General features: G+C 38.2%; 7 protein-coding genes across 10 annotated transcripts in view; 3 read left to right on the top strand and 4 right to left on the bottom strand.

The window, feature by feature from the left end:
• Nucleotides 1-13,283, top strand: part of LOC127627663 (protein S100-A1-like) — a 17,633-nt gene extending 4,350 nt beyond the window's left edge. Inside the window, exons 2-4 of the mRNA XM_052104138.1 lie at nucleotides 6,287-6,462; nucleotides 10,395-10,551; nucleotides 12,872-13,283. Coding sequence (XP_051960098.1) covers nucleotides 10,411-10,551; nucleotides 12,872-13,039 — 309 coding nt within the window. The 5' untranslated portion in view covers nucleotides 6,287-6,462; nucleotides 10,395-10,410 and the 3' untranslated portion in view covers nucleotides 13,040-13,283. The remainder of the gene's footprint in view (nucleotides 1-6,286; nucleotides 6,463-10,394; nucleotides 10,552-12,871) is intronic.
• Nucleotides 13,284-46,784: 33,501 nt separating this feature from the next.
• On the bottom strand, nucleotides 46,785-53,827 carry LOC127627646 (corticotropin-releasing factor-binding protein-like). Its single transcript, XM_052104113.1, has 7 exons — nucleotides 53,558-53,827; nucleotides 52,806-52,899; nucleotides 51,551-51,708; nucleotides 49,572-49,782; nucleotides 48,743-48,885; nucleotides 48,456-48,573; nucleotides 46,785-47,037 (listed from the first exon to the last, which is right to left on the bottom strand). Exons 1-7 carry the CDS (start codon nucleotides 53,642-53,644, stop codon nucleotides 46,883-46,885), a joined length of 966 nt encoding a protein of 321 aa, XP_051960073.1. The 5' UTR covers nucleotides 53,645-53,827; the 3' UTR covers nucleotides 46,785-46,882.
• Nucleotides 53,828-75,781: 21,954 nt separating this feature from the next.
• Nucleotides 75,782-95,996, top strand: LOC127627625 (angiogenic factor with G patch and FHA domains 1-like). The gene is made up of 16 exons (XM_052104086.1): nucleotides 75,782-75,850; nucleotides 75,937-75,993; nucleotides 76,834-77,044; nucleotides 77,146-77,245; nucleotides 77,909-78,096; nucleotides 80,049-80,192; nucleotides 80,326-80,526; nucleotides 85,090-85,555; nucleotides 88,672-88,774; nucleotides 88,879-88,930; nucleotides 89,033-89,134; nucleotides 91,736-91,913; nucleotides 92,131-92,210; nucleotides 92,842-92,969; nucleotides 93,153-93,252; nucleotides 95,018-95,996. Exons 3-16 carry the CDS (start codon nucleotides 76,847-76,849, stop codon nucleotides 95,222-95,224), a joined length of 2,247 nt encoding a protein of 748 aa, XP_051960046.1. The 5' UTR covers nucleotides 75,782-75,850; nucleotides 75,937-75,993; nucleotides 76,834-76,846; the 3' UTR covers nucleotides 95,225-95,996.
• A 2,186-nt stretch (nucleotides 95,997-98,182) lies between these two features.
• Nucleotides 98,183-162,873, top strand: LOC127627623 (high affinity cAMP-specific and IBMX-insensitive 3',5'-cyclic phosphodiesterase 8B-like). Of its 2 annotated transcripts, none has more exons than XM_052104084.1 (22): nucleotides 98,183-98,360; nucleotides 125,780-125,836; nucleotides 130,721-130,911; nucleotides 133,368-133,427; nucleotides 133,516-133,573; nucleotides 133,807-133,895; nucleotides 133,995-134,073; nucleotides 143,368-143,508; nucleotides 143,666-143,754; nucleotides 143,919-143,973; nucleotides 148,539-148,590; nucleotides 150,584-150,661; nucleotides 152,903-152,979; nucleotides 153,595-153,759; nucleotides 155,933-155,990; nucleotides 157,039-157,168; nucleotides 157,635-157,833; nucleotides 158,417-158,634; nucleotides 159,662-159,800; nucleotides 159,892-160,059; nucleotides 160,535-160,664; nucleotides 162,734-162,873. In XM_052104084.1, exons 1-22 carry the CDS (start codon nucleotides 98,313-98,315, stop codon nucleotides 162,841-162,843), a joined length of 2,391 nt encoding a protein of 796 aa, XP_051960044.1. In that variant the 5' UTR covers nucleotides 98,183-98,312; the 3' UTR covers nucleotides 162,844-162,873. The 2 variants fall into 2 exon arrangements, with proteins under 2 accessions (XP_051960044.1, XP_051960043.1); XM_052104083.1 differs by lacking the exon at nucleotides 98,183-98,360 and adding an exon at nucleotides 101,664-102,460.
• LOC127627634 (WD repeat-containing protein 41-like) lies at nucleotides 162,853-186,435 on the bottom strand. Of its 2 annotated transcripts, XR_007968561.1 has the most exons (14): nucleotides 185,929-186,435; nucleotides 182,714-182,829; nucleotides 181,136-181,184; nucleotides 177,325-177,453; nucleotides 176,890-176,952; nucleotides 176,630-176,741; nucleotides 174,674-174,736; nucleotides 174,400-174,501; nucleotides 173,787-173,962; nucleotides 173,483-173,604; nucleotides 173,276-173,361; nucleotides 171,382-171,518; nucleotides 167,824-169,744; nucleotides 162,853-167,732 (listed from the first exon to the last, which is right to left on the bottom strand). XR_007968561.1 is itself a non-coding variant. In XM_052104098.1 (13 exons), exons 1-13 carry the CDS (start codon nucleotides 185,974-185,976, stop codon nucleotides 169,604-169,606), a joined length of 1,344 nt encoding a protein of 447 aa, XP_051960058.1. In that variant the 5' UTR covers nucleotides 185,977-186,435; the 3' UTR covers nucleotides 162,853-169,603. The 2 variants fall into 2 exon arrangements, 1 of the variants encoding a protein (XP_051960058.1); XM_052104098.1 differs by having other exon boundaries at nucleotides 162,853-169,744.
• An 11,968-nt stretch (nucleotides 186,436-198,403) lies between these two features.
• On the bottom strand, nucleotides 198,404-204,130 carry otpa (orthopedia homeobox a). Of its 2 annotated transcripts, none has more exons than XM_052104111.1 (3): nucleotides 204,007-204,130; nucleotides 203,116-203,519; nucleotides 198,404-199,719 (listed from the first exon to the last, which is right to left on the bottom strand). In XM_052104111.1, the coding sequence occupies exons 1-3, from the start codon at nucleotides 204,041-204,043 to the stop codon at nucleotides 199,198-199,200; spliced, it is 963 nt and encodes a 320-aa protein (XP_051960071.1). In that variant the 5' UTR covers nucleotides 204,044-204,130; the 3' UTR covers nucleotides 198,404-199,197. The 2 variants fall into 2 exon arrangements, with proteins under 2 accessions (XP_051960071.1, XP_051960070.1); XM_052104110.1 differs by having other exon boundaries at nucleotides 203,968-204,106.
• Nucleotides 204,131-210,233: 6,103 nt separating this feature from the next.
• On the bottom strand, nucleotides 210,234-228,882 carry tbca (tubulin cofactor a). The gene is made up of 4 exons (XM_052104137.1): nucleotides 228,714-228,882; nucleotides 216,196-216,301; nucleotides 213,787-213,873; nucleotides 210,234-211,111 (listed from the first exon to the last, which is right to left on the bottom strand). Exons 1-4 carry the CDS (start codon nucleotides 228,764-228,766, stop codon nucleotides 211,031-211,033), a joined length of 327 nt encoding a protein of 108 aa, XP_051960097.1. The 5' UTR covers nucleotides 228,767-228,882; the 3' UTR covers nucleotides 210,234-211,030.
• Nucleotides 228,883-288,358: the final 59,476 nt, after the last annotated feature.

Below are 288,358 nucleotides of genomic sequence, written 5' to 3'. Positions count from 1 at the left end.
TCAAGAGGTTCGTCTCACTCTAATTCACTGAACACTTCGAAGGGATACATTTCATCATCTTAATGAATGGAAAACACTTTTAGCTTTGAGGGATGGAGGGGGGGCACACCTGAGCCTCATCCTAACCCGTTGCCCTCTCCCTCAGGTAAAAGCAGGAGGCAAAAAATATACTTATATTTATCCTTTTGTAACATAACCACAGTAAAATGTAGAGCTCCAAAACTTTATTTTAGAAAAGTATCAGGAAATTGTACATCTCCAAATAAAAGAAATACTGATTTCCTCAAATTAGAAGACTTATGTTTAAACCTAGAAGTGTACTCCATGGAATCGTTGTGGCTTTGGGGAAAACAAGTAGCCTACACTGTGCACGTCATCAGTCTCTCCTTCCTTTGAGCAATAATAGTCATGACTATTTGCTTGGAGGATGTTGGAGTTTCCAATCAAAGCACTGAACCTTTCTGTAATGAGTTGACCAGACAACCAAACAGACATGATACAGTACAAGCAACTAACAAATAAACCACATGACCTCATCAAACATCATTCAGCATCACAACCGAAAAACTAACCATATAGCCAGACACACAACAATACAACATAACCTATAGATATACCCATCTTTGGATGTGTCAGTGAGTGCATATTCAGATTCTAGTACTGGTCTTCAATGAATGTGTCATTAATAACGTCCCGGTTACGTATGTTACCTCGGTTCCCTGAGACGAAGGGAACGAGACACTGCTTTCTGCTTCCGCATATGGGGAGTGTCCTTCCACACGACTTAGTTGAAACCTTTCTACAATAATGCCAATATATCTAATATTGGCTATGGTGTTTGATAAAAGGACTTGTTTATATTTAGGTCTAAGCATTTTCTTGCTGAATTTAAAGTAGTTCAGTAATTGGGGTCTCTGATATTCGTAAACGATAAGGTAATATTTAATTAAAAGAAATTGTGAGATATTCAGTGTCTCCACAAATTTGGACAGTTTTTAATTATGTCTTTTTGCTTAGTACTCTCAAAGACATTATTGGTGTAAAGTGACGTCACTTCAGAGACTTTAATGTATTCTGCAGCGCTGCTGCGAGTCATGTGATTGACCCTTAACGGGTATAAATATCAGTCACTTTTGCACTTTAATCATTGCTCTTCACAATCATAAAACGGCAAATTTTTCCGAAAGATGAGGAGTTTGAATCCCTGAAATAATTTTTTTTCATGCATTTATTTATTTTGTGGAATTTGGTAATTTTTCACTGTACACGTGACAAGCGGCACAGTGGTTGGGAAACACTGCTCTAGATGAGTGTGCTTTAACACCAATTGGGCAAATCTTACACTGCGACTCGTATGTCAGGACAATCGCATCAACGATCCAGTGAGAAAGTCTTTGCTTGGAGATGGACATTACTTTCGTGTATCCTCCATAGCAAACAATGAGCTGATCGGACAGCCTGAACTGGCGGGTGCGTTCAACGTATGCTTGAAGCGCCCACACAGGGTATAACAAATGCGAGGATTGTTCCTCATTTGAATTAAATGGAGGAGGGAAGAAGGCTTGAAGGTGAACTGCCTGCTCTCTGAAGGGTGTGTTTAGAACCTTAGGCACATCGCCTTTTCTGGGTTTGACAGTGGCTTTTGAAAGACGGGGGCCAAACTCCAGACATGAATTGTCATTTGAAAGTGCATGTAAGTCATCTGAGGCCAGAGCCAGCAGTAATGCAGTCTTATTAGAAAGCATGCACAAATCCACATTGTCCAAAGGCTCGCAGGGGGGCCCTGCGAACACTTGTAGGACCAAAGTTAGGTCCCAAGTCGGCACTGTGGCCAGCCAAGGTGGATTTAATCACCTCACTCCTCTAAGGGACATTATAATTACATCATGCTTGCCTATAGTAGCAACGGCTTCTGCTGCGTGACATGCAGATATAGTCGCCACATAAACTTTGAGCATCGACGGAGTGAGTCCCGCATCTAAATGCTCTTGAAGAAATATGCAAATTTCATGTATAGTGTAGTTTACTGAGTCTTTGCCATGTGAAATACACCAATCAGTGAACACATTCCATTTCAGCGCATAGAGGCATGTCGTGGACAGCGCTCTGGCCTGTAAAATGGTATTCATGACTGAATGCGTCAGTTCTGGGGTATTTAGAGCACTCCATTCAAAGGCCAAAATTGTAGGCTTCGCAGCTCTGGCTGGCGATGCCAAATCGTGCCTTGTGTTTGAGAGAGATCTTTCTTCAGCGGTATTTCCCATGGAGGCCCTTCCAGTGATTCTACCATCTCCAGAAACCAGGACTGATTTGGCCCTTTCATTTCCATGTCCACTCGGACTTTGCCGATGACAGAATGAAGGAGGCGCACCAGGGGAAGCACATACATGCGTTTAGCTGGCCATACATGGGCCAGCGCGATATGCGACTTATTCTTTCTGAAAACTTGACCCAGCATAACACCCTGTTGGTAGAAGGCTGGTGCTGTCCATGGTGCTAGAGCAGCCAGACAGTAGCAATTTACCGCACTGCACATGAAAATGAAATTACTTAAGTGGTAATTCGTTTTTTTCAATTTGAACTTAAACAGACACCAAAGAATGGCCTGTACTCACTCGTTCATGAGGTGCGCACGCATGAACTCCTAAAAAAGGAGAATTACTGGCTGAGGAAAAGTCTGCTTTTCACCAAGTTGACATAATACCAGATTTTCCATATGACATAGCAGCAAGTCTCTGTGTTCGTTCAGTAGTGCCTCTGATTGGCAAGCAATTACCAATTGCTGAGGTAATTCAAAACACACACATCATTCATTTTCAATGGGGCGAGTGCCACATCGATACATTTCGTGAACGTGCAGGGAGCCAGAGATGACTGAAATGAAGGACTTTAAATTGATACGCAGTTCCCTCAAACGCAAATCTAAAAAGCCAGCTGTAACGCGGTGCAATTGGTACATGAAGTACACGTCCTTTAGATCTATTGACGCAAATCACACAGTAGGACAGCAGGCTTATTTATTTGTATGAAACAACCTCTATCGCGTTTTTTACAAGAACATTGTGTATTTCGGCTTGTAACTCTGGCACATCATTGGACAAAACCATGGTAGACAGAACATCATTGTAACGGGGCAGCCGACGTGCAAATTGGATCGTATAATCGTGCGAGCGCTGTACTCTTTTTGCAACCTTTGTATGTTCATACATGATACAATGCACCGCTCACAATTGGGAAGTGGTTGTGCATAATGTGCAAACATTGCATGTGATTAATGTGAAACACAGAAAACAACACATTGAACAGCATTTTAAACAACAATATTCCTTTCCCAACAAACAGCAGTGGGGAAGAGGGGAACAGCATTGTGTGTCAAGAGCACTTTTGATGCTCAGGTTTTTTTTCCCTAGTCTGCTAAATATGACCTAAACCATGTTGATGCAACTCCACAAATGCCAACATAATTCTCTAGCCTATTCAAGAGAATGTTGTGATCTATCGTGTTGAATGCAGCACTAAGAACTAAAAGCACTAGATGAGAAATGCAGCCGCGATCAGATGATAAGAGCAAGTCATTTGTAACTTTGATAAGTGCAGTCTCTGTACTGTGATGAGGCCTAAATCCTGACTGAAATTCTTTGTATATACTATTTCTCTGTAGAAATGAACATGTTTGGGAGAATACTACATTTTCTAGTATTTTTGACATAAACGGGAGATTTGAAATCAGTCTATAATTAGGTTCAAGTTGTGGCTTCTTAATAAGCGGTTTGATAACTGCCATTTTAAAGTTTCTTGGGCATGTCCTAAGCATAGAGGAGTTAATAATATTAAGAAGAGGTTCTGAAATTACAGGAGATACCTCTTTTAAGAGTTTAGTTGGTAAAGGATCTAACAAACATGTTGTGGCTTTTGACGTTTCGATAAGTTTTGTTAGCTCTTCATGACCTATGACAGAGAAGGATTGAAGTTGCACATGAGGAAATGATTAGACACTGTTTTCTGAGAAATTTTTCTAAAATGTCTCATAGCCTTTGATTGTTGCTGAGTCGTGACGTAGCACTCAGCAATTCCTTTCACAGAGCCCACGAAAAGGCTGGCTGGAGACACTGGAGCATCAAATAGAGCGGCTTTTCCCACATCACGCACTTCTGTGAGGGCCAGCCAGTGCAGTGACGTTCGTGGCTCGCAGCGCTAAGTCCGTAGTGGAGCACTTTGAATGTCTCTGGATTATAGCCTTGTTCATCTATTTGTTTGAGGAGCTTAGCTTTTTTTGGAGCATAGTCATCACGAGTGCTGAACGAGTTTGGCCCGCTGCTGAGTTTGCTCTTCCAGCCAATGCAGACGTTAGTCAACATGGCTTAGAAAGATGAACGGGGTGTGTGTTCCATGTCCTGCTACTCGTCGGGCAGCTACCTGCCTCTTTCAGGGGGGTAGTTGGGCATAACTGCTTTCTTCCCTGTGATCCACATTAGAGAATATGTAATCGCTGCAAGGGCAAGCTGAATAGGGCATGTGCCAGGATTTTGACTGTTCGATATGAACTTCAGGTAAGAGTGATCTACGGGACATGGTCGCTTGATGGCGTCCGGACTGCAGGAACCATTCATCAAGGCGAGATTGTGTAGGTTCCTCTGGAGGAGACTACTTGATTTCAAGCTCTTCGACCGCCCTTGAAAGTACGCAAAGCATCTCCTTGTCAGTGGCGCGTACACGCTCCTCACCCTTGCTGGGGGACGATGCAGTGAATGACGTGATATCGTCATCATCCCCAGCGTCAGAATTGCTGAACGAGACAAGGCCATGCACTCCTGCAGAGGGCCGGAGCTCATCACGCACATAATGCTTCGGCATAGACGCGTTACATGGAGATTGAGGAGCTCGTGGGGCCTGTGCCTGCATGATAACCACCTCAAATTCATCCTGCTCGAGCTTACGGCCCCACCTTGCCTCCTCGTGTGATCCCTCGGGTGTAACAGAAGAGGTGGCTGGGAGGGCGCGGGAGACTGAATCATCCCTAAGAATGAGGGTGATTCACGAACAAAGCATTTTGAGACTCACAGTGAGGGCAGTCTGTCTCCATTAGAGCTGACTCTGCATGGGCGCGGCCCAGACAGTGAATGCAGCTTTCATGACGGCAGGATGTGCCTTACCGAACGTCTTATGTATATATATATATATATATATATATATATATAGATAGATAGATAGATAGATAGATAGATACAAACAAAATATAACAGTATACAATTGCTTATAAGGATACACAACTCCTGCCAAAGTGCTGTGGAACACTTACGGAATGGCATCTTTAAAAAGAAGCGAACGCGTATGCGACCCTTTTATATATACAGTGTATATATAAATACATGTTTCATCAGACCAGTACACCTTCTTCCATTTGCTCCATGGTCCAGTTCTGATGCTCACATGCTCATTGCAGGCCCTTTAGCCAGTGGACAGGGTTCAGCATGCACAGTCTGACTGGTCCCTGGATACGCAGCCCCATACGCAGCAAGCTGTGATGCACTGTGTATTCTGACACCTTTCTATCATGGCCAGCATTATGTTTTTCAGCAATTTGTGCTTAAGTAGCTCTTCTGTGGGATCGGACCACACGGGCTAGCCTTTGCTCCCCACGCGCATAAGTGAGCCCTGGGCGCCCATGATCCTGTCACCGGTTCACTGGTTGTCCTTCTTTGGACCACTTTTGGTAGGTACTAACCACTGCATACTGGGAACACCCCACAAGACCTGCCATTTTGGAGATCCTCTGACCCAGTCGTCTAGCCATCACAATTTGGCCCTTGTCAAAGTCGCTCAGATTCTTATGCTTGCCCATTTTTCCTGCTTCCAACACATGAAATTCAAGATCTGACTGTTCACTTGCTGCCTAACATATCACACCCCTTGACAGGTGCCATTGTAATGAGATAATAAATGTTATTCACTTCACCTGTCAGTGGTTTTAATGTTGTGCCTGATCAGTGTACGGTAGGTGTGTGTCCCCCCACTAAAGCTGCTGACAGTTAGGGATTACAAGGATTCATTTTACAGTTTAAAGAGGCCCTAATACGTATTTGGACACTTAAGCCATACTTAAAAATTTATGAACGTCATTAAATTAGAAAACTAAATATCCAATGTATTTGGGGCTACTGTATATGCTCTATATTACTCTAATTGTGTTGGGGTGGATGGGGAACACCTGTGCTGATGTGTCTGTCTGTGTCTAAAACTCTCAGGGGGCTGCTGCTCTTTTATTTAGAGTATGTTTTCTGTGCAGGTGGGGATCATATACTGTAAGATCACAGGGTTACTGTGGTGCAACACCTAAGCTACCATACATCGTCATGACAACAGAGGAGGGTCGTTTTAATGCACTCATAAACAACTTCACTCACGCTTCAAAACACTTTGTTAACGAACACACCCAAAGTTCCCTTCTCAGTTCTGAACAAGGTAAGACATTTTTTGTTCTCTTTTGCAAACAAACTTTGCACCTCAATTGATACGAAAGAGGAGTAATAACCTATGAATAATTTATTTAATATAATTTTTTATGATTTTAAACCTCTTTTATGTTCAAATATGCTTTTAATAACATGGTAAAAGATTGACTTTTACCAAAACCACTGTGGCAGTGGCATAGTGCAGTGATGAGATATGAAAATAATGCCTGGATATGTTTTGTGCAATGGTACTGGATTTATAGTTTATATTTGTGTGTCATTTATACATGGTACTCCAAGGTACTACAAATAATAGCTTGGCATTTACCATGGTACATATCCAAATATATGGTACTAAAATGGTTCTTTTATTTTGGTATATTTTTGTTAGTGGATATAGCCACTTTGTAGCAGACAAAAAAAAAATGCTGATTCAATCATGGACAGTCGTTCCACGTGTTTGAAATTAGTTTTCTTAATTTAAAATTACTATATAATCTCAACACAAACACTTTGCGTGGAGAGAACCTAGTTTAATTGGGTAAACCCAACAAAATTAGACTTGTCAATGTAACTCAAATAAATCTCTTTAATTTCTTCATGTACTAAATAGTGAAAGTGAATGCAAGCGTGCTAAATTCATGCCGCTCTACGAAACATGCTATCAGTTTCATGGGTGACATCTACCTTATCGTTAGCTCAAGCTCCACTCTTCACCAATATGGTAACCCCCAAGACTCCAACATTTCAGAAACTGTTATATTCATCTTAATTTGAAAATTTTCTTTCCTTATCAAGTTCCATGCAAAGCGTGCTGGAAAATGGAAATCCCTTGCCCAGTTTTATCAATGCATGTAGTCATATAGTCCCAACTCAAATGTATAAAGTAAACTTTCATTTTACACATTTAAATGTGTAATCCGTTTGATCCCCACAGCCACTGTCACGATTGTGGGTAGAGGCAGACACAGGATGCGGATCTAGTCGCAGCGGAGGTTTTATTTAGACAACAAGGGTAATAAAAACATGACCAAAAGTAAACATCCACGATGGGAAAAAGATAAACAAAACACGAAAGGCAAACAAAGGGTTAACGGGAGGCATAAACGGGTATAACAACGGAGAAGTAACAATGATGGAAGCATGGGAAACAGGCATCCACTTACAACAAAGACCGACAAGGGAAAGGAGAAACAGACACGGTTAAATACACAAACACAATCAAGACTCAACGAGACACAGGTGGAAACACTGATGAATGCAGGCAGTGACGTGGGCCGGGAATTGTGGGAAATGTAGTTTTACGCTCGGACAGTGAGACTACAGGCGGACAACAGGGAAAACGTGACATGGAATGGGAGCGGTGACAGGTGAAACGGAAAACATGGAGCAGACCAGGAAACATGACATAAACGTGATGGGTGAAAACAGAGAACATAGGACAGACAACACCGGAACGTTACATCATACCCCCTCAAAAGGACCGGATTCCAGATGGTCCTAAGAGACAGGAGGGAAGAACCAACAGGAATAAACAGATGTACAGGGCGAGAGGGGCTAGATGGGAGGAAAAACTAACAGACCAAAGGGGACACAAGGCACACAAAGACAGAGTAAGGGGGTACAAGGAGCAATTAGGCAGTCCATGGGGGCACAAGGGGAAATTAGGCAGTCCACGGGGCACAAGGGGCAGTTAGGCAGTCCGTGGGAGCACAAGGGGCAGTTAGGCAGTCCGTGGGGGCACAAGGGGCAATTAGGCAGTCTGCGGGGGCACAAAGGGAAAGGTTTAGGAGGCCAGGGAGGTATCAACCGGGCAGGGACAGGTATCGGTGGTCTGGGAGGTGTTGCCTGGGCAGGGTCGGGTTTAGATGGCCCAGAGGCTGGCCGTAAGGCAAGGGCCGGTTCAGGGGGCCTGGGAGGAGGCCAAAGGGCTAGGGCTGATCCAAGGGGCCTTGGAGATAAAGCTGAGGGAGGCTCTGGGGGCTCAGGAGACGGTGCTGAGGAAGGCCTAGGAGGCGGAGCCAAGGATGGCTCAGGAGGCGGAGCTGAGGGCGGTGGCGCCGTAGGAGGCTTAAGAGGTGGAGACGTAGAAAGCTCTGGAGTCTCTGGGAGCAGAGCCGTGGGAGGCTCGGGAGGCGGAGCCGTAGGGGGCTCGAGAGGCGGAGCCGTAGGGGGCTCAGGGGGCGGAGTTCTAGAAGGCTCGAGAGACTCGAGAGGTGGAGCCCTGGAAGGCTCGAGTGACTTGAGGGGCGGAGCCCTGGAAGGCCCGAGTGACTTGAGGGGTGGCGCTCTGGGAAGCTCGAGAGGCGGAGCTCTGGAAAGCTCGAGAGGCGGAGCCCTGGGAGGCTCGGGAAGCAGAGCCCTAGAGGGTTCGAAGGGCGCTGGCTGTTGGACGGTCCTGGCTGCTGGCGCTGGCTCTTGGACGGTCGAGGCTACAGACGCTGGCTCAGGGACGGGCGAGGTTTCAGGCGCTGGCTCAGGGACGGGCGAGGCTTCAGGCGCTGGCTCAGGGACGGGCGAGGCTTCAGGCGCTGGCTCAGGGACGGGCGAGGCTTCAGGCGCTGGCTCAGGGACGGGCGAGGCTTCAGGCGCTGGCTCAGGGACGGGCGAGGCTACAGGCGCGACAGGCTCGTTCACAGTGATGTGCGTAGGCGTTGGCTCGCTCACCGTGATATGCGTAGGTGCCGGCTCGCTGACCGTGGCAGGCGCTGACTCACTGACCGTGGCAGGCGCGGGTGCTGGCTCGTTGACCGTGGCAGGCGTGAGCTGGAGAGCGGAGGCTTTCCTTCTCCTCCTCCTCTGGGCGGAAGAAGTTGGCTGCGCTGGCTCATCGATCCGGGAAGGCCGGGGCTCAGGCTCGACAGCCGGAAACACGAGGAGTGGTTCCTCGGGTGCGAGTTTCTTGAGGGTGAGACTCACGTACTCCCTCCAAGTGTGCTCTCCGAATTCCGGCGCTTCCCACCACTGGGCTGATGGTAACCCGCTCCGGTAGATGAGCTTCAGGGAAGCGTCGTCGAACCCGGTGTGGATGGCGACCGTGGAGAAGAGCCGTGAGTACTCGCAAACGGGAAAATTTGCATGGGCCAGTGTGGTGAAAACCGCTGCTAGATCCATTTGCGGTCGGTCTTTCTGTCACGATTGTGGGTAGAGGCAGACACAGGATGCGGATCTAGTCGCAGCGGAGGTTTTATTTAGACAACAAGGGTAATACAAACATGAACAAAAGTAAACATCCACGATGGGAAAAAGATAAACAAAACACGAAAGGCAAACAAAGGGTTAACGGGAGGCATAAACGGGTATAACAACAGAGAAGTAACAATGATGGAAGCATGGGAAACAGGCATCCACTTACAACAAAGACCGACAAGGGAAAGGAGAAACAGACACGGTTAAATACACAAACACAATCAAGACTCAACGAGACACAGGTGGAAACACTGATGAGTGCAGGCAGTGACGTGGGCCGGGAATTGTGGGAAATGTAGTTTTACGCTCGGACAGTGAGACTACAGGCGGACAACAGGGAAAACGTGACATGGAATGGGAGCGGTGACAGGTGAGACGGAAAACACGGAGCAGACCAGGAAACATGACATAAACGTGATGGGTGAAAACAGAGAACATAGGACAGACAACACCGGAACGTTACAGCCACCACCATTGTGTCCTTGAGCAAGGCACTTAACTCCAGGTTGCTCTGGGGGGATTGTCACTGTAATAAGTGCACTGTAAGTCGCTTTGGATAAAAGCGTCTGCCAAATGCATAAATGTAAATAGTTTTGACAAAATGTTCAAGAATTGTGCTGCTTTAGTCCATTTTAATTAAGTAAACTGAACAAGCAGCAACAATCCATCTTTTTTAGTGCAGGGCAAGAACTGTAACTTTTGTTAGAACAATAACAAAAGATACACAAATATTAAAGAGTTGTATGTCTACAGGTGATCTGCAGCAGCCATGCCCAGTAAACTGGAAGGAGCCATGGACGCACTCATCACAGTCTTCCACAACTACTCGGGGACCGAAGGAGACAAATACAAACTCAATAAAGGAGAGCTGAAAGAACTTCTAAACAGCGAACTCACCGATTTTCTCATGGTTGGCAATCTGAATTTTCACTAAACGTAAATCACTCTGATTTTTGTTTTGGATATCTTGCACAGAACTTTCGGTCTTGTGACAGGCTCAACAAAAAAGCGAAAATGTTCTGCTTGATCTGACCCTTGAAAATTACTCAAATTAAAATGAGTGTTACCTAATGTATTCAAATTGAGTTTTGTTATATTAAAAAATCAATTTGGAATTTAACCAAATTTATGTTTAACTTAAAACTGTTCCTTTAAACAGGTAAATAACTTCAACAGCATAAAAACAATCAATATATATCCAATTTATATGTTTTTGAGAGTGTTTGGATATCACGTTTGGTTTATTTTCATATGCATATTGATAATAAAATATTTTCAAACGGAGGATTTATTAGACAGAGTACCCTTCTGCGGTAAATTGATTTTGCTGCTCGTTTCTTGTGAACATGAATGGAATTCAGATTTCTTTTAGTTTCCTCACCAGGAACTGAACTGATATTTAGTTCCTGAATTGAAATTCGGTTCTACGTTTTGGGATGAAACGTGACCTGGCCATGTTTTTGTGTGATTTATCTTCAATGTGGGTCTCAGCTGTGTATGCATCATCAAAAGGTGACTGTTGTTTACGCATCATCAGTTACTGCCTGGAACACTGCCTGATATAGATTTTCACCTCTCCCTCACCACAACCCTCTGTCTCTATTGGGAATGTGTACTGTAACATTAGAAGGCAGAAAAATAAATGAGTGAGAGGTTAAACAGTGTCTGGTAGTTTTCTGTGTTAACCACACACACACACACACACACACACACACACACTTACTTACTAAATGAAGACACACCATAGATCATTAAAGAGTGTAACAGTCTGGTTCCAAAAGTAAAAATCCCGTATATTTTTGGTATTGGGGAATTGATTTTTAATCTAACCCTAAACCGTTAATCTACTCAGAACTACTGTGAGCTCCATGGTTGTTAATCGATGGTATATGCCTGTTGAAAAGTCATTTTTAATAGCGGATTTCCTGGTAAAGAACTACACTTCCCATAAATCCTGAAGAGAAATATCCACCATTTAGAGAATCGCGGCCATCAAACCGCAGCAAAAGAGCTCTGCAGCAACCGCCCACTTCCTGTGAATGACACAAAAGTTCACCCAAAAATGAAAATTCTCTCATCATTTACTCCATTACATTGCCGTCCCAGATGTGAATGACTTTCTTTCTTCTGCAGAACAGAATTTTTAGTAGAATTGCTCTGTAGGTCCATATAATGCAAGTGAATGGTGACCAAAACGTTGAAGCTTCTAAAGGCACATAAAGGCAGCATAAAATAATCAATAAAACTCCAGTGGTTTAATCCATATCTTCTGAAGTGATCTCATCTGTTTTGAGTGAGAACATTCCTAAATGTAACTACTTTTTCACTGTGCATCTTGACATCTGGAGTCTCCTTGGCGATCATAATTTCAAGCTCGATTACGCTTAGCATCATCTAGCGCTCTGCACATGCATCAAGCACTAGGAAGTGCAATCGAGTTTGAAATCATGATCGTACCTAGAGACTCCAATGGCAAGGTGTAATGTGACAAAGAAGTTTAATTTTTGTGTATTTTAACCCAAACCCAATTACATCACTTCAGAAGAATCTTTTAACCGCTGGAGGAATATAGATTACTTTTATGCTACCTTTATATGCTTTTTGAGCTTCAAAGTTTTGGACCCTGATGACTTGCATTGAATGGACCCACAGTGCTGAGATATTCTTCTAAAAATAATTTGTTTTCTGCAGATGAAAGAAAGCCATTTACATCTGGTTTGGCATGAGGTTGAGTAAATGATGAGATAAATTTCATTTTTGGGATGGGGTGGGTACTAATGACCATTATTATTTAAAGATAACATTATTATATAAATCAAATTATAAATATTAGACTTATTCTACCCCTAAATGAAAACGTTTCGATTTTTTATTTTAGTATTTGCTTTATTTATGAACCGATTTTTCTGATTTGACATTCAGGACGTCCCTGAATGTCCCCAAAGGGAGTTTTGTCAGATTTAGCTCACTTTTGGAGAAAACTTTGTACATAGAAACAGAGACATAGCCAATCATACAGTATAGCCACAGGCTGATGAAGTCTGAGCTTTAAAGTCATGGCTCATTGGTTACCAACGTTACCAAAGGGAGGCATGGCCACTGGGGGTTGCCCAGTTATGGCCACATGGATAGGAATGTCCGTATAGATGGATGGATGCCCATGAGACGGATCTGTTGATCTTTTTTGGACGGTCTGAACACTTGCTTTGTTTTATCCTCTCTTTGTTTAGTCTCAGAAGGACCCCATGCTGGTGGAAAAGATCATGAATGATCTGGACTCCAACAAGGATAACGAGGTCGACTTTAACGAGTTTGTCGTGTTGGTGGCGGCGCTGACGGTGGCGTGCAATGACTTCTTCCAGGAACAACAAAAGAAGAAAGGCAAAGATGGCAAATGAAACAGATCTATGAAATGCTCCAGTACCTACATGTATAATGCTATATGATGCAATCAAACATTTGTTATAAACTAGTAAAGTCCTCATGTCCTTATGTTAGTAGATTATTCTGACTAATTCATTATGTAATAATGTAATTTGTCATGCACATTGATTTATTTTATTTTCTGTTCTAAAGCAAACTGATCTTTAAAAATACATTTTTTTCTAATTACTGAAAATTGTTTTCTTATCATGAATTAAATGCAGCTTTTGAAAACTTGCATATATGACATCATTGTTGTGTGTCTGCACACTGAAACAAATTACTAGTCAAATTACACTCAGTTTTTCTAAGTAATGAAATGAAATTAATTTAAATCTAAATCTACTATTAAACTTAAACATTTCTGTGAATACAGTAACTTTTACTTACAAATATGATGTACATGGTCTTTCAATAAACTTAGTCAAATTGAACTTGACTTATCATACATCTCACTATATGATCTTTAATTATAAACACGTTTGATCATATAAGACATGACATACAGAAGCCTTCTGCGGGGTAGCTTAATGCATGCTAGTCTAGTAGACTACATCACCTTGTATTACTAGCGTGTAGTTTAAAGCTACACGCACGCAGACCTCAACATTTGGTGCACGAGGACAGACACAATCAGCAGATAATTTTTTTGATCATGAATGGGTAATTATGAGTAGGCTGCACAAAACAAGAAGTTACCAAACGTAAAAACATGTGTTTAAATAAACCTGTAAAATCATGCAATCTCATTAATTATTCAAAACCGGAGAATATTGGGAATAGCTTCAAATAGTTAAAGGGATAGTTCACCAAAAAGTGCAAATTCTCTCATCATTTACTCACCCACATGCCATTCCAGATGTGTATGACTTTCTTTCTTCTGCTGAACAAAAATGAAGATTTTTAGAAGACTTTCTCAGCTCTGCTATTACATACAATGCAAGTGAATGGGTACCAAATCTTTAAAGCTCCAAAAGCACATAATGGCAGCATAAAAATAATCCATGTAATCCCAATAATCCAATGCATGTTTTCAGAAGTGGGTGGGTGAGAAACAGGTAAATATTTAAGTCCTTTTTTAATATCAATATCCACATTCACATTCTTCTTCTTTTTTTTTTTGCCGATTTGCATTCTTCATGCATATCACCTACTGAGCAGGGAGGAGAAATTTATGGTAAAAATAGGATTTAAATATCAATCTGTTTTTTACCCATACCTATCATATCGCTTTTTAAGACATGGATGCACTGGAGTCTTTTAGACTACTCTTATGTTGCTTTTACATGGTTTGCTTGTGAGGACCTGCAGAGCTGAAATATTCTTATTAAAAATGTATTGTTCAGCAGGAGAAAGAAAGACATACACATCTGGGATGACATGAAGGTGAGTTAAGGACAGGGTTGGGAAGTAACGGAATACATGTAACGGGAATACGTATTTAAAATACAAATTATAAGTAACTGTATTCCACTACAGTTACATTTAAAAAGTATTTTGATTACTGAAGAGATTACTTTGCATTTTATTGTCATTTGTTTCATTTAATATTTAGTGCTTTCAGATGGAAAACATTTATACATATAAATATGTGATCCAAAGTGCATTTGAACAGCGGATGAAACACTTTCTTATGATGTGTTACATTCATACGAGCAGACAGAGAAGTATGTTTGAAGTAAGTTTAGAGCAGAAGAAATAGAAATAAACCTTGTGTAAATTGTCAGATTTATGCTAAGCTAAAACATGCTATTTCTAGCCATTTTACATGCACATATTACCAGACACGATCATATTTTTTTATCAAGAAAATTCACATTGGATAATAATTTCTTTTTTTCTAGTAAGACCTTAAATATTAGGTCAAAAAATGTATTTTTGATCATTATTTTTTTATTGTTTTCCTGTAAAAATATCTAAAAATCCTTAAAACAAGATCAGTTAGATTCATCTTGTTTTAGAAACAACACTGCATGAATTTTTAACATGTGTATTTTGTCTTACTGTACTGACAGTTTTTATAGTGAAAATAAGTGAAAAAAATCGACCAGTGCTGAAGAAGTAATCCAAAGTATTTAGAATACATTACTGACCTTGAGTAATCTAACGAAATACATTACAAATTACATTTTACAGCATGTATTATGTAATCTGTAGTGGAATACATTTCAAAAGTAACCCTCCCAAGGATGAGTGAATGTTTATTTTTGGGTGAACTATCCCATTAAGTAAAAATTACTTATTTAATTTGCCTGTTAAATTTACCTAATTTTTCTACTTCAGGACTGATACATGATGATGCATTGTAAATATAAACAATCACAAATAATATTGCCTTACAAGATTGAGAATTAGTCTGTACTAATTTGAGGTACAAATGAAGAATATTTTCAAGTTCTTGCTTATATAATATAAAAAATACTTAATATTTTCTGCTATATTTACTTTTTCAGTGTACAATGCATTTGATTAGATTGTGTAGATGTTGCTATGACCTGTTCTAACTTTTTTTCGCTTTTTGAATCATTAAATCAAATCTGAATCATGCTGCTTCTCTCTCATTTCACTATATATAACAATTAAATCCTGTGTTGTTGACATACAGCCACCACTTCTGTGTAATTTTGCACTCCAAGCCCAATACATGTTGCTATTCTAAAATATAATTGTATATTTTCAAGTATAACTAATATTAGACTATATACTATAGTATAGACTTAACACAGTATATAGAATCTAAAAGGTATTTGGATGATCCCCTACTGAATTTCCATCCTGATCAAAGCTGGTTTATGCTGGTTAGTGTTGGTTCCAGCAAAGCTTAGCTAGTGAATCTGGTCAACCAGCATGAACTTTTAAGGAAAAGCTGTTGATCAAGTCTTGCTGGTTAAGACTGCTTACTGGTTACCAGCCATGCTGGTATTTATGGTAAAGGAAGATTATAGATGCTGGCTGCAAAGTATACTTTTGTTTTTTGGGGGCACTTCTGTAAAAGAGAATTGTTTCTAAATGGTCTTTACTCAAGTAAAAAAAAAAAAAAAAAGTTGAATTGTCTGTGTATTCAACGCATTTCCTAGTTTGTCCTTCATTCTCTTTGACTGTGGAGTTGACTTCAAGTGTCTTCTAACAGACGGCTAATGCTTCACCCTTGGGATATCTTGTGATGTCTTCGATGATGCGATGTGATGTAAGAATGATACACGACCTCATTTTTAGCCCCTGTCAATCAAACTGTATGTTTTTATAAAGGACAAATGAAGATCTTGGCAGACGAGCGTGACTGCAAACCTGAGCAGTCAGATCGACACACACACACACACACACACACACACACACATATTCCAAGCAGGAACAGGATCTAATATAACTGTTCCTTGTGATAAACTGCCTGAATGCTGCTTTTTATGAAATGTCCTTCAGTAGACGGACAACCAGTGATACCTAAGATGCTGCAGACTAAAATAAATGAATAAATAAATGTACTATGACTAAGCTCCCACTGTGTTTCCTTTTTTTGTGCATAAATCAGTCAGGAGTGTCAGTGATGGCTAAGATGTAATAATTATCTGTTGTCTCATAATGGCCTCTAATTCCATTTGTCTATTTTTCCCTTGGTGATTCATCATTGTCTTTTGTTTCTCTGGCTCTTCCATATGTATCCTCTTCCATTACCCCTAAATGAAAGGTCGCACTGAATAAATGGGACTTTAATGCATTAATGTGGGTGTTTAGATAGTAACACAAATTCTCTATTATGCTAAGAAAGCTTTTTCCATCAGTGCATTCAATGCTGTGTTGTGTCTTGTGCTTTAAAAGGTTCATTTGTTTATATGTCCTATTCCAAATGTACAGACATAAACTTGAATCATAAACAAAATCATAAACTAAACATCAACAAATGTTCACTTTCTCAAACCATAAGCCAATATCCATGTTCTTTGTTACTCTGCTTGTTGATTTAGAGTGTCTTACGAATCAAACGGTGTGAAAAAACAGGAGAATATGGAAGTTTTGATCACCTGAACTGTTGAAAAATAAAGATTCCCAAACATGTTTGAGAATTTGATGACATATAAAACCCTTTTTGAAGTTCCTATGATGCCATAGACATTCACAGTTACACCATCTTTGATTTTTGATAGGTGAGGGATAGACTTAACTTCTTCTCTTCACAGACATACACTGTATAAAGCTATCAAAAGCTCCTAGATCACTGCTAATTTCCCACAACTCATGTTGTCTGGAGTTTTTTGTCTACTGAAATGTCTTTGAAACATATTTTTTCAATGTTTCATCAGCGGAACGGTGCAAAAAAACTTTACAACCGATTGAAGAGACTTTTCGTCTAGCCCCTACAGCGTCGTTGTCATTCCCATCAAAAATCAAAGCTGGCACTGCTGTGAATAAGGTCTACAGATAATTTCAAGGGCTATTTGTCAGTTGAAGGAAGTGACATCTTTTTTCCTTGAACATTTCCGGTTAGTTGTCAAAGTCATCCAAAGCAACATACATAGTGACTTTAACACGATTAACGTTAATGATGTTTATATGATTGTAATATAATGCCACAAATAAAATGTAGACCATGTTGTTCGGTGACTGGATGCTTCCTGGATGCCTGGAACCAAGGCTGGACTGGTAATCTGGCATACTGACGCACTTTGGGGCCGATCAGGGGGAAGTATAATTATTATATATTATACGATTTTTGCCCTAACATGATTTTTACTCAACACACAGCTATTAATGTCTAAACCGCTGGCAACAAAAGTGAGTACACCCCTAAGTGAAAATGTCCAAATTGGGCCCAATTAGCCATTTTCCCTCCCCGGTGTCACGAGACTCGTTAGTGGTACAAGGTCTCAGGTGTGAATGGGGAGCAGGTGTGTTAAATCTGGTGTCATCGCTCTCACACTCCCTCAAACTGGTCACTGGAAGTTCAACATGGCACCTCATGGCAAAGAACTCTCTGAGGATCTGAAAAAAAGAATTGTTGCTCTACATAAAGATGCCCTAGGCTATAAGAAGATTGCCAAGACCCTGACACTGAGCTGCAGCACGGTGGCCAAGACCATATAGCGGTTTAACAGGACAGGTTCCACTCAGAACAGGCCTCACCATGGTCGACCAAAGAAGCTGAGTGCACGTGCTCAGCGTCATATCCAGAGGTTGTCTTTGGTAAATAGACGTATGAGTACTGCCAGCATTGCTGCAGAGGTTGAAGGGGTGGGGGATCAGCCTGTCAGTCCTCAGACCATATGCCGCACACTGCATCAAATTGGTCTACATGGCTGTCGTCCCAGAAGGAAGCCTCTTCTAAAGATGATTTTCAAGACTGAGTCGCAGGGCAGTATTCCAGCATGATAATGACCCCTAACACACCTCCAAGATGACCACTGCCTTGCTAAAGAAGCTGAGGGTGAAGGTGATGGACTGGCCAAGCATGTCTCCAGACCTAAACCCTATTGAGCATCTGTGGGGCATCCTCAAACAGAAGGTGGCTGAGCACAAGGTCTCTAACATCCACCAGCTCTGTGATGTCGTCATGGAGGATTGGAATAGGACTCCAGTTGCAACATGTGAAGCTCTGGTGAACTCCATGCCCAAGAGGGTTAAAGCAGTGCTGGAAAATAATGGTGGCCACACAAAAAATGACACTTTGGGCCCAATTTGGACATTTTCACTTAGGGGTGTACTCACTTTTGTTGTCAGCGGTTTAGACATGAATGACTGTGTGTTGAGTAATTTTGAGGGGAGAGCAAATGTGCACTGTTATACAAGCTGTACACTCACTAATTTACATTGTAGCAAAGTGTCATTTCTTCAGTGTTGTCACATGAAAAGATTTAATAAAATATTTACAAAAATGTGAGGGGTGTACTCACTTTTGTGAGATACTGTATTTTGTATTTTAAATACATAATCTCGTTACATGTATTCCGTTACTCCCCAACCCTGTGCAGGCATAAATTCTCCTCCCCCTTCATATCCGGCACAACAGGTTTATTTCATACCTTTTTTTTATTTAAAAAAAATCTAGATTTATAGAATTTATAGTATAAAACAGACTTAATTATTGATCTGTTTATCACCCACACCTATCATATCACTTCTGAAGACATGGCTTTAACCACTGGAGTCATATGGATTACTTAAATGCTGCTTTTATTTGCTTTTTTTAGCTTCAAAGTTTTGGATCCTGTTGACATGTAATGTATGTACCCACAGAGCTGAGATATTCTTCTAAAAATCGCTGATTGTGTTTAGCAGAAAAAGAAAGTCATACACATTTAGGATGGCATGAGGGTGAGTAAATGATGAGAGAATTTTAATTTTTGGGAGAAGTATTCCTTTAAAACAAATTTATTTAAAAATTTGTTAACAGGGTGGTATCAGATTCACCGTGGATGCTATCAGCAAATAAGTTCAGGGTGATTGTAGCTGTGAGATTAGTAATTTGCTCCACTGCATCAGTATCCAGGCATCAGCACCAGCCTTCAAAGAGAAATCCATTCCTGTGAAGCTCCATCTGTTTACCAGTGACAATGATAAGAGTAAACTAGACGAAACAAGGACAGTGAGGGGAAACGATTACGCCCTCTCTTACTTTTCTCTTTTCCATCGAACCCACTATTTATCACTGAGCTCCACAGACACAATTGTCAAAGAAAAGGAGGAGGAATAGTTACATGAGCTTTAAAGGCAACAAAATAAATAAAAGGTTGTATAAAAGAAGCTCTTCAATGAGCTTCCTCGCTGCCTACATAGGCAGCTGTCTTCCTAACTGAAATGGAACCTTATAAGCAACCAAGGCAACATCAACACTAAGTTTGAAACCTATGTTTTCATTTTCCTAACATCGTTGATTTCCAAGTATATGGTGAAGGAGAGCATTTTCTTTTTTAAATCTCAGTTTTCGGTGGAGCAAAATATCATTCTAGTGTGAATGAAAAGCATAAAATTAAATCAAATGAATGTGGACATGGCATGATTTAGAATCCTCTATACTCTTCATGCAAAAACAATTGTCTTATTTTCAAGAAAAATGCCATTGGCATTTTTTATTTCTTGTTATAAGCATAAACGTTACAAAATTATGTTACAAAAATGTTTTCTCTCAAAACAAGACAAACGGTCTAATGTGATTTTGCTTTTAAGAAAATGATCTGGTTTTAAGGATTAGATATTTTAACTGGAAATCAAAACAGAAATACACTGTAAGAAAATCATTTTTTGCAATGTAGCATTTCTAATATGAAGGGCATGGCCTGGGAGACTGAACTAACACAATTGATTACAATAAAATTAGCCTTAAACATTTTGAAAAGTTGTTAAATCCATGTCTTCAGAAGCAATATGATAGGTGTGGGTGAGAAACCGATCAATATTTAATACTTTTTACAATAAATTCTCCTCCTTTCCCAATTGGTGGCGATATGCACAAAGAATATGAATCTCCAAAAACAAAAGAAGAAGAATGTGGAAGTGAAACTAAACAGGCACCACATGTTACTTTTAAGATGTGAAAGTGAAAAGGAAGAATTATAGTAAAATAGGTCTTAAATATTTATCTGTTTCTCACCCACACTTATCATATTGCTTCTAAAGATATAGATTTAACCACTGAAGTCTTATGGATTACTTTTATGCTGCTTTAATCTGCGTTTTGGACCATTAGATTTCTGGCCACCGTTTACTTGCATTGAAAGGACCAACAGAGCTGAAATATTCTTTTATAAATCTTCCTTTGTGTTCAGAAGAAGAAAGAAAGTCATACAAATCTAAACGTGGCATGGGCCCAGAACAAACTGAACGGAAGTGTCACAAATTGGTGTAAGCCAATATATTAACAGTAAGGAAAAAGCTATTTTTTCTGTGGATATTGGAGTTAAGGGGATCTGTCAATAACCCTTCGTTAAATCCAGTATCGAATCAAATTAAGTCACGCCCAACCGATCGAGCAATTTATCAATCCAGGGCATTGAGTAAGCATCAGATTTGGACACCGTGTTCACTTTTCGGTAGTCTACACAGAACCAGACCATGCCGTCACTCTTAGGTACTAGAACGACCAGGCTGGCGCAATCGTTGTGTGACTCTTTTATTATGCCCATATCAAGCATTGCCACTAATTCTTCCTTAACCTTTTTTTGTGTTCAGGAAGGCAATAGGGGTGGCTATAAACCACCGCCCCCGGGCTGGTCTCGATGTGGTGCTCTATGAATTTTGTGCAACTGGGGAGAGGCGGCTTCCACATCGATGAATACCATCACTAAGGCCTCAGGGACCACGATTTTAGGAGATTGAGGTGTTGAATTTGATGTCCTCCAACCCTATCCGTTCACTTAATCTCATAATTGAGATTTCTGACTCGCCGTATGGGTAGGTGCGGGATGGAAAGAGAAGGGGCGGAAGTGGGGTTTGGGGGTAGGGAAGAGAGACAGAGAAGAATATAGAGAGAGAGACTGCTTCCTGGAAATTACGTCATGTAGTCCTCAGCCAGCTGGATCGCTTCTTCCAGCGATGCTGCACAGAAGCACTGGTCCCACTCGGCCATCCCAAGGGGCAGCTTGGCAATGAACTGCTCCAGTGCTACCTTGTCTACGATGTCCAGGGCGGCCGTGTTTGCCCAGCTTCACGGCGCGGAAGTGCTGTTGGCTCTGTTCGGGGGTCCAGCCAACCTACAACAGAATGGCTCTCTCCAAGTCAGAAGAGACAAGGAGGTTGGCTGTGGGAAGCTGTTGGGCCTCAAGCTGCGCTTCCCCAGAGAGTAACAGCAACAGTCGGGCCGCCCACTGGTCAAGTGGCCATTCCCACACCTCGGCTGTCTTCTAGAAGAGATTGAGGTTGGCTTCTGGATAGTTGGCCGGATCCATTTTCACAAAGGTGACCGGCTGGACAGTCGAGGTGGGCTCCGGGGCCACTGCAGCGACCCCCTCGTGTCTGATCAGGCTCCGGAACACCTGCCGGTCCTCCGTTTGTACCTGGCACAGGAGTTGAAAATGCTGCTCCAGCCACAGCTCGACGAGGGCCTGAAGGTTCTGATGGATGCTGGCAAGGGTCTTGATCACCTTGCCCAGTGGTGTGGACTCCATGAAAACGTATCTCCTCTAATTTCTTCCCAGGTTTCAGAACCAGGCTAACACGACGTCAGGGTTCGTGTGGGGAAATGAAGAGATGGGAGCAGTGACACGCTTAAGGTAAGGCTTTTATTTTCTTTGCCTTTTTGTGCAGCGTATGCACTCTTTTCAATGTTTTTACTCAGTTCAATAATCCAAACTCTCAAAATAAAAATAAACTTCTTCACAAATACTCAATAAATTAAACACTCAATGTAAACAGTTTTCAACGCTGTACACTCGTGTCTCTCTCTCTTCTCTGGTGTGTTCAGCTGTTTTCAAGGGCTCTCTCCGCTATCACTGCAATGAGAAACAACTGTTATAAATCATATCACTCAGCTTGACTAGCCACACCACTCCCTCTCTCCTGCAAACAGACACATGACGACACCCCCATCACCACAGTACACATTCGGCCAACATTTTTATCCAAAGTGAATGATAAAGTGCATTCAGAAGTTATATACTGAATTTGATTGTGTGTTCCCTGAGAATCAAACCCAAGACCTTGGCATTGTTAACACCATGCTCTACCAGTTGGGGTACAGGAAACCCATACAGCTGCCAGATTTGTTTTTTTAAAGATCCATGTTGCATTGCCTTAGAATTTGACCAAAATCAGGTATCTTAGGAGATAATTATGATGCTTTTACTGTAAATGCTGCCAAAGGAGGTAGCTCACTAGGTTTTGGAACATAGCAGGAGTGTGTACTTACGCACCGCAGCCCTATTAAAACTTTACTCTGAGATCCATTTCCTGCGTGTTCCAGCAGGATAATCACAATCACCACCCCTCATTCGGCCTTATCTAAGAGACTTTCAGACACCTCACTACCTTCTTATCACTCCTCGCACACTCCCTCTATACCTCCACTTCTCTGTCAGGCATTGATTGCGTCACTCGCACCATCCAGCGACTCCTCTTTAAAAGTGAGTGATATGTCGGAGAACTGGGCGGTTTCATCCATCTTACACACGCCCATTATTTTGGACAACTGTAATCTGTTTTAGAGCTGAGTTACGGCCCAGCACCCTATCTAAAGAAGAGCAGACCCCAGTAAAACTCACTCCACTGCGTGTCGTGTGGCTATACACACACTAGACTGCACAGATGGGTCATTACGCTGTGAGAAAAATGGACTGTGTGATATTTATAGCTGAAAATAATGAGGATTATTCACTTACAAGCTATTTGAAAAGCAACATGCCCCAATTACTACACTAGAGAACACACTTGAGGAAACGTCATCAGAGAATCCATTTAAATATTTTGAGAATATATTAATACAGTATCGTACCTAAAACAAAACTTCAGTTACACATTAAATTATCTAAAGAGATTAATTGTAAGATTGTATATAGAATGAAGAAATTATGTGTTACAGTAAATCGGATTGCTAGGATAATAATTCTTTGAGTACATCTTCATGATTCAAAAAAATGTACTTACTCTTTATAATTTTCTCACCCTTATATTGTGCCAAACCTGTACAATTGTTTTCTTCTGTCAAACATCAAATGAGAAGTTTAGCAGAAAATACAACCTGCTTTCTTTCATACAATTAAAATGGATGAGTTGGATAATCGCACTACGTCATATCCTGATTTCTGTTTTATTTCGATTAATCGTTCAGCCCTAATTTTCATTTTTGGGTGAACTTTCCCTTTAAACCTAATCAGAATTCGATGATTCATTTCTGAGGAAATGAATGTGGTTCTTAGCATTTGAGCTAAATCCCATCTAAACATTTTTTTTAGCAGAATCCGACAAACTGGATCAGATGAGGTCCGTTTTTACGATACTTCTCCCGCAGACGGAAGAAGCTAAATGTTTGTTTAAGGCTGCATTGCGACTGACAACTTTCAAACGTCCTCTAAAGAAAACTCGTCAAAACTACGTGAGGATGACGAAGAGGATGACGTTCGTCTCGGTGGGGTTTGCCCTCCAGTGGCATGAGATGAAAGTGCTTATCAGGGTCAACAACGTCACGTCACCCTGAGTAAGTAGCAGTGTCTTTCACACCTTTATAGACTTTCACAGCGTGTGGACTGCAGAGCAATGTGTGCATGTATGTGACATTGTCATACTGAAGATAAACGTCTCAAAGGCTTTGCATCACTTATGAGTCTCGCACATTTTTGACAGTGTCCAGGGTTACGCTTACAATCCCATTCAGTGGGCATGAGCGGACGTCACATACACATTCATGCAGCTTATGTGTCTGCTATCTCAGCAGGATTCGGAGAAGGACTTGCTCGAGATGCTATACTCCAGTGAATTCTGAAGAACAGATTGTTATTCATTCAGCCCAACCATTATGTCTGTTCTCATTCAGATGGAATCTCATTTGTTTCTACTAAAAAGCAATGAGATTATAAGGCGAGCAAATGGAGACTTTTTCTTAAGTCACTATTTTGTGTTTGTTCAAATCCCTTACCCAGTATGAGCAATTGAAGACATACTTGCATTTGGAAGCCCTCATAATTCAATTTAACAAAGTGTCCAGAGCTATGTTATCTTAACAGGTTAGAGCTGGAAGATGTTATTATAGAAGTTCAGCTGCATGCAACTGTTCAGAGTTTTTAGTTTGTAGACGTGCTGTGGGCTTTGAGACTGGGCAAGCATCAAAGATTTTTAATACACATTATTAAACGCTGTGCCCAAAACACATTATACGGGTGAGTGTAATGTCATGGGAATGTTAAAAACGTAAATTGTTGGTTTAGAACCCACCAGTCAATGGAAACAATTATGTCACAGTGGTGAACTTCATGGCCAAGTTGTTTTAAATTTAGGACAGTAATATTGCTCATATCACACAAATAAAAATATGTTCATATATTGAGCTGAGCATGTTTATGTCCATTAAATGAACCATAGTGCCAGAAGAGCTTGTTTTGACACACAACCAAAAGAAAAAGAAGATTACAAGTCACTCTTCCCACAGTTCTGAAACACTGGAATGGACTGCAGCAATTAACTAATCTGAGCACCAAAGACAACAATCTTAATCTGAATGCACAAGGCAAATGTAACGTAAACACCACATGTAACGTCATCCCTTAATATATTTTTTAAACAGACACTATGCCCTAACATTAGAACTATAAAACAGACAGAGCATAACACAGGAAGGACATGATTGCCAGATCACCACTTAACCAGAAACAATGAACTAGTATCTGGAGTGGTGTGGCGTAGTGGGCTAAGCACATAACTGGTAATCAGAAGGTCGATGGTTCGAACCCCACGGCCACCACCATTGTGTCATTGAGCAAGGCACTTAACTCCAGGTTGCTCCGGGAGGGATTGTCCCTGTAATAAGTGCACTGTAATTTGCTTTGGATAAAAGTGTCTGCTAAATGTATCAATAACACAGATTTTTAATAAACATATTAACTTACCTTTACTGGAACTCAAAATCCATGCATCTCTTCTTGCGAATGAACATCTTCATCCCTTTGTTATAAAAGTCGCCCACTTGTTTAAGTTTCGATAGCCTCTCTTTCTCAATTTCTTATTGAAATTAACTTTGCCAAATACGCGTAGGTCATCGATGCTTACACTATATCTATTTTAGTTCTTAATAACGCATTTGTTATGTGAACTTAAACATGTTGACGCAAAACAAAAATCTAGCCTACTAGATAGCATGACTGAAGGAAGGAACTTCATTACTGGCTTTCTCATTTAGGTAAGCATGCTTACCTTGGCCATTTGTAGTAGCGGGGGCGTGATTCTGTTTGAATTAACATATAACGTTGAATGAAAGGATGGTAAACAATGCTTTGAATCTAAGTAAGAGAAAGGATAACATAAAGTGCTTATACCTGAGTGTGGCACCAAAGCAAATAAATGAATAGTTGTCTGTGCTTCTCAACTGAGATGAAAGATGACGAATTTTTACGAAAACAGTAGTTTACTGTATATTAAAAACTGTATTTAAATATTTCTTAGTGTCATTTTTCTTTTCACCCTCCTTTTAGGTAAGCACTGCTTACCCTGCTTATATGGATGGCACGTCCCTGGTGTAGACTCTTCATCACTGGAGTTTAGACACCAAACTTTAATCTCCCGGTGACTCAGATATCATCCAGCTTGAACGCTTTCCAAACCGATAAGACTACACCATAAATGTTGCTTCTTTCCATCATCAGGAAAAAGTGGGTGTGTGAGTGTTTGTTTGTTTGTGTGTGTTAGGGTATATATGGAGGTGGAGATATGAACTGCAAACAGGAATAAAAACAGCAAAACGTGCACGGCCAAGACTGATAACCAGAGATACTGCAGAAAACAAGCTCTGTATCCTGGAAAAACCTGCAGCAGTGAATTTATCCAACTGATCGGGCAAAAACTGCAATAAAGAAAGTAATTAAATCCTTAAAATAGTATAGGTTTATGTTATCCCACAAAACTAGGATTTCAATGATAAGGAACTAACATGGTACCTGATTTTCTTTGGTACAGATTTGTGAATTTCAAGATGTCCATAGACACATTTCACCTCAAAATACAGCCATCCATTGACCGTCCATTTTCTATAGCCACTTATCCTATGGAACACCAACATCTGAAGAAAAAAATAAGAAAGTATATTTTAAAGAAATAAATCCTGTTTTATGACCAATGTGATTTTTTGCATTATTTTTGTGACAACTACGCAAATCTTCCCCCTGAAACTCTCATTATCATCAATGTAATATGTCCACATGTTTTACTTTTAAGATTGGTTTGTCATTTCCATTATTCTCAATGGTGTTTCTCACTGTAAAACATTACAGTAATACAATAATTTTGCTGTTCAGACTTGAAATAGGCATAAATAAAAAGCAGTACAACCCATATTACACTATTTTTCAGAAAAAGCATTAACCCTTAACCTGCTGATATGCAATCACCCCGCACGCGCTAGTGACGTCCCTCTGCTTACATTTAATATATAATTTTCTGTCTTTAAATGTAATTAATGTTAACAAATTATACATATTTTCAAAGGTTCAACATTGATATCCGATAGCAATGCTCCAGAAACAGCAATGAAAACATGCAATATCTAAATGAGACTTCATACCTTTGTAATGAAAACGTGATCGCCAGATGAATCCAGTTCAACACACTTGGGTCAATTGTCCATGACAAGCGTTCATTGAAAAACATCCAATAGCACCTTTTTGTCCATAAAAGTGATAAATCTGAGAAATATTGATATATTCTCCATTGTTTACATGAGATCTCACCTGAAAGAATTACCATTCGTCATCGTTCTTCAACAAACTATGCAATCTGAGCGGCATTCATTTAGTAAAACTGAATATTATCTTATATATTAAAGTCCCGTAAACAAAACGAGCATGTCTCCAAAGTCCATTTTTAAAAATGCGGCATAGTTTTATACAGAATAGCCAAGAAGTGCAGTCAGATTTTGTGTTGTCTTGAAAGGCGGAGCCTTAATTTGACTCGGTACGCTTCCAGCGATTTTACAGAGAATTTTTTTTTGTTAGATCATCTTCAAAATTTAAAAGTAACTTCTTTAGACTTGTGGCTTTGATAACATTGTATATCTGGGTTGTCTTGGCACTTTTATTATTGGGGTTTTTTGAGATTATAAAAACATGTTCAGCACAAAATATTTCAATTACTATAAACTGCAGCTTCTCTAACTTTAAAGGGGTCATGACATGAGAAACCAAATTTGCCTTGATCTTTTGGTATATAAGAGGTCTTTGTATCATTAAAACGTCCTGCAAGTTTAATATTTTAAGACGTCCTCCCCATTCTAAACGAATCATTTATTTAATCAAGCTCAAAATACAGCTCGTTCTGGATTCATGGTTAGAAGTGACGTGACGGTTAGAAGTGACGTACCAGCGTTTGCATATGACCGCCTCCAGCACAAGATAACTACGCTTTAAGCGCAAGACAACTACGCTCATTTCAGTATCGCCGTGCGCCTCACAAGTGTTCAGTCGATGGACAGCGAGCTCTGACAGAGACTACTTGTGCACAGGAAAATTACGATGCCACACAGATGTGCTGTTCCTGGCTGTGGTCAAACAAAACCTCTGAATAAGCTGCCGAAAGATCCAGACGTCAGGGAAAAATGGATGCAGTTTATTTTTTGCGGACGTCCCAGTCACGGCAGTGTTAACTTAAGCGTTTGTTCTGTACATTTTAAGGATGACTGTTTTGAGAACAAATCTCAATATGATGCTGGCTTTGCCAGAAAACTGTTGCTCAAAGATAAGTCCGTGCCGACTATTCTGGGAACAACGACGACGCAAACTGTAAGTAATCTATTTTAAACTTTAAACTACTTTTTAAAGCGCAATTTCATTCATTATGAATAATCACAGTGTTTTTACTTAGTTTACTTGCATATTGTTCTGGCTGGGGGCGTCAATAATTGATACATAGGCACTGACGTTAGCCAATCATAACAGTGGGCATTAACACTGAAGTCTCAAATGGAAAACGCCCCCAAAACAGACTGTTTGAATCAGAGGATGAGAAACAGGGTGGGAAAAGGTCATAAATCACTAGATTTTAAAAGTTTTTCTTAAAAAAAAATATATTAATACTATAATTGCACCTAAGGGAACATAATAATACAATAAAAAAACCCATGTCATGACCCCTTTAAAAAATAACAACATATATAAATTCTGAAACTTGGGAAATAAAGCCCAAAAAGTGTCTTCTTTCAAAAGATACTACAACTGTGTCCATACTCTAAATGGTCCAGTAAATACAACCATTTAAGTACGTCATTAAGTATGTCATTTTCATGGTTTGTGCTCAAAAAGGGGGTGCGTATGAACAGGTTAAAATTACAATGCTTATCTGCTCATCTGCTTTCCTCACTCTGAAAAAAAATTATAATTTATATTGATGCCTAACATCTTCACTGACACTAAATATGACTTATGTGAAATATTTCATGTTTTCTAATGTTTTGTGTGGGTAGCAGACCTACAGACCGAAATTGCACATGTTGTCAGCCACTGACTGTGTCTTAGTTCTCTTACAAGAGGTTCTCTCGTATTGCGTAAGCTAGCTTACGCTACGGGAAAGATTCATCTTTTCTGAGATATTGAAGCCAAAAAATTATCCTTAATTTTGTATCCATTGTCAACGCAGTGTGGCAGCTGCAGACCTTGAGCGGGCTAGCTAGCGAGCTCATTGGTTGCTCTGCGGCAACTGCTGCAGCCTATAGACGAGCTTGGGCGAACTCGCATCCAATGAGAGGCGTCCGCGCGCTCACTGCATCAAAGCCCGCCAAAAAGGGCGTGACTAGAGTGCATATAAGCGTAGTTCGTAGGCTGGAACCCTGATTTTCATCTTTTCAGCGAAGCTCTTCGCATCACTGAACCGGAAGCCGCGTCGCCATTCGAGGGGCATCAAGCAAGCGTGGACAGCGCTCGAAGAAGCCGGCAGTCTTCGCCACCTTCAGCCGTCCTGCGAGCTACGCCATCCGGCGACGTATCCTTTTTAAAAGCAAGCTAGTTCTTAAAGAACTTCACAAAAGAGTACGAGCGTCTTTTTTAAGATGCCTCGCTTGCGCCTCAGCACCGGAGACCGCCACATCATCTGCGCTCTCTGCCTGGGACTGGGGCATGCAGAGCTCGCCCTCGCCGAAGGCGGATGCGATCTCTGCGAGGAGCTGCCGATGTCGACCCTGCGGGCTCGACTCGAAGCGCTCAGGACCGAAGCCGCCGCGCCGCCTTCCGTTCAGCCACGCAGAAAAAAGCGCCGCTCTCAAAGGCTGCCGGAAACAGTGGTAGAAGCGATTGCCTCACCGGAGCCCATCCCTCGAGCATCGCCTTCAAACCTCCCCGCCCACCCGGGACGCGCAGTTGCCGCCGAGCGGCTGCTCTGCTGCCATCTCGGACGAAGAAGCGGAGGATAAGGGCTGTTCCATCATGGCTTCGGACAGCGAGGAGTGGTCAGGCTCACACGCCTCCTCCTCGGCCCAGGAATCCAGCAGGACCCGCGCCGGAGTCGAAGGGGAACTAACACGCCTCCTCACACAGGCCGTCGACCGCCTCGGGCTCGAGTGGTCACCGCCCCTTGAGCAGGCACCCAACAGACTTGACGGCTGCTTTCTACAGAGCCGCCGCCGCGCAGCACCCGCTACCCGGGCCGCTCCCTTCCTGCCGGAACTCCACGCCGAGCTTTCCAAATCATGGAACGCGCCTTCCTCGGCCAGGGTCCGATCCCACGTCTCCACCTCTCTTGCTTCGGTGGACGGCGCCACTGAGAAGGGCTACGCTTCCATCCCTCCGGTCAAGGATGCGGTAGCAGCACACCTTTGCCTGCCCTCCGCGAGATGGCGGTCTAAACCAGTGCTCCCGTCTAAGGCCTGCAGAACAACTTCCGCCTGTGTTGGCCGCGCCTATTCCGCCGCCGGCCAAGCTGCATCTGCTCTGCACTCTATGGCCATCCTACAGATCCTCCAAGCGGACCTTCTGCGGGAGTGGGATGAGGAAAGCAGGCATCCAGAGGCGGTTGCAGACATACGGAGTGCTACGGACCTCGCCCTCCGCGCTACCAAAGCTGCAGCCCAAGCTATAGGGAAGTGCATGGCCGTGCTGACTGTGACCGAGAGACATCTGTGGCTAACGCTAGCCGACATGGGAGAAGCAGAGCGCTCTACGTTCCTCAGCGCACCGCTCTCTCCATCCGGTCTCTTCGGCTCCGCGATGAGTGGTATCATTGACCGGTTTTCAGAGGTCCAAAAAGCCACACAAGCCATGAATCTCTTTCTGCCTCGTCGCGCTAGCTCCTCTGCAGGCCACCCACGTGAACCTCCTGCACGAGCCTCGATCGCGCTCAGACAGCCGCCGCAGACCGCCGCCCCCCCGCGGACCTCGGACTAGAATTGCGCTGAAACCTGAACAACCGAAGTCCTCCTAGCTTTGTTGACAAAACAACGGATCAGTCCCGCTGCGGCCGGACCACCGTCAAAGCTTCGCCCCCTGTCAGTCCCCTTCCTTCAGGCTACTACAGTGGTAGATTCAGCAGCCAACAAGCCGATGTTAACGCCCGCTTGCCTGCGCTCAAACGCCATTTTCACGGCGACCCAAATAAATCTGGTAAAGAGCAAGCATGCCATATGTGTAGAAAATGTGCCCATCCTGTGTCCATACCAGAGAGCAAACATGTCTTATGTGTAGAAAATGTGCCCACAATCCAGTGTTCACCCCTACACACAAGCATTACACATCCCGTGGCCCTATCACGACACACTCACATAAAGCGGTTACGAACCGCTCGACTGTTAGGGTTAATAAACGCACCCACGAATCCGTGCGCGCGCCCATTCTCTGGCCGCTCTGTCACACGACCAGCCTTATGTGTAGAAAATGTGCCCACAATCCAGTGTTCACCTCTACACACAAGCATTACACATTCCGTGTCCCCATCAGAGCACACTCAAAAGCGGTTACGAACCACTCGAGTGTTAGAGTCAATAAATGCGCTCACGAATACGTGCGCGCGCCCATTCTCTGCCCGCTCTGTCACACGGCCAGCAAACACTTCTCTGTATGTAAGTCCCGTGCCCGTGACTATGCTTGCGTATCACTTAACAGACGTGACTCTTTCCCCATTCACTTCAATCGGGAAGTCACTCACAGAACAGCCTGTCCATGCTGTCTGCGAGCAGTCCAGCATAAGCACAGTAAGCGCGCTCACACATTCTGTTCAGCGCGCTGTGTGCGGCAATCAGAGCGATTTGGCCACTCACCCTCTAACATTATGCTTCAAAGCGTGGGAAGATATTCCAGGGATATCCGAATGGGTGTTAAGCACAATAAAACAGGGCTATTTGCTACAGTTCGATCGCCGTCCTCCTCGCTTCAGAGCGCGGCTCGAAACTACTGTGAACACGGAAGCAGCGTGCATGCTTCGTTCAGAAATAGCAAACCTTCTGTGCAAAAGGGCCATAGAGAGAGTGCCGCCTCCCCTGAGCGAGTCAGGGTTTTACAGCCGTTATTTTCTTGTCCCCAAGAAAGACAGCGGCCTCAGACCAATATTAGATCTCAGGGTTTTGAACAAAGCGCTTGCAAAAAGACCGTTCAAAATGCTTACAACCAGCAAACTCCTCGCGCATGTGCTCCAGGGGGACTGGTTTATTTCTCTCGATCTGAAAGATGCATACTTTCAGATTCAGATAAATCCCCGTCACAGGCCATTCTTGAGATTCGCCTTCGACGGCCAGGTTTATCAATACACCGTCCTTCCGTTCGGCCTGTCCTTAGCACCCCGTACTTTCACGAAGTGCATGGACGCGGCGCTCGCACCCCTGCGGAGTCAGGGTTTGCGAATTCTGAACTATTTGGACGATTGGCTGATTTTGGCACAATCACATACGGAGCTTCTGTCTCACAGGACAGTTCTCCTCAGTCATCTGAACAGTTTGGGCCTTGCAGTCAATTGGACCAAGAGCTCATTACAGCCCAGTCAGACAATTTCCTTCCTTGGAATAGAACTAGACTCAGTGGCAATGACGGCTCGCTTATCTACATAGCGCGCGCCGTGTGCAGCGACTAGCCGCGTCATTTCAGATGAACAGCCTCACACCTCTGAAGAAGTTTCAGAGAGTGCTAGGCTACATGGCCTCAGCCGCAGCAGTACTTCAACTGGGTTTACTGCGCATGCGCCCGCTTCAGCATTGGCTAAACACCCGCGCGTCTCGCCGGGCTTGGGCCACAGGCCGCCAGCCAATCAGAGTGACTCAGACCTGTATTTCAGCTTTGCAGCCCTGGACAGTGGCCGAGTGGTATCAGAGGGGAGTGATGATGGGAGCTGTATCTCGCCGAAAAGTCATCCCGACAGACGCGTCCAACACGGGTTGGGGCGCGGTCTGCGAGGGCTCTCCGGTTTTTGGCCTATGGTCAGTTCAGGAAAAGCTCCTTCACATAAATTGTCTGGAAATGATAGCGGTCGAGTACGCGCTCGTGCGCTTCCTCCCGATCATTCAGGGTCACCACGTCCTGGTCCGCTCGGACAACAGGTCTGTGGTATCCTATCTAAACCGTCAGGGCGGTGTCAGATCCAGGAACCTCTTCCATCTGACGAAACGCATACTGAGTTGGTCCCAGCGCCACCTGCGCTCGCTGAGGGCGACGCACGTGCCAGGCCACCTGAACGACGGCCCAGACAGACTGTCCAGAGACAATATTCCCCCAGGGGAATGGTCCCTGCATGCTCAAACAGTCCAGACGTTATGGCGCATATTCGGCAGAGCAGAGATAGACCTCTTTGCGTCAGAAGAGAACTCTCACTGCCCAATATTTTTCTCGAAAAGCGAGGACGCGCTGGCCCAGGACTGGCCCAACCGCCCGCTTTACGCCTTCCCTCCCGTCTCGCTATTGCCACAGGTAATGCAGAGGATCAGGGAAACGCGCCACTCGGTGCTCCTCATAGCCCCGCGCTGGGAGAATCAAACATGGTTCCCGGAGCTTACGCAGCTGTCACTGACAGCGCCGTGGCCCATCCCAGTGAGAGCAGATCTCCTCTCGCAAGCTCGCGGAACGATCTGGCATCCCCACCCAGAGCGCTGGGCGCTACACGCGTGGGTGATCAACGACTACCCGTCGCTTTGCCAGAAGGAGTAATAAACACCATCATACACGCTAGAGCCCCCTCCACGAGAAGACTCTATGCGTCAAAATGGTCTGTGTTTTCAAAACAGATCCCCATCCACGCTCAAAGTGTACGTGGCGGCCGTCGCGGCGTTCGCTGAACCCCTGCACAGCCAGTCACAGGGTAAAAACGAGCTGGTCATCCGCTTCCTCAGGGGAGCTAGAAGGATGAACCCTCCGCGCCCCCCATCGGTTCCTATCTGGGACCTTTCTATAGTTCTCGAAGCTATGAAAGCCCCCCCTTTCGAACCGCTTCAATCCGTGGATGTGAAACGCCTTTCACTCAAAACCGTTTTTCTAACTGCCCTATCATCAGTTAAACAGGTGGGAGACCTTCACGCGCTATCTGTCAGCGCTGCGTGTCTTGAGTTTGGACCAAGTGACTCCAAGGTCATTTTAAAGCCTAGACACGGCTACGTCCCCAAGGTGGTCGGTACTCCTTTCAGAGCACAGATCATTTCCTTGTTGGCGCTACCAGCATCTGATAGCGAACGCGACGCCGATCTCCTTTGCCCAGTCAGAGCACTGAGATTGTATACTGCGCGCTCCGCATCTTTCAGAAGCTCCGAGCAGCTTTTCGTTTCGTTCGGAGGGCGCACCAAAGGTCTCGCCGCCTCAAAACAGACACTGTCCAGATGGATAGTGGACGCTATTGCTGCCGCGTACGCGTCAAAAGACCTACCATGCCCGCTAGGCATTAAGGCTCACTCCACTAGAGGCATGGCCTCCTCGTGGGCATGGTCCAGCGGGATTTCCATTCACGACATATGTGTGGCAGCGGGCTGGGCTTTCCCCTCCACCTTTGTCAGATTTTACAATCTGGAAGTACCCGCTCTGCAGGCTAAACTGCTAGCGGTTTAATACGCTACAGCTCCCCTGGTGAGCTGCATTAATGGGACACAGTCCACACAGACCGGCACCGCCGCTCTGTCTATGTGCTTATGTACTACACACACACTGGCCCGCACTCTTGCCGGCCAAATATTAATTCCCCACTCATAAGGGCTCCCCCGGGTCCCCCTTAATTCCCTGGGGCTCATGCAGTGGATGCTTGGCACGCACGGCGTTGACAAAGGGTTCCCGTAGCGTAAGCTAGCTTACGCAATACGAGAGAACCTCTCGTAAGAGAACGAATCGGTTACTAACGTAACCTCGGTTCTCTCTAGATGAGGGAACGAGTATTGCGTAACCGGCCGTGCTCGCGCCACGAGCGATTTTTCGCTTCATTCAATGAAAACCAGGGTTCCAGCCTACGAACTATGCTTATATGCACTCTAGTCACGCCCTTTTTGGCAGGCTTTGATGCAGTGAGCGCACGGACGCCTCTCATTGGATGCGAGTTCACCCAAGCTCGTCTATAGGCTGCAGCAGTTGCCGCAGAGCAACCAATGAGCTCGCTAGCTAGCCCGCTCAAGGTCTGCAGCTGCCGCACTGCGTTGACAATGGATACAAAATTAAGGATAATTTTTTGGCTTCAATATCTCAGAAAAGATTAATCTTTCCCATAGCGTAAGCTAGCTTACGCAATACTCGTTCCCTCATCTAGTGAGAACCGAGGTTACGTTAGTAACCGATTCGTTTTATTCCTGCAGGGGGCGCCTGACACTCTGAAAACCGAATCCTCTATGCATCCGCATTTAAATTTCAGTATATTTTTTTACACTGACATTTTACACTGGATAGTTATGATAATTGCCCGAATCCATACCTGTGAATGGGAATGCTCCCCTTCTTTATCTATAAAAGTATTTTTAAAAATCCTAATCCAGTAATAATAAATGACTGTAATTCGCCCATTTTGGCAAGTGCTGAGAAAAGTAACAGGTACCATGTGACACCACCACATAGAGGGGGATTGCACGAGTTGGGTGATCCCACCTCATACAACAGAGGGGGACTTGTCTGATTATGACAGACTCAAAGTCAAGCAATTGCAAGGTATCTCAAACAAAAAATTTTCAGCATTGATTCAAAAAAAAAAAAAAAAAAATAAAAAATAAATAAAAATATATATATATATATATATATATATATATATATATATATATATATATATATATATATAAACAAGGACAGATGCATGATTGGGGAGGACAAATCATCCCCTTCACAGTTCTGCAAGATTCAACAAACTTTAACAAAGTACTTAATAAAAAAAATTAAGATTAAAGAGAGGTTTAATGATGAGTTTCACACTTAAAATGGTGATCTGCCAGAGCGTGAGTATCTTCCTTTTGCAAACAACTATGTCAAGAACAAAGATGCTCTGATTGCCCATTTTCAATCTCCCGTCTCTGTGTTTTGAATCCATTAGATGGATCTGCTATCCACAATACTGTACCTTTCAGGGGAGCAGTGATTGCGGTGTGTACGTGACATCATTAACCCTGCTGTGTAGCATCATAGTGTTAGCATTAGCGTCAATTGTTCTTCTGTGATAAACAGGATACAGACCATTAGCCTAATCACACATAAACAAGTAATCTTTTCTTCTTTTCATCTTCTCTCTGTCTTCATCCACGTAGTTTATCTCTCTGTGTTTCTGTTTTGTTGGTATTAGCATAAGAGTCTCCCGGTCATCAGCCAGACTCTGGATGCTGAATTTTAGCCATTGTAGAAAATTGCCTCTTTAGATTCTTTCATAAGACAGAACCACGGAAAAAATAAGCTCAAACTATGTTTGGTACATGCACAAGTATGGTTGTATAAGATGAATCTCTGATCTCAGAGCTTGATGCTTTTCAAAGAATACACAGTGATTTCATGGAAGATTTTCAAATGGAGACAAGGTTGGCAGATGTAATTGTTATTGTGGCTACACATCTGTCGTGTTGACGTTGTTTAGAACGACATAATCAAATATCCTGAAGCTGAGACATACCTCTCTAATCTGATTGTTTAAATGTTCATATGATTCCTGGTTTCCCATCTGAGGTGTGCAATGTTACTTAAACAAGTCAGGGTAAAATCCACATGGTGGAAATCAGATGTTCCAGTGGGATTAGAAAGAGTCTGATCACTGTGTGTGCTACTAGCACAAATTGCAGCTACGCATTTAGAGTATGCATAAATTGATAAATACTAACAGTAAAACTCTGACACTGATGTTGTGGACGCTGATTGGGCCTCGTGAGTGCATCATGACTGTCGTACTGGAGTTTTCCTTACTCATTTTCCACGATGTCTTTAGGTGTTGTGCTGTTAAGACATTACTATGGCTACTAACTGTCATAAACTGTCAGAAAAAAGAATAGGAAATGGGTGCAGTGTCAACAAAACCTAAATCATTTGGACACTTATTACAAGTTCATTTCACATAGATCAACTTGGGGTTAAATGCCTTGCTCAAGGGTAAAAAGGTGACTTTTACCCCCATTTGCTATTCTAGACCATTGCCTGTTTTGTAACACTATGCTACTCGCTGGAAAAAGTAATTTGCCACTGGAAAAACGCCATTTATTTTTGGAAAATAGCAGAACGTCTACAGAGGCACTTTTTGAAATACTTTTGCATTCCTTCACAATAAGTTTTGCATTCCATTGCAAAAATTGTATCCATACCTTATGAAAATTAACCATGCTTTTACTACAGTAACGATTGTTTAGCACCGGTATTTTTTAATAAAACCATAGTAACCACAAAACTACCATGGTTTTACTATTTAGAAGATGGTGTTAGTACTAAAATCATAGTAATAATGTAGGAAAACTAACTTTTCTTGGCAGAATGATTATGATTTTGTATTTATTTTTTTCCCATAGTTTTGCTTTTCCTGTATAATTTCCATGGTTTTACCATAAAATGTCATGGTTCAAATATAGTAAAACATTGCTTAATTTTGTGGTTATGCTTTTGCTACAAATACCATAGTTGAACTGTAGTTACTGTAGTAAAACTATGGTAAATTTTGTGGTTACTATGATTTTACTAAAAACACCATAGTTCAACTATTTTCTTAAGGGATGGATAAAGCTATTGTGGGGACCCAAAATCACAGTGCAGGATTGCAAAACCACTGTGAGGGAAATCAAAAGGATTTCAGAAAATGAATTCCCTCCAAGGGCCTATGTGGTGGTACTACTGTCATGCTACTGAAAAGTTTACACTTTTCGTGGAAGTCAGCCTATGAATGCCTGCTGGGATAGAAAGTATTTTGACCTGAAAAAAATTGCACTTCAACTTTAATACTGCCCCTTTCAATAATTTGCCCTGGGATTCTGTGGGTTTGTCTAAACCTCAGTATACATCACTTGATGTGTGTTTGCCTGGGCCGTAATAGAAGCCGTTGTGAAATCGGACTATATTTTTGCCAATGCTCATGCATTCCAGGATGCAATTGTCTTTCTTAATCTCACTTTCTCTATTTATTGTCTTTTTCTCTTGCTAGTTCTTGCGAACAGTCCCATGCGTAGCAGCGATGGTGTAATTTCCAACGTTGGCTGATTTCTCAATTGATGTGCACAGTTGGGGACGCAGCTGTGCTTACCTCTTTGTATATCCTGCTGGGAGCCTCAGTTCGTTATCAATTATCCGGCTAAACTCTCTCTGGAGCATGCGGTTTCAACCGGGATAATGTGAGCTTCAACCTTTAATCAAGCGTGAGGCGACCAGTCTCATCAATTCCCACTGAGACACAGACAGTAAGGGCCGCATGCTTCATTCATGAGACATTCTGTCCAAATATCTTACACCCACAAACACGCACACACACACACACACATAATGGTTTTTTCTTCATTCATCATTTCAACATTTTCATTTCTTGGTTTGTTTATTTGAGTGGGTGCAATAAAAAAGGGGCAGAAATACATTTTTTAAGTTAAGCAACAGTCGGATAATTGTAGTGAATGAAGAAACAGTTGAAGATGTCACTTCAAGCAGTAAAGAATGTGTCCTATTTTAAAAAAGTCCCACCCCAACATCCGGTATCAGTAAACCAATCCTATTGTTTACAAACATTGCAATGCATGCACAATAAGTGGTGGCAGAAAACCAGCAAACTGTCATGTTAGATTGACACCTGACTTTTTGCCACCAATTCTGACTGTAGCATTGCCAAAGTATTGGTCTTATGGAAAGAGAATGCACATTTTAATTCTTTATTTCCGCATGAAAGCGCATATTGTTAACTTTGAGGAGTACACTAGCATATACGTATATGACTTAAAGCTAATAGACATGGAATAAATGTCTACTTTTTTTGGGGAGGAGGCGGTCTTTAAAAATATTTCCTCTCTGTTCCTTCTGTAGCACAACATGTGTTTGTTAAGAAATACAATTCTGGTGCATGAAAATAATGTAGCAAGGTTATTGATTGGCTACATATTTTCCAGCCAGGTCTAACATGCCATGTACATATAAGGAACTTTCCCACTGCAGGTCCTAAAGCCCATTTTAGGAACTTCTCTCTGGGACTAGTATTTTTCGTTGCTTTCGCACCAGTGGAACAGTGGTTCCTTGTTGCCGTTTTAATGGGATTTTTAGCTCCTACTCCAGGGTAGGTACTTTTAAGGCATACAGGGACGGTGGGAGACTGTGGGAGGTGCTGCAGCATGTGATTGGTCAAAAACCTAAGATGCACAAATAGCTTTGAGAATCTCTAGGAGTCTGCAGTCACCATTAATATGCAAACTAGCTGCTCAGGGGATTGCATTCATTTTACAATTCCCTAAACAGAAATAGCATAAAACCAACAAAGTATCCAAAGAGGATCACCTGTTTCAAATATAGTGTGTGTGTGTGTGTGTGTGTGTGTGTGTGTGTGTGTGTGTGTGTGTGTGTGTGTGTGTGTGTGTGTGTGTGTGTGACTTAATCGGGAGACACGCTTTGTGTTTTCATTGCATCTGTACTGTTTGTAATGTGTGACTATATAGAAAATAATGTGAATCTTTTAGTACAGTAATTTATGTTGAGTCATAAAAGCCTTTATTATCAAAGATCGCGTGGATAAATAGATTTATAGTGCATTTCCACTAAATTCAGCACGTGCTGCAAGGTTGCATGACGGTTCATCACATCTCTCACTCATCAGCTTTGCACATATCGCTCTCGTGCCCAGTCTAAAATTGTAACCTGAAGACACAGGCTGCATGCTTTTAAATGTTCTGTGACCAGTTCCTTCAGAGTTCCATTCATCCAAAACACTGTCATTTAAACCATTAACTGATTAGGCAGCTGCCTACGTTTTCGATACAGCCAAAGCTAGTGTAAAACAGCCCTAAAAAAAGTGTAGAATGTAGATCCGATACTGGCTTCTTCCTACACTGTTGTCAGTGCAGTGTTGTTGTTGATTTTGTTATTGTTGTTGCTATTGAATCATTAGTGTCAACCATGTCAGAAGAAAAATGGTTGATACTTGATAACGCCACTACTGTGTTAACTTTTTTGAATGCAAAAGCAACAGGGGAAAGTATCCTCGGGTTTCCCGTTCCTCATAAGAGTTCTCATCTAGAAAGTTACTATAGGAAAAGTACCAGTACTGTAGGTGGGAAAGGGCCTACACTCCTGGCTTTTTAGGGGATTTGTGGAGTAGATTTTTGCCTCACTGAATCTAATGTGGTAGTGGCGTGACAGTTGCAAGTGATTCTCCAATTTAACCATTTGGTCAAGGGTGCCGCAAATTTGGTGGTGGAACAAGGCATCTGACCGAGATTGAGAAGTGAATTGGCTGTGGATGAGTGAGGACAGACAGCTGAATCAGTGATGACACGTCTCGAGAAGGTCTTCATTTTTTTGTGAACTATCCCTTTAAAATATTGCACAAATTTTTATGGGACAAGTTTTTATGGACAAGTTTTTATGGGGATTTGAGGATTTGAGAAATGGAAGAAACATGACAGCCTCATCATGTTGGGCCAAGTGAACGTCAGGCTGTAGCTCATCTATGTCATGTTTTACCTGGGCCTTGACGACGCCTGGTTCATGCAGACCCATCTGAGTGCAGTCCTCCATCATAGGACAGATTTTACAGGATAAGGCAAAGCCAAGTCCTCTGAATTCATGTTATAAATAGGTTATGTTTTCCATTTCCTAACATCACTGTTTTCAAAAGTTTGTGGTACTACAGAGGGCTTTCAGTAAATCCACTGTGATTGTAAGGAATATCTTCATAATTCTTAATGTGATATAACGGGATTTCCACAGCCAGGGTGCACCAGTCCACCAGGAAATTAAGTATCTAATTTTTTCTGCACTTTTACCTGTCTTTTCAGAAAATAGTGGAATGGATCATGAGAGTTGTGGTGGTATGTCCCAGAGCACTTATAGCAGAATCAGAATCAGAATGAGCTTTATTGCCAAGTGTTCCAAGAATATATTTTTTTTTAGGAAAAACAAGTGCACACAGAACATTACAGTGAGACACAGAATTTAAAACAAGGTAAAGGTATAAATAGACATACAAATAATAGGACATACAGTATAACAGAATGGATGTACATGTGCAAGTGGTAATGTATCTGCAAGGTAGGGTTATGTACAGTTATTTAATTAAATATGTGAATTTACATTTGTACATGAGATATGTATTTACATTATTGCACTATGGGGAGTCCTGAGGAAGTTTAATTGTTCATGAGGTTAAAAAATGGCCTGAGGTTAAAAACTGTTCTTGTGCCTGGATGTCCTGGCGCTCAGTGCTCTGTAGCGCTGGCCAGAAGGCAACAGTTGGGCAGGGTGTGTGGGGTCCAGAGTGATTCTATCTGCATGTTTCCTCACTCTGAAGACGTACAGGTCTTGGAGGATGGGCAGGGGGCATCAATAATCCAATCAGCATTTCTTACTGTCTGTTGTAGTTTCCTTCTGTCTGATTTGGTGGCTGAACCAAACCAGACAGTTATAGATGTACACAGGACAGACTCAATGATGGCCGAGTAGAACTGTGTCAGAAGGTCCTGTGGCAGATTGAACTTCCTCAGCTGGTGAGACACTGAGCCTTCTTCACAATGGAGTCTATGTGGGTGTCCAGAGATGGTAGTGCCCAGGAACCTGAATGACTCCACTGCTGCCACAGTGCTGTTTAGGATGGTGAGGAGGGGGCTGCCGCACCAGACAGCCAGCTGTTCAAACTCCCGTCTGTATGCAGACTCGTCACCATCATGGATGAGGCTGATAACCTTGGTGTCATCTGCAAACTTCAGGAGCTTGACAGTGGGGTATTTTGCAGTGCAGTCATTTGCATACAGGGAGAAGGGCAGAGGACAGAGAACACATCCATGAGAATGGATGTACAATGCTAATGGTGAGGGTCCCCTATGTGAGTTTCCCCAGTCTCACTGTCACGATTCCCTTGTTGTCTGCCCTGGGTTTCACTTGTCATTGATAAATGTACTATACTTCCCAGAATCCACCTGCCATCACCACTGCCATTTTGTTCATTGTTCTCACCTGTGTCTAATTCAGTCATCACTCCCTGGTTATTTAAGCCCTGCTTTTTGTTCACTCCTTCTCGTTCGTTGAATGTTGTCAAGCCTGATCTGTGTTTCCCTGCCTGAGTTCTTAGTTTATGTTTGTTTCCCCATCGAGGGTTTTTCCTTTGTGTTTGTTTTGTGTTTGTTTAATAAATAAAGAAGCCTGCATTTAGATCCTCTCTCCTCGCTGCCTCATTCCTAATAGAACGAACGACCAACTATGGATCTAGCAGGGTTCCTCATGGAGCTGACACAGGCGGACTTGACTGTCCGGGAGTTCTCCTACTTTTTCACCAACGTGGCCAGTTGCACCGGCTGGGATGACCACACTCTGAAGGTGGCGTACCGGTTCGGTGTTCCCAAACAACGGTGGTGGGAACTCCCGGAGACCGGAGACTGCACCTGGCGGGAGTACGTGGGACTCATCTTGGAGGAGTTCGCTGCCGGGGAACCACCTCTCCAGATCCCAGCTCCCGCCTCTGGGCTTTCCTCTCCAGCCACGGTGAGTGAGCCAACCCCCACGCCTGCCGTGGTCAACGAACCAGCGCTGCTAACTTCATCCGCCCGGAGGAGGAGGAGAAGAAAGGCCTCTGCTCTCCAGCCTCCACTAACCACGGCCAACCAGCCAATGCCTGCAGCCCCGAAGGTCAGTGAGCCAGCGCCTGTAGCCTCCGATGTCAGTGAGCCAGCGCCTGTAGCCTCCGATGTCAGTGAGCCAGCGCCTGTAGCCTCCGATGTCAGTGAGCCAGCGCCTGTAGCCTCCGATGTCAGTGAGCCAGCGCCTGTAGCCTCCGATGTCAGTGAGCCAGCGCCTGTAGCCTCCGATGTCCCTGAGCCAGCGCCTATAGCCTTGACCGTCCAAGAGCCAGTACCCAGGGCTCTGCCTCCCGAGCCTCCCAGGGCTCCGCCTCTCAAGTCTCCCGAGCCTCCCAGGGCTCCGCCTCTCAAGTCTCCCGAGCCTCCCAGGGCTCCGCCTCCCGAGCTTCCCAGAGCTCCGCCTCCCAAGCTTCCCAGAGCTCCGCCTCCCGAGCTTTCCAGGGCTCCGCCTCTCAAGCCTCTCGAGCCTTCCAGGGCTCCGCCTCAGCCTCTCGAGCCTCTCGAGCCTTCCAGGGCTCCGCCTCTCAAGCCTCTCGAGCCTTCCAGGGCTCCGCCTCTCGAGCCTTCCAGGGCTCCGCCTCTCGAGCCTTCCAGGGCTCCGCCTCTCAAGCCTCCCGAGCCTTCTACGGCTTCTTGACGGGTGGCCAGCTCCCAGGCCTCCTGACCCTGTTCTTGCCCGGTGGCCAGCTCCCAGACCACCTGACCCTGTTCCCATCCTGTGGCCTCCTCCCAGGTTCCCCAAAGCTGTCCTTGCCCTGTGGCCAGCTCCCAGGCCTCCTGAACCTATCCTTGCCTGGTGGCCAGCTCCCAGACAACCTGAAACTGTCCTTACCCTTTGTGCCCCCTTGGACTTCCTGTCTGCCCCCTGTGCCTCCTTGGACTGCCTGTCTGCTCCCTGTGCCTCCTTGGACTGCCTGTCTGCCCTTTGTGCCCCTTGGACTGCCTGTTTTCCCCTTGTACTCCCTTGGTCTGTCTGTTTGCCCCTTGTGCTCCTCTGGTCTGTCTGTTTGCACCCCCCAACGCCCCCACTCCTTGGACGATTTTTTTTCATTTATTTTTTTTTCTCTGAGGAGCGTCTGGAAGCCGCTCCTTTGAGGGGGGGCTATGTCACCATTCCCTTGTTGTCTGCCCTGGGTTTCACTTGTCATTGTTAAATGTACTACACTTCCCAGAATCCACCTGCCATCACCACTGCCATTTTGTTCATTGTTCTCACCTGTGTCTAATTCAGTCATCACTCCCTGGTTATTTAAGCCCTGCTTTTTGTTCACTCCTTGTCGTTCGTTGAATGTTGTCAAGCCTGATCTGTGTTTCCCTGCCTGAGTTCTTAGTTTATGTTTGTTTCCCCATCGAGGGTTTTTCCTTTGTGTTTGTTTTGTGTTTGTTTAATAAATAAAGAAGCCTGCATTTAGATCCTCTCTCCTCGCTGCCTCATTCCTAACACTCACTAGCTGCTGCCTATTTGTCAGAAAGCTGGTGACAGCTTGGGGTGGGCACAGAGAGCTGGGTCAGTTTTGTGAGAGAAAATCAGGCATGATGGTATTGAAGGCTGAACTGAAGTCCACAAATAGGATCCTTGCATAAGTCCCAGGTCTGTTGAGGTGTTGCAGGATATAATGCAGTCCCATACTGACAGCATCATCCACAGGCCTGTTTGCTTCATAAGCAAACTGAAGGGGGTCCAACAGGAACAGGTTTGAAACAGATTTTCAAACCTGCAGTAAAACACATTCAGCTCAGCAGCCATTAGTTGACTCTCTACAGAGCGAGGGGGTGGTGTCTTGTACTTGGTGATGCTTTTCAGGCCTTTCCACACAGATGCAGGATCATTGGCTGAAAACATCTTCTTTTAGCCACTCTGATTTCCTTAGTAAGTGTGTTCCTGGTCTGGTTGAACAATATATTATCCCCACTTCTGAAAGCATCCTCTTTGACATGGCATAGCTGTCTGAGTTTTCCTTTAAACCACGGTTTATTGCTATTGAATGATAAAAATGACCTAGTAGGGATGCACATAGCCTTACAGAAACTGATATATGATGTCACAGTGTCTATGAGCTCGTCTGTGGCTACAGCCTCAATATATTTCTTTCTCTGGTGGAGCATGTGATCCTAAAGCTGCGTTGACGAAGCTTTACCAGCTCGCCAGCTCTCTTCCCTCGTGTGCATCATTTGGATCGCTTGTAGAGAACCACTGCACTTTCAACTAAGATGTCTAATAAAACATCAGAATAATCAAACTCCGGCAAAACATTATCAGGTATGTTCTGCTGAATATTCAGCAGTTCATCCCTGGTGAAACTGATTAGGAAAGAGTGACAAAAAACATGACAAACAAAACGCTAGAGAGCTTCACACCAAAGCAGCCATCTGCAGCGCCATCTTGAAAGATCAACATAAGCATAATTAAGTATTAAACTGCATGCAGTCTCATGGTAGACATCTTTTCTAAAAACTGTTTAGTAAAAACTTTAATTTTACAATGACAACATGACACAGAAACATTCACAATTGTGTTTAGTATAAATATTGGTATGGATTATTCAGTTGTTTCTTAACCATCCCTCCCATTCATGCCTAAATCTGCATCCAAGGATCTAAAGAATTACATTTTAAGAAATATACTGTTTGTGATCTTGCCATGTAGGGCTCAACTGAACTTTCAGAGGTTCAGATGTTATTCCAACATTTTGTTTTCCCATATGTCAGAATCTGATTGCATTTTTGTTTGCTTGGAGAACAGAGACAATCATAGGAACAAAATTGCTGCAAGTATCCTGTAGGGATTTGACATTTTACACTGCATTCATAAATCAGCATTGATATTTTCAAGCAACCTTTTTTTTAGCAGGTGATGGCTGCTGACATAAGGTAAAAATTGTATACAGTGAAATCATTTGACGCTGCCAAGTGAAATTTCCGCATTGAATTCACAATCACGGAATTACAATTCCAACATATGGATCTAGAATAAATATACTTTCTGAAAGGGGAAGTTTACCCCAAAATGATGCCAAGAATGCCTTATCCCATCTCAAAAAAGGATTTTATGATGTGTTTTTCAATTCAGTGCAACTAAATTTGACAGATTTGGTCTCCGTGAACGTCAGGGAGTTGAGAGAAAGGTTTGATACAGGTAAAATTACCCATGGTTTTACAATGGTACTATTGAAGTAACCATGTTTTTTTGGCAGAAGCCATAGTTTTAATGCAATTAACCATGGTCTTACTATTGTAATACGGTGTTAATATAGTAACCACATTTAATTTCTGGTTACTATTATTTTACTACAATATACCATGGTGATACTATGGTTACTGTTGTAAAGCTATGCCTTTTTTATGTAAGGAAAGGTTACTGTAGGGTCAGGTTTAGGGGTAGGGCTTGGAGTTGGGTGTTTGTGGGACTGTCAATAAACACAATAATCATACTGCAGTGATGCCACTATCCTGTATGTTTGTATTGAATTAGGGGTGTAAATAATATCTGCCACTATTTGCACCGGAGTTTTTGCAAATAGCCTCTGCCATTAAAAAATTACCAGAGTTTGCTTTGCACATGTTGACTGATTTTATTACAAAAATCTTTTGTACAGATAAATAAATAAAATAGTTACATTTCTTTTATATAATAGATTTTAATACTTGTGTAATATTCGTTACGTCTCAGATTCTACAGTCAGTGACAAATTTTACTTAAAAACATGCTGAACAAAACAGTGATGTGCACAAACACAAGTACATATTTTATTTAACACCAGCAGCCACAGATTGTACACGGTCATGATATTACAAAGAACTAAAAGGTCAAATGAAAAGATGAGCCAAAAATAAATAGTTTTGTATGGAAAATATACAATTAGTGCCCAAAGGCCTCTTAATATCAAACCCAAGTGAGTTTGGAATCAACCAATCTTCGTAATGAGAGCAAGGTGAGAGAGAGAGAGAGAGAGAGAGAGAGAGAGAGAGAGAGAGAGAGAGAGAGAGAGAGAGAGAGAGAGAGAGAGAGAGAGAGAGAGAGAGAGAGAGAGAGAGAGAGAGAGAGGTCTTATGCTTTTAAACAAATGTCTTCAACATTGTTTCCCTTCATTTGCTGAAGCTCTTGGTGGCCCAACAGCCGATATTGGAAGCTAACACGGTTTATGAACTTCCCGCTCGACACCATTCTGACCACAGTGTTATCACAACCAACCTTAATTTGAGCTGATAGGAAAAGAGATAAAATAAGACAGACAAATTAGAGAGACAGGTAACAACAGAGCGAGGTTATTATAGTTAACTGAAACTGAAACTAAATTCCAAAAAATTATAAAAAATAATGGAATTAAAACTAAAACTATTTTTTTCCAAAAAACTAAAACTAAATTGAAAATATCATGCATTGCTTCAAAACTAACTAAAACGAAATAGAAACTATCTTTAAATATTTTCAGTTTTTAAATCTTTGACTTGGTACTTGTTACAAAATCCTTTTTGTTTCTTTTAATGTCTCCATCTGTTGCGTTGCAAACATGCCATCCACTTGCCATGAGTTTTGTGTGTGTGTGCCCACATTCGTTTATGTGCTCAATGTTACAAGATAAATGGATTCGTTTTTTTAATCACATCATCTATTGCTGTTCAAAAAATAAAGGGATACATACACTCACTGACCATTTCATTAGATACACCTGTACACCTACTTATTCATGCAATTATCTAATTAGCCAATCATGTGGCAGCAGTGGAATGTATAAAATCATTCAGATACGAGTCAGGAGCTTCAATTAATATTGACATCAACCATCAGAATGGGGAAAATTTGATCTCAGTAATTTCATTTACATTTACATTTATGCATTTGGCAGATGCTTTTATCCAAAGCGACTTACAGTGCAATTATTACCGGGACAATCCCCCTGGAACAACCTGGAGTTAAGTGCCTTGCTCAAGGACACAATGGTTGTGGCTGTGGGGTTAGAACCAGCGACCATCTGATTAACAGCCCTGTGCTTTAGCCACTACGCCACCACCACTCCACTTAATTTCGACCATCTCATGATTGTTGGTGCCAGACGGGTTGGTTTGAGTATTTCTGTAACTGCTGATCTCCTGTATTTTCACTTAAGATTACAATGGTTTTGGGAAACGCAGCCCAAACTGGTTCGAGCTGACAGAAAGGCTACGGTAACTCAGATAAACACTCTGCACAATTGTAGTGAGCAGAATAGCGTCTCAGAATGCACAACACATTGAACCTTGAGGGGGATGTGCTACAACAGCAGAAGACCCTGTCAGGGGTCTCTCTCATATCAATTGATCTATACAGGCAGACGCTATCATAGTGTTCCTAATAAAGTGGTCGATGAGTGTCTCTCCACATTTGTAAGTCCTTTTTGGTTGTTTTTACCATGTTGGATGTCAGCCTAGCTATACACTATGTAGACCTATGTGTAATCTGGACTGGATAGGGAATAATTTAACTTAAAGAACATTACACAATGTTGTCCCCTGCAAAGTCATTTACTCATCTATGTTAACTGAAATAAAAATAAATGGATGGATGGATGGATGGACCTAAATATATACAGTAATGTAAACTAGTGTAACCAATGATGATTCATTGGTTGACTCATTCTTACCTGGTCCATTAAAGGGGTAGCAAAGATCTGCCATGGGGAACATCTTGGAAGTGTCCATGCCATTTCCTCCAAGAAGCTCAACAAAATCTCCAGTCGCTGCACAACCAGGTATGGATCTCTATACAGAACACACAATAGATGTCTCAAACTCGCATATCATGGCACAGAAATGATGCACTTCACCTTTGAACAATGAAATATCAAATGAAATATTTCTGAATAAAAGACTCTTTGAAGACTCTGATTAGTGTAAACGCTACATTTCTAGACCATGCACTCATGCTCACCTTGAGATCATTGTGTTGGCCAAGACTGAGCTCTCCAATTTGGATCTCCACTGGATAGATTATAGAGAAACTGCAGTTCCTGTGCTGCTGTGGAATTACCATGGTGAAACTGCCCTCTGGGGTCTGCGAGACAACATTGCAGGCTACAGAGAGAGAGAGAGAGAGAGAGAGAGAGAGAGACAGATGGTTAAAAAAGTTTGTTACATTGGGCTCTACATATGTTCTGACTCATATGTGGGTTCTACATGATACATATGCCATCCATGATGCATTAAGGGGATATTAGAGAAAATTATAGTGTCTTTCAGAAATGCATAATTGCCAACCCCGTCTCATAGACCCATGTTATTATACCTATATTTTTGCAAAATGATTTTTATGTTGATGCAGCAGTTTCCTGGTAAAAATGAACACTACAGGCACAACAACAATGACTTTTTTTCAATCCCACACAAATCACAATTAAAATGGCAGATTATCAGTTCATAAACACTTACTTTTCGCCCTGTTCCTCACACGATGCTATTTTATGAAATCAAAAACATACCATCGTTAAGGTTTAAGGTTTAGGGTAGGGCGGTAGGTAGGTAGGTTTTGTTGATTTAAAACTCGATGGAACATTAACCTTTCAAAACCTCATCTGTTTTGGAAAAAACTGAACTTGCTTTTAGCACAACACAGTGGAAAAGTTTTACATCGGAACTGCCAAGATACGTGTAATGAATCACCGAATGTAATTTTGCGAAAATGTCAACACAGTCACGTAATTTAAATAAAATTCCCCATGAAATAAACTCATTTTTTCACACTGGTTTCCAGTAGCACTTACGGAATGGGTTGATGAGTTTGCGGAATGTTATTGTGAAGCTGCTCCCTGATTGGTGGAGTCTGAAGAACAGCATGGCGACATTCTGAGAAGACTGTACGATTGTCCGAGCCCCTCCAGTCTCACAATAATCAGAATAACGCTCGTATAGAGGAAGAGGATGGTCCTGCGAGCTCGGAAACTTTTCCCCCTTCATCACCCATCCATCAAACACCTTAAAGACAGAAATGTAACTCAATGAAACTAAACTTTTAAAAATGTATATTATGCACAATCTTGGCTTGTGCATGCTGAGATATTTTTAAAGGTAAAGTTTGTCATTTCTGCACCACTAATGTCACCATATGGAATTGCAAAATAAATAAATAAATAAAACCGGTTTCCCGAACAGTCCCTTATTGAATTTGAATTTGAATTTTTGAATTGAATTTGAATTTGAATTTATTTCAGGATAACCCCTTGAGATGTAACATCTCATTTTCAAGGGGGTCCTGCACCAATCTATACAGACACAAAGGTTAACCACACAGTACAAAAAAGACACAAACACAAACATATATACAAAACAATAACCCGCTCACCTACCCTTGCCCCAAATCAAATATAGCACAAATTTTTAAGTATTATGACAAATAATCGGCCGAATGCATTAAACAACCAATGCGTCATTTATCAATATGCCTTATAACAAAATGTAACATGCAAGATAACATCACATCTCACATAGAAATGTCAAAGAAAATCAAGATAATTTTACAAGAAAAATCATAATTATATAGCCTACATACTACTATATGTTTTCTACATAAATCATTTAATACCATTGTGTTCCTAATTACAAGAACATGTAGTTTTAAGAAAAGAAAAAAGTGACGATTTAAATAAACCAAATGTAGAAATAGACCTCAAAAAAAGAGGAAGGTTATTCCAGTCATGAGGGGCTTTATATTGAAATGCTCTCCTACCAGCTACAGAAAGTAACCTTGGAACCGTAAAAAATGTTGGGCATTATTGGTCAAACATCCATTAGTCAAACATATAGTCCCACCCCAAACTCACACCATTAGTTGAGCCAGTGTTGCAGGATGCTCAAACAAACAGAACAATATTTTAATAGCGTACATATGGTTTACTTATAGATTTCTCTGCATATAATTTAGTTCTGGTTTATTGTGTAGATCTCAGATTAGCTCTGTCGGTTCAACTCAACTCATTTTAGTTCCGGTCAGGTCAGGTTGAGTGTACTTTAATTCCCTTCAGTGCAAACCTGCTCTAATTGTTTTAGTCCATTTGAGCTGCACATCAGTTTTGTTTCATTGCTAATAAATTGGATTTCTGCTCATTTAATTTACGTTTCATTGAACAGGAATGAATTCAGGTTAACTTGATTAATTTTAACAGTATACCATGTGATTTTATTCCTCGGTCCTATTAAACCACATTGACATAAATCTTGCAAAGTCTGTAAACCGAAAACAGAACTGGTCTGCCTGAACTCATGACAGAATTAGTGGTCTGTAATCACTTTAACCGTCTCAGTGCTGTCATCATAGTACTGTTTTGTTTAACTTGATTTTTCATTCAGTTTTGCCGCATTGTGTATGAGCGATTACTGTTGTTGTAGTGTCTGCATCAGGCTTAAAATGACGTCATGTCGTGATCTTTTGGTGCCCTGACTTAACCTGGCTTAGTGTACAACACACACACACACACGCACATGCACAAACAGCTACACAGATACAGACAAACACATAAATAACCACATGTGCATCCAAACATAAACATAATGTCTGTGTAATCCTGTTGAAGGACTTTTTGTAATAATAATAATAATAATAATAAAAAGCTTTCACACATATTGTTATTGCAGGTTGAGTAGTGTTATTGACACACTAAATGTGAATAAACCTGCCTACCTCACTGAAAAAGACCAAGAGGTTTGATTATATCTATGTGTGTGTGTGTGTGTGTGATCATTTCACCTTTATAAAATCTCCTCCTCTGCAGTCGATGTTGACAGAATCATACTCGATACTAATAATGTCACTGGGCTCGCCGATAAAAAAGACACCGCAGTTTAGCTGTGGACGCTCTGCTGTAAATGTGAATTGACCCTCTACAGCCACCATGTCCATACATCCTGCAAGATAGAGATGAAGATTAAGCAAAATTCAAAGAAAACAAAAGGTGGGGGAAAAAAATTGTTTTAGTGCCAAATTTTACACTTCAGAGAATATATCTTGAATTAAGTTGAATAAAGTGTTTTTCTTGTTTTAAACGTAAACATGTTTATATATATAAAATTGCCAATGAGGTATAGAAAACTTAATTCAAGATATAGTCTGTATAGATATACACATCTTATTAACTTAAAAATGTTCTCCTCTAGTAAATTCATCTTGTTCTAGGGAATTTTCGATATTTTTTACTGGAAAACAAGACCAAAAATGTTTCTTTTTTGTAGTGTACACAGTAAAATGTTGTTACTACTGACTTGTCTGTACGCATGGAGTACTGTTACCTTAAAAATGACCTTTGTTTGTGTAACCTTATTTATTTTAGGTTGATTCAGTCATATATAAATAATTTTCTTTTCTTGAATTAAACCAGTTCATTTAGATGTTACCACATGAAGTGCATAATGACATGTTTAGCTTAACTGACAAAACATTATTACATTATTATGAACTAACATTAAAATGCAATGAATAACCATTCTTTAAATACTAGCAAATAAAAGTTTCCAAATCAAGTCAAAACATATTGCGCAACCATATCAATTAAACAGTTAACAAATATGGGTTATTTATTAAAGTAACATCAATGGTAACATTTTACAATAAGGTTCCATTAGTTAATGCACAAGGTATCATGAACTAACCATGAACAATATACTTTTTACAGCATTCATTAATCTTTGTTAATGTTAGTTAATAAAAATACAATTGTTCATTGTTAGTTCATAGTGCATTAACTAACGTTAACAAATACAACTTTTGATTTTAAAAACGGATTACTATATGTTGAAACTAGCATTAACCAAGAATAATAAATGCTGTAAAAGTATTGTTTATTGTTAGTATACGTTAACTAATATTGTTAACTAAAGTTAACTAATGGAACCTTATTGTAAAGTGTTAAATCTTTAATCCAGTTTTATATGGCATAAGTGAAGTTGTGGCATATGAAATCCCAATGTTTGAGAGATGGTTGTAATTTGGCTCTCTTGTCACTTACTGAGTGCTCTGCGGTACACAAACTCCTCTGGTAACTCTCTCTTCAGTTCAGAGCTCAGCAGAGATAATAATCCTTCCGGGCTGATCTCGTTATCCTGAAAAAAGAAGGATAAACAAGAATGACTTACAATGCTCAGATTAGAAAAGAAAAAAAAGCGTAATAAACTTGATTGTGTTTGTTTTTAGAATTCATATTAATTATGATTTCAGTTACAGTCCTTGTTAAAAGTCACGATTTTAGGATTCAGCGACTACAATTTTGGATTTTAGGAGTTCTTGGATACAAAAGAGTCTTATCGTGTTTTTCCCATCTATAATTTTCTTGAGTTGAGGCAGTTTGGCTCTTGGAGATTATTGGTTTACTCCGTTCTTTAATGCACAAACACAGATTTTATGCTACAAAATTGAAAATGTAATCAATGTTTTTGTTCAATTTAAAGAGGTTCTTCTTTATATAAAGCTACTAAACTATTTTGGTTCTAATTGGAACCTTTATTTTAAGAGTGTGAGTGCAACATAAAACGTATTATATAATATGAAAATGTTATATTAGGATAATTGTTATATTCCGTATACTGTAAAAAAGTGTGTCTGTATACCTGAATTGAATGCTAAATGCCAAAACATTAATAAACATGCACACATACGCACTTATACACCTCACAATTAAGGATATACACAAAGAAACAGCTAGAAGCATTACATACAAATGCACGTTTGTCTATGTAAAGTGTGTCGGTGTAAATATCTCACCTGTACGTCCAGAAAGCGCGCGTGTCCCCGGAGAGCCGTGACGCTCAACAGGAGGAAACACAACTGCGCGCGCAAAGTCCCCGACATCTCCGTTCCGTGTGTCCGCGTGAATTTGAGTAATAAGAGGAAAATATCGAGAGCGCACACCTCGACTGCTCTTTTATACCCCCTCACATCGATAGAGGAGGGGGGCTGCCTGTATAGATCAATTGATATGAGAGAGAAACTTACGTGGTTGTGACGAAAGCTGGAGAAAGAGAGAGAGAGAGAAATCGCGCGCGAAAGAGAGAGAGAGCGAGAGAGGATAGCCGGGGCATGACAGATGCCTTACGGCTTTAAACTCCCGATAAGACCCCGGTGCGCATTCAAGACAACCTACACACACCCATGAGAATTACATTTGTCTTTATCTGTAGTGAAAATTAACACTCCTTTTAATCAGCTGAGGAAAAAAGAGAATTTCACTGAAGCGGGAGCCGGAGGTGGGTGAAGAAAAGTAGGAAGTAGAATAACTGGAGGCAGTGAGGTATTATCGTATTCTTTAAAGGAATAGTTCAACTTAAAATTATAATTCAGTCATTATACTTTCATGTTGTTTCAAACAAGTTTTGATTTCCTTTCTTCCAGAGTGCAACACAAAGGCACACACGCTTTTTCACATAAACAACCAAAGTGGATGGTGATTTGCACTATCAACCTCCGAAAGGACAAGAAAACAACATAGAAGTAGTCAGTACAACTCAGGCACTATATTCCAAGCCTTATTTTCCAGGATCTACAATGTAGCTTTGAGCGAGGAACAGATTGAAATTAAAGTCATTTTCCTCTAAAAATCTTGTCCTTCATCATAGCTCTCTAATCTCGTTTTTGCTTTCCCATTTTCAAATTGACCGCCTCAAGGGGCGTTCACACTACACTTCATTCAAACCATTTTCAAATTGACCGCCTCAAGGGGCGTTCACACTACACTTCATTCAAACGCATCCGTGGGAGAATGGAAACTCAACTCATTTGAAGAAATTACAACGCTGCGTACCAAAGTTCAAGTTTGGAGAACTATGTACGGCAAATCTCAAGTAGGTGTAGCTGCAGGTCAGAGACGTATAAATGGGGTACTCTAAAAGGGGTTTCTGCCAACTCCAAAGGGGACGTCACTTCTACTCATGGTTAAGGTTAGGGAAAGGGTTAGGTTTTTGTGCTCTCTATATCTTCAGTGGCGATTTGGAGCTCACGCCCCTTTTTGGAGCAATGCCTGCAGCTATACCCTTCTTGTGAATCTGGATAATGAGAGGACGTGTGACCAATAGAAGAGCGAAACGTCACACACTGAGCTCTTGTCTTGTTTCATTTCAAAGGATACAAATATTAAAGCTGCATGTGATGGTATTCTAACATTTTGAATATGGAAGTGTTATTTACTAAAACCAGAAGCCCTTCAGCGTGACATCATGTCCGTTGCAATGGCAGAATTTTTTTGTATGTTTAAAGCCTAGTGTAACCGCCCCTTCAAGAAGTGTCATGGCATGTTTAATGTCAAACACCAACTGGGGCACGTTCAGCCCTGAAAAACTTAGCAAAATGTTTATTTAAAACTTTGGTTCCTAATTATGGTGATCCAACATTTGCCTCGCATTGCAGGATCACAAGGCAAACATTTCTTCTAATGTCTTCAATTGTTGCATACACCAAGCTGCAGTGGACACATTTGTAAAGGACTTTAGTTGGATCCATTGTGCGCACTTCCTTTTTAATATGGTGAGGTTTATATACACATCGCTGCTGATTGAGTAACACCTCTGACACACCCACCAAATTAGAGAAAATGTACCTCAAAGCCTGTTGCACACCGTTTCGAGGTAGCATGTCGTTAAACTCAGAAACTTTAGCAAAACGGTGCACACCATTTTGAGATTGAATGTGCCCCTGGTTCTTCGGTGTTGCAATTCACATTGAAACCAGTGGCTTTTGTCGTCAAACCTGGTTTCAGAACGCATTTTGAATCACAACATTTGAATATGTGCAATGCCAATTTGATTTTAAATCTAGGCAACATTTTGAATGGAAAACAATTTAAATTTCAGTCTGCTCATCAAAGTTATGGTTTGGCTTTAGAAGTCTTTGAATATAGCACACAAATTATAAGATTATTATGGTGCTTTTTGGTCATTTCTGACAGCCTGAGATCACTGAATATGTTGTTATTAGGAAAAGAGCCGATAGTTTACCCAAAAATGAAAATTCTCTCATCATTTACTCACCCTCATGCCGTCCCAGATGTGCATTACTTTTGTTTCTTTAGCAGAACACACTTGAAGATTTGAAGGTCCTTAAAATGCAACTGGATGGTGATCAAACATTCGAAGCTCCAAAAATCACAGACAGTCAGCATAAACATCATCCATACCACTCCAGTGGTTAAATCAATGTCTTATAAAGCAAAAATGATTGCTTCTGGTGAGAAAACATCAATATTTAAGTACTTTTTAACTATAAATCATTACTTCCTGTCAGAAGCAGTATGCTCATTTACATGAGGGTGAGGTTCCTGCAGTCTTTGATGTGACGTATTGGCATGATATGGGTGTAATCTCACATTTTTCTCTCAGTTGAGACATCCAGGATGAGCACACAAATGCCCCAATATGAGTAAACAAACAGATACAAATACAGATCTAAACCAAAACTAACAAAGCTGTACAGCATTCCTCCTACTCAGCAGGGCTGGACTGGGAAGAGAAATCGGCCCAGGATTTAACATAGCAAGTGGTTCGCTGTCCTTTTCTGCATATCGCGGCGCTGTTTTGTGGTTCTTTCTGCATAACGCGGATGCTCGTTTTAGCTTAACACAGCACATTCGGCCCTATGGCCAGTCCACCCCTGATTGGCTCCAAAGTGCGTCGGCCCCCAGGAAAATGCCCGGTATGCCAGATTACCAGTCCAGCCCTGCAATCAGCGCAGCGCAGTCACACGTGTGTCTGTTCTCGCATGAACATGCTAACGCAATTACATCACGCACATACTGCTGCTAACCGCTAACTGCTAACTATAATAACTTACATATTGATCTTTTTCACAGCAAAAGCGATCGTTTCATTTAGATGACATTCATTTAACTACTGGAGTCATATTAATTACATTTATGCTGACTGTCTGTTCTTTTTGGAGCTTCAAAGGTTGTATCACCATCCACTTGTATTTTAAGGACCAAATGTGTTCTGCTGAAGAAAGAAAGTCATAAACACCTGGGATGGCATGAGGGGGAGTAGGTTGAACTAATTCTTTAAACATTCATTAGAACATCTTTCGTGTTCTGCAGAAGAAAGAAAATCATGGGTTTTGACTGACATGAGGGTTAGTAAATGATGATGGAATTTTAATTTCAGTGTAAACTAACCCTTTAACATTTATTAATTTTAATTGAATGAGACATTTGAACTTTTCACTTGCTTATTAATATTACTGTCCACTAATTGTCCTAGACTGGTGTTATTTTCTTAAACCTAACTGTTTGTCAGGTATGCTGAATAGCAGAGTTTAACCTAAGTAAAACAGATTGTTGAAACTCCAGTTAAACCTAATTGCTCTCAGCTTAAAGGTCTTTGTTAAAGGTCTGTGTGTGTGTGTGTGTGGTAGTGGTCGTTTGTTCATCCTTTTGGGTTACAAATGTCCTTGCATCAACTAAAACGACTCTGAAATCAACCCTTTCACTCAAACCACTTGTCATATAGAGACCTTCTCATGATCCAATCAGTTCCTGATATATAATAACAAGTATACTGCACTTTTTTTTTTTACCAAATATCGTGTTTCACTCCGTGTCACATTTTGGAAGTCAAATGTGTTGCAAAAATATTCACACTAACTTTAAGAAAGTCAAATGGGTTTGGAAAGACATGAGGGTGAATAAGAAATGTCAGAATTAAAATGTTTGTGTTAAATTTCCCTTTAAGCAGCTGCTCTACGTAAAATGACCCTTAAATCACATTTGCTGGCTTTCATTCATTTATATTAAATCGTTTTTGCCTTTTTTTAATATGAATCTAACCTCTTCCTGCATTCTTCCTCTCTTTCGGTTTTCCCACTCTCCATACCTGATGCATACTTTCATCTCCAGGGAATGGCAGACACCCATAAAATGCCCTGTTCTGGCATTTGAAACCCATCTCTTGTGCAGGTGTCTGGTTCTATCTGTCTGGAGTCTTACCTGCCCGGGGTGAGCTGAAAGGTCAGCTGTCTGTCTCACACTTACTCTCTTGTATCAACAGGGGACATTTGCCTCTTCTGAACTTTGGGGTCAGTATACCCTTTTGATTTGTAGCAGAATATGAATGAATATATTCAGAATGGCATACTAGTACCATACTATTTATGCAGTATGCCATACTAGAAATGAACAGATAGCTTTAGGATTTTGCAAAGTTAAAAAAAATAAAATAAAAACATGATTAAATATTTAAGACTGCACTTTTACAGTAGGTCACTAAAAAAAGTCAAATGTAAGCTAAGCAAATTTGTGACTATTTTGTGACGATGCAAGCAGTGAGGTGCAGGAGTTATGTGGACATACGCTATAACCCTTAAAGGTGGCTCAGCATGTCAAAAGCCTTTAAATGTGCTGCTTTATGAGCTTCAAAGTCTGAAGTCTAACTGGAGTCAGACAAACTGTCACCTGAAAGTGTTGAGCCACAACAGCCTGAAAGTAAAAATGCAGAAGAAAGACGTAAAGATCTCTTCTGTGTGTTAAATTAAGGTAATGCAAGCAAGCCATCAGGTTTGCATGCACTGGAAATGATTGCCTTCTTCCAGTGGCTTCTTAGCTTTTTCTTTTATCCCTCTCCCATCAACGTTCCTGCAATCTCCCAGCCAATCACAGGAGAACAGTGATTATCAGTGGGAGGAGCTCCTGAAGATGGACCTGCCATTGCAAGGAAACAGAGGAGGGTCAAAACACACCTGGAAAGAAAGAGAGAGAGAGAGAGAGAGAGAGAGAGAGAGAGAGAGAGAGCAACAACAACAAAAAAAACCACATCTATGAGGTAAATATTGAACAAAGCTCTTAAATACCAGTAAGATCTGGTAAGCTGGAAAGGAAAGGGATGCATTTTTGTTTAATATAACATTTGTACTGGTTTATTATTAGTGAAGAAGGAAGGTAAAAAGTTTTTTTAGGATAATAAGTATCTTTGTTTTGAATCTAGTCACTTCATTGTTTAGTTACGTATGTTACAACACATGCATAATCTTGTGCAGTCAATGCCAGCGCAAGTACATGTTGTTATTAAAGCAAAAGGTGGATATAGCAAACGGTAAGAAATACTGAAATTCATGTACATTTTTCAATTCAACTTTTCGCTCAAATTGATGTTGATAATACAGTTTATAATAGAAAATTGTGTTGAATTACAACTTTCAATGTATGGAAAAAAGTATCGTCAACATTTCTCATTTTCTGTATCACAGAAGATAGTCATACGGGGATTGGAAAGACATGAGTGTGAGTAAAAAATGACATTAAAGGGAAAACAGTATCTACTCATGTGTCACGCCCATGCATGTATGTGAACGTTTCATCATTGAACTCTGAACCTGAACAACTCCTGAAAACCCTATATATTGAGCCAAGTGTTTGTTGTTGTAACAGTATTTTACGGCTTATTATACAGCATGTGATGTGTTTGTTTTTTTGAATGTGACCCAAATTTGCAACTGATCTCGGCTAACTGTGCGACATCCCCCCTGCTTCGTTTATTTCATGCCTGCATCCATGCAGTGGAGTACAGCGGGAGAGAAGAAAGTATGACGCACTTTGGCAGATAGGAGGCCACTGTTATAGTGCTAATCTTCCATTTCTCTGAGAATATAAATCACACACACACAAATTGAACATGCTTCAAGGAAAAGACACACTAACTTGTCCAAATAGGAACATATTTCCATCGGCCCCCTGAACGGCATGCACAGATAGAAATGTTGAAATTGGTGCAGTATTAGTGAACGCAGGAAGTCTGCTCTGCGGGGAGCTGTTTGAGTGTATCTTTTGCCTTTTTGTGATGTAAAAATGACATAATGAGATCTCATAATTGTTCAATACTCTATTGACCGAATCTACGACATGGTGTCGATTGCCACAGAAAATAATTTAAACTCGTCCCTCAATCTTTAACAACATACACATTGTGTTGTGCACTTACAATGGGTGTCTACGGGCAAGGCATTCTGGAGGGTTTATAAAGAAAAGTGAAGAAGGTATCCATACAAAAACATGTTTTTTTAACGAAAAGGTTGTCTAAATAGTCCTTTTAATAGTGTGACTACTTTTCTAGATGTATTAACTTCTGGTTATGCATTATAAATGGAATAATTTGTGGAGCTTGGTCTATGTAAACAATACTTTCATGATAGTTATGTCATGTAACGTTTTGATATTCTTTCGCATAGTATGAAAATTACTAGGTTTACCGGCTTTGCATGGTCATGACATGAGTTGAAAGATTGGACTTTACAGATAAGGTTGTTACATACCAGTATCATGTTAACACATGTCTAATTGTAAATTTTTAGTCTTATGACTATACTTTAGAAACTATGTACTGTATGTGTATTTTATCATTTATCTTGGTGCAAAAATGTTATTGAACCTGGAAGTCAAACAGCATTTGCAACGGCATTGTTTTGTGAAAGTGACAAAATGATGGAGGGACTTGATTTTATCCAGTGGTAAATTAATACTGACTTCAAGAGTCGCAAGCTGTCCAAACTGAATTAGTTCTTTTTTACATTCTCTATTGCAGGTTTCCAGTATTTTGCACTGAATAAGGATGGCCAGGAAGTCCAGAGACAAATAATAATCACAAAATGAAACGGTGACCGTGTGTGCGTGTGTGTCATGAGCAGCAGATACCACACAAAATGGCCATTTCAAGGTCAGTAACTCTGTTTGGTAGGTATTACAGATAAGAGGGCACCTCTCGACGAACAGAACTGGCGAACAGAAAGATAGAGGAACAAAGGGATGATTTCACATCTCTGTTCATGGAAAGAGGAAAACGTTCATATTAGAGCTTGAACCCCTGTAATAGGCAATCATTTCACTGTGAGGGAGGCAAACATGTTTGTGTGTGTGTGTGTGTGTGTATGTGTGTGTGTGTGTGTGTGTGTGTGTACAACACATGGAGCATTTGGCTTCAACATTCTCTGTTTGTACAAATATGATGGATGTGTTTATGAGATGTTCTGGAATTGTTTGGTGAACGTTTGATGATGGCAGAATAATAGAATATATCATGTAACCATATGTTCATTATGTCAGAGCAGAGCAGAATTCTGGAGAGTTTAATTGTTACTTGGGCTGTTGATTCAGCACATTAATTTAATGCAATTAAAAAATAATGCCCCCTGACCCGTACGTAAATTGCGTAATAAATATATGTATTTTTCTACTAAGCAACTCAAGCTTGAAGTATATGTGTTTTTACGTGCAGCATCAGTAGAGGGCAGTTTAGCATGGTTCAACAAACCTTGCCCATTGTACAAAGGGGCCGCAGTTTGTTCCTGTGAGGCAGGAACAAACTAACCCTGCCCCTACCCTAATCCTAACCATATGGAGCCTGTATACCTGAATAACCTGCAAGGAGCAACCAGAGGCAAATTTCTCCCAATCACGACAAATCTTACAAGCAGCGCGTGTGAAAAACTTGTTGCATCTTTCCCAAAAAGACTCATGGCTGTATTAGATCAAAAGGGTGCTTCTACTAAATACTGAACAAAGGGTCTGAATACTTAGGACCATGTGATATTTCAGTTTTTCTTTTTTAATAAATGTGCAAAAATGTCAACAATTCTGTGTTTTTCTGTCAATATGGGGTGCTGTGTGTACAATAATGAGGAAAAAAGATGAACTTAAATGATTTTAGCAAATGGCTGCAATATAACAAAGAGTGAAAAATGTAAGGGGGTCTGAATACTTTCCGTACCCACTGTATATTATATAAACATTATTATAAATATACAAAAATTTTAGTTCCCCACTATCAAGTTGAGACATTTTGTTTTTTATTAAAGCTATATTTTACTCAAAAATGAAATGAAAATAAAGTAAAAACTGATGTTAAAAAAATAATTTACTGAAAAACTTAAATTTGGCATATAAAAAACATAGTGTGTCAAAACCAGTGGCGGGCCGTGTATTAAAAGTGTAGGTCTTCAGTGTGATTCGTGCCATTAAGAAAACACAGTTTCACAATGAATACATTATGTCACAGCTAACTAATAATACCAATTGACATTTTAAAAGCATGTCCACGCACGAAAGCCAGATCTTGAAATGACACTTAATGCTCAAGCAGCTTAATTTACACTTAGAAAACTCCTGATGTTGCTGTAACAATGCCAAAAGCACTTACCAATTTGCTTGAAGTGAAACCTCCTTTCATGATTAATAAATTAAGCAATCACACGGTCGTGCAGAACGTCTCATGTTTGTAAATCCATAAGGAACTCTTTCTCAATGGTGATAGCGGCAGTGATGACAGCCGACTCTTCGCTCTTGAATTACGTACATCACTTAAAGCATTATTGCGTCACTCAAGACCAGCTAGAAGGCCTCGACCGGGACATATCCTAAAGACCACACCCACCAAGAACAAATAAATCAATCTGATTGGCTGATGAATTGGACAATAGGACATTAGATGCGCATTCATTTGCACTGTTGAGGGATTCTATGGAAATTCTGAAGGCCTGAGGGGGTGGAGCTCAAACTCATGTGCTGCTTCGGCCATGTGATTTGTGAAACAGCTGTCACGCTTCGCTTGTAAGCATCAAGGAATAAATTCTAACGATAAACTTTTCGTTTTTCTCTATTTGTTTGTAGATTAATTAAGAGTGGAAAGCGATTTAAAATACATTGGCAAAAATGTGGTTGAGTATGAAAGGAGGAAAAATATTTATTTATTTGGCATGTTAGGCCAGTAGAGAAGGCTTTACTGGCCCTGAGAATTCGCCTCTGGTCAAAACACATTATGGCAGACTTGACTTAAAAGGCAGAAAACGACTCATGTCTCATGTCTGATTGCATGCAACAAGTTTGAAAATGTGCAAACATGAAACTTTGGAGGGCTCTAAATAACCACTTAAATTTTGGTCTGTTCATCACACAAAGCTATCGTATGGCTTCAGAAGACTCAGAATAAACACTAGTGCGCAAGTTGTATGGACTGCTGTTATGGTGCTTATTTGTCCTTTTTTGATCTTGACAGCCTCTATTTTATGCTTTCATTGTATGGAAAACAAGAGCATTCTTCAAAACATCTCGTTTTGTGTTCCAAAGAACAAGAAGAAAAAGTCAAATGGGTTTAGAATGTCATTAGGGTGAGTAAATGATGACAGATCTTATTTTTGAGGGAACTATTCCATTAAATAGTGTGTAAAATGTGTCGTTAATTCTAAAAACCATTTGCTCAGGGTAAGTACTGAAACCATAAAATGGCTTTGATCCTCAGCGTGATGCAGTCTGTGTTCAATTCTCTCTGAAACGCTCATCCTGACACATAAAGTGGAGCGTTTGATAAGAGATTTTTGGACGAGGTCACACACAAACGCTGTATGTCATAATGACGAACATGAACAATTTCTTGTTGAGGGGCCTACATACTCAGACAGATATAAAGAGAAAAAATGACATTTATGTGTGTTTTTGTGCACATGTTTGACAACAGGAACAGGAAATTTGTAAAAGAGGCTCTTATTAACACTTGAACCTTAGAGAAAGAGACAGAAAGAGTGGAAGAGAAACAAAACAGATGGATAAACAAAAGCAAAAATCTGCATGCAAAAGTAAATAAAAGCAACACCCTTCTGTAAATGGGGGACGTTGCATAATTGACAGACATAGAATTATACATTTCAATGGTACACTGTGTTAGGGACAATGATGGGTAATACACTCACAGATTTACTTACATGCATCAATAGAGAAGCTGTCGATTTGAGACATATTACATATTATAAAGATGCATATATTCAAGGCCACACAATGAACGCCTCAAGCACTGAATTAATCTATAGGTACAAATGTAGCACTAAAATAACATTAATGATAACGTATTGTGACGTTAAAACACTGAATGCAACTTGCGACCGCAATCAGATCTGTTGCTCTGACTCCATATCTCACTCTCCAGCCTGTGTGTGTGTGTGTGTGTGTGTGTGTGTGTGAGCGTGTATTTATCACTTTGTGGGGACCAAATGTCCCCATAAGGATAGTAAAACCCGAAATTTTTGACCTTGTGGGGACATTTTGTCGGTCCCCATGAGGAAAACAGCTTATAAATCATACTAAATTATGTTTTTTGAAAATGTAAAAATGCAGAAAGTTTTCTGTGAGGGTTAGGTTTAGGGGTAGGGTTAGGTTTAGGGGATAGAATATAAAGTTTGTACAGTATAAAAACCATTATGTCTATGGAAAGTCCCCATAAAACATGGAAAAACTACATGTGTGTGTGTGTGTGTGTGTGTGTGTGTGTGTGTGTGTGTGTGTGTGTGTGTGTGTGTGTGTGTGTGATGTGTCTAATGTTGCCAGATGAATGACGCATGTTGCCAGAGTGTCGAAGGTACATACACAGGTTAGACAGTGAGAGTTATCTACTGGGGACATACCATATACTTCTGTTGTTTAAATATTAAACTATTTACTAAAGACTATAGACTGACTCCCAACCCCTATGGTGGCATCGTAACACATATCAAAAATAGCAAAGCAAGCAAAAGTTGAAAACACAGCTGAAATGAGCCTCCACACAAAGATATTAAAATAAATAATTTTTAAATACTGTATTTATTGGTTGTGTGGTAGTTCTTTATCTATCTTCCCTGAGGTCCAATGATAATGTTATAAAAAAATATATATTTGTTTTTTTTTTTTGCACAAAACAGTCACAATTTAGTAATGTATGATAATTTTCAGCACTGTTTTTGGCCCTCTGTCTGAAACGCTTGGTTTTGGCCCGAGCGCCTCCTTAACGCTTCAACGTAAAATTATGATTGACTTACATCATGCAGCCCCTCAAAATCAGCAAACTCAGTCGTAAGAGAATGAACAAGCCCCTCAACATTATAAAATGAAATTTCAGGGTTTACACATAACACACATCCAACACATTGCATCCGAATATATTAAAATGCTCATCTCAAGCGCAACTGTTAACACTCAGGACCATAAACTATCAAATGGTCATGAGATTTTAAATATTCATGAATGCAACGGTTTACTTGCATTTTTGATCGGGTCCAAGTGTTTTTAACTGCCCCATTCAATAGTAATAGTTCCTTTGGAACGCTTGAATCGTATTATGACTGGGTCACAAGCAATCCATGCTTGAGCTACAACAACAACAACAAAAAACTGGCAGCTGTGGTTGCCAGAATAATTATGTACAAAATACAGTAAAAATGTAAACAACTTTACAGAACAACTTGTACATTGTACAATTTAAAACTGTTGTAATTTACATGACCATGCTGACACTGTAAAAAAATAATAATAATAATCTGACCCACCATTACTATTCTTACTGTGGCCTTAACTACTATATACTTAACCATTTGATATAATGTACTTATGATGTACAAACATGTTGGAGCATTCTATTGTGTTATGACTTATTTCCATTGTGATATGGCTTATTTCCATTGTGATATGGCTTATTTCCATTGTGATATGGCTTATTTACATTGTGATATGGCTTATTTCCATTGTGATATGGCTTATTTACATTGTGATATGGCTTATTTCCATTGTGATATGGCTTATTTACATTGTGATATGGCTTATTTCCTTTGTGTTATGGCTTATTTCCATTGTGTTATGGCTTATTTACATTGTGATATGGCTTATTTCCTTTGTGTTATGGCTTATTTCTTTTGTGTTATGGCTTATTTCCATTGTGCTGTGCCAAAATTTTTATGAATATTTGTTTTATAAAGTTGTGACTTTTCTGTTGTGTGTTATTTTAATTTTGAAATGTATTTTCTGTTTTGTTGCAGCTTAAGTTTGTTGTGCTATGGTTTATTTTTCCATTGTGTTTTGTCATCATTTATTTGCTTTGCTAATTTTTGGTGCAATCTGGGGTCACCGTACAAACCTAACCCCACCCCTAAAAGAAAACATTTAGCATTTTTAGAATAACAAAACATAATTTATTTTATATTAATTGTTTGTCCAATTGAGGACATCCCGATGTGAGAGAAGAGGAGGTCAGGCAAGGAGAGTAGAGGAGACGAGGTGAGACGTGAGACGGGGCGAAGAGACGAAGAGGATAGAAGAAATGAGACATAAAGAAGTGAATCAAAGTGATGTGATGTGACAAAAGGAGGGATGAGATGGGAGTTGAGAAATATACATTTGATCTGCTGAGATGCAACAGCTGTAGTATGCTTAACCCGAGATCAGCTCTTCGCCTTACATCTATGTGTTTGTGAGAACATTTAATGAAAGTTTATATCTGAGGAGTCAACAGAGCATGCTCTTTTATATTTATTAAAAAGCCACTGAAATGTATGGTACATGGGTGTGCATCTTTCTAATTATTGATGACGTCGGTTTTTAGTCTGCTCAAGGGACCGTTTTCTGGTCCCAGATGTCAAACATTTAGAGCCAAATTGAATCAGAGAGCCGTCAATAAAATATGCACCTGGCCATTCAGCTGTTGAGCTGTCTCATAGAACATCTCCTCTGTACCACTGTTACGTGTCAGGAACAAATTCAATAACACTCCTCAGTTATCACTCTACACTAGCGGCCAACGAGTCGCAAACACACACCCTGCTGCCAGATCGATTGATGAGAAATCAATGTGAACATGAACAAATCACTGTGGCTGGTTTAAACGCGTGTTCTGTCCGTCTAATGGTGTCCATCTCATCTCAGAGGAGATCTAATCTATGTTCTGAAGTTGTGAGCAAAGACTGCATGAGGCAGACCCATGTATTAGTCATATCAGAGCTTGGAATACTAGCATACCCATTTGAAAAAAATATATAATTTGCCATAATAAAGTGCCTGCAGTGGTCTTCTGTTGTTGTAGCCCATCCACCTCAACCTTATGTGTTGTGCATTCTGAGATGCTGTTCTGCTCACTACAATTGTACAGAGTGGATATCTGAGTTACCGTAGCCTTTCTATAAGCTCGAACCAGTCTGGCCATTCTCCGCTGACCTCTCTCATCAACAAGCCATTTCCATTCACAGAACTACTGCTCACTGGATGTTTTTTGTTTTTGGCACAATTCTGAGTACATTCTAGAGACTGTTGTGTGCGAAAACACCAGGAGATCAGCAGTTACAGATACTCAAGCCAGTCCGTCTGACAACAACAATCATGCCACGGTCCATATCACTGAGATCTAATTTTTTTCCCATTGTGATGTTGATGTGAACATTAACTGAAGCTCCTGACTCGTATCTGCTTGGTTTTATGAATTGCACTGCTGCCACATGATTGGATGATTAGATAATTGTATGAAGTAGGTGTGGGTGTTTCTAATAAAGTGACCATTGACTGTATGTAAGCTCAGAGTCAGAACACCAGCATACCCATACAAAAAAAAATATTTTTACAAAATATTTATTAATTATTTTTAAATATAGAAAATATGAAAAAATTGAAAATATTTATTTTATATACATATGTATATTTTTAATATATAAAAGGATCTCAGAACACTAGCATACCCATAAAAAATATATTTGTAAATGTTTTAAATATGTGTGTGTGTCTGTGAGTGAATGAGTGTGTGTGTGTGTGTGTGTGTGTGTGCGTGCGTGCGTGCGTGTGTATGGAAATATGAGGAAATTATACGTTTTTATATATCATTTTAATAAATAAAAAGGAGCTCAGAACACCAACATACTGATGCTACAATAATAACAAAAATAAATCCTGTTTTACAGTTTTGTATTTTTGGACCCATTTAGAAAATTGTTTCTGGCAGCTCCTTAAACCGCTGGTCTTGAACCAGGAAGTGCTAATGTCATTGGCCGGTGGGTGGGATAATATTAACCCCATGTGATGTTTGCAAAATAACAAAAACTCAATCTCACTAGCTAGTATTATCTGTAATGTGCCTTAAATGACCTTACCAAACTACAGTCTAATAATTTGATTACCAATAGTAGCTAACTACAGTGAAGCTATAAAGTATGACAAAAGCAGTATGACACAGCTACTTGTCGGAAAAGCAACAATAGTCTGAAAATAGCTTCTGTCATACTACTGAAAAATGTAGTTAAGTTAGTAGTGTCACTATGTTTATTTAGTTACTCCCTAAAACGGAGACAAAGTTGGTACTTCAAAGACAAATAACTTGAGAACTCCATCATGTCTCCTGAACAATTCAAGAGATTAAAAAGTAATCTAGTAAACTTGGGGTCATTTTGGGGTTAAAACTACTAAGTGCAGTGTTTGCCAGGGGTAGTTATTGAGGAATACCTAAGTGATTGACTTCACTGTGGCATTTGATAATAAAACACAACAGCGCATTCATCAAACAGACCATCAGCCCTGGGCGTCCCAACGGCAAGACACTTCATTCACAGTGACACAGGTTTGACACCTTTCCAACACAAAGAGCATAAACAACCATAAGGCACAAAATGATAAAACATTGATGAAAGAGAAAAAAAATCAGACCAGGCGGGCAATCATCCAAAAGAGGTTGTTGTAATGCAGAGTGTATCTTCAAAAACATAAACACAAAGTAATGAGACATCAGTGAGTTGTCTAGTATGTGTGTGTGTGTTTGGTGCATGTCTTCTCCATTCTCTAAAAACACATTCTAATGGGATCTCTAAATTTAGATTCTGCATGATATTCAGGCCTGATTCTGGCTGTAGCCTCTTCGCCCTCTGGCTCTTCATCTGCTGTGTCCATCAGCCTGTGTGCTCTTCCTGTCTGATGTAGCAGAAGGGATGTGAATGCTGGACGTTCTTAGATCCATGATCCTTCCTCAAGAGAACAAGTCTGTGCCGTACATTCAGTGACGTACTTTGAGAAATGTGAGCTTTAAAACTGCAGGATAACTTTAAATTCAGGGTTATTATTTTTAATAAAGTGTTAGACTACATGTGTATGTAAGGTGCAGTAAGACTTATTAGTGTCGTACTATTACTTTTGATCACTTAGGCTTGTGGATATGGTCAAAATGCGTATAGCGAATAACTCGTCACACATTTGTGCAATGGGCATGAATCATACCTCAAATTGTGTGGCTTATTGAGGAGAGGTGTAATATTACTTTTCTAAGCAAGCAGGCTCAAGATTTTCCGTAAAACAGCAAAATAGACTTTCATTTGACCTTTAATTTACCAGAATATCATAGAAACTTGGGTAATAACAAACACCTAGCAATGCCATACACTCATAACACCCTTGAAACTGCCTTGCAAGTGAAAGAGACAATCCATAATTGTTTAAATACTCACTGTTTCAAAAGTATAGCAATTAGACATAAACAGTATGTGTGCTGACATGATTTTAATGATATAAAATCATTTACTAACCTTTATTTGTGTAAAGTTAAAGATATGATGATGTAAAAGCGATGATTGAAACAACTGTACAGCTCCAATAACACTCAAGTTTTAACAGATCATTCAATGCAAGTGAATGGGGTCCAGAACATTGAAGCTCCAAAAAAGCACATAAAGGCAGCATAAATGTAATCCATATGACTCCAGTGGTTCAATCCATGTCTTCTGAAGCGACACAATCATTTTGGGTGAGAACAGACCAAAAAAGGACTTCTTTTTCAAATATAAATCTTGACAGCTGCAGTCTCATAGGCGATCATGATTTCAAGCTTGATAACATTTCTTAGAGCTGTCTAGCACTCTGCGAATGCGTCAAGCACTAGAAAGATTAATCGAGGTTGAAATCAGGATCGCCATGGAGACTGCAGATGTCAAGTGCTTTCTGGAGCTTCAAAGTTTTCACTTGCATTGTATGGACCGAAAGAGCGGAGATATTCTTCTAAAAATCTTTGTTTGTGTTCAGCAGAATGAAAGAAAGTCAAACACATCTGGGATGGCATGAGTGTGAGTAAATTATGAGATTTTTTTGGTGAACTATCCATTTAACTATCCCTTTTTGAAAGTGCCCTTGCAATACTTGGAAATATTATAAAGGAATTGAAAAACGTGTGGATGTAAGTGCTGATAGCGGGGGATATGAACTGCTTTGGTTTGATATTATCTCTGCGCTTTGTTGTTTTTGGAGAGTTGGGAAGCCAGAATGACGTGGTTGTTACGCACAACTCCATGTCATTACAATGCAAGTCCTGCAGAGCCATCCCCTGTGTGCATGATCCTACACACACACACACACATACAGTCAAATAAGCGTGATATGCTTGGCTCTAGGACAGGGTAGAATAAACATACTCTTTCAACACACACACACACACACAATAACTCACACTCACATTTAGATATCTAAGTAGGGACATACCATAGAAATTATTGTTTTTAAATAAAGCAAATTATAATTACTACAGCACGGCACGGTGGTGCAGCGGTTAGCACTATCGCCTCACAGCAAGAAGGTCGTGGGTTCAAACCCTGGTTGCCCCGGCCTTTCTGTGTGGAGTTTGCATGTTCTCCCCGTGTCTGCGTGGGTTCTCTCCGGGTACTCCGGCTTCCTCCCACCATCCAAAAGACATGCAGGCTAGGTTAATTGGTGTCTCCAAAAAAAATTGCCCTAGGTGTGGATGTGGAGGTGAGTGTGAGTGTATGTCTGTCTATGTGTGGCCCTGTGATGGACTGGCGACCTGTCCAGGGTGTCCCCCGCCTTTCGCCCAATGTTAGCTGGGATAGGCTCCAGCCCCCCGCGACCCTGTACACAGGATAAGCGGTTGACGATGGATGGATGGATAATTACTACAGACTAATCCTACTCCTAAAGATAAAAGTTTGAATTTTAAAATTAACCAAACAATATTTTCTTTATTTATGACCAATTTTTCAAATTGATGATGTCAATAAGTACTTAAATGTGCTATATGTAAGATGGGTACTGCAGAGTTGACTGCCCCGTCCCAGACTCAAAACTCACACGGGTTGCCACATTTATTGGCACGTGAAACACAGAGTATGAATGTGATTACTCAAATGTTGAATTTACTCAAATGTCCATCCCTACTAGTAGCCGAGATAAATTAAATAGCTAATTTTAGGTGACCCTCAATGCTTACCTGTCAAGGAGAAAATTAGCCAACTCCGCATCCGCTTTAAAGGATTTCTGTGCTTTAAGCTGTCTCCATCTTCCAAACGTTGTTTTACTACGCCTCTGGTCATGGTGGTTTTTAGACAGATGGCGAGGCTTTTAAGGTCGGGTGGAATATTTTATCTCTGATCCAATTTGTTTGCTGGCTTCCATGGCTGCAGCACGCAGTGTTGTTTGCCTGCAAACGTATTCAAATCTGGCAACTCAGCTGTGTCGAAATACTATTGGTGAGTGGACAGTGGGCGGGATCACACTGGCCAAAACATAAACAGAAATTCCAGCCCGGAATGGACACTTCAAAGTATATAGTAGAATATATTGGCTGTATCGTTGTTATCAGAGAAGCCAGTATTTCAACTGAGTTTCCTAATTCTCTAATGACATACTATAGTCATTTTATGATTTAGTACAGTAAAAATATTACATATAACACATATAAAGGAAGGTTTTGTCCGATTTAGCATACTTTTGGGATAGTTTTATACGTACACACACATACACACAAAACCACTTAAACTAACAAACCCATCCACACTTTTCCTCTCTCTAATCCACTGCAAACTGATGCTACAGTCCCTCGTACCAAACACATACTCACACTATTTCACGCAAACACACATTTCCATGGATAAGCCGCAGCGCACTGAACTCATCACACAGGGGATTAGCATTTTGAATCCTGATTCCGAGAGCACAACAGGAATCTCTGTCATTTATGATGCTACTTTGAGCAGCAATTCTATGCACAAACAAACACTGATTGAATTATTAGTGCATTGAAATGGGAGATTGGGGTGGATCATGCAAGAATAAAAAATGAAACAACCTCTTTTATCTCTCTGCCACGTTTATCTCTGGAGCATCTGATTTTTTCTTTTTGTAATAATTGATTTGATAGCAAAACCTAATATCTGGCAGTAAACATGTTTGGGTCAAAACTTTTGTTAGATGCTGAAATGTGTTTGAAGGCAGGTGGATAACAGTAGAGCTCGTGCTTAGAGATCTGGGGGGACGCAAAGGCTCCAGGTTTCATCTCAGAGAAGGGGGTGATACATGCTTTTTCCACTAATTTGTTCAGTGTCTCCATTCATGGAGATCACATTGGTGTATTATTGTGTTAAAATTGATTTCATACTGTATTTACTTGCCACTAAATTACACTTGACAGCAAAACAAACTGTATTTGGTTGTGGTGCTTGTCGGGCACATGGTTATTTCTGGAAGCTGCAAAGTGGACTATATAGTTTTATGAACTATAGGTATATTTATATATATATATATTTGCACTAGTTGTAAATAGCACCTGCCACACAAGTGTGGGTAAGTATTTGCACTTCAATTGTCTGGTGGAAACTTGAAAATTAAAGTCATCTGCACCCCCAAGTGTCATTGCAGTAGTGTAAATAGCATATATTACTTAGTGCAAATAGCCACTGCCTTATAATATCAGCATAAATATAGTTTTATGTGATACAAAAATCTTTATTGCTTTGTTGCTACCTTAATAGGCTACTGTTGTGATTCAGAACAGTATTGTACGGTACAAAAAGAAAGTGTATCAACAACATTAAATTGACCATATAAAATTCTACTAAATACAATAAATAAATCTAAAAAACACTTTATTTTATATAGTAACTGATTTCTTTAAAAAAAAAGAAGCAAATTAACCATCCTAACGAACCGAATCACTAAAATGAATGGATTCCCAACGCTACATGTAAGCGAACCGGTGATTAGTTTTTAACGTGTTCATTAAAAGGAACAATCCAAACAAACCAATTCCCTCAAATTATATGGATTTCCCAATGCTACGATAGAGGACGTTTAGGTGAGCGCACTTGATATTTTTTTCATCTTTATTGCTGCAAGTGACAGATATAGATAGAGTTTTCTGACACCGGAAAAATTATCTCGTAGCTTCAAAAGCTGCAATCCATTGATCTTATTCTGATTTTGGAGTAAATCAAAAAGCTACACCGTTTTGAAAATAGCAGAGATACTAAAAATGTGGTGAAGGGCTGTCTAGAAGGTAATTGTCTGAATGCCAAAGTCTTATGGGACTCACACATGCTGTTACTAAGGTTAGGGTTAGGGCTAGATTTAGGGGAAGGGTTAAGATTAGGTTTAGGGGTAGTGGTAGGAGTAGGGTTTCTATGGGAATCCAAATAAACATAATAAACACAGTGTGTGAGCATTGCATGTGACTCTCATGAGACTTTTGGCATCCGAATGGTTACCCTGTAGACACGATCTTGAAAACGTTCTAGTGCCGCTAATTTAAGTTAGCTACTCCGCAATATAACGAATGTGTGAGATCGAAAGAGAACTGCATTACTGCCCACATCACCATTCTGCCCTAATGCGAAGGTATCATATCCCAGGTTTCTAAAAGGGGAACTGTCTCTGTCATTGTCAATAAAAAACTTGCGAGATAAAATTGAATGTCAGTCTAAAAATATTAAGCATTGGCCTTTTGACCTTTGACTCAATGATGCAAAAATAATTTCCTTCTCTTCTAGTTTTCAAATGGAACCATAGACTTTGAAAGATTTTATGGAAACATGACAACCGGGTTCCTATTGTATGTATCCATTCACTTTTTGGAGTTTCAATCACAAAGTCAAAGCTCATGCAAAACTTAGCGCCACAATGCTAAGGGGTTCTGGGTGGTTGTTAGGGTGTCGCTGGGTGGTAACCCAAGTAATAGCCCATCACATGACTGTATAAATGACTCCTTCAAACTTAGAAAAATAATAGCACACCTCTCCTCAACAAGCTCTGTGATTAATACATCAAAGTTTGATACTTAGCAAGTTCTACTTATTAAAGTGCAAATATTGTGTCAGTAAAGAGAGTGTGATGGCTTCACAATGCTGCTTTTCCATTATTCAGGTTTCACGAGATTCACTTGTCATGTCTTGAATGTCAGCTGTTAGTGTATATGCTAGTCGCTCTATTGTGTGTGTGTGTGTGTGTGTGTGTGTGTGTGTGTGTGTGTGTGTGTGTGTGTGTGTGTTGTCACCCCAATGACAAGTTCTCACACTGTCAACTTAATGAAGTCAACTCTAAATGTTGTGTGTTAATTAAATACACCCTTCATCTATATGAAGAACTTCCTCCTCTTGTAAAAAATGTTTTTTATACAATGAAAGATGCACATGAATGTGTTTATGCACACTTGTGTGTGCGTGCGTGTGTCAATACCTCCATTAAACCCTCTTACGCTCTTTATGCAAATGTCAATGCTTGAGGCAACACAAGTGGTGTGAAGGGGAGCAAGGTGTTGTAAATCCCCCTCCCCAAATCATATTTTCTCTGACATTGAAAACTCAAGACACCACTCTCTCATTTCCTGTCTATTATGGACCTCTAAACTTATTTCAGATTAAATACACCTGTAGTCTCATCCTCTTGATTTGGGAGCCTGACACAGGTGTTAGCATATGTACAGATTTAATTAGATTTAGTCTCAAATCCTGACTAAAAGTGCTTCGTGATGTACGCCACAAACAGTTTCGCTTCTACCGGGGTTATAGAAAACTTTCTACACATGAAAGTTGTAATATTTAAAAAGCAGTTAGCTGAAAGGTCTCTAAAGGTGGAACTATAAAGATGGTGTTATATTGTACTTGCTAGTAGTGCCATCTGCTGCCCAAAATCAAAATAAATAAATGAATCCAGTTCTTCGTGTCAGTTATTTTTATCAAATGGTGACATTAAAAACTGAGAGCAAAAGAAGAACATTAGCAGTGCCTGCATTTAATAGGTGTTTTATATAAATTTGTGTATTTCAGCACATAAAAAATTCTAAAAATACATGAGCCATTGTTTGCACATTTATTATGAACTTTGTTATGAAAGATATTACAGAATGATTTTAATAGTATTTCCTTCCTTATTTTTTTATAGCATTTGTTTGTTAACATAATGGCTATTTCCATACTATTAATAGTGTTTCATGTAAAGGATGTCGTCTTTGCCAAATTTCCAACCATATATCTCATTTGCAAAAGCTCTGGATGTTCTATTGGATTTTAGGGTACAAGTGGACTAAAAGCCTCTTGTGGTAAAAGGTACATTTTATTTAATTTCCCCCTAAAACACTAAGCAGCAACAAAAACTACCACTGTACTTTCCTTAACACCTGTATGTCACTATGCACTGCAAAATATTCATGATTCATGAGATGTGTCTAAAGTTTAATTTTGTGGCCAATAGATATACTATTTAATCATTTTTACAATCTTGCAAATGTATGTAGATTATGAAAATCCCTAAACTGAGCACATTTATTTTGAACCAAATACTTATCATCTTCAATTGTGTGCAAGGTGGTCATAAGGTTGTTTTTTTATTATTGTTTTTCTTTTTTTTTTTATAACTGTCCAATAAGTGAAAGGGTAGTATTTGGGGTAAAAAGCTTACCTGTTGCAGGTGGCTAAAGGCCCCCAATAAAACACAATGTTTTTTTTTCTGAAGTGGGGCAAACAGATTTGTTATAAGAAATATTCAAAGTGAGCTCACATTGACTCAACCAATCACAATGGGGATTCATTTTTTTATAGAATACTTGAGTTATGAAATGCCAAATTTTATTAAAATTAACAGGAAATTGTGCATCATTTTCTAAAGTGATTATTTAGAATAAGCATTATCTTAATTTGTCACTCAGCTGTATTTGCCTAAGTTGACAAATGTATATGTACTGTACATACAGCAACGCTTTTTTTTTTTTTTTTTTTTTTTGCATGATAAACCAGTTTTCATTACCAATAATAAATGAATAAATAAATAAACCTGCCTTCATAATTTATGTAATAAACAAAAGGTTGTCACTAGTGACGGAAAAATGAAATGACACTGTAGTGAACAGAGTTCTACACTAGGGGTGCTGTGGCACCATAAAAACAATGAAAGGAAGTGGCGTAGGTGCAACGCGTGCGCCATGACGTTACAAAGTGAAAGTATGGCGGCCTCCGTTGAAGTGGGATTAAAGTTCGTCGCGTTTGCTTCCTGTAACGCACTTTACGATCACACAAACTTCTACACGAATATGTGTCCAATGCACAGTGGTCATATGATGTTTATCTTTGATTTACAGATTGACGCGCACGCGGGGACTGTGGAAAAGCGCAGAGAAAACTGGTGCTTTAAATCGGTGAGGATTTTTTGTTACAAAACTCAAAAGTGCATTAATATAAACATATTTTAAATGAATAGGAGCACATTCTTATTAGATATACAATTAGACTTGTTTTCTGTCCATTTATCTGATTGCATTTGGTAGATTAATGTAATTGTGATAGCTATGTTTTCTGTGAGTCATGACGTTTCCGATACTAATTTACATATTATGCATATTAATTGTGTTGCTCTCTCTGATTGGTTGATCTGCTTGTGTAGGTGTAGTTTATATATACAGCTCTGGAAAAAATTAAGAGCCCACTGCAAAATTATCAGTTTCTCTGGAATTACTCTTTATAGGTTTGTGTTTGAGTAAACTTTTAACTTTTGTTTTATTCTAACAAGAAAATTTATACGAACTTGTTTTCTTTGCATTATTTAAGGTCTGAAAACACTGCATTTTTTTTTGTTATTTTGACCAGTTGTCATTTTCAGCAAATAAATGCTTTCAGTGACTATTTTTTAAATATTGTCAGTACTTTATATAATAAATCAAAAATATTTGTTGTACTCAAACACATACCTATAAATAGTAAATCCAGAGAAACTGATCATTTTGCTGTGGTCTCTTAATTTTTTTCAGAGCTGAGTTTTTATATATATATATATATATATATATATAAGTCGTCCAATCTTTTTCTGATCTGATACAGAATCTTTTTATTTCTATATTCTTTTCCTCTTCTTTAAATAAATTTTTAATCATTTTAAATATTTTTTTTATTTCATTGCTTTTTATTCTAATTGCTTGTTCTTAATTTGTTTAAAAATATATATATAAGTATGCCTTGCCTTGATCTGATTTTTCTGACAGAAAATACTCAGTGATGGCTGCGGAGGAAAGACCTGAACCCAACGAGCAGGGTTTGGAAGCAGAGCTTGTGTCTTTGAGATCACAAGCAGAAGAGTTGCGGCAGGAGTTGAAGTCATGTAAGAATGAACTTCAGAAGTTACAGAAAAAGCTCAGCCAGAGCGAAAGACTGCAGAAAACAACCGAGAGCTACAATGAAGATCTCAGACAGCAGGTAAGCTAGGTGCTCGCATATCCCTTTGTCGGAGTCCGTGCACAATCTGTGGTTCTCACCTGAAAATGTGCTCCTCATTTACTGTTGTTGTTTTTATTTAGGTTGATGCACTGAGTGCAGAAATCCATGAGAGAAAGAAAAGAGAAAAAGAGAAAGTGAATGCTGAGACTCAGACGGAGGAATACACCTGGACAGAGACCGGTTAGTCTCTCTCTTTTGTTTTTTCCTGTATCTTAGTTTAAGGATTGTTTTGAGCTCAATTGACAGCATTTGTGGCTTAATATTGATTATTAAAAAACATTTGTTTCGACTCATTCCTCCTCCTTTAAAAAGTTATTTTAAAAAAGTGGTGCACTTACAATGAAAGTGAATTTGGCCAATTTTTAGAGGGTTTAAACAGAAATGTGAAGCGTATCATTTTATAGAAGCTCTTTCAATAATTCTTCTGTTAACTTCTATATTATATCAGATGAGAATTTGTTTTAATTGTAGTTTTTACAGTCCGTTTAGGGTTTAAGTTTACATAGTCATGGTAACAAAGTAGTAGAAAATGTTAGTAAGTGATTTTGTCACAGTAAAAAATATTTTAGCTCATATCCTTTGTCTTGTGTCTATACTTTGGAAAAAGTGAGTTTTTTAATGTTCAAAAATTGGCCCCATTCACTTTCATTAAGTGCCTCACTGGAACCAAGATTTCTGCTTTTTTTTTTAAAGAAAAGGAGTGATGCGTCAAAGCTTTGTGGCAATCAATATTATGCCACAAATGCTGTCGATTGAACTCGACTTGTATTGAACCCGGAACATTCCTTTTAATGATCTGCAGCATTGATGTGGAAGTTATATGCCAATCTTTTTCTGAAACAGATTATTATAATTATTATTATGGCGGATGCTATCAGTCTGGAACAGAGACAACAGCAGAAACGCAGGAGAATGTTGTCATGGAATCTCAAGAGGCATCAGAACACACTGAGGCGCATCTCATAATGACACCGACAGAACAATCCATTCCTGAGCAGATGGATGGATTGAATGATTTTCCACAAGCAGAGGTATCCGAGTCATGTTAGATTATTTACAAGATTACTGTCATGGGTTGAATGTATTTGATATTCAGGATAATTCTGCAAAACACGATTGCTTTCAAAAATGGTTTTAGGCATTAAAGAGTGTTGAACATTTTTATTATTATGGCCATATTGCAAAACTAAACCGTTTTCTCTATGCTGATCATTAGAAATAAAATCAGTGCATTCCTCTATATCCTCTTTCTGTTCACTGTGCAACGAGTCTGAATAACTACCGTAACAACTCTAGAAAATGGGCAAATTAATATTCATACACATGTAATTTTTACACATTTTAAAAACAAACCGGCATATTCATCTCAATTACATCATGTCTGAAAGTTTAAATTCGTGAATGCTTAGAATTGCCAATAACTCTGTCATGCTTCAGGTGCTGAGAAAGCACTCATTCATTAGAGGAGCAGTGTATGCATGATTACCTGCATTCTGCAAAAAGATCGTCCCTCAATCTAGGCACGATCAGATGATCGCCGATCACTGATTTAAGACTAATATCGGCCAATTGATCAGGACATCTCTAAACTGTACTGTGCAAAAGTTTTAGGCACTTGTGAAAAACTTTCAAAGTGAAGATTTCTTAAAAAAATAATGACATAAATAGTTTTCATTAATCAGTTTGTCATACAAAGTCCAGTAAACATAAAGCTGAATCAATATTTGGTGTGAACACTTTTACCTTCAAAACAACACCAATTATCCTACTTACATCTGAACACAGTTGTTCTTGGTTGTTGGCAGATAGGATGTTCCAAGCTTCTTGGAGAATTTGCCACAGTTCTTCTATCTATTTCGGTTGTCTCAACTGCTTCTGTCTCTTTATGTAATCCCATACTGACATGATGTTCAGTGGTGGGCCATGACATCTGTTGCAGGACTCCCTGTTCTTGTATTCTAATCTTTTCTTTTTGCAAAATTAATGTTTGGGAGTCTAACATTTATATTTCCTATTGACACATTAAAGCTGAAGATATAAATAACCATCTTAAGACAAATGCTTTTGTGAAACATCTTATGTGCCTTTTGTACAGTATTGAATATCCAAAATATTCCAACATGTAGCCAAAACAGTCTAATATACATCCAAAATAAACTAATATATAGCATGTACAGTCTAAAACATGGTCAACATTATGCACAACATTGCACAACTCATGCATGAAGAGCTTCTCAAGCACTCTGATGTGCACACTGATAGTGAACACAAAGCACTCCGGTTTCATTTTAAATGATCGTGTAATGGCAAATGAACCTGGCTCATACATGCAGTGATGCAGAGGAGGAGATGCACACTTGCTCTATTTCTGTCGAGTGATGAAATGATGAAACGAAATCTCAAAGGTTTTGCTTCATGACAAATAAGGGCTCGGGGGTTTAATCAGAGCATTAAAATAATGTTTGAAAGTTAAGAAATTAGGACAGAAATATTTTACTTTTGCATAATATTATAAACTTATATATGTAAAATTTACCAAAATTAAAGTTGACCAAAAGGAGAGACATATTTTAAGTATTTAGAAATATTTTTATATTTAAAACTAAAATGTATATATTTTTGTTCTCATTCATATGTTTTTCAAGCCTTAAAAGGAAATCACATATCCCTATTTTATTATGTATCAAGTTAAATGTGTAAAAATGACTGTGTATGAAGCACACATTCAAAAATCACACCTTAAAAAAAATATGACCATTCTATGGCAATTAATCATGAAAGACCTTAAAGAGACAATTAATCATCATAATTGCTATTATTTGTTTGACAAGTAATCGTCAGCCAAATTTCATAATCGTGACAGCCCTAGCTAAACAAATATAGCCAATTTATAAACCGTAATGATAATAATGTATATGAATTATTATTATTAATACAGTAATATTTATAGAGCCAATTTATTCAAGGTGTGACAATGTTTTAGTCTCAGGAGGCCTCTGAAGAAGGTGGCTCTATAGCTGACATGCTCAGAGCAACAGCCGAAGAAGCGTTGAACCAGACCAACTTTGTGTTTGATGAAAGTTCTGGCATGTACTACGACCACAGCACTGGATTTTACTATGACTCTGTAAGTTCTTCCTACACAATCTATATAATCTCTTGATAAAGTTCTCTTGGGACTTTGACTGCTGTTTATTTGTCATTATTTGTGTAATCTTGACTTAATCTCCCATGCTAATGTGTTTTTTCCTCTTCTCCAGACCAGTCAGCTGTATTATGATGCCAACACAGGCATGTACTATTACTATGACCCAGAAAGCGGAAAATACCAATTCCACTCTAGGATAGAGGTGCCTGCTGCACAACCCGAAGCGGAACAGACGCCACAGAGGAAGACCAAAAACTGGAAAAACAGGAAGTCCGTGAAGAACACAGATAGAGCTTCCTGTCTTGACGGAGGGGTGAGATACACATGGATACACATTGTGTTTGCATAGTTTTGTATCCACAAGATTTGTATGTGCTGGTTGACACCCAATTTGAAAAATATTCACTTTATTCACCCCCCACCTTCCTTAACTTGGTTATTTAAGTCCAGTGTGAACATTCTGTCATCATTTACTCACCCTAATGCTCAAAGCTCTTCTTCTGTGGAATACAAAAGGTGAATTCTTCACATGGTTTATTTGCCATATAGTGACAGTGGATAGTGATTTAAAACTCAAAAGCAGGAAAAAAATGGATACAACCATATTAAAAGTGATAAATAAATAAGTAGGATACTGTACTACATTCCAAGTCTTTGGAACCCATATTAAATATCATTTGTTTTTCACTCTTAAACCATTAATAAACCCTGTAAATTAAAAATGGCGGCTATTTCGATAACATCAAACCTTATTGGTTCTTGCATCATGACGTTGTGACATTTGATCCTGAGACGTGACCGTAACAAATGAGGTTTGATGTTATCAATGTAGCTGCCATATTTGATTTTAGAGTGAATAATGACTTAAATTCTGTTGATTTCGTGACACAAAGTGATCATATGGCTTCAGAATACTTGGAAAATATAGCATGAGTCATATTGATTACTTTTACTTTGGTTTTATGGTGTTTTCTTGCCCTTTTTTTAGCTTGACAGAGCAGAGTCACTATTATTAACAGTTGATGTATGGCAAATAAAGACTAGTGTACACTACATGACTCAAGCTCCTCTCCAGTGATGTTTTGATTCGGCAACTTGTCTGCGACGAGAAGTCTCAGATCTCACGACGAACAATCTTGTTGTGTGCGCGCATTCCTGCGATAGGCAGAGACTAGTCCCAGACGCTACGGCGGTTTTCAAAACAGCTTGATATCTAGACGTCTTCAGGTGTGTGCACTGTCCAGATGAGCAAAAGACCAACAATGAGCCAATGAAAAATAGAAAGAGCACAAGAGGAGGGCAAGTTATTAGGAAGCAGAAGACAAAAAATAATTATGAAATATAAAAACTTCACCCACGTCTCCCTACCCGCTGTCTTTATTATTTTCAGCTCTTTTTATAATTCTTTTCCTTTGCAAATTAGCGCAAATACGTGTAAAAACAGGCTTGAGCCGTTCTTTCATGTTTGTTAAAAGAGTTGGACAAGGTATTTGGTAGCAGGAGACAAAAATAATAATCAAATAAAACATCTCCCTACTCGCTGTTTTTATTGTTATCTGCGGTTTTTGTAAGTTTTTCCTTTGCAAATGGTGCCAATAAAGCACGGAATTGGGCGAGAGCAGTTCTTTTATGTTTGTTAACATGTTATCAAGAATAAACCACACGAGTTTGTGAAATATATTTTATTCATTTAACATTTAAGATGCGTTTTGGGCAATCCTTTTGAAATCGGCATTTACGTGCAGATTTAACAGAATAAAAGTAATCGGAAAATATAAAAAAAGCGATTGCAATGGATGAACGTACAATAATGACACCGATATGAGCAGCACTCACATTAGAAGCTCAATAATAGGTGCTGCACTAAAATAACTCCGAATTCAGCTCTTAACGTCATGTTTGGGGATAATTAAGAGAAAATGTGCACCTGTTTTTAGCGCTTTCTCGTCTTTTATTCATTTTATTATCATTTAGGGTAGCAAAGATGAAATGATTGATGTCCTCATGAAATCAGAGACACTCTCCTCGAAATCTGAACACAAGTGTTCAAATGGAGACGACCCAGTGTTACAGTTATGTCTTGCTTGTACATTTGTGATAGGATCACCCAAAACACATCTTAATTCCAGTGTACACATGGTCTCAGTCGGGGACGAATGGTCATGTAGTTGATACACTACAGTCTTGAAGTGTTCACACCAGCACAACGAAAAACAGGACTGTGAGCCGTGTTGTGTAAGCTTGGCTTAAACCTCATGAATTCTTATTAAAATGTTTTGTGGTTCATGGAAGAAAGTGATATGGGTTTGGAGTGACAAAGGTAAATAATTGACAGATTTTTAATTTGGGGGGAAAATATGCTTTTAAATACTCTATTTCAATTAAATGTTTTCTTTGAGTCTCAGTTTTCAGTATTTCTTTGGAGAGTTGAGTTCCATTAAACAACCATGTTGATCCAAGTGTTCCAAAAACAACTTCTGGCTTCTGGTTCTCGCTCTGATTAATGGTGTCTTTTGATTTTGGGGGCCTGAAAAACAGCCTGTGGTCTCAAATAGGGGTTCGTAAACAGTTGAGTATTTTAAGGAAGATTTGATGCATGGTGGAGCTGAGAGTGTGCTGTTCCTTTCGCTGTAGGTTCAGGATTTGACTAACTCAATGGCTCAGTTGAAGATAGAACGTCTGAGGCGGATTGGAGTCAGAGGTACGTTCAGGTCGGGTTCTACAGCTAGTTTTAGCATCAAATGGCCATAATTACACAGATACCAGAAGTTGAAACAGAAGTCACTCAGTGCAGCCGTATTTTAAGTTTTGATTCGTTTTTGGTTATATTTTACTCTGGAGTTGAGGTAGTGACCAAATATATGGAATCTGGGAAATATTAGGCATCTGTGGCAATGCAATACCAATATTTTGTATTTGGCTTATGGTAATGGGATTTGAAGTTTTTCTTAATTTAATAGTTTTATGTCTTGTGTGTTTCATTCAGTTGAACACTTTTTGTTATAATGTAATGTATTAAAGTGTGCAGTGTTTCCTCTGCCCACAATCCTGCAATGCCAGACCTGTATAATTAGCCTGTGGATTAAAATGGTGTCAAACTCAATTTCAGCCTGGGCCCCAACAGGGTTTATTTGTGCCCTCAAAGGACTGGTTGAAAATGTGGCACCAGCACCTGCTCTGGTAGCACCCATGCAATTACCATTAATATTACATGTCATGTGAATTGAAATGCACATTTGACAGTACAGCATTGATTTTGAAGTTGGGATACAAATAAAAAATTATGAAATTAAATGTGGAAAAAATGTACACCTAATTTTATATTGCTAAATTGAAATGTTCAGACAGTGTGACTAAGTTGGGTCTTTACAGATCCCTTCAGGCTCCTACTAATTAAAACTACAGTCATGTCTTGGAATTTCTGAAAGCAAATAAAACAACTTACATTTTGTACAATCAAAGAACATTACAAGAGTACAGATTTTACACAGATGGAAAACTGATAGCATAGTCTATAATTATGAAAATGCACCATAGTTCTTCCATCGTTTTAACAATGATATTTGAAATAGTTCATGGGAACCATGTAAAACCATGCTTGGCTCCTCACTATCATGGTTAGTGACTTTGGATTCTATATAAATAACTATGGCATTTTTTTCAGTCTAAATATATTTAGAACTTTTTTCTGCCACAACTACCATAATACAGTACAGATAGTGTTACTGCTGTAAATCCATGGTAACGTTTTGTAAGCATTGTGATATGAGAATTGAAAAGCCTTTAATTTGTTTTCTGCTGTTTTCTTTGTCAGTGCCGTTTAGAATGTTGGAGCTGTTTATTTTAAGCTAGTTTCATCACTGAGACATAAGAGTTTTGCAACAGACAATTCTGTATCGCATTCAAACAAGTTTCACACTCCCCGTTGCAAATCTCACTGGTTCACAGGCACATTTAAAATAGCCTGTTCGGTTGAGACCAGTCTGCAAATTACTGCACCTGCTCTACCCTCGTGCTGCATTATCCATGATAAAGACATGTTGATAATTGACCCATGTGGTGCGGTTTCATTCCGCTTTTGAAGCAAGCAAAATGCGCTCCAAAACATACAGATGACAAGGGAAGGCTCATTAATATTCATGAGGAAAGCACTAACTAATTGTTCAGTTGTGATCCCCTGCCATCCTACGTTTTAGAAAGGGCCACTTGAAAATAAGCGTGTTTGACCCACATTGTTATGCGGTGACATCACTGAGTAAGAGTGTGTATTTGAGTGTGTGTGAGGTGTGGTGCCTTTTGCAGTGTAGCACTAACTGGGACTGGTAAGCGTCATGTTGCTTCAAGAATATTAAATTAACCATGTGAAATCCCAACAGCGGCACTCATCATTCAGCTGTGGCGTAGTGCCGCTGCAAAATGCATATAGGAAATCTCGAGTGTTTATATTTGGGCAAGACATGAAGCTATGTAGGAGCTGTGACTTAGTGGTTTGCGTACATATTTGAACACATTGACCCATGGTGTTCATTCAGGTGATGCTAGTTCAGATAGGCTTACGACATTACCTAATCCCATTCCACCCTCTTCACCACCTCATCTCTTGTCAATAAAAGTAGCAAATAGGCTAAAGATATAAAAGTGAAACCCTTCAAATGAGATTTTTTATATGGTGGTTTTGTGTTGCACTGTGTGTTTCAAGGCAGAAATTAACCAACTAAAAACTGAGACTCAAACAGCCACCTCGAAAATATTTTTGAAAACATACAATCAAATTCAAAACTGATTTCACCTCAAAACAATGATTGCCGAGACACTATTGAAGATGCCGGAATTAGATTCCTCATCCCTGACTGGCTGAGTGTTTGGTCAATGACAGGACCATAAAGAGGCGGAGCCTGAGTTCGACAGACAGCCTGAAAGCCACCACAGAGAAAAGGGGAATGATACGCCTTCACATAAGAAAGGACGAAGGTCTCGATCCAGAAGCCCACAGCGATCCACTAGCAAAGAAAGATCCAGAAAAGCCAAGCGTCGAGATGGTAGTAGAGAGTGTTCCAAGAACAGAAAGAAAACCCGGAGACGGAGCAGGTCGCATTCTGATGATGCTTCCAGCGGGAAGAGGAAGAAGAGGAGAGGGAAGAAAAGATTGCGTTCTGAGACTCGCAAAGACAGGAAGTCCCACTCTGAACATGCGAGTGGTGAAAGTGAACCAGAGGAAGGAGAGATCACAGAGTCTGATGGAGAGAAAGAACCTTCATCACAATCATTATCCTCGTCCGCATCTCCTGTCCAACCTGAACATGACAGTCCAGAGAGAGATACGGAAACACAAATGCAGAAAGGTGAGAGGAAAGAGCAACAGAACGAATGTCTAAAATGTTTTAGGGAGACGCCACCATGTAAATACAATAATCTGTTTGTCATTCAGAGGTGTGGATGCTGCCTGTGTAGATAAATCTCATGAAATTTAAGAAAAGTCATAATTCGCCCTGAAATCAAAAGAATTCAATATGAAATGGTTATGAAAATGTGTATTTTCTTGCATTGTGACGTTATTTGCATGACAATTACCAGTACGTGCATTTTCCCCCCAAATTTATTACAAATGCAAAAAATTTAATAAAGACATTATATATATATATATATATATTATTTTGATTAAGTAACTGATGACTGTATTGAGAATCACAGAAATTTTAAATGAGGAAAAAATTATTACATTTAAAAGAAATTCTCATTACTGTAATGTGAAAAATACTGATATATTATTTAAATTGTAAAGTGTTTATGCATCATGGCACAGTACGGAGTCACTTGAGTATAATAAAAATGTAGGGCTGTCAATCGATTGAAATCGCAAATAATTAATCGCAAATATAAATATTTGCAGAGAAGGGTCTCGCATATTAATAATTCAATTTATAATGATTGCATATAATTACATGTGCATATTTTAAATACAGGTGAAACTCGAAAAATTAGAATATCGTGCAAAAGTTCATTAATTTCAGTAATTCAACTTAAAAGGTGAAACTAATATATTATATAGACTCATTACAAGCAAAGTAAGATATTTCAAGCCTTTATTTGATATAATTTTGATGATTATGGCTTACAGCTTATGAAAACCGCAAATTCAGAATCTCAGAAAATTAGAATATTGTGAAAAGGTTCAGTATTGTAGGCTCAAAGTGTCACACTCTAATCAGCTAAACACCTGCAAAGGGTTCCTGAGCCTTTAAATGGTCTCTCAGTCTGGTTCAGTTGAATTCACAATCATGGGGAAGACTGCTGACCTGACAGTTGTGCAGAAAACCATCATTGACACCCTCCACAAGGAGGGAAAGCCTCAAAAGGTAATTGCAAAAGAAGTTGGATGTTCTCAAAGTGCTGTATCAAAGCACATTAATAGAAAGTTAAGTGGAAGGGAAAAGTGTGGAAGAAAAAGGTGCACAAGCAGCAGGGATGACCGTAGCCTGGAGAGGATTGTCAGGAAAAGGCCATTCAAATGTGTGGGGAGCTTCACAAGGAGTGGACTGAGGCTGGAGTTACTGCATCAAGAGCCACCACACACAGACGGGTCCTGGACATGGGCTTCAAAGGTCAAACGTCTTACCTGGGCTAAAGAAAAAAGAACTGGTCTGTTGCTCAGTGGTCCAAAGTCCTCTTTTCTGATGAGAGCAAATTTTGCATCTCATTTGGAAACCAATGTCCCAGAGTCTGGAGGAAGAATGGAGAGGCACACAATCCAAGATGCTTGAAGTCCAGTGTGAAGTTTCCACAGTCTGTGTTGGTTTGGGGAGCCATGTCATCGGCTGGTGTTGGTCCACTGTGCTTTATTAAGTCCAGAGTCAATGCAGCCGTCTACCGGGACATTTTAGAGCACTTCATGCTTCCTTCAGCAGACAAGCTTTATGGAGATGCTGACTTCATTTTCCAGCAGGACTTGGCACCTGCCCACACTGCCAAAAGTACCAAAACCTGGTTCAATGACCATGGTATTACTGTGCTTGATTGGCAAGCAAACTCGCCTGACCTGAACGGCCAGCAAACTCGCCTGACCTGAACCCCATAGAGAATCTATGGGGCATTGCCAAGAGAAAGATGAGAGACATGAGACCAAACAATGCAGAAGAGCTGAAGGCCGCTATTGAAGCATCTTGGTCTTCCATAACACCTCAGCAGTGCCACAGGCTGACAGCATCCATGCCACGCCGCATTGAGGCAGTAATTAATGCAAAAGGGGCCCAAACCAAGTACTGAGTACATATGCATGATTATACTTTTCAGAGGGCCGACATTTCTGTATTTAAAATCCTTTTTTTTTATTGATTTCATGTAATATTCTAATTTTCTGAGATTCTGAATTTGGGGTTTTCATAAGCTGTAAGCCATAATCATCAAAATTATATCAAATAAAGGCTTGAAATATCTTACTTTGCTTGTAATGAGTCTATATAATATATTAGTTTCACCTTTTAAGTTGAATTACTGAAATTAATGAACTTCTGCACGATATTCTAATTTTTCGAGTTTCACCTGTAGTTCTATAAAAATAATTATAAATGTATATTGTAAGTATAAGAATTCAGTTAAAAAATATTTTGCATTATTAAAAAGCATTACGTTATTATGGCAGACGAGTAAAGCATTGATAAAATAATTCTTAAAAGTGGCTTCAGAAGGCACTATATTGTTTTACATATTTCTCATTACCGGACATTGTCCTACAATCCACAGCAATCAGTTTTGCAATATAATTTTTCAAAGGACGTGTCAATGTTTACATGCCTCAGATTAACGTTTTTGGAACATCTCACGTTAGTTGCATGCTTCATAAACGGCGTTGTAAGGTAGATCTACCAAGCAAAACTTGGAAAAACATGTTTCGAGATCCCTGCATTTGGATTTGCTCTCCATTCTGCTTTGTTTGAACACAAGAAAACATTCTTATCTTGTGCTGTCGCTAGTGAGAAGCAAGCCTGAGTATGGTTTGTTGTCTGTACAGCTGCGCATTGCCCATACAGCTGAAGTTGTGCTTACTGCCCCCTGCTGAAAACAGGTGGTACTTCAGGCTTGAGTTGCTTCAATGGTAGAAAGATTTCTTATTAAATTCCAGGGACATTGCGTACATTTTAAGTGTTATTTTTTTATATGATTAATTGCACTGAATTTACATGTTAAATTGACAGTCCTATTAAAAGTATTACATAAAGTCCAGATTTTTTATTCTCATTACAGTAATGGAAATTTGCAGTTTAAATGTGCCTAATTGTCAAGAAATTAATGCAACAGTGCAAAAGTAAAAAAAAAAAAAGTTATGGTCTTAAATATAGGTGAAATTTTATTTTATGCAAAATATAATTTCTTATCTTTACTTTGGATTTTGGGGCGAATAGTGTTATTTCCAAGAGATTCTCTTGTGTTTGTTGGTAATGTGTTTGTATTTGTGTTACAGAAGCCTGGCCACCATGTGTTCGGGTAACAGTGGTACGTTCACCTGTACTGCAGACAGGAACACTCTTCATCTTCACAGCTGACACGGTCGCCACCATCGGCAGGTTGGTACAGTTTTGAGTGTGTGTGGAGGGAGTTTCTGTCCATACTTTATGTTCAGAAGCTTGCAGACAAAGTTATAGTGTAAATGTTTATCATCTCTTTGCAGAGAGAAAGATATGAATCACGCTATCAGAATCCCTGAGGTGGGAGTCAGTAAGGTAAAACAAACACAAAGACTCAGTAAGATCTTTGATTTTACAGTTTCATGCATATGTGAAGATGGTATTCTCACCGTTTATTGTGTGTTTGTCTGTGTTTAGTCCCATGCAGAGGTTTATTTTGACCAGGAGCAGCAGTGTTATATGCTGATAGATCAGGGCAGTCAGAACGGTACTGTCATCAATGGAAACAGAATACTACAGGTAACACTCAAACTAGCACAGCCATTTTTTCCTAGTATACTTTTGAAATATGTATGAAAGAATACATCAGAATTAGGGATGCACCGATTGATCAACCAAGCTATTCGATCGCAATCTGCTGATATTTGCCTTAAATCTGTGATCGGCCGTTTGTGCCTAGATTTAGATTTAATGCCTAGATTCACTGCCACTCTAAATTAATGACCACTTTCTCAACACTCGATGCATGACATTGCGACCACTGCAGGGTGAATTATTGACAATTATAATAATCCATGAATTTACTCTTTTAGACGTGCACATTCAGATGAATATGCTGGTTTCTTTTAAAAATGTGAATGAATTCCATGTGTTTGAATCTTAAGGAGTCTTTATGGTAGTATTTCTGACTCGCTGTACAGTTAGAGACCGAGAGGACAAAGATTTGAATTAAACGGTAAATAAAGAAGTGAATACAAGTCTCAGTATACTTGATGTAACGTGATTTGTGGCAGTCGGTGTGTGGAGGGCAGAGACTGTTTAAGGGATTATGCACGCTCCCAGTCTCTCATCAGTCACATGACCCAGTGCTATTTTGTGAAAAGACTTATTTATATCAGAGTTATTTGTGAGTTTGTCACACTACAAATGACGGCAATAACAGTTTAACCTTCAATAATGGCACTATGTCTTCAAGCAGTTGCTTATAAGTTATTTGCATTACAACAAACACCAAAGACTGTGAACAAATCATAGACACTTATGATTTCTCAGTAGAGCTGTTTTGGAGCTTGTAGTGGATATATTTTTATATATGGATCTTATTTTTGAATGTATTTCTACTGCGTGTGATGCTCTCATGGTGTTTACTGGTTGCCAGTGTCACAATGATCTTTGATGGTGACAACTTTTCTGCTCTCTTGCATGGCAGCTCTGCCACCATTGGTGTGTGAATGTGTGTGTGAATGGGTGATTGGGAGCACTTTGGTAACCTCCAAGGTAAAAAATAAAAAAGCACTATGTAAGTGCAGACCATTTACCATCAATCTACACTCCATACTCTATAATGACAAAACAAAAAACTTATTTTTTGCAAATGTATTAAGAAAAACCTGAAATATCACATTGAAATAAGTATTCAGACCCTTAACTCAGTACTTTTATAGCCTCAAGTCTTTTTGGGTATGATGCAACAAACTTTGCACACCTGGATTTGGGAATATTCTGCCATTCTTTACAGATGCTCTGTCAGGTTGGATGGGGACCATTGGTGGACAGTCATTTTTGGGTCCCTCCAGAGATTTGGGTTTGGGTTCAATTCCTGGCTCTGGCTGGGCCACTCAAGGACATTCACAAAGTTGTCCCGAAGGCCCTCTTGCATAGTCTTAGCTGTGTGCTTGGGGTCATTATCCTGGTTGAAGGTGAACCCTGACCAGTCCCTACTGCTGAAAACACCCCCACAGCATGCTGCTACCACCACCATGCTTCAGCGTTGGGATGGTGTTGTGCAGGTGATGAGCGGTGCCTGGTTTCCTTCAGACATGACTGGAATTGAGGCCAAACAGTTCAATCTTCATTTCATCAGACCAGATAGTCTTTTTTATCACAGTCTGAGAGTCCTTTTTAACTTATTTATTTATTTTTTTGGCAAATTCCAAGCAGGCTTTCATGTGTCTTGCACTGAGGAGAGGCTTTTGTCTGGCCATTCTGCCATAAAGCACAGATTGGTGTAGTTGTTCATTGATGGTTGTCCTTCTGCAAATTTCTCCCATCTCCACACATGATCTCTTGAGCTCAATCAGAGTGACCATCGGGTTCTTGGTCACCTCTCTTACCAAGGCCCTTCTCCCCCGATTGCTCAGTTTGGCCAGGCGGCCAGCTCTAGGAAGAGTCCTGGTTGTTCCAAACTTCCATTTAAGAATTATGGAGGCCACTGTGCTCTTGGGAACCTTCAATGCAGCCAAAACATTTTTGTAGCCTTCCCCTGATCTGTGCCTTGACACAATCCTGTCTCTGAAAGCTTCAGCAGTTCCTTTGATCTCATGGCTTTTTTTTTTTGCTCTTTGCATTTTCAGCTGTGAGACCTTATATAGACAGGTGTGTGACTTTCCAAATCATGTCCAATCAAATTAATTTGCTACAGGTAGACTCCAATCAAAGTGTAGAAATATCTCAAAGATGATTCGGAGAAATGGGAAGCACCTAAGTGTCATAGCAAAGTGTCTGAATATTTATGTCAATGTAACATTTTCATATATTATACACATTTGCAAAGCTATCAAAAAATCAGATTTTTGCTTTGTTATCATTGTGTATGTAGATTGATGTGAGAAAAATTATAATTTTAAGCATTTTATCATATGGCTGCTACATAATAAAATGTGAAAAAAATGCAGGGGACTGAATACTTTCTGAATGTGTATAACTGCAACATACTGTATAACATGCAAAAGTTTGGCAAGGGGTACTTTAAGAATAAAATTGGTTATCAGATCGGTATCTTCCGGTCACAGGGTCAAATATCTGTGATTGACTCGGCCTCAGATGTTTTTATGATTGATGAACCACTAATCAGAATTGAATCACTGCTGAAACCTCTGGTGTGTTGCTGTGTCCCTGCAGCCCAAGGTTCCCTGTGACCCTTGCCCTTTGACCCATGGTGATGAAGTGAAGATGGGAGAGACCGTTTTGTCCTTCCACATTCACACGGGAATGGACACATGTGATGGTTGTGAACCGGGCCAGGTCATAGCACATCTGAATCGCCATAAAAGAGAGGAGAACTCTGGAATACTTACAGGTAAACACACACACACACACATTAATGCACCTGTGAAAACGGGTCACTGGGTGGAATGACCTAATCATGCAACAAAAGTTATGTGTTTGAGAGATGGGCGTAGCTGATTAGATTTTGAATTGTTAGAGTTATATCTCACCGCTGAATCAACCCCTCCCTACACACATTTTGACTGAGTGTTGTGTAAGTGTATTTTGTGTGTGTATGTTTGTTTCAGGATCTGTTCTGAGTAAGGAGGATAAAGAGATTCAAAGACAGAAAGAACTGAAGATGATGAAGGTCAAATATGGACTCAAAGTATGTTATGTCACCTCCTTAAAGGAATAATTGCTTTTAGATTTTTGGTTGAACTATCCCTTTAACCCTTAAACGCATACCTCAGGTCTTTAATAGACCCGGGACCTCATTCCACACCTGTACCTCATTTTTAGAGTTGTGCCCACACCTCTGTAGTGTTCCTCAATCTATCTCTTATAAATAGTGTGCCACACAAAAAATTGCACACTAACAAACTTTTTATAATGGTTTGAGCACCAAGAGTGTATAGGGTCTCTAGAGACCACAGGTGTGTAAGAGTGTCATAAATTATATTTTTTAATTATTTCACATCTGCTTAAGTTTTCTATCTCAAGATATCTATTTCTTTGTGTATTGCAAGAGAAGTTAGTACTATATTCATACAAATAAACACTGCACAAACTCTTTTAGTGAATAGTCAGGTGTGGGCATAATCATTGTGGCGTTGATTATCAGTGCCCAATGCTGCCATCTGTTGGTCAGGAATGTAAACATCACATTCGTGTCTTCCTTGGCTTGCCCTCATGTACTTCCAAAACTGTGTGACTTTCTTCTGTGGAGCTCAAAAGGAGTCATTTTGCATTTAAACTGCTCAGTGTGTTTTATCTGAAGACTCTCCGATGTGTTTCAGAACAGTGATTATGAAGAGCAGAAGACCTTGAAGAACAGCAAGTATAAAGACAGAGCGGAAAATCGTCGGCACACAGTCGGGAGTGAGGGTGCTTTCCAGAGAGACGATGCCCCTGCTTCTGTTCATGTGTACGTCATTACATTTTTGTAGTCAAACATGTTAATTATTGTTGTAAATATACGTTACTGTAAAGTTCTCACATAACACCTGACAATGTGAAGCTGAATGGAAAGTCTCCAAGGTTACAGGTATTTCTGCTGAGTCTGAGCTTTTTGTCATTGTCTGTTTTTGTTTGGTTGGGTTGTATATAGTGAAATTGGAGATGAGAATAAGGGCAGACAGATGCTGGAGAAGATGGGCTGGAAACGAGGGGACGGTCTTGGCAAGGACGGTGCTGGAATGAAGGATCCAGTAATACTGATTTCTCTTATTACACAATGTTTAATTTATGAAATGTTCATCGTATGAGATTTAAACTTTTACTTTTACTCCCCTACTGCCGTGGCCAAAAGTATTGGCAGTGAAATAAATTTTGTGTTTCGCAAAGTTTTCTGCTTCGGTGTTGATTCACATTGTTCCTAGATTATTGTGCAGAGTGATCAGATGCATTTTAAATAATTGCAAAAAGCTTCATTGGCCAAAACAATTTACTTGATCACAAAAAACAAATTCCACTTTTCTTTTTTTTTTTTTTTTTGGTCTTGGCACAAAATGACCAGCCAACATTTCACTAATCATAGCAGCAGCACCTGGGAAAGTGTGAATGTGTACTAGTCAGGTGAAATCACACTATCATTCTGATTGGATTATAAGAGCAGACTGATTGCTATAAAAGGAGGGAAGACGTGCTTCCAGTCATTGTGGTATTGTTAGCAATGTTACCTCTAAAGTAAGATGTGCAGCTATCATCGCTTTGCATCAACATGTCCTCACATGCAAGGAAATTGCTGCAAAGAATATTGCACCTGAAAGAACAATTTACCGGATCATCAAGAACTTCAAGGAGAGAGGTTCAACTGTAGTGAAGAAGGCTTCAGGACGTCCCAGAGTGTCCAGCAAGCGCCAGGACCATCTCCTCCTGAGGAGTCCGCTATGGAATCGTGTCACCACCAGTGCAGAGCTTGCTCAATATTGGCAGCAGGTTGGTGTGAGTACATCTGCACGCACAGTGAGGCGAAGACTTTTGGACAATGGCATGTTGTCAAGAAGGGCAGCAAAGAAGCCACTTCTCTCCAAGGAAAAACATCAAGGACAGACTGATGGGAAGTACAAGGAAGTACAAGGATTGGACAGTAGAAGAATGGTGCAAAGTTATTTTCTCTGATGAAGCCCCCTTCCGACTGTTTGGGAAATCTGGAAAATCGATAGTCCAGATAAGAAAAAGTGAACGCTACCATGAGTCCTGTGTCATGCCAACAGTGAAGCATCCTGAGACCATCCATGTGTGGGGTTGCTTTTCATCCAAGGGAGTGGGCTCTCTCACAATTCTGCCCAAAAACACTGCCATGAATAAAGAATGGTATCAAAAAGTCCTGCAAGAGCAACTTCTCCCAACAATCCAGGAGCAATTCGGTAATGATTCGTGCATTTTCCATCATGATAAAGCACCATGTAACAAGGCAAGTGTGATAATGTAGTGGCTCAGAGATAATTACATTTGAAATTTTGGATCCGTGGCCAGGCAACTTCCCAGATCTTAATCCCATAGAGAACCTGTGGTCAATCCTAAAGACGAGTGGACAAGCAGAAGCCCACAAATTGTGATCAACTCCAAGCACTAATAAGGCAAGAATGGATCGCCATCAGTCAGGATTTGGCCCAGAAGCTGATGTCCAGCATGCCAGAGCGAATTGCAGAGGTTATGAAGAACAAGGGTCAACTTTGCAACAAGGTTTCTTTGCATAAATTGAGTGTTTTTGCCAATAAAAGCCTTTAAAACGTATTAAACGCTTATCATTGTTTTCCAGTATAACATAGAAACATGTTAAATAATAATCTACAAATACTGAAGCAACAAACTTTGCAAAACACTTTGATGTCACTGCCAATACTTGGCCACGGCTGTACATAGCCAGAACGCAGTATCTACCCTTCCAAGTTTTTTTAATTGTCCAGCCAAATAGAGTTTATACTCCATTTTAATGTGCTTGTTTTATACCCTTTGTGTGCGTTCTAGATCCAGCTGCAGTTACGTAAGGCTCAGTCTGGTCTTGGTTCTGGAGTTGCTATGTCAGTCGAGGATGCTTCGCTCAAGAGAACCAAATCCCAACGGAACTGGGAGCGTGCACGGGAACGATTCTCTGATGCCTGCCAGTCTGACTCCGCCCATCCTGAAACGAGCCAATCACCTAAAACATTTTTGAAAAGTCAGGACACAGAGTGATTTATTGGTCATTCTTTGTACTAAGGCTAGTCCTTGGGGGAGCAAAAAAAGGGGGCATGGCCAAGATTTCAGCTAGATGTAAACGTTTGACACTTCTTTTTGAATTTGTAACAGTTTTGAAAATGGACTTCATATTCATTCATTCATTCATTCATTCATTCATTCATTGTGATTTTAAACAGTGTGTTTTTGTTTTTTTCAAAAGTCAGATCCAAACAGAATATCTTGGACAAATTAACAATAAATGTTTATAAAACAATGATGCATACGTTTGTGGTGGTCTCACATTACTATAAACGGTTGTTATTCACATTAATGTTTGTTACAGGTTTCAAGTAGTGGATGTGCAAAAGTTTCAGTCTTCAAGCTGTATACAGTACTGTATCTGTAAATGCATGTGATTTGTGGATCATATGCAACATTTACTGTGAAAGCTGCAGTTAAACCTGTGGGGCAACATATTATCTGTCAGAAAAACGAGTTGCACAACTCTACAAATAGAGCCTTCAGTCGCAGTCTTTCTGTCAAAAGCTATCAAGTGCTTTACTACTGTTTGTCCAAGGGCAACAAATATTTAAGTTATTGGAAAATTAAAACCCATGTGAAACTGCTAGTAAGTATCCTGTATGTTGCCTTGGTATTGCTGTTCACGCATAAAGCTGTTGTGACAAACTTTGTCTCTAGATGGCTCGGAGACATACTGCTCCGATTTTCTTACACTGTTTAATTTTTGGTATAAACATTTGCTGTTGTTTAGCTCGAGTTTGGATAAATAAAGCCTCAAGAACATGCACTCAGAAATATTTCAGTCTATTTTTAAGAATTACGGCCTTTTTTTGCGGCACCGTTTAATCTTATGTACTTATTATAATTTAAGAATAATTAATTGAAAGTATTCAATTAAATGTAAATAATTCACATTCACGTCTAATTTATAATACTGTGGATTATTCAAAGATTACTCTAGTTCAGTTTCAAATCAAAAGAATGAAATTATATTTTGCATAATTTCTGTTTTATAGCCTGCTAAAAAGCCTTTTTTATTATTTATTTTATTTTTATGAATCACCCCTACTTTTCTGTCCACACTTTACTTGCCTCTAAAATAAAGGCAAAAATCCTTAAAATAAGTTTATTCGGGGAAAATATAACTTAATAACAAAATGTACATTTACAGTAAGAATTGGAAAATACTTTTTATTAAAAGAATGTTCTGGGTTCAATACAAATGAAGCTCAACTGACAGCATTTGCAGCATAATGTTAATTTCCACATTAAATATTTTCGATTCAACTCTGGTTTATTGAGAGAGAAAAAATTTAAGAATTGAGGCACTTCTAATGGAAGTGAATGGGGCCAGTCGATAAATGTTAAAGTACACTTTGTTTCAAAAGTATTGTTTAGTACACTTTGTTACAAAACAAATATTATACATGTTAACTGGATTTTAGTGTGATAAAATTTCTTTCAAGGAAGTTATATTATTGTTTGTTTAACAACACCTGATAATGTTAGTAAGCAAGTTTACCATACTAAAATCATGTTAACACGTATAATGCTTAAGTACTTTGGAAACTGTATATATTAACATTTACGGACTCACCCCATTCACTTCTATTGCAATTGCCTTACTGTAGCAGTGATATTATTATTATTATTATAAACTAACATTTGAGTGTGTGTGTGTGTGTGGTAATCAACATACTGCCACAAAAACTGTCGATTGAGCAGACCTTTGAAAATTGAATATTAATTTTAATTATCATGAACATCATGCACAGGGCAGAAACTTCTACAGTAAAAAAAAAAAAAAAGGCTTTATTTTCTTTATATGTATATATATATATATATATATATATATATATATATATATATATATATATATATACTACACACACACACACACACACACACTGGTGAGCAAAAGTTTGGAATGTACAGATTTTGCTCTTATGGAAAGAAATTGGTACTTTTATTTACCAAAGTGGCATTCAACTGATGACAATGTATATAGTCAGTCAGGACAATAACGCGAACAATTACAATTTGAAAACAATGTTCAGAACTTCCACGTCCTCCACCTGCAGCAATGACAGCTTTGCAGGTTCTTGGTATTCAAGCTGTCAGTTTGTCCAGATACTCAGGTGACAATTCACCCCACACTTCCTGTGGCACTTTCCATAGATGTGGCGGTCTTGTCAGTCACTTCTCACTCATCTTACAGTCAAACTGATCCCACAAAAGCTCAATGGGGTTAAGATCCATAACACTCTTTTCCAATTATCTGTTGTCCAATGTCTGTGTTTCTTTGCCCACTCTATCCTTTTCTTTATGGTTTCTGTTTCTAAAGTGGCTTTTTCTTTGCAGTTCTTCCCATAAGGCTGCACCCCTGAGTCTTCTCTTTACTGTTGTACATGAAACTGGTGTTGAGCGGGTAGAATTCAATGAAGCTGTCAGCGGAGGACATGTGAGGCGTCTATTTGTCATACTAGAGACTCTGATGTACTTATCCTCTTGTTGTACATCTGGCCTTCCACATCTCTTTCTGTCCTTGTTAGAGTCAGTTGTCCTTTGAAGACTGTAGTTACACCTTTGTATGAGATCTTCAGTTTTATGGCAATTTCAATCATTGCTTAACCTTCATTCCTCAAAACAATGATTGACTGACAAGTTTCTAGAGAAAGCTGTTTCTTTTTTGCCATTTTTGGCCTAATATTTACCTTAAGACATGCAAGTCTATTGCATACAGTGGCAATTCAAAAATAACCAAATAGCTTTCAACTGTGTTTGATATAATGGCAATTGATTTAGCATGATTACTCAAGGATCATGTATTGTGCTCAGAGTTGATCCGGCGGCGCTAGGACCTCGTATTTTCGCACTTGTGAGCGCTATTCGTGTAGTTGAAAAAGTTCAGAGAAACTTCGCCTACCTACAACCTCAAAAAGTTCCCAGACAGCCTCGACTGTCAGTATGAACGGGTGGAGCGAATAGCTGTCGAAATGTGCTTTCGGTGTTGTTTTATCTATAAATAAGAGGGATTTCATGTAACCGAACCGCTGAATTTGGACCCGGAGGACTCGGAGAGATGAGCGCGGTTACCGAGAATCAGCTGTCCAACGGACCCCGAAGAGAGGTGAGATTCACTCTTATATACTCAAAAGCTTCGAATCACAGCCCACGTTGAGAGTTTCCAATAAAACACGGGTTGTTTGCTTTTCATCCGGCCTTCGAAGGTCGTTTCATAACTAGGTGTTTCTATTTTAGACAGAGAAGTTTAACAAGTTCAACTTTAATCAATGGGACAGTTTTGAAACGGCAATAAGGATCAATGTCACCAGGTTCGTACTATTTTAGTGTGTCTGTAAAATCTCATTTATACTAGGGTTTAATGATTCAAGGCTCAACCTGCCCTGCTTGGGAAAACTTCATGTCTTTTGTTCGGTGATATGCACGAGCGTTAAATTTGTTCACATAGTAACAGTGTATTCCAATTAATTATGGCTTAATAGTGAATATCAAGTGTTTTTTTTTTTTCTTCTTCTTTTTTTTTTATCTCTCAAGTACCCATTTGTTCTATGTAGCTTGTTGGGTTTCTATTGAGGCATAGTTGTCGTGGTCTGTAATCTAGGCTTGTTTATAGCGTAGGCGAATGTTACAATATATTGAAGGATACACTGTGACACTGAACATTCTATTGCCGCTAAATGTTGCTACATTCCAAGGTTCGATGCATAATAATTGCTGTCACTTCACCTGGACGATGGTCAAGTTCTCCACCAGAGGGCAGTCATGTGTGTCGCTTTGTATTGGAAAGCAAAAGGTCAGCTCACCAATCAATGCAACACGATGGAAGGTTAAAAACCATGAGCTGTGGAGACAAGATGAAGCTTATTTGTTTTGATGCAGATGATCTAGATCAGTTGAACGAGACTTTGGGATTTTGTTAAAATGTATAGTTTACCCAGAGATGAAAATTCTGTCATCAGTTTTCCAAACACATATGACTTACTTTCTTTAGTGGAACACAAGTTAGGCAGAATGTTAGCCTCAGTCACCATACACTTTCATTGCATGTTCTATCTATGTAATGAAAGTGGACGGAGACTGAGGCTGTCAGCCCCTTCTGCCTAACATCTCCTTTGTTGTTCCACAGAAGAAAGAAATGGCATCATTTTGTATTTGTATTATTATTATTATTATTATTATTATTATTATTTTGGTAAACTATTCCTTTAGGTAAAGATTACAACACATACTTCATTCAATCAAGAGCCTCCTGCTCAGTTGAAAATGACAAAATATTCATTTTTTAAAACGAATCTAATCTGCGTGAAATTTCTATACTTTTTAATTCTACTAAGAATGGCAAAATTAAAAATATCTGGCATTCTTACATGGACAGTGTATGCATAATGGATCAGCTACTGTAATACTGAAAGGGTGTATAAGTATAATATTGCAGCCTGAATAAAAAAAAAAACCACTTTAATTGCTCTCAGACGCACAGGCGCATGAATTCTATTTTATTTACAGTCTATGATAATGGTGTTTCTGAGATGTTATTGGCATTTCCAGGATCTGCAATGTCACACGTACAGTAAAATCCTGCATGCATGAGTGACTACTAGAACATTTAGAAAACACGTGTATAGGACATGTGTATTATAAAATGCCTGGCAATACTGACAAAAGCCGAAACAATTTTCTCTGCCCATGCAAGAATATGTGGAGTTAACTTCTACATAATAAAAAGTCAGTGTAGTCCTTCATAAGCACATTCCTTGAAAGAAACACTTAGCAATGGAAACATTTCAAATAAAATAATTGTTTTTGAACCTGCAGTTAGCACTGACGCCTCACAGCAAGAAGGTCCCTGGTTCGAGTCCCAGCTCACCGAGGGCCTTTCTGTGTGGAGTTTGCATGTTCTCCCCTTGTTCGCAAGGGTTCCCTCCAGGTGCTCTGGTTTCCTCCACAGTACAAAAAAACAAAAACATGCAGGTTAAGTGAATTAGAAATTCTTAATTGCCCGCAGGTGAGATTTAGAGATGGAATTTGTATGTCTGTGTGTTAGCCCTGTGATGGATTGGCCACCTGTCCAGGGTGTTTCCCTGCCTTTGGACTGAGACAGCTGGGATAGGCTCCAGCACTACCCGTGACACTACATAGGGCAAGCGGCTTTAGAAGTTGGATGGATGAACTCAGTACATTTAAAAGTATAGTTCACCTAAATGTGAAAATTCTCTCATCATTTACTCAGCCTCATGCCCATCCCATATGTATGACTTACTTTCTTCTGCAGGACACAAAGATTTTTAGAAGAATATTTAAGCTCTGTAGGTCCATACTATGCAAGTGAATGATGGTCAGAACTTTGATGGTCCAAAAAGCATATAAAGGCTGCATAATAGTAATCCATACAGCTCCAGTGGTTTAATCCGTGTTTTCAGAAATGATGTAATAAATGTGGGTGAGAAATAACATTAAAGTTATTTGTACGATAAATTCTCCTTCCTACCCAGTAGGTGGCGATAAGCACAAAGAATGTAAATCGCCAAAAAGAAAAGAAGAATGTGAAAGTGAAAGTGGAGATTTATATTTAAAAAGGACTTAAATATTGAACTGTTTCTCAAACACACTTATCATATTGCTTCTGAAGACATGGATTGAACTACTGTAGTAGTATGAATTACTTTTATGCTGCCTTTATATGCTTTTTGGACCTTCACATTTCTGGCCAACATTCGCTTGCGTTGTATGGACTGACAGAGCTGAGATATTCTGGTAAGAATCTTTGTGTTCAGCAGAAGAAACGAAGTCATACACATCTGGGATGGCACGAGGGTGAGTATATGATGAGAGAATTTTCATTTTTGGGGGAACTATCCCTTTAAAAAAGTTTTGATGCATTATGACAAAAGTCAAATGCACACACTTGTTTATTGATAGACTGATACATATCAACCAGGCCTATAAATTGGATGATATCTTTCCATTTTGTGATTATCATCACCTATAGCCTAATAGGTATTTCAAGGCAGGTTCCCATTGTGACAAGTTACCTCTATGGTGTGACAACGGGCCCTGCTATATGGTAAATGTGTGTTAAATGAACTGCATCTTTTTTCCTGAGCATTAAAAGCTCATAGCTTTTTATGGAGCCAAGACTCCAAGGTATGTGCTTATTCAAAATAAGAGGATACTGTACATCAGAGAATCATTAGGCTACTCTTGCATTTGCTTATTGTTGCCTTTAAGCTTTGAAATAGGATTGCAATTGTGAATAGCACTCTTTTCTCTACTAAATGTCTTTGTTTACACTACAAACACCTCAAGATGACTTTTAGAATGGATTAACAATTAGAAAGATATACACGTGATTATGAGAAGAGGCCGTCACGTCTGTGTCCGTCTGTCACCAATGACGCTAATGTGTCTTAAAGGAGGATCGTGAATGTGAGTTTGAGTGAGACATATTCGCTCTGTCTGTCCAATGCGTTGCGTTACTCGTCCGTTATTTAAGAGCTCTGATGTCGTGATGAGCATACCAATGATCAGTTCTGCGAGAAAATGGATCATATTGAGAAGCTTAAACCTTTAGGACCTTACGCAGAGGTGAGATCAGGGTGACATTCGTGGTTATTTTCCAAAATGTGAAATGGCACCGGCGCACCGCGCTTACTGTTGGACAGCCGAGGTGTCATCGATCTGATTTGATCACTGATAAATAAAGCGGCGAGAGAGGAAGCATCATGCATTGCGCGTGAATTAACGGGAGCGTGAAGATGGAAGATCTCCTTTCAGTTTCTCCTTGACGCGAACCTACGGAACGGGAGGCGGGCAGTGGGGTGAGCTGAGCGGGGAACCCACCGGCCAATGTACCGCGGGAACGGTGGCGTGACAGCGGCCCGGGAGTTGACATCCGTTCCTCCGAGTTTTACGCAGCGGGGAACGATGGGTTGCGCTCCCAGCATCCACGTCTCGCAGAGCGGGGTGATCTACTGCCGAGACTCGGACGAGTCCAACTCGCCGCACCAGACCACAACCATCTCGCAGGGCACCGCGACCACCCTGCACGGCCTCTTCATCAAGACCGACGCGGCGGACACCATCCCCTCCGTTATCGCGTACCAGAGCAGGCACACACGGACAAACTCTCACCAGGAGCGGATTGAAAACAGCGGTGGCCACATCTGCATAGAGGCCGAGACGCAGACCAGCAAAACCAGCGTCAAGGTATGATGAATGAAACACAGTTGGGGCTGAATGAATGAATGAATGAATGACAAGATTGTTGAAATCATTTTAATTCTTTTAATCTCACATTAGATTAATTAGTGTTTTTTAGTGATCCTGATGTGTTATTGTGAATGGAAGCCACTGATGCTGTAATGACTACCATATATTTTGATGATGCGTATTATGCATATTAATGCACAATACCTGTTTTGGCATCTTTTATCAAAATTGTAAAAAAATAAAAAAGTGTTCATTAAAGGTCAAAACCCAGAAATGAAGGAAATAGAACTGGTGTGTGGAAGCACACAGTGGCTCCAAAAAGTATATAAACACATACGCCACACTTAAAAATGTCAAATACAAGGCTTTAACTACAGATATGCAGGATTTATATCAAAAATCAATTTAAAAAATGCAATAGCTTTTTATAGCTTTTTCAAGCAAAACATATCCCAAAAACAAGTTTGTTAGGGTTTAAGTGATTAAACAAAGTAAATGCAAGAAATGCCATAGAAAAGTGAAGTTAGTTCAGAGAAAAGCTTGAGCATAATGTTTTCACAGATGCCATTTAATTTGATCATAGGTGTAGATTTAGGTAGGAATGTTGTCGCACATGTCCCTATCAACTTTCAAATCAAGTCATTTTTATTTGTATATCGCCTTTCACAACACACATCGTTTCAAAGCAGCTTTACAGAAGATCCGGCATTAGCAGAAGATAACACTGTAATATATATAAAGTCTTAGGGTCATCATTGTGTAGTTTGATTAAATATGACTGTGAATTGTGTTTAAAAATAAGTAATTATTTAGTAATTGTATTTAGAACCCCAGTGAGCAAGCTGAAGGCGACTGTGCCAAAGAACACAAAACTCCATAAGATGTTGCTTAATGGAGAAAAATAACCTTCAGAAATAAACTTTCAGAAAATCAGAATGTTTGTTTATATTGATGTGTCATTTGCTCATGTGCTTGTGTAGATTTCCATTTGTTAAATGCTGGATTACAGAATGTCACTTAGACATTCGAGCAGCAATATCATAAAGTCACACATTGCCTTCACATAACCCAACAAGTTTATCGCATATCACATTTTTTCCTCCATATCATGCAGCCCTAGTGGTCAGTTCTAAACCTGTTTATTTCTCAGAAAAAGCAGAGGAAAAAAAACAGGCTTTTATTTAATGTGGTATGGCAGAGAAATAGGAAATTATATGAGGAAATAATGTTATTTTGCCTATATTTCCAGACTTTCTCACATTTTCTTAAGACCAACATTTTAAATAGTTTCCTCCTTGCAATATGTCCCTACCAACTTTCAAACCAAACCTACGCCCTTGGATTTGATATTTTGTTATATAATGCAATGACATCAATTTTAAGTGTGGCTTTAATGTCCAAATGCTTTTTGGGACCTCACTGTACTTTGTATTCCATAGCAAACACTGTGAATAAAGTATAATTCATGTTTACATTATAAACTGTCAATGATTTTTCAGTTCACCCTTGCAAATACCATGGTATTACCATAAAACGACATGGGAGGGACAAAACAAAGCAATATGTTGGACACCACCACAACGATTATAACATGTTATTTTTGAAGTACCCTATAGTGACATTTAAAGGGATAGTTCACCCAGAAATGAAAATTCTCTCATAATTTACTCCTCATGCCATCACAGATGTTTATGACTACGATTTTTAGAAGAATATCTCAGCTCTGTAGGTACATGCAATGCAAGTGAATGGCGGCCAGAACTTTGAAGGTACAAAAAGCATATAAAGGCAGCATAAAAGTAATCCATACAACACCAGTAGTTAAATCCTTGTCTTCAGAAGCGATATCAACAGATAAATATATAAGCTCTTTTTTACTATAAATTCTCCTCCCTTCCCAGTAGGTTGCGATATGCACAAAGAATGTGAATCTGCAAAAACAAAATAAGAAGAATGTGAAAGTGAAAATAGAGATTTAAAGATAAAATATTGATCTGTTTCTCACCCACACCTATCATATTGCTTCAGAAGATATGGATATCACCACTGGAGTCGTATGGGTTACCTTTATGCTGATTTAATGTGCTTTTTGGAACTTCAAAATTCTGGCCACCATTCTGGCATTGTATGAACATGCAGAACTGAAAATCTTAATTTGTGTTCAGCAGAAGAAAAAAAGCCATACACATCTGGAATGGCATGTAGGTGAGTAAATGAGAGATTTTTCATTTTTGGGTGAACTATAACTTTAAGGACCATGGGATACAGTATATCAAAGTGTCATTGTATTGTCAACTGATACCATCAAGGAATCATATAGTACCACCACAGTACTTTTTATAAGGCTAGAGACAGCTTAACTTTGAACTTTGAAGTGCTTGGCTATAGCTTTGAAAATAATTGAAAAATTATACTTTTTTTCTCCATTTGGTAATGATGTATTTCTGTTTCAGTTTGCTTACATTCTGGAGATGGTATTGGAAGACTGTTGACAGGAATGCTATAATTCCTGCCATGTTTAAATAGAATATCAACCTGATCTGAGTTAATGTGTTTAGAGTCAGATCGCAAGTAGAATTCAGATCAGATATTCTCTCACACTGCAGGTGAACAGTTCACACACTGTAGCCACAATCAGATCTGTAATAAACACACATCTTGTTGTAATTTTTGTATAAAGGTGTAGTTCACCCAAAAATGAATAATGCATCATCATTTACTCACCCTCATGCGTTTCAAAACCCACCTGAATTTCTTTCAGGATCAGAAAAGGAGGTATTTATAGTGGAATGCCGAATGCTCTTTTCCATGCAATGAAAGTGACTGGTGATCATGGCTGTCAGGCTAAATTGTTCGCAACGTAAATTTCGGTCTGTTAATCACTCATTGATGTATAGCTTCACAACACTTTGTATATAGTGCATGAGTCATATGGAGTACTTTTATGAGGCTTTTATAGTGATTTTTGTCTGTTTTAGAGCTTAACAGCCACAGTTCCCATCCACTTTAATTTTATAGAAGAGAGCAGCTCGGACATTCTGCTAAACTTCTACTTTCTAAGATGGAAGAAAGACAGTAAATTGGATTTGAGGGCGAGTATATGATAACAGAATATTTATTTTTTGTCTGAAATATCACTTTAAGAATGGGGAAGTATTTAATATCGTGGTCCGCTTAGAACGGGGATGTATTTAATATCATGGTCAGGGCCTGTTCTGACTAAATAAAAGTGATGGCCCCTCCATGCACAATGGAATTTGTTACACAACACAAATCAAATACTAATCTCATAAAAGCATGAAAGGACCATTTATAGATCAGAGCATATATTTATATAATTGATTTTAGAGGACACTGTCTGTGAGTGAGTTCTGAGTAGAGCCAGTATTTGTTATCTTTCAGTACGAAAGGAGACACAATGATTATGGTACAATCTGCTAAGTGTGTGTGTGTGTGTGTGTGTGTGTGTGTGTGTGTGTGTGTGTGTGTGTGTGTGTGTGTGTTGTAGATGTGTGTGATGATGTGTGTGTGTGTATGTACTGCTCACACACACACACACACACACACACACACACACACACACATACACATTATCATTGGGTTCACAATGATAAAGTTGATATGCTCTACTTACTTTGTGTGTGTGTTTGTTTGTTTTTGTTTTTTGGCGTGTGTATGCGAGACAGTAATAACTTTCTATACCCCCCTACTGGTGGGTGTGTGTGTGTTTGTGGAAAAACCCACATTCTAAATCAGCTAAGCTGGTCTCCCAGACTGGTCAGCTGGTCTTTTGCTGGTTTAAGTGTTGTTTTGGGCACTGGGAGACCAGTTAAATCCAGCTTAGTCCAGCAAACCAGCTGAGGCTGTTTAATATGACTTTTCAGCAGGTTTCTGCTTCTTTGTGAGGAATGGAACACTTATGAACAAGATGAAAAGATTTATGTGACTGTGGTGACATTTTTGCAAAATGACAATATATGGATCCTTGAACATATCGTTGCAATTCCGAGGTGAAATGTCCACTGTGTGGCGCTAAAAGTGAGTTAAATGTTCTCCCAAACATATGAGGGTTTGAGGGTTAAAGGAATAGTTCACCTTACCAAACTCACCAGTTTTACTTACCCTTACGCCATCCCGGATGTGTATGAATTTCTTTCTTCAGAAGAACACAAATGAAGATTTTTAAAATAATATCTCATCTCTGTAGGTCCTCACAATGCTAGTGAATGGGTTGCAAAATTTTGAAGCTCCAAAAATTACATAACATAAAAGTAATCCATATGCCTCCAGTTGTTAAATAAATGTCTTTTATTTAAAACCTTTGGCACACATATACTTACATTGTATGAACCTACAGAGCTGAGATATTCTTATAAAAATCCTTAATTGCATTCTGCAGAAGAAATAAAGTAATGCACATCTGGGCTGGCATGAGGATAAGTAAATGATGAGAGAATTTTCATTTTTGGGTAAACTATCCTTTTAAAGCTCTCTCGAGTTTACAAATGAACAAAACCTCCCTATCCTAAACCTTAAACCTAAGCCTAACAGATAGCATCATAAAAAGCATATGTGAGATGAAAAATGCAATTGTTGAAGCCACCGCATCATTTTGTGGCACTTCTATAACAATTTCGTCTCATGTCTCGAATTGCATGTTAAAATGTATCACCTTAAAAATCATGCACTATAGTAAAAAATGCTTTGATGTCATAAGATAGTATTATGTGAGGAACAGGGCAAAGAGTAAGTGTTCACAAACTGATAATCTGCTGTTTTACTCATGATTTGTGTGTAGGGAACCAATGTCATTGTTTTAGCGTCTCTATTGTTTATTTCACCAGGAAAGTGCCGTGGAACGTACAATAAGTCATAAAAATCATATATTTTTTATGTAGGTATATTAATGTGATAATATGTGACTAGGTTTCAAGATTATTTGTTTCTGTGCAACTTTGTGTGTGTGTGTGTGTGTGTGTGTGTGTGTGTGTGTGTGTGTGTGTGTGTGTGTGTGTGTGTTCAGGCCACAGAGTTTGTTTACCCCTCTGGCTGTGTACAGAGCTCTCCAGGGTTTGAACAATCACATGCAAAAAGGCTGATGAATCTCAGACCAGATACACACACACACACACACACACACACACGGTTAGAGTGAGGTATTGAGGGAAAAGACTTGTAGCTGGGCATCAGTGATTTTGACTGACATACAGACACATCACTGTCACAAGGTAGCCTAACTTAAAGTACAATCAGATTGGCTGCAGCTTCCCTTTAGGAGGGCAGGAACATTTAAACTAGATAACAGCACGAAACTCCATCACCTAGCCATCGCTGAATAGTACTGTTCCATGAGAAGGCTCGTCTAGTTAGCATTTGTTTTCAAGGGACAAATTTAGCAATATTTAATTCAAATTAACATGAAGATATAAATACAACCTGGTCCAATAGAATCATGTTAGTATACCTACATTTTTGCATAAGGATTTTTTTGTTGCTAGTTAGTTGTACAATAAATGAACACTAGAGGCGCTACAAAACTAATGAACTCAATGAGCCTTGAACTCAAATCACAAGTAAAACGTCAGATTATCAGTAAATAAACACTTAAATTTCACAATGTTTCTCACACAATGCTGTCCTATGACATCTAAACACTTTCATTATAGCGCATGACTGTATGAGGCGATACATTTTAACATTTACAGTACATAACCAACAAATGTGAGTCGACACATGAGTCAAAAGTTTCATAGAAGCACCACAAAATGGGTTATTATATAACAAAACATTTCACCTTGGAAATGCAGCCATACACGTAAGGAAATGCGGAATATGATTTTGAGATCAGGCAGAAGTAGCAGTCTGTTGGTGCAGTTAGTGAGCAACAGGATCAGATTGAGAGACAAAATTTTAGTCTGTTTTTAGGAACTTCAGTTCAAACCTCTTCTCACATGTCACTTAGGCAAGGCCACCGTAAGAAACTTAGCAACTTGTAGTCAAGCTTATTTGTAAGATTTTGCATCTGTTCGTGCTGTTTTTCAATTGTTTTTCTATGTAAACATGGGCTAAACTGACATCTCTGACCATTGTGAAGCATCTCGCTGTTGTTCATAATCTTGTGGAGGAGCGCCTCCTGATGTGACAAGTTAAAATGGTTAAAAACGCATCTCGAGACAGCTGTGTTCTGTTTGTTGCATCTAGCTTTTTTGTATAGCAAGGGCGCATTCAGTGTGAAAGGCCCCTTTCTCTTTCTTCTATCATCTTAGATTTGGTGACAAAAATAGCTGCGTGAAACATTTAGGAATTAAACATTATGGGGTCTTTCTATTTAAAAATTAAATGTATTGTATAGCAATAATGTCATATTTTAAAGGAGATTTATTTATATTTTATTTGTGCGTGTTTACATAGAAAAACAAATGGATGTTTGCAAAAGCATTCAGTGTGACCGAGCAGTTGGTGGAGGTCTTTAGCCATTGCATCTTGCTCTCTTATAAACGTTTCTCAGATTAAGCACTGAGTTGTTTAAATGCTTTGTCAGGAAAGATGTTCAACTTAGAAATGTGTGTCTCGAGATCCTCGAGTTCAGTTTCAGTCTGTTTGAACAGCCCCCTGGCCTGGGCTCATGGACTGCGCCGCTTTACCACTGAGTTCAGCCGGATACCGCTGCTATCTGTGAATATTGCTACTCTACATACACTCTAATGGATAAAAGAACTATGTGGTATTTTGCTGTTTTTGTTTGTTATTTGTTGAGTCTGGAGTAGTAGGAATCAGTGCAAGTGTAAAACCATGCAAACTATCTATATAAGCTTTTTCCCCTTTATTTTTCTTTTGACTTAACATTTGAGAATATGGACTGACTAAAACTTTTTATTTATTTATTTTATGCACATAAGTTGAAAATGAAATACACTTTTTTTTTTTACAGCCAGGAATGTAATTTGCAATAATATAATGGTCTGAATGGTTTATGTATTTAATGCACCCTCTTGTGAATTTTGAAAAACTTAATTTATCTGCCCAGTTGAGAACTGTATATTTACAGTGCATCTGGAAAGTATTCACAGAGCTTCACTTTTTCCACATTTTGTTATGTTACAACCTTATTCCAAAATGGATTATCTTAATTATTTTCCTCAAAATTCTACAAAAAATACCCCATAATGACAACTTGAAAGAAGTTTGTTTGAAATCTTTGCAAATTTATAAAAAATAAAAATGGAAAAATTCACATGTACATAAGTATTCACAGCCTTTGCTCAATACTTTGTTGAAGCACCTTTGGCACCAATTACAGCATCAAGTTTTTCAAGTATGATGCTACAAGCTTGGCACACCTGTTTTTGGGCAGTTTTTCCCGTTCTTCTTTACTGCACCTCTCAAGCTCCATCAGGTTTGATGGGGAGTGTCGGTGCACAGCCATTATGAGATCTCTCCAGAGATGTTCAATCGGGTTCAAGTCTGGGCACTGGCTGGGCCACTCAAGGACATTCACAGAGTTGTCCCGTAGCCACTCCTTTGTTATCTTGGCTGTGTGCTTAGTGTCGTTGTCCTGTTGGAAGATTAACCTTCAGCCCAGTCTGAGGTCCAGAGCGCTCTGGAGCAGGTTTTCATCAAGGATGTCTCTGTACATTGCTGCATTCTTCTTTCCCTCGATCCTGACTAGTCTCCCAGTTCCTGCCACTGAAAAACAATCCCACAGCATGATGCTGCCACCACCATGCTTTACTGTAGGGATGGTATTGGCCAGGTGATGAGCGGTGCCTGGTTTCCTCCAGACATGACGCTTTCCATTCAGGCCAAAGAGTTCAATATTTGTTTCATCAGACCAGATTTTGTTTCTCATGGTCTGAGAGTCCTTCAGGTGCCTTTTGGCAAACTCCCAGGCGGGCTGTCATGTGCCTTTTACTGAGCAGTGGCTTCCGTCTGGCCACTCTACCATACAGGCCTGATTGGTAGAGTGCTGCAGAGATGGTTGCTCTTCTGGAAGGTTCTCATCTCTCCACAGAGAAAGCTGGAGCTCTGCCAGAGTGACCATCAGGTTCTTGGTCACCTCCCTAACTAAGGCCCTTCTCCCGTGATCGCTCAATTTGCTCTAAAAAGAGTCCAGGTGCAGAAATTTTTCTGTACCCTTCCCCAGATCTGTGCCTCGATACAATCCTGTCTTGGAGGTCTACAGACAATTCTTTGGACTTCATGGCTTGGTTTGTGCTCTGACATGCACTGTTAACTGTGTCATGTCCAATCAGCTGAATTTACCACAGGTGGACTCCAATCAAGTTGTAGAAACATCTCAAGAATGATCAGTGGAAACAGGATGCACCTGAGCTCAATTTTGAGTGTCATGGCAAAGGCTGTGAATACTTATGGACATGTGATTTTTTTCGTTTTTTTATTTTTAATAAATTTGCAAAGATTTCAAACAAACTTCTTTCATGTTGACATTATGGGGTATTGTTTGTAGAATTTTGAGGAAAATAATGAATTTAATCCATTTTGGAATAAGGTTATAACATAACAAAATGTGGAAAAAGTGATGCACTGTGAATACTTTCCGGATGCACTGTATGTGTGTGTATATATATATATATATATATATTACACAGTTTATATCATAATGTGCATCAGCATGCTAGCAGCCCGCAGGCCCAGCAGGAAAAGTCCCGACTCTTCTGATGGCCAATCCGACCCTGGTGAGAAAAATATTTAGAAATGTGAACACTGATTCCTGATCAGAGATCAAATGAGATGGCGTGCCTTGGCATAGTGGTTTAAACCGTTATTGGGACAGGTATTTAGAGAGGGGGATAATGGCTTATCTGTGGTATTACTGTGCTTTAACACATGTAATAACTGCTTTATACATCAGAAACCACTTGTCTTGATTACATATTCTCCATTCTAATTTATTCCTCTTTCTGTGTGTCATCAGACATCTTATTGTCCCTCTTTATCTTCTAATGACCATCTGTTCCCCACTCAACCAGCCTCTCTCTCTCTCTCTCTCTCTCTCTCTCTCTCTCTTCTCTCTCTCTCTGAATGTTATTAATATTCATAGAACAGAGGCTCTTTCTAGAAACTGTGGGCTGCTTCATTCTTAATGAACCAAAGAGTGAGGATAGCAGAGAGAGAAAGCAAGAATTGAAAGTCTTTGTGTATAATTACTACATTTTAAAATATCACAGTGAAGTTATGTTACATGTTAGTTAAATTTACGTTAGTATAGTTTGATTTAGTGTTTTTATTGTGGTGTTTGGCCAAAGCTGTCGTGCAGTGGTTAGTGCATGGGCATTTGACATGTAAAAGCAGTATAGCTGTAGAGATTTATATATTGATGTTTCTTGTGAAAACCATCATTTTGTGTGGGGTGAAGTGAATGTGTGTGTATATGGTGTGAATCTGTGTGCATCTTGATCAAACTGCGGTTTTGATGAGTGTTGCCTAGCTGTGTGTGTTTACTGTAGGTACATTGCTAGGAAGATGGACTGATTAGCCTTTATAGTTAGGATGACACTATGCTGGCTTTATAGTTTTATATCCATAGATAACATATCTATTTTACGAGGATATTTATAGCCCATTTTAGAGGAACTACTTTGAATCTTTCACATTAATCCTGAGAAAACTGCCAATGCCTGTACACCTCATTTTACAACACCATTATTGACACTTTGAATTATACTGTATCTATATTGTAAATCTGTTATCCTCAAGGATTAACTTATGCTGATAGATAGACCCTTCATAAATGGCTGTGTTGTCTGTTGTTTGTGAACATTTCATATATACATTATTTACAATAAAGTAAACAGCATGATTGTCTTAGGGAAAATATAGCTGCTGTATTTTTGTAACAAACAACATTTAGGGAAAAGGCATTGTGAAAACTCTGATCTTGATAATGCTTCCAAGATTGTGAGATTTCATAATATATAATGAAATTGTGCAAACTGCATTTAAAATCTGAATTAAAGCTTAAGAGTGAAATTTCTGCATCACCAAATGAATTGACTCTTTGCTAATATTATATAATATTGATCAAATGATGGAGGAAGGATCTCTTAACACTATTTGTTGTACAAAACAAGCCCAGATGTAACTTGTGATAAAAATCAAGTATTTTAGCCAAGGAAAGGTGCATTTTAATTACCACAGAAGCAGTTCAAGTCTTAACTATCACCAAAACGCAGAATGAGACTTTTTTGGTCTGCAGCTGGTTTTCATGTGGAGTTCAAAGTGGCGCTTGACGCTAGTGGTGATGCCCTAATGCAATCATGCGATTGCTGTAACAAAGTGGATAGTTACAGTCTACCGGCAGATTAACATTGTGGAGGATGTATGCTTAAGAGATTTAATGCTCATTGCAATGAAAATGCAACCTATGGGGACTAGTTCTTTCATTTATTCAGCCTCCCAATTCAACTTTGGGAAAAGTTTAATGTTACTTGATTGGTGCTATTTTAGTGTATTTCTATCTTTATACTGTTTGGAAAATGCTAATAAAGCATTATATTGTAACATATTGTTTTGTTTTCTTTCCTAAGATTTATGAATGCATTCTAAGATGCATTTTTAAAGGAAAATACCTATATACAGTATTGATTTAAGCACTTTAAAAATCAGAGATTAATCACGATTAACTACAAAAAGTATGTGATTAAAATCGCGGTTAAAAATTTGAATCAACAGACAGCAATAATTATATTATATTATATTTAGGGCTGGGAAATTTTACACGTTAATTTCAACAATTAGTTGACTGTTTAGCGCATTATAAATGTACAGTATCTGTTTTTCTCACTTCCTGAAACTTCACTGTTTCCCCTCTTCCTGTGGCTAAAATTGGCATATATACATTTCCAGGAGGTACACGCTCTACTCGACTGCACATCTTAGCACAGAAATATGCCATCCCATTTTTTTTAAACCATTTATTCCCTTAAAATCAGGACAAAATCAAGACTCCGATATCACCTAAACTACACGTGTCAGTATAGTGTATAGCAAGACGTCACAACTCGTGTTACAGCAGAGTGACACGTGAGGGGTTCATGTATGGCATCCAATTGAGTTCACAAATAAAGTGTTTATGTTCTAGTTTTGTTGTTTTTGTTGGAAAGGATGTTAATGGGTGTCTTCAGTGTATTTTTAACTTTATTAAGTTTTTTCATTATTCAGGTGGTTGTTCCTGGTGGACCAGTTGTGATAATTAGGGTTAGATTTAAGCATAAACAATCATTATGTTATATACTAACAGCATTAAAAATTACAGCAACTTGGGAACAAATGGAAACAGAATTACATTGAGGTGATATTATTCTTCTCCTCCCATCTGATATTTACAACAGATGGGAAGATGATGGCTAAATATCACACACAAGAGCATTTTAGTTACTTTGTTGAGTCTTTGTCTAGCAATGGAGAAGCTACGAGTAAAGCTATCAGCACATTCACAGCTGTAAAGTAGGACATGTTTTGAGAACTGTAGATAATATTTTAAAGCAGATATTGAGTCTATTCAGAACCCGAAGAGCCAGTTCTACCAAGTTCTTACTGCAGAGAAAGGAGAGGTCCAGACAGCAGGATGCTCATGTATTGCAGGGCTGAGAGATGATATGGTCATGCTGCTGTAATTGTTGGGATAAAATATTATTATTTTGTGGGAGATGACTATGTAAAAGGCTCATTCTCGCTTTATCGTTTTTAGTTTACATACACAATCTCTGTATCTTAATGCTAGCCTAAACATAAATGAAATGTTTTGGTGTTGACAGAACGACTGACCCTGTTGATAGACGGATTTACTTTCTTGTTCTTATGCAGGAAATCGGGATGCATTAGTGACCACACAATAAACTGTACCACTCAGAAAGAACCACATGCTATACAAATAAATACAATTATTTGGACATACAGTGGGTACGGAAAGTATTCAGACCCCCTTACATTTTTCACTCTTTGTTATATTGCAGCCATTTGCTAAAATCATTTAAGTTCATTTTTTTTTCCTCATTATTGTACACACAGCACCCCATATTGACAGAAAAACACAGAATTGTTGACATTTTTGCACATTTATTAAAAAAGAAAAACTGAAATATCACATGGTCCTAAGTATTCAGACCCTTTGCTGTGACACTCATATATTTAACTCAGGTGCTGTCCATTTCTTCTGATCATCCTTGAGATGGTTCTACACATTCAGTTGAGTCCAGCTGTGTTTGATTATACTGATTGGACTTGATTAGGAAAGCCACACACCTCTCTATATAAGACCTTAAAGCTCACAGTGCATGTCAGAGCAAATGAGAATCATGAGGTCAAAGGAACTGCCTGAAGAGCTCAGAGACAGAATTGTGGCAAGGCACAGATCTGGCCAAGGTTACAAAAAAAATTTCTGCTGCCCTTAAGGTTCATAAGAGCACAGTGGCCTCCATAATCCTTAAATGGAAGACGTTTGGGATGACCAGAACCCTTCCTAGAGCTGGCCGTCCGGCCAAACTGAGCTATCGGGGGAGAAGAGCCCAAAGATCACTGTGGCTGAGCTTCGGGAGTGTAGTAAGTCGACCATCATTGCAGCCATCCACCAGTCGGGGCTTTATGGCAGAGTGGCCCGACGGAAGCCTCTCCTCAGTGCAAGACACATGAAAGAACACCTGAAGGACTCCAAGATGGTGATAAATAAGATTCTCTGGTCTGATGAGACCAAGATAGAACTTTTTGGCCTTAATTCTAAGCGGTATGTGTGGAGAAAACCAGGCATTGCTCATCACCTGTCCAATACAGTCTCAACAGTGAAGCATGGTGGTGGCAGCATCATGCTGTGGGGGTGTTTTTCAGCTGCAGGGACAGGACGACTGGTTGCAATCGAGGGAAAGATGAATGCAGCCAAGTCCAGTGATATCCTGGACGAAAACCTTCTCCAGAGTGCTCTGGACCTCAGACTGGGCCGAAGGTTCACCTTCCAACAAGACAATGACCCTAAGCACACCGCTAAAATAATGAAGGAGTGGCTTCACAACAACTCCGTGACTGTTCTTGAATGGCCCAGCCAGAGCCCTGACTTAAAACCAATTGAGCATCTCTGGAGAGACCTGAAAATGGCTGTCCACCAACGTTTACCATCCAACCTGACAGAACTGGAGAGGATCTGCAAGGAGGAATGGCAGAGGATACCCAAATCCAGATGTGAAAAACTTGTTGCATCTTTCCCAAAAAGACTCATGGCTGTATTAGATCAAAAGGGTGCTTCTACTAAATACTGAACAAAGGGTCTGAATACTTAGGACCATGTGATATTTCAGTTTTTCTTTTTTAATAAATGTGCAAAAATGTCAACAATTCTGTGTTTTTCTGTCAATATGGGGTGCTGTGTGTACAATAATGAGGAAAAAAAATGAACTTAAATGATTTTAGAAAATGGCTGCAATATAACAAAGAGTGAAAAATTTAAGGGGGTCTGAATACTTTCCGTACCCACTGTACAGTATAAACATTGCACACAAAAGTTCAGTGTTCTCTGTAAAGCAACTTTGAAACAATATGAAATGCACTATATAAATAGATGTATTTGATATTGCTTTAATGACCAAATTATTTTCCAAATCACTTTGTTCCCTTTAAGGGAAGACATGGACATCCTTTAAAGACACTCAAAAGAAAGTGGATTGCAGGCAGGACAGATCTAATTTCAAACATTATAAAACCTGTCACTACTAGGCTTGGAATCGATGGCTTTTTAACACATCGATAATCTGAAGATTTTCCTGATTATTATCGATATATATATCAGGATTTGTTCAGATATGAATAGGGCTGCTCGTTGCACAATAGTATTTGTCTCTTCAGACATATTTCTCAACAAAATTTTGGAAAAGTGTGAGTGGCAGGGTCAATTATAGGGGGTCGCACACAAGGCATGTCTGGTGGACAATATGGTGCATTCTGAAATTCGTAACAATCATTTATTTTATACAAAGGTACAATATTTTATACGTGCACACCACCAACACAGGCGCATCTCGCATAGTTTTCCATTAAATTCAACTTCAAATCATTATCAATGGACAAAGATTATTTACTCTAGTCATCACTGGATGATCTATTGTTTATATGTATCTTTCATAGAGCCTACGCAATGTATTTTTAGTTACAAGTATGTTGTTTTGTGGTTTGACACCTTGAAGGAAATAACTATTCAAGGCTACATACAGAGAAATGTAATAATAATAGTCGGCATTTTTAATCGTTCGGTTTGCGCAGTTACACCAGTTTCACCAATCTACAAACTCATCATTCTTGAAGAAGTAACTTTCGTAACTTTGGACTGCCATCTCCTGTGCCGCTTCAGCTTGTCGTGTGTGTGAGCGTGTATTTATCACTTTATGGGGACCAAATGTCCCCATAAGGATAGTAAAACCCAAAATTTTTGACCTTGTGGGGACATTTTGTCGGTCCCCATGAGGAAAACAGCTTATAAATCATACTAAATTATGTTTTTTGAAAATGGAAAAATGCAGAAAGTTTTCTGTGAGGGTTAGGTTTAGGGGTAGGGTTAGGTTTAGGGGATAGAATATAAAGTTTGTACAGTATAAAAACCATTATGTCTATGGAAAGTCCCCATAAAACATGGAAACACAACGTGTGTGTGTGTGTGTGTGTGTGTGTGTGTGTGTGTGTGTGTGTGTGTGTGTGTGTGTGTGTGTTTGTGGTCTCCCAACGCTATTATGCCAAACTGTTATACAGAGGCCAACTGAGTGTATTGAAAAGCACACAAATTGGGCTTCTAATTGAAATGTCGGCTAATTTTAATATATCGACGCCTCAAAAATATAACGCTAAAATAATGTGCCGATCAGTAATCGATATTTTGTGACATCCTTACTCACTACTGTACACGTCACATAAATAACTGGTCTTCTAGTGTAGAATTCATCTGTTGAGCATCACAGTATATATATATAAATATATATATATATAAAAATAATAGTCCAGATAAGTATTTATTTTATTATAAATATATAAATTATTCAGGCAGGCCTCACATTCTTGGATTTTTGCCATCTACAGGATGAGTTTGAGTTCTCGCATTTGCGTTCATGTGCTTTTTGAGTGTCTCCTTGTTGTTGCGTTACATTTTTTTCATAAAAGCTGAATTTTTAGGACTTTGTTTTGAGTTAAACAAAGTTTGAAACCTGAATTCTGTTGTGCACTGTCAAGCTATATTTGAACACAAGAGTGTGTTAATTGTGTAAAAAAAAAAAAATTATTATTTGTCATGTTTACATTTACATTTATGCATTTGGCAGATTCTTTTTCCAAAGCAACTTTCAGTGCAGTTATTACAGGGACAATCCCCCCAGAACAACATGGAGTTAAGTGCCTTGCTCAAGAACACAATGGTTTTGGCTGTAGGGATCCAACCGGCAACCTTCTGCTCACCTGTTCTGTGCTTGAACCCACTATGCCACCACCACTCCACTATATTTAAATAATCACACCGAATGAATGCATTAAATTGACAGCCTTCCTTATATTATTATTGCTATGCAACACGTCTGTCAAAATACATTAGACACTACCATAGGTAGTGATAGAGTGGAGATGTGTGGAATATATCCATGAGAATATATTCAATAAATAAATCACGTGGTTCCTAAGGTAATAGCACACAGAAACACTCAATCTCTGTCACATCTTATGTAACATGTGATAAGTAAATCTGAATCAATGAAGGACCAGCGGTGCAGCTCGCCTTCTGTCATCTGGGGTTCTAAATTTAGCGGGGATCATATTTTATCGTGACCCCATACTCTCTGAAGGAAAGGCTTTGTTCTGTGTGTCTGTGTGTGTGTGTGTGTGTGTGTGTGTGTGTGTGTGTGTGTATGTGTTGTTCTCAGTAAAAGCACATGATTCACACAAAACATACACACAATATGCTTAGAAAAGGAACACATCACGAGAACAACACTCAGGATGCTTAAAAGAAATGGAAAACCTTTAATAAAAGCTGATGTAATTGTTTGGATGTTAAAATAATTTCTCAATATTAATATTATTATTATAATATCTTAATATTCAGATGTGACTATAAGCCATTTGGGGGTTGAATTATACTTAAAAGTTTAACACTGTGACTATCAAAAAAACCCTGTTTGTTTGAGCAGCCATCCAACCCGACACAGCAACATCAAGTCAACCAAACGTGTGATTTTGGGACGGGGCTATCTGTTTGTACAACTAATGGAAGTTTGGGGGGGACCTACTTTTGACCCACTATTGTCTCTGAAAGTGCAGTTGTCCAGCTGTGGACAAAAATCAATATGAAACGGGTATTTGAAGGTGTGTATGTCTGAAAGCTATGAGAATGGCGCATGTTTAATACCAGTAAGTTCTGATTGCTGCTTAAGAGAAGCTAAGTGATACAGTCTCTCTTTGAAGAGGACAGAGAGAAAGAGAACAAAAATGAAAAGTGTGTTGAGTCAGTTAAAGATCTGAAGAATAAATATGCTGATTTGTTTATAAGCACAGAGCACCAAAGTAAGTCACCAAAACAGTTTATGATTTCATCTTTGTGTCACATTTCATTGCAAGCTGCTGCATTCCTTAAAGGTGATGTGTGTGTTTTTTGCAGTGTTTAAATACTTTTTCCAATCCCAGTTTAATGAGCAGGGGAAACCATAAGTAAACTATTCGTATGTTGACTTCCTGTACAGTGTGAACACTCTGGTGCTTTCAAAACATTTCTCTGTGTATCTGTAGGGTCAGACATTTTTGTCCAAATGGTGGCAGATGTAGGGTAGGGTGGAAACCTGTTTGGTTACAATCATTATTTATGCAATTTAGTTTTAGGTTAGGTTAAAGTGTCTCCTAGGATTTTTTTGTGTGTGTGCATCCACAATCCTGCAACACCAGACATGTATTAACACGTGTTGGACAAATAATAGCTTAAAACAGGGGTGTCAAACTCAATTTAAGCCTGGGCCACATCATGGTTTATTTGTGCCCTCAAAGGACTGGTTGAAAAGTGGCACCAGCACCTGCTCTGGTAGCACCCATCCAATTACCATTACATGTTATGTGAATTGAAATGCACATTTGACAGTACAGCATTGATTTTGAGGTTGGGATACAGATGAAAATTATGAAATTAACAACAGTAACATCTGTGGAAAGAATTAACACTTTATTTTTATATGGCTTGAAATGTTCAGACAGTGTGACTAAGTTGGGTCTTCTTTACAGATTCCTTTCTTCAGGCTCCTACTAAATAAATTTACATTCATGTCTTGGAATTTCTGAAAGCAAATAAAACAACTTACATTTTGTACAATCAAAGAACATTACAAGAGTACAGATTTTACACAGATGGAAAACTGATAGCATAGTCCATAATTGTGAAAATGCACCATAGTTCTTCTATAGTTTTAACAATGATATTTTTAATAGTTCATGGGAACCATGTAAAACCATACATGGCTCCTCACTATCATGGTTAGTATCTATGGTTTCTATATAAATAACTATGGCATTTTAGAAATGAGCTTGCGGGCCACTTGAAATGAAGCGAGTTTGACACGTGTGTTATGCGGTGACGTCACTGTGAGTTATGTGGTGGGGTCTCTTTTGCAGTGTAGAAAGTGTAGCACTATCTAGGACTGGTAAGCGTTATGTTGCATCAAGAATATTAAATGAACCATGTGAAATCCCAACCGCGGCACTCATAATTCAGTACTTGTGCAGCACCACTGCAAAATGCATATAGGGAAGTACTAGGTTAGGTTAAAATATATTGTCCCTTTAGGGGAATTTTTTCTTGGACTCGGCTGCTGCGACAACATACACCACAAGAAAATCAGTATTTAAAAAACAAACACACAAAAAAATATACTTTATGCAATATACATACACACATATATACTGTACATCCATCCAGTTGAACCTTTGCCCTGTATACTTCTTAAAACTCTACGGTCTACTGTTTAAGATACTAACTCATACTGGCACAAAATAGTTTTTATAGCGATTGCTCTTACACTTAGGGACCCTATAACATCTCCCTGATGGTAGAACATGATATTCATTATAGAGAACAAGATTGCTTGATAAAATAGAAACATTATTTCATTGTATACATTATTCTTAAAAATATATAATTTTGCTGTAGTCTTGAGCAGAGATCCTCAATATGGGCTTTCCAGGCAAATGCCTAAATATTAAATATTTATAAGAACAGACTTGTTTAATAGGGGTGTCATGGATAGTTACAGGTCTATGATCCCCTACTCCCCTAGGATTGAATATGATTTCCTCTGTTTTCCATATAATTAAAAAAAGTTGATTGGTATCACACCACTTCACAGAAGCTGCTATTTCAGGAAGGTAGTTACATACTGTATATCCTCTTCTCCATGCAGCAGACTTACCGTGCGTGCAGACCAGAGGCAGCGAGAGGGTCAAAATTCACTCTGCATGGCTGCCCTGCCAATAATGCAATCGAAGATTTGTGGATGCTCTGACGTAGTTCAAATACGTTCGTTCAGAATGTTTGGTTTTGTGAACTATATTTAAAGGGGCCGCAAAACAGCCAGACATGTCGACCGGTATCTTTTTGCCGACATAAATAAAGTAGCGTATATCCTCAGGAAATCTTTTAATATATTATTATATAATATTATATAAACCATAATATCTTCTTCATCAACTCACCTGGCACACCAAAAATTTCAGACACCTTTGTCCCCGCATCATTTTTTTATTTTTATTTATATCCCTGTAAGCAAACAGGTACAGATCATATATTACAGGAAAACCCGCCACAGCAATAATCAGTTTGTCCTCCATTTTGTCTTCGGAACTAAGGTTTGGTGGGAATCAAAGTTTACACGGTTGTGTTCTCTAGACTTTGCTAGAGCGGAGCACTTCTATATTCCAATAGGTTCCCGCTGAATCACGTCAAAGCTCATTATCATAATGTTGTCTGCACTTTCAATTTCCTCTGATGCCCACAATGCCCAAGATGCTCCGCCCACGGCCGCATGGTTTCTCGCCGCCGAAGATGAATGACTTCCGGTCAATTCTACGCCTCTAGTCTGAATGCACCATTAAGATCACCAAATAATCTAAGTACTTAATAATGGAGTTGTTTTCCCATTTACTTACACAGCCATTTGTGTATAGAGTAAAAAGAACAGGAGAACTCACACAGCTCTGGGGAGCACCTGTGTTCATGGGGTCAGACAACATATTGAGTACGATTAGTTGCAAATGAAAGACAAAAAAAAAACATTTGATTTCACTCATATTTTTAAGTTTCCCCAGCAGTAAGAATGGTTGAAGAGAGTTAAAGCGAAATTCAACAAAAAGAAGACATGCAAAATCTTAAGAATTCTCTAGATGCTAGTTTTGCATCTAGTGGCATTAAAATTGCACCCTCATTAAAATCATGAATATGTATTTACTTTGCCTAGTAAATGACTTACTTATTCATCTTATATCACAGTCAATTCGTGATTGATAAAATCAAAAATATCCATTAACCTCCTGAGACCCCAGTGTGACTTCTGTGTGCTTTTCCATTCCCTTTATGATATGTAACTATTAGCACCTAATAAACAAGCAAAAAAAAAATATTCTAGAGCAAATAGATTTCCTAAAAATTGATGTCCACATGTGTGGACAGCGGGACTCAATTTTAAATAATACGTTGAAAGTCTGATTATTTTCATCAAACTCACTTATGTTTCCAGGAACGTTGGTTATTCAAGTTTTTCAGATGTTACAGACATTACATTAGAAATTAGCTTAAGTCTGATTCAGAGTAACTTAGAAAAACATGTCTTGATATCACTGTCTTTGGATTTGCACTCCATCAAGCTGTGTTTGTGTGCAAGAACATACAACTTGTGTTCTCTGATCTCAGTAAGTGTGTTTTTTTTCCCCGTCTGTATATGATGTGCGTTGCCTATACAACGAGTTTCGCTTACTGCCCCCTGGAGAAAACAGGTGGTACTCCAAGCTTGAATTGCTCATATGGAAGGAATATTCCTTATTGTGGTCCGGAGACATGATTAATTGCATTAACTTTTTTAACACTTTATTTTTTATTTAATTTATCACACTGAATTAATGTGTTAAATCGACATCCCTAATTATATACAAATATGATATGACCCCCTTTAAGGCCATCTTTTAATTGGGTACTAGGCATAATGCATGCTTAACAACAGGGTCTATGAAAGAACCCTGGATTACTTCTAACCTAATCGACCTGTATACATTGTTTGTGTGAAACTAGCTGTTATGTTTGTAATTGTGTAATTGCATGTGTTACATTTGTAATTGTGCAGCTGCAGCTGAAGATATTGCGATTGGGTTGTTGTGAAGTTAGTGTCCTTTGTTGCATCATTTTCCTGTCCAATTAAACAGTACTCATATCTGTTTGTGCACGTTTTCACACTTGACTCTAGATTGCCTCTCAAGGGGCAAAATTAACAGAAAACAGGCAGATGACCAAAGTAAATTTATGCCCACTGAAGCTCTGCCATTTACACATGAGTGTGTGAGAGAGAGCGATTCCCACCCAATTTTGTCTCTTTTCTTCAGAATGAGGCTGCTTGTTTGAAATTATCCCTGACCTTTTCTCTAATATTGCTTGATCTATTTTCTAATAATTTTCATTTCCATTTTCTATGGTGTAGTGCGAAATCTTTTCCATCCTCCGGGCCTATTGCATTTTGTGTCTTTGAATCACTCTGACACAGGGCTGGACTGGGAATAGAAATCGGCATATAATACATAGCAACTGGCCCAAAAGTGTGTGTGTGTGTGTGACATGACTATCATGAGAGCAAGCCAGCCAGCTGCGGCCTTTTCTCTCTCTATGTTTCTCGTCATAGAGCATAAAGCTTCTTAATGCTATGAAATGTGTCGGGGAAGGCGATCTTTCCCATTACCATTCTTTCAGGGGAAAAAGACCCTGTGGAGACCACATCCTGCCCAGACTGGGGGAGGTGACATGTGGCCAATACGCCACATGGGTTGTCAAGCCACATGTGGGAGTGGCGCGGTGGTAGGTCCTACTTGATGAGGGAGGAGCTCTACAAACACAGCGACCGGGGGCAGAGGGACTGCCCAATGGAGATGTGGGTCCACCGACAGGGGGACCGTACCGTGGAAATTAGGCCTGTGGAGCCCTACACCAGTACAGTTCCTCCGTTGAATTCGCAGGCCGGAAGGCTAGGGAGGAAGAACATCCAGGAAGTGAGAGCTTAGTGGCTAACCTGGGAGAGAGAGTGCGTTGGATCACTTTGGTGAAGGGTGCTAGGTGCAAGCGGAACACCCGGTCGGCTGTTCCGTATTACCGAGTTCTACCGGCTCGGACCTGACAAAACACGAGATGAGACTGACTCAACCCTGAGATTGTAGAATCTCGCAAAGGTATTGGGTGTTGCCCAGCCCACTGCTCTGCAGATGTCTGCTAGGGAGGTGCCGGGGAGGATTCAGCTTCCGGGACCTCGAAGGAACCTGATAATCAAGTCGTGCTTGCCCAAGGACTTGCCGTCCACTGCGTCATGGTGGCCCGTGATAGTGGCTACATACACCTTCAAGATGGAGGGGGACAGCCTCCCCTCCAACCTCTCTTGCAGAAATGAAAGCACTGACCGAACTGCGCATCTCTGTGGGTCTTCAGATCGGGAAGAACACCAATTTGCGGAAGTTGGCTGGTAGAAGGAGCTCTGGCTTGGTTGATCATGTCTACGACTGCAAGTGGCAGTTCACTCAGATCTTCCGCTTCCTGTCCAGGGGCCAGACGTGGAGGTTCCAGAGGTCTGGACGCAGATGCCAGAGGGTGCCCCGTCCTTGAGAAAGAAGGTCCTTCCTCGGGGGAATTTCCCAGGGAGGTACTGTTGCGAGGAGATTTGTTGAGATTCGAGAACCTAGTCGCAAGTCCAAGACCACCGCCTTTTCCATCCAGGAACTACACAGAGGCGGAAGGGCATCTTTAAAAAGACGGGTCCTGAAAAGGACGTTCAACGCCTGCTGTGAATTGCTCTTTTGTGAGTGAAAACAAACCCTTTTAGAGGGGAAAATACTATTATGAAATACTTTTAGAAGTAAGCACTCTTTTAGACAGAAGCGCTGTTGAAGCGCCCAGGATCGTGGACTACACAGCGTCCAGAGAAGGAGTGACAGACGCACGCCCGCTTCCATTTACACCCGTATGTCAGGGGGCGGGACATAAAAATTCTGTCTGCCAATTTCTCATTGGCCTTTTTTCCAAGTTCAGAGGTACACAAGGCTCTCAAGAAAGACCCCTTGTGTCACTACATTCGATACATCGTCGAGTGAGTGACAGAAGGGGAAAGAAAAGTTTTAGACCTCAAGAAATGAATGGTGTATTGAATGATTTGTTTTGTTCCATGTACAGATTTTTTCACTTGTTTCACACTTAAATTTAGCAAGACATTTGTCTGTTTGCCAATGGACACTGACAGCATTATCAAGATGCATAATCTTAAAACAAATCTTTCTTTGTTAAATTATTTTGGTTCCCAGATACACTATTCTTGTTTTAATGATGATCATGTTTAGATATTGTACTGGAAAGCAAGACAAAGTTACAGATTAAGAATAGGATTTTTGTGGTGTGTGTGAGTGTGTGAATAGCTTCACTCGTTTATTTGTCTTCACAAAATATTATGGGTATTATGTGCACTGCTTTTATTCTGATTATTATCTATTTTTAGCCTATGAAGGATTTTATGTACACGCGTGTGTGTGTGTGTGTGTGTGTGTGTGTGTGTGTGTGTGTGTGTGTGTGTGTGTGTGTGTGTTAGAGTGTGACTCCCGCTGAGAAGCTTATGTGTAGTGTTAAAGTGGATGATGCTTTTAAGCCACCTGTTCTCTATCAGTGCAATGTCTCAGCAATGTTTGGACAACACTTTAAAAACCCAACTTTTACTTTTGGACTGCACGTACCACATCCGGATAAATCTCTCGGAGTGGAGTTTGCGCTGAACAGGATGGCTACATTTTGGCTGCGATCAGATTATATTAAAGCAATCTGTAGTACATTATATCTTCACTGGACTGAAGTTGTTTGTCTTGTATAGTTTGTGTAAACGATTGCACTCTTGATCTGGAATCAAAGAGGAAACTTTCAAACGAATGTACCAACAATGCATGATTAAAAACAGGACAGAAATGCCAGAATGTTGCTACAGGGTTCGGAGATGGTAAAAATGGATGCATTTTAACTGTTTCTTTTCAGTCTAATTCCTACAACATGCAACATCTATCTCTCTGTCTCAGGTGTCTGCTACAGAAGAGCGTTTGGGGCCGATGCGTCTGAGTCAGGAGCCCATACAGGTAAAGTCTATCTTGTCCTAATGTTTAGTCTTTGAGCAAATGCATGTGTGGCTTTTGAAATTGTAGCTGGAAAATAAATGCATGTGCTTCTGTGTTTTCCTGGATGACTTTACTTAGGCTAAGTTTAGTGGTTAATGATTTGGGCTGGTTAAACAAAGGGTGTATATATATTCATTTGACAAATTACTGAGAGTTTATCTTTTATAATCAGAGTTTTTAAAGGAATATTTCATCATCAATACAAGATAAGCTTAATCACTGCATTTGTAGCAATAATGTTGCTTACCAAAAATAATTATAATAATATCACAGTTAAAATAAGGCACCTACAGTGGAAGTGAATGGGACAGTCCATAAACAGTCAAATACACACTGTTTCAAAAGTATAGCCTGAAGAATTCAACATTATACTGTACATGTTAACGTTATTTTTGTATGATATATTGCTTACAGGGTTTAACAGCGCTACATTGTCATGGCAACAAAGTTGTAGTATTGGAGTTGACTACACTCGTAAGGTCACACAACACAACACATCATTTTTACGTCTTGTGCCTGTACTTTTCAAACAGTGTGTTTCAATGTTTGGACTGGCCCGATACACAAGTGCCTTATTGTAACCACCGTATTTACTTTCTTTTTTTTTATAAACGAGGTCTGAGTAAAAATCAACACAAATACTTTTGATTGAGCCTAACTTGTATTAAACCTGGAAAATTCCTTTAAGCAAGGCAGTAAAGCACAGATACATTATGATCTCATATAGAATGTGCAGCGATCTGTTATATGACTAAAATCCCAATAGAAGTTTCAAGCAGTTTTCATTCTATTATATAATTCATAATTGCAAGCCTTCACTTTGTGGAACTTGCGTCATCAAAATCTTGACCTGTGGAATGTCCCTGTGACATCATAATGCACCAAAAGGGTTTGTGTGGTAATGTTGTGTAATCTCATATTGACCTTGCTGTTGTGGAATATCCTTGTGACATCATATTGAATTAATGCAGAGCCTATATTTTGATGTTTTATGATTTTACAAGTCTCTGAAATGAGCCTCTGTCCTGTGACATCATAGTGCATTATTGTCATTGCTGCTACTTCCTGTTTCTGAAGTATGGCAAACAGTTGGTCACCCAAAACCTTTACAGTGACTCAGTCAGGAACCCAGAATAATCTTGAGCTGTCTCACAGGATTGACTCAGATTATCCTGTGCGTGTGTGTGTGTGTGTGTGTGTGTGTGTGTGTGTGTGTGTGTGTGTGTGTGTGTGTGTGTGTGTATGTGTGTATGTGCGTGCGTGTGGGTCTGGGTGGTTTACGAGGACATTTTTTAGGTTACAAAGGGTATTATGCTATAAATGTGGTTTATGAGGACATTTCTAATATCCCCATAATTAAAATCACTTAAAAACAAACTAAATAATGTTTTCTTTGAAAATGTAAAAATGCAGAAAGTTTTTGTGAGGGTTAGGGGATAGAATCTATAGTTTGTACAGTATAAAAGTCATTATGTCTATGGAGAGTCCTCATAAGGATAGCCGCATTAGTGTGTGTGTGTGTGTGTGTGTGTGTGTGTGTGTGTGTGTGTGTGTGTGTGTGTGTGTGTGGTATTAGTGGGAATTATGGTTACCTAAAAGTAAAATTGTGTAATAGAAAGTGTTGTGTGTAGCATTAACCTAATGACTGCCTGTCAAGGGAAATTCAGGAGGTCTATGTAATCTCTTGTAGTCTGTAGACTCTTTGTGCAACTGATGTAACAGAGAATCAATCAAAATGGATTTTTTAAGTGAATCACCTGTCATCCATTTAAGGTTTTGAATTTAATTTAGCTATTGACTTATAAAACACACACACACACACACACTGAACAGGAGTATTTCATTACATTTACAGGTTTTGGTAGTCGGCAGATTTCAAACCAGCTTAATATCTAGACGTTTTGTCTTCAGGTGTGTGCACTGTCCCGACGAGCGAATGAGCTACAGCCAATGAAATATATTGTCACCTTCCTAAAATAAGGTCCTAAGTCATTTTTTCAGGTTTTTCAGAAACCACAAAAAACTAAACCAAATATCATGAGGAGATGATTTATGCAAAAAAAAAAAAATGTATGTCGTGTAGTTTAGAGGTCAACCGATAATGGATTTTGCCGATTCAGATAACTAAGGTGGTGGAAAAGTCAGCTATTTGATTACTTGGCCGATAGTTTTTTAAGTTTTCTTACTATGATGGCACAGACATCGAGGCTGCGAGAGTCCAAAATGAATAAAATCCAAAAGGCTGTTTATTGTGCAACCAAAATTCCAATACCAACAAGAATATATGATTTGGTTCATAACGTGGGGCTTTTAAATATAAAAAGTTTGAAATACACCAGGGTGTTTTTCAAAATGATTGAAACTTGGCTTCATTACAATACTCCAAATTCAAGTACATAACAAATTAAGCTTTTTATAGCCTATATATTCACCAGATGAAAAGTTTTGTGTGTGTGTGTATATATATACTTCACCAGATTAATTCTTTTTGTTGTTGTTGAGGAATAAATGCAAAAAAAAATAAACTATCAGCACTGATTAATCGGTAAAACCGTTATATCGGCCTAACTGTAGTGTAGTTGATACACTACAGTACTAAGGTGTTCGCACCAGCATGATGAAAAAAATGACTGTGAGTCACAGGTGCCGATTGCAAGTCGTGTAGTGTAAGCTTGGCTTTAGCTATAGTTTGGGGACAAATTTGCACCCAAAAGTAAGATAAATCAGACAAAACCTCCCTTTGGGGACATTTTGGGATGTCCTCGTTTAAAAAAAAATTAAGATCCATATATAAATTAAATAATGATTTAAAAAATAATAATAATGCAAAAAGTTTTCTGTTAGTGTTAGTTTATTGTAATTATATTTAGCATTACATAAAAACAGTAGAAGTCTGTTATATCTCAATTTAGATTGCAGAACAATTGTGTGTGTGTGTGTGTGTGTGTGTGTGTGTGTGTGTGTGTGTGTGTGTGTGTGTGTGTGTGTGTGTGTGTGTGTGTGTGTGTGTGTGTGTGTGTGTGTGTGTGAGCGTGTATTTATCACTTTGTGGGGACCAGATGTCCCCATAAGGATAGTAACACCCGAAATTTTTGACCTTGTGGGGACATTTTGTCGGTCCCCATGAGGAAAACAGCTTTTAAATCATACTAAATTTTGTTTTTTGAAAATGTAAAAATGCAGAAAGTTTTCTGTGAGGGTTCGGTTTATGGGATAGAATATAAAGTTTGTACAGTATAAAAACCATTATATCTATGGAAAGTCCCCATAAAACATGGAAACCAAACGTGTGTGTGTGTGTGTGTGTGTGTGTGTGTGTGGGTGTGTGTAGGTTGCTGAATCAGCAGGGGCCTCAAACACACACTAGCCCAGACTGAACCTGTCTATGGCCTCGTTAGAACGGACAGTGGCCTAAATCACTCACTCACTCACACACACATAAGCAAAAACGTACATTTCAGCTCTGTTGACCTGTGGAATGAGAGGGGTGGTAGTGAACTGTTTTCAAAGCTCTTTGAGTGTGGTATGATTACTTAAAAGGATAGTTCACCAAAAAAGGAAAATGATGTCGTCATTTCCAAACCCTTGTGACTTTCTTTATTCAGTGAAAAGCAAAAGTAGATGTTTATCAGAATGTCTGAGCTGCTATTTTCCTTATGATGAAAGTGGATAAAAACCAGGGACTGTCAAGCTCAAAAAAGGCAAAATGATATAATGCGGTTACTTACTCGTATTGCAGCAGTTCCAAGGTTAAATATCCACCATGTGGTGCTATAAGTTTTTTTTAAGATTAATGCTCTATCGAGTTTTAAATTAATAAAAAAACCTACCTACCTACCACCCTACCCTAAACCTTAAACCTAAACCTAACCGATAGTGTCATAAAAAGCAAATGTGAAATGAAAAACGCAATTGTCGAAGCAACTACGTCACTTTGTGGTGCTTCAATGACACTTTCGGCTGATGTGTCGACTCATTGGGGATCCTTTGCATTGCAAGTGCAACCCTCTATCAACCCCCTAAGTCATACACTATAGTAAAAATGCTTTGATGTCATAAGAAAGCATTTTGCAAGGAACAGGGTGAAAAGTAAGAGTTTATGAACTGAAAAAATTACGTTTTACTTGAGATTAGTGTGAAAGAGCATAAAAGTCGTTGTTGTTGTTGTAGTGCCTTTAGTGTTCATTTTACCAGGAAGCTACCGTGATACAACGAGCCATGTAAAAATCCTTTTGCAAAAATGTTGGCATAGCAACGTGAGTCTATGAGACCAGGTTGGAAAATCATGGAATTTATAAGTTGCACAATCAAACATTTCATTGTATGGAAAAGAGCAGAGTTCAAATTCTGTAAAATATCTCCTTTGTGTTCCACGGGGGGGAAAAGAAATCATACAGGTTTGGAACCATATGAGGGTGAGTAAATAATGACAGTTTTCGTTTTTGGGTGAACAGTCCCCATTCCTAAGCTTAGTTGGGGATTTTAGAGACTATCACAGTGAGTCAGTATTGTTTAAGCATTGATATATTTTGATTGTGTAGCATCAGTTCTATGCAGTTTTATGTGTCAATAGAAATTGCCGTGCAAGTTAGCATGTGAGAGAGCAGGTTTGAGTAAGGTCACTCCGCCTCCTGTAGGTAGACATGAGAAGGTGCACAGTGTGCCTCCCAGGCGAGGTAATGGCGACAAAGGTGTCCTGATCGACCTGGGCCATGTGGAATTTCACATTGCTGCTCCATGGTTACACAACACTGAACAGGATGAAAGACTATTGACCTTTCACATGCACTCACCAACACCATCTCTCTCTTTCTGACTCTCTTTCTCTCTGTCTCTCTCGCTCAGGTGTTACTGGTGTTCGCTAAAGAGGACAGTCAGAGCGATGCATTCTGGTGGGCGTGTGAGCGGGCGGGGTTCAGGTGTAACATCGCACGAACAGCTGAGTCTGCCGTGGAGTGTTTCCTGGATAAACACCACGAGATTATCATCATTGATGGGCGGCACTCGCGCTACTTTGAGGCCGAAGCCGTCTGCCGGTGGGTTCAGCCAACTCCATCTATCATTCTCTCTCTCTTTTCTGTCTAGCCCTTTTACTCTCTTACACAGAGAGAAAGTATCAACACTATCACAGAGGTTTAAATGCATGTACTTACAAACACACACTCTCAAAGTTGGCAGCTCTCCGCATATCTAGTAGTTGCCAAAGCCCTAATTCTTTCCCTAGTAGATGTCTATGTTATGGTGTAGTTATTGAGATGTGAGAGAGAGTTGTCCACTTTAATGTAGTGTATATACAGTATATATATATATATATATATATATATATATATATATATATATATATATATATATATATATATATATATATATATACACTCACCTAAAGGATTATTAGGAACACCTGTTCAATTTCTCATTAATGCAATTATCTAATCAACCAATCACATGGCAGTTGCTTCAATGCATTTAGGGGTGTGGTCCTGGTCAAGACAATCTCCTGAACTCCAAACTGAATGTCAGAATGGGAAACTTTGCCTGAAATAACCACTCGTTACAACCGAGGTATGCAGCAAAGTCAGAATTTAGCGTAAACAGAATGAGAACATGGATCCATCATGCCTTGTTACCACTGTGCAGGCTGGTGGTGGTGGTGTAATGGTGTGGGGGATGTTTTCTTGGCACACTTTAGGCCCCTTAGTGCCAATTGGGCATCGTTTAAATGCCACGGCCTACCTGAGCATTGTTTCTGACCATGTCCATCCCTTTATGGCCACCATGTACCCATCCTCTGATGGCTACTTCCAGCAAGATAATGCACCATGTCACAAAGCTCGAATCATTTCAAATTGGTTTCTTGAACATGACAATGAGTTCACTGTACTAAAATGGCCCCCACAGTCACCAGATCTCAACCCAATAGAGCATCTTTGGGATGTGGTGGAACGGGAGCTTCATGCCATGGATGTGCATCCCACAAATCTCCATCAACTGCAAGATGCTATCCTATCAATATGGGCCAACATTTCTAAAGAATGCTTTCAGCACCTTGTTGAATCAATGCCAGGTAGAATTAAGGCAGTTCTGAAGGCGAAAGGGGTCAAACACAGTATTAGTATGGTGTTCCTAATAATCCTTTAGGTGAGTGTGTGTATATATATATATATATATATATATATATATATATATATATATATATATATATATATACACACACACACACACACACACACACACACACACACACAGAGTATTATATTTAGTATAGTACAGGATATTTAGATTTACAAGGAATGCTCCAAGTTCAAGCCAAGTTCAGCTCTGTAGCATTTTGTTTTATTTCCACAGAAAATCTTTCATTGATAAAATCATCAGTAGTGGCCGATAAAAGCTATTTCATGAAACTCTGAATGGCGCAAGCTGATAGGTTCTTTGGACTTTTTCTGTTTCTCTTAATGTTCACATCAACCATCAGAATGGGGGAAAAAAAATTATATCAGTGATATGGACCGTGGCATGTTTGTTGGTGCCAGATGGGCTGGTTTGAGTATTACAAGCTGATCTCCTGGGATTACTCAGAATTGTGTGAAATGGTGTGAAAAACTAAAAACACCCAGAGAGCAGCGGTTATGTGGGCGAAAATTGCTTGTTAATGACAAAAGTCAGAGAAGAATGGCCAGACTGGTTCGAGCTGACAGAAAGGCTACGGTAACTCAGATAACCCCTCTGTACAATTGTAGTGAGCAGAACAGCATCTCAGAATGCACAACATGTCGAACCTTGTGGTAAATGGGCTACAACAGCAGAAGACCATGTTGGGTTCCACTTCTGTCCACATCTGGAGAGGTGGAGGCGTAGTGGGTTAATGCACAAGACTGTTAATCAGAAGGTCGTTGGTTCGATCCCCACAGCCACCACCGTTTGTGTCCTTGAGCAAGGCACTTAACTCCAGGTTGCTCTGGTGGGATTGTCCCTGTAATAAGTGCACTGTAAGTCGCTTTGGATAAAAGCGTCTGCCAAATGCATAAATGTCAGCCAAGAACAAAAAACTGAGGCTGCAGTGGGCTTACCTCAGCAGCAATTCAGATTTCTTTATGGTGTTTTGTGTTTGTGTGAGTAACATTGTGCATTATCTCTACATGTGTATTAATTATTACTCCTGGAATGGCCACTCTTTATGAACTTCATGTCATTATGTGGCCTTTTGTAGTCACTACAGTGATTAACAATAAATTTGAAAGTGAAAAGCACACTTCCAGAAGGTTAGTATATTACATTTATATCATTTAATCATATAAAGTGTAGTGAACTGTAAAATATACAGGCATCAAAATGATTTCCCGTAAAGCCCAGAAACTTGAATATAGAAATATTAAATGAATACACTCAAACACTATGAGTTACACTCATATATTTCTGTGTACTTTAATATCCATTTATCTGATTTTGTCATGTTTTTGTAATTGTAATATTTGCCTTGTGTGTTATTGATCAGGATGATTCGAGCGACCAAGCCTTCTGAGCACACAGTCGTTTTAGCAGTGGTGCCACAAATGTAAGACCTCAGATAAACTTAAAACATACTGATCCGTTATCCATGTGTTACGTGCTGCCATCATATTCTTCCTCTCTCTCTTTGTCAGTCCCACCGATCAGGAAGAGCCATCTGTTCTCCCTCTTCTCTCTGCTGGCTTCTCCAGAGTGAGTATTTTACTCCACATTACTCTAGTCTACTCTACTTAAGGAGGTTTATAATACCTGAATACCTGAAGTTATAATATAACCACTTTTGGATTGTGTTTGGTCGCCACTTGATGTCCAATGTAAAATCTGAGGCCTGAAGCAAAACTGATTGAGAACCTCTGCTCTATGTATGTATGCTATACTCTCTCTCTCTCTCTCTCTCTCTCTCTCTCTCTCTCTCTCTCTCTCAGAGGTATGTGGAGAACAGCAGTGTATCAGCGTGCTATAATGAGTTAATCCAGTTAGAGCATGGCGAGGTGCGTGCTCAGTTCAAACTAAGGTAAATCCCAAAACATGAACTTTAATTCCTGAACTGAAAATTACACTAGTGTGAAAGTCACAAAACCTTTAGCATTTGTTCATGTTGCTGTTCTTGCAGGGCTTGTAACTCAGTGTTTACTGCGTTAGAACAGTGTCAGGAAGCTGTAGAGATCAGCAGTGAAGATCACGTCATACAAGTGAGTTTTGGGATCCAAGCTGAATTTCCATTTGGACTTTGCTTACATGTCATTAAGATGATGTAATACTGGGGGATTCATTTAGAAAGAATTGTGGCTGGTAAAAGCACTGTTTATTTGCATGTGCTGACTGTGCTAGAGTAGCACTCATAGATTCACTAAAAGAATTATGCAGATCAGGTAACGCCACAAACACGGCCGCAAACACAATGCAAATTGCACAGCGTAATTCAGATTTTACGGGGTAGTTCTGAACGCTATAGCGTTTATTATATTACAACCTGCTTTCCTCAGGCGGTAATAGCATGATGTTTATTGCGGCAGGCAAATAGCACAGAGTTTTGTGAATGAAGCAGAATCAATAATGAGCACATATAAAGTAGGTTTGTTTGTGTGGAAAGGAATGACAATGACTAAATTTAAATACTCATGATGCAATGTTATTTCAGCACTGATTCTGCCTGCTATAATTCATATTCCGGGTTCAATACAAGTTAACCTTAATTGATAGTATTTGTGTCATAATGTTGAGTACCAAACAAGTGGTTTAGACTCATCCCTCCTTTTCTTTAAAAGAGCAAAATATGGGTTAGGCACTTACAAAGGGAGTGAATGGAGCCAATCTGTTTCAAAAGTACAGTCAGAAGACATAAACAATATTAACATTTCTGAAAGTTCAACTAAAGTACGTTTCCATGAACTGTAAATGCGCATTATCTTGCGGGAGCCCGTCTTTTTTGTCATGGAGCAGCTGAACGACCTCTTTGCTTCGTGGAGAGTTGTATTTGCTGTAATAAAGCAATTGTTCATTGTGTTCTTAAATGCTGCCAGGAGATGTTGCAGAATAAGTGCACATAATGAGAGCTCAAATGGCTATTCCCATTCACCGATAGCCTCCATATACCTGAGAGCACCCACGCTCAAAACTGTTCTGGAGGATTGTTAGGACCTGTAGCGAATCAGCTCTATGAAATATTAATAATCAATCATAACTTGTTATAATCGATTATGAATATTTGGATCAGTTAATCGGGTTAACTTGATGTAGCTACATTAACATTACAACCAAATACTCGGTTCATCCCGTGAACACTCAATTTTGGTTATTAATTAATTAATTAATAGAAATGTACATTTCCGGGGCAAGGGAAATGTCTTTCTTACTAAGTATTAAGAGCAAGTATTCAAAATCTATGATTAGTGACTTTAGATATGAGCTTGAGACACAGACAACTTTACATGTGACATGAACAAGACTTTATTAACTAGACTAAACATTTAAACTACTCTAACATACATATACATACATGCATACAGTTTACCAAGGGAAAGAGGGCTGAAGCAGAATACAGGAAGGCAAGAAGTTATAGCATTGTTTGAAGTTCAGCAGATCAACAGCCTGAGCAAACCATCATATTAGTTCTGACACGCCCTTTTTAGAAAGGGGTGAGGATACTTAATGTATCAAATAATGAGACTAAGTTTGATACTTGCATGTCCCATTTGAATTAAACTGTCCTGATGCAATTTGTTGAGGCTCCAGTTGATCTTTGATGATGTTGTCTTGATGAGAGAGAACCAGTGAGAGTCAGAGACAAGGCCGTAGCCTGGCACACGCTTGGGAGTCCTTGGGGCCTTCTAGTTTGGCATCATTCAGCGAGAGAGTGAGAGAGCACAAGGCTCAGAGGGCAAGAGAGGCCTAAGAGCATAAGAGAGCAAAGAGATAAGAGAGAGAAGGAAGTGGGCGCAGTAGTTTTATACCCTTAGAAAACATGTCCCACCTCTCATTGGCTCGACCAATGAGAAGGGTTTGGGTTCCAGGCGGGAATTTGGTTTATTGCTCTTTGTTCTCACATTTCTCATTGCATGTGCAAGAAAGAAAACTAGGAAATATACTTGTAATACTAATATGTTGTTGTTATCGACATATCATGTACACAGTCATTTCGATCTTCAAAATACCAAGTTATAGAGACCAAATATGCCACACATATGATTTCGGTTAACCATAGTATGCAAAGTCTGAAACATTAACCCATTAGTTTGCAAGAAAACATAGATCAAGCACATTTAAGGGAAAATGTGAGATGGCACATTAGATACATGTCAATACTTATCACATGGATATATAGAATATATATATAGGATTAACAGGGTTCATTTCTCTTTCTCAGTAAGAGAATGAAGTGAGGGTCAGCACTTCTCTGAACATTCCTTTGGAGGTCGTAAAATTCTCCTTCCATTGGGACAGGAGAATGATTCCTTTGTCAAGGCTCATTTGCATGTTTATGACAGTAAGAGATTTTGGGCTGAATGACTCAAAAGATAGTAAAACATCGCGTAATATCATTCTACAGAGATCTTATATTCGAATTCAGCTCGGACAAATCGTAAGGTTTAATTTGATACCAAGAAAGGTATATTTGGTACCTTTAAAAGTGGGTTTAACATTCTTACACTCAGGCTATTAAATATAAAGCCTCTTATTAAATATAATGAGTTCTCCTACACTACTAAACAATTCTACTAATTTTGATCTACACCAAAATACATAGCACACAGGGATTACAACATATTTCATTAAAACTAAGCCCTTTTAGGCTTTATAAGAAAGACACACATTTTTACGTTCAAAAGTTTCCCCCTTCCGGTCCACACGATAAGCACGTGGTGAGCATGCGGATGTCACATGCGGTTCTCTGTCAATGGTTCATTGTCTCTTTGTCAATACATTTATTGTGCTTGTGGAGACTAGTTGGCGCTATTTCAGTAATTAGGGGAGTTTCAACAGTAAGTTCTTGTTTGTTCGGAACCTGCCGAGTTAATGATTCCTTCATTGATTCCCTCAGTCGCTACAGTCCCCCTTTTCGCCAGGTGATGTCCCTGTTGGAGACATCATCGGACGACAATCATCACAATGGTGGATGGCAGGTGAATCATGAGGGTTTTGTAGCAGGTGGTTGTTCCACGGTGGGTGATGTAGACAGTAGCCACATCCAGGTCTCTGCAGCAGGTGCAGAGGCAGCAGGTGCAGAGGCAGCAGGTGCCTTGACAGTGTGTCACCTGTCATTATGAAGTCAGTTCGTTTGAGGCAGGTGCTTGTTTTGTGGCTGCAGGGAGTGGTTATGGGCATTGTGTAGTGTGGAGAGAGTTTCAGACTGACCTAGTACTGGTAGCAAAAGGGCAGCAGGTGGCCGTTCAGCCCTTGGTTCGGCACCCAGTCACCAGGTGTCTGAAGTCTGCAGTGTTACTCTGCTCTGGCAGCAGTGCTGACTTGAGCTTGCCTGAGTGGTGTTGGGCAAGAGTCAGAGGTTTGTTCTTCCCAGTACTCCTCAGGGGAGTTCTGTTCCAGGAGCTCTTTTGCTAGTGCTAGCAGCTCTTGTAACTCATAAACAGGCTTTTCTAGCTGTCTTTGTGCAGCCTCTGTTTGGCACCTGTTTGAAAGGTGTACAGGAGGATGTTGTTGTAGACTGCTGTGGGACGTCCTGTGGTATTTGCTGGGTGAGGCCTTGTGTTTGTTAAAGGCCTTCTGTGTCAGGTCACGCAGTTGTTGGATAGGCATTGTGTGGGGGCAGGCCATAATGCCTAAATGGTGACTTACCATAGGATGGAGGTTTCGGAGGAAAAGGCTCTTGAAGCTGGTGTCCTCCTCCATCCCAGGTTTGTTGCGAGCTCGAGTAAGCTCGTCTGAGTCTGTGGTAGTAAACATAGGGAGTTTCATGCCAACCCTGTTTGGTGTCTAGGGCAGCGATCAGTCCATTGTTAGACTCTGAGAATTCCCTTATGATGGCTTGTTTCAGCTGCTGGTAGTTAGACTGGATGTTTTCTGGCTGTCGAGCCAGAAAGCGTCGCAACTCTGGGCTGGACGTGATCCAGATCAGATGGAGTCTATCTTGATGGTTCACACTCATCAAAGACTGCAGGTGAAAGTCAATGTCTCGCAGGTAAGCGTGGACGTCGTGGTTTCCTGCAAGCTCTGGTGTAAATGCAGGGATATGTCTGGCCATTCGGTTGAGGTCTTTGAGTGTCGCTACACGTGTCGTTTCAAGATTCGTCTGAATCAATCCTTTTCCTTCCGCGGCTGCAGAAGCTTTAAGGAAACTGTCCGATGACGTGTTAAGCAGAGGGGTTTGTCTCCCCTTTGTAAATCTGTGCTTGGCTGGGGAGGTTTCTCTGCTGATTGCAAGTGGGGGAGTGAGATGTCTCTCCTGCTGTGGTTCCTTTTGCAGCAGGTAAGAGTGTCTCAGTTCTCGTTGGACCATGTCAAGTTCATCTTTGGTGTTTTCCAGCTGCTGAGTCAGCACTTTAACTTCAGCTCTGGACACATTCAGTTGACCTTCACAGGCCATGATTCTGGCATCTTTGTCCAAGAGTTCAGAATTTGCTGTTTTTAACATTGAATCTTTGTGAAAAAGTACCTTTTCCAGGTGCTCTCTGGCTGTCTTTTCCAACTGCTCTTGTTGTTTAGCAGCTGTCAGAGCCGTTTGAAGTCTGTGGATTACCTCCTGTGACTCCCTTCTGCCAGGGTCCTTGTGTCTGTCCTGAGCCCCCATCTCTAGCTGGTCTATGCGGTTTTTAGCATGTGTCAGCTCCATTTGGGACTCAGTGATCTGGCGTTTGAGGTTGTTTACCTCCTGTTTCAAACCTGTGAGGTTGTGGGCCAGGAAGATAACCTCAGTCAGATATTTGTGCTCATACCTCTGGTTTGAGTCGTCTGTCATTAGTTCTTTTCCCTCGTTTTCCAGTTGCTTTTTGTTCTGTTGCTGAAGGTCGTCAGCAGCCATGGATAAAAGGGTGTTCCTCAAAACACCTAGCCAGTCCTTTTGGCCTGCCATCTGGGCAGTTAGGCTGAGCATCTGCAACATTTTGGCACACTTCTGGTGAGAGTAAGGGCAAGAGACTAATGCAAGATCAAACAGAATTTGGAGCTAAAGGCAAAGTGAGACAGCAAGGTGTATAATGTACAGCTAGGTTTTGCTAGGTGTGGTTAACAATTGAAATGTGTTCCTGATTATTACTATCTTAGCTGCAAATAGCAGGATGCTCAGATTTGTGTGGATCTGAGTGGCTTTGCTAAAAGAGCGTAAGCCTAGATTTAATAAATGACTTAAGATGTTTCTTTGGGTCAAATTATTTATCAGCACTTACTGATAGCATACAACAGGCTTGATCTTTGAACACATGAAGAAGAGAAAGAAAGAGGAAGAAAAGAGCTTTCCTATTAGATTGTGTCTATTAGTGGTGCTCAAAATTATGCCATAGAAATCGTCTAGATTACTAGTGTAGCTGGCTCATAAAATTTAAGCAACTTGTTGCAAATAAACACAAAATCGAGAAGAAAAGTATGTCTAGTTACTTTTGCAGTTTTATGGGGAAATAAACTACACTAGACCAAGAGGGTTAAATGGTAAAATGAATAGCTGACTTCTATTATTAGTAAAAATAATAAAAAGATTTGAAGAAGTGATTAAAATAGCAGAATAACCTTGTATTGGGAATAATCAATAGCACTTATGATCAACAATTAGATTTGCTTTGGGCATCATTCTATAGTTGGTCACAGCTGTTGCGTGTTCAAGACCACGCAATGTGTTTGTCCCTCTATAAAGTTTAGTCAACGTGCCATTGAAAGTTCCCAATAACTATAAAAATTATTCTCTATCTAAACAGTTTACATGTAATTAAGTTTTTAGATTTAATTAACAAAGTAACTGCCAATTTAGCTGAACAGCGTTCAGTAAGGGATGCACCTGAAAGGTGCAGGTGAAGTTAGATGAGAAGAATTAAAGTTAAGGAAAGAGAAAGTGAGAATTCAGAAACCAGAAATGGGGTTAAAGGAAAATGGTTTAGATCACTTCACTCTGCATGCACACAAGCTGTAGATAAAGGCTTCATGTAAATTATGCTAGCAGCTAACTGTTGAAGCTATTAGTTAGCTTAGCCTAAGCTAAGGGGCTGCTAAGTTGGGTTAGCTTAGCCACCTAGGCTGGTTTGTTTACAAAATGGCGTCGGAAGGAAACACATTCGCTATCTGGAGTGAGCACTTCCTGTGACAAGTCGTTGTCATGGGAACCAATGCACTTCAGAGTTTCAGTGAGTGAAACACAGTTTTGATCACCAGGAAGCTAAGCCTTTTAGATGCACAGATAAAGTTTAGATGAAGGACATCAATCTAACTATAATTTGTAAGGCCTTTATACTGTGAAAAGGGAGCATCGCCCAAATCTACATTTATATAACACTGTACTGAGATTTCTTCATCAGAAACAGGTTAAGCAATCAATTCTGGTACAGTTTACATGCCGCTGAGCTGAGATTCCTTCATCAAAACAGACTTACACTTTAATACTGAAATTAGGGTTTCTTCGCTAAAATCATATTACTCGTACACTGATACCTTTTGAAAATATGCTTAAATGTGTTAAGACTCTTTCAATTACAGTAGAGATGTCAATTCAAGCCATCACTTTATCCGCATCCAAACAAGCCAGCAACTAGTGAAGCAAATGCCGTTTCGCATGTCATGTCCTATTCTGACCGGAATTATTCAATGCACACTTTTAGGTTGACTGGTTCAAGCTCATAACCTTTGTTTAATCATGCCCGCATCATTCTCCACCATTATGTAGCGAATCAGCTCTATGAAATATTAATAATCAATCATAACTTGTTATAATCGATTATGAATATTTGGATCAGTTAATCGGGTTAACTTTACAACCAAATACTCGGTTCATCCCGTGAACACTCAATTTTGGTTATTAATTAATTAATTAATAGAAATGTACATTTCCGGGGCAAGGGAAATGTCTTTCTTACTAAGTATTAAGAGCAAGTAGTCAAAATCTATGATTAGTGACTTTAGATATGAGCTTGAGACACAGACAACTTTACATGTGACATGAACAAGACTTTATTAACTAGACTAAACATTTAAACTACTCTAACATACATATACATACATGCATACAGTTTACCAAGGGAAAGAGGGCTGAAGCAGAATACAGGAAGGCAAGAAGTTATAGCATTGTTTGAAGTTCAGCAGATCAACAGCCTGAGCAAACCATCATATTAGTTCTGACACGCCCTTTTTAGAAAGGGGTGAGGATACTTAATGTATCAAATAATGAGACTAAGTTTGATACTTGCATGTCCCATTTGAATTAAACTGTCCTGATGCAATTTGTTGAGGCTCCAGTTGATCTTTGATGATGTTGTCTTGATGAGAGAGAACCAGTGAGAGTCAGAGACAAGGCCGTAGCCTGGCACACGCTTGGGAGTCCTTGGGGCCTTCTAGTTTGGCATCATTCAGCGAGAGAGTGAGAGAGCACAAGGCTCAGAGGGCAAGAGAGGCCTAAGAGCATAAGAGAGCAAAGAGATAAGAGAGAGAAGGAAGTGGGCGCAGTAGTTTTATACCCTTAGAAAACATGTCCCACCTCTCATTGGCTCGACCAATGAGAAGGGTTTGGGTTCCAGGCGGGAATTTGGTTTATTGCTCTTTGTTCTCACATTTCTCATTGCATGTGCAAGAAAGAAAACTAGGAAATATACTTGTAATACTAATATGTTGTTGTTATCGACATATCATGTACACAGTCATTTCGATCTTCAAAATACCAAGTTATAGAGACCAAATATGCCACACATATGATTTCGGTTAACCATAGTATGCAAAGTCTGAAACATTAACCCATTAGTTTGCAAGAAAACATAGATCAAGCACATTTAAGGGAAAATGTGAGATGGCACATTAGATACATGTCAATATTTATCACATGGATATATAGAATATATATATAGGATTAACAGGGTTCATTTCTCTTTCTCAGTAAGAGAATGAAGTGAGGGTCAGCACTTCTCTGAACATTCCTTTGGAGGTCGTAAAATTCTCCTTCCATTGGGACAGGAGAATGATTCCTTTGTCAAGGCTCATTTGCATGTTTATGACAGTAAGAGATTTTGGGCTGAATGACTCAAAAGATAGTAAAACATCGCGTAATATCATTCTACAGAGATCTTATATTCGAATTCAGCTCGGACAAATCGTAAGGTTTAATTTGATACCAAGAAAGGTATATTTGGTACCTTTAAAAGTGGGTTTAACATTCTTACACTCAGGCTATTAAATATAAAGCCTCTTATTAAATATAATGAGTTCTCCTACACTACTAAACAATTCTACTAATTTTGATCTACACCAAAATACATAGCACACAGGGATTACAACATATTTCATTAAAACTAAGCCCTTTTAGGCTTTATAAGAAAGACACACATTTTTACGTTCAAAAGTTTCCCCCTTCCGGTCCACACGATAAGCACGTGGTGAGCATGCGGATGTCACATGCGGTTCTCTGTCAATGGTTCATTGTCTCTTTGTCAATACATTTATTGTGCTTGTGGAGACTAGTTGGCGCTATTTCAGTAATTAGGGGAGTTTCAACAGTAAGTTCTTGTTTGTTCGGAACCTGCCGAGTTAATGATTCCTTCATTGATTCCCTCAGTCGCTACAGACCCATTTTAACGACGATCTGTGGGTGAAGCACATTCGACTAACCAGGGCTACGTTTGAAGAATTGTGTGCCACGGTCGGACCGTTCGTTGAGCCAGTCATTTCAAGCTCTCACACACCTATACCATCCAATGAGAGCATTGCCATCATGCTTTTCAAATGTCATGGCACATTCATGTGAATAAGCCATTTCCATCACTTTAATGTGCATTTTAACTAATGCAAAACTCTAGAAAATCCACCCCCTCTTAGCGCCTTAAATTCTGTGAATTTTGAGAGTTTATTTGCATATCAAGCGTTTCCATTCAGTATTTCTTATGCGTATTTTCAAAATGCGCAAAACATTTGTTGGATGGAAACCAGCTAATATGTGTGTTAACATGATTTTAGTGTTATAATATAGCTTATTAACCTTCTTTATGTAAAGTTATATCCAATTTTACAACTTTGTTACTATGCCGATGTAATGCCATTAATTCCAAAAAATGTACAGCTCAAATGATGCACGAGTTTTAACAGAAGTATTAATGTAAATGCCTTAATAAAAATGATAAGCTTCACATTTCTGCCTTAAAATCCTAAAAAATTGGCCCCATTCACTTCCATTGTAAGTGCCTCACTGTAACCTCTATTTCTACTTTTCTGAAGGAATCGAGGGAATTAAGTTGTAATTATGTTTTGCGTTAATCGACATTATGGAACAAATGCTGTGTTGATTGATCTTAACTTGTATTGAACCCAAAATATATATATATTTTTTTTTTTTAAATGTGTGTGTTTAGTATGTAAATCCAGCATTTGAAAAGATGATGGGCTACCACAAAGGAGAGCTGATCGGTAAAGAGTTGACCGAACTGCCCAAGAGTGACAAAAACAGCGCCGATCTGCTGGACACCATCCACACCTGCATCAAGAAAGGAAAGGTCAGTCATTCACAGAGCAATATCCATTAATGAGTGTCAGAATTAACCGATCCTATAATGCTGCACTTTAATAAGCTGTGTACCACCTTTTATAAGTGTAATAATACGTTCTCATAAAAATATTTTTTTTGATGTGTGTGTGTGTGGGGGGGATTAGGAATGGCAGGGGATCTGTTTCTCACGGAAGAAGTCCGGTGACAGTATTCAGCAATATGTGAGAATCACTCCTGTGATTGGCCAAGGAGGGTAAGTCACACGATCGTCAAAAAATACATAAATAAATTGTGTTGCAAAGGCAGTTTCTTCTTGTCTGTACTAGTACTAATATGAATACATTTTCAGGATAGAAGGCTAAATCAGTCAAATGCAAACTATGTGTTCTTAATACATTTCGTTTTTTCACCTTCTAGAAAAATCAGGCATTTTGTGTCCATCAAGAGGGCTCATAGTGACAACCACAGACAGGTATGTTACTAATTTGCTTTTAGGGAATATTTTTGTTATGATTCAGATTCAACTTTTTTATAATTCCATCTCTATTGCTTTCAGACAATCGGTATCCAATATATGTTGACTCAGCTAATGTCATGTTCCCCTATTAATAGAGCTCTCAAATTAGCGCCAAATTTGTGGGTGTGCAGGGCCCATGGGGCAGTAGCGGGCAGAAGTGTTAGCTATGCTGAACTATCCATCTTGACAGGTTATTGTCAGGAAGCCAGCCAGGCATCAGGGTTATTAATAACCTCCACTGGCTCAGATCTAAACCCTGCTGTGATAGTTCTAGCATTAACTGTAGCTAACTGTAGCTGCCGATTATTATGCTCTGTGAGAACGAGACACACAGACGCATGTGTGAAATAGCTGTTTCTTTATACATTGGACATTTCCAGTGACACATACACTTAATTTATACTTAATTTAAATATGAATTAAATATGAAACTCCTAAAGACACAAACTGTAATTTTGCAATATACTGTATGTAGGAAATCATGAGCACTCACATTAAAATGAAGACTCCATTCATATCAGTAACCTTATAAAAGCTGTTTTATTCTACATGGAGAGGGTCCGCACATGGGGGCTGCCATGTTAGAATCACATGACCAGCCAAAAACTACTTGCTTAATCTCAGTAACCGTCCTGCTATTTGACTCTTTCACTCATTGATTAAAGTAATCATGGCCGACTGTGAATACTACATTTCTGCAATGACATCTGAAACTGAAAACTAGAGGTCGACCGATATTGTTTTTTTCAGGCCGATGCCGATCTTTTGAAATCCGGGTCGGCCGATGGCCGATTAATGCTGCCGATTTATTTTGGCCGATATGTGCTTGTTTTTAACCTCTTATTTGAACCTTTTATTTGAAAGATAAAATGTAACACAAATAATTACTTAAGATAGACAACATTTCTCAACAAATACATTTATTGAACACTTGACCAATCTGCACTTGTACACTTAAATTAAAAATGTATAATGTAAAAACATATTGTATAAATAATGTATAACAAATATATTAAATAAACAAAGCAGGTGTTACAAACTGCTCCGAAACACGAAGGTTGAGATCCAAATGCAGCTTTAATTAAGGGGCAATCCAGACACGTAATCCAATATTCAGAGCATCCAAGAGAAGCACAGGCATAACTAGGGATGGGTATCGTTAAGGTTTTAATGGTATTACTATCTTACTGATACTGCTTATCGATCCGGTACTTTAACGGTATTCTTAACGGTTCTTTTTGTTATATATATATATATATATATATATATATATATATATATATATATATATATATTACACAAATATAAACGTTATATAGGCACAGTGATTTAATTTCAGGAAGGTCTACTAACATTACTGTTCAGGTGTGGTCTAAAAAGAAATCTAATAAAGTAATCAATTGTAAAATAACACTGCATAGTTTATCATAGATAGATAGATTAATGCTTATTAATGCAGAAGTTATTCATTCAAGAGCTGTAAGTGATTTTCTCTTTGCCTTTTGTTGTTTGATTCGCAGTAATGGCTCAATCGTCGGCATGTTTATTAGGATGCTTCCCCTTTAAGACGGAGTTCAGATCTAATAGGCTCCTGATGCAGCATATTTTCTCCCCAACTATTTCCATAACTACGTCCATTTAAGACATAAACTGTGTTTAAGTGAATCTCCAAGCCGGTCGTTTTGACATATTTTTGTGTATAGTTGATCGTTTAGATGCGCACATGAAACCCAAAGTAGCCTATAGTTTGCTTGTCTATTTGCGGTGTGTTTCGGAGCGTGCGCCGCCTTGGGAACGGTATCTCTTGCCCTTTTTATTATTAAACGCGTCCCGCAATTTAGCAACAGTAGCTAGACTGTATTTTACAACAATCACCGATCGTGCTGATTCTGACGTTAAGTTTGAGTTTTAGGGAGAAATGTCAGTGCACCGCTGTGAAGGGAAGGAAGTTGTGCTAGACAGAATGCGGCTTATGTATAAATATTCTTTTTATAATCTTTGGAAGGCGAAATCTAAAATAAAATCAGACTAATAATCACAGATCTAATCCAGGCCATGTCTGAATGTTTAGTTCTGTCACTCATTTAGCAGGGCTCGTTTTGTGCTCGCTGTGGCACCGCGTGAGCGAGTTCTCTCTCTCTCTCACTGCGAATAGCTAAATTGCATCACAGACAAATGGTTTCATATTATTATACATAGAAATGGCTGGCGAGATAAAATAACTTTCTCTTTATAGCAATAAAGAATGTATTTTCTTAATTTCTCCAGTACCGACAGCAGAACCGATAACGTCCGAGCTTACCAAAGCCAGTCCTTCACTAGCCTATACTGCGTTGGTATCTTTTTTTATTACTTATTTCTCTGCATTGAGTGACAACCCTCTCAAATATAAGACACACAAACAGAATAAATAAAAGTCTCAGATTCACTGTCTGTAATTGCAAAATTCTTGCTTAATTATTGTGACATGATAGCAACCCTTCTGCTGTGATAATGCAACTTCAACTAGGCTATCAATATGCAAAGTAGCCGAACGTCATGTCAACTATCGCGTTTGTCACGTTTTTTCTTGAAATTGGCAGTAACATATCAAAAGTTTTTAATTAAATCTAAAGAAGTTATACAAATTTAACCCTTACTGTTTTCTCCAAGGAACTTAGCTCCTTCCTTAGGCACTGGATGAGGTCTGCTCACTCTGCTGGAAAATGACTCTAGGGGCAGTGTGCGTCGAACACGTGTTCCACAACAACACTAGGCTGCCCACAGATGCGCCTGCCTAATAATCGGCTTGATATGCGTGGATATTGGCCGATGCCGATTATGTAAAAAATGCAAAAAATCGGCCGATTAATCGGCCGCCCGATTAATCGGTCGACCTCTACTGAAAACTATTGATTTTAAATGATGTTGCATCCAAGTTGCTAGATGTCAGTGTAAATCCAAGATGACAAAATTTATTGAGTGCACCTTTAATTTAAATTTACTGAAATATTTGCGATTTATTTATTGCTTATTTCCTGCACCATGAAGTAAAATTGGTCCATATACACTCACCTAAAGGATTATTAGGAACACCATACTAATACTGTGTTTGACCCCCTTTCGCCTTCAGAACTGCCTTAATTCTACGTGGCATTGATTCAACAAGGTGCTGAAAGCATTCTTTAGAAATGTTGGCCCATATTGATAGGATAGCATCTTGCAGTTGATGGAGATTTGTGGGATGCACATCCAGGGCACGAAGCTCCCGTTCCACCACATCCCAAAGATGCTCTATTGGGTTGAGATCTGGTGACTGTGGGGGCCATTTTAGTACAGTGAACTCATTGTCATGTTCAAGAAACCAATTTGAAATGATTCGAGCTTTGTGACATGGTGCATTATCCTGCTGGAAGTAGCCATCAGAGGATGGGTACATGGTGGCCATAAAGGGATGGACATGGTCAGAAACAATGATCAGGTAGGCCGTGGCATTTAAACGATGCCCAATTGGCACTAAGGGGCCTAAAGGGTGCCAAGAAAACATCCCCCACACCATTACACCACCACCACCAGCCTGCACAGTGGTAACAAGGCATGATGGATCCATGTTCTCTTTCTGTTTACGCCAAATTCTGACTCGACCATCTGAATGTCTCAACAGAAATCGAGACTCATCAGACCAGGCAACATTTTTCCAGTCTTCAACTGTCCAATTTTGGTGAGCTCTTGCAAATTGTAGCCTCTTTTTCCTATTTGTAGTGGAGATGAGTGGTACCAGGTGGGGTCTTCTGCTGTTGTAGCCCATCCGCCTCAAGGTTGAGCGTGTTGTGGCTTCACAAATGCTTTGCTGCATACCTCGGTTGTAACGAGTGGTTATTTCAGTCAAAGTTGCTCTTCTATCAGCTTGAATCAGTCGGCCCATTCTCCTCTGACCTCTAGCATCAACAAGGCATTTTCAGCCCACAGGACTGCCGCATACTGGATGTTTTTCCTTTTCACACCATTCTTTGTAAACCCTAGAAATGGTTGTGCGTGAAAATCCCAGTAACTGAGCAGATTGTGAAATACTCAGACCGGCCCGTCTGGCACCAACAACCATGCCACGCTCAAAATGGCTTAAATCACCTTTCTTTCCCATTCTGACATTCAGTTTGTAGTTCAGGAGATTGTCTTGACCAGGACCACACCCCTAAATGCATTGAAGCAACTGCCATGTGATTGGTTGATTAGATAATTGCATTAATGAGAAATTGAACAGGTGTTCCTAATAATCCTTTAGGTGAGTGTAATATGCAATATTCCATGTCTTCTGAAGCCATAAAATGGCATTGTGTGAGGAGCAGACCAAAATGTAAGTGGTTTTTCACCCAAAAACCTTGCAACCTTGCCTCTTACAAAAAAAATGTTTGAGTGTACTGTACTATACTTTGAGGATCAATATTCTGTTCCATTTGGTTAGTCTGGTCCACATTGCTGCTTATTCTGTCCCAAAGAACCACCCACATCTGAAAGAGCTGATCTGAGATCTGTGTTAACAGGTTCATAAACTCAGCCGAGAAGAGAAGCTCTGTGGTGAACTCTTACAATCAGGTACAAGACCCTTTTGTCCTAGTGATTTTTTTTGGTTTACTGTGTTTGCATTAAATACCTTATACACTATTGTTTTACTAGCACATTGTAAATCCATAATGATTGACAGTGTTCCCACACTCATGGAAACCTTGAAAAATCTGGGAATTTTAAACTTGTGATTTTCAAGCCTCGAAAAGTCATGGAAATGTGTTTAGTCATGCTCAGCTCTGACATATTTCATTGGTTACAAATTGCTCTTTGTGAGTGCAAACTCTATTACAGTAAATTAGACTTTATGCAGTAATCACTAAAAGCTGGAAATCAATTCAACTCATTGAAAAGTAATTAAAAGTCATTGGTCTTGGTCATCAAAAGATATAGGAACCCTGGATCCAATATTATAGATTTTATTTGTTTTACTTTAAACCAAACAAAAGGTTGATTCACTTAGAATGAAAATGTACGATCAATGTTGCATTGAGAAATAGTGAGAAAGGGAGAGAGAGCAAGAGATGTGAATGTATACAGATGGCTACTGTGCACCCTGGGACATTTGATTGTCAGACTGTTAAAAGTAGCCATAACGATTTGCTTGCCAATTTATTTGCTTGCATGTACGTATGTCACAGGACACAATGAGTAACCGCAGTCAACATTTCACATCAATAGTGGTGTTTGCTAAGGCAAGCATGTTTTTTATTGTTTCTCATATTTTTACAAGCCCTAAGAATTAACATTTTTTATGAATCAAGTAACCTTGTTAGCTAACCACATAGCAATGCACTAAGACCTCCCAAAACACCCTAGCAACTGCATAGCAACTGGCTAGCAAGCTACCAGAACACCCTGGCAACCATCCAGAACACCATACCAACAGCATAACACCCTAGCAACCAAGCAGAACACCCTAGCAACTGCATAACAACACCCTGTTAACCAACTAGAACATCTTTGTAACTGCTTAGCAACACCCTGGCAACCAACCAGAACACCCTAGCAACCACATAGCAATGTGCTAAAAACCACTAAGAACACCAGAGCAACTTCATTACAATGCCCTGGTAACCACCCAGAACACCCTAGCAACTCATAGCAACACATTAAACATCTCTTAGGACACCTGAGCAACTGCAAATCAATGCCCTGGCAACCATACAGATCACCCTAGCAACCACACAACAATGTGCTAAAAACCACTCTGAACACCATACCATCTGCATAGCAATGCCATTGCAACCAGCCAAAACACACAAGCAACTGCATAGCAATGCATTAAACACTTCTAGAAACACCTAAGCAACTACATAGCAACACCCTAGCAACCATCAAGAACACCATAGTAACTGCATAACAATACGCTGGCAACCATCCAGAACACCATAGCAACATGCTAAAAACATTCAGAACACAATAGCAACTGCATAGCAACACCCTGGCAACCATCCAAAACACCTTAGAAACCACATAGCAATGTGCTTATAACCACTCAGTACACCACAGCAACTGCATAGCAACACCGTGGCAACCACCTGGAACACCCTAGCAACCACATAGCAATGCCTTTGTAACCAGCCAGAACTCCTTAGCAACCACATAGCAATGTGACAACCACCCACAACACCCTGAAACCATGCTGCCAAGTTTTGTATAGACAAGCACCTCTCATGATTTTTTGTCAAAATTGAAAAATGTAAGCTTTATTTTCCTTAAAATTATGTGGAATATATTGGAGTATTTTGTTTTCTTGCACAGTGTGATCACCATGATCGTCATCTTGATCCGTCTAAATGATCCCTCTAAAAAATTCTGCTCTTTAGAACATTGTGTGAAATCACTGCTGTGCTTCCCGTGATGTAAATTATAATGATAATGATGAAGATGATGTAGGTGAAAATTAGTGAAGCTGGTTGGCTGTAATCAGATAAGAAATTATTCATATAGGTATGTCTGCGATTGTTTGTATGTGTGTGTGCACACTCATTGCCTTACCTCCTCTCTCGCTTTTACTCAGAATGTAATTCCATGCATCACAAAGACCGGAGGAAAGAATCTGTGGACGTCAGATCAATCAGCTCACACAGCAGTGATGGTGAGAGAGAGAGAGAGAGAGAGAGAGAGAGAGAGAGAGAGAGAGAGATGAATGTAGAATGTGTCAGAATACACCAACATGAATGAGGGGCACAATCAGGAAAAACTTATACAGGGGATAAAATAAAAAAGGAAAACTAGAAATGCAAAATTAGAATAATGAAAGAATTAAAACAAAACAGTGTAATGGTAAACATGTGTTGAAATGCAGAATTTTAGTTCACCCAAAATTGAAGATTCTGTCATTATTTACTCAACCTTGTGTTGTTCAAAACAGTATGACTTCCTTTAGATGAGCACAAAAGAACAAATGTTCAAGAATGGACTGTCAATTGTTGTCCAAATACACTGATGAGCCAAACCATGCCCAATATGCTGTTGGTCCTTCACGTGCCACCAAAACAGCACCGACCCGCTGAGGCATGGAATCTACAAGACCCCTGAAGGTTTCTTGTGATATCTGGCACCAAAACATTAGCAGCAGATCCTTCAAGTCCTGTGCGTTTCGAGCTGGAGCTGCTGTGGATTGGACTAGTTGGTCCAGCACATTCCACAGATGCTCAGTCGGATTGAGATATGGGGAATTTGGAGGCCAAGGCAACACCTTTAACTTTTCATCATGTTCCTCAAACCATTCCTGAACAATGTGTGCAGTGTGGCAGAGTGCATTATCCTGCTGAACAGAGGCCACTGCCATCAGGCAATACCATTGCCATAAAGGGGTGCACCTGGTCTGCAACGATGTTTAGGTAGGTGGCATGTGTCAAATTGACGTGAATGGCCGGACCCAGGGTTTCCCAGCAGAACATTTCCCAGAACATCACACCCCCTCCACCAGCTTGTCGTCTTCCCACTGCATCCTGGTGCCATCACATCCCCAGGTAAACGGTGCACATGTAGGTGGCCGTCCACATGATGTAAAAGAAAACGGGACTCGTCGGACAAGGTGACATTCTTCCACTGTTCCAAGGTCCAGTTCTAAAGCTTGCGTGCCCATTGTTGGCATTTTCGACGGTGGACAGGAGTCATCACGGGAACTCTGACAGGTCTCCGTCTACGCAGCCCCATATATGCAGCAGGGTGTGATGCACTGTGTGTTGTGACACATTCCTCCCGTAACCATCATTAAAACGTTCTGTGGTTCGGACCAGGCAGGATAGCCTTCGCTGCCCTCAATCATCGATTAGCCTTGGGCACCCAACACCCTGTCCTCGGTTTGTGGTTTGTCACTCCTCTGACCTTTTTCGGTAGGTACTCGACACTGCTGACCGGGAGTACCCCACAAGCCTTGCCATTTTAGAGATATTCTGACCCATAACACTTTGGCCCTTGTCTTTACTCCTGCCCATTTCTCCTGTATTCAACACGTTGACTATGAGAACTGATTGTTTGTTTACCATCTAATCTACCCAGACCTTGGCATGTGTCCTTGTTAGGAGATAATCAAAATGTTTTGCTTCACACGTGAGTAGTCAAAATGTTTTGGCTCATCTGTGTCATGAATGTGAGTGGGGCCTTGGACTGTCGAGCTCCAAAATGCCAAAAAAAAAAAGGACCATTAAATTATCAAAAAAGTTGTTTATATGAATAAAATGACCTTATTCAAGGTAAACACAAATACATTTTTTGACTGCACTTCTGTCCCTCACGGTCTCATTTTAAATGATGTATGTCGTCCACCCTGACTAAGGTCTATTTCAAGCCTTTTGAAGCCATACCATAGCTTTGTGTAAGAAAAAAAGCTTCCCCTCTACTGTTTGCAGCTCTCAAACATATTGGCGTTACCCATTATGCATTAGGTTTGTCAAGATCAATGATGATTGGTCATGTCAGGTCCCTTTGATGACAGCATTTTCCTGTTTGCGTGAGTTATCCCTTTAACAAACCGTTTAGAAGAAATTATGAAAAGAAACAGAAGACAGAGAGGACAGAATGAAAAGAATGAGTAAATAAGAAAGAGAAAAGGTCTGTGTGTGTTCATGCATACATGTTTGTGTATGAGTGTTCGTGTGTTATATGAGTCAGACTGTGTGTGTGTGTTTTTGTGTGTGTGAGAGAGCGAGAGCTCTGACTGAGTGGGGCTCTCTGTGACGTGGCGAGCGTTGATGACATCAGCACTCCCACTGCCTCAATACACTCTGACGCACACAGAGCTATTTAAAGAGATCTCTATATCTCTCATATGCTGTCTCTCTCTCTCTCTCTCTCTCTCTCTCTCTCTCTCTCTCTCTCTCTCTCTCAGCTCCCAGTCTACAGAATCGCAGATATTCCTCTATGGCCCGTATTCACTCCATGACTATTGAAGCTCCAATCACAAAGGTACACCTGCCTTATTACACACACTTAAATACAGATGCAAAAACATTCATATCAAACTACTGTACATAATCAAAGATACTTAAAACTGCTTGTAACATCTTCATGCTTGTACACACTGACCTTCAATAACAATATATAAAATACAATATTATTATTATTTAATATCCAGCTTTAAACATTTTACATATTAATTTTGTACCACAATACAATTCATGACCTAATTTCAGTTTGTTATTGATGCACCAAATCCCCTATATGCATCTAGATGTAAATTGTTCCTACAGTTACAGTACAACTGCATCTTAAGCATATTATAATTATGAATCACACCAAAATATATATATTTTTTTATATACATCATCTACTCTAAAACGCAGCATATGACTGCATTACATAAACATAGCTTTTAATGGCTTTGTCTGCCTAAATGTAGGTGTGTGGTTGTATTTACGATCACTTATGTGTGACTGAGGATTTGTTTAAGGCAATAGATGAAAAACAGACCTCAACGGAAATTCTTTACACTTCAGAGATATTTATGGATCTAAACCACTGATTAGTGTTCACTCTCAACCTCCCTCTGTCTTTTTTGTGCCTGTATTTCATTCTCTGTAGGTGATAAATATCATAAACGCAGCGCAGGAGAGCAGTCCCGTGACAGTGGCAGAAGCTCTAGATCGTGTTTTGGAGATCTTGCGGACCACAGAACTCTACTCACCCCAGCTGGCCTCAAAAGAGGACGACCCCCACACCAATGACCTGGTGGGGGGACTCATGAGTGTAAGTCAAGGGTCAGGGATATCTTTGTCTTCGTCTGGTCTGGTGACCTTTTATTTTCAAATACATATCTAATACATATATACTTTACAAGAGACATTGTGTCCTGTGCTATGTATAATTTATTTGTACATTGTTTTTACTGTAAATTATTAATTAAACATTTTTATTTTCTGAATACTTATTTTATATTAATATAAAATATTGATAATTATATTACTATTAGCTGTAAAATCCTTGATATTTTATATTGTAATATATTTATTTTATTTTTTATTTTATATAAATTATTAATCATATATATGTATTTGTATTGTTATTAATTAATATAAAATAAAAACTTTAAATAATACAATAAAATAAATATACAAATATTGCACATGTATATTGTAAAATCCTTAACATTTTATACTGTAACACTTCATGTTTGTTTATTTTTCACGTTTTATTTTATATTAATTATTAAAATATATTACTATTAATTCTAAAATCCTTACATTACATTTTATATTGTAATATATTTATTTAATTTTATTCATTTTTTAAATTAATTATTATTAATACATTTGATATATATATATATATACAGTATATGTATGTGTGTGTGTGTGTGTGTGTGTGTGTATGTATATATATATATATAATATTCATAATAGAATATAAAATAAATATACAACTATTACACATGTATATTGTCAAATCCTTAACATTTTAAATTGTAACACTTTATATTTTTATTTTATTTATTAGGTTTTATTTTAAATTATAAAAAAGGTTTTTTTTGTTTACTATTTGTATTACTATTAATTTACTATTAATTTTAAAATCCATAACATTTTATATTGTAACGTTTCATATTTTTATTTTGTTATTATTAATTGTTTTTATTTTGTATTGATTTGATTAATTATATTTTATTTTACCTAACAAAATTTTTTTTTAATCCTTAACATTTTATGTTGTAAAATTATTATTATTATTATTATTATTATTTAATTATATTTTACTATCAATTCTTTTTGTGTATTATATTAGTTATTAGTAATATATTAATACTAGTATAATCTAAAAAAAAAAAAAAATCCATTATACGTATCCTTGAAGTGTTTGTAACTAAATGATTCAAAACATAAATACACTTTAAACAAATAGCAAATTATCATATGCAGTACACAGATCAACATGAGAAAGGAAGGAAATGCCAAGGACTGATTTCCTGGACACAAATAAAACGAGAATCATCGTTTCGGGTGAAATTATGACTTGGTCTGCCAGGAACCGTGTCCTATATCCAGTATATGACTGCATGTGAATAGCAGTCATTAGATGTGAATGCTCGTGCTTTTGTGGAACAGATGCATTGAGCTCCATGCTGCCTGGCACAGACTGGTTCACAGTTAGCCAGCAGAATGTGACGACAGTACTGTGTTTGTTTACACACCAGTCTCTGTGTCTGTCATCCCCACATCTGTTACTTTAAACGTGTTCCTGTATTAAACCATATTTAAAAATGTTAGGGTTAGGGGTTTTTTAAAAAATAACTAACCCTAAGTATAAGCAATAATACGATTCAGACCGTTGTCTTTCATAATGTTTTTTCTCTGTTACACTCTGTTATATGGAGGTCAAACGGATGTGATGTGCAGATATCAAGAGTGTGTGTGTGTGTGTGTGTGTGTGTACACAGGTTTGGGTTGTTTATGAGGACATTTTTGTAGGTTACAAACTGGTAATTACAAGAGTATTATGCTATAAATGTGGTTTATGAGAACATTTCTAGTGTCCCCATAATTCAAGTGTGTGTGTGTGTGTGTGTGTGTGTGTGTGTGTGTGTGTGTGTGTGTGTGTGTGTGTGTGTGTGTGTGTGTGTGTGTGTGTAATATTTATGCATGTAAAGTTCTATAATCTTACACCTGTAGCATATCATACAGTTTGTTTTGAATTCTGGAGTCCTTCTGAATTTGGATCTGGTTTATGTGTGCTGACTGATACCTTATGATGAGAGCACATGTACACATGCAGGCGTGAGTTATGGGTAGTGCGGTAGTGCTGTGTTAAATGTGTTGTCATGATTAAGTTGACTGGAAACCAAATTTTGACTATCACTCTTTCTTTGAAGTCTTTCTCTTTAGATTTAGTCTTATATATTAATGTATATATCCTTTTTTCATTTCAGGATGGACTCAGAAGGTTGTCAGGGAATGAGTATGTCTTCTCCAAAAGTGCATTAAACAGTAAGTTCTAACCCTCGAAATGACCTAAATATAACCATAATGAAGTCTTATAATCTATTCATTGCAGAAATGATCTCTCATGTCTTCTTGAAAAGAAACAGAAAGGTTCGATGTTGAAAACCCACCATTTCCTAAAAATTAAATATTATTAAAGACAACTTGAATTCAAAATTGATCCTGTTTACTTTCTTAATAAATGTTATTAAAGGGATAGTTCACCCAAAAATCAAAATTCTCTCATCATTTACTCACCCTCATGCCATACTAGACATGTATGACTTTTTTTCTTCTGTTGAACACAAATAAGTGAATGGTGACCAGAACTCCCAAGTTCCAAAAATGTATTAAAAAATAATCCATAAGACTCCAGTGGTTAAATCTATATCTTCATAAGCAATATGATAGGTGTGGGTGAGAAACATCAATATCTAAGTCCTTTTTTACTATAAATCTCCAGTTTCACATTCTGAAAGAGAAAGTGAAAGTGGAGATTTGTAGTAAAAATAAAAAGTATTGAAATATTAATCTGTTTCTTACCCAAAGTGATTCAGAATACAGATTTAACCACTGAATTCATGTGGATTACTTTTATTCTGCCTTTATGTGGTTTTTGGAGCTTCAAAGTTCTGGCCACCATTCACTTGCATTGAAGGACCTACAATCTGGTTTTGTGTTCAGCAGAAGAAAGAAAGTCATGCAAATATTATCTGGGAAGGCATGAAAGTGAGTAAATAAGAATATTTAAATTTGTGGGTGAACTATCCCTTTAATGTGCATGTTTCAGCAGTAAAAAAATATATTTACCAATAATATAATAGCCCACTTTTCACTTTCCAATCAAATCCCAAGGGATCAAAGCAAGTCCTGTCCTACATGGAAGTTATTTGCCTAGCGAAAAACATTTTATGCTGTCCTTATAAGTATTTTACTATATTAGTTCAGATATTACATTTCATATTGTTTTTACAAAGCAAAGTATTTAAAATATGTTGTTATGCTAGTCTGTAATATTCCATTTTGACCTTGAACCTTTGACCCTCAATTTTAGATTTGAGTCAAAGTCAGCTGGCAGCGCCTGTCCCATTAAACGACATCCCGCCCTCCATCGCAGAGCTGCTGAATGAGGAAGAGCGTTGGGAATTCAACATCCTGGAGCTGGAAGCAGCTACACACAAGAGGTACCAGAGAGAACTTAATAATTACGTTACTAGCCAACTAGCAAAAATATTTACATATTTACAGGGACAAAATCCTTATAGTGTGAGTGTGTGAGTGTGTGAGTGTGTGTGTTGTGTGTGTGTGTGTGTGTGTGTGTGTGTGTGTGTGTGTGAGTGAGTGAGTGAGTGAGTGAGTGTGTGCAGGTTTAAGTGGTTTACTAGGACTTGGTTACAAACTGGTTATTACAAGGGTTTTATGTTATAAAATTCTAGTGTTCAAATCGCTTAAAAAAATATATACTCAATTATGTTTTTAAAAATGCAGAATGTTTTTTGTGAGGGTTAAGTTTAGGGGATAGAACCTATAGTTCGTACAGTATAAAATATAAAAATCATTATGTCTATGGAGAGTCCTCATAATGATAGCTGCACCAACACACGTGCGGCGTGTGTGTGTGTGTGTGCGTGCGTGTGTGTGTTTGTGTAGGCCGCTCTCATATCTGGGTCTGAAGATCTTCACGGCTTTCGGTGTGTGTGAGTTTCTGAACTGCACAGAGGCCACATTGCGCTCTTGGCTGCAGGTGATCGAAGCAAATTATCATGCCTCCAACTCCTACCACAATTCAACACATGCCGCCGATGTTCTGCATGCCACTGCATACTTCCTGCGCAAGGACAGAGTCAAGGTACTTCTGTTGATGTATCAGAATACAGAAATAGAAAGCTCTCATTTACACTTTCAGACAAAACAGATACAATTTTGAGCAAGTTTGATTGATGGTTTGGTGGTAACACAGATTCACTAAATTATTTTAATAGCTTTTTTTTTTCATAGTATTTGAGTTGTATGTTGCTCCATACAATTTACAACTGAAAAGAGTACAGAGCTAAAATGAATTTGACCTGGGCCATAAGAAATGTTGGTGTAAATTGGATTGAATCTGATTTCAAGAAAACATATCTGAATCTCTAATAAACTTAATTTAATTCAAACTGAATTATATTGAGCTGACCTAAACAATATACATTGGAATAAAAATGTATGCAAATTACCTATACTGAACTTACTTAATTGAATTTGACCTGGACCAAAACAGTTGAGGTGTAAACTGGATTGAATCTGAACTGATTCAAAATCATTCGAATCTCTTATAAACTAAATTCCATTTGAATCTAAATGAATTATATTGTGCTGGCTTAAACTATATAGATTTGAATGCACATTTATTGAACGTATGTATATCAATGGTATTTATTTTGTCTTTGCAGGGCAGTCTAGATCAGTTGGATGAAGTTGCAGCACTGTTAGCGGCGACGGTCCATGACGTTGATCACCCAGGTCGAACCAACTCATTCCTGTGCAATGCAGGGAGTGAACTGGCCATTCTGTACAACGACACGGCCGTCCTGGAAAGTCATCATGCCGCTCTCGCATTCCAGCTTACCGTACAAAACAACAAGTGTAACATCTTCAAAAACATGGAGAGGTAACAGCATCCACATGCAAAACTCATGTTCTTAATGTGTATTTGTGTCTTGTTTTCCATTATAAATATTAAAACATCTTTAAAACAAGATAAATTTACTTGAGAAGCAAAACAGTGTAAAATAATAATAATAATACTTGTTTTCAAAAAATATTGATTATTTTATTATGATTTTTTGTTTATGTGTGTATTTAAATAATAATAATTATTATTCTGTAAAAGTTGTTCTGGTAAAATATTTTTTTCTTGTTTTAGTTTTGAACCTACAGAGCTCCTTAGGACAGGAGGACAGGGTGGGATTTTTTTTTTTTCCGATATAGTTTTGCGTGCCCTCGCAATAAATTTACTATGGTTTTACTATAGTAGCCATATTGTTTTTTGCTTAACAAAAAAATAATTGCCAACGGGGTAAGAAAAATAAACTTCATGCAAGATGTATTGTCTTATTAAAGTCGGGATATCTTATGCTATTTTGCTTCTATTCAAAAATATTAAGAAAAATATTTTTTGGGGGGCCTGGGTAGCTCAGCAAGTAAAGACGCTGACCACCACACCTGGAGTCGCAAGTTTGAATCCAGGGTGTGCTGAGTGACTCCAGTCAGGCTTCCTAAGCAACCAATTTGCCTGGTTGCTAGGAAGGGTAGAGTCACATAGGTTAACCTCCTCGTGGTCACTATAATGTGATTCTCGCTCTCAGGGGGACACGTGGTGGTTTGTGCGTGGATGCCGCAGAGAATTGCGTGGGCCTCCACATGCGCTACGTGTCCGCGGTAATGCGCTCAGCAAGCCACGTGATAAGATGTGCGGATTGACGGTCTCAGGCGCAGAGGCAACTGAGATTCGTCCTCCGCCACCCGGATTGAGGCGAGTCACTACGCCACCACGAGGACTTAGAACGCATTGGGAATTGGGCATTCCAAATTGGGGAGAAAAGGGGAGAAAAAAAATTCTCCTGTATTGAAACAGACTCAAAATGAAAAAATAATAAACGCACAAACTTACATACTTTCAATCTCTCCATACTTAGGAATCAGTTTCGAACCCTACGGCAAGCCATAATAGACATGGTGTTGGCCACAGAAATGACGCGACACTTTGAGCATGTCAACAAGTTTGTAAACAGCATCAACAAACCCATGAGTGCTATTGAGGAGACAAGCTCCAATGTAAGATGCAGACGTTAATGTATTTCCATACTTCATGTGTGTATGCAGTTAATCTAACCATTTAAGCTCTGTTGATTTGCATGTGTAACAGAGTGAAGGCAGTGATTGTGAGGGTCAGGCGAGTATTCGCAACTCTCCTGAAAATCGGCTGTTAATTAAACGGATGCTGATTAAATGTGCCGATGTGGCCAATCCCTGCAGACCTCTTGAGCTCTGTATCGAATGGGCAGGACGCATTTCAGAAGAGTACTTCGCTCAGGTAAACACGATCAGTCACGTATGCACCCACCCACCTCATACACTTTTATCTATGCTCACAATCGCTAAAAGACATAAAATATCATTTGATTCTTTGCAAATATCATTTGGCAATGTGGCTTATTTTAAAGTGAAACAGAATATTCAGTGTTAAATTTAGGGTGGGGCTTGATTTTATTAATTGGAATTTGATTGGCTGAAACATGTTTTGCTTTAATATTATTGGTGAATATTATTTTTCTCAGGCCAGACAGCCTTGGTTATGTCAGCAGAAAATAAAAAAATTTTCAGAGGTAGCAGCAATATATAAATGTTTTTTTGTTTCGTTTTTTTTTACGCACTGATAACTAGGAAACTAGGAAAGTAAATATTGTCAGTTTTGATTTCATGTTGTCTTTAAATACACAGTGTTTTTGTATTCCTCTCTTAAAACCATTATCTTACGGTGTCTTTGATCTCTCTGTCTCTTGTTCTAGACTGACGAGGAGAAAAGACAAGGTTTACCAGTTGTCATGCCTGTGTTCGATCGGAATACCTGCAGCATTCCAAAATCCCAGATCTCCTTTATTGACTATTTCATCACAGACATGTTTGACGCCTGGGATGGTATGTGTACAATCACTTAACCCCAGGTTGCTTAGGGGATTTAAGTTAGAGCTCAACAATAAGGATTTATTTTCTGTTTATACATTTTATTTTTAGCAGCATATTGTGTCAGGAATTATACAATATATACATTCATCTAACACAGGAGTTCTTTACATGTAATTTCTTTATATATAATGATTATAATATAATGTATGATATATTTTACATTTTATATATATATATGTGTGTGTGTGTGTGTGTGTGTGTGTGTGTGTGTGTGTGTGCATATGGAGATATATATATATATATATTAGGGCTGTCAATCGATAAAAAAATTTAATCAAATTAATTACATGGTGTCTCGATTAATTAAACGCATATACAAATATTTGCTGAGAAAGCCCCTCATATAACAATAATTCAATATATAATGATGAAATAATTATACATAGTTATCATAAAATATTAAACAATTATATATATATATATATATATATATATATATATATATATATATATATATATATATATATATATATAAAATAAAACAATATTCAGATAATTAAAATGCTTTACATTCTTGTGGCAGAAAGAGTTAATCATTGATAAGACAATACAAAAAGTGGCTTTAGAATACAATGTATTGTTTACTACCATATTATTGATCATAAGTCAATCATTGGCATATAGTTCACAGCAATCCATTTCACAAGTGAATTTGTCAATCAGTTGGAGATTTATTATGAGGGCTTGTTTAAGAGCCCGTCAATTTACACCTGCGTCAGACATTGACATGCGTTGCGTCATAAACGTACATTATTAGCTCACTGTGTCAAGTTTAATATAGTTTAATACTTAGATCACATCTTGAGATCTCTTAGTTCGGATTTGCGCTCCAAGTGTTTTGAACGCAAGAACATAACGCATGTTTGTGTTGTGTGTCTGCTGAAGTGTTGTTTTGTTCACTGTATAAACTGTGCGTTGCTCAAACAGCTGAAGTTTCACTTACTGCCCTCTGGAGTAAACAGGTGGTACTACAAGCTTGCATTTCTCAGGAATCTTCCTTATTACGTCTGGGGGCAGTGCGATTTAATTGCGTTCATTTTTTTAATGCGTTATTTTTATAAAATTAATCGCACAGAATTAACGTGTTAAATCGATAGCCCTAATATATATATATATATATATATACTGTATTTAAGTTAAATAAAACACAGGTTTATATAAGAAGAAAGTGTGCATGTGTCTGTGTTTGAGAGAAATACTTTTCCCAGGCCCATCTTTTGAGTCATCTGGTTCTCCTAAATGAGTTGAAATGGCCCATTAGTAGTAGAAGATGTTGGACCAGAGGGTTGGGAATGGGATGGTTGATGAGATGGATGTGATAATATTATCCGGAGGTTGAGCAGAATGTGGTGAGCTTTGGAAACTTTAAGTCTGTATTTCCCACTGAGCTGAACCCCAGAGAATAAACCTGCTTACTGTCGACACACAACAGCTATGATGTCATGGAAACTTAAAAAATGGCGGAGAGGGACATGGGGCGTGTGTGTGTGTGTATGTGCACGAAAGAAAAAGATTGTGCGTCTGTGTTTGTCTGTGATTTCCGTAGTCTGGGGTCAGGATGCAGTGAAGCTCTATCTCTTGAGATCTCTGCAGATTTAGTTCCCAAGGTCACGATGGGGTCAGTTTATCATAGAGGAGTTGTGTGTGTGTGTACCACACTCTCAAGAGGATTTACCAGAAATTGGAGAGTGCATGCATATGCGTGAACACAAATTGTCATACAAACAAACACATACACACACACACACACACATACACCCCTCTGTCTGTATACTGTTTATATAATATACAGACAGACGGACAGACAGACAGATAGATAGATAGATAGATAGACAGACAGACAGACAGACAGACAGACAGACAGACAGACAGACAGACAGACAGACAGACAGACAGACAGACAGACAGACAGACAGATAGATAGATAGATAGATAGATAGATAGATAGATAGATAGATAGATAGACAGATAGAGTGCACATTTCATTATTCATTCCCTTAAGTTGATTCTCTCTCTCTCAGCCTTTGCCAGTTTGTCAGGCTTGATGGAGCACTTGGCGGAAAACTACAAATACTGGAAGAACTTGGATGAGTTGAAGTGTAAAAGCCTGCGACCTCCGCCTCCTCCGTGACCCTGATGAACCCTACCCTCCTGGGGTCAAAGGTCAGAAGTCATGCCATGAATGTAGCATCTCTACCTGACCTCAAAAGATTCCGTTTACTGAACATCAGCAGCCCGTTTTCCCAACGACGCTCCACCCTAGCGACAATCGACCGGTTACAAGGGTAAAACACAAATGAACGACAAACAAATGCACTTTAACCAGTCCTCCTCCAGCATCTTTTCACTCTCTTTTCTTTTTAAATTCTTCTGTGTCTTTTTGGCTGTTTTTAAACATTTCTGGACAACGATTTTTGTAATTGCATTCTTGTCTGGAAGAAGATCACGATTTTTGTCCAGTAGAGGACAGTATATATAATATATATTCTCAACTATGGGGTATACAGTGGGACTGAAGACATTTATGCTCAGAGAGGTCTGAAACTGAACACAAACCCATGCAGACCCATATATACATTATAAACAGACATGAACTCATCGAACACAGATCTGAATGCCAAAAGGGCTTTTTTTTAAGAGTCTGAAGCAGTTGTAAGGAGAACAGTACCACAGAAGCTACAGGTGTTTTCCACGATGCCTAAGTGCAGGAAGGCTAAACCAAGTGAATTGCCCTGTATTTGGATGTACAATGGACCTAGTACTGAACCTTGAGGCACACCACAATTTTCCTTCAGTACCAGCCCACCTGCTTCTTACTGGTTTGATAAAAACTGGACAAGAATGGAATATTTTGACTGAATATTGTCAACAGAATCAAATGTCAAGTTGCCAAAACGGCAGAACTGAAGACATTCTAGCACTGGGCATGATTCAGTGTTTATGAATGTAAAACTCTGACAGATCAGCTCACCGAGGGTCATCGTTATTCCGGCACTTTCTGTATCAGAACGATTCAAGCCTTTCTCAGACTCCAAGGACTGATGTGTATTAATCAATAATTTTGATATAAATAGCCAATTATAACAAAGAATATATTTAGCAAAACACTGTATATCCAGACACATACTGTACCAACATCAACACTTGATGATTGTGTGTGTGTGTGTGTGTGTGTGTGTGTGTGTGTGTGTGTGTGTGTGTGTGTGCGTGTGTGCGTGTGCGTGTGTGTTCAAATGTTATGATTGTGATGAATGTATCATATGAGAACAGATGAGAGCATTTCACTCACAACATTACAGTTAACATTCCTACTGTACTTCACTGTCCGTATGGAAACAAAATTCCCTAATTTTAATTGTTATACTGTGTGTCAACCTTCATTTCAGAACCTAAACTACAGCACAGCCTCTACAAGACCACCCATACGCTGACATTCGCTCATGTTGATGGGTGGCTCGCACATGTTTTAAGTGTTATACCATTTTTAAGTATTTACCAAGGAGCTAGGATGTATATTGCAGCGGAAGCTCTGGTCTACTTTTACCTAGACAAACAGCCATAGTTTGTCTGTACTGTCTTGATTGGAATGAATCCATCGTGAAAGGTGTGTTTATAATAAAAAAAAATTTGCTTTTTAACAAATGAACAAGTTTTTAACAAATGTTTAGCTGAAACCATTTAAAATTTGTGACAGGGACTGAGAAAGAAAGATTTTCTCTATTTGAACAAAACATGACTTTGTTTAAGTTTGTTCAGTCAGTGACACTGACCTGTGAGTGTTTGGACATTTTTCAAATACACCTAATGTTTTACCAAATAAGAAAAACAAATTTAACACGTAATATTTCATGTTCTAAGTGAAACAGATGGATGCACACTGTATCTAAACAGTGTTGGCTCATAGACAGGCTTAGTTGGAATTTATGAAATGTTTATGTTTGGTAGAAGTTTGGCCCTCTAGTCTTTATGTGTTGTGTGGACTCAGTCATAAAGAGCACTTGAGCAGGATCATGAGAACGTTACCTTTACATCACAAAGTTTGGTTATTCTACTATGGTCTTGTAAGATGGCAGCATTTTTTTGCTTTTACAATGATATTGTAAAATGCTCTGGACGGCAGAGTTTGATGGTGCATTTGGAGCAGCTTGCAGGGTTTTGATTTTTTTTCTTTCCTGTCCTCTCATCATTCCTGATTTTATCTGTTTCCCTCTCTTTTTTCTTTTTGTTTAATGTGATCATAATAGTTGAGGTGTGGTTTCAGTAACACTTTCTATGAAGCTTGTATAAATAATGGATTTAAAAAAAATAGTCTTGATGCATTACAGAGTAGGGATGCTTATCAGTAATGACGAAAATAAATCTCGGCTATCTGTGTTTTACGAAACTTCTACATCAAGGTCTTTCTTTTATAAATGTATTTATAATGGCTTTTCTTTGTATCCCACTACGATTTTACAAAGTGCATTTTAACAGTGGTTTAACCTCATGCAACCTCACGAACACATGCGTGAATGTTGTATTTTGGCTTCTCTATACGTAACGCATAATTTAATTTAAATTAAACTGACTGATCCAAGTTCGGAAGACTCTGTGCTGTCAGTAAAGGGTTAAACTTTTGATGTACAGAATGATGTGACAAAACAACAAGGCACTGATCACAGCGGAGTTTGTATATTGGGGAAATGCCAACAAAACTACATCTGGTAAGTATGTACAGTACATACTTGACAGCACAAAGGGAGAACATTGATATTTTGTTGCCAAAGTAGGAAAAAAAAAACATTGAAATATAAATGTCAAATCAAGTCATATCATTTTTATTTGTATAGTTTTTATTTGTGCTTTTCTCAATACACATTGTTCCAAAGTAGCTTTACTGAAAATCAGCAGTTATGTCCGTAACGTCTCAAAAACATGAATAACCAACACTCCTGGAAACATAATAAACAATATGATTAAAAAAACTTTCTATATCTTGGTATTATTAAAATTTGTATTTACAACTTAGTCCCACCGTCCACATATGTAGACATACATTTTTGTATGTCAAGAAAACTGATTGCTTTAGAACTTTTTTGTTTGTTTGTTTTGCATGTTTATTAGGTGCTATTACAGTCATGCTCGGTCTCAGGAGGTTAAGTTATTTACGGTGTAATTATACAGATCAGATGTATTATATGATATAATGAATGTACTATAATGCATTTAAAATGCCTTTATAATGTACATGCTTCATAGAAAGTGTTCCAGCATTTTATTTTAAAATCAATGTTTAACACTGCTATAATACCACATATGGCCAATCGACAGCTTTAGGGTGTATATACAGTTTTGCCCATTTATTAAATTATTTAGAGCTGCACAGACTGTGCAACTGTATATAGAAGATATGTCAGGTTTGCTAAGAGTTGTCAAAAGTTTAAATATGATCTACAGTGAAAATAATAAGGAATGCACTGGTCACCCTCTAGTGGTAAAGTCAGACAACTGCAAACATTCTGGAAAACCATTGAAGTTATCACAAGTATCAAAGAACTCCCAAACATGTTTGTTTGTTTACTCAGATAAAATGTTTTGTTCATTTTTCATTGTAGTATAATCAATGATCCGTGTTCAAGAAATCCAAAACAAAACCCCACATGCTATTTTTTAAATGGTCTTTATTAGATGATTAAAGAGCGATTAAGAAATGAACAAACCATACTTTATTGCACAACAGTTAATTTTATTCCAAAATGTTCTTTCATGTCGGCACAATAAGGTTGCACAACATCATGTTGTGTATTGGTGTTGTTAAAATGAAACTAGTTTCAGTTGCACATCCTTGTCCATGTTGATGCTGTGTATAGTTTGTTTGTGCACGCTGAAGACCAACTCCATTGTATGGCTGTATTGATTGACCAAAGGCACAGTAACATTTTGCGAAGGTGAAATACACACTTCTCTATCAATGGCTTCAAGAACAAAAATATTGCTCAGAATTTGCTCTTTGATAGCACATGAGATTAGATAGTTCACAGCTATGTACAGTATATTTTAGTATCAACTTTGTGAGAAATAAAATGGAAACAAATTAATCAATTGGTGACCTAGAGTTAGAGCTATAAAATGAGCATGGATGGCATAGCTCAAATATTTTAATCTTGGAGGAATTTAATGAGAATTATTTGAGTTGAATTTACTTTTGCTTGCAGACCTTGGTATCTTATAATGGTAATGGAGCAATTGTCTGTCTTTGAGACACAATTGAGGTATTTAAGAGATCTTGTATGTTTGTTTGTTTGTCTCTAATGGGCTCTGAGATTCCACAATGAACAAATTCATCTTGCACTACTGATCCGCTTTTCTTTATGTTTGTGTGTGTGCACGGAGAGTTTTTGGTCTACAGCTCAGGTGAGTTTTGATGTGATCCGTTTGGTCTTTGGGCTCTGTTTCTGGGCTTAGAACCAAGAGAGATAAGCCATAGAACATTCTAAAACGTTGTATAGAACTTTTAATGGCAATGTATGTCATAAAATGTGTATCTATTCCCCTCTTTTCCTGTCCTTCTCCCTTCTCGTTCTCTCTCTTCCTGTCTTTATGTAGCTACTGTATGTCAAATCAGGGCTCCTGTAGACCAGCATTGTCCTGCCCTAGAACAAACGGTTTCATTTTCCTGTCAGACACAGGGTTTGTAGGCAATTTAGAAGAAAATATGTACAACATGAATCTCTTTTCAAGTTCAGATGTTTATCTATGAATTTATATGGACTATTTTCCAGATATAAAAAGGTAATGATTTTAGAGACTGGATTCAGGAACATGCCTTAATGTCTTATCAACACACAACAGGCTAGACCTGCCGTCATTCACTTAGCGTTGAGGGTGAGATTACATTCTGGCTCCTATTTTACAAATGGAACGTCTTGCTATGGCAGCCATTGTTGTTTCATTCTTTGATTCCAAAGTTCCATTGTGATATTAAAGGTGCTGTATGCGATGTTAGCCGTTCTAGAACTTCCGTGAGACTTAGCCTGTGAGCTAATGAGAGATGACGCAGGAGAGCTTCTTAGTTTCACAGATAAGAAAAATAAATATGTAATTTGGTGTCAGCAAACCCAGTTACACTGACCTTGCACAGCTAGTTGACAAAAGCAACGGTAGCAAACTTGGGTTCTCACGCGACAAACGGACAACCCGTCAAGTTCCCTCAGCTTCCTTTGGATCATACATGGCCTGCCCTGTAAACGCGCTGAATGATTGACAGGTAGAACGTGCTTCAAGTCTTTTGATTGGCTAAACAAATAATCTGACCGTGGCCCGCTGTCATTTTTCCCACTATTAAACTATTCCTTTAATGAGACATGAAGAGTTATTACTGTATTCTCTGAGACTTGTTCTTAAAGTTCATTATCACCGTTTCAGCTGTTTGTTATTTCAAATGGACTTTAAATTCTCTCACGTGTCTCCATGGAAAGTTTGCAGAAATGCGAACGGGAAGCACGTTTTCTTGTTTTCCTCCATTATCGCAGTCGGTGCAGCCAAAACCATTTCAGATCTCCGTGCACAGACCATTTTGTGTTGTAATTCAACACTTTCATTTTGCAACAACCAAAAGTATTTTTCACCAAAAAAAGAAAATTGTATAAATAAACTTTTTTTTTTTTTTAAAGATAATTAATTGTGTCACATAATAGCTATATAACAGTACCTGGTCATATTTGAATGTTGTGTTGATTATTTTCAGATGCTATACATCCTATACACCCTCACTATCAAAGCTCTCCTGCTGGCATGCCATTATGGCCCTACAATGACATAATAATTAGGGGTGGGTCATGAGAACTAAAATACACATGGACAGGTTTGATTAGTACACATTAACTGCATTGGATTCAGATTGTGCCAATTACTGTATTTTTGACGAATAGCTATGGGGAATGTACAAAACTGCATTATCCCCTGTGCAAGTGTATATACAATATTTTTTAATGAACAAATACAATATTACTGGGAGTAAAAAATTACCACATGTCATTCTAAAGGTTTTGTTTTGTCTTTTGAAGGTTTATATTTTATTGTCAGTTGTACAAAAGTATCTTTGTTGCTTAAAATTTGCTTTACTGTTGTTCGTTTTGTCTACATTTACTGTCGTTTGGAGATGTCTCTCCAACTTTGAAACCTTTGTGTTTGTGACACACACAAAAATAAAGATTTGCAATTCTTTTCGAAGTCTTTGATCTGAATTCACATTTACACACCAAGTTTAAATCAACTGCAGTCTTGCTAATGTAATACTTCACAATAAGATTGTACATGTTAGCATTAAAAATAAACAATTATTTTCTATTACAGCATCTATTAATCTTGGGTGGTTAATTTCAGATAACACTGAAAGTTGTATATGTTAATATATTATGAACTAACAATTAATAGTATATTTCTAAATCAACATAAACCAAGATTAATAAATGCTGTAAATAGTTTGTTTATTGTTAATTCATGATACATAACGCATGACCTAATATTAACATATAGAAACATATTGGAAAGTGTTACCAAAGACTACACAAGCATACATTCAATGTTACAATTGTATAAGATAAACAACACAAAATATTACCATATCACGTCAATCACCTCGTATATACAAAACTACATGTTTTTAAAAATTCCAATAAACACACTGACTTAACAGCCATTTATAAAACCATCAAGTTAAAATTACAATGCTTAATATTTCTTAATATTATAAATGTTTTAAAGCACATTGTGACAATGAAGTTAAAACACTAACATCAGGTCAAGAGTCTGTAAGGCAAAGAAAAGTGTTCAACAGTTAAACTGTACTTGCATGCATTTAATTGTGCTTTCAGTACACAGAAACTGATCCCAGGCTTGGGAATAAGTTTTCATAGTCCCTGGTTGTCCTCCAGTTTCTGGAATAGGGCGAGACTGCGCAGCTGCGACTGCAACTCTCCATCTTTCCACACGATGACCAGGTGATCCGTGGAGCAGGTGACCAGACCCTTCTCCTTGAAACTCAGAAACATCTGCAACACAAACCCATAAAGGAAATGTGTGGAAGTCCTGGATACACATTTTGGTTAATCATAGCATGTAAATATATTTACTAGATTTTATTTGAACCGTGCAAGGCCAGATTGCGATTTCAATCTTAATTTAATGAATCATGCCGGATTAATAGATATTATACCGATGTCTCGGAAGTCAAAGTCTGCTGGTTTTAAAGCTTTTGATGGTTTCCCTCATGATGTAACCTATAGGTAAGTGCCGCTTTCACAAATGTCATTTTTATGGTGATTTTTCCACATTAACGCGAGAACAAGAAAAACATGGTCTGCACTTATATAATGCCTTTTCAACCTTAGGTAGAACGGTATTCACAGCGCTTTACACTGCGTCTCATTCACCCATTCACACAGCAATGACGGCAGAGCTTCCATGCAAGGCGCTAACCTGCCATTGGGAGCAACTTTGGGGGTTCAGTGTCTTGCCCAAGGACACTTCAGCATGTGGAGTCGTGTGGGCCGGGAATCGAGCCACCAACCCTGCGATTAGTGGACAACCCGCTCTACCACCCGAGCCACACCCACCCCATAAAACCCCCACGGTTGGCGTGCCAACCGTTCTTGCCACTTGGCTTCCTTTTTTTCTTTCTCCAATCTAATGTAATATATTTTAAGTGTTAAAATACTTTCTGGGGGCCACTGGTAAAAGTGTCTGCCTAATGAATAAATGTACAAAGCAGCATCTAGTGCATTCAATGTTTACATGTTTTCAGTATCAGTTTGTGGAAGTCAAACCCATGACCTTGGCATTGCTACAGGAACTATACAACATTCTTGAACTTTATACAGAGCACTAATAATAGACGTGTAGGCCATTAAATGATGTATCTATTTCCTTCTTTTCCTGATCTCCTCCCTTCTCATCCTCTCTCTTCCTGTCTTTCTGTGTTCAGTGGTATAAAGCTACTGTATGTCAATCAGGGCTTCTGTAGGCCTATATTGTCCTGCTCCACAGCAACCCATTTCATTTTATTTGTCAGGTTTACAGGTTATTTATAGCTGAAGTGTGCAATTATTTGTATGTAAAATACTTCCTTTCCTACTCCAACAAAAGTAAGAAGCAACAATTATAAGTAAGCCATTTGTAAGTTGAGTCTATCAAAAAGTGTAACTGTTGTGCTTTCACACATGTTTCAGGATCCTGAGACCCTGTTCAAGAACATGCCTTTATATTTTGATATAGCTAAATACTGTATACACTTAAGATAAGGCATAATAAAACATAAGTATGATCACTTTGAAGAAAAAGCAGCTTTAAAATGTGATATAATTGAGTGATGGTAATGTGATGGGTGTGTTAGTGAAACAAAGATAGAGTACATGTCAGATGATCAATGAGAAAGTTGACTTGTATGTAGATCACATCCTTCACTCTGTCAGAAACTTTAATTAAACTGCGGTTCAAAAACGATTCCCTGCTCCACCCAGGATCAATGTCACCTAATAAGACTCTCTTTCTACACAGACAAAATCGAAAGCTTTCATTTAAAAGTAGTTCATGAAAAACATTCGATAAATCTAGTCAAAGTTAAAATGAACTAGAACAACAAAGCCAAAAGTTTAGGTGGTTTTACAATCAAGTTTCATGACCAGCATACCTGCACAGCTCCGGAGTGACCAATCAGATCGCCTGTCAGTTCCAGCGAGCGCAGACCTGGGACTGCTGGGAGTTTCTTGGCAGGAGGACTGTTCTGTTTACTGGACCTGCCAAAGGTGCCAAACATCCCAAAAAATCCTGAAAGGAAAGTCGGATGTTTGAATGAATACAAACCATGCAAACGTAATGGAGCAAACTAATAATGATGTAAAATAAGTTAAATATATAAGTTAACTATAAATTCAATCCACAAGCATTTGTTTTTAATAATAAATTATTAAACGTACTACTACCTAGAGTTATTTCGCCAGTAAAGTTTTTTTTTAATTAATACAAATTTATATTATAGATTATTATAGCATTTAATACAATTTGTTATTATTATTATTACAAAACAGCTAATAAATATTATGATTTATTATTATTATACAATATATAATTTTATGACGTGTACCACTCCTGTAAATTATCAACCTCACAAAATGTAAACATTTATTATCATGTATTATAAATATTATTATTCTAATAAATTCCCACAAAAATGTACAAATATTTCAATCCTTTAAATGTTATTAACATTTATATAACAATATTATACTAGATAATTACATTAAAATGAATTAATTTACATTTTAAATTATAACATTTACAAAAAAAATGTATCTGCCCATAATTATTATTCTAATAAATACATAAATTAATAATATATATATTTAGATTTATACATTCCCATAAAAATAACATACTAAATAAATATTATAATTATATAAATAATTATAATTATAACGTTACATTTTTACAATTAATTAATATTTAACCCTTTAAATGTTATATACATTTATATAAGGATATACAGTATGTCATACTATATAAAGAAATTGTCATTTATTTTATTTAAAATTTTAATGTTAGCATTTACTAAAAAAAATGTCATCCTCCTCGCAAATGTCAAGCAGTTATAATAATAATTTTTATTCTAAAATACTCAAATTTATACATTTACATAAGATAATACTAGATCAATATTATAATTATATAAATAAAATTAAAACGTTTATTATAATTCTTTCATCTACCTCATAAATTTCCAAAATTATTATAATGTATCATTATTATTCTAATATTAAATATAAAAATGTACTTAATTTTTATACAATTTTAAATATTTTTAAATTAATATAACAATACATTTACTAAATAGTATACTTTTATTATAAATAAAAACAATTATTAAAATAAAATAAATTAAAATAGTATCAATTATAAAATTTTCTTTAATTTTATCTGCCTCACAAATGTCAAACATTTATTATAATGTCTTATAATTATTCTAATAAACTAAATTAAATAAAATGTATATTTATACATGTATATAATAATAATAATAATAATAATAATAATAATAATAATAATACACATCTACTAACTAGTAAAAATATATCTTTAAAAAAATATTTGCTTTAGTTTATCTGCCTCAAAAATGCCAAACATTAATTATAATGTATCGTGATTAATATTCTAATAAAAAATATTCAAATAAATAACTTTGTTATATATTCCCATAACAATAAATATGATCAATTCTTCTAATTACGGAACATTAGAAACGTCCAAAGTTGTGTTTTTATAACTGGGCAGCTCTCAGGAAATTATTTTACAGCAGTTGGACTGAATCACACACACATTCCTTGCAAAGGATGACAGATAAATGATCGCTTAGGCACATCTGGATCACATTCAGACAAAGAAAAAGAAAGAGGGAAGGAAGGATATGGGTTGTGCTGGAAAGGGATAAAGGGGTGAGAAGGTTTAAAAAAGATTAAAAAGATGAGTGGAAAGAACAGAGGCAGAAATGATGAGTGTGAAAGCTGTTAAAGGGGGCGTGTCCTGCTCACCTGAGGATGCTGGCTCAGCAGTTAAGGGGAGGTCCTGTAACTCCCATATCCTTACACTACCATCCTCAGAGCATGACATTAACTGCCTGCAACAAAAAAAAAACTATATAACACACATACAGGCTACATTTGTCATATACATTCTTTCAAAACATGTAATGCTTTATTTGAATGATGTGTTGAATAGGTTATGGAAACTGCCCATACCCGTCTTGCTGCAGCATGGTGTGTAAGATATTAGAATCATGAGCGATCTTCCTGTATGCCACTACACTCTTCATTGGCACATTATAAACATAAAGACCACTGCCCACAGCTGCCACTATTATCTAAGAGAGACAGAGTTTGAATGTAGGAAAAAATTTACATTTACATCTTTGAAATGTTATAAAAGACTAATCGGCACATATAAATGCATAATTATTAATAATGAACATCAACAACTGAGGCTTTCAAAAAGGTGCAAAATTCAAACACAATGTTTGCATTAATTGGCTAATCAAACCGTTACCTCTCCATCAGAGCTCATGTGTTGAATGGACCTCTCAATCTGTTTCTGGTTGGTCAGTCGGACCTCATCTCCCACTGGCTCCTCCCACAGAATGAGCTCATAAGCCTGGATTGTCCAATCAACAGAATCCCAGAGGATGAGCTCACCAATATGAGAGCCGCTCGCAAATAATCTATCTAAGATGCAACGTTAAACACAAATCCCAATACTTGACACATAGTACTCAATATTTGTCACTGGCTAGTAATTAAACATGCTTTCTTAAAATGTACAATGTACAAACACTGGGTAGTGTAGTGCACACTGGGTAGCAAAATACAATTGATTAACCAATGCATAAAAGTACGAAAAGCTTAATAATAAACTTAAAAACTGTAACTGGGGTATAGATCAACCATACACAGAACAGTGAACGATACTAACAATTAATTTTATATGATGTAATGTTTTAAAAGACAGTTTACTCGATTAATCAATTAAATGGAGAGCAGAATACCAATATAAGTGTTGGTTGAAGCCTTATATGCAATGTTTTTGTGTTTGAACATAAGGTTTGCCATTTCTCTGTGCTGTGTAATGTGTAATGTCAGCATGTCATATATGTTAAGATCACCATTGATCTTGATCAGAGATCGGATTGTGTCCTGGTGGTCAGCTAGATGCCGCACGGCCATAACAGCAATATCTGAACCAGACACGTTCAACTTAAATATCACTGAAAAATCAGAAACAATAAAACATTACAACATTTTCCTACAGGCAAATTGACCAATTAAGGTAGCATTAAGGTGGCTTTAGAAGCAACATGGAAATCTTACTTTTAGGCTCTTAAAAGATCATTTAAAGCAAATTATATGTAAATTATTATAAATGAAATATCACAACACCAATCTCTTTATCTATGGCAGCTGCTATGAAGTTCTTCGGGATTTCCACCATGGCCGAGATACCTTCAAAAAGTAGCAGAAGAGAAAATTGAAAACTAACTGATGACAAAAAAACTTTTTTATGCTTAATTTGACAGATAAATGGCAAGAAAAAGTATGTGAACCCTTTGGAATTAACTGGTTTTCTGCTTCAATTGGTCATAAAATGTGATCTGATCTTCATCAAAGTCACAAGTACAGACAAACTCAATGTGCGTAAGCTAACAACACCCAAATAATTATAACATTTCATGTCTTTATTGAACACATCCCCTTAAACATTCACAGTGCTGTGGATAAAATAAGTGAACCCTTGTATTTAATAACTGGTCGATCCTACTTTGGCAGCAATATCCTCAACCAAGCATTTCCGGAAGTTGTGGATTAGCCCTGCACATCGTTCAGAAGGAATTTCAGACCAAGTTTCCTTACAGAATTGTTTCAGCTCTTCTTATGACGTCTGGGTCAACAGCTCTTTTGAATTCATTCAACAGCATCTCCTTTTGGATTGAGGTCTGGGCTTTGACTGGGCCACTCCATTTTCTCTATTTTTCTTTTTGAAGCCATTCTGTAGTGGATTTACTTTTATGATTTGGGTCCATGTTTTGCTGCATCACTTAACTTCAACTGAGCTTCAGCTGGTGCACAGCCACCATGACATTATCCTGTAGGATATCTTGATGAACTTGGGAATTAATATTTCCCTCGATGATGGCGGTCCAGGCCCCAAAGCAGCCCCAAATCATGATGCTCCCTCTACCATACTTTACTGTTGAGAGGATGTTTTCATGTTGGTATGAGGTGCCCTTTTTATGCCATGTGTAGTGCTGCATGTTCTTACCACACAATTCAACCTTAGTTTCATCAGCCCACAAAACATTTTCCTAGTAGCATTGTGGAGTGTCAAGGTGGTCTTTGGCAAACTTCAGGCACACAGCAGTTTTTGTTTTTGTTGTGGTGTCCTGCCATGAACATCATGCCTGTTTAATTATTTCCGTACAGTAGACTCATGAACAGAGCTGTAAACCAGTTCCAATGATTCCTTCGTGTCTTTAGCGGTATCTCTAGGGTTCTTTTTTTACCTCATTGAGCATTCTGAGGTGTGCACTTTGAATCTTGGCTGGACGGCCTCTTCTAGGGAGAGTAGCCACAGTACTAAATCATTTCCATTATAGACAATTTCTCGAACTGTAGAAAGATTAATATCCAAGTTCTTCGAGATAACTTTGTAACCAATTCCAGCATTATGTAAAGCAACCATTCTTGATCGTAGGTCTTCCTAGATCTCTTTTTGAGAGGCATGGTTCACATCAGCAGATGCTTCTTGTGAATGGCAAACTCAAAGTAGCTCTAACCCACACTTCCCATCTCTTTTTGTTAATTGAATGCCAGTTTTGCCAAATCCTGATTCTAATTATCTTTTGTTGAGGTCATTAGCCTAGAGGTTCACATACTTTTCCCAACCTACACTGTGAATGTTTGAATGATGTATTCAATATGTACAAGGAAAATACAATAATTTGTGTGCTATTAGTTCAAATTATGTTTGATTGTGCTTGTTTGTTCATTACTGTAACTTGGATGAAGATCAAATTTAAACAAATACATTTATTTACAGGGTTCACATACTTTTACCAGCAACTGTATACTGAAGTATTTGTGCTATAGTAATGTTACGATAATGGCAGACAGTTAACTGTATTTAACAGCTCAGAGAATACGTTTCTGTGTTGTATATGCTCTGCCCTCTTTGTTGCATATAAAGCCTTTCAAGTGATATTTAATAAGGAAAATTTAGAATTTTTTACCAAACAATTTTGCCAAATTAGCTTCAGAAAAGGTAACTAGCTGAAAAGGTGATTAGTTTGTATTCCTGGTATTTATTCAGCTGTGTGTGTGTGTATTTGGATTGTGTACCTGCATCGCTGTGATGAACAGTTTTACACTGCAGATCAAAGTCTCTGTTCCACACACACAGTTCATTTCCACCTGAGAGCCACACATTTAAACGATCCAACACTAGCAAACACTGAAAGCCAGACACATTGTTATAAGCACACACACAATCCAACATCTGCACTCACTGAAAGAGGAAGACGTCTGTTTATACACACAATTCAAGACCTACGCACACTGAAAGAGGAAGCTCAAGGAAACCACACACATAAACCATTTACCTTCACAGAGGACTGTAGATCAGACACATTCTGAACTCTGTTTCCTGTGTCTGGATCCCATAACTGCTGTAGAATTAAGGAAAGCCATCACACACAAAACACAAGCACATCTCCAAGATGGACTCGTAAAGTTGGGTATTTGTAGAAACATCAGCGTTCAATTTTTTTTGTAATAAACACCTTGTAGTGTCATGATGTAGTGGTGGTGGTGTAGTGGTCTAAACCACATAACTGGTAAACTGGTAATCAGAAGATCGCTGGTTTGATCCCCACAGTCACCACCATTGTGTCCTTGAGCAAGGCACTTAACTCCAGGTTGCTCTGGGGGGATTGTCCCTGTAATAAGTGCACTGCAAGTTGCTTTTGGATAAAAGCATCTGCCAAATGCATAAATGTAAATGTAAATGATGCCTGTGTGTGTGTTTGAAAGGATACACTGAGTGTACGGTCTGATGATGCGGTAATGAGCGCAGTATGCACGTTTCCGCCTCTGATGAGGGTGTATGACATCATTGCAGTGATCTGTTGCGTATGACCGCGCAACTCCAATAAACAATCACCTGTCTGAAACAAACATACAAACAAACATTTTTTGTTCAGATTTTTCATTAAACTTGGTCTACAGAGGGGATCTAGCATAAGTACGCCAGTATAAACTTATACACTCACCTAAAGGATTATTAGGAACACCATACTAATACTGTGTTTGACCCCCTTTCGCCTTCAGAACTGCCTTAATTCTACGTGGCATTGATTCAACAAGGTGCTGAAAGTATTCTTTAGAAATGTTGGCTCCCGTTCTACCACATCCCAAAGATGCTCTATTGGGTTGAGATCTGGTGACTGTGGGGGCCATTTTAGTACAGTGAACTCATTGTCATGTTCAAGAAACCAATTTGAAATGATTCGAGCTTTGTGACATGGTGCATTATCCTGCTGGAAGTAGCCATCAGAGGATGGGTACATGGTGGCCATAAAGGGATGGACATGGTCAGAAACAATGCCCAGGTAGGCCGTGGCATTTAAACGATGCCCAATTGGCACTAAGGGGCCTAAAGGGTGCCAAGAAAACATCCCCCACACCATTACACCACCACCACCAGCCTGCACAGTGGTAACAAGGCATGATGGATCCATGTTCTCATTCTGTTTACGCCAAATTCTGACTCTACCATCTGAATGTCTCAACAGAAATCGAGACTCATCAGACCAGGCAACATTTTTCCAGTCTTCAACTGTCCAATTTTGGTGAGCTCTTGCAAATTGTAGCCTCTTTTTCATATTTGTAGTGGAGATGAGTGGTACACGGTGGGGTCTTCTGCTGTTGTAGCCCATCCGCCTCAAGGTTGTGCGTGTTGTGGCTTCACAAATGCTTTGCTGCATACCTCGGTTGTAACGAGTGGTTATTTCAGGCAAAGTTGCTCTTCTATCAGCTTGAATCATTTGGCCCATTCTCCTCTGACCTCTAGCATCAACAAGGCATTTTCGCCCACAGGACTGCCGCATACTGGATGTTTTTCCCTTTTCACACCATTCTTTGTAAACCCTAGAAATGGTTGTGCGTGAAAATCCCAGTAACTGAGCAGATTGTGAAATACTCAGACCTGCCCGTCTGGCACCAACAACCATGCCACGCTCAAAATTGCTTGAATCACTTTTCTTTCCCATTCTGGCATTCAGTTTGGAGTTCAGGAGATTGTCTTGACCAGGACCACACCCCTAAATGCATTGAAGCAACTGCCATGTGATTGGTTGATTAGATAATTGCATTAATGAGAAACTGAACAGGTGTTCCTAATAATCATTTAGGTGAGTGTATATAACAATTATTGATTTTTTTTCTTGATTTTATTCATGTGAATAAAGAAATACATAATAATCAATATAAGATCCATAATATGCTGGATGTTCAAAATTCTGGACAGAAATTTTGAGCACTGAAATATATTTCAGCATAATTTACTAATACACAATTTCATTATCATTATAAAAGTATGTTATATTAACTACCCATACAACACAAATACACACAACAAAAATGCATAAATCTTATTATGGTAGAAGCAACCTACACCAGGCTGACCACTGATATATTATCATGCATTTATCATACAATGCATTCAGAAAGTATTCATTCCCCTTCTGTTTTTTTCCACATGTTGCAGCCTTATGCTAAAATGCTTTAAATTATTTTATTTTTCTCAAATCAATCTACACTACATACCCCATAATGACAAAGCAAAAACCAGATTTTTGAAAACTTTGCAAATTTATTAAAAAGAAAAAACTGAAGAATCACATTGACATAAGTATTCAGACCCTTTGCTATGACACATGAAATTTAACTCAGGTGAATCCCATTTCACTGGATCATCATTGAAATGTTTCTACACTTTGATTGGAGTCCACCTGTGGCAAATTCAATTGATTTGACATAATTTGGAAAGAACCCAATGGTCACTCTGCTTGAGCTCCAGAGATCATGCGTGGAGATGGGAGAAACTTGCAGAATGACAACCATCATTGCAACACTCAACCGATTTGTGCATCATAGCAGAGTGGCCAGACAAAAGCCTCTCCTCAGTGCAAGACACATGAAAGCCCACTTGGAATTTGCGGGAAAACAAACAACCTAAAAGGACTCTCAAACTGTGAGAAACAAGATTCTCTGGTCTGATAAAACAAAGATTGAACTGTTTGGCCTCATTTTCAAGCGTCATGTCTGAAGGAAACCAGGCACCGCTCATCACCTGCACAACACCATCCCAACAGTGAAGCATGGTGGTGGTAGCATCATGCTGTGGGGTGTTTTCAGTGGTGGAGACTGGTCAGGGTTGAAGGAAATCTGAACATAGTAAAATACAGAGATATCCTTAACGAAAACCTGGTCCAGAGCACTCAGGACTTAAGGCTGGGCCAAAGTTTCACCTTCCAACATGACAATGATCCCAAGCACATAGCCAAGACAACGCAAGAGTGTCTTAGGGACAACTCTGTGAATGTCCTTGAGTGGCCCAGACAGAGCCCGGACTTGAACCCAATTGAAAATCTGGAAATGGCTGTCCAATGACGGTCCCCATCCAACCTGAGAGAGCTTGAGAGGATCTGTAGAGAATGGAAGAACATTCACAAATCCAGGTGTGCAAAGCTTGTCCCATCATACCCAAAAATACTTGAGGCTGTAATCGCTGCCAAAGGTGCTTCAACTAAGTACTGAGTTAAGGGTCTGAATACTTATGTCAATGTAATATTTCAGTTTTTAATTTTTTATATATTTGCAAAGTTATAAAAAATATATATTTTTTGCTTTGTCATTATGGTACCCCATGATGTAGATAAGAGTGTAGATTGATGTGAAAAACAAAAACAAAAAAAAAACAACAAGCATTTTAGCATAAGTTTGCAACATAACAAAATGTTAAAAAAAACAAAGGCGTCTGAATAATTTTCTGAATGCACTGTATTTGTAAAATCTAATTTGCATATTTAGAGTATCATAACATTAAAGGGATATTTCACCCAAAAATGAAAATTCTATCATTATTTTCTCACTCTCATTCCAATCCAGATGTGCATGACATTTGTTCTTCTACTGAACACAAACACAGATTGTAAGAAGAATATCTCAGCTCTGTAGGTCCATACAATGCAAGTAAATGGTGACCAGAACTTTTGAAGCTCCAAATAAAGGCATTTAGATATTAGATATAATCCATTAGAAACTCTAGTTGTTAAATCCACTGGTTCTGGGTGAGAACCGACATAAATGTATTTCCTTTTTCACTATAATCTTGACATCACCAGTCTCCTATCATCATTTCAAGCTTTTCCTACCACCTACATTTTCTACATACAAAAACATTTCCTAACACCATCTATCACCTCTGCGCATGCGTCAAGCACGGTTCTCACCCAAAGCCGATTAGATCACTTCAGAAGACATGGAATAAACAACTAAAGTTTTATGGATTACTTTTATGCTACCATTATGTGCTTTGTGATTTTCTGTTTCTAAGTTCTGGTCACCATTCACTTGCATTATATGGACCTACAGAGCTGAGATATTCTTATAAAAATCTTTGTATATGTTCAGTAGAAGAAAAAAAGACATCTGTGTTGGAATGTGGGTAAGTAAATAATGATAGAATTTTTGGGTAAACTGTCCCTTTAACATATAATCAGAATATTTGATGTATTTAATATGTCATTAACATACAGTTAAGCATATTCAAGGAGCTCTGCTCACCTCAACATTCCAAATAAGAACCAGGCCATCATCATCTGCTGATGCAAACCTGACAATCACAAACCACAAAAAACCTCAGCATTTACCTTTATTTGATTTACAAAGCACAAAATATAAGACCCTTACACAATGAATCCCAACCCCAAACAAAAAGCATGCACTAAAACAGCTCTTCTTTCCCGATTAGATTTTAACAATCGCTTCATTCTCAGATCACCTTTGACCTGCTGAGCTTAGAAACAAATCTTTCGCAGGAAGAAGAATAGAATGATACCACGATAAAGGGATGAGATACAGGAAGTATGGAGGGGCTCAGAAAAAAGGAACAAGACTCTGGACTCTAAAAGCAATCAGCCACATTCTACACACTGCCCACACCTGAAACCACTTCTACTGCACTGAGTTCATCAGGAGCAGCCAGCCGTAACACACACACACCTAAATCATAAACCCACAATCAAACTCTCTTCTCCCTCACTTAATTAACAATGTGTAGCAGTGCACTGCACTGCTTGTTTATATACATGAGGTTTTTTTTAGACGTCCACTGTAGATGCTTCTATGCCCATAGATGATGGACACTAAGAAGATCTTGAAAACACTTAAACATGCACATCTAATACATATACAGTACTGTCTCTTCCACATCAAATATGAAAATAAACCCCTGCATTTTACATGCATATGGTATTACCATATTATATGTCCAAAAAACATGGTACTGCAAAGGTTCCTTGTCTGAATAAACATTGTATTACTATGGCCATGGTAAATGTCTAAAAAACAGTTTACCATGGTAAATTTATAAAACATATGGCATTACCACATTAAATGTCCTAAACACATGGTATTATCACAGTAAATGTCCAAAACACATGGTATTACCATGGTAAATGTCCAAAACGCATAGTTATACCACGGTAAACATCCAAAACGCTTGGTATTACCACAGTAAATGTCCAAAAACGCATAGTTATACCATGGTAAATGTCCAAAAAAGATGGTATTATCACAGTAAATGTCCAAAACACATGATATTACTTTCATATATGTTCAAATAAAGATGGTAATACCATAGTACATGTCTAAAACACATGGTATTACCAGGGTAAATTTCCAAAACACATTGGATTACTTTTGTACATGTCCAAAACACGTGGTATTTCCACAGTAAATGTCCAAAACGGATGGTTACACCACAGTAAATGTCTAAAACACATTGGATTACCTTTGTACATGTCCAAAACACATGGTAAATCTCCAAAACATAGGGTACTACCTTTGTACATGTCTAACAACATGGCATTACAAAGGTATCATGTAAAACAAAGCACGGTCATACCATGGGAATTTACTTTAAGTGATGCAGAAGCAGTTGTTGTGTGTTGTAGTTCTGCCCAGAGGGGATGGACAGTGGTAAGAGGATCTAGAGGTGTATACACACACACACACGCTCAGAAGCTGTGATGATTAAGCTCTTGTCACGCTCTGTAAGTTTGCTTTTGGAGAGGATCTGGCTCAGTCTGAGCTGTCAATCACTGGTCAGAGGCAGAAAAGGAGGAGAAGAGGATTGCTTACCTTAAGTCATCAATCTGCACCAGAAATCGAACAATGTCAAAGTGTCCTTTCAGCACCTGCATCTCCGTGAAACAGTTTTTGGGCTGTTCCTCCCCAATGAACAGCACTGCGCTCTTCTGCACACAGAGCAAAAATAATAGACAAACGAATCATTGCTTCAGTCTAGCTGGGAATCTGCTGAAATGACTACTGTTTGCTCGACTGGGTCAGTCTATCCCTCAACAGTATGGCCCAGTTTTTAATGGTACCGGACACTGTCTGGGTACCATCCTGAGATTACCAGAAAATAATGACAAGAAAGTTTACTTTTACAATGGTCATTATACAAAACAGGTGCCTTTTGTGTGCCTTCATAACTTACTCACCCTCATGTTGTTCCAAACCTCATTACTTACTTTCTTCCATGGAACACAACAGGAGATGTTAGGCAGAATGTTAGTCTCAGTCATCATTTACTTTTTTTTTCTCCACACAATGAAAGTGAATGGTGACTGAGGGAAGAATTCTGTATACAATCATCTTTTGTATTCCATGAAATAAAGAAAGTCATTTAAATTTAAGAGCAACTTAAAGGGGCCATGACAGGACTTTTTATAATTTATTGTTATTTGTTCCTTAAGGTTAACTTACAATATTAGCAGAATTTTTTGCACGTAAAACAATTATTTTCGCTATGTCGTGAGAAAAGTTCTCACTTAAAACGTTCAAGTGTTTGATCTCTGCATTCTGCATTTACGCTACATAAAATAACAAAATAAGGTTTTAAAGCATATGCGTCGAAAACATGCACCACCTAGGTCAGTGGTAGAAATATTAATATGAATTTAAAAATCATATATAAAATGAAAGCTCTCATTCTCAGGAATGTGGCTGTTCAGTTTATTTTATTGCTCTAATACCACATTTTAAAAGCAGTGCAGTGCATAAAATCATGCAGATACAGGTCAGGAGCTTTGGTTAATGTTCACATCAACCATCAAGATGGGGAAAAAATGTAATCTCAGTGATTTGGACCATGGCATGATTGTTGGTGCCAGACAGGCTGGTTTGATCCAGTGACATCCAGTGAGCGACAGTTCTGTTGATGGGTTACGTTACACGTATTCTGTAATCTGGTATTATACTGTATATAAACAATTGAAGTCAGAAGTTTACATACACTTAGGTTGGTCATTAAAACACATTTTTTAACCACTCCACTGATTTCATTTTAGCAAACTATAATTTTGGCAAGTTGTTTAGGACATCTACTTTGTGCATGACATGAGTAATTTTTCCAACAACTGTTTATAGACAAATTGTTTCACTTTAAATTGACTGTATCACAATTCCAGTGGATCAGAAGTTTACATACACTAAGTTAACTGTGCCTTTAAGCAGCTTGGAAAATTCCAGAAAATGATGTTAAGCCTTTTGGCAATTAGCTTCTGATAGGCTAATTGGAGTCAACTGGAGGTGTACCTGTGGATGTATTTTAAGGTCTACCTTCAAACTCAGTGCCTCGTTGCTTGACATCATGGGAAAATCAAAAGAAATCAGCAAACAAAAATTGTGGACCTCCACATGTCTGGTTCATCCTTGGGAACAATTTCCAAATGTACCACGTTCATCTGTATAAACACTAGTATGCAAATATAAACACCATGGGACCACACAGCCATCATACCGCTCCGGAAGAAGACGCATTCTGTCTCCTAGAGATGAACGTAGTTTGGTGAGAAAAGTGAACAACAGCAAAGGACCTTGTTTAGTTGCTGGAATAAATAGGTAGATAAGTATCTATATCCACAGTTAAACGAGTCCTATAACGACATAACCTGAAAGGCTGTTCCGTAAGGAAGAAGCCACTGCTCCAAAACTGCCATAAAAAAGCCAGACTACAGTTTGCAAGTGCACATGAGGACAAAGATCATACTTTTTGGAGAAATGTCCTCTGGTTTGATGAAACAAAAATGTAACTGTTTGGCCATAATGTCCATCATTATGTTTTGAGGAGAAAGGGTGAGGCTTGCAAGCTGAAGAACACCATCCCAACCGTGAAGCATGGGGAGTGGCAGCATCATGTTGTGGGGGTGCTTTGCTGCAGGTGGAACTGGTGCACATCACAAAATATATGGCATCATGAGGAAAGAAAATTATTAGGATATATTGAAGCAACAAGACATCAGCCAGGAAGATTAAGCTCGGTTGCAAATGGGTCTTCCAAATGGACAAATGGCATACCTCCAAAGTTGTGGCAAAATGGCTCAAGGACAACAAAGTCAATGTATTGGAGTGGCGATCACAAAGCCCTGACCTCAATCTGATAGAAAATATGTGGGCAGAACTGAAAAAGTGTGTGCGAACAAGGAGGTCTACAAACCTGACCAGTTCAGTCTGGAGAAATGGGCCAAAATTCCAGCAACTTATTGTGAGAAGCTTGTGGAAGGCTACCCAAAACATTTATATATATATATATATATATATATATATATATATATTTATAGCTAACATAAACTTTTACTATACCATGACATACATTTTCTCAACACATTAACAAGTGGAAGTTTATTTAGCTTTTAAACATATTAATTAAATCGCATTGTATCGTTTTGGCCTATCCCCAACTTCTCCTTACTGCATGAGCAAATAGCTTAATGTACATTTGGACTGAAAACAAACAGCTAGTAGGCTAATTTGTCTTTTTTGTTCTCCCCATAAGTTTATATTAAAATTTAGATGAAAAAGTGATATTATAAAAACTTGAATTTTTGTCCCCAGGTTGTGAATCAACACTGTTCCCAGTAGACATATATAATATTAAAATAATGTACCATTCCATTAACTGTCAAATTGACTAATACTTTCATGTGAACTTAGGTTTGTCAGAAGAGGTTAGGTTTTAATCAACCATTGTTTGTTGAAAATAATTCAGTAGTAGAAGTATTAGCATTATATTATTTTATCTATCAAAGTGTCATGAGGCTAGTCGTGGCTAAATAAGCTATCAACCCTATTACTTTCTGAATATTTTTTTTTATTATTATTAATTAATGCTTTTATTTATTAATATAGCTTTATTGTCACTGTTTGCCTGGCAGGATGTTTTAAACATTTACAAAAGTATACTTTAAAATCAGCTTTTAGAAATAGAAAGGTCACCAGTTTCATAGAAAGACCAATTCATTGACAATAAAAGTTGCATACAGTTCTCATCTGTGATTGCTTGTACTCACCTCTACTGCCCCCTGCGCATCCCGACCGCCCAGAATCCATCGCAGCATGGTGGTATTTAAAAACCCCAGCACAATATTGCATTCAACCCAACAGATTTTGGACACAAACTAAAACAACAGAGAAAATCAGTGTAGCTGCATATTGCGAAATAGCCTGTCAGGCACGCGATGCCTCCCAGTCCAGATGATATTCCAGATTAGCGGTCTTTAGTAATAAATGATCAATCAGGTAAATTGAATTTCTGGAACTATGAAGAAGCGCAACACTTTAGCAGCATTTGATTGACAGGGCGCGTCACGAGTTTGATAAAATGTATCACTTCTGCGCCGGTTCTGCTCGCGAGCCCATATACTTCAATTATAATCACATAAAATATGTAAAATCAACTTCGATGTTAAAAAAAGTAAACAATTAAATCATCATTGATCACTACGAATTCATTTTTCCCCAACAGATACGCATTTGATCTATGACAGCTTCATATCAGCTGCTTTTTACCAAACAAATCTGCGACTTCATGTGACTTAGTACGGAAGCTTCCAACGGACAAATGTAACCCATGCTGTTTTCGAAGTAGATAATACCAAAGTTCTACCTTAGTTTATCTTGCGTTTTATGTAAATGGGTTCTGTTTAAACATTGGACACGATTTCATAACATTTAGGCCTACATTTAAAGAAGAATCCGCATGTAAAACAGCCTATAAAAATATACAATTTTCGTTTGTATTGTTGGTCTTGTAGTTCACCATACAACCGCTAGATGACAATATGCACCAACACAACAATTAAACTCAGCGCTCTTAGGCCTTCATCCCTGTGCACTGAGACTAACGAGCACTGTTTGAGGGATTCTGTGTGAGTGAAATGTCTGTGATCTCCTCACAAATGTATTGTTTATTCCCATAGATGCTTCAGTGTGGTATCTGACTACAGTGTGTCCAAAATTACACCTGCTGAACAATCAAATAGGCATATTAAATGAATTGTTTTATGCCTTTATCGTATTCCACAGCATCTCTACTGAAATCTCTCTAGCTACATATTTCCCTCAAGTCTGGAAAACAAAGTGATGAACTCTGTCATTATTTAAGCATTACCATCACCTCACTGTCCAGAGATGTGGCCCCTTTCAAAGTCTCAAGTGGCCCTTGTGACCCTCTGTAAAGACACAAACATGGGCACAGATGAGCGAATAGCGTGTGTTCTCAGATAGAGACGAGTGTGTGAGTGTGACCTTCATGCTGAGCTGTAGCGTTGGTTTCTGATTTAGTGTCAATCCGCTGCGCTTGTCATACCAGGCGAGGTGCTTTCCACGTGGTAATAGAAAATCTCAAGGGGTGGGGGAGGTATGTTCAGATACTATGTATGTATCTGAACATTGGGCCAAGAAACAGAAATAACAAAATACCAAAAAAAAAGGTCATGAGAGAGAAAGCAAAAAGAAACAGAAAATGTAGGCCTAATTCAGTCTAGTCAGTTAAACTTGTTTTGAGGCTACTTAAATGTAACATATGGGCATATTGTGTACCTTTAGTACACTATATATATACACTATATTTAGTAATAATACTTATTACCCCAAAAATTAGTTTCAACCTTTTCTTTATAAAAAAAGCACAAATCTGTCTTGCAGTGAGGCACTTACAATGGAAGTGAAATGGGCCAATCTGTAAACGTGAAAATACTCTCTATTTCAAAAGTATAGCCAAAAGACAGAAACAAAATGAGTGTTAACATGATTTTAGAGTGATAATGTTGCTTACTAACCTTTTCTGTGCTAACTTGTATACAATTTTATGACTTATTTGGAATGACAACGTAACAGCATAAACACTAAAACGATTGAAACAACTTTACAGCTCAAAGAATACACACGATTAAATAGAAGAATTAATGTAAGTGCTTTTATAAAATTATGAGCTTCACATTTCTGCCTATAAATTACAATGGCACATTCACTGCCATTGTAAGTGCCTCACTGTAACCTTGATTAAAAAGCAAAAAAAACAAGGAGTTAACCTGGAGTTAAGTGCCTTGCTCAAGGACACAATGGTGGTGGTTGTGGGGACCGAACCGGCAACCTTCTGCTTACCAGTTCTGTGCTTTAGCACACTACACCACCACCACTCTGGTGTTCTGAGCATGTTCAGCTCAAGGTTGTTGTGACCGCACCAGAAAGCCAGATGTTCAACCTCCTGTCTGTATGCAGACTCGTCACCATCGCGGATGAGGCAGATGACCGTGGTGTTGTCTGCAAACTTCAGGAGAGTGACAGAGGGGTCCATTGCCGTACAGTCATCCGTGTACAGGGAGAAGAGCAGTGGAGAGAGAACACCTCCCTGAGGAGCACCAGTACTAATAGTAAGGGTCCTGGATGTGAGTTTCCCCAGTCTCACTAGCTGCTGCCCATATGTCAGAAAGCTGGTGATCCATCGACAGATTGGGGTGGGCACAGAGTGCTGGGACAGTTTGGTTGAGAGAAGATCAGGTATGATGGGATTGAAGGCTAAACTGAAGTCCACAAATAAGATCCTTGCATAAGTCCCAGGTTGGTTGAGCTGTTGTATAATATAATGCAGACCCATGTTGACAGCATCATCCACAGACCTGTTTGCTTCATAAGCAAATAGAGGTTCTAGCAGGGGTCCAGTGATGTCCTTTAGCTTTGCCAAAACCAGTCTCTCAAAAGACTTTATGACCAAATGGAAGTGACAGGTCTGTAGTAATTAAATCCTTTGGTTTTGGGTTTTTTGGGGACCAGAATTATGGTGGAGCTTTAGAAGCAGCAGGGAACTTCACAATGCTCCAGTGATCTATTGAAGATCTGTTTGAAGATGGGGGCAGTTGGTTAGTACAGACATTCAGACAGGCAGGAGAAACACCATCTGGGCTTGAAGCTTTCATAGTCTTCTGTTTCTTGAAGACCTGGCACACATCCTCCTTACAGACCATAAGTGCATGTTGAGTAGCAGGAGGGGGGAGGAAGGGGTTGTCAGGAGTTATACGTGGGTGTGTGAAGTGAAGATCAGAGCTGTGGAGGGGTGTAAGACTGGGCTTTTCTAACCTGCAATAAAGCACATTAAGGTCATCAGCCATTTGTTGATTCTCTATAGAGCGAGGGGGTGGTGTCTTCTACTGGTAATGTCCTTCAGGCCTCTCCACACAGATGCAGGATCGTTGTCTGAAAACTGTTCTTTTTTCATCTTTTCAGAGTAGCTTCTTTTAGCCAGTCTAATCTCCTTAGTCAGTGTGTTTCTGGCCTGGTTGTACAAGATTTTAACCCCACTTCCGTAATCATCCTCTTTGGCATGATGAAGCTGTCTGAGTTTAGCTGAAAACCATGGTTTATTGTTATTTAATGATAAAAATGTCCTTGTAGGGATGCACATATCCTCACAGAAACTGATATATGATGTCACATTATCTGTGAGCTCATCCAGGTCTGTGGCTACACCTTCAAAAACACGCCAATCACAGTGCATTCAAAGCAGGCTTGTAGTTCCAGCTCTGCATCATTGGTCCATCTCTGTACAGTCCTTACTAAATGCTTAGCTGATTTTAGTTTCTGCTTGTAGGTCAGGAGAAGATGAACCAGACATTCATCAGAGAGATCAGATGTGGAACAGATCGATATGCATTCTTTACAGTGGTGTAGCTGTGGTCCAATATTTTTCTGTCTCTGATGGGGCATGTGATGTGTTGTTTGTTTTTTGACAAATTACAAGTGAGAATAGCTTTATTAAAATCTCCCAGAATAACGATAAGAGTGTCCAGGTATTGTTGCTCCGTGTCTGTAATGTGATCAGCTGTTGCAGCGCTGCGTTCACGCATGCTTGTGGTGTGTTCTAAACACTCACTAGAATGAACGAGTAAAACTCCCGAGGTGAATAGAAAGGGTTACATTTGATGAAAAGCATATGTAAATTAGGACAGCACATCTTCTTTAATGCTGTTACATCTGTACAGCAACATTCGTTGATGTAAAAGCGTGTCCCGCCACCTCTCATTTTCCCTAATTATTACTCTATAGAATTAAGACATTCGATAGATGAATATACGGCAGAGGAGTCCTAAAGCCGCATTGACAGAGCTTCACGAGTATGCAGGCTTGCTTCCCTTGCTTGCATCTCTTGGATCACTTGTTGAGCACCGCCTCCAACTACGATGTCTAACAAAGTGTCAGAATAATCAAACACTGGCAAAAAATTATCCGGTATGCTCTGTTGAATATTCAGCAGTTCTTTCCTGGTGAAACTGATCAGAAAAGAGTAACAAAAAATGACAAACAAACAAAAGTAACAAAAATCCATGTCTTCAGAAGTGATATGATAAGTGTGGGAGAGAAACATCAATATTTAAGTCCTTTTTTACTATACATTCTCCTCCCTGCCCAGTAGGGGGTGATATGCACAGAGAATTTAAATCGCAAAATCAAAAGAAGAAGAATGTGGAAATGATTGTGAAAGTGGAAATTTATAGCAAGTACTTAACTATTGATCAAGTTTCTCATCTCAGATCATTTATATTTTTTGGGTGAACTATCCCTTTAAGGGTACAAATATGTACCCAAAACTAGGGTAACCTTAAAACGTACAGTTTGGTACCTTTTTTTTCTGAGAGTCTAGGGATAGAATAATGTTATGAATTGAGTTAACATTAGAATGATAGAAAAGTTAGTAACATGCTGTATGCCTATAAATGGATAAATAGACAAATGAGAGCATATATAAGTATGCAAATAGATGTAAGAGAAAAAAAGCCAATTGTCAGTATGCAAATTACATTGTTGTGAACATACTGTATTTTAATAAGGTCTGTTAAACCGGTTTAATTAATTGCTTGGTTTAGGGGTTTAGAAAAAGAGTGTTTGGGGAATGTAAATACAGTATTGCAATTTAAATATGAAATATTGTATTTGCAAATATCTGAAAACTCACACACACACATCCATACCAGCTGGTCACCATATGTGTAATTTTGTCAAACGTGAACAGTGGAATAACACCTTTCACAGAGTTAATGAAATCACTGTTCCTCAAACACAGAAAGAGCAAAACACACAGGGAAGATGAGTTTGGCATGCTCCCTCTCTTTCTTTCTCTCTCTCTCTCTCTCTCTCTCTCTCTCTCTATATATATCAATTTAAATTTTCAATTTTAAAGTACTTTATTAGCATAATTGTCCTTGCATACAATATTGCCAAAGCATTAATACAGAAAACAGATAATGACACGACAGAAAATAATAATAAAAGTGTAACAAATTGCAATACAAATAGAATTAAAACAAGGTGCCAGGTAAGATGACAGCTGTCAGTAGGTCGCTTGCACAGACCCAACACTTACATTGCATATTAATATATAAGTATGATATAAGTATTATATTAATATATACATATTATTTACTTTTAATATTTGTAGTATTTTAAATATTCAAGTATTACAAAATAATTGCAAAATTTTGCACAATTAGCTGCAAAAATAAAGGGCATCTTGTGGAGCACTTGCTTCTGTTTCACACATGACAAAAAAAGACTGAGCACACGCTGGTCCTGAATACATTATTTAATCAATTCCAATAATGACAATTGTGCATTTGCAGAATACAATTTTTACTCTGTGCTTGTGAATTGCGGGATTTAAATGTATCCAAGTGGCTCCAGTGTTTTTGACTAGGTTCACCAAATGTTGTTCAGATCCACTTAATCATTCAGTGACCATTTCTGGTGATGCCAAAAGGTGGGGACAAATGAGTGTCTCCGAATCAATGATCAAACGACATACAGTAAATGTCTATATGCAGATGTACAAATAGATTTTAGAAGAGGATTTAAGCATTATAAGAACAAAGCAAATCTATTATTTCCCTACAGTTTGTGAGCTGCTGAGCATGACTTTTATCAAAAGACAACAATAATATAATATAATATATAATTAATATAATAATTATGAGTTTCAATAACGGCCGTAAAATGTTCATGTATAAAAAAAGCGTGTCTACATATCTGTTCAATTCAGTGTTCTAAGAACACAGCAGATCTATATTTTTTCCTACGGTTTGTCAACTGCACACCAACATTGAAGTAAAAAATGAGCTGATATTAAAAATAGCTTTACATATTTAACACAGATCTGGTAATCTGCTTAAATTGGCAAAAACAACTGATTAAAATATAACCTCACAAACATAATGTAAAAAGCATAACTTCACGAAGACTCATGCAGAGATATAAACTCCACATACAATGTGTGCTTCAAAGAAGGATTGTCCTTAGATTTTTTATCAAGAAAAATATACCGATAAATAACTCTCATTTGTCTGTTAATCAACTCGTTATGGGTTTAGCTTGGAAAAGTGCTGGGGACAAAAATCATGTTTTTAAAGAGTGTGGGGGACGTGTCCCTCACGTCCCCCATGGCTGCTACGCCCTTGATAATTAGGGGGTATATGCCAAGATCAGCCCAGCCTCTCTCTCATTTCTTTCCATCTGATCTCTCTGGATCTGTCCATCTGACATGAGCAGAATGGATGGTTATTCTAAAAGGCGCTGATTTCAGCTATAAACTGTAGGGGGAATGTGTGTGATGTTCAATAAGGGTTCCCCATACAGAGACGAAGTGGAGTAGACAAACCTGTTTATGAGCAACACACAACCCTGTCCTCCTGTATTACTGACACACTAAATTTTTCTGCACACACACACAAAAACAAACTACAGCTAGGCTTTGGGGAATTTGTGTGCAGTGTGTGCATTTCTTTTCCTACATTGCAACAAATAAATAAGCAAGCAGAATCACTGTTGCACATCCATTTTTGAAAACAGAATGAGTTTGTAAGATGTTATAGTATTTAAAGAGAAAGACGATTGTAATTACAGAGCTGTGGGTTCATTTGAGTTTGTGAGAGTGGGAACTTGGATTTGAAATATCGTGCTGTGGAAAAGTATTTGCCCCCATCCTGATTTCTTCAAGTTTTTGAGTATTTTTCATACTAAATTCTTCTAAAGAGATATAACATAAAGCAAAAGGCAACCTGAGTAAACACAAAATACAGTTTTCAAATATATGCATGAACTGTTTGTTTAAGGTCCTGCTACAGCATCTCAATTTGGTTCAAGTCAGGACTTTGACTAGGCCACTCAAAAACATTAATTTAGCTTCTTTTGAGCCATTCAGAGGTGGATTTACTCTTATGCTTTGAATCATTGTCTTCATGCATAATCCAGTTGTGTTTGAGCTTCAACTCATGGACTGATGACTTCATGTTTGCCTTAATTATTGCAAGTCCCCCAGGCCCTGAAGCAGCAAAGCATCCCCACAACATCTTACAACCACCATCATGCTTGACCATAGGTCATTTTTGTGGAATTCTGTGTTTGAGTTACACCAAATGTAACGGGACCCCTGTCTTCCGAACAGTTCCACTTTCGACTCATCAGTCTACTGAACATTCTCCCAAAAGGTTTGAGGGTCATCAAGGTCTGTTTTGGCAAAATTCAGACGAGACTTAATGTTCTTCTGGGTTAGCAGTGTTGCGCCTTGCCACTCTTCCACGGATGGCATTTTTGGCCAGTGTCTTTCGAATAGTGGAGTCATGAACAGTGACCTTTATTGATGCGAGAGAGGCCAGCAGTTCCTTGGAAGATGTCCTTGGCTTTTTTGTGGCTTCCAGGATGAATCATCGCTGTGCTCTTGGAGGAATTTTGGAAGGTTAGCCACTTTCGGTAAGGTTCACTACTGTGCTAACTTTTCTCCATTTGGTGATAATGGCTCTTACTGTGGTTCTTTGGAGTCCCAGAGCATTTGAAATAGCTTTGTAACCCTTCCCAAGTAACCATTGATGCAATTCAATCGCTTTTTCCCTCATCATTTCTGGAATTTATTTCAAACTTGGCATAGTGTGCTGCTGGGTGAGACCTTTCGGCCAACTTCATGCTGCTGAAAAAGTTATATTTATGTTGATTTGATTGAACAGGGCTGGAAGTAATCAGGCCTGGGTGTGTCTACTCCAGCTGAACCCCATTATGAATGCAGTTTTATTGATTTTGGGATTTAGTAACTAAGGGCCAACACTTTTTCACATAGGCCAAGTTGGCATTGGATAACTTTTTTGCTTCAATAAATAACACTGTACTTTTAAAAAAAGTTATTTTGTGTTTACTCAGTTTGCCTTCATTTATGTTAGATTTTGTTTGAATTTTTGAAACAATTTAGTATGAGATATACACAAAAACAGAAGAAATCAGGATGGGGCAAATCGTTTTCTACAGCACAGTAATTGAACCTTAGATTACTGGGGTTTGTTTTCAGATGTAACACCTCTCCAGTACAACTTTGGGGTAATTTTAGGACACAGGACAACAATACTCATACAGAGTTGATTTTAAAGATTGTTACGGCATTGCATGTGTTCAATATAAAAAATGTTTTTTAAAAAGATAGCAATGATGCAAATAATTATCTTCAAAGGCTGCTTCTTATTAGCACATGCAACCAGGTAAATTACAGGACAATTGTTGAATTACCTTTACTGTTATGTACCACATGTGCTGTTCACACATGCCATCAATATGAAAATTTAGGAAACAACTTTTCATTAAGGGAAGTTTGCAGAGCAAAATTTACCAGTATTTGCAGTGTTTCATGTTGAGGTCAGGGAATTCGGATTAGGGTTCAAGGAATATTCCGGGTTCAATACAATTTAAATTCAATCAACAGAATTTGTGGCATAATGTTGCTAACCAAAACAAATTTATAAAATAATAATAATTATTATTATTCAACTTAGTCCTCATTTATTAAAAAAAGTGGTTACAGTGAAGCACTTACAATGAAAGTGAATGGAGCCATCCATAAATACTAAAATACACATTGTTTCAAAATATAGTCACAAGAAGTAAACATTATACATGTTAACGTGATTTTAGTGGGATAAAATTGCTTATAAACCTGTGTAAATGCATATCCAATATTGGGATTACAGGGTTTCGTTGACATACACTAAATACACTATAACAACATTAAAAATCTTAAAATGTATATCTTACAGCTATTCTTTTTAAATGATATGTATTTTAACATTTATGTTTAACATCCATTCACTTTGATGAGGGTTTGGTCAGAAACAAACCGAAATTGAGCTTTCTATTTATGAAAATGTTCACTCACTGTTGATCTCCTGTGCATGTTCATGGTAGGGCATGAGAGCAACAGTTTATGCAGCCCCCTCGCGACATTGGGGCGTTCAAGCGAAAACTCTGCGATAGTGACAACAGAACACAACTCAGCTGCACACAAAAAGAGAACAAAACTTACTAAACATGTCTGAAGAGACATAGAGGAGGCTACAAGCATCCATAGTCACATCATGTCCTAAGCTTAAGGCAAACGACATGCAATAAAAATTATATTTTCTATTTTAATAAGAACTTTTGTCCTAACCAGTAGTAGTGAGCAATGGTACATCGATACCGGTCTATTGATCGTTTGTTTTCTATTGTCATATTGCATGGTTAACTCATCCCCTGTGAACTGGCACTTGTCCAAAAAAAATATAAAAAAATATAAAAAAATAAGGCTGGTCATAGAAATGCATCAGTTCTTCAACTTCAAACTCTTCAGACATGTTAAGACATAGTAAGTTCTGTTCTCTGATTTGTTTGCAGCTGGGTTGTGTTCTGATGTCATTCTTACTGTGGCAAACCTGTTTTCAGATATACAAACGAGTTTTCGCTGGAATGCCCCAATGTTGTGAGGGGGTTGCGCGAAATGTTGCTCTAGTGCCCTCACATGAACACGCACAGGCGATCAACAGTTAGTTACAATTTTCACTGAATAATACATTTAGATTTCGCTTTGTTTCATACCAAAACTTATCGTATGCTTTCATAACAATCATGAGCCTTATGGAATAATTTATTAGACTTCTGAATTATACTTTTGTGCTCGTTTGATGCTTGAAGAGGTGGTCACGATAAACTGCCATTGTATGACATCACTGAGCACAAATTTTTTTTCACAATTTCTCCCTCCCACAAAAAAGGAAAGTTATATAGGTTTGTAACAACACAGGGGTGAGTAAACAATGACTGAAATTACATTTTTGGGTGGACTTTACCTTTAAGCTTACCTGACAAAACCTTTTCAGATTCTAGTGGCAGGGCCTAAAAAAACTTTGGAAACCTCATGAAGGAAGACTTTGCTATGTCTCATCTACTTTATAGAATTTTAGATTAAGCAACTTTTATTTTGTCATAATATTTGAATTCTGGAACATAACTTGAAAACCGTCTTACAATCGCTTTTTCACTCTGCATTCCTTTAGTCTATGTCTCTCTCTCTCTCTCTCTCTCTCTCTCTCACTCTTACACGCACACACACACACACATTTTAGGCCTAGAAAATTAATGAGTTCTCATTCATAACCCAGACAGAGAGAGCTATATTCACCCTCCGATGCATTATTGACTGATTTCATTTATTTGCAGGAGATGAATTGGAGGTAAGCACGTGGCCTCCCTGTGCATTCTCTGTGCCACGCTCTCCAGCAATGCATTGTGGGAGAAATGATGCGAAGTGCGGCGGGTCAGTGTTCACCTCTCTTGTCAGCGTGTGACAAATTAGCTAACGAGAAATGGCCTTCGCATTTCCACAAACTAATTAACCCAGCAGGTACTGAGACAAATTATAATATTTATGTAATATCATCTCACATCTGTTTGCAAGGAGCACATCCCTACGTATCGCCTGATCTCTCTTTTAGACAAACACTCACATGCTCACAAAAACAACGTCCCTTTTTAGTATTTCACTCATATTTGATCAACATTGCACCTAATTTGAGAACACTTATGTCAATATTCCATTGCTGGCCCATTTTGCTTATACATTGATTCATTATTTATGATTTATCATTTGTGATGTCACATCATTGGAACTATAAGATTCCAATACTCCTGTGCATTCTAAAGTTTGGGATATGTGTCATTGCTTTGTTTTAACCTCGTACACTGTATAACAATCTATACAGTTTTATTTGGTGCACAAGGTGTAACTGAATATTTTGCATTGCTAAAAATGCACTATCATGAGAAATCAGTGACTCAGCTCCATTAAAGTTTCCTTGTGTTTGACCTTTATCATGCAGAGTTTTCCAGCCTCACACAAAATGTTGAAATTAGGGTCAATTCAGTTTTATAAAACATGGTTTGAGTTCCCTACCTAAGCCTGTGCTCATTTATTGTGACAACCCCTTATAAATGTGTTGTTACATAGTAATTAATTAATTATTACAATGTAATAGCCCTGTGCAGAAAGCTAATCTGTTTTATGGGTTATAAATTCACTCTGGCAGTTGATGACAATAAATGCTGTTTATAATTAAATCCTTAAAGCACAAATGTGTGCTACGGAAAAAACAAACTACACTGCATCTAATCTGAGGTAGGCCTAAATTATGTATGACAAGCTAAGAAATAAAAATAAATAAAAGACAAATATATATATATATATATATATATATATATATATATATATATATATATATATATATATATATATATATATAAAGAACATTCAGGTAAAATCCCTTATGTGGTGTACTTTTGCAGTTTTTGTGTTTTTAATTTTTTAAGGGTCGCGCTTATTGTACCATAAACTTGATTGTGGTTTTATTGCAATTTTCTGGAAGACATTGATGGCTGGTGTTGTTGTGCTTGGCTGAGTTATTATATCTCATCTATGAGGTCATAATGCCACGAGCCCGGAGCCAATCAGAGAGCGAGTTACTTTCATCGACCCTTGCAACATCTGCAAGGAACATCTGGAAGAAAAATATAGTGCTCGGAATAATAATGACACGTTATAATAACTTTCATTATAATATATGTATAGGTAATATCATTCTTCGTGTATAGGCTACATGCAAATATGAATATAGCTTACTATATATCAAATCCATCCATCCTCTATAGCCGCTTGTCCTATATAATCACGGGTGGTGATGGGGCCACCTCAGCTGTCTCGGGCCGAAGGTAGGGAAACACCCTGGACAGGGCAACTCACACAGACACCACACATCTACCCGCATGTCTTTTTTGACTGGCATTTGCACCCATAGGAAACCCACGCGAACAAGGGGAGAACACGCAAAGAAAGGCCGGGACTCGAACCTGGGACATTCTTACTTTGAGGCGACAGGCCTATCCACTAAAGCCATCATCCAGTTTATATTCTACGTTCTGATTCACATTACATTTTTGTGAATTTAATAATTTACGTTATTCAATGTTACTATCTATTAGCCTAAATACCGTACAAAAGATAGGCTACATAAATCATCAAGGTAGGCTGCACCTTTTTTGCGCACAGTATCGCCAAGGACAACAGAAGATACTATGTGTCAGTAATGACATACTGAAAGTGATTTTATTCGTTAATTTACATTCAATCGTTATAAACATGTTCAGGAAACAAAACAGCCGTTAAGAAGATCAAACATTTAAGAAATTTATATTGATTTAAGCACATACAGTAACTTAGAACATATCACAAACTGACCGAATGGGAACAATTTAAGAATGCTTTATCTACACAAAACATCCTAACAGCATATAACAAAGTCATACTTTTCTTTTAAATTATATTTCCCCAGTGTTTAACTTTGTCGGCACATGCAGTCAAGTTTCTTAATTCATTCTGAAATATTTTCCTTTCATTCTTCCACCTACTTTCATAAAACAGTCCTAAAACTTGAACGGTTCCTTCCATAATAATAATAATAATAATAATAATAATACTAAAAATATATAAAGAGAGATAACTTTACTCCCAGAATCCGGCTTCATTGCACAGCGTGTGCCCGGTGCGCGTATAGCCGTCGCTATATAGTCTGGTTTCTCTGAGATCAAACGCAGTTATCTTGACACGAAAATTAACGAATACATCGCAAATGTGCAGTTTATTTTCTGTCCCAGATGTTGACATTTGCTTACAGTTAGATTTAAAAAACAAAACAAAAAAAAAAGTGCTAAAAAAAAAATAAATAATAATAATAATAATAAACAAATAAATAGGACATAATAATAAATAAATAGATTCACGTTTGCTAGATTGAAAAGGAGGCTATTTTTCAGACTATGTGATGCTTGGTATTTTATCTCCATTAGGTACGCACAGTTCATTCTTGTATCCTTAGACTTCCTTGTGCGTCACTGGGTCAGAAATGATGAGTGGACGAGGAACAGGAGAAGACTAGCACATCAAAGTATTAGGTGAAACTCATGGACACTGTATGCTCAAGCGCTTTGCGGCGCAGGGACGCGATGCTCGTCCCTCTCCAGACGTCAGTGTCCGGGGAGCTACAGAGCTGAGACGAGCCGGTCACATTGGTGGGACCGGAGAGAGACGCGGGCACCATACCGGGGAAGGTGGGTTGGTAGAGGTGGGACTGGAGCCCGGAACCATTGGAGGACATGTTGGACAGGCTCATGGAGTTGGGTGGAGGTCCGGCGCCCAGACTGCACTGGGATAGAGACTGTGCCATGGCTTGTTGTCGGCCTAGGGCGGGAGGTAACTGTAGCTGAGAGACTCCTGGCATCCCAGCCGCCGCCCAACGGGTGTCATTAGCGTGAAAAGAGCACAAGCTGTCGCCCATAGCTGCTGCGGCCGCCGCGGCGGAGGGGAACTGCGGTAGGCCGTGGTGAGTGGGCAGCAAAGTGCCCGGAGTGCGAAACACATTGGTGGTCTTCTTGCGCTTCTTCCATTTTGCGCGTCTATTCTGAAACCAAACCTACAAGATAATAAAAGAGAGGATTAGTCAAAGCTATCAAATGCTTCAATTCCACTTGAAATGTAAATAGGCGTCAATAAAACATCACTAGCACATATTTAGATTTCCCGAGTCATTTAAATTGCTCCTTTAGAAAGGGGTTCTTTTGTAATTAAATGGCTGTGCGATGTGTTTATGTTTGTTTTGTTCCTACAGTATGTTATCTGATGCTTCTGTCTGGTAACAAGTCTTATATAATATACATTGACAAATATATTCTTGTTGTGCTTGATGGAGGTGTCAAAAACATTCTGAGAGATCAAAAAATGAAGTACAATTATTATTATGTATTTTTTTTTTTGTGCGGGATTTTTTTCTTGCTTATTTTCTTCAATATTATTCAGACGCACCTGCTAAAATCAAGTGTAGTAGTTATTTTTTTTTTTTTTATTTAAGATGCCAAAAAATGTCAGAATAACCTACAGTTAACACATTATTCTGATCCATATGGGAATATTTTTTTTTTTATTTATTTTTTTTTTTTTTTAAATTAAACAACACGGCTTTGATTAAAACAATTGTTACAAATTGTGTATCATATTTCTTAATTGTTATTGAGTTTTGTTACATTTGCTTCTCTCTCTTGATAAATGTCATCACAAAATGATGCTTTAAATGTTATGGCGTAAAAAGGCTGCTCAAGGCAAGCCCTGGGCCATAAATAGCGCACAAGCAGTAGTGTATAGGTGGGCATACGCCGCATGCCCACCTATCTTTTTTGGGATTTTGCGTTTGCCCATCTAAAATAAGTGAAGATACTTATGGCCGCCAGAAGAACTGGGTTAGCTTTTGACAATCACCGTTGAGTGAATTGTGATTGTGAATTGTAATTTTATTTTTTATTTTCATTTTAATTTTAAAAAGTGTTGAGTGATTCTTTCTAAACGCGCAATGAGCTGCGGGAGGCGGGAGCGCAACTGTACATTTATTTCCCTGCAAAACGTAAAAAAAATAAAAAAGAAAAAAATATATTTTATATATATAATATTCAATCATATATTTATTTTAATACATATTTACCATGGTTCTAAGTAGTGTACTGTACACCACCCTAAACATACACTTATATACATTTTGTAAGCGCACGTGGGACTATATTACACCTTACAAATTTTTTACGGAAAAAAATATATCTTACACATTTTAGATATGCAATATATACATATATAAATGTAAATATATGAATTTTAGAAACCGGGTGCCTGTTTTTTTATATAAAATATATATATTTGCTTGTGTGTGTGGGGGAATTCACAGTATGCCCACCTCTTCAGACACTACTACACCACTGCGCACAAGGTGTTTATTTCCCCGGTCCTTCAGGTTTATAGAGATCTCAGCCGCACGCACAATGATTAACGAGCAGATTTTGGCCCAACGAAAAGGGGAGGGAAAATGTGGAAGGGTTCATATTAGATCCCTGAATCCCACCCCACGCAGCCAGCCATGAAATCCGGCCTCAAATGCATTACACTTCAGAGGATAAAAGAAAATGCAATTTCTCATACCATTAAAAAAAGACAGAGAGCACCGTCCGCGCACTGGCCATTAAGACGTGCACACTGACAGACCTATTTCACAAGAAAACATTCATGCAACGCATCAGCTAAAACAGAAAAGCCCACTGTGCTGTTTTAGATTATAGAGAGGATCACTGCGCGGTCATCATTGCGCTAATTTATTTTTTATGTAAATAAAATAGTTGGGGCATAGTAGACATCCATGCTCAGATAGGCCTGCTAATTATGGTGGTTATTCTTTTACACAGAACCGGCTCATCTGCGTGGCTTTCGCATTGAGTTTAATAATCCCGTTAAGTTATGAATAATTCTGAAATTGGTTGATAATAATGTTCTTGGTTTTATTGCAGTATCAACCCGAAAAAGCTATACATATATAATGAGCCGCTATACATCAGAGGTTAAAAGAGAGTGCTGGAATGCCGCGCGCGCTCGTTGCATCCTACATTTATCTCGCGGGTTCATTTGCTGCGCGCTGCACTGGCGACTGACCACCAATCACAGGGACAGCACGAGCCATAATCTTATCAAAGTGATAAAGATATCTGTCTGCTTCGATGGCTGAGATAACAATAATGGTGCTGTAAAAGGAAGATGACCTGAACAGTAAAATGATCATGAGATCAGCCCTTATGTTTTAAATGGGTGGACTTCATGCTTTAAAGAGCAAAGAAAATGTTGTTTTCAGAAACACTAATGTGAATCAAATGCAAAAACTAATTTGCAATATGACAATGCAAGTGAAAAACTTTGACACATTTTTATGGTACAGTAAGGAGATGATTTTCCCTTAATTAATTTGCAAGCTATTTATTTTATATACAATCATTGGACAATTATTTCCAATGATTAATTTGATCGGGATTAATGCATGATCTGCATGCGCGCGAGTGTGTGTTATTTAAAAAAAAACTGTGATGTATGCTAGTGCAATTATATTATATTACATTGTGTTTACATGTTTTATATAGGCTAATGTTTGTTTACATTAGCCTACACGTTAAATGCATTACATTCATCTAAATGAATGCGAAATTATAACAATTATTAGAATATGGACATTTCCACCTATTTGTTGGCTACATCTTCACGTACATATATATATATACTTTTTTTTCATGGATGGACCAAGAGAGCTCTTATAAATATTTATGATACAACTTCTTCAGTACCATGGAGAGCAATTTGCATCGAACAACACAATGTTTTCTATAAGATTTTACTAAGTCTGTTGCATTTATAAACACTGAATCTAATTCAAAATGAAATACAAAATTATTGGAATTATGTTAAATACACACCTACTTGTGTCTTCTTGAAATTACTTGTAGCCAAATGCTTAACCATTGCTACATTTTGACTCTTTTTGATCGAGAATTTTATTTCACAATATGAAATATAAAGATCTAGGCCTACCTCATTTTTCACCTGTACATTTTCAGAAAACATGGAAATATCTGCCTAAATCGTATCCTAAAATGTTCAAATAAATGTATTTACAAAAAATAAAAATAAACATTTCGACATCCACCATTGAAGTCAGAAACTTGAATCTAGAATCAGAAACTATTATACTGCTATTGAAGTGAATGTTAAGCGTCTAAAATGTATATATATATATATATATATATATATATATATATATATATATATATATATATATATATATATATTATAGGCCTATATATATTTTTTTTCTTCATATATTAAAACTGCTGCCTTCAGTCGGTGTTGCACGTCTATGTACATTTTGTGCAAATAACAGATCGGAGTCTAATGGCAATTTTAACATAAATATAAAAACGAAACCCTTGATCGTGATATCCAGTGAACCCACCTGCACGCGTGATTCCGTCAGGCCGATCCGGAGCGCGAGCTCCTCGCGCATGAAGATGTCCGGATAGTGGGTTTTGGCGAAGCTACGCTCCAGCTCGTTGAGCTGGGCCGGAGTAAACCGAGTCCGGTGGCGTTTTTGTTTTTGACTCTGTTGCCCGCCAGACTGGGTGGGGTTCTGTTGCTGCTGCTGCTGCTGCTTTTCCTGGTCCTTACTGTTCACCGCTACACCCTGCTGATTGGATCCAGCATTGTTGATATCGTCTCCGGGGAGATGAGTGGCCCCTTCTACGGCATCGGAGCCCGGGGCGAGTTCTCCGGGGTGGCCCGGGTCAGCTACACCGCCGCCCAGCCTACACTTCAATGCCTCCCTGTGACCCAGAAGCTCCGCCGCGGCATCCTTCATCCCTTAAAAACAGAATATGGATACAACTGAGTGGGTTCAAAGCTACCGATAACCATTGCTGCAAAAGAGAAAAGTGTTATTGCAGAATATACAAACACTTTAATATGTCTAGCTGAAATACAGACTAAAAACACTAATGGTTCTAATGCACAGAAAAACTTAGCTACTATTTGTCATTACATCCATAAAGTGCATAAAAAATGCTAAAAATGGGTTTCCTTTTGAGCTCAGAACAACAACACAGCAGAATGTCATCATTTAAAACACTTAATTCTATTTGATTCCCCTCAATATCTTAGAAAATTACATCAAAATCAAATTACTGTGTAATATAATAATAATGATTACTTTTCCAATGAATTAGTTCGCTTAAATCGAATTAAGATAAAATAAGAGACAAATTGTCAATTTTCTCTGCTTGATTTAGATGAAAAGAGTCCTCCAGCTTACAGTAGAGTTGCAGACCGGAGTTTGGCGTTGATAACTCACCGAGGCGAGCATCCAGCAGGTCGGCGTGCGAAAGCATCGCGCACCGCTCCAGTGCGAAATGCTTTTCCAAAAAAATCTCTATGACTTTAAACTATTTAAAAATATATATATGGCCTAAATGAAAGCAAATTCGGTTTGTGGTTAAAAAAGGAGGTTCCTTGCATTATAATGTCCTTTAGAGGAACGGGGAGGCGCTTAATAGTTGAATGAACCCATGAGCTCCTTCAAATAAGAGCCAATCAGCGTTGAAGCCTGGAGGTGTCAGATGCGCGAAGCTTCAGATTCCAGCCACTCAATGCTGCCAGCTTGCTGCCATTTCTCCTCGTTTTTGATCCCAAATGATAACCTTTAAAATGACCCGATTTAATATCAGTTGAAAAGCTCTGTTAGAAACTCCCTCAGAATTTGTTTAATTGAGCGTGATCCCAGAATCACTGTGGGGCCTCTGACTATGACAGCAGAAACAGTGAATTAAACTATTGTAATATAAACTTGTCATCCTTATCAAACCCATATGGTTTAGTAATGGCTTCCCAAAGTTTATCACTGGACTCCCATTCGCCATTCAAGAGTGCTCCCTTTATTATTGATTCCGCCTTCTGTATTTACCTTCTACTAAATCCAAATATCGCAAAGCAGGAGCAGCCATATAAATGACCCGAGTTCCCCCTTTTAAAGGACTTGCAGCATCAACATTGGCCACTTTTGTCATTTAATCGTTAGTGATAATAACTGCGGATAATTTCACGTTTCCTCGGAAGTTCCGGCCTTCGTGTCGCGCGGCATGTCCAACTCTCGCCTTTTAGAGACGAACTGAACCTCTTCTAATGTTTCTAGTATCCCGGGGCAGCCAACAACAAAGTTTAGATTAGCCATATATCTCAAACCGGGAGTAATTTTCAACATCATTAGGCTTTTATGTAATTAGTGGTAAATCTATAAGCTTTTTATTACAATTATTAGCGGGATCAGTATAAATTAGGGCTAATTTTGTAGTGTTTAGGCCTGACTGTCACGGCGGGAGGAACTTGGAGTAAATGATATGTGAGCAAATTAGGTGCATAATTCGGTGGAAAGTGAGAGTCAGAAATGGGCCCGGGTAGATACGTGCAGACACATGGACACCCCCGCAAAAGGGGGAGTGAGCCACTAACGCACCAAAATAGATACATTTACACTTTAAACACTCTACACTGACAAATTGTATTCGTTGCATTGACTGTTCATCCAATTGCACCAAATTAAGTTGATTTATTTCATGCAAAGAACACCGATCTGCTATAGTGCAGCTCATCTAACCACACATAAATGAATCTGCATTTACACCAATTAACACGATAGCTTTTGTCACACTTGAACCCGATAAAAAAAAAAATAGCCCATATAAGACAACCAGTGCAAACAGACTCTAAACAGATGTCAGTGGGACGGTTTAAAGAACTCCTTTATTTGCAAGAGTGAATAGTGTCTTTTCATTGCGCACAATGGACGCGTCCGAGCGAAAAACTTGGGCTTTTTTTTTTGTCTCTCTCTCTGTTTTTTTTTTTTTTTTTTGGTATATGTCCTACATCCATTTTTCACAAGCCAACAAGAGTGCTCGCCTGCGGACACCGAGTCAGATGCGACTCCTGACTCGCCGGGGAAATATATATTCCTTGCTGAAAATGAGAAAAGGAAGAGAGTGCGGATTCAATTTGGAAACAATTGTTCTTCCGCTGCGTTTTGATATTCGAAATGTCAGAGAAGGCGAACGAGGCGCCGGGCGCGTAATGGAAGATCTCGGGTTTGTGTTCATCTCACACTTTTGTTTTTTGGCAGGAAATAGACTGTTCTGTGTATGGTGCTTTTTTGAGTTTGATTGCGGGGTTGGCTTTATAACAGAGAAATAAATATAAATAGAACACGGTTCTGTTATTTTATTTGCTGGAGTTGTAGTAAATCTACGCTGTGGTTGATGTTTATGAAAACACGTGCACGTGCATAAGCCTATGTTTAATAGTCTACCTCTGCTTAGCTAACATCTGTATTTTTCCTCGCGTATAGTAGTAAAAAAAAATCGCAATGCGTCTGACATTATGGGAGCCAAACAATAACGATCATTTAAAAATCATTACATTGTTTGGTCTTCGCCGGTGACTCTGAAACACAGTTGCGGCGTGATTGATAGAGCGCTTCGTTTAGCCGCTTTTCAATAGCTCGATGATTTTATAGCTGTACAAACAGACATATTTAACGGGCTAAATGTGAGACAGACGTCTAACGTTGCTTTCAGGGGACATATGAATGAAGGGCTGCCCTGCAGAAATACTACCACACCATAAAAATAATAATAATAAAAAAACTGAACAAATTCTGTGCAAGCTTAATTGATTTACCCTTAATTAAAAATCTTATATTTTCTTAATGCTTGGGGTTGTCTATAATCTGTGCCTTGGATCAAGTGATTTTCCCCCCTAATAAATACGTTTTAGATTGTTGCACACAAACGGAGCAAAGGTGGAAAACTGGCTGGCAGAAAAATGCATTGGTTTGCTCTAATGCAATTCATTCCGTCTGTTTACCTCATACAAAATGTACAGATTGAATTTCTTTACACCAATACCCGGCCTGCGGCCAGCAAGGGGATTTCAAGCTTTATTTGAGAAACACCAAGCGAAGCAAAACATTATATTAAATGCATTTGAGGGGGGAGACACAATGTTTCCTGACCTCACCAGTAATGAAAAAGAAAATATCTCTAGTTCCTCTGGGCTGCAGAAAAAGGTGATCACAACTAAAGATAAAAAAAATCAACACTTAAAAATAACATCATCAAAACATACTAATACTTCCATGCAGTAGGCCTATCGTGCCATTAGCCTATTACTTAATTATAATAGTATTATTAACATTAACACTACTACTGAAACTATTGTAAGTAATAATAATAACAAAAAATAATAATAGTTACATCTCCATTAAAACGATAAATATTTTTTTAAAAGGCCAACACATATTTAAATATATATATGTGTGTGTGTGTGTGTGTGTGTGTGTGTGTGTGTGTGTGTGTGTGTGTGTGTGTGTATTTTTTATTTTAAAAGTTTTTCCAAATACATTTCAAAATTATAACAGCAACAACTAAATTATTATTATTATTATTATTACTATTATTCTACAAATTATACTATAGCCTATATTAGGTCTATACTACTACTAGCCTACTACTAACAACAACAACAACAATAATAATTATTGTTTACAGCGTTTCGAAGATAAAAGCTTATTAGTTCTTTGATGTGAATTATGAATTGCCAAAGTTATGCATAAGTGATGTGTGTACTAAAGAGAGAGAGAGAGAGAGAGAGAGAGAGAGAGAGAGAGAGACGGTAATTGAGGAGGTGATTCAGAAGCAAGAGTTGCATCTCTCCCGCTAGATAGCGATAACAAGCTCGCATCAATCTTACACTGCATATAAATAAAAGTAGACAAACAAACAAACGTGCGCCCTACAAGTTAATGCGGCGCATCTGAGTGGAAAGTAGACATTTTTACGCGCTCTGGAGATGAGGAGTGACTTTTAATAAAATCACAAGAAAAACAAATGTAATTCTGATCGCGGCCTGGAGCAGAGAGAATTCTGCTCCCTCACTCGCCATTATGGATTGATTTTCAACGAGGGTTTTGCCAACCTGCAAGCTTGACTGTCACCACCTCATGCCCATCACATCCACCACATTTCTTTAACATCCCTCCTACCAATACACACAGTAAAATACTAATAGTTATCTCAAATTATAATAAAATATTTAAAAAAATATATAGTTTAATCAAGCTTTATATATTTAATTTATTTATTCATTTTACATTTCAACTATTTTACTAGGTCTGATTAAGCTACAGTTACTCTCTAAATCCTAAAGTTGTCATTAATAAAAACATTTAAGTGGTCCTAGTTAAACAATAGTTGAAACGTCACATTTGGAACTTTTAACTTTGGCTTCGAGGACAAGCCAACTCATTAACTTTTACTTAGAAAAATTATCCAAACCAACACACACACACACACACACACACACACACACACACACACACACACACACACACACACACACACACACACACACATGTTGTGTTTCCATGTTTTATGGGGACTTTCCATAGACATAATGGTTTTTATACTGTACAAACTTTATATTCTATCCCCTAAACCTAACCCTACCCCTAAACCTAACCCTCACAGAAAACTTTCTGCATTTTTACATTTTCAAAAAACATAATTTAGTATGATTTATAAGCTGTTTTCCTCATGGGGACCGACAAAATGTCCCCACAAGGTCAAAAAATTCGGGTTTTACTATCCTTATGGGGACATTTGGTTAACATTTACAAAGTGATAAATACACGCTCACACACACACACACACACACACACACACACACACACACACACACACACACACACACCTAGCTATCTAAATTGGTGGAACGACCCATAGACTTGACACCAAATGACTTAAAATAAAGTTAATTACATTTACTACAAACTAAAGCCCCAAAACAAATAAAAACGACTTCTTGCGTTTTAAGAATTAATGCATAGAAATAAAACATTAGGCTATTTACTGATATTATTAAACAGTTTCTCTTCCAGTGTTCCCAAACGTAAGTTTAAACCAATTTCTCTGTAATTTTTCACCAGCTTTTCAATTGTCAAAAATGTGGCTATGGTAAATTCTTATTCACTTCCGGCTGACTTCGATTGTTATTATAATTAGCTTTATAGAATTAAAACAAAAATATTACTTGCATTATTTATGGCCCACTTTTCACGTTAAGGACGTCCCAAAAATAAAGTTACAGGCCTACTACTAGCCTACAACAATAATAACAACAACAACAACATTTTGTATGAATCATTTTAACATTTGAGGACGTCCCTTAAAGTTGGTTTTAGATTTACTTACAACATGGGTACATTTTTTAGCAATTACACCCCCAAAGTGGCAAGGTTAGAAACACGCACACACCGTGCCCATGCAGTTCCAGGCCGTAATGTGATTCACGGGGCGTCTATATTCACTCAATTAGAGAATTCTAAAGAGAAAATCGACTGTCCTTCTGCAGAAATGCCAGTTTAACAAATTACATTCTTGTTTCGTGCAGGTGATGCGGTGACAGTCGCGGGGATTAAAGGTAATAAGTTGTTGTGTTTTAGCTGGAGGAGGGGTCGGGTTGTGTGTGATGAAGAATACCCCCTCTCCTCCATCCATCTGTGGAGCTCGGTACCTCCGGTCGCGCGAGCAGGTACGGTAGCGCGCGCCCACCGCTGCATCTCATGCTCCAATTAGAGGCGCTGCCCTCCGAACGGACTCGATTAGACCGTGATTTATCCGAAAGAAATATAATTATGGCTCCAAATAAAATAATCAGCATTGAAGAGCGATTTCCTTAACGAGATGGAGCGGTTGGGTGTCACGGAGTGGCGGCGCCTCATTAGCGCTATAATGAGGCTTCGGGGTGAACCCGATAATTATCGAAATCTGTAGAATGAAGACCGAGCCAAATTGAACCCGAATTCATCTGCTCCGTCGGCTTTCAAAAAAACTAAAACACATTTTTAAAGCATACCACTTTACCTTTAGGCTGAGATGTACAGTAGGCCTATAGCCTTCCCAAAAAATGGGATTCGAACATGAACTTGACATAAATCCATTCAGTTATTCATGACAGTGAGGAACAACATTAAAACAGCTCATGATCATAATGCACGTTTCTGAAATATATGGAGAAATATTACCTGGTCTGAAATGCATTGTGACCAAAGTATCACACTTCAGATGCACAAAGATTCATATATAACAGAATATCAAAAAGCATCTGCAAACAAATGATGCCTTTTTTCCTGTTCAATCAACTGGTCCCAAATTATTTTTTTAGAAGGCTAGATGTAGGAAGTCAGTGACCCTCAAGTTCATTCAGATGTCCTATTAGAGTTAACATCACATTTAGGTTAATATCATTAGTATTTAAAACCTCACAAGCCTATTTTTGTTCAATGTTTTGCTTGAAAACGTGCTTATGTCCTGGCAGTTGGGGCCAAGTAAACACGTTTAGAATATGATATTAAAAAGCATTTTAAAATACACAGAGCCTAGAAAACTTTATGCCAACTCAACCCAAGGATCAGAAATAGGACCTTCACCATTCAAGAGTTCATGGCCAATATAAAATGACAGAATTGAGATCCTTTAATTATGCTTTATTGCACATAGTTATTTTAATTTAGCACACTCAGTGTATTTCCAAGTGGAAGGAGACCAAAGTGGCCAAATGTGCAGCAGAAGAGCCTCATGCTTGCATGAGAGAATCTGGCCAGCGGAGGTCAGTGTCCTTACAGCAGAGTAGGAAATACACATTCTCATCATACCTTATTTCCCTTTCATTCTATACCGCTCTCCCTCTCTGAGAGCAGAAACAACAATCCTATCCATATATGATCCTGCATTAATTACTGCAGCCCTATATAAGAGGGGAAAATATCTTACATCTTGGGTGAAGGCAAGCATATTAGATATTAATTCAACTTTGCACAGTTTCATTACATTACTGAAATGCTGTGCATGCCTGAAATAGATATAAGCAAAAATAGCTTACATAAAATCCAAAGATCTGTCACAGTTTTTCACAGCAGGTGAACATCTAAAAAGGTAACGTAACATTTGTACTTCGATGGATTGCAACCATGCATACTTCATTATGAGAACACATTTTCTAAGTGTGAAAAAATAGGCTGAGTGAAAAGGAAACATTTGAAATGGTAAAAAAAAAAAAACTTTATTTCATGATTGTGTAAATTTGAACTCTTATAACATAAGGCCAGGGAGAAAGTAGTGGATTATGAACTTATAATTCAATCCAAACATAGTGAAATGCAAACAATAAACACTGTCGCCTTGGTTCTGAAATGCTAAACAATCAGAACAAATGGAATGGACACTTAGGATGTCAGTGTATGTAAGTGTCTGTGTGTGCGTTTGTGTCTATCATCCTTCCAGCTTGACTGAATCCAAAACAGTTCTGGCCTCCTTGTATTCTTCGGCTTCAGCCAATTCCTCTTCTGTTTCCTGGAGAGAAAAATGGTTTAAAGTCACTAGCTGGACCCAATCTGAAGATTCAGAAATATAAAATATTTAGGTTGGTAATATGTAAAATAAAATGGCACATTCAATTTTAAACCCCTTGTAAAATACAATGAAGAATTACCATCCCAGATATTTGACTTTCTTCTGCCAACACAAAGGTTTTTAGAAGAAATATATATATCTATCTCTGTAGGTCCTTTCCATGAAAGTGAATGGTGACTAGACCTTTCAAGGTCTATAAATATCACCCAAAGTGATTGCATCACTTCTGAAGGTATGGATTGAACCACTGGAGTCACATGGATTACTTTTATGCTGGCTTTGTTATTTTTGTAGCTTGAAAGGTCTGGTCACCATTCACTTGCATTATATGGACCTACAAAGCTGATATTCTTCTAAAAATCAAAATTTTTGTTCTGCAGAAGAAATCAACTCATACAAATCTGGGATGGCTTATGGGTGAGTAAATTATCATTTTTGGGTGAACTATTCCTTCAAAATATATTCTAGACATAAATTTAGTAATGAAAGTCCACCAGATCCACTGCAGTGTAAATTGTCATTCAAGTTAGAAATGTCTTCAGCACATTTTTTAAACAATCATTTGAAACCTTACCATCTTACAGAATTTATTTAGTGATATTTCATAATTCACGAAGCATCACATAATTTAGGCCATTGCCGTGACAACATTACTTATGAATTGAAATGAGTGCAGCATTGGTCTGTGTGTGTGTGTGTGTGTGTGTGTGTGTGGTAAAGACTCACTGAGCATAAGATGGTAAGTTTCACCCTGACACATGAAAAAAAAACAAAGGGTTTAAATGCATTTCCTATTATAAAACATAAACTGGAGCTGTCACTTTGAAGAGAAACTGTTTAATGCAATGCCATCCCTTTCTCCACCTCTCTTATTAAATCTCTCGGTTTTATGTTAATTAATGTGACCTCTGTAATCCACCTTTACTTCCTCTGAATGTCACTCTCCTATGTCCATTTCTCATGTACAGACTACACACACACACACACACACACACACAAGTTGGTGCAGCTATCATTATAAGGACTCTCCATAGACAATGATTTTATACTGTACAAGCTATAGATTCTATCCCCTAAACCTCACAAAAACTTTCTGAATAAAACAGATTAGCATGTTTAAGCGATTTTAATTATGGGGCACTACAAATGTCCCCCCCCCCCACACACACATAATGAAATTTAAGTTACAATGACAAAGTTTTGCAAACAAAAATTACATTCTTCATTACACGTCGCAGGATGCAATTTCCCAGTGAAATGTCCAAAAGGGGGCGCCAAAATAGCTGACTTTTTTTTTTAATCAGACGAGGTTATGGTAATCATTAAATGGATGTTTTAATGAGTAAACGTACCTCCTTAACCTAAAACTTTAACCTAAACCTAACCTAAAGTGTCTTAAAAAACAAATGGGAGGTGAAAAAAACAGACATCCTTACCCTGCACCTAAACCTGACCAATAGTGTTTTAAAAGCAAATTCGACATGAAAAGGAGATTTACTGAAGCAACCATGTCATTTTGTGTCGCTCCTATGACACTTTCGCTTCACTTTCATTTTGAGCGTGCTTTGCTAGTCTTAAATCCAACACTCTATCAGGTGAGATAAACAGGAAGCTATTCATGTTGGAATATGTGTGCAAATGTAGGTGGGTTTGTAATACATGGATTAAAATTGATAGTTTTTTTTAATTTGTTAGAGTAAAAAGGTTTTTGAAATAATAACATAGCAGAGTTTGAGTAATTGTGCGTAAAAACGTATTTATAAAGTCATAATCAGCCATAGTAGCCGTGATTTATGTGAAAGTGAATACAACCGTTGTTGTAGAGCCTCTAGTGTTCATTTCACCAGAAAACTGCAGCAAAAACTAGAAAGCAACATGATTGCAAGAATGTAGTTACAGTAACTTGTTTTGTGAGACTAGGTTGCCATCCTGTGAAAATAAGCTTTTCTATAAAATCCCCAGAAATAACATGTTTTACAATATATTAAATTAACTGTCCAACAACAAGGTTTATAAAATTAACCTGAAGCATATAGGAAAAAAAAAAGTTACCAAATTAGATTTTAAGACTGGACTTGTACTCAGTTTTACAACAAAGTGTTGGGTAGTAATGAATTACATGTAATCAGATTACAGTTACTTTATGGATTACATATCACTTATATCACCTAACATTGGCTTTCAATTAAATTCTGAATTCTGAGGGACTTACAAAACGCAAATTGTTGTTTGATTTTATGTTTTCTAATGTTTAAAGTAGTTGTAATTGGTACTAACATTTACATTTTACATTTACTCATTTGGCCGACACGTTTATCCAAAGCGACTGACAAATGAGGAACATAGCAAGCAAGGTACTTGTTTTACTTTTATCAAAATATTCAAATAGTAATGCAAAACTAGTCAGATTCAATTAAAAGTAATAATCTAAAAGATTACATTACAAATCAAAATTGTGGTTTGCAATTTGTAATCAATAGCGGATTAAAATACCGTCTGGACTTCACATTCATAGTGAGGACCAATGTGTCTCCATACTGTAGGAAAACCTGAAATCCTTTACATAGCAACAAAAGGACTGTATTTGTGTATCTGTGCATGTGATATTTTCTCACCAATAGTTGCTGCAGGTCAGCATGGGCAATGGCTAAACGACGATGACAGTCAGGAACCATCATTCTTGACTCTTGCAGCACTTCAATCTGTTTAAAATACAAGCAGAACAGCAATTGTACAAGCTGTGCTTTGCAAAACAACATCGGCTAGAAAAAACAATACCTCTTCTGTGAGTGTGAGAATTTTGTGTTTAACTACATTAATCATTTAATAGAGATGTGGTTCAAGGAAATACTCTAAACTCTTCACCCTTGCTGAATGAATTGTACAGGATTATTAAATTGGTTGCTGCCCGAGAAAGAAACTGCATACTCAACCACCAACTCAAACGTATATATGCAGAAACAAGCTTAGCAAACCAATCTCACACACTCACAATGACACAAAGCTGTATATTCATCGACTGCAGAGTGGAGGAGATACAGTGTAGAGATATACAGAGTGATGTGAGAAGGCGGGGAGAGAGAGAGAGAGAGAGAGAGAGAGAGGGGTAAAACATGGGCCACTACTCCTTGAGAACATCTAAATTGGCAGCATGTGTTGTTAATTACAAAACTCCTCCAAAGTTACATAACGTCATTAATTTTGCATCAGCACATTAAAACTCATTAAAACTCCTGCCCCGATACCACAGCGCTGCCATACTGAATCAGCTCTGTCTCCTTCATCCTTACCAAAGCAATTCCTTTTACAGGGCTGGACAATCAACTTGTACCAGATCTTTTACCATCAGCCATACACTCTCAGGCATTAAAGGAATGCTCTGGGTTCAATACATGCAAATCTCAATCAACAGGATTTGTGGCAGAATTTTGATTAGCACAAAAAATTATTAATTTTGTCACAGTAAGGTTCTTACAATGAAGACAAATGGCACTAAAATAACACTTTCAAAAACAACAGTTTCAAAAGTATAGCCACACAACTTAAATATTCCACATGTTCAGGGATTTTCTGGCGTCATGGTAGTTTTTAGAATACAGGGTTTACAATGAAGTTATCATGACAAAGCATATAACGTTACACAGGTGAGATTATTTAATCTAATATCATGTTACAGCATAAAAAGTTTACATTTTATGGCTTTCATTTTTAAACGGTGTGTATTTAAACGATTATGGACTATCCCTATACACTTCCAATGTAAACGCCTTACTGTAACCGTTATTTTTAATAAACGAAGGACAATCAACATAATCATCATTGTCAAAAACGCTGATTACTGAGTGTAATTTGTATTAAACCCAGAATATTACTTTAAGTCTGATGTTTGGCTTGCTTTCTTTAAGGTATTAGAATGCTTGACATCCATATAAAAAGCAGGGATGTGCAAGGCTACATATTTTCCAATGATTAGTTGGCGAGTTATCCTGTATCAGGGGTTTTCAAACTTTTGACACCAAGGACCTTAAAAATACAATAACACCGTTGCGAGGGACCACCTTCCAAAAATATAAAGGCAGAGATATTTTTTCATGTACAATGAAAGTGTAATAAAATATTAAGCATGATATTATAAATACCATGTTGTTTGGAAAATTCAATAATTGGCATTTATATCGTCACTGTACTAACGGAAAAATATATAATTACCATATTGAATAGTTCTAGAAATTCCAAAACCCGATACCATCTGACATACGACTGTCATTGCGAATTATGACATTATGAATGTTTCTGTTCAGCGCACAAATTAAAATCGTGTCATGTCCTAGTGAGATCATTTAACACCAAAAGTTTAGATTTAACTAGATAAATATATAGTGTGCATGCACGGAGTGCTTCATGTGGCATCCTGTGGGCCAGGAATCAAACCACCAATCCTGCGATTAGTGGCCAACCCGCTCTCCAACATGAGCCACAGCCACCCCTATTTCATAAAATTGAATTTTATATGGAATTTCAGGAGAGAGGTGAAAAAAAGACAAGAAAAAAAAAAAACACAGGCAACAACTCCGTATTGGCGAGTACCAAAAGGAAGTATTGGCACTTCTCATTGACTCGTTCTCCAAAACAATGGCATCGGGACATCCCTATTTAATATGTATAAGCCTGAAAAGATACCTTTCATTTGTATGGTGATTTTCACAAACATTTTGTTCCAAAGCAGGAAATACTGCACTGAATTCCCAAGTGAGCAAACTTACGGTGACAATGTTGAGAAGAAACTATGGTTGTTGATACAATATTTTGCGATTAATCTCCAAATTTCCGACCCGTCTTTAGAAAGTAGAATGAAATGGTAATAAATGTCAAATTCGATGAAACTCACAAAAAATGAAATATTGTGTGGAATCTCTTTTTTCGGGAACATTTAATGATTTCCTCAGTTCTAATCCCGACCGGGTTCTCCCAGAGCCAGCAAGGCAGCTGTTGTTTCAGTTGAGAGGCTGGTATATTTTCCTCACCTGTTTCTTGATTACATACTCGTCTCCTGCCTCCGCCTTGAGACGCTCAATCTTTTCTTCCTGCTGTTTTGCCTCCTTTATGTACAACACCTCCTCTTTGGCCAAACTGGGAGAGAGCGAAAGAATGAGAATGGATAGCAAGGGGTTAGTTTTACTCCAAAAATTCAATACTCATTTGTTCATTCGATGCTGTCAGGAATTTACTGTCATGCAGTCAAACAACTGGCTGATTTGCTGATCTTTCAAAAGACAAATAAACCGCTTTCACAGGTCCAAACTCATTGACCATCTCAAGATATCCAGTAGTTTGAGTTTAAATCAGTCCATTTTACCAGCATCTGTGACTTTCCACCTATAAAAGCAATCATTGAATATTTTTTATTAAAGATTCTCTAAAGCTTTACTGAACACCTCAAAGATTATTTTGAAATACATCATACTTAAAGATAAATGAGACATCCACAAATTTAGCCTATGAAAATCCAACTGATATTTCCTTTGAAGTCGCTGAAAACATTTATGTATAACATTTTATTTTCAGTTGACAAGGCTGTTGGTACATTTTGGAATTGATACAATGTGGAACTAGCACTTATGTTAATAGGACTAGTCTGTACAGCGATTTCAGTGGCGAGTACAAGTACTTTTGTTTTACTATTGTTTTTGGTGTCTGTAAATGTTGCCCCCAAAGCTGCTCGAGCTACTACAATAAAATGTCTTTGTTAACTACTAATTAACAATGGTAAAAACTGATTTTGCAACAAAATAGGCAAAATATCTGATTATGAAAGCCGATATACGTTTACGTTACATCAGACTGCAAATAACTGCACATGTATCTCCAAGCTGCTGAAAACTACTCGACAGCAGTGCTTTTACATTTTACATGCTGTTAATCATGTACAACACTGTTTTTTTGGCCGTTTGTTGTGAAGTCCTGCCCATGGAAGAGCTCGACCGACAATCAAATAAAGAAGCCGGGCTTCTAAGCAGGACAAAAATACACTGAATGAATGCCCAGTGTCCAATAGACATTCAGACACAGATGAAGCTTCCAGAGATGTCCCCCATCTTGGTAGGTCTGAAAATGACATGTTTAGAGCCTCTGGTCTATGAACATCAATCTTTACTTCATTAGTCCATGTATCAGCCATTGCCTCCCACTGAAACAACACCTCAATAGCGCGCAATGGGCCATACGTCCACTGACTTCAACAGACATATTCATGTAAAAAAAAAAGCACATTACGATGCTTGAAAGAACAGTACAATTTTACACATTTATTCCCAAAAATATTGCAATCAACAAGAGTAATATGTAATTTATATAGATTATTTGTAAATAAACTATAGGTACTTAACTCATCATTAGCACTTTTTTTATGGGAAGCCGTGCTTCCATTGTAGTTTCAAAGCAATCACCACTGGACCATATATACAAGACAAAGGTAAAAATGGGTCTGACCCTTTATCCATCAAGTTCCAAACAAAAGGAGACATTTTTGTAGTGTAGAATATTTCTGTAACTGCTGATCTCCTGGAATTTTCACACACAACAGTCTCTATAGTTCACTCAGAATGGTGACAAAAACAAAAAACATCTAGTGAGCGGCAGTTCTGCGGATGGAAAAGCCTTTATGAGAGAGGCCAACGAAGAATAGACAGACTGGTTCAAGCTGACAGAATGGCTAAAGTAACTCAGATAACCACTCGGTACAATTGTAGCGAGCAGAATAACATCTCAGAATGCACAACAGGTCGAACTTTGAGGAGGATGGGCTACAAAAGCAGAAGACTACGTCGGGCACTTTATTAGGACCATAGTGTTCCTAATAAAAGTGCTCAGTGAGTATACAGATTTTTCATTGGATTTCAAACAAAAATAACTATACACAGCATTACCATGATATAAAATCATGGTAACTATATACTGTAGGCATAAGATAAAATGACTCATACCCACCAAGCTGGTGCTTCTATCTGAAGAAAAATCACAAGAGATAGTTAGGTCTATCTTAACTTTAAAACAACATAAGACCAAACAGAGAATCAAGGTAAGATCTTAAACTTCTATATGATTCAGGACATATCAAAAACCTTAAAATCAGGTTTCGGGCTGGATTCGGGTCTGTTTTGTACTCATTGAAAAAAATAAACAGGCCTACTGAACTCATATCATGCACGCACACTTACTCACAAACGGACGAGTTAAGGGCTGTTCACACAAAGCGTGTTTTTGCGAGTGTCCGTTCTGTTTTCCCATAGTTTTCCCATATAAACACATGCTGGACGAATGTCTTTGACTGTTGCACCCTGCCTTGCCATTTCTTCGGTGTCTCGCACAGAACCGGCACCATTTAAACACCGTGCCAAGTTAAAAAGAACCTTTGCCTGGTTTCATTATTTGCTCTGCATCTAGATTTTTTTTTAGCACAGGTGTCACAAAAATTCAGTGTGATTCAACAAGAACAGTCTGTAAAGAGGGGACTGTTGCATCGTTTCATATTATTCCAGACTGTTCTGCACAAAGCAAAGTTTCAGCACATAAACAGCATGTCAATATTTTTTTCTGTTCTACTCTAGTGTACAAAGTGGCTGCCGTGCCTTGTTAAAAAGGTATGTTTACTGTTTCAATACAGTTACAAATGTTGCCTATATGGTTACATATGTACACGGCCTATTGCAACAGTACTTGCTAGGAGAAGAAATAATAAAGATAGTGAGATAGATATCTGACAGTATCATTCGGGCCGGGTAGGGTCGGGCCACACGGTCACAGGTCTGGCCCATGCAGACTTCTACCACTTCCCCACAAACACTTATCCAATTGTAGACATCTTTCCCAGTATTCTCCCACTCCTTTTTCGCTCTTAATCTCCTGGCCTTTTTAAATCCTCAATGATGTTTCTACTGCCAATCTCAGAAAAGCTGCATACTTGTTAGCCACAGCGCTACACTGCATCAGCTACTTCCTGATCGCTACGCTAATCTGTCTTAACTCCATCTGTCTCTCTCTCTTACACACTCAAAAACACTGTACTGCCCCTACTAGGATTAATTGATCATCAATTTAGTTCCTAATTTGGACCAAGTCAGGTGGCAAATGGGCCACTTTCACTTGATTGTTAGTGAAAACGCAGCACGAGTACATTGATAAATTTTGATTATTTATCAATTATGGCCAAATGAACTAAATGCACTGAATACATTTGCGGCCTGATTGCCATAATAGAGTTTGAAAATATCACTATTGATAATGATTCCAGCTAATAGCCGTTTTCCGTCTGCATGCCGCATGCATGTCGGGACAACACAGCATCATGGAATTAATTTTTCAGAAAATCAGCTGTGTATCAGTAAGTGTGTGTGCATGTGAAGACAGCAAACGAGAAAGAGGAAAAGACGCAACACTCCTTCATTAATCAAACATTCTGCCAGCCCAGGCCGCATGCCTTAAGATTCATCTCCCCCTGCGACACTCGGTCATATTTTACGTCAATTACGGCAGTTTTAACAGGCTTCAATCACAATGCCAGGGTGCAAATCTGAACATATGCACATGGTAAGGCTTTCTTTTGACACACAAATGCAAAAAAAATTAGACCACAGGATGAGAGGGGGTTGAACCAGATTGGGGAGGCACAAGCATGTGCCGTGAAAAGGTGGGGGTGACAGGGTGATGGTTGAGGGCTAGAAAGATCGGGTGTAGCATAATTCTAATAAAAGTGAGGGACAGGCTAATGAAAAAGTGTCATGCTGATGTTAATTTCTTGTTTCGGCAGGGTGATGTGGGAGCTGCTTATAGCAGGGGAGGAGCTGGGCAGCTGTAAATGGGCCTGCCAGGGCTGCTTCCTTCAGCTTAATGGAAAAAGCATCTCTCTGGAAAATCGAGAAAAGAATTAGACTCGACACACATTCTCACCCTCTAATACTGTATTTTTGAGGCGCCAGGCCAGCACCGAGGCCTAGTGACAAAAGCAAATTACGTCTGTCATTTTATTAAGTGAATCCGCTGAGCTAGGCCAGAAAACAAGGTCTGGAATACATCACAAAAAGAAGAAAATAAAAGAGAAAAAGCAACTTAAGGAAAGAAAGGAATGGTATGAAAGCAGAGTAACGCAATCCATTTGTTACAGAGATAAAAAAATGATTTAAGTGCCAAGCAAAAAATGTTTTGGGTTGAAATTTCAATGTTGAACCAGTTGTGCTTTCAGATGACTAATATTGGCGGAATTCAAAGGATTTTTGAGGCAAGAGAACATCTGTTTGGCAAGAGTTTTTCCATGGGTTAATGCAAAGATGGATATGCAAATTCAGTATGAAGAAACAAACATAGAGCTATCTCCTCACTAGACAGTATGGTTTACAAGCACACTTAAAATTGCGGCAGAGTGTTAAGTGGCTGGGATGACAGTCAGGACCTTAAAATCAGAGGCCATGGTTCTCTCCTGAAAAGGGCAGACTGTGCTCTCCAGGTAAAGAATGAGCAGCTGCCCTAAGTGGAGGAGTTCAAAGTATCTTGGGGTCTTGTTCACAAGCGTGGGAATGTTGGAGATGAGATCAATAGGCAGATCAGTGCAGCGGCTGCAGTAATGTGGTCACTGTCCCGGATCGTGGTGGTGATGAAGGATCCGAGACAGAAGGCTCTCTATATACTAGGCGGTCCATGTTCAAACCCTCAACTATAAGCTTTGGGTAGTGACCAAAAGAATAATATCAAGGACACAAGCAGCCAAAATGAGCTTCCTTCGCATGGTGGCAGGGCTCACCCCAAGGGATAGGATGCAAAGCTCTGACATCTGGAAGGAGCTTGGAGAAGAGCCGTTGCTCCCCCATGTTGAAAGGCATCAGTTGAGGTAGTTCGGGCATCTGATTAGGATGCTTCCTGGACACCTTCCTGGGAAGGTGTTCTGGGAATGTCCAAATGGGAGGAGGCTCCAGGGAAGACCCAGAACACGCTGGAGGGATAATCTCTCTCGGCTGGCCTGTGAAGGCCTTGGGATCCCCATGGATGAGGTGGAGGATGTGGCCAGGGAAAAGGACGTATGGACTGCTTTGCTTAGTCTGCTTGAACTGTAACTCGGTCCCGGATAAGCAGTCGAAGATGGATGGACGAATGGACTTAAAATCCCGGATGTGGCAACAAATGTGGCTTCCCTCAAATCTTACTGCTTCTGTAGAGACTTGAGCAAAGCAAAGCAGACCAAGTCAGATATATTAAACAACTTGCTGTGTGTAGAAAACATGCAAGTGAACCTAACCATTTCAGAAATAGTGACACACGTGTCCTCAAATCAACTAGGCTACATCCTGTTGAATATTTCAGACTGGGCCGAGAACACTACAACATTTGGCATCAAAGATCTTGACCACTTCATGGGGCATTTAAGTGGCTCCTTAAAGGCTTTTGAAAACATGGAGTCCAGGGATGTAGTAGTTTGAGAGAGGCTTAAACTAAAGGTGGTAATAGGCTGACATTAAAAGCACCCACATCCATGTACAAGAAGCTAAAGTTATCCCAATGAAATGCTGACCCATAAACTCCAGATGACTCTTCATGACCCTGCATCACCAAACCATACTGCAATGGACAGTTTTAAGAAATTATGTAGGGCCCTATGATTTCCGCGTTGCGGAAAACACGGATGGAATCGTCGAATCCGTTGATAAAAATGGAATTAACTATAAAACGCGGAATGCCATGGAATTTGACATATTTGGGATAAAATTGAAGTATAAATGCACAACTAATCAAATTAAAATCATGATATGTCCTAGTGTGATGATTAAACCACAAAGGCTGAGATTTAATTAAACAAATATACAGTCTGCATAAGCTGTGAGAAGTGAATGTGAGAAGCCACTGCACTATCCGCAAGTTCAACATTACGTGCTCTCTGTGTGTGTGTATTAATGACAAAAAGCAGATCACTTTATTCAAATGTGAAGAGCAGCAGACTAATACACATATAATTAATTAATTCAATCATAACCTTTTGCAGTTTAATAAGTACATAATTCAATATAGCAAACTGCTTTCTGGATGTGAGAAGTGAAGCCATCAAAAACATCCAGTTTTCCACCAAAATAAAAGCTCCATTTTATCAGACATGTGCAATTGAAAACATTGTGACATGTGAAAATGTAATATTCAATGTAATTGTAGTAATAATAATTATATTATTACAAGAGTTCCATCACTGCTTGCATTAATATTGTGACGCTCTACTGTGCAGCACTGTATTTGACAATAATAATAGTAATAAAATAAAATCAAACAAACATAACACCCTCAACCTTTGGGGGTTTGGATTGTACTGTGGAGATCAGTTTATAGACGCTCTTCATTTACTAATAAACATTAATACAATGGTTTGTTAAAAAAAATTATGTTTTCATTTTATTAAAATTCTATTAATTAATTTGATTAGACAGTTTTTTTAATGATAAAATGTAATTCAATGTTAAAATCCAGAATTCAGATAAAATAAAACAGAACTTTGGAAAAAAAATCAAATGGATTTCATAGGGCCCTATGATGCAGTTTAACATTTGGAAAGGCACATTTTCACTTTGTAACTGCTCTCACACAGCAAGACTTGACTATTGGCAAGTAGTCCAATTTGCAGCTTATTCTGACCAAAAACCACCAACATAGAAAGGAAAGGCTCTTCTGATTGCCATAGGAGACATACCAAAGTGCAATTTAAGATTGGCATTAAATGAGCAATGCACAAAGTTTTTTTTAAATAACAGAAAAAACCATTTGCACTCACCAGGAGCATACATAGAAACAAAAACTGATGACATTAGGGCAATGTACATATATATACCTCTACATAAAGGCTATCACATTACTATAAGTTTACATGTTATTATTCAGAAAAACATGTCGTGAAAATTGGCTTTTCTCTCTTTAATTGTCTTCCTAATTTGGTATGCTCAATTCCCAATGCTCTGTAAGTCCTCGTGGTGGTGTAGATACTCACCTCAATCCGGGTGGCGGAGGACAAATCTCAGTTGCCACCGCTTCTGAGACCGTCAATCCGTGCATCTTATCACGTGTCTTGTTGAGCGCATTACCGCAGATGCATCCATGCACAACTAACCATACACACAACCAAAGTGAGAACCACATTATAGCAACCACGAGGAGGTTACACCAGGAGACTCTACCCACCCTAGCAACCAAGCCAATTTGATTGCTTAGGAGACCTGGCAAAACTCTGCACGCCCTGGATTCGAACTCGCGACTCCAGGGGTAGTAATCATCATCTTTACTTGCTGAGCTACCCAGGCCCCCTGAAACTTGGCTTTTTATAAAATGCATTCTGCCATTGTTCAGACATATAACACATGTACTGGTCTAATATGCTTCAGAGTTTCTCGTATTGCTTCACATTTGCTTTCCACCATACAAACAGATCCTTGTCAGTTGGTATGCATGTAGATGGTCGACCGATATGTTTTTTTAAGGGCCGATGCCGTAGACTGATAACCAATATTTGGGGCCGATATACATTTGCAGTAAAATAAAAATATTTTAGTGTAAAAATGTACACTAACACAAACTCCAACACAAAACATCCATTGCCTATAAACATGTGTTAAATGAAATACTGCATTTATTATAGTATTATCCTTTGAAAAAATACATGAAAACACAGCTTTTATTGCAACTATAGCATTGAGCAGGGGTATTCAATTAAATTACCAAGAGGTATGGAGTCTCTACATGTCCATCTCACCAAAGGTCCGGACAATGATAACTTATTATTTCGTAGCCATTACTGAAAACCCTAATAATTTCATTGTAAACTCGTTCCCTCAATTGCATTGAGAAATGGGGTCTCCCAAAACTTGAGTATTTAAGTTAAATTGTTTTTCAAGTAGAGTGAACATAACTACTTAAGTTGAGATAACTACATGCAAGCAGACTTAACTCAGGTTGAATTTAAATATTGTTGTTTCTACTGTTACTTTAATTGAATTGATTCAATTGTAGATCAAACAACAGCACAGCTCAAATAAAGATGATAACTGATTCTAGGTCAGATATTAAATCATTCTTTACAGAAATGCATATATGCCCTTCAGCTGCACATGCACCAAGAGAACTGGGATAGTGTAACCAGGGTCCAACTTGACTAAAGAGACACAGATCACCCTAATAGTGACATTACACCAAACAACTATTTGCAATAAAGCCTAAATAATACAATAATACAAATAATACAATACAAGAGCTAAAACAACTCTGAATTCTTAATAACAATTAAATTATCCAATTGTGGGTATTGCCCATAGCCTCCATTTTGTAATCAATAGTTTGAGATATTAACACTTCAAATCTTAAATCTATGGATTTAAAAAAAAACAACATAAGTTCAATTAACTTAAATATTAGAGCTATGAGTCCAAAACTTGACATTTCATGATTTTTACAGTAATGAAAACTTTAGGGTTTACAGTGTGACTAATGACAGTGTAAGAAATGCAATTTTCTTTTTAAAAAGCATTAAACATTTCCAAGTTGACAGCGATAGTACTTTTGTAAAATGGGAGTTGAAAAAGAGATCATAAATCAACAGTTAAAAAGTATTTTAAGAACTCGGCAAGAATTTCATTGTTGCCCAAAGACAACCAAAGGAGTGGGGGACTATGGGGATCTTCTACCGTTTATATATACATAGAAAAGATGCTGAATGGGGGTTCAGGGGTAACCGCTGTGAGAAAATGTATGCAAGTCTTAGCCATTTTTATATTTTCCTTTGAATGCAAATCTAACAAAAACAAAGGACATCTAAATAGTGCAGTTTAAAAATATTGTTTGCTATAATCAAGTATAAATGGGCTGACTATGATATAATGAAAATATTTTTCATCATAAGCAGAGAACTGGTCATTTCAAAGTTTTGATTGTCTTTCTTGCCATCCATGCCAGATATGTTATCTCTCATTGATTTTCAAAAAATGTCAACAAAAATATCTGTTAATTTCAATAGGCTCAAAAAATGTTAATAAAGCAAAAGAAATTGTTCATAAATAAAATAAAAAAACTTTTTAGTCTTAAGGCACTCTGGAACCATGATAAATTGTCCTGTCACAAACCTTGCTCAGCTGAACCGTTGGAGTCATATCAGACAAATGAAGATTGTTTCTGCTTAATTTTCATTTTCTGCTGTGTATTTTAGCGAATTATGCCAGTATCCATCCATATTGCTGCTCACTGTATTTCTCCGCTATGTTCTACTGTCATTAAAACAACCACATCTGCAGCTCTACTATGCGGTGCCTCATGTCGCGGGCTGTGGACAGGCAATGCGCAGAGCACAAAAGGTAATTACTGAAGCATGTTTCTGCTAGAGAAAAATATTCAAGGATATTGTGCTGAAAGATCAGTGCAATCTATGTCCCGGATCACTTGCGGTGTAAACAGCTCTGTGTAAACCTAACGTGTAGAAACGTGAGATGGGGCAACTGGCTTCATGTTGTCTCACGGTCCGGAGGGGTCCGGACCACGTTCACGAATTGATGACCGTTGGCACAGAGTAGTGTGATATTTATTGCAACTTCAGTATCTGCATTTTTACCTTTGAAAACAACTTGATGCATCTTTCTCTTGCTGCTTTCCTCTTTCCCACTCCCCCCCCGTACAGTGCTGATTGGCCATTTACTTGTGACATATAACCAATACGATAATACTGTGGGCGGGACATTGAGCCAGACTACAAGCAGTAACCCTTCAGAGAGAGGCGGTTGCATCAGAGCCAATGGAGCACTTTTTAAAATGTATCGCAATCAGATTAGACAAAATAAGGATTCCGATAATTAGAAACATTTTGAATATTGGGTGTGATTGTTGGCCAGGTCAATAATCAGTCAACCCCTAGTAGAAGGTATAATACATGTTTTAGTACTATTTGCCTTTATGTCATTAGACAAGAAATTTACAAGTTTTAGGGAACTGTTGAGGAGACTGAAAGTGCAAGCACTTACAATCACAAGCTTGTGTGCTTGTCTCCTGAGCCGGCGGTAAATAAAAATGTTTAAATTAGATTTTATTGCACGCCTGTCTATTGCATTTGTAACAGGATGGAACAAAACAACAAAAACTGTGATTGGACGTTTACATGCCTCAGACAGCTCCTTCACGTGCAAAAAGAGTGATTCTTGGTGCAATCCCGGCTTACTAAACTAATTTGCCAAACGGGAAAACGTCATTTAAAAATAACGAACATCGGCCGATTTAACGGTTGACCACGAGTAGATACTCATATAAGAGCAAATATAAGGATTAACATAAATAATCACATAAATAGGCCCCATAAAATTACTGCTAGTGTATTGTCATTTATTTATCATTCAAATCAGTTTACATCTGTAATATAGGCACATTTCTGGTTCTAGTTTCAATTCTAGTTACATCTGCCATACCTTAAATAGCAGCACTGAAGAGTTGGAATGATTAAACGGCTCAGATCAACAGCTCCAGTCATTTCCAAAAGAGTAGGCCATCTTTCAGTTAATTTGCTAGTGATTTCAGGTTAAAAGATTACAAATGAAAACTTATATAGTTATATATATATATATATATATATATATATATATATATATATATATATATATATATATATATATATATAAAACAATTACTGGTATTGGACAAGATTTATATAGGGTAAATCAGCCAAACTATTATACACATACTGGGATCTGTTCATGAAACACAAGTGAAACAAAAAGTGTGTGTAACTCATTCATGAATCCATTCAATGGAAATTTTACTAACAATTTACACACAGATTTGTTCTACTAGTATTTCATGACCCAGAGCAGATGAAAATATTAACTCTCATAGAGCTAAAGTGAGTTAAAACGTACAAACAGACCTAGAATGCGTAAACCACAGGGAACATCACCCAGCCCACACCTAACAGGGCTGACAAATGAAGAAATGCAATTCAGCAATACAGCGTTCAAAGGTGGACAAAATCAATTATCTGACCTGGAGCTGAGAAGTCCCATTCTGAGTGAACCACAGAGGCCTGTGTGCTCACACGAGAAGAGAAACACTGAGACAAATCTATAGAACCTAAAGACCCAGCTGAAAGAAAACAAAGCAACTTAATCGATACGGAGGCTGGACTATCCACATAGAGCACGCAATAACGGAAGGGGAATCTAGGGGAAACTTGTCTTAAAAGACATGAACAGTATGTCTATCATCACTAAGCCTGACAGTGGGGATGTTCCATCATAAAATCATCAGTTGATGCCAACTGCACAAATGGAATAAGCAAATCCAGCATAAATGAATTCAGACACCAAGACCCGATTGGTCCCTCATGCGAAAATCGGCTGAGTTTGACGGGCTGAACATTTGGTTCTTATCGTAGTGTGGCTCATTACGATGTTGTCTCCTGTGTTGGCATGGCATGCAAGTTGTTTCCTAACCCCCCCCCCCCCTCCCTCCCTCCCTCCCTCCCTCCCTCAATCCCACTGAGAATCATTCCCTCACTTCCATTACCAGCCCTATCAAACAGGCCCATCTCAATCAGACCCTCATCTGGTCAATCAATGCAAACAGCAGTCAGGTGGGGATTGGAGGAGTAAACAGAGAAAAAGGGAGGGTAAGGAGAGAATGAGCCAAGATCAGAGACACTCGCAGAACACAAATGGCCAACTTTTAGGAGTCTAACATTCATTAAGCTATTCTGAGGTGAGGTCCTAGTCTTCCTAGTTATATTTGCATTGCATTTTTTGTACCACACAATGAAAGTGAATGGTGATTAAGAGAAATATTCTGCCCAGGATCATCTGTTTTCATCTGTGGATGAAAGAAAATAATACAGTGAAAGTGAGTAATAAATAAATGACAGTTAGATTAAACCCACCATAATCTAACTACAATTTTGGAGCACAAACACTCGTTTATATACTTCAATGCAATTTCTCTGACAGGTCATATTCAGAAAGTTACTCAGGAATATATAATGTGATCCCAACTACAAAAAAACAACAACAAACCGTGAGGACAATCTGTTAAAACACTCCGTACAAACCACTACTTCAGCATACCATTCATGTATGCAAATAGATACACGAAGAAATGCATTTATTAAATACTACATTAAAATAGAGCATTACGGCCCAGACAGCGGTGACGTCTTCTAAACATTAAAAATTACGTCATTCTGTTTTTGTTATTTCCTTTACTAATCATTTTTTGGAAATCTAAATTGCAGTTATTATCACAACAGACAAAACACATGCAAAACAAATTTCACGGATAACAGTGATGATGTGCATAACTAGAATTTTCTCTAGTAACCTGAGAAATGAGCATGACTTTTAAAAATGCTACGCATCTCTTGAAGCAGCGGTCTGAATTTGCAGCTTCTGCGGGGCGAGGGCGCCCGTCTCCGGTGTGTGCTCACAGCGCGACGCGGTAAATCTGCGGCCTGGCCATGCTGACAGTCGCACTCAAAAGAACTCTAATTATTTAAACTTCTTACCGTTTAACAACACCGGTCTTGATTTTTATCTGTCGTATTCTTGGATCCGCCATGGTCAGTGTTGTCTGATATGGTGCAAACTGAAAGATAAACAGATAAATATGTTTACAAAACCAGAATCGAGCAGCCGAAATTAGCTCGCTAGCGTACACACACTCCAACGTACCAGAAACTCAGCGCATGCGCACACTGAGCAGCAATCAGCAGGGCAAATGTAAGTGTAAATCCAGACACAGTACATTGTCTTATCAACAACTTTTAACGTAACGGTGTACAGACGTAGGCCTGTATTCAGACACGCAAAAAGCCTCAGACTTCAAAAGGGAAAGGCGGATAGCACGTTCAGTTTTACATACCCGAATAAGTGCTTTTATGCTTCATATGCGGCCTAGATTACGGGATAGCTTTCTGTCTCTTAAATTATGTTTTACGCGTTGGCCATTATACAGTTTATAAGCTATTTGCCCAGCAATGGTAATAAAATAGTAAAACTAAGCAATTAAATAGGCAATTCACTTAAAAAATAAAATAAAAATATGCCTACCATGATAATGCCATGGTATTTATTTGAAGAACACTGGTGTAAATATCATGAATAATTTATATGGTAACTCACCATGGTATTACCATACATAATATCATACCATCAGTACTTTTTTTTAATGAGTGTAATAACGTCTTCCTCAACCTTTTTGCTTTTTCTTCTGTTCGTTCTTTTTCTAAAGAATTTTTTTTCATTAATATTGTTATTATGTACATCATATCCAAATGATGTTATGAGATTAGTATTTATTAATAATGGCATAAATTGCATTTATATATATTAAATAATTAATAAGGAGGGAAAATGACCACAGCATTATTTGTATTAATTTTTATCATTTATTATTATTAAAACATAAATATTATATTAATAATTTTGTTATAGGCCTAATAGCCTATAACAATTATTATTAGCATATTATTAGTACCATAAAATAATAATTGTTGTTGTCGTTGTTTTTATAAACCAGTATAGGATTTGGAAATGCCTCAGGGATGCACTTTTTTCTTTTCTTTTTGTGCAGCTGAATCTGTCGTCGACTCTGCTTTGTATGATCTACTCCTCACAGCCTCTGAAAGCATAGTGGACATCATAGACACCTCGATTGCCGGAGGTAATGTTTTAGACTGTAGCAGGTAAAGTGAGATATGTCACACGTGTCAGGAGTTGTCAAACTGCAGACAACGCGCAGGGAATGATGAATGTCATCACTACTGGAGCCCACAAGCATAGATAGCTACGGGTCCTCCGTCACCCGGGTAACCTAGAAAGACTGCACGCGAAGCAGTACTGTCCGGTGGAAGATTGAGACGCGCGTGATTCATGATCATATCGCTAAATCGACCCATTTGTGGTTATTGATCATAAATAAAGGTTCGTGTGTTGCAAGGGGGGAGGGGGGTGCATCAGGACAAAACGCCCTTGTACTGGCCTCCAGTCCATTAGAACCTAAATGTATATAGGCCTAACAAGCCTATAAATATTAGGCATATTCAGAATAGGGCATGAAGCCTACTACGCCTTTTAGACTTCAATTATAAGCCTGTTAGGCACACTTAGAGCTAGCTGCCACAAAACAAAATGACTATTCTATTCTATTCTTACAGATAGCAATTCCTTATTCTTGGATCTCCATAGATTACAAATTGTCATTTAAAAAAGAACTAGGCTACAGTATTTATTTGCAGGTAATTTGCACTTGGATATTTTGCAAACATATATAGGATTTTTCCTGCATTCTCGGCAAAACAGAAAACTGTGCAAACTGTAAAAAAAAACAAATAAATACATTTAAAACACTGGAAAAAATATTATTATATTTTATTTAAAACACTGGTAAAAATATTATTTTTTATTAAATGTTACTCAATTAGCCTTAGGTTCCACAAAGTAATTCTTAAAGGGATATTTAAAACTGGGTTCAAGTTAAGCTTAATTGACAACATTTGTAACATAATATTTATCACCACAAAAATGTGCCCCTCCATTTCTTTAAAAAAAAAAACGATATCTCTGCAGAGATGTCTTACAGTGAGGCACTTACAATAGAAGTGAATGGGACCTATCCGTAAATGTTAAAATACTATTTCAAATGTTATAATGTGTGTTAACATGACTTTATTGTGATAAAATCGCTCATAACCTCACTAACATTTTCTGTGTAACGTTATAGCCAATTTTACACTTCATTGCCATGACTATGTAATGTAAACAAACCATAACATGACTGTAAAAAATACCATTTAAACAACTTTACGGATCAAATAATGAGTTTTAACAGAAAAAGTCTTTATATAATTTTAAGCTTCACTTTCTGCCTTTAAACCCCCCAAAAATGGCCCCATTCACCTCCATTGTATAAGGGTCTCACTGTAACCTCCAGACAGGACAAAATGTATTTTTGTGGTAATCATTATGCCACAAATGCTATGCCACAAGCTTAACTTGTATTGAACCTGGAATATAATTTTAAGGGGTCAGATCACGGTAGAAATGACCTCCTAATGGTAACAACTGCATATTCACTGTTTGCAGTGCATGCCTTTATAAAATGTATCCATTAAAATATATACAACTTTGCAAAAACACACAAAGCATGGTATATACTAGATGTTGCTGTAAAAATGGTTTAGGTTAAATTCTATAATGGTGCATTAATGCAGAGTCCAATACACTGACAAGTTCCACAAAGCTCAAATCAAAGCGTTGCCTGCAATTGAGCCGTATACTCGACACTGATATTGTTTACTGCAATAATCAGTAACTCTGATTTCAGCGTATACGCAATTTACTCACAAATTAGCGTGCTTAATGGAAGACTAAACCATTGGGCTTCAATTCCTACCATTTTATGTTTGCTTTTATCACTTGGACACTTTTTACAAGAGACCAGAGGAAAATAATTGCGGGCTTATTGGATGATTTCTCTTTAATGAAATAAATAAATACAATAAACCGTCATTAACTCCAGTTCCAAAAGGTTAGAAAGGGAGAAATAATACTTTTTTATTCTCACTGCTACCGGAACGACCTAATGATGTAGGATTTCAGATTTGTCACGCGTTAATGCGATTCATTATCTAAAAGTGACTTCAAAAAGCTAAGATATTACCTTGTCTAATACATTTTTCTTCCCTGCTGACACGCTGATAAGGGGGCACCCGTGCTCCGGTCTGAGTTGACAGCCGTTATTACCGGGGAGGACTCATGCACACTCTTAACACTAGCCCCAAACCGAAAGGTATTTCTTCTACGGTACAAAAAAATCTCCCTAAAGAGTCGTTTTTCTTTCCTTCCTTCTCTCTTTCTCTTTCCCTCTTTCTCTGACTCGTTGATTATTGGTATTTTCCTAGTTTTCCAAACTAATAAGTGGCACTATCAAGCATTTGGAAGCGCCAAGAGACCCGCAGACAAGCTGCTGGTCTTAATTGATATTGAGCGAGTCGCGGGTAGGCTGAACGGGGCCACTGCTGGCTAATTTGCAGTTTAATCAGCGTCAGTAATGAGAGCGGCTGATTAGCGCTGCCTGGAAATAAAAGAGAGTTACAAGGAACGTCTGTCAGAGTCCGGTGATAATTCAGGACTAATTGTGGTGATTAGAGCAAACTGGATGACTTTGGAGTTTTCAAAAGCAGCGTGTGTGTGAGCTGCGTTTGCTTTAATTCAACAAAGCCCGCCGTTCTAATATTCAATTAAACATTTAATAATGTAAATCAATGTTCAAAAGCATGAATGTATGTCATACCAGACTGTAGATTTGATCACATAAACCCAATAGTGGCTAATTCATTTACTCATCCTACACCACCTTTGGTTGTGTTCGGATTTGAATTAGATAAAACATATAGACAGGATATAATATTGCAGATAAGTTGGCTTGTTTTGTTCTATCATTAGCCTTTTCGCATTTCCTGTATGGAAACATACATATATAAATCGGATATCATATACATGATTACATATGCACAAATGTATACATTATTATTGTTGTATATATATCATACATTTACATATACATATGCTCAAATATATGAATTTTAAATATATATGGGAGGGAGAGAGAGAGATAACTTTAGTTAATATATTTGAGCATATGTAATTATGTATGTATGTGTGTGTATATATATATATATATATATATATATATATATATATATATATATATATATATATATATATATATACACACATTATAACTCATTCTTTAACCACCCCAAAGATATTATATTAGCATCTTTTGGGAAGTCATCTACTTTGTGCAGTACACAAGTATTTTTTCCAACAATTGTTTACAGACAGATTGTTTCACTTTTAATTGACTATATATCACAATTCCAGTGGGTCAGAAGTTTACATACTCTAAATTAAATGTGCCTTTTAGCAGCTTGGAAAATTCCAAATAATGATGTTAAGCCTTTAGACAATAACCAATTAGCTTCTGATAGGAGGTGTACCTCTGGATGTATTTTAAGGCCTACCTTCAAACTCGGTGCCTCTTTGCTTGACATCATGGGAAAATCTAAAGAAACCCGACAAGACCTCAGAAAATCAGTTGTGGATATCCAGCCATTTCCAAATGCCTGAAGATACCATGTTCATCTGTACAAACAAAGTATACACAAGTATAAACACCATGGGACCACGCAGCCATCATACTGCCAGGAAGGAGATGCATTCTGTCTCCTAGATGGACATGGTTTGGTGAAAAATGTGCAAATCATTCCTAGAACAACAGCAAAGGACCTTGTGAATATGCTGGAGAAAACAGGTAGACAAGTATCTATATCTACAGTAAAACGAGTCCTATATGGACATAACCTCAAAGGCTGCTCAGCAAGGAAGAAGCCACTGCTCCAAAACCACCATAAAAAGCCAGACTACAGTTTGCAAGTGCACATGGGGAAAAATATCTTACTTTTTGGAGAAATGTCCTCTGGTCTAATAAAACAAATATCAAACTGTTTGGCCAAAATGACCCATTTTATGTTTGGAGGAAAAAGGGTGAGGCTTGCCAGCTGAAGGACACCTTCCCAAATGTTAAGCATTGGAGTGGCAGCATCATGTTGTGGGGGTGCTTTGCTGCAGGAGGGACTGGTGCACTTCACAAATTAGATGGCATCATGAGGAAGGAAAATTATGTGGATATATTGAAGCAACATCTCAAGACATCAGCCAAGAAGTTAAAGCTAGGTCATAAATGGGTCTTCCAAATGGACAATGACCCAAAGCAAACCTCCAAAGTTGTGGAAAAATGGCTTAAGGACAACAAAGTCAAGATATTGGAGTGGCGATCACAAAGCCTCACAAAATTGAGTTGAACTGTATTTGGCTCAGGTGTATGCAAACTTCTGACTTCAACTATATATAATCAGATTTCTTACATTTCTAATATATACACATGATTACGTGCTCAAATATATAATCTATATGTTTTCACTAATAGGTCATGTATTTGAGCAAATATACATATTCCACTAGTGTTTGGGAAAAATATGTTGCATATATGAAAACTGTATGTGACTTTTTATGTTAGGGGAAACATATATGAGCATATATCAAATGTGATATATATCACAACATGTATCACATTTCTGTATTATTGCTTTTGTTCTTTAAACAATTGGAAATAATATATATATATTATATAATAATATATAACTACAAAAATACAGACTGAAAATTTTGGTCATGCTGGTTTTCTTTGTATAAAAAATTGCAATTCTGAAACGGAGACGAGGACATTTTCTTTTTGACGTGTGTTTTTGCCCAAATTGCCAGAAAAACGAGTCTGAATCTTGGAGGCCTTATCAAACAAAGCTGCTAATTTATTTATTTATTTTTTTTTTTTTTTAAGATCATCGATGGCCTGCATGGTTAGTGAGAATAGTATGTATTCCTTGAGACCTGCCTGGTTACCCCTCCAGAATAGCAAATGTAAAATTAGTGAGAATGTGTGTATGAACGCTGTCGGTCAATTAGCGCACGGGAGAAGGGAAGGGGGTGAGAGAAGCCGTTGGCACCTGCTGCCATTCATCCGCTGCCTCCCTCACTCCACTTCAAATGGAATAAAGTTGGAAATATGACAGATACATAACAGACATTTCTAATATCGACCTGCCATCTTCTCAATTCCACCCAGACCGAGTAGAGAGAAAAAAAATACCCAGTGCACAATGTAAATTTAGGGTTTACATCTGTTTCAGTGTTCTAGAGAGTCAAGAGAGAAATATCCCCTTAAAATGCTTTACCTTACCATCCACTAACCTTATAAATAAACATATTCTTCATAGAAATTGTCTTCAGGCGTAGGCTATTGCTTTTTTACCTGCTGTGCCCATGGTTTAAATTGTGGCTTTAGTGGGCTATAGACTGCGAATGCGTATAGGGCTTTGTATGTCATAGCACTGTGATTTGGTTCATTGTTTTTCTTAATAAAGCCGGAGTAGTGGATATGCCATGTTTTTATTCTTATTGTCTCGCATGACCCTAAGTCTTGCATGCCTGCCTGTGTAAGCCTACTGCTGGGTGGATCGATATTCCTCCCGGGGGTTATCCATACGTGGTATTCTAATGTCAGAGAGCAGGCCCCAATTGATAATGATAAATATTTTGCCGGAAGATTAGGTGAAGGGAGCGTGTCGTAGAGGAACTCTATATTCTAGCCCCGGTAACCCCTGGCTCTGCGTGGCGGAACGCGGCTCATCCATCCGAGTGTCAATGGCTGTCTTGTTGAGAGCATCAGTGAGTAAACACGGCGGATGGGGACAGCGCACGAGCACTCAACAGAGACCCCCAACGGACACCTCCTCCCCCTACCCTCCATCCTGCTGTTCCCACTTTGTCCTCCATCAATCACCACCATTGTGTCCTGGATGTTAGATAGAGTCACTTAATATCCTCTTTTTCTTCTGTGCGTTCCGGCGGCACATGATGCGCCTGTGAGAGCTGAAGGACGTTGTGTACGGACGGGCGACGGGGAACAGCAGAGACTGCCCAAAGTGGTACCATTGTCGTCTTTGTGTGTATGTGTGTGTCAGCATCAACACTCCACATGTTATAAACGCATATTTAATTGGGGGTTTCTTGTTGTGGGGAAAATATGACCAAGTCACGGAGAAAGTATGTGCATTGTCTACCATATGCTTTTGAAGGTCCAACAACATTACTGTCCACCTTATTAAGGAGTGGGTATTCCTGTGTATTTGCTCTAGATTCTCGAGGTTCTTAAATTAAATTTCTAGAACCATTTTCGCTGTATTTCGTTCTTTATTTGGCTATATAGTTCTTTGGAGATTAAAAATGTTCTGATTATTTCTTCAGAACATCATATTGTTTTCTGGGTTGTTTGAAGCACCACATAAAACCCTTTGAGTTCTAATGAACCTTTACTTTAAAGAGTGTTTTGCATTTTGGATACTAAATAACATGGATACCCCACAGTGAGCGGGAATGGTGGCCTATTTTTTGTGGCTTCAATTGGGCAGGGCCCATGCACTATAGGGACTTCAGGATAATTTAAACTATGTAAAGCAAGTATATGTTTAATCTAATTTAAAACAGCAACATAATCTCATGGCAACTCCTAAATATTCGTAAAAGACTGCTAAATCGTAAAATATCTTATGTAGGACTTGGCTTGACTTTAGACCAACCATTCACATTTCCTTCATCTATTTTATTCTTCCGTCAAACACAAAAGTTATTTTCCAGTTACAGTCTTGATTAGGCTAGGTTGCTACAACAGACCAGTTAGGTTTAGATGAGGGGTTTGGGTAAGGGTATACTATTAGCATGTCCTTAAAACCTTATGCGCTTACATCTGCATTAGACATCTGGGCTTTTGCATATGATGAAATAATAACATTTAAATGAACAAATTCGTACCAAATCTTACGAAATAGCCAATGAATTTGAGACTGGGTTGTATGTTTAGGGTTTGGATAAGGGGTTAGACTGTTAGGGTTGGGTTAGCAAGTAAAGTTCGGAAAAAATCATACGTCATTGGTTTGTTAATTTATGGGGTGAAACTCATATGTTTTTGTAGGAGGCAACAAATACTATTTCGCCATCTCCTGTGCTACTTTAAGAGGGGAGGGGGGAGTTGTCTCAATTTACATGTATTTTACAAATTCCCCAAATAAAGGCAAATAAAGAAACAATTGGCCAGAGTTTGAAGAACTGCAGCACAGACCTGACCCGACTGAGGTTCCCTGCTGCGCCTCAATATTGACTCTTACAATTAGCATCAATATTAAAGCCATTAGTGATCATACTATTGTGGAACTGAAATCAAAGTGAATTCATAATGACTACAGCAAACAGCAGGACACGGTTAAAGGGTGGAGCGATTTGAAAAATAGCCCTTTCATTTCATAAAGGCTTCTTAACAAATAATAAATTGACCTCTTAATAAATGGTGCAATGTTCAAACCTTTAGCAGCCGCTTAACTAGGACTAAATTCCTGTATATTAGAACTGGCTAATTTGTCAATTAAAAAAGACTTAGCGGCCATGGCATTGAATTAAACATTAGACATATCTGAGGACCTCCCCATCCAACGTAGGCCTAAACCTTAGAAAAAAAAAAAAACTAAGCATAAACGAACTTCTTAATTGTGCACATACTGACTTTAAATATTAATTCACTTATTTAGATTAAAATTTATATGCACCATTTCCAAATTGAGACATTCTGGGTGAAATGTTGTCAAACATGTTTCCAAAACTCATCGATGTGATTTATGGCGTTAACCAGTCACCTTTAAATGGTCTACAGTGTGCCCCTGTTTAAAATGGACACATCCCATATCCAGGCCGGGCCCAGTATTTATGGAAGAGTTTTGACAAAAAAAGCAGCGTTGCCACGAGTGGACGGCCGCCGCCATTCCGCGCACGGCTTGTTTACATATAGCGTCAACGCCATTTCCACGGATTAAACAAATCACAGTTCATAACACGCGAACAGGTGAAGAAAATAAATTAGATTGAGCAGACTTGCAGTTTTTACTCTTTTTATGCAGCATGGTTTATTTATTAACATGTGCTGGTAAGCATATTATAGGCTACTGTCAAATTTTCAGTAGGACACTTCAGAGACATTTGCACCTATTTGAATGCAACAATCCCAAAAAGCCCAGTAAAAAAATAAAATAAAAATTATATATATATATATATATATATATATATATATATATATATATATATATATATATATATATATATATATATATATATATTATTATATATATTAATTTTTTTGCTGGGTTTTGGGTGGATGTATGTTTTCAGAGGAGATTTTGCGTCACTGGTCCTATTGATAGTAAATGTTTCATTTCACAGTAAAAGTGTGTTGTCTGCCAGGGGAGCTGTACTGAGCCTCAGTAAAGAGGCAAATGCATCCCATCAGCTTCCATCAGATTTCACGACAGTTAGAGCCGCAATTCATGACACATAATGTAATGCAATGAAAGATTTCCTCCGAACTGAGGGAGCCTCTCGAAGTAGGCCTAGATCAGGAAAATATTGTATAAATTTCTTTCTAATTTATTTCATCATTCCACATTACGGACATATGAATTGTTCAAATTCGATAACAAGTACTCAGTTCAGTTCATTATGTAAGGTAAATTAGACTTCGATAAAAATGGAGCGGCGCACAGTGGTTCCTTGAATGAAATGTAATTTGCGCGAGAATTTGTTTTATCTGTCACAAATATTCCCAATTAGCTAGCGTAATTATTTGATAGTCTCTGCAATTATGCTCTGAACTGCTGCATTTTGAACAGTGTGCGACCGTAATTGGCCTAAATGCGATATTTTGCATATTTGCATAATGTGAAAATTGGTAGAAAATTGTGTTCACCCATTTGTGAAAAATCCTATGAATTTTATGAATTTGAAAGGTCTGTTCCTAGAGCCGGTGACTTTGCCTGCTGCTCCCGAAGGAGGAACTGCAGTAGAGCAAAGAAAGCCAAGAACACAGGAGAAAAGAGCAGGAAGAGATCAGAGATGTCAGAGAGTAATCAACAAAATGTTATATAATTTATTTTTGTGGAACTGCAGATACTGGATGGATTGATATGAATAGACAGATAGACAAAGGTGCACTTTCTCCTTCACTGCCAAACATTTAAAGAAACAAAGGGTATTTATATGGACTAAGTTACAAACAACATAAACAACTTTACAACCACGACAGAACAAGAAAAAAGGAAAATAATACTTGGAAAGGGACACGCAGCCGTACTGGCTGCTAGATACGTTTTAGCATGTCACAGCCTGAATATGAAGTGGGTGAATATGTTTTCTGTATATTACCCCAATATGTTCACTTATTGTTCACCACAGTGATCCTCAGTATATTGACTGTATATATGTGAATATATGTGTATATAAATAAGCCTTAGAGATCTTCAGTTTTATGTAAACACTGCAGTCTTCTGCCATTGAAGAATGTTATGACATGTTTACCTTTCGTTAAACTATAGTTTAATATGTTGTTCTATTTTATTTTTATTTACATAACAACCTTTGCTTTGGCAATATTATATTAATTTACAGTCAAGCCAATAAAGTCTATTTGAATTGGATAGATAGATAGATAGATAGATAGATAGATAGATAGATAGATAGATAGATAGATAGATAGATAGATAGATAGATAGATAGATAGATAGATGGATGGATGGAAGGCTGATAGATAGATAGATAGATAGATAGATAGATAGATAGATAGATAGATAGATAGATATGCCAGTTATAGATAGATAGATACATAGAGACAGATATGCCAGCGACAGATAGATAGATATGCCAGAGATAGATAGATAGATAGATAGATAGATATGCCAGAGATAGATAGATAGATAGATAGATAGATAGATAGATAGATAGATATGCCAGAGATAGATAGATAGATAGATATGCAAGTTTTAAATATAGACATATATGCCAGTTATAGATAGATAGATAGATAGATAGATATGCAGTTATAGATAGATAGAAAAATATGCCACTTATAGATAGATAGAGATCCCAGTTACAGATAGATAGATAGAGACAGATATGCCACTTATAGATAGATAGAGATAGATATGCCAGCGATAGATAGATATGCCAGTTATAGATAGATATGCCAGTTTTAGATAGATAGATAGAGAGATAGATATGCCAGTTTTAGATAGATAGATAGAAAGATAGATATGCCAGTTTTAGATAGATAGATAGATATGCCAGTTATAGATAGATATGCCAGTTATAGATAGATAGATAGATATGCCAGTTATAGATAGATATGCCAGTTTTAGATAGATAGATAGAGAGATAGATATGCCAGTTTTAGATAGATAGATAGAAAGATAGATATGCCAGTTTTAGATAGATAGATAGATATGCCAGTTATAGATAGATATGCCAGTTATAGATAGATAGATAGATATGCCAGTTATAGATAGATATGCCAGTTATAGATAGATAGATATGCCAGTTATAGATAGATAGAGAGATAGATATGCCAGTTTTAGATAGATAGATAGATATGCCAGTTATAGATAGATATGCCAGTTATAGATAGATATGCCAGTTTTAGATAGATAGATAGAGAGATAGATATGCCAGTTTTAGATAGATAGATAGATATGCCAGTTATAGATAGATATGCCAGTTATAGATAGATAGATATGCCAGTTATAGATAGATAGAGAGATAGATATGCCAGTTATAGATAGATAGAGAGATAGATATGCCAGTTATAGATAGATAGATACATAGAGAGATAGATAGATAGAGATAGATATGCCAGTTTTAGATAGATAGATAGATATGCCAGTTATAGATAGAGAGACAGATATGCCAGTTATAGATAGATAGATACATAAGAGAGATAGATAGAGATAGATATGCCAGTTTTAGATAGATAGATAGATAGATAGATAGATAGATAGATAGATAGATATGCCAGTTATAGATAGAGAGAGACAGATATGCCAGTTATAGATATATAGATACATAGAGAGACAGATATGCCAGTTTTAGATAGATAGATAGATAGATAGATAGATAGATAGATAGATAGATATGCCAGTTTTAGATAGATAGATAGATAGATAGATAGATAGATAGATAGATAGATAGATAGATAGATAGATAGATAGATAGATAGATAGATAGATAGATAGATAGATAGATAGATAGAGATAGATATGCCAGTTTTAGAGAGATAGATATGCCAGTTTTAGAGATAGATATGCCAGTTTTAGAGAGATAGATATGCCAGTTATAGATAGATAGATAGAGAGATAGATATGGCAGTTTTAGATAGATAGATAGATAGAGATAGATATGCCAGTTATAGATAGATTGATAGATATGCCAGTTATAGATGACATGATCACACTTACAGTAGACCTAGAGGCAAAGAAGGAGCCCGCAATAAAAGTTGATCAGAAGACCTGAGTGCTCTGGTAGGGGACTAAAGGAGGAGAAGGTCACTGATATATTGGGGTGCGAGACCACATAGTGCCTTGTAGACATAAATCATAATTTAAAAATCAACCCTGTATTTCACAGGAAGCCAGTGTTGAGATGCTAAAAGCGTAAAAATATGATCTCTTTCTTGACCCTGTTAAAAGTCTAGCTGCAGACGGGAAAGCACAGTTTGGGGGAGACCAGTGTACAATGAGTTACAATAGTCTATTCTAATTCTAGTATAAATTTCCAAGTCTTTATTTGAAAGAAAATATTTTATTTTAGCAAAAGATGTGCTGGCGTAGTGGGCTAAAGCACTGAACTGGTAATCAGAAGGTTGCTGGTTGGATCCCCACAGCCACCACCATTGTGTCCTTGAGCAAGGCACTTAACTCCAGGTTGCTCTGGGGGGATTGTCCCTTTAATAAGTGCACTGTAAGTCACTTTGGATAAAAGCGTCTACCAAATGCATAAATGTAAATGTAGATGACAACAGCACTGATCTTCTTATTGAAAAGTAATGAGGAGTCTAAAATCACTCCAAGACTCCTTACATGATCTTGTACATTTGGTGACAGAGGACCTAACTGGGCAACCAGGCCAACTGGATATCAAAATATCAAAATTGAAATATGAAAGAGAATAATAGATAAAGAGATGAAAGAAAGAACTCCATGATGGTTTAATGCCGTAGCTCACACAAGCAGCACTTGACATGTGACAGGACTGCTGCTTGTGTTTTGATATATCAGGTAAATTAATTTCTCTTGACATTTGCTTTGTACACCAATCCCTGTGATTTCTCTGCTTTTGGCAGTTTATCAACTTTATTCATGAGAATAATAATTAAAAAGAGAGAGAAAAAGTAGCATGTTATAATATCTCTCATTATAAACACAAACATTATTGCATATACGACAAAAACCTATTGTGCATTTAAATAGTGAGCAATATCATAAACTTAAGTTCATATTTATATATAAGAAAAATGGTTCTGTATACCACCAATAGAGTTTTTTAAATATTTTGTTAAAATAAGCCTTTTTAGGTTCCATAAATAACCATATTTTGAATGTACAGGACCTCAAACGTCAATACAAGGAACCTTTTCCGAATAAAACGTTTCTTCAGGTAGATATGGTTCTAATAATTCGTTGTCAATAAAAATGTTTTAGCAACCCTAGTTTCTATAAATGTATACATTTTGTATTTCTATTTTATGCAACTACTGATATGTCAAGTTTTAAATAATATTGGGTCTTGACTTATAAATTACAATGATTATAATGTGTTACAAAACATGCCATATTAATGATGTGTACGGATCACCACCCAGCAAAGACAACAGAATAAACACCATTGCTACAATAACAGCCCGAAAGAGGGGGATAAAGCTCATATATACAGACTCGGATGAAAAATATTGCTCAGTGTTGGCCCATCCACTCAGCGCAGGCCATAAAGCGCTTGCAGTAATGATCCCGGCCATTTCATGGGGTATTACACCATAATGATGATGGCCCTGCTATTTGCATCCGAACCATCAGCCATCTTCATCTTTACCTCGCGCCACCGAATTTATAGAGCGACTACATTGAAGAGAAAAAAAAGCAGCCTGGAATAATATAATCCATGGTTAGTGTCACAGAGGGATATTTATAAATAAATAGAGAACTCAGCATCATAACCAAATAGAGTGTGTATGTGTGTATGTATGTTTTAAAAGCTGGAGAAAAAAGAGGTAGCAAAATAAAAGGTAGTGGTGAAGATTGAGGGTGAGCGAGAGAGAAAGAGAAAGAGAGAACAGGACAAACTGGTGGGGGGTGGAGGAAATAGGCAGATGAAGATGTACACTAAAATCCTCCAATGACAGCCCATAAAAGATGATAGGAGTTAGGATAGAGTTGGTTGGGAGGGGGGTGGGCATTGAAAGGATGGGCGAACGTTAAAATGTCCCTCAATAACGACACACATACACACACTCCATAAAAGTGTTCCCCGGCAGATAATTCGCAACAAGCATCCTGTACAAACAGTGAACGTGCACCACGTCCAAATACACACACAAACACAAACAGACACACAATGCTCTCTTCCTCCTCCGCACACAAGCTCACACACAAATCCTCAGTGTATTTTACCATGGGAGTTAATGGGAATGAAATACCTCAGTGGATGAGTGCAGATGTGTTTGATACAAATAGTCATTTTCCTATTTGCTGGCTCATTGACTTTGATGAATGATGGGAGTTTGGGAGGACGCATGATGAATGGCAGCACCTTGGCTCCATTGCATGCCCTATTGATTCTCTTTCTTTATTACTGCTGCAACGCAGCTGCCTGGTGCTGCTCTCTCTCCCTCTCTTTCTCTATCTGAGATAGAGAGGGGAGATGGGAAGTTTGGCTTTCTTTAGGGAGTGAGATGGGGCAGAGGTTGTGTGTGTGAATGTGTGTGTCATATTGAGGAGGTCTTTAGGCAGGTACTGTTGGACGATGTTTAGGCAGCCTGATTTGGAGCTGGTTATTTGCACATTAGAATTGGGATGGGAAAGAGTATTTTAACATCAAACATATGACACACAACACCTGTAATGCTGATTACTGTTAATGTAATATACACACACTGATAACTTTTTTAGGAACACTATGGTCCTAATAAAGTGCCTGACGTGGTCTTCTTCTGTTGTAGCTCATCAGCCTCAAGGTTCGACATGTTGTGCATTCTGAGATGCTATTCTTCTCACTACAATTATACAGAGTGGATATCTGAGTTACCGTAGCCTTTCTGTCAGCTCGAACCAGTCTGGCCATTCTCTGTTGACCTCTCTCATCAACAAGGTGTTTCAGACCACAGAACTGCCACTCACTGGAAGTTTTTTGTTTTTGGCACCATTCTGAGTAAATTATAGAGACTCTTGTGCATGAAAATCCCATGAGATCAGAAGATACAGAAATACTCAAACCAGCCCACCTGGCACCAACAATAAAAGCAAATGACTGAATAAGAAGTGTTACCATTGTGATACATTGAGATGATAACAAGTGTGAACATGACCTTCAGCTTCCATGTCCCAGTCATAACATCCCACGTCCCAGACAGTGTTCCTGGAGGAAAGTAGAAAATATCAAAAATATGTTATGTTACAGAAGTAAAATTGGTTGCAAATTATGGTCAAAAATGTATGGGGGCTTTGGGCAAAAATGGCACTGCAAGTAACCAGAATGCTCCTGAAATTGAAAACATTGGGGCAGAAAGTGCCCCCATAATGAATACCCTCTTCTTCTTTTGAAAACACCTGATATTTTAAATAATATATTTTCAAGAGCGTGAGAACATTCAGGAGAATAAATCTGCACATGCACAGGTGAAAAAACACAGACTGACAGATATTCCATAATAAGCATGCACCCTTTTAACAGGGTTATTGCCCAACATATATTATACACATTAAAATCCTTTAATTTCTTGCTCTTTTTGTGTTCCTCTCACACAAATCGACATTCTAGATTAAATGTTAATTATCACAAAGAATCTATTATGTTTTCGCATCTACTGAAGTTTATACAATCACACTTTTTCTACATTTCTATGGTATCCAAATGACCCCAAACACTTGTGGTCTTGATTCTTGATGATATATTATATTTTGATTGAAGGTAATTAGAGGCAAGACTGTGAGCATGTTGTAGTAGTTAGTCGCTGAACTGTTTCTCATTTTGATGGATAGTAAGATTGAAAACAGGCTAGGTTTGCAAGGAAGAGACCATAAAAAATGAAAATTGCACTCCATGTACAGTTAATGTGTTCATACAATATTTAAAAAAAAAAAACAAGCATGGTTGTTTATATGTGCAAATGTAATTGTGCCTAAAATAGAAACACATTGAGTATACGACATAATAAATTTGCCACAGTTGTTTACAATTTGTTCACAATTACAAGAGCAATTCTCGTAATTGCGAGATATAAAGTCACAATTATGCGAAATAAAGTCACGATTGCGAGAATATCTCAATTGCAACTTTACGTTTACGTCATGCAATTGTGACATCACGTAATTGCAAGAAATATTCACAATTGTTAGATATAAAGTCAGAATTGCCTCCTATTTTTTGTTCTTTGGCAGGATTCCATACAAAACTGCACTCAGATTGTTTTTAATCACTACTATGATGAATATATAATGGATTTTATGTATTTCAGAAACATTTGAGCTTTCTTTTTATAGAAATTATTCACATTATAGTGCCATCTTTGATTTTTGACGAGAATGAAAATGAGGCTGTGAGGGATAGACTTCCATCTCTTCCGTCTCTTCAATGACATACACTGGATGAAGCTATTAAAAAGCTAAATCAAATTTTCCACAACTCATGTTGTTTTTTGTCTTGTGAAATTTCCAGGAAAGATTTGTTTTCAATGTTTCATCTTGCCTATTTAGATAGATTTAATGAGAATAGCAACAGGGAATTATTTGTAGGGAGAGAGCGGAATGGGGAGATGTTGAGGCCAGACTCGAACCAGGTCTATCCACATGAGCACCATGCTTAAGAACCACTGCACTACAACTCAAGAGTGTAACTGGTTAAATACTACCAATACTACCATATACTGTATGCAGGGTTGGAAGGGTTACTTTTGAAATGTTTTCCACTACAGATTACATAATACAGTTAGATATAATTCTGTTAGAATACTCAAGGTCAGTAACGTATTCTAAATACTTTGGATTACTTTTTCAGCACTGGTAAATTTTTTCACTTGTTTTGACTATAAAAACTCTGCCAGTACAGTAAGACAAAATACACATGTTAAAAATACATTCTCTGAAAAACCTAAATATCTTATGCAGTGTTGTTTCTAAAACAAGATGAATCTAATTGACCTTGTTTTAAGGATTTTTAGATATTTTTACAGGAAAACAATACAAAAATTATTATCAAGAATATGAGTTTTGCCCTAATATCAAAGGTCTTACTAGAAAAGGGAAATTATGATCTAACGTGAATTTTCTTGATAAAAAAAATATGATCGTGTCTGGTAATATGTGCATGTAAAATGGCTAGAATTAGCATTTTAGATTAGCATAAATCTGACAATTTACACAAGGTTTATTTATATTTCTTCTTCTCCAAACGTACTTCAAACATACTTCTCTGTCTGCTCGTATGAATATAACACATCATAAGAAAGTGTTTCACCACTGTTCAAATGCACTTTGGATCACATCATTTATATGTATACATTTTTCCATCTGAAAGCACTAAATATTAAATTAATCAATTGACAATAAAATGCAAAGTAATCTCTTCAGTAATCCAAATACTTTATGAATGTAACTGTATTCTAATTACTAATGATTTAAATGTAACTGTAGAGGAATACAGTCCTGTAAAACATGTATTTAGTTACTCCCCAACCCTGATGTGTGTGTGTGTAATGTGTAGAGATTTTTTATTGGGCACTATGAAGGTTTATAATTTGTATGTGAGTGTCTGTTTGTGTTAAAGAGAGTGTATTATTTTGTACATCTGTGTGTGTGTGTGTGTGTGTGTGTGTGTGTGTGTGTGTGTAGACTCTTCGATCTAAGGCTGACGAGAGCCAACACAAACTCAGTAAAGCTCCATCACACTCCATGCTCGGGTCACTGCTGTTGCCCACAGCACCGTCAGACAGCAAAATACACCCTGCATCCTCAAGCAGTCAGATTTGAAATTCAAAGGGTAGACAGATTAACAGGCCTATTCCACAGCTCAGTGCTTCAACACACTCAAATATACTGTACACACACAGACACAAACATTCTCTCTTTCTTTCTCAGACACACTCAGACGTGAAGCTGTGCAGCTTGTGGCGTATAATCTTATTACCATGCCAACACTGAAACAAAACGCATATAGAAAACGCTTCTTAGACACAGTATATATCTGTATCTTCTCTTGAAATCCACCCACTGGGAAGACTTCTGTTTTTTTTTTTACCTATGATTAGCAGATTTCTTATTGCTATGATTCATTGTCTGCTAAAGCAAACATCACTATTACCAGTACTACAGAACGCAACAGTGCCCGCCCACTTTTTTTGCCGTTTTGCTTGAGAAAGTATTTTTCTTATCTTTCATAAATGGTCTGCACTTATATAGCGCCTTTTTAACCTCAGCGGTATTCAAAGCGCTTTACACTGCATCTCATTCACCCATTCACACATTCACACACCAATGACGGCAGAGCTGCCATGCAAGGCGCTAGCCTGCCATTGGGAGCAACTTGGGAGTTAGTGTCTTGCCCAAGGACACTTCAGCACATGGAGTCATGTGGGCCGGGAATTGAACCGCCAACCCTGCGATTAGTTGCCAACTTGCTCTACCACCTGAGCCACAGCCCCCCAAAAAACTATTTCATAAAAGAGTTCTAATCCATGAACCAATCCAAACAGGGCCTCAGAACTGGGCTGCGTTTCCCACAAGCATCGCATTGCGCGACGGCGCAATGGTTTCTATGATCTACTTAGCTAATGATGCTTTTGGGAAACACAGCCCAGTTCTGAGGTGAATCATAGCATTTGTAAAGTTTGTTTTGAAGCAAAAAAATATTTGAATATCAGACAAAACGACAAAGGTACAAGACTGTGCACATAACGTCTGTAATGATGAACTACAAACCCATACAGCATTGCAAGTGATGTAATTGAATTGAAATCAATGGAAAAATATATAACCATTCGATTAAAGATGTTTTGTTTTGTTTGCTGCGATTCCCTGACTAGAGGATCTACTCTTCAGGATTATGGGTAGTGTAGATCTTCACAAGAAATGACGGGCCCACTTTAAATTTGTTGTCTTTAACTACTATTTACTGACATTACATTTCTGTTTTATATTCATCAAATAAATGTCATCTTAATTTCTTTCTGTTTCTGGATGTCTATTGTAGCCGGACCATAACAGTGGATAATATAAGTAATCCCCGCTGTTGACTTCTTGCCAATAAAGTGAAAAGAGCACACAAACAAATTATTCCAAGCTTTTTCAAAAAAATTATCCTAAATCAATCCTTCTGTAGGCAACCGATGGAAGAAGCAGCATGGGACTGGAGCACTTTGCTGTTTTAGACAAAACGTTAATTTCGCTTGATTATTAGGATAACCTTTAACTGCACACATTGTCTGGGAAATTTTTCAGACATCTTACAACATTTAAAAAGCAAGAATCTAACCACATGTCACGCAAGCAAGCAGTGAACAAAAAGCACTTCTGCTAGCCAACCGGAAATTCTGCCCACTTTGCGAAATACATTGGACTTGCTGAGAATATTGTGGATAGTTTTATCTAAATGGATTACAGTAATTGTTGGAGTGATGGAGCCTGGTGATCAGGTGAAATGATCAGTCACCATGTGGCCCCATTTCTAAAAGGTCGGATTTACAATACCTTTGACTCATATTTAACATGTAACATTCTTCATTCATATTTACAGACCAACTGAGACATTGTGGTTCCAGCTAATCAGTGTTATGTTGCTAACTAACATTTTATGCATAGATCATCAGTTCACCATATTTGGATAGTTTCCATAAATACATGTATGGTTTACCCAGAAGCCTGTAAGCCTGTAAAGATGACATCAATTAATTTGCAAATGCCTATAATTATGGTTGTTTCTGTAATCTTAAGTTCGAGGTTAGATCCTCAACTCATTTTCTGTTTCTGTCTTTGCATTTGGGAATGTGGAGAACTTTGTCTTCAGTAAACTCCCTCTCTATTTATTTAAATTTCAACTTTGACTCCTGGTCTTGTTTTGCTCCTACTGGTCTCATTATTGGGTATATTCCCCTCCATGGGTAACAATAACCTGTAATACACTTCCCTGGAACACCAAAATTATTTTATTTAAAAAAATCATGGTAAAGTTTAGGGTTTGTGTAAGGGGATAGACTTTATGGTTAGGAAAAACCATAAGAATGCTCATTCAAAACCTTGATGTTTCTCTTGCTTCCGTCATACACAACAGTGAATTTACATTTAAAATCATGGTTTAAGGTTTGGCGTTAAACTTAGGAAAAATCGTACTAACATTGTTAATTGGTTAGTTTAATTTTCTCTGTGGATGTAAAAGTCTTACGTTTTTGCTCAAGCCAACTCATACTATTTCGCCATCCCATATTATTTTTGTCATCACTTGTCATGAGATTTGGTAAGAGTTTAGGAGTCAGTTGTAGCAATTGAACAAATGCCATTGCAATCAAAAATGGCAAACATTCAGGCCGACAAGGAAAGAGAGAGGTTAAATAAAACATATTCACACAATTTCAAGGATGTAACTGCCATTTTTTTTATAATGTCCAGTGAGTTAAATGCTGTCTGTGACAACAAGGTATATAATACTATGGTATAGCGCCATTACCCGATACCAGTTAAACATAATTGAAGTTGCCTGCATGCAACAGGGCAAAAAGGCATGGGAGTGACTGTAATGAGCCGTTCAAAGTGGCATTTGCTTAATTACTATCAACAGTGTTAAGGCAGACAACTATCAACAAAGTACCATTAAATGTTTAGTTTGTTTAAAAAGTTCCAAGACATGAAGTCATAAAGTCAGGCCAATTGACTCGAAGACACAGTCTATTTTGCAGACACCTGCTGGTTTACATTGCTGTCAATCACCAGCTGACCCCCAAGAGTGGCTGACAGCAGGAGAGGGGAGGGATCGATGACTTGAGCTGATACTGAGTAATTAGCTAAACCACTGGAATCAAAATGACTATTGAACGATGGAAGCATCTGTCTGACCACAGAAAGAGCATGAGATTCTTCACAACATCTCACACCAAGAGGCTGTCAGATGTAATCACTCAGTAGTTAGCTTTCATGCTTTCTGTTTGATTTGATTACGGTTACTAAGACAAGAGATCAGAGTTATGAATTAAAAGACCTCAGTCTGTGGTTGGAGTAAGAAGCCAAATATGTCCTATACTGTACGAAATAAAATTGTACTCTTTTCGATCTCAAGTTTAAAAATAGATTTTGCTATCTATTTACGATTATATGGTTGGTTGCATTTTAGTATTGGCATTTAGCAAAACATTTTCCCTGCTGTCTGTGACCCTAACGGAATAGACGTGTGACCTATTTTTGGGTCGCGACCCACCATATCCAGTACTATAAATTTGGAATTCCCTATTGTTAATGTATTCAATGTACCCTATTTTATATATACCCTATTTAATATATAGACTTCCAGACCCATACTTTTAATACGAAACAATGAAAATCCATTTTAAAAATACAAAATTATTACATGTTTAAAACTATGAGAATCTAAACAAAGAGAGAAATAAACAAACCATTTCAATATTTATAGTGTGAAAATTATTTGTCTTTTATTTATATTCGTTCTATCCCACAGTTGCAGCATCATTTCCACCACACCAAACAATTTTGCACCCCACCCCCTCCATTTCGTAAGACAAATTATGAGGCGTGATGTTTTAGAAAACATATAAAATTTAAGGTAAACATAGCTGGTGGGCAGAGTATTTTTTAATGGCCATTACCTTCAATCAAGCTGTAATTTTGATAATTTATTTAAAAAAATTGCAGTAAAAAAATCAAGCTGAACAAGCCATGTGCCATGTTGTTGGAAAGCTCTCAAAGGGTAGAATACAACCAGCCTGTATTACTTGCTATATGAGAAATAACTAAGTATATGTCTTCGACAATTATGTTGGTGTTGCTTATTTGCTGTATTTTCGCTTGTAACTTCATGAAATATTTAAGTAATATCACACTAGCAAGAGTGCAATATGGCCCTACATCAGCACTGCTGTGATTCGGCTGTAGGTAATTACAGCAGTGCTGATGTAGGGCCATATAGCACGATTGCTAGTGTGATATTGCTTATATACAACAGTTCAATGAACAAGTACTTTTTTAGAATTTTTTTTTTTTTTTTTTTTAGATTAAGGTCATAAAAACGCATTTGTGCATGGAACTACTTTCTTACGCGAGTGATCAGAATCTGCTGTTGCTGGTTCAAAACAAATGATGCATCCAAGCCTTCATTAGTAATTCAAAAAGTTCACTTCAGAAATAGTATCACGGCTTGTGCTGTTACTAACAAGTTATTGGATAAACAAGGATGGGTGTGTGCGTGTATGTGTGTGTGTGTGTGAGAGAGAGAGAGAGAGAGAGAGAGAGAGAGAGAGAGAGAGAGAGAGAGAGAGAGAGAGAGAGAGATATGGAGCATGTGCGATCACCTGTTGCCACTCCCAAGCAGAAATACTGTCAGCGTTCTTAAGGTCAGCTTTCTCTGTGGAAAAGCCGCGCAAGAGTCATTCACTATAGAAACAGTGAGGTCCTCCGCCATTTTAAACAGTGTGAATCCAATGTGGAAACTCAGTAAGTGCCTCAAGTTCTGTAATCAAACAGTCTGGTGTGTCTCTCAGCTATGATAAGCCTTAATCCTGAAATTGTTCATTTAAAGCCTTTTAAAACAATGTCCTAGCTTAAGTAATGTAGTGGTAATACCAGCGATCACGGAGCGCTGTTCTATGTAACCAACTGGCTCATATTACACACAAAAATCTTTTGCCACCACCTGCTGGCTAACATATGTCATTTAAAAAATAAAGACAGTAACTCTTAACACATATACACTACACTTTAGTTTAGAAAGGTATGAACACACGCGGAGTGATACACACAGTGAAGAGTCTGAGTGCTGATGCTGTCACACCATCAGTGCTCATGGAACGTCTCTCGTCCAATCAGATTTGAGGACCGGAACTAACTGTTGTATATAAACGGAATATAACATATCACATACCATTATTTAGAGGAGGTGATTATCTTTCAAAGGAGCCCACACACACACAATGTAATGGATCCATATATCATTAGATAATGCACATGAAGCACAATGTTCCAAATGGCCACCAGGCGATGGCGCCAAGTAAATGAATGATGCGGTTCTCATTCTGTGAAATGTCATTACTGAAATCATGTCTCCATGCTATGCATACCTTTAGTCAGTGTTGGGTTTGCATGCGTAATTAGTTCTTATGTGCAATTATTATGTATTATTTGTTTGGAGAAGTTTTTGGACATTATGATAATTCTTTTTGTAATGCTATAACTTTTGATTGCTCAATTTTTCTTAGTATATTTTTACAATTTACATGATTGGGAACAAAACAAAAGCAGTTTTTCGGAGCCACCATATTTACACCCAGAGATATATAATGTCAAATAAGAAAAATTAAATGAAAAAAGTACTTTTGGCTCACTTTTTAAATGTTTTGAGATCTTTCAGCAGTTTCTTATGCCGAATTTTGGGTATGCCACAGAAACAGCAACCTTTAAAAGCACCTTCAGAGCTTAAACACAAGGGTTAAACACAAAGCAGAATTTAAGATGTGCTGGAGAGGACATTCTGTTGGGAATTTTGATGACTTTCAGAAAAGTGGCAAAAAAATGGCAAAAGTGACAAAAAAAGTCTTCAAACAAATCCAGAGTGCCCAAAGTTAAAGAAACACCCATATATTCACCATGCCCTGTCATTTAAGTAACGTCATATATGCACTTGATTTACCCTATACAGACTCATTATACACTGTACAGAATGAACATGTCTTGTATATGTACTCTCAATCTCTAGATACTCATTATACAATCTAAAAGAAACATGTAATGCAACATATAATGTTATTAAAATAAAGATTTAATGTAATGTAGACTCATTATATCCTATATAGACCCAATACAGTCTTTCCATCAAATTTCCTTCAGTCCACTCCATCAGTTAACTCAGTAGTACTACATTAAAATTACCATCACCAGGTTGTGTGTAGCCAGCCATAACTGTTTAACTAAAGAAAAAAACACTCTGTCTTTGTACCCCCTGCATACTCCAACTCTAAACTACAGTGGTGGCAGTGAGCAAGACACTCAGGCAGTAATGAAGCGGTGTGTCATGTGGAGATGTAATTACCTCCCTCTCCTGCTGGGTGTGCACTTCCTGGGTGAGAGGAAAGATGAATCGCCAGAGTGGGAAAGCGCTGAACCATCAAAAGTTTAATTTACCCAGCGTAGCCCCCCCCCCACTCTCTGCTGGCTGCTTTGGGGAGGGTAATGGTTTGGGCAGGCTTTTAGCAAGCTGATAAATGATGAGTGTAGTTTTTGGTGCTCAGGATCTGGGAGATGTGTTTGTTCTGTACTCGTCCGTTTATGTATGTGTGTGTGCTCAAACTGCATGCTGGGAGTTATTAAGTCACTAGATGCATGGAAAGACACAAAAGGGAGTGGAGGGAGGAGATAGAAGGATGACATGAGGGACCAGGGGTCAAAGTAGAGCAGAAATTAGAAAATGACAAGGTAAAGGCAGAGGAAAGGAAGGGAGTGGCCAAAGAAACAAAAAGCGATGAGATTTTACACATTTCAACTAAAATGGTGCTGCTGAAACTCTCTCAGAACCAACCCAGGTTTCGAGAGCCAAACAATGACTTATTTTACTGCATAACTGCCCAAAAACCTTCCAATGTAATTTAAAGCTAAAACCTGTCATTTTTTCCCAGTGTTCATTTAATAGTTTAATATGCAGAGTCATCTATAACCTCCTGAGGGTGACTATGTGCATTTTCCATTTCCCTTTTTGGTTTTGTAACTAGTAGCACCTAATAAACAAGCAAAGACAGCGGGATAAAGTTTTGAAATTTTAAGTCAGATTTGTTACATCAAAATGTTTATTATGTTTCCAGGAGTGTTGTTTTTTGAGACGTTACATGAGAAATTAGCATAATTAATTCTGATTCAAAGTAATGGCCAGCATCATCCAGTCATTGCCAACCATGTTAAAATAAAATTATACATTATAAATTATGAGTCTATGTACTGATTACCATTGTCCCATGTCTGCCAAACATGCTGAGTGGTCAAAAACTTCAAACTGAACTGAGACTGAACATTTGGTTGAATTTTAGGAGTGAATGCATGTAGCTGAATAGAGATCTATAGGCTGCTCCCTATTTAGTGAATGACTTGACCTCCTTGGAACAGTTCAAAATGCACCTTATTTTCATCCTAACTCCACGCACTCAGTGGTCACAGCTTGCCCAATGTAGCGGAAGGGGTGGAGTTACCACAAAGCTGGCCTGTCAAAACATTGTTGTTAAAAGTGAATGTGACAACTAGTGAAACTTCTGCGAAGACAGCACCTTACAAATGCATGGACATTGTATTTTGGCTTTGCTACACACCACACATAATTTAAATACATTTACACCGACTGAATACTGTTCACAACGCTTTAGACTGTCATTTAAGGGTTAAAATTCTGCCGCACAGAGTCACGTCACAACAACATGGCGTCGATTTTCTTTAAGCGCTTCTACGAGCGCAGATCCAACAAAAGTGCCTCTGGTAAAAAACCTCTAAGTATATTCATTGACACCTGCTTGGGTGTAAAGAGTAGCGACTCTCATTTCGTTTCATATGCCGATTTTAAAATGTTATTTATTTTTCGCACGTCAGCACGCTGATAAACATGATGTACACACATGTGGATTTTGGGACATTCTTCAATCAAAAGATGAAAAAAAAACCATGATAGTTATTTTGAATAACTTTCAATAATAACATTTCTATCAGGAAGACCCGCTGACTTAGTGAAACTAGATTACATTTATTTGATGAATATAAAACAGAAATGTAATGTCTCTCTTTGGCGTAAGCCCCGTCTGGTGGTCCGAGGTTTTAGTACTCGGAACCGTCATATCCTGCCAGAGATAGGAGGCAGGGGCGAGGAGCCTACCCATGTACAGGATGGGACTCAACTGGTGGTGGTGGGGTGGTGGAGGTTGCCATGTTAGCACACCGAAACAGCAATGTGATAGATTGTGAGCAGACTTATAAAGCAACGGCTTACATGTGATTGGCTCGGGGTTACCCAGCTAATGGTGCGATGATGTACAGCTGCTAGTCTTCCCACTAGAACTACGCTGTGCTAACATATCCGTGAGTAATTCATCTTCATTTTAATATAATTTTTGTTATATTTTATTTCATTTTTGTTATTACTCATTAACATTAGTTAATGCATTCCTATATTCACTGTGCATTTTCCCATTGAGAACCAATGGGTTCATTCAAAAACTGAAATATGTTGCTTTCAGAGGCTTTATATGGAGTTAGGGTTTGGGTTAGGGTTAACATTCCACACTCCATTATTTTGGTTGAAGTAGTGCATCGTCCGAGTACTCAGTACACTTTTTGTTGCATTTTCAGTGTATACATATTATTCACACTACAAAATGAGTAGAATAATGCAAAAGGGTTTGGGATGCATCAACAGTCTGTAGGTGTACACTGTGTGATTATCTGTTTGGCCAACCAATGGAAGGAAAAGCTGTTCGAAAACAACCATTGTATTTGCAATTTTGTTTGGTGATGCTAGTGCAGAATGGCTCCATATTGGGCACTATAAGAGGAAAAATATTAATAGAGAAAGATAGATCAAAAAGGAGAAATACAAAATAAATGTGTAAAAAAAGATAGGGCAGGTGGGGGGTTATCTGGCCAGTGGGTGGAGATCAATTTTCCAACAGCCTATCAGTCAGACGGGTCTACCGTATTCTGCTGATTGCACACTTTCAGCTCAAGTCAACCTATTTCCAAGATCCAAGTGAGTGCGTATGTGTGTATGTGCAGCGGGCACTCATAACCACAGGTCTGGAGTGAGCTAGGATCTGTCACAACGCTTTATTTCCTGAGCTGGTTAGTGAGGACTCACAGCCAAGAAAGGGACAGAGAAAGAGCGAGTGAGCTCTCAGGTGAGGGTATCCAGGTCCGCTGTTGTTCGCTCGGGGAGAGGGAGGTGGCAGAAAGCCGGTTGTGTCAATGCATTATGCATTAGAGTCTGCGCTCGACTGACAGCCCCTCCGCCACCCTCAGCTCTAACAGGGCCGCCGCTAATCAAAGACGACACATCCGAATGTCCAGACACACACACACACAGAAATTTACTAATCAAAAAGTGTATTTCCTAGAGGCTGTCTCCCAGGAGAAATCCGACGGGGAGAAATTGGAATAATTTATTAGCTTACAAGTTTTGGTTGACAGTTAGCCCGGGGCTATTTATCTCAGTAATAGAGAACGTCTCCAATGTGGCAAAATTGACCAAATCAAACAGCTTTGATCAGAAAATGAATCTGGAAAGCCTGTCTGTCTTTGCGCACCCCTCGAGAAAAGCGAGAAACAAACAAATCCACATAAAAAGAGAAAAGTAGACAGGGAGGGAGAGAGAGAGGCTATATAAAGCAGTTTCTCACATTTTCAAGGGAAAAAAACTGTCACAGATGATAACCAATGAGTTAACTACATTCTATGACAAAGTAACACTGAGCCACGGTGGTGCCGTGACCCGGCTACATTTATTTCAACCTGTCATTTAGTTTGACTAGAAGATTTGCTGCATGCAGCGACCCTAGTAAGTAACAAGCTGTAATGCAAGGGCTGTGTTAACATGTGGTTATATCTGAGCCTGTGTTGTATGTATTTATAGCCTGTTGATTACAGACTTTTTTTTCAGTAATTCGGAACCAGCTAAAAGTAGCGACGCTACTAACTTAACTACATTTTTTGTTGAATAACAGTAGTTCAGCTGTTTTCAAAATAAAGTAGCTTTTTGAGTATCAAGCTACTTTTTCCTAAAAAGTGTTACACAATGTTATATTGCATTGCGCTCACAGGTTTTTTTTAGCCTAATAATCAAACACGCTCTCCTAAACTATTCTCTCTTTTATACAGTATGTAGTGTTGGAATGTCTGATTCATTGTGATTGTGTATAATGATAAGATTGACATTTCTGCCTTTTATAATTTTATAAATTACATTATTGTTCTATAAAAAGAGTCTTTAACCCTTAGAGACACACTGTAGCTGTAACGAACTCAGACCGGAGGTCGGGTTAGAATCCATTCAGCAGAAGAGTTTAATGAACACATCCAAATCAGAAATCACAAATGTAGTAAATAATACAGGCAGAGGTTGGCAACAGGTAATCAATCCAAACAGGCAAACAATACAAAAGGGTAATCCAAGAATGTAATTCCAATAAACAGGCAGTAGATCATAACATGAAGCAGAACGAGATGGCAACAGATAAATGCTTGGTAAGGCAGATGAACCGGCAATAATTCGCAAGGTTTGAGTGAGCGTGCATGGCTTAAATATGGTTTAAATGAGCAAACAGGAAGTGACATGGCAGGAACTGATGTGGCAGGAAACAGAAAGTGACAGAGTTCAGCATTCAGGTGAGGGCTCCCTCTGGTGGATGGGAGGCCGCTCAGATGTTACAGTAGCAGAACTGCAACATTTGTTACAATAATTTAAATATATATTTTTAAATGGTTGTAATACACATAGTAATAGTAGCTAACACTCTGAACTGTATAAACAAAAGCAAGTGTGCACACAAGATTCACCCCACGACAAACTATGCTGAAATATAAAGATGTTTTTATCATCAGTGAGCGTCATCACTTTCAAGGAGGAACATTTTTTATATATCATAAATATCAATGCTTGGGTCTCTGAGGGTTAATTACCTTCGATGTAGTTTTACATTGTTTGTAGCTAACTATTTTTTCAAAAGAGTAATTTGACTGTAGTTGAACGAGTCACATTTAGCTACTGTTTCAAATTAGCTTCCCAAATACTGATGAGAACACTTTGTTTTACTAAGAACTGCATGCAACTAAAAAGCTAAAGGGTTTTCTTGTTTCACTTCCTTCAATTTTGATCACACAAGAAAGTAAAGTTTTGAATAAATATGAATACACGTCCATGGTCGTCTGTGAACCATTCGGACAGAAAACAGCATGTGACAACCTTCAGACACGCGCCACGGGCTTCACTTGTGAGGGACACACGGAGCAAAGGGGAACAAATTCGGGTCGAGCACCACAACAAACTGCCATGGCAACTGCTTTTGATAACATCACACCCAGCCTCTCTACATGGACACGCTCATTTGCGCGGGAGATTGACGGTTCAAAGGGTCTTGATTTTGACACTGAAAAGGAACAAATATTCTCACATGTTGATTTAGTTTAATTAGAGATCCGTGCTTTGATGCATGGATGTCAGTGGCGGATTGATGTTGCATCAAGTGAAGTTTAATGCGTCTCACTCAAGATGACCACGCATACATCAAACGCAATAGAAAATAAGTTTGTGTCGGCCTACTGATGGAATGAAACCTTTAAACGCCGTGTCCCTCATAAACACGGACACTTCTGTCATCTTGGTTTGACGTTTCATTGCTCACATGCTCCTAACATCATTTTCTGAAAATGTGAAACATATGCACTGTAATGTCAATTGGTTCCTAGGTTTGGCATGGGGTTCAGGATTCTTTGGCGATTAAAACATTCTTGATGGTACAACATTGGTTCTTCAGATTGGCGTTTGGTTTCTGGGTTCTTTAAGGCACCAGTACACAGATGCTTTTCTAAAGATCTAGAGAATAAAAAGTTCTCCTATGAAATCAGATTCTAAAACACTTTTAATTGGAATATTTTTTTCAAAACCAGTTCAAATAACAGCTTTTTTGGCATACTGTATACAGATTACCGCACAAAATACTGTCTAGTTGTCCCTCTTTATATATCTGTATATCTATATATATGTATATAAAGAGGTTACAGTGATGCACTTAAACACGGAAGTGAATGGGGCCAGTCCATGAACATTAAAATACACATATTTTCAAACGTATCGCCACAAGATTAAACATTATACTTGTTAACATGATTTAGTGTGATAAAATCACTTACTGACCTTATCTGTGTACAATTATATCCAATACTGGGGATTACAGGGTTTCGTCATCATGGCTATGAACACTTATTTGTGGAATATTAACAAATGAGCTTATTTGATTGAGCTAAACTTGTATTGAATCCGACATATTCATTTCTCTATTTCTTATTCCTTGTTATTTACCAGTACTAGACTGTGCACAATTTTAAGTAGCTATATTGATGTTTTTGATTGTATGTGTTTTGATGGTGTTTGTGTTCATGTGCTAAGTAGGCCCTATTGTATGCCCCTGACAAATTCATTGTGTTTCTAATATTTGGTGAAGTTCTAAAGTTCTTTCTGCTGGTTTAATTGGTGAACTACTCATCAAAGTGCATAAAGTATGACTTGGAAGCTATCATCACTTAGGCGCATACAAAACCCCTCACCTGCTGCCAGCATGGTAAAATTCTTCACCTCGTGCAGACTGCTTTTTAAACTATTTGGACTTGTGCCGACAATTACCTCCTCAAAGTCTCTAAAGTACCAAAGCGCTGCCTAATTAGTATGCATTTTCCATTAACAGCCTTAATAGGCGGCAGATTGATCACATCCCCCTGTTTCAAGGCTGAACAGAGGCGAAAGCTGGAATGAAATTTCCCCTGCCCACTCTCACTTACAAACAGCAACAAAAATTTCCATTATAAATAACAACTTGACTATACTGCTATAAACTGTAACACTTAGTAAAGTGTATCCGTAACAACAACAACAACTTAACACTAATACTACACTAATACTACTAATACTGACTCTGCAGATAAAGGGTTACTTCACCAAAATGTTTTAATTTAATTATTTAATCACCCTTATGTTGATACAAACTCGTATGACACACAAAATTAGATTTTACGCAGAATGTTAGCCTCAGTCACCATCCAATTTCATTGCATCTTTTTCCGATTCAATTTAAGTCAATGGTGACAGAGGCTAATATTCTGCCTGAAGTATATATTTTCATATGAGAGGGGGATGAAATGATGAAATGTTATGCCATCCTAGATGTGTATGACTTTCTTCATTCTGCTGAACAAAAACAAAGATTTTAAGAAGAATATCTCAGCTCTGTAGGTCCAGACAATGCAAGTGAATGGAGACCAGAAGTCCAAAAGCTCCAAAAAGCAGATAAAAGCTGCATAAAAGGATACAACTACATATAATACATATAATACAACTCCAGTGGTTTAATCCATGTCTTAAGAAGGAATCCAGTTGTTTTAGGGTGAGAACATACAAAAATGCAACTCCTTTTTCACTTAACATCGTGTTATTTCAGTATCTAGGCACAATCATTATTTCAAGCTTGATTACAATTCCTAGCGCTTGACTAGCTACAGTTACATTTACATTTATGCATTTGGCAGACGCTTTTATCCAAAGCGACTTACAGTGCACTTATTACAGGGACAATCCCCCTGGAGCAACCTGGATTAAGTGTCTTGCTCAAGGACACAATGGTGGTGGCTGTGGGGTTCGAACCAGCGACCATCAGATGGGTCTGATTACCAGTTATGTCCATTAGTCCACTATGCCGCCACCACCACTCCAGAATGTGAATCACCAAAAACAGAAGGAGAAAGTGAAAATGTATCCGTTTCTCACAAATCATATCACCTCAGAAGACACTGATTCAACCACCAGTCACCCGGTGTACTCCCAAGTTGCCCCTATATGGACTTTGGAGCCCAAACCCCGGCACCCATTCACTCCCACTGCCCGGACCCACAGAGTCGAGACACCAATCCCAAAATCCTCCTTTGTGTTCTGCTGAAGAAAGAAAGTCATACACATCTGGGATGGCATGAGGGCGAGCAAACGATGAGACAATGAAACATTTTGGGTGAACTATCCACTTAACTTTCACTTTCAGATTTGAAAGTAAAACTAAACAGTCACCACATATGACTTTCAGACGTAAAAATTGATAGTGGAGAGTTACAGCAAAAAGGGCTTACATTTTTATCTGTTTCTCACCCATACCCACCACATCGCCTCTGAAGACATGGATTCATTTCTATGCTTCCCTACTGTGATTTTTGGAGCTACAAAAGTTCTGGCCACCATTCACCCGCACTATACAGACCTACAGAGCTGAAACACTCCTCTCCTTGTCTGTGTTCAAAAGAACAAAGAAAGCCATACAGATCAGGGATGGCATGAGAGTGAGCAAACGACGAGAGAATTAAAATCCCCGGGTGAACCACTCCTTTAACGGAGAATTGTATGATGCTGCATACACTATATATTACTGAGTGCACCTTTAAAATTCCCTGATATTTCAAGGATTTTGTTAACTGTGGGAACCCTGAAACATTCTCTTTGCTGAAAGACTGCTGTAGCTAGGAAGTATAATTGAGCTTGAAATCATGATCGTCATGGAGACTGGATGTAAACTGAAAAAAAGAGATATATTTTGGTCTGTTCTAATGCAGAACCAACTGGATTTCTTCAGAAAACATGGCTTAAACCACTGGAGTTGTATTATATGTATTATATGTAGTTGTATCCTTTTAGGCAGCTTTTATCTGCTTTTTGGAGCTTTTGGACTTCTGGTCTCCATTCATTAGCATTGTCTGGAGATATTCTTCTTAAAATCTTTGTGTTCTGCAGAAGAAAGAAAGACATACACATCTGGGATGGCATGAGGGTGAGTAAATGATGAGAGAATTTTCATTTTTGGGTGAACTATCCCTTTAAACCAACTTAAGGTGGTTTGCTGGTCTTAGCTGGTCACTGGTAGTAGTTATCCTTAAAACCCTTAGGGATAATAATAATAAATAAATAATGCATTGTGAAGCTGAGAAATTCAGTCTGAAATACTTCAATGAGAGCAGTACTAAAAGCACACTCAACTAAAATCGCATTTGAGCCAAAGTGCGGCCATTCATCAGCAAAATGAGCCTCATGTTTCGAGCATGCATTCATTTTCAGGACATTGTTTAATTGCGCTGTTTTACATAAAAGTCGCTGAGTGGAGGAAGAGAGCGTGATTTTCACTTACTCTCACCAAACTGTGTCGTCGTTCATCACTCGAACTCATCAGAACTCTCAGGGAGTGCTGGTTTCATTAAAAGAAACACAAAAACATTGAGTTGCTGATGGCATGTGCGGGTGTTGTGAAGATGGATTGACGGATGCGTTGATGAGAAGATCTGAGACACTGTCTAAGAGAGCAAAAGACAGATTAGAAATGGACAAAATGTGACATTAAATATCTTAAAATTGAGTATGTCTGCAGGAATAACAAAGGGCTCTTTTCTCATTTCCATCTGAATATTGTAGAAAAATTACACTGTTCTGAAACATAAGTGCTTACTGAGCTCACAATTGTATATTATTCTATAATTGTATTATTTACTTATTACATTATGCTAATACATATGTCAATATCTCGAGTTTCTGAGATTGTGACCAAACATTAAATTAAAGTTAGACAAAGATGCTCTTTTGAACAAAACAATGGTCACCAATTCAAATGAAGACTTCATAAAAATACCCAATATTTAAAGAGATATTAAGATTATATGGGTCGTTGACAAATTAATTAGGTTGACAGAGATGATAAAAATGACAACGTTTTAAATACATATATTTTAAAACATGTGTCGAGATCATAGAAATGTAATCTTGCATCCATGTTTCTTTTTTTTTACATTTATAAAATATTGATTTAATGACTTTAAAAATGTCAAATGGTTTAACCATCAATTAAAAGGTATTAAAATACCTTCCTGGCACCCTCAATATGCGTGGGTGTACACAACTTAATTATTAATTAAAGAAAAGAAAATACTAATCTACAAATATCTTGAATTGTGGAGTCACGAATATCAAGAAGTTTTCTTTTTACTCCATTAGATTGAACAAATGTATGCCTTTTCATAAAAATGTCAATAATATCTGATATTTTTAAAAACTTCACAGTCATTAAAGGAACTGTTCACCCAAATCTGAAAATTCTCTCATTATTCACTTACCCTAATGCCTTCCCAGATGTGTATGACTGTCTTTCTTCAACAGAACACAAATGAAGATTTTTAGAAGAAGATAGTGGTCTGTCAGGTCCTTATAATGGAAGAATATGGGTTCCAGCAATTTGACAGTCCAAAAGTCACATTTAGAAAGCATTAAAATAATCCACACAACTCCGATCAATGAATATCTTCTGATGCAAATTGATACATTTTTGTATCAATTTGTCAGCAGCTGACGCGAAGTGTGACGTAAGCACGCCGGCTAGTTCTCACGAGAATTTGGCCATTTCAAACTGCTTCACAGCCCTGGATGGAAGTGCTGATTTAAAGTTAAAAACGTTTTAATTGAATCAACTTCTTTCTTACACAAATGCATCGATTTGCTTCAGAAGACATTCAATGATCGCGTGGATTACTTTTATGCTGCCTAAATATGACTTTTGGGCCATCAAAGTGCTGGCACCTCTGTACTTCCATTATAAGCACCTGACAGAGCTCCATCTTCATAAAATCTACATTTGTGTTCTGTTGAAGAAAGACAGTCACACACATCTGGGATGGCATCAGGGTAAGTGTGCAATGAGACAATTTTCATTTTGGGTGAACTGTCCCTTTAAGGTCTAAAGGGGTCCTCTCTGTTTTATTGAGGTTTTGTCACATGTCAACAGAAGGGCTATCTGCACGTTGCTACACACTCTCATGAGGAAATCTTAAGGATTCAAACGACTTTTCTAAATTTGTCTAATTCGTATGATATTGTGCGACTGCCTACAGAATTCCTACAACTTTCACAACAGCCAGTGACATCACTGGACTTCATTTCCATCTAATATGCAACAATTACTAGCTTCTGTCACACACAACAGGTTCCTATCATGTTTACACACTCTACTGATCGGTTAGGTTTAGATAAGGGGTTTGGGTAAGGGCGTAATATTAAGAAGCATGTCCTTAACACCTTGCATTAGACATCCGGGCATTTGCACGTGATTATATCGTACAAATTTATATAAACGAACTTGTACAAAATAATACGAAATAGCCAACTTGTAGGCATATTGGTAACACCGCCTGCTGTGAGTCAAGTTTTTGGAATATTAATAATACCAATATGAAAACATTGATCCATAGACATTAATTTCTTTATTTTTAATTCAAGCTTTTAATGGGACTTTTTTCAAGATCTCCGGACAGTTACACAGACATGTTTAACTACACAGCCCACAAAAAATTACTTTGAACTAAAAAATTGAAAACATGTTCACCATAGAGGTGTATTCAAGTTATTGGCATTTTTTTATGTATTTTTTCATAACATCATCATTGCACGTGCTTATATGACACATTCGTGTTCTGTATTAAAAGGAACCCGCTGTCCAAGGTGCTGAAATCTACAATAGACTTACTCTCTGCAGCATCCAAAGTTTTAATCTGTATAAATGAATGCATTAAACTGTTTGCTTATTTGAATAAACACCGATACAAATCATTAGATGAATTACTTGGCCTGCTGATTACAACTTATGCATCAAAATGCACTTAATTTTCATTAGGAGGTATAAAATTAGATGATTATTACATTAATTAAGATGATTACAAACAATTATCCTTCCCGAGCACCCACGGTCCTGCAAACTAGGTCAGTTTGATGATGTATTATTTCTGTGCGGAGCCATTCCCCCTGCCCTTGTTTCAGCATGGAAATCCACAGTAAAACAGCACTGCTGTAGACTATAAGGGCAAACAAAATGATGGCCAAATATTTTCTTTGTTCTTGATGAGGGCTGTTTCTGTGGTCGTTTTGGGCCACTGGTGTTTGGTTGTTTTCAAACACGAGAACAGGGTGCTGAATCCATTATGTGGCTGGGGCCAAAGACACGCGTCTGATGTCCGAGCAGTTCACGACTCGTAATACACCGGGCAGAATGTGCTGAGAATTCGGGGAAACTGTGGAATTGAAGAGTCACAAATAATAAGCGTCACCCGGGACAGTGACCGGAGAGAATGGCCTGCTCTCGCTTTATGTCTGTCTGAGAGTTGGAGAAAAGCACTGCAATAGAATTCCACTGTATTCCAAAATAAACATTATTTTAATGACAAAATGGTATATATATATATATTTAGAGCAATTCATAACATTTGTATTAATTATGATATTGAATTCATTCATTGTATAATGTATCTAATTAAAATTAAGTAAGCTGTGAATTCTAATAGATAAAATGCATATAGCCATCTCATTAGCTCATTAAATGAAGGCATAGATGTTAAAGGAAAGGGTGTATTGTAGTGTTGGGTGTAATCTGATTACAAAGTACTTAGTTACTGTAATCTGATTACTTTTAGTTTTTAAAAAACATTCTTGCATTCAGATTACAATTAGTGACGTTTGAATTAAGATGACATTTAAGCACTTTGCTTGCACATATTTCTAAAATATGTATTTAGAATATATTTAAGCCACTAATAATGTTCATTCGAATGGATGTTTGTGTTTCTGTGACAGCTTAGGCGATAACAACAATGCACAAGGAAGAAATACAGTCCTCATTTTTTAATAATTGAGCAGAAAACACTTTCTGTGCAAAGTAATTAGTCAAATAGGCCTACTTTGTCCATGAAGTTATCAGTAAAGTTAGTGTGTTTACAGTTTTAGAGAAGAAATTAGTCAGTTGTAGGGGATTTCTATTTTTGTACCCAACACTGTTGTAACATGTATAAGCCTGTGAAGACATTTTACAAACAATTACCAACTATAGTTAGGCCTGCTACACTTGTTATTACAACTCAAACAGTGTAAGAAGTTTTCAGAATTTTTATAATTATATTTATGTTTTTATGATAGTGTCTAATTACCAATTTACCACTGTTGTATTGTAATAGTCAAGGAAGCAATAGTTGTAGTGTGGTATGTTGGTACATTTTGCATATAGAGACAGAATATCATTATCTCTTCGTTTAGGATGTCTGAAAGCAAATACCAAAGACACCCAACAAAACCCATTGCAAACCCCACACCATGTGTGCAAGCGCTCCAGCTGCATCACTGCATTTCAAGCCTGTTTTCAGCACGCTGTAGCTACACGCTGATGTATATTTCATTGTCCCTGGCTTAATTTTGATTTATCGTCCGTCCATAAATTAGAAAAATATGTTTTAGAATTCCATCTTGCGGAAAAGCTGCGCGTGATGCCGGGGGATTGGACGATATTTAAGATGTCAGAGATACATATTGGATTAGCGCGCTTTGTTCGCGCGCCATAGCAGGTGTTTAATCACGGCTGATGCGCGCGCTGAAATGCGTTAGGACAGGCCCGGCCCGGAACGGAAGCCGCGTTCCCCGGGACTGCGATAAATCACAGCCAAAAGCAACTAACATGCCCCCCTACCCCCAAAACACACACATCCACAAACATATACACGCCTTCCAAAAGCAGACATCCAACGCCAAATGTGTGGTTGCATACAAGTATTCTCGGTTGCACACGTCACCTGGTGAAGAGAGGGTGATGCATGTAAAATCAGGAGACAAAATGAGTGTTTTATAAAATGTGCAATTAATTCAATTAAACGAATAATATTTGATGAAGAACAGAAAGAGAGCTAGATATGATATAGCTATTAGAGGTTCTAGCATTTAGAGATGCGTGTAACAACGTATATAATCAAATAAAAACCTAAGGAATCTGAGCAATTAATGAATGCATTTGGGTGATTAGGTGAACATTTATATTATTGCAACTTGCAGTAGGCCTACATAATTTGCATTTCTGCTTATAAAGTGTAATGTGAATTTGCCTGATGTTGACAGACAAAAACAGGATATGTGTATTAGTGGCCTCCTACATTATGTGTGAAATCATTAATAACTGAAGCTTCTCTGGACTTTACTTCAACTGAAAGGTCACAGCACAAGCAGGTCTGAGATTATATAGATTGAGATGCATTTGTATTACTTCTAATACAACCTTAATATTTAACACACAATTAGGGTAGATCATATTTTGGTAACACTATTTTTAAATGGATTCATTTGTAACATAAAGGGCAGCTTTCATCCAATACTTGCCATATAAGGAGAATTTTAACTTAAATATAACTGCCTAATACCCTTCTTCATATACTTGTCTTAATCAAAAACATAAAATGCCCCCAATTCATGAATTATGTCACAATGTGCACAAACAGATGATCATGGTGAGTTTAAAAGGAGGGATCGGGTCATTTTGATAAAGTCCACTTTGTGTTTATGTTAATTACTGTAATGTCTTGACTCACTTGTGTTGTCACTTGTCAGTTGATTCTCAAATAATGGTGCTGCTCCGAGTGGTGTCCCATAGAGGTGTGCAGCAGAGCCATTATCTGTATCTGTATATCTGTATCTGTTCATATGACAAAATTATCAGTAGGACCTATCTGTCGCGGTATTCGGATAGAACCGGGTGTGGGTGGGGCTTAAACCGGAAGTGCGTGAAAACTAAATGAAACGCCATTTTTAAGTATTGTTCTTAGATTTATAGTTTCTACTAATAAAATATGCAATGTAGGCCTATATATATATATATATATGCCTTGTATATAATAATAGCCTAATAATAATAATAATAATAATACACAATTATTGTTTTAAAAAATATTATTTTATTATTGTTTTTTTCTTACCAGAACATTTGATTTAGAATTTTGCTACATTAACTGTGGAATATATTGTGGTTTCTCCTGGTATTTCAGATATTAATATCTGCATGAAACTGAATTTTCGTTTGTCTGTGCATGTAGAACAACATTAATCTGGAGGCTGGAGGTGTCGAGCAAAATGTGAAATGTCAAGCACACATTTTTGCAGTGAATAATAAATAAAATAAAAATTATGTATAGAATACTATAGTATATTTTATAGTGTATGTATATATAAATATATAGGCTATATAGGCCTATATATATCAAAAATAAAAACAAAACAGCCTAAAACAGGCGAATGTCCCGTAAGTCTATCAGGATTTTTTTAGTTAATAATAATAATAATGTTACATTTATATAGCACCTTACCAGAGTTCAAGAACACAATATTTTCAAATTTAGCACAGTTTAAAGAAGAAGAAGAAGAAGAAGAAAAGATGGAGCATGTTTCAGTTTCGTACTATTACATAAGGAGGAATATTCCTAATAGATAAATACTCTATGTAGCATTTAAAACTTTATGGAGTATTTTAACTTTTTTCCGGAATAAAGTCTTAACCAGTTAATTACCTCAATCACTGATGTGAATATAAATGTTGTCAACTTTAAGAGACGGGTATAGACAAGCTCCGACATTAAATCATCACTTCAGGTCAAGCTCTGGTTTAGGCTAGAATTAAAATAAATACATGAGAATCATATGTGAATTAACAAAGACATTTCTAGAAGTGTTTATGATGTCATATTTTAGTTCATGTTACACTTGATAAGCTCCAGATGAGCACAATTAACAGAGACGCGATCTGAAATCCCAACGTGCGCATTTTTATTCATAAGGTTTACAAGTTAGAAATATTGTCTGCACAGATTCATAAATTCGTTGTAATTTTGGATTGTTTATTTAAAATGTCGCTTTATCCTTGTTATTTTTGGATAATCAGTCAAACTAATATTTTAATATTATTCGGATGAATCCGTTCTTCTTTTTGTCGTCATTATCCGTGCCTTTCCGAATAAGGTCTTCAGCTTCGGGCACATGTCCCAATTTACCTAATCCTATGAAGCCCTCTGTAAAAACAGTTTTTGCGTCTTTATGCTCATTCACAGCATATATCATATAATAAAGCCTGATTAAACCATACTGAACTTTTATGTAGGCCTACAGGTTTCTAATGTTGACAACTCCTTAATCAATGATTCACAGATGTCCACTTAGTACATTTTCATTGGTTACTAATGCTGAATAAGTGTTAAGCATTTATAACATGTGAGGTAAAATGGCTTACTATTTGGCAGGTATGATCCTTTTTTATGCATGTTGTTATAACCATATATTAATAAATTATAATACATTTGTAGATCAATTACTTGTCATTCATGAACCCTTTTATAGGTTACTAATATTGAATAAGTGTTATGAAGCACTTATAACATGAGGTAAAAGGGCTCACTATTTGGCAGGTTTGGCACAAAAGTCATCCTTTTAAACGCATATCAATAAATTATAGGCCTAATACATTTGTAAACGAATTAATTGTCATTAAATAACCACTTTATAGGTTATTAATGTCGAATTAGTGTTATTAAGCATTTATAACACAAGATAAAATGGCTCACTATTTGGCAAATATATCACGAAAGTCATATTTTTTATGCATGTTGTCATAACCGCATATCAATTAATGATAATACATTTGTAAACGAATTACATGTCATTAATGAACCCTTTTATAGTTTACCAATGTTGAATACGTTTTATTAAGCATTTATAACAAGAGGTATAATGGCTTACTGTTTGGCAGGAATGGAACAAAAGTCATCCTTTTTATACATGTTGTAATAACAGTATATCAATAAATTATAATACATTTGTAAATAATTACTTCACATTAATGAACCCTTTAATAGTTACTAATGTAGAATACATGTTATTAAACATTTATAACATGAGGTAAAATGGCTCACTATTTGGCAGGTATGGTATGAAATGCATCCTTTTTATGCATGTTGCTATAACAGCATATCAATAAATAATAATACATTTGTTAAAAAAAAAAAACTTCTTGCCATTAATGAACCCCTTTATAGGTTACTAATGTAGAATAAGTGTTATTAAGCATTTATAATACTAGGTAAAAACTGAGTAGTTAATGCTAGGCTGTCATCATCAACCTCATCACAATCATCATTATCATCTCCTGTTTAATTTGCCAAAGCACAGTTATGTGCATCAAACACAAAATATGTTCATTTTCCTTGCCTTGCAGAATTATGGAATCGAGATGCCAACTACGCATTAGTCTGTGTGTGTGTGTGTGTGTGTGTGTGTGCGTGTGTGTGTGTGTGTGTGTGTGTGTGTGTGTGTGTGTGTGATTGTGTAAACGAGGGAGAGAGAGAGAGAGGGAGAGGGATAGAGACAGAGCGAGAGAGAGAGAGAGAGACGTTTAGGAGAGCAAACATTTTCAAGGTCATCCGGTGAACTGGAACGAGCTCGGAGAGATGCACAGCGAAAACGGCGCGTTTTGACACGAGCGCGAGGTTTGATTAAAAGGTAAAGTAATGGGTTTAAACACGCAAGGCGCGCGGCGCGCCAGACTCTGTTGGCTTTTCGCAAATTACTTAACGGTGCAGTGATGGAAATAAGATTGTAATGTTTGGTAATGGAAAAAAAGCTCCATATTCTTTTTTCTGGCCTTCTTGTTTTCTGACATACACAAAATAAATTACCCAGGCTAATAGGCATGGCGCGTGGAATTTTCCCCCCTCGCACCTTCTCAGGGAATTCAAACGTGTTCCTCGCGGTTTCATTTTACATTCGTTATCTCACGCAATATTGGTTGGAATGATGAAACATCAAACACCTAATGTAACATTAACAGTACTGACTGCTGAGACAAATAGCTCACACAAAAAGCCCCAAAAGTAACTCAACCTTGAACATAGTGCCTCTGCTGCCTGCGCGCGCCAGGCCTTTAATAAGCCTAATAGTGAAAACCAGGGGCAAAAAACAAAACAAAACAAAAAAACAGCCACCCCAAAGCAGAACAAATGGGGGATTGCAAAACTCAAATCAAAGATGATTTAAAGATACCTGTTGTGGTACAAAGAAAACGTGCTCATATTAGTCAACACATAACAAACATCCAATCATGCATCTCTGCGCGCGGGAACAGTGTGAAGAATGCCCGCGAAACCTTCCAGCTTTCTATTAGACTGGTTGATAAACAACCTACCAGGCCTGTTGGAACAAGCTTTAGAGGTAAAAACATCATATAGTAGGGGATAACTGAATTTATAGTGAATATTTTTCAGGGTGGGCTTATTTTTCATATAAATAGAATTTCTACATAAATAGATAATATTATACTATAGCGGGGTATTTTGTCTAAATAGGATCCTGTCGTTAAATAGACTAATAAAGGCTTTGCATCCATTGTTAACAGTAAAACCATGAAGCACAAAACAATTTACAAATGTAAAAAAAGATATATATATTTAACATTTAATTTAATATTAATGCATTGTATAAATTAGCGGACAAAACATGTGACCACCTGACACAACCTGGCAAATGAAAAATAGCGTTAGCAAAACAAGGGTCAGCCTTTCAATTAAAATCAACCTTCAATTTACTCTTGTCTAAAGAAAAAAAATCACAAACAATTTTCTAATTAGCCTATTTTAGAACTTAGAAAACCAACCAATCCGTTGATAGAAAGAAAAAAAAGTGTTTGTGTAATTGGACTTTTGCCTCCAAACCTAATTGTTACTGAGATAAGGCCCCTGTGAAAACTTGTGCATTTTGTTAGGCCACAACACTGACCAATAATAACGATCAAGTGTCATTTGCACAAGCAACAAGAGCTTCAGAGGGTGATAGCGCCATTAAAGAGCGATCAGAATACAGCAATTAAGCTGACATTACACTCGCCCGGTGCTGTCTATAGGTGTCCACCGTTTATCCGGGAACCACCTCTTCTTAATTGCTTCCTAATTCCACGTGTCAGATCCGTGTTTCCCCGCTGTCCCGCGCGGTGGTCGCTTGTGTCTCACCGTTCTTAACTCCGAGGCGTTACTCAACTCAATGACACAAGGCAAATTGCGTTTAATAAATGAGCTTAATGGATCACGCGATTGGATTGTGAGCGCAATGCTTCCTCTGGTTAGGCAAAACATTTATATCCAGTTGTAAGTGTTTCATTCGCATTTGTGTGGGGGTTTAAACCGTGCAGACGGGTTGTGTCTCTCAACCTACGATTTAAACTCATTATGAAGCAGGTGAGAGCAATACATGAGCATGAAAACTGATTTAGGGTAATCATGGGCACAACTCTGTCAGTGTGCTTCAGTCAAACCAGTCACAGATCTCAGGGTTTCTGAAATATCCTGATACTATTCTACACTACACTCTACTAATGCCTACTATGTTTATAATAACTTTACTGTACTGCATACATTGTAACTACACTATACTGTACTCTACTATACATTTCATTATATGCAGAGCTGTAATCTAAGCAATGGTTGCTATACTTTTAAGAAGCTGAAACATAGAAACTATAGAGTAGTTAATGCTAGAGTAGTTGTTGACTTCAGCATTATTCTCCAAGATGGAATTCAAATACATTAGTCATTAATCTTACAGTTCATAAATAAATATAAAAATAACACTGGACCTTAACACTTACTTAGTTTACTAATCTTAAACCATGACCTGCACTGCACACAACTAACTAATTTTGGCATTATATGGGGAACTGGCCCCCACAGTGAGCCTGGTTTCTCCCAAGGTTATTTTTCTCCATTAACCAAAATCTTATGGAGTTTTGTGTTCTTTGCCATAGTCGCCTTCAGCTTGCTCACTGGGGTTACAAATACAATTATTATTTAATTACTTATTTTTATACTCAATTTACAATCACATTTAATCAAACTACACAATGATGACTCATAGACTTTATAGATATTACAGTTTCATTTTCTGTCAATGCATGATTTCCTGTAAAGCTGCTTTGAAACGATGTGTGTTGTGAAAAGCGCTATACAAATAAAAATGAGTTGACTTGATTCTTAAATGTGGAAAAAAGCAGGCCTAATAATAATAAATGAACAGGTGTCTCCAGACTATTGACTGGTATACATTACTATTCTATACTACTGTATACTATATTAAAGGCCTAGTATACTATGCTGTACTGTACTATACTATACTATGAGTCTATTATATTATGCTGGACAATACTATAACCTATTATACTATGTTGTACTATACTGCAGTACTATACTATAAGCTTATAGGACTATACTATAGCCTATTATGCTCTGTTGTACTATACTACAGTACTGTACTATTAATACAAGCTTATAGTATGCTTTATTATACTAGAACCTATTTTACGATGTTGTACTGTACTGCAGTACTTTACTATTACTATAAGCTTATATTACTATGCTGGACTATACTATAGCCTATTATAATCTGTTGTACTATACTGCAGTACTATACTATACTATAAGCTTATAGGACTATACTATAGCCTATTATACTCTGTTGTACTATACTACAGTACTGTACTATTAATACAAGCTTATAATACTATGCTTTATTATACTAGAGCCTATTATACTATGTTGTACTATACTGCAGTACTATACTAATACTATAAGCTTATAATACTATGCTGGACTGTACTAGAGCCTATTAAACTATGTTTTACTATACTGCAGTACTATACTAATACTATAAGCTTATAATACTATGCTGGACTGTACTAGAGCCTATTAAACTATGTTGTACTATACTGCAGTACTATACTAATACTATAAGCTTATAATACTATGCTGGACTGTACTAGAGCCTATTAAACTATGTTTTACTATACTGCAGTACTATACTAATACTATAAGCTTATAATACTATGCTGGACTGTACTAGAGCCTATTAAACTATGTTGTACTATACTGCAGTACTATACTAATACTATAAGCTTATAATACTATGCTGGACTGTACTAGAGCCTATTAAACTATGTTTTACTATACTGCAGTACTATACTAATACTATAAGCTTATAATACTATGCTGGACTGTACTATAGCCTATTAAACTATGTTTTACTATACTGCAGTACTATACTAATACTATAAGCTTATAATACTATGCTGGACTGTACTATAGCCTATTAAACTATGTTTTACTATACTGCAGTACTATACTAATACTATAAGCTTATAATACTATGCTGGACTGTACTATAGCCTATTAAACTAAGTTGTACTATACTGCAGTACTATACTATTACTATAAGCTTATAATACTATACTGTATTATACTATAGCCTATGTTGTACTATACTGCAGTACTATACTATTACTATACGCTTATAATAATATGCTGGACTATACTATAGCCTATTAAACTATGTTGTACTATACTACAGTACTATACTAGTACTACAAGCATATAATACTATGCTGTATGATAATATAGCATATTACACTATGTTATACTATACTGCAGTACTATATGCTTATAATACTATGCTGGACTATACTATAGCCTATTAAACTATGTTGTACTATACTACAGTACTATACTATTACTATACGCTTATAATACTAATAATAAATAAATAGATATGTCTTTTGATTGATATACTATACTAAAATATACTATACCATACTATAAGTCTATTATATTATGCTGTATACTAAAATAAATTTACCAGAAACATTTTAATGACTTCACTAATATTCTAAAATGTGGAAAACAGCAAGGCTAATAATAATAAATGAATAGGTGTGTCCTTTTGACTGACATACAATACTATACTATACAGAATACTATAGGCCTAATTTTCTATGCTGTACTATACTGTAGGCATGGTGTACAATGTTAAACTTTACTATAAGCATATAATACTTTGTTGTACTATGCACTCACTGAGCACTTTATTAGGAACACCTGTTCACCTACATATTCATGCGATTATCTAATCAGCCAATCCTGTGGCAGCAGTGGAATGGATAAAATCATGCAGATATGGGTCAGGAGCTTCAGATAATGTTCACATCAACCATGAGAATGGGGAAAACATGTGATCTCAGTGATTTAGACTGTGGCATGATTGTTGGTGCCAGATGGCTGGTTTCAGTATTTCTGTAACTGCTGATCTTTTGTGATTTTCACTCAGAAGAGTCTCTATATTTTACTCAAAATGATGCCAAAAACAAAAAACATCCAGCGAACATCAGTTCTGTTGACAGAAATGTCTTATTGATGAGAGAGGTCAATGGAGAATGGCCAGACTGGTTCGAGCTGACAGAAAGGCTACGGTAACTCAGATAACCCCTCTGTAGTGAGAAGAATAGCATCTCAGAATGCACAACATGTCGAACCATGATGTGGATGGGCTACAACAACAGAAGACCACACCAGGCACTTTATTAGGACCATAGTGTTCCTAATAAAGTGTGCAGTGAGTGTACTATGTTGCACTATCCTATAATATGTTGTACTGCACTATTATAACCCTACTATATTATAATTGACCAAAATAAATTGTGCCTATGTATTCATTTCTTTGCAAAACTGCAAAACACACATAAAAACTTTGAAACTCTTTTAATACTGTTTAAAAGCATCCCAGCTTATCTAACCTAATGAAGTTGGTAGTTGATCGACAGAAGGCCCAGAATGTGCAGAGCTAGCAAATAGAGCTGTTCAGCTTGTAGTCCAAAAACCCAGAAGATTATCCACTATAGGTTCCCTCGTGATTTTCCTATGGGTTTCCTATGGGTAAACATTAATTGACGATACATGGCTGTAGTGAATTGCACACTTTAAAAAAAAAAACAACACAACGGCAAAATTCACATATGAGGTATGACTGTGTGTAATTATGTTAATGTCCACGTATCATCAAGTAATGTTTGCGACAGATATTATTTTACTCATAATTCAAAACCCCATATAAAAATCCAGCCCGAGGGAACCCATGGCGAATTAGACTTCCGGGATTATCTACAAATTTATGTCATGGTTGAAATGCTCTATAGGCAAAGGAATGGCTATACTTTAACTAAGTAACTTTCTTGGTCACTATGCCATAATCTCATTAGTGTTAATCAGTGTAGTAGTTTCATAGTTTGGTTGACTTTACTAATATTCCAAAATGTGGAATGTCTAATAATAATTAATGAATAGGTATATCCAAATAATTGACTGGTAGCCATATGCTATATACATCACTATACAATCCTACTCAAATGTTTTGCAAGGAACATTGTCCCATATGTTACTGATATGCACCAGAGCAGAGTCACCCTCAAACGCCCTGGTGTGGCCATGTGGATAATCTGTAATCTTGCATGCTCACCTAATCGGAAATGCAAGAGAAATATCAAAGCGATAGAGGCATAACTGATGACACCTTCTGTATCCCCCTCTCTCTCTCTCTGTCTCTCTCTCTCCTTTATGGCCACGGCATGTTTGGTTGTGCAAAACAATCTTATCGGACATTATTGATGTTACAGATGTTGTAGTAATCAAATTATCGGTCTGTGAAGGGCCCCCCTCAGTCACCGGCACGCTCGGTGATGAATTACGGTAAAGGTTATCATGCGGCTCTGTTTTATTGCAAGTTTATATGGTAACGCTTGGATGAACGTCTGTAGAGACACTTGTAATCCGCAGCGCACAGACTCTCACTGGTGCTTTGTTTGTGTCAGGTGGAGGGGTATATATAGGATTTAAACTTTGGGAATATTGTTACCCTACAAACAAAATGATGTAGTTCCTTAATGTGTCACATTATGCTACTGCTTGTAAACCAATTTATGAATTCAATTCTGAGATCAGGTGGGCCTACAATGAAGTGAGTAGCAATAACAATTGTGTTGTTCTATCTTAAAAAGACCCTAAGTGGGACATTTAAATTCATCCCTTATAGGGGTGAAGTGCATTTCAGTCCAAACCAATGCAGAAAATTGTATCTGTATTGATTTTGATTACCACAAAAATTTATTTCAAGTTCCTTTTTTTCTTAAAGTGAGGCACTTCCAATGGAAGTGAATGGGGCAAATCTGTAAACTATATGTTTACATGATTTCAGTGTGATAAAATCGCTTACTAACATTTACTGTGTAAAGTTTTGCCCAATATTACAACTTCTTTGCCATGACGTTGTAAAGCCTTAAACCCTAAAGACTTGACAGCTCAGATAATACACACATTTTGACAGAATTAATGTAAGTGCTTTTATAAAATTATAAGCTTCACATTTCTGCCTTTAAACCCTCCAAATATTGGCCCTAATTGACTTCCATTGGAAGTGTTCCCTGTAACCTGGATTTTTAAAGAAAAGGAGGTAAAATTCAAAATGATTTGTTATGGTATTCAACATTAAGCCACAAATGAAGTCACAAATATGTTTAACTTGTATTGAACCCGGAATGTTCCTTTAAAGAATAAGCAAATGCAATTTGTTTATTCTTTAAAGGAAGAATAACTAGATCTATATGCTACACAAACATGAGCATATACAAATCATGAAGCTTATTTGTATTAACGATAAATACATTGGCCAACCATTTTTTTCTTACAAATAATTTAAACACCCCAAATTCCCACTACAATAAATGCATTGTCCCCTGCAAATCCACCATTCATGCTTATTAGAGGTACTAGCCTATATAATAACGGAATGTTGCCCTAACAAATAATTCTATCTATTGAATTTTGAAATAATATCTCTTAGTAGGACACCTACATTCCCTAAATCAAGCGTTTATAGGATTATCACGCATTACGCGACATTAGCCTCCCACGTGGCCTCACACCCAACGCCCAGTGCCCCATCCATTGTGAGCCACCAGTCGCTCGCGCTGACACGCGGGGTTATTTGTTGTCACTCCGCGCACATTAATCCCGCCACAATTAGGTGTCAGCTCGCGCTGTTCTCTGTTTGATGATAGCCTTGGGCGTCTGCAGTGCTCGAGCCCTAATCAGCAGAGTAAACTCGCGCTATATTTCAATTTGGGGAGGCGCTCTTCCGCGCGGAGGGCCCCAGCACGGCAATAAATAAAGCGCCTATTTACGCCACCATCACACAGAGGCATCCAAATACACTTACCACCGGCCCTCTCATCATGGCCCGCATTCAACAACGGCCATAAATCAGCGCTTTTCAAACGCAATTATTAGTGAAGCTATTTCCACACACACACACACACACACACACACACACACACACACACACACACACACACACACACACACACACACACACACACACACTGCTAAAAAAACTAAATACACACTTCACACTACCCCTGCAGATGAGGAAAAAACAGCCCTTTTTCTGTCCATGTATGATGTAAAATAAAATAAATACATAGGCCTATAAAAAAAAAAAAAAATGCTGCATTGCTACATCTCTTATCTGTTTGGGGTCAGGTAATTTTTTAGGGTCAGGTCAGGTAGAAAAAGCTGCTTAAAGGAATATTCCAGGTTCAATACAAGTTGAGTTCAATCGACAGCATTTGTGGCATATGTTGATTACCACAAAAATGTTTGGCTTTTCTTTAAAAAAAGCACAAATCTGGGTTACATTGAGGCACTTACAATGGAAGTGAATGGAGCCCATTTTTAGATGGCTTAAGAGGCAGAAATGTAAAGATTTAACTTTATAAAAGCACATATTGTTTACATCTAGTGGCTATACTTTTGCAATAGAGAGTATTTTAACCTTTACAGATTGGCCTCATTAACTTCCATTGTAATTGCCTCACTGTAACCAAGATTTTTCCTTCTTAATATTTTTATATATTATTTTTTTTAAAAAGAGGGGCAGTTTGTGGTAATCAATAATATGCCACAAATGAGCTTAATGAATATTGTATTGTATGGCTGTATATTCCTTTAAGGTAACAATTGCATGTTATCACTTTTAACAGTCTCTCTGTCTGTCTGTCTAACTCACTTTCATGCAATCCCAGATGTGTATGATATTCTCTCTTCTGCTGAACACAAACAAAGATTTTAGAACAACTTTTCAGCTCTGTAGGTCAATACAATGTATGGGAATGAAGTTTCAAAATGCACATTAATGCAGCATAAACGTAATCCAGAAGACTCCAGTGGTTAAATCAATTTCTTCAGAAGTGATATGATCAGTGTGTTTTTAGTAGCCTATAATTCCCCCTGCTCAGTAGGTGGCAAAGAATGTGAATCACCAAAAACAAAAGAAGGATGTGAAAGTTGAGATTGATAGTAAAAATTTATTAAATAATGATCTGTTTCTCACCCACACCTATCATATCACTTCTGAAGACATGGATTTAACCAATGGAGTCGAATTGGTTGCTTATATGCTGCCTTTATGTGCTTTTTGGAGCTTTAAAATGTTGGTACCACCTCACTCGCCTTGTATGGACCTAAAGAACTGAAATACTCTTCTAAAAATCTTAATTTGTCTTCAGCAGAAGAAAGAAAGTCATATGCATCTGGGATGGCATGAGGGTGAGTAAATGAGGAGAGAATTTTCATTTTGGGTGAACTATCCCTTTAAGGTAACAATTGCAGTTTATCACTTTGTCAGTGTATTTGGGCCTATAGAGGGGACAAATTTCATAGAGTAACACCATTTAAAAGTAGGTATAAACATGCATGTGGGTAGCCTACTTGAAACATATTTTTATAATATAAAAGTATTTATTAATTTACTGTAATAACCCCAATATCGCCATTTTTATAATATAAGTCTATTTTATATAGGTTACTAATTCGCTAACTTCTAATTTCACAAGGAAGTCACATGGGGTGATTTACCTCTCTTCACGCGGATTACAAATATCTGTTATTATCACTAATCTGGCATTAGATATGCGGCACGAGATAGACTGAATAGCCCAAAACAGCGCTTTTGAAATGTTAAGCAGAGCGTTTTGTCTCTTGTTAGAGTGTTTATTGGGTAAGTGAAGTCCATTTGTGTAATCCCTCAGTTTCTCTGGATCTCTCATCTCTTTACTGCTCTAGACGGGAGTGGATCTGCGTGAAGTGGCTACCGTAATCTCTATTCAAATATCTCCATATGACAACTGCCCGCAATTAGAGCGCCATCACTCTCTATTTGCGGCCTTCATCCGAGATCCGTCAAGGGAGCGCGCGGGGCCAAACAAACAAAAAAATCGCTTTAAAGCGTTTTATTTTCAACCAGCTCATGGCTGCTTCTTGGGGATTTGGGCTCTGTTCCAAAAATTAGTGAGCTGCTTAACTACATAGGCCTACTGCCTACATAGACAGCTGCTTTCTAAAAAGCCATTCACCAAGGCTGAAATGCTTTTAATCTGACAAGGTCTTAAACCACTACTCTCATGGCCAAATAGGCCTACTTCAGTATGATGCCTGTTTACATAGACCAACAATAATGATAAAAAAGGTAGATGCTTTTTACACCCCCAATTAAATAATGGATTAACTGTATAGGGGCATCACTGCAGCGTGTTTATTAGGTTTATTTTAGAGTCAGACAACCTCCACCAACCCCTACCCCTAAACTTAACCCTAACCTTCCTTTACCAAATTAACCATGGTTTTACTACAGTAACCATAGTATCACTACGGTATTTTGTAATAAAATCATAGTAACCACAAAATTAAACATGGTTACTATCTAACGTACTGACTGTACGAACACAATTGTTATTTAATAGGGAAAAAGTGTGTGTCAAATGCAGAATCGTATCTGGGTCGAAAAGCATACTGAAGTGACACTCACAATGCAGTTTGTTGTACATTTCTACGTTTCCAATAGGCAACTGGGTGCAAAAAGCAGCGCTGTGTGGCAGGTGTTATTTACAAAATGGGTGCAAATCGGCTACAAATTTTTTGTTTTCACAGATGCAAGAATGCATCCTGTGTGAACGGCCCCTACAGCATTATTTTCACAATCTTTGTCACAATGCATTAATGGTTTGCCTTCGCAGGATATTAGGGTACCTTGATCCCACCCAAAAAAATTTAAAGAAATAAAAAAATAATATAAAATAAGAAACGTAATTCTGACTATTTTCTTCCCAATTCAGACTTTATAAAGTCGGAATTTCACAATTGCGTGAAACTGAGTTGGAATTGTTAGATATAAAGTCACAGTTGTTTGATAAAAGCATGCACAATAAAAACTATATAGTGATATGTAGTCAGAGTTACTTCTTTTTTTGTTCCGTAGCATTTTCCGGCCTGTCAACAGCATTTTTGGCATAGGACTAATGTTGATTTCCATAACAATTTATTTCAATATCTCCTTCCTTTAAAAAAAGTCTGGGTTATAGTGAGGCACTTACAATGGAAGTGAATGGGGCCAGTCTGAAAACAATAAAATACACTCTGTTTCAAAAGTAAAATCCAGGTTACAAAAAAATAACTTCCAAACCTTTTCTGTGTAAAGTTATATCCAATTTTACAGCTTCGTTGCAATGACGACGAAATGCCGCAAACCCTAAAATGACCCTAAAATGACCCTAAAAACGATGATTTACTTTACAGTTAAAATAAAATAAGTTAAAATAATACACAAGAAGAAATGTAAGCGCAGCGTAGTTCTAGCGGGAAGACTAGCAGCTGTACATCATCGCACCATTAGCGGGTAACCCCGAGCCAATCACATGTAAGCCGTTGCTTTATAAGTTTGTTCACAATCTATCACATTGCTGTTTCTGTGTGCTAGCATGGCAACCTCCACCACCCCACCACCACCAGTTGAGTCCCGTCCTGCATGGGGGAAGGCCTCTTGCCCCTGACTCCTATCGCCGGCAGGATATGACGGTTCCGAGTACAACTTCTTCGGACCGCCAGACGGGGCCTACGCCAAAGAGAGACATTACATTTCTGTTTTATATTCGTCAAATAAATGCCATCTTAAATCTCACTCAAGTCTGCAAGTCTTCCTGATAGAAGTGCTTTTATAAATATTATAATCTTCACATTGCAGCATTTAAACATTCAAAAAAATTGGCTCATTCACTTCCATTGTAAGTGCCTCTCTTTAACCTCAGATCTTTCGAAATCTGTTTTTCTGGTAACCAATATTATGCCACAAATTCAGCACTATTGATTGAGCTGAACTTGTTTTCAACCCAAAAAATTATTTAAAATTTGTCTATAATGTTGCTGTCTACCTTTTGGATTTGCCTTAGTGTCAGCGAGAGCCCATAATGCAATTCTGCCTATCTAGGCAACTCACTAGATTTTGGAACATGGCCTTTTGATGTTAAATAATGGAAGGGAGGTGCTCGGGTGAAAAAATATCCCCTCTCTTAACAAAAGTGGCAAGAGCAGCCAATTGAGAAATGAGATGCGCATTTAAAAACCTGAGCCTCACCGTACAGGGGTACCTGCTCGCTTTGAGCCCAGCGCGTTAATAAACTGGGGTTGAATGCACATGGGCGAAGAGTGCCACCGCGCATGGTTGGCGACTCTCTGCATCTGTGCGTTCGAGCTGCTTGTGCATTTTGTCTTTTTTCCTGGCAGAAAGTCCATTGAGAAGGGGCGCATGGGGGAGGACTCTTAAATGGTAAATTAGCATTCTGATGAGAGCGCGTGAGGCCCCTGAGAGAGTCAGGAAAAAGAGAGGGTGGCATTAATGACACTGCGTGCACTCCCGTGACATAATTTTCTACCATAATCGGGCCCTTCTCTCTCTCTCTCTCTCTTCCCATCATCCCCACACAGTGCTAAAAAGACCCTTCTATAGACCCTTCGTCCCAAGGGAATATGTGCCCTCTGTGCCTCGGTCCCCCGAAGAGTCTCAATACAAATAGCCAATTTGTAATACATATTGTGAGGAGGAGGCTGGTCTGGTTTTGTAAAGCGGTCCGGCAGCAGGATCTCATTTCCAACACTTCTCTCATGCTGTTCAGCGAGATTCACCTATCAATGGCGGCCGCTACTTGCACCTGCTCACGAATTTGGTTTTAATTCGTTTTTCTTGGGAGGATGAAGGGAAATGACAGGACTTTTAAGAGACCAATCAGTCATGCGTCTGTTTTTGGGCCTACATATGCACTCTCATTTTTGGAAAAGTCTGGAAAAAAGAGAAAAACATTGATTTTAACCATCAAAAACAGAAAATGAAGAAAGTTACATAGCAAAGCTCCTATTATGAGCTTAATTTAAAATGCATTTATGTGTTAGGATCAGTTTGTGAGATTAACAATCGCATTTATTAGATTGGAAGAACCACATTTGGGTTGCATTATAGAGTGAAGCGGGCTACATCCCCTCTATTTTAAATATCTCATAAGTCTGGCTTTTAGAGAGGCCCTCTTGATTTACAGGTTGATGGGGCATTCTGATTGTTTGTAAAAGAGGAATTTATTTAAAAAGCCAAACCAGGGACAAAACCTAAATGGGCATTTCCTCTGAGAGAGGCAAGAGCGCTTTCTCTAAGCAAAGTATCAGAGCGGATTTAAAGATAATAAGATAAGAGGGTGGTGGTGGTGCAGGTCTTTATTAGTGTTAGCATGAAGAGCTGCATGCTGTTTAATGAGGAGTGCTCAGGGTCTTTGCATAGCTTTTGTGTCTCTAATGCTACTCTGCTTTGTCTGGAGGTGGATTAGGCCAGACATTTATAGAGTAAAATTACTGCTGAATAGACCAGTCAAATCCTGAGGTCCCCGGCCCCCTCTGTCAAAAACTCATTCATTCATATTAACTGACTCCTTGCACTGTGCACTGCATTTGTACTTTTAAATAGTAGAGGAAGACCCTAACTCACTATTATTTTATGCAAAAAAAAAAAATAAAATACATGTGTATACTGTATGTGTTTATCTGTATGCCTTAACGGTAGCTCAAGCTCTCTTTGAATATGCATTGGCATTGATTAACACTCTGGATTCAGTTTTTTGTGTTTTTTTATGGCTAATTCAAGCACTTGGGGGCTTTCACAGTGCAATCTGTGCTAATTAATACACTATAGGCTTTACACTGAGCAACTCCCCATTACATCTACGGCTCTTACTACTCAAACACCAAATAAAAGAGGGGGCTGAAATGTCTGTTTAGTTATTTAGAATTCAGGAAACACCTGCAAAGAGGGTACTTAAACCGTAACGTAGAGGTGCAATGAAAGGGATGTCGTCTTTCAATGAGAGTTTAATATGAAATGAAAACACCTTCCTTTATGACAACACATTCTATAAAACCCATTATCGACAAATTACACAAACTCACTCCTTTACGGAGCAGCTTGGAGCTGAATCAAGCTTTCAGGAGACTGCGAAAGAATTTTACTAGAAATTATTAGATTTCATTAAACATTCATAATGAGCCATAACAGCTATTTGTTGTAAATTAAACAAGAAGAGATGATCTACAGATGAGTCATCTACAGTGTTTTGCTACTACTGCTTATACTTATATACTTATCCATATAAATTTGGATAAAGCCCTAACCCTCTGTATCAATTAAACTTCATCACATAAGGCACTTATTGCACAACTGACATGAATAATACTCCAAATCGCACAGCATTTTGAGGAGAGGTGTGCTAATTCTTTTCAAAGCAATCAGATTTGAGATTTTCAAATAGCAGACAATAAAAATAGCTATAATAGAGAGAGCTGAGCCATAGAGACCAGAATATCATAGATAATTAGTGGTGGGCTTTTTATGTTTATTTATACATATCTATTTTATAAGGAATATTTTGGGTTCAATTCAAGTTAAGCTCAATCGACAGCATTGATGTCATAATTTTTATTACCACAAATAATAATTTTGACTCATACCTCCTTTTCTATAAAAAAAGAAGAAGCAGCAAAAATAAAAAAATTGGATAAGGTGTTTTCACACTTGTAGTCCGGTTCTCTTGGCCCTCTTGGACCGGACCAAAAAAGAAAATGCTACATTTAGTCCTGGTTCGTTTAGCGTTCACGCTGGCATTTTTAACACCGAACCTAACGATACAAAACCAAAGTCGCCTGTAAAAAGTCACAACCAGATTGGATAGCTTTTATGACGTATATTTCGTGATGGAACTTGCCGATCATCCAAAACAATACTGGCTGCTGGGCGAAATGCACAGTTATATTTATATATGTATATATGGTGGTATTTTTACCAGCTGAGAACAAACAAAGAGCTAATACAATGTGTAAAGGAGTCAAAACAGCGCTAGGTATTACTCTGTTGCTCACACAAACGAAGATTTGCTGCAAGGACAGCTGACGGTGGTTCCAACGCCTGCAACAAACTGTGATGGGCAACATAGCTCCTATGATGAGAAGAACCAGGTATGCTTGAGGTCAGTATTAGGCAAGTTACTTCCTGTTTTTGGTCCGTTTAGACGTCTTTGTTCCAAGTAGCATTCATATATCAGTCGAACCACACCAGAGTTCATTTTGAAGTGAACCAAGACCCACTTTTCAGGTGGTCTCGGTCCGCTTGTTTGGTGTGCACCTAGGTTTGGGTGACAGTGTTCACACTTGTTCAAATGAACCGCACTAAAAGAGCAATCGCACCAGAGTTCGTTTTAATCGAACCAAACCTGCCAAGTGTGAACACACCCTAACTTTACACAAAAGGTTTATATGCGATGTTATCACACTAAAATCATATTAACACACATTTTGTTTATGTCTTGTGGCTATACTATTGAAATAGTAAGTATTTTAACGTTTACAGATTTGCCCCATTCACTTTCATTGTAAGTGTGGTGGTGGCGGAGTGGGCTAAAGCACATAACTGTTAATCAGAAGGTTGCTGGTTCGATCCCCACAGCCACCACCATTGTGTCCTTGAGCAAGGCACTTAACTCCAGGTTGCTCCGGGGGATTGTCCCTGTAATAAGTGCACTGTAAGTCGCTTTGGATAAAAGCGTCTGCCAAATGCATAAACGTAAATGTAAGTGCCTCACTGTAACCTTGAATTTTGCTTATTTTTTAAGAAAAGTTGGGATAAGTCAAAATGAATATTTGTGGTAATCAACGTTATGCAATATGAGCTGTCGATTGATCTTAACCAACACACTCTCACGGCGAAATCATAAGGATTCGTATGACTTTTCGAAATTTGTAATATTCGTATGATAGCGTAGGACTGCGCTCCATCTAATACGTGACAATTACTTCTGTCACACTCAACAGATTTCTATCATATTTCTACTGAGCAGTTAGGTTTAGATAAGGGGTTTGGGTAAGGGCATAATATTAATAAGAATGTCCTTAACGACTCTCGCACGCAGAACTTGCGCTTACTTTCGCATTACACATTCGGCCATTTGAGCGTGATGAAATCGTCCGAACAAAATCGTCTGAAATCATACGAAAAGAGCCAACTCATAAAATCTGGACCAATTTGAATGAGATCTGGTTGGCTTAACTTGTATTGAACCTGGAATATTTCTTTAAAAACCCTAAAGACATACCAAATTAAAACTTACAACTAATTTGTAATTTATCGATTGCTTTTATCCAGTACTGCTTGCAGAATACTTTTGACAACATGAATCCCCCTCGATCAACCTGTGGTGAAGTGTTTTGCTCAAGAGTGAAATGGTCATTTGGAGCATTTTTTACTGGATTTAAACCAAGAACTTTGTGGTTACCATCTTATATCTTTAACCATTTGAAGGCCAAATCATACTGATATCTCACTACTGCAAGATGGAGGGTCATAAAGCTAAATCAAGCAGTATTGTAAAGATATAATCAGCAATCTGACAGCTGGGAATTGCACTAGAGAAGTGAGTGTCAGTATGGAGGATAAGTAGGCTTTAATTAACAGTTATTAAATGACCTTTGACCTTCAACATAAGGATTGTCTATCATAACCTGATGGCATACCTGACACACATGTAACAGAAACTTATAAACTGGTTCAGAGACCAAGAATAACCTTGAAATCCCTTTACTTAGATCATTTAATCACGACTCAGGGAAAATATGACTAACATTAGCATGGAAAATTCCAACAACAACACAATCACAGACATGAACCAAGAAAGTGGGGAGCGGTACATCTGCAGGCCAGATTACATTTTACACTCATTGGTGACAAACATACTCAGATAGGCAGATACGCCTATGCTTCCATGCTAGGCAAACGTATGAAGGCAATGGCCTTAATACAAAGGTAATAATGGCGCATCTTCAAATATCTATGCTATAAAACTGGATATGTCATTATTATTTACATAACCAGCTACATACATGTCAACAGCTAAGGCCATGCCCAGACTTAATGGTTTACATTTTGTGTTCGGTTTCCTAACATCAGCATTTTATAACATATGTGGCTATGGAGAGGATCTCGGTTTTTGGTGAAGGAAGACGCCATTCTAGTGTGAACGAGATGTGTAAACATAGCAAAATTAATGCGTTTTCAAACAAGAATGTATTAGAGTGGACGTGGCCCAACTTCCCAGCAAGATTCTCTTTCAAATTTTTGTTACCGCCATGATAGTTGTTGACCTGAAAGGGAATACAGATAGTAGAATATGTTAGTTTACACTAGTTTGTTAGTTACAGTTTAAACGATTGTTTGTTTTCGACTAATGAAAGATGGGGAGAGTGTCTGGGAAACCTGTTTAAATATAGTTATTATTTTTGTAATTTTGTTTGGCGACACTAGACCTTTGACCTTTCAATGGTAAATTAGCTAAATGAACATGCTAGAAAACAGAATAAAGAGTTTGTGAAGGTCAGTTAACAGTGGAAACCTGACATCAGTGTGTGTGTGTGTGTGTGTGTGTGTGTGTGTGTGTGTGAACATCTTTCCCAAATCCATTTTTCCAACGGCTATTCCATCAACACCCTTTAATGACAGCGGATACCAGAATTGTGATTCGTTGTTTCATTTCACAGACGAATCATTTTAGAGTAACCAAGGAAAAGTGAAAATCAGGAGTGAGAAGACGAGAAAGAAATCAGAAAAGATGAATCTGACTTTCGCCTCTAATGAGCACCTGATTGAACACTTCAGAGTGAGAACATGCAGTCGTTTAAGTTCTGCTCATCCAAGAAGACCAAAAAAAATGTAATTACAATAAAACAGACATAACATAGCGGTGAAGCAGCCACTTACGGCTAATCATATTAATTACTGCGCCCAGGGCTCCTCTGAGGCACCGAGTGATTGTTTGAAGAGAAAAATTGTATTTGGTGAGCCTGAGACACTCAGAGTAAACCAATAATTACTCTCCATTCACTTCTCTCTGTACTGACAATATACTCATAACACGCATATACAGAAACACACACATGCACACGTAAGCATAATGAAAGGCTAGAATGTATAAGTTACTGTTGGAATTTATATTGTCAAGCTATTTAAATGTGTCGTAACTATGTAAATTAGATGTTAAAAGAGATGAGAAACTTAGATGCATGCAAGGCAATAAAGATCAAATTGTTGGTTAAAAATGTAGTTGTAATAAAGCCGCAGGTGTGTAAATGTTTCAGTGGGATCATTATAAACCACTTTTTCAAAGGATTATCTTCTCCGTTGCAGAGAATGTTTTTTAAGTGGAAAAGAATATATGTTGCAAACATAAGGATTGTGAAGCCGTGTTAAGTGTAAATAATATAATGTAACAGTTCAAATGTTCAAAAGAGCTATTTCTACC

The sequence above is a fragment of the Xyrauchen texanus genome, chromosome 34, assembly GCF_025860055.1.
Source record: "Xyrauchen texanus isolate HMW12.3.18 chromosome 34, RBS_HiC_50CHRs, whole genome shotgun sequence".
In the NCBI taxonomy this organism is placed as follows: domain Eukaryota; kingdom Metazoa; phylum Chordata; class Actinopteri; order Cypriniformes; family Catostomidae; genus Xyrauchen; species Xyrauchen texanus.
The sequence above is the reverse complement of the archived record's forward strand: the minus strand, read 5'-3'. Positions and strand labels throughout refer to the sequence as shown.

Bases quoted from the DNA above. Each gene is read 5' to 3' on its own strand.
- LOC127627646 (XM_052104113.1), bottom strand. From the start codon at position 53,644: ATGTCGGGGACTTTGCGCGCGCAGTTGTGTTTCCTCCTGTTGAGCGTC. The intron at 52,900-53,557 runs GTGAGATATTTA...TTCTTTTTTCAG, and splicing joins CGCGCTTTCTGGACGTACAG to GATAACGAGATCAGCCCGGA. The intron at 47,038-48,455 runs GTAAGAATGAGT...TTTTCCTATCAG, and splicing joins CTACCCCTTTAATGGACCAG to CTCAAATTAAGGTTGGTTGT.
- LOC127627625 (XM_052104086.1), top strand. From the start codon at position 76,847: ATGGCTGCGGAGGAAAGACCTGAACCCAACGAGCAGGGTTTGGAAGCA. The intron at 88,775-88,878 runs GTTGGTACAGTT...ATCTCTTTGCAG, and splicing joins ACGGTCGCCACCATCGGCAG to AGAGAAAGATATGAATCACG. The intron at 89,135-91,735 runs GTAACACTCAAA...GTGTCCCTGCAG, and splicing joins ATGGAAACAGAATACTACAG to CCCAAGGTTCCCTGTGACCC.
- LOC127627623 (XM_052104083.1), top strand. From the start codon at position 102,101: ATGTACCGCGGGAACGGTGGCGTGACAGCGGCCCGGGAGTTGACATCC. The intron at 143,755-143,918 runs GTAAGTCACACG...TTCACCTTCTAG, and splicing joins CCTGTGATTGGCCAAGGAGG to AAAAATCAGGCATTTTGTGT. The intron at 152,980-153,594 runs GTACACCTGCCT...CATTCTCTGTAG, and splicing joins TTGAAGCTCCAATCACAAAG to GTGATAAATATCATAAACGC.
- LOC127627634 (XM_052104098.1), bottom strand. From the start codon at position 185,976: ATGCTGCGATGGATTCTGGGCGGTCGGGATGCGCAGGGGGCAGTAGAG. The intron at 173,605-173,786 runs GTAACGGTTTGA...TGTCTCTCTTAG, and splicing joins ACATGAGCTCTGATGGAGAG to ATAATAGTGGCAGCTGTGGG. The intron at 171,519-173,275 runs GTGAGCAGGACA...CTTTCCTTTCAG, and splicing joins TGCTGAGCCAGCATCCTCAG to GATTTTTTGGGATGTTTGGC.
- otpa (XM_052104110.1), bottom strand. From the start codon at position 204,043: ATGCTTTCGCACGCCGACCTGCTGGATGCTCGCCTCGGTGAGTTATCA. The intron at 203,520-203,967 runs GTAAGCTGGAGG...TCTGTTTTTAAG, and splicing joins CTCCGGTCTGCAACTCTACT to GGATGAAGGATGCCGCGGCG. The intron at 199,720-203,115 runs GTGGGTTCACTG...ATTATCTTGTAG, and splicing joins TGACGGAATCACGCGTGCAG to GTTTGGTTTCAGAATAGACG.
- tbca (XM_052104137.1), bottom strand. From the start codon at position 228,766: ATGGCGGATCCAAGAATACGACAGATAAAAATCAAGACCGGTGTTGTT. The intron at 216,302-228,713 runs GTAAGAAGTTTA...GCTCTCTCCCAG, and splicing joins AAGACCGGTGTTGTTAAACG to TTTGGCCAAAGAGGAGGTGT. The intron at 213,874-216,195 runs GTGAGGAAAATA...TATTTTAAACAG, and splicing joins AGTATGTAATCAAGAAACAG to ATTGAAGTGCTGCAAGAGTC.